The 283,908-nt window shown below is 43.7% G+C and overlaps 10 protein-coding genes and 1 non-coding gene across 31 annotated transcripts; 6 read left to right on the top strand and 5 right to left on the bottom strand.

The window, feature by feature from the left end:
- Positions 1 to 7,159: 7,159 nt before the first annotated feature.
- Positions 7,160 to 13,220, top strand: CD8A (CD8a molecule). Its single transcript, XM_041402852.1, has 6 exons — positions 7,160 to 7,253; positions 7,818 to 8,180; positions 8,748 to 8,834; positions 9,210 to 9,326; positions 10,267 to 10,297; positions 12,591 to 13,220. The coding sequence occupies exons 1-6, from the start codon at positions 7,208 to 7,210 to the stop codon at positions 12,634 to 12,636; spliced, it is 690 nt and encodes a 229-aa protein (XP_041258786.1). The 5' UTR covers positions 7,160 to 7,207; the 3' UTR covers positions 12,637 to 13,220.
- A 9,163-nt stretch (positions 13,221 to 22,383) lies between these two features.
- On the bottom strand, positions 22,384 to 47,677 carry RMND5A (required for meiotic nuclear division 5 homolog A). Its single transcript, XM_041402703.1, has 9 exons — positions 47,342 to 47,677; positions 42,759 to 42,901; positions 36,403 to 36,537; positions 36,145 to 36,245; positions 31,313 to 31,479; positions 30,466 to 30,631; positions 27,798 to 27,900; positions 25,618 to 25,772; positions 22,384 to 24,111 (listed from the first exon to the last, which is right to left on the bottom strand). Exons 1-9 carry the CDS (start codon positions 47,481 to 47,483, stop codon positions 24,048 to 24,050), a joined length of 1,176 nt encoding a protein of 391 aa, XP_041258637.1. The 5' UTR covers positions 47,484 to 47,677; the 3' UTR covers positions 22,384 to 24,047.
- Positions 47,678 to 53,252: 5,575 nt separating this feature from the next.
- Positions 53,253 to 71,460, top strand: RNF103 (ring finger protein 103). 5 transcript variants are annotated; one of them, XR_005952531.1, is made up of 6 exons: positions 53,254 to 53,593; positions 55,683 to 55,822; positions 65,170 to 65,285; positions 67,300 to 67,710; positions 70,440 to 70,610; positions 71,213 to 71,460. XR_005952531.1 is itself a non-coding variant. In XM_041403117.1 (5 exons), exons 1-5 carry the CDS (start codon positions 53,368 to 53,370, stop codon positions 70,531 to 70,533), a joined length of 987 nt encoding a protein of 328 aa, XP_041259051.1. In that variant the 5' UTR covers positions 53,253 to 53,367; the 3' UTR covers positions 70,534 to 70,571. The 5 variants fall into 5 exon arrangements, 4 of the variants coding, with proteins under 4 accessions (XP_041259051.1, XP_041259052.1, XP_041259053.1 ...); XM_041403117.1 differs by lacking the exon at positions 71,213 to 71,460 and having other exon boundaries at positions 53,253 to 53,593; positions 70,440 to 70,571; XM_041403118.1 differs by lacking the exons at positions 70,440 to 70,610; positions 71,213 to 71,460 and adding an exon at positions 70,322 to 70,435.
- A 1,313-nt stretch (positions 71,461 to 72,773) lies between these two features.
- On the top strand, positions 72,774 to 87,015 carry LOC121335231 (charged multivesicular body protein 3). Its single transcript, XM_041403120.1, has 6 exons — positions 72,774 to 72,907; positions 77,514 to 77,574; positions 80,955 to 81,134; positions 83,601 to 83,722; positions 85,420 to 85,534; positions 86,492 to 87,015. Exons 1-6 carry the CDS (start codon positions 72,863 to 72,865, stop codon positions 86,626 to 86,628), a joined length of 660 nt encoding a protein of 219 aa, XP_041259054.1. The 5' UTR covers positions 72,774 to 72,862; the 3' UTR covers positions 86,629 to 87,015.
- Positions 87,016 to 88,820: 1,805 nt separating this feature from the next.
- Positions 88,821 to 118,600, bottom strand: KDM3A (lysine demethylase 3A). Of its 4 annotated transcripts, none has more exons than XM_041403114.1 (26): positions 118,114 to 118,600; positions 117,400 to 117,588; positions 114,815 to 114,964; positions 112,553 to 112,663; positions 110,937 to 111,039; positions 110,165 to 110,289; positions 109,608 to 109,680; positions 109,439 to 109,527; positions 107,136 to 107,287; positions 105,583 to 106,154; positions 104,112 to 104,313; positions 102,482 to 102,696; positions 99,671 to 99,823; positions 99,343 to 99,438; positions 98,900 to 99,027; positions 96,969 to 97,155; positions 96,356 to 96,525; positions 95,376 to 95,612; positions 94,811 to 94,982; positions 93,781 to 93,871; positions 93,096 to 93,226; positions 92,181 to 92,300; positions 91,956 to 92,095; positions 89,991 to 90,167; positions 89,775 to 89,909; positions 88,821 to 89,560 (listed from the first exon to the last, which is right to left on the bottom strand). In XM_041403114.1, exons 2-26 carry the CDS (start codon positions 117,568 to 117,570, stop codon positions 89,480 to 89,482), a joined length of 3,981 nt encoding a protein of 1,326 aa, XP_041259048.1. In that variant the 5' UTR covers positions 117,571 to 117,588; positions 118,114 to 118,600; the 3' UTR covers positions 88,821 to 89,479. The 4 variants fall into 4 exon arrangements, with proteins under 4 accessions (XP_041259048.1, XP_041259047.1, XP_041259049.1 ...); XM_041403113.1 differs by lacking the exon at positions 118,114 to 118,600 and adding an exon at positions 117,974 to 118,096; XM_041403115.1 differs by lacking the exon at positions 118,114 to 118,600 and adding an exon at positions 116,889 to 117,089 and having other exon boundaries at positions 117,400 to 117,541.
- Positions 118,601 to 135,339: 16,739 nt separating this feature from the next.
- REEP1 (receptor accessory protein 1) lies at positions 135,340 to 201,780 on the top strand. Of its 10 annotated transcripts, none has more exons than XM_041402521.1 (11): positions 135,342 to 135,521; positions 162,005 to 162,077; positions 164,906 to 164,982; positions 166,785 to 166,905; positions 168,460 to 168,573; positions 175,392 to 175,442; positions 181,190 to 181,358; positions 187,061 to 187,096; positions 195,315 to 195,454; positions 197,502 to 197,569; positions 199,858 to 201,780. In XM_041402521.1, the coding sequence occupies exons 1-11, from the start codon at positions 135,490 to 135,492 to the stop codon at positions 199,922 to 199,924; spliced, it is 948 nt and encodes a 315-aa protein (XP_041258455.1). In that variant the 5' UTR covers positions 135,342 to 135,489; the 3' UTR covers positions 199,925 to 201,780. The 10 variants fall into 10 exon arrangements, 8 of the variants coding, with proteins under 8 accessions (XP_041258456.1, XP_041258455.1, XP_041258460.1 ...); XM_041402525.1 differs by lacking the exon at positions 135,342 to 135,521 and adding an exon at positions 135,528 to 135,690; XM_041402522.1 differs by lacking the exon at positions 187,061 to 187,096 and having other exon boundaries at positions 135,340 to 135,521.
- Positions 201,781 to 202,277: 497 nt separating this feature from the next.
- Positions 202,278 to 204,927, bottom strand: MRPL35 (mitochondrial ribosomal protein L35). Its single transcript, XM_041402792.1, has 4 exons — positions 204,678 to 204,927; positions 204,444 to 204,594; positions 202,872 to 203,016; positions 202,278 to 202,633 (listed from the first exon to the last, which is right to left on the bottom strand). Exons 1-4 carry the CDS (start codon positions 204,910 to 204,912, stop codon positions 202,445 to 202,447), a joined length of 720 nt encoding a protein of 239 aa, XP_041258726.1. The 5' UTR covers positions 204,913 to 204,927; the 3' UTR covers positions 202,278 to 202,444.
- A 1,016-nt stretch (positions 204,928 to 205,943) lies between these two features.
- Positions 205,944 to 227,280, top strand: IMMT (inner membrane mitochondrial protein). 4 transcript variants are annotated; one of them, XM_041403000.1, is made up of 15 exons: positions 205,944 to 206,100; positions 211,313 to 211,389; positions 211,783 to 211,972; positions 213,306 to 213,426; positions 215,584 to 215,664; positions 216,546 to 216,647; positions 217,172 to 217,308; positions 218,300 to 218,403; positions 220,296 to 220,431; positions 221,434 to 221,563; positions 223,281 to 223,295; positions 224,302 to 224,525; positions 225,369 to 225,500; positions 225,876 to 226,005; positions 226,328 to 227,280. In XM_041403000.1, exons 1-15 carry the CDS (start codon positions 206,056 to 206,058, stop codon positions 226,933 to 226,935), a joined length of 2,232 nt encoding a protein of 743 aa, XP_041258934.1. In that variant the 5' UTR covers positions 205,944 to 206,055; the 3' UTR covers positions 226,936 to 227,280. The 4 variants fall into 4 exon arrangements, with proteins under 4 accessions (XP_041258934.1, XP_041258935.1, XP_041258932.1 ...); XM_041402998.1 differs by lacking the exon at positions 205,944 to 206,100 and adding an exon at positions 206,526 to 206,770; XM_041403001.1 differs by lacking the exon at positions 215,584 to 215,664.
- A 368-nt stretch (positions 227,281 to 227,648) lies between these two features.
- PTCD3 (pentatricopeptide repeat domain 3) lies at positions 227,649 to 245,201 on the bottom strand. 2 transcript variants are annotated; one of them, XM_041403002.1, is made up of 24 exons: positions 245,077 to 245,200; positions 243,389 to 243,438; positions 242,686 to 242,725; positions 241,628 to 241,673; positions 240,845 to 240,913; positions 240,299 to 240,403; positions 239,795 to 239,918; positions 239,062 to 239,180; positions 238,594 to 238,667; positions 238,192 to 238,279; positions 238,047 to 238,107; positions 237,683 to 237,765; positions 236,886 to 237,030; positions 236,216 to 236,266; positions 235,269 to 235,352; positions 234,247 to 234,275; positions 233,868 to 233,971; positions 233,093 to 233,171; positions 232,911 to 233,001; positions 232,154 to 232,239; positions 230,942 to 231,090; positions 230,062 to 230,103; positions 229,019 to 229,177; positions 227,649 to 228,324 (listed from the first exon to the last, which is right to left on the bottom strand). In XM_041403002.1, exons 1-24 carry the CDS (start codon positions 245,166 to 245,168, stop codon positions 228,252 to 228,254), a joined length of 2,043 nt encoding a protein of 680 aa, XP_041258936.1. In that variant the 5' UTR covers positions 245,169 to 245,200; the 3' UTR covers positions 227,649 to 228,251. The 2 variants fall into 2 exon arrangements, with proteins under 2 accessions (XP_041258936.1, XP_041258937.1); XM_041403003.1 differs by lacking the exon at positions 236,216 to 236,266 and having other exon boundaries at positions 245,077 to 245,201.
- On the bottom strand, positions 237,833 to 237,974 carry LOC121335265. Its single transcript, XR_005952537.1, has one exon. It is a non-coding gene; the product is annotated as a small nucleolar RNA SNORD94 (small nucleolar RNA).
- A 34-nt stretch (positions 245,202 to 245,235) lies between the features above and the next one.
- POLR1A (RNA polymerase I subunit A) lies at positions 245,236 to 275,710 on the top strand. Its single transcript, XM_041402997.1, has 34 exons — positions 245,236 to 245,448; positions 245,918 to 246,122; positions 247,603 to 247,752; positions 247,845 to 247,952; positions 248,855 to 248,940; positions 249,040 to 249,149; positions 250,692 to 250,778; positions 251,444 to 251,546; positions 252,003 to 252,162; positions 253,096 to 253,269; positions 253,733 to 253,855; positions 254,636 to 254,863; positions 255,814 to 256,068; positions 256,700 to 256,891; positions 257,333 to 257,476; positions 257,899 to 258,082; positions 259,378 to 259,460; positions 259,573 to 259,731; positions 260,062 to 260,160; positions 261,056 to 261,208; positions 261,401 to 261,483; positions 262,232 to 262,397; positions 262,877 to 263,098; positions 264,119 to 264,333; positions 264,966 to 265,133; positions 265,774 to 265,909; positions 266,655 to 266,812; positions 267,311 to 267,425; positions 268,041 to 268,157; positions 268,886 to 269,167; positions 269,775 to 269,975; positions 270,712 to 270,829; positions 272,009 to 272,173; positions 274,728 to 275,710. Exons 1-34 carry the CDS (start codon positions 245,372 to 245,374, stop codon positions 274,826 to 274,828), a joined length of 5,127 nt encoding a protein of 1,708 aa, XP_041258931.1. The 5' UTR covers positions 245,236 to 245,371; the 3' UTR covers positions 274,829 to 275,710.
- The last annotated feature ends 8,198 nt before the right edge of the window (positions 275,711 to 283,908 follow it).

The raw sequence follows: 283,908 nt of genomic DNA, 5'->3' as shown, positions 1-283,908 counted from the left end.
GTGGTGGCCTTGGCAGTGCTGGGTCAAGGCTTGGACTCAATGACTTTAAAGTTCTTCTCCAACCTAAACAATTCTGAGATTCTGTGCTGAGCCCACAAGCTGGTTCCAACCACCCAGGGCACCCTGCTAGGCCAGTCCTGGTCCCATCCCAGCCTTACCCTGCCCCAGCTGCAGCCACGCTGGGTTTGCTGCTCCTCTTCTCTGCTGCTGCTTAAAGCATCCAGCCAGGAGGTCAGGCATCAAAATGGGTGTGCAACCACCCTCCCTGCCCGCAGGGCTCAGCAGGAGGAGGGCTGTGGCTTAGGAGACATCTCTGTGCCCAGAGCTGCGTCTGTGATCTCACCCACCACACATCCTGCCGGGGCTGTGGGCTGTGCAGGCAGCATGAAATGCAGCACAAAACCTTCCTGCTGGGCAGCTGCCTCTGGGGACAGGCACAGCATTCTCAGAGGAGCTGTGTGCATGCTGCTCTTGCACATGGCAGCACCACAGCTGAGCACCACCACAGCACAGAGCCAAAGAATCATTTCAGTTGGAAATGACCTCCAAGATCACCTAGTCCAACCTTTGACCCAATACCTCAATGCCAAAGTGCAATGTCTGCTTGTTTTTTGAGCACTACCACTGACGGTGACTCCACCACTGCCCTGAGCAGCCTGTTCCAATTCTTAGCTACTCGGTCAGTGAGGAAAGTTTTCCTAATATCCAACTGAACCTCCCTCGGCTCAACCTGAGGCCAGGTTGTCCTATCAATATCTGACCCCTCTTCAGGCACACCAGGGATGAGATGCTGAGGTCTGGGGGCTCTTACAGGCAGGGTCACAGGAGAACTGCTGCCATTCTTCAACAAAGACCAAGCACAATCACCCAGCACAAGCACGAGGTAAACTCACTGACTGATGTCTTAGGGAAAGGTCCTGGGCTGCACTGATGCCCAGCTATGGGGCTTCTAAACATTATGCCTTAACATCAACACTGAATGCAAAATTTAAGGTAGGGTGTTTCATAACAGTCATTAAAAAAAAATATATACATTGACACAAAATATTCCTGGGGGCTGGGGTTGTATATTCCTGCCCTGAGAAATGAGCTGCAAATGGCATTCCTGTTATTAAAATACATGTCTCAAATCACCTGGATGCAGGAGGGAATGAGTCAGAGCAGTGTTGGAACAGCCATTGCTATAATTGATGTCTTTCCTCAGTCCTTTCATTTTAATCTGATGCCCACCACTGCCATAGCCATGATAATTTTGATACAATTAAAAACATGGGTCACATCCCACTGTGTAGAGCCCAAGGTGACATCCCCAAGGAAATGCCAGGGGAAGAAAGTTGCCTCTGTGCAAATTCTCCTAATTCCCAAACCTGGATCACTTCTTGCTTTCCTAAAGCTGGAACACAAACTGAGGTAGTTGCCCAGGGTCAAACACCTTTCCTGGCCATTATCCCTTTTCCAAGAGGGATAAATGTTCTGTTGTGAAAAACCACAGGATCTGTTGTTGGGATAAATGTCCTTGTGCAGGGTGAACAGCTAAGGAAGATTAAAGTGTCCAGCATTAAAGAATGAGATAATTGGAAAATTAATAGCTTTTCAGAGGAAATGGATGTGGAGTTTTTTAACAAATGGCTTCCTTAAAATGATACATTGTAATGAGACCTCACATTTAAGAATATAAAAATGACTGGTTTGGTTCAAAGCAAAGGTTCATGCAGACAACCATCCTGTCTCCAACCCTGGCTGTGAGCACATGGCTAAGTAATAATGACAAGAAAATCATATATGACACTCTCCCTTAATGTTCAGTCTATTTTTAACTAAATAGATTTCCTGAGCCTGTTGCTGTCTATTGAGTAACCCACAATGAGCCTCTCTCCCAAGCATTTGTCCAGGCTCTGCTCCCACAGTGTCCTTTGTCAGGGACATCCTAGGGTGGAGGATTTCTTTTGCTCAGCCTCATCCAACATCAGCTTCACCTGCTGCCTCTTACTTTCTCTATTGGAAAAGGCAGGGAATAATCAACCGCTCTCCACTCCCTTCCAGCCACTCCTTACCCTGCAGACCTTCAGTGTCAATCCTTTAAAATCAGGTTTTCAGGGTAGCCTGACACACAAAATCCATCCCAGACCTCTGATCCTACATTTTGTCCTGCTCTGAACCTTTTCTTACTCTACTACTTCTTATTTGAGTCCCCTCTGTGAGATGAGGGGTGAGGAGAACACAGCATTCAGGATTTATGCAGTGCATTGGACCATGCCTTGGCTGTGGACTGGACCATTGGACCACACAATGGCAAAGCTGTGTTCTCTGGTTTATGTCTAATTTCCTTCCTGCCTGCTGACATCCAATTTGCTTTTCCTGCTGGGAAAAGAGTTGATATTCCCATGGTAGTACCTGTCTTAACCCAAATTTTATAGGCAAGTCAGGACTGGTTTTCCTTGATGCAACACTTCACAATCACCTACCCCAAATTTCACCTTCCCCTGTATTGCCCACTCTCTATAAAATCCTTCTGCAGTTCTGTATTTACAACACATAAATGCAAAGAAATTAATGTGCATAAAAATGAAGCTTGCAGGATTTGTTTTAGACATGATTTGACAGGAAGTGCAGTGGTGCCTGCAGGAGAGCAGGCATGGGAAGAATAATCACACACTTCTCTTGCAGTGCTGGTGGGGATCAGGCTGTTAAAAGTGAAACAACACCAAATCTGGTTAGTTTTGTTGATGGCAGGACAGCATTAAACCAGCTGCTGCTTTTTGATGCCACCATCCCTCCCACCCTGCCCCTTTTGAACAGGGTGTTGTGGCTTAGTGTTGTATCTTACAGGTCTAAATCAACAGAGGGGGTTAGGTTTTTTTTCAAATAAATGCAAAATTGAGAAGAAATAAGCTGTATAAGCCAGCAAGCACTATTAATAGGACCACAAAATGGATGAAGCAAGTTATCTCCAGCAAGCCATGGGTTTCCTTCCTGCCAGCTCTGCCAGCAGGAGAGGTGGAGAACAGTAATGGGAACCCTTCCTCCATTCCATTGGCTGTGGCCTGCTGTGGACATTAATTCCCTCTCAAAGATTTTAATAGTAAAGATGCACAGCAATACCCTGCTGTGGGGAAATCCTCCTGCACCACACAGATGGATCCAGAAAATCCCTGAGGGGTCTCACCAGGATTTCCTACCCAGGGTCTTTGGGGAAGGAGGTCATTGTGCAGCAAAGGAGACAGACATGGCAGGACTCTGGATTGGTGGCAACAGGAGACATCAGCTGTGGGAATTGCACCAAGGCTATGAGACCCTGGAAGGGAGCTGAACTCAGAGGACAACAATCAAACAGTGCCTTCAACCCAACAGAAATCTGATTGTGAGAATTGGAAATGAGATAATGAGACCAGATCACCTACTTGAACAGCTCAGACAAAAAAAAAATATGTTGGAGCCAAGCAGAAAATTTACCTTTTCTTAAGTCTACATAGAGTTAGAAAAACATAAGGTTCTTTTTTAATTCTAGTTTGAATTTGTGATATTTAGATTAAAGAGGCAGAAAACCAGCCTGTCCACTGCTAACTGCAGCTGGGGCACTGGCAGAGTACACTGTCACCAGTCCCCAAAAGATACCACCACAAATTGCTGATTACTGAATGCCAGAACAAACGAGCTCTGCAGCATCAAGAGAGGAAGTTTCCCACAAGGAAAACTGACAACACATCCAGGTCTCCTATCAAACTTTCATCTGAGGTACCAACAAGCCTGGAGATTATGGAGATTTTCCACCTTATGGTCAGTTAAAGAGCTACACCAAGGAGAGGTGAGAGCACAGGAGGGTTTGTGGTTTGCATTCTGGATTTTAAGGTAAGTGACGTGCACACAGAGTACCCAGAGGAGTGGGCAGTATTGGCCACCAAATTGGAAACACGTGGCTACAGTGGAAAAATAGTGTGAGTTCCTGGTTGCTGGCTGTTGCCCTTGACATTCTGCAAACCCCTTTGAGTGCTGCAGCTTTGCAAAGAAAAGGGGGGCAGCAAGGGGCTCACAAACCACAGCTTCACACCGGAAAAGCTGCATGCTACAGCCTCAACATGGTATTTTTTCCCTCTGTTCGAAAAACAATGCTTGCAATTTGCAACTAAATTTTGAGATCTTAATTTAAACTTTCCATTCTCGGTTATGAAAATGGAATGGAAAATTTTAATGCAGTCCTTCAAGGGTTAGGAACAGGAAGAGTCAGCGGTGCTGGGGCAAAGACAGTCTAGTGTCACCCCTCAGCTGGCATCACTGACCTCTCACAGGGATCCAACAGCACCTGCTCATCCTCGGGAATGTGGCATCACTGCCTGGCAATGGAATGTCCTTCTGGAGCACTAGGAGACACCATGGGCAGCAGAACAATGGACCTGTCAGGGCAGTCATTTTGGTGCTCCTTTAGTGTTCCCCGACCACAGCAGCACAACTCCCATGTCCCCAGAGGAACTTCAGTACTGTGACACATCCAGGCAATGTCTGCTGTGGCTGACACTGAGAAACTGAAGAGCTTCTTTCTCCATGAAAAAGCCCCTGAGAGCTTTCCACAAAATGACTGAGAAATCAAACACACCCAAGACTCACCATGTTCTGGTGCCTCAGCTCCCTTTCGTTTCCCATACCTTCTCTGTCAAACAGATGTAAGAAAGCAGAGAAAATGAATCCTAAATTCACCTCCTGCTAAGCCCTGATCAAAAACAAGTGAATCCTTGTTACTCTTCTCATCCCTGCGTGATTTTGTCTCTTGTCTCCTTGCTCCTGTCTTCTACTAATTATTTGACATTAATTAAATAGAGATCTAGGCTGGCCCTAGTATATAAATCTAAATTTCTGTCATAAGCAACTTAGGTTGGAGTTCAACAGCAATCAGAGTCCTGTAACCTTAGCTGTGAGTAAAATAAAACTTATATGTAGGCTTGGGAGAAAAAAGAAATTACTTCTACTTTCTAATCAACCTCTCTGGTCTCCTGACTTCTCTTACATGATGCCCTGCAGAAGTAACTGGTTGTCTGAGCATTTTTTCTTCTTCCTTCGTCATATCATACCAGTGACACTACAATAGAAATTACTAACTAAATTACTAATAAAACATGTTATTACTGCTAGTGTTCATTGATTTGGCTTAGGTTCTCAGTCAAACAGTTACAGCCTATTCTAAAATCCTCTATGGAGGACAAACAGGCAAACCAGAACTTATGAAAATCAAAGAGATTCCTTAATTAATCTGATATCCCATCTTCTTCCCCCAGTTTTAGAGTTGGTCATCACTATTAAACTTACATTAACCAATCTAAATTATTTATACAAGTGTCTATTTTAAATCAGAGCTTTTTCCTAGAGGTCCTGCTTGTGTTCTGGAGCTTTTCCTAATCAAATGATTGTCACTGCAACTTTATTTTTTCTTATTTGTCACCATGCAAAATAGAAATAGTTTTTTACTACACGACACCTTATCACAGAAGTCAGTATAAAAGCAATGTGTGCCAGCCCTCCTGCAGCCATATCTCCCAATGACAATAAGCTTTTGCCTTGCTTTTATAGGATATATTCATTAGCAGGGGAAAAGGTGGACTTGCCTGGAAATCAGCTCAGTCTGTGAGCAAAGAGGACCGAGATCGAAGGCACCTCTACACAGAGGAGAGGAATATTTGGGCACCAGTTTGGTACCCTGGGCTGATTCATATAAAATTTACTATTTGTCAGAGACAAGAAAGAAATTAGATATCCCTGTTAAGAAAGGCAGAAGCCCTTCCTGGATGATCCTTGACTTGTACAGGTTCTCCCAGCACATCCACCACCACATCTCTGAGGACATGCACTGCGTGCTCACTTTACAGCAGAATGAGAACCTAGAATTGATGAATTTTTTCTCCCATCCTCATTGGCCAGCACATTCATTTTCATTTTATTTTTATTTGCTTTATTTAAGGTAGACATCACAAGCCTCCCAGCCTAACAAAAGCATCAATTTCACATATTTCAGCAGGCCTAACATGAGCTTTCTTCACTTACCAACATGCATTGAAGCCCAGAGAAATAAACCCAGTTCCTAAACTGTTTTCAGTAATTCAGCTCTGAGCCCCAACAGAAATGGCATCAAACCCAGCAGCACCTACTTTCTGACAGATCCAGGGAAAAGGGGTTTCTTAGCAGAGGGGTAATGGAAAAGAAAAAAAAAAAAACAAAAAAAACCAACATATAGAAAAAAAAAATCAACAGGAAAGCCAGGAAGAAAAAAGGAAATCAGACACCAACCCAGCCCCTTGCAGGCTGGTGAAATTGTTGTTACTGTGTGTTTTTAAAGCTCAAGGAAGCATCACCCATTCCATCCTGCCAGTGGTCACCTGGAGACAGCAGCAAGGACCATTGAGGTACACAAGGGGTTTTTTTTTTTTGCAGAGAGGAAACATTTGTGGTGAGAGAAGAGAGCCAGGAGTTGGTAAAACAAACAAAAAGCAAAGCACATGCTGGACATTGGGCACTCACATGAAGTTTCTGCTCACAGACCACCTGCCCTGTACGAAGAGATTTGCAATTGCAAAGAAGAATTAAACAAAGAAGAATTAAACAAAGAAGAATTGCAAAGAGAACAATCAAGCACCTGAAGAACCCAGCTGGGTGCCAGCAGCACGTGTGCTTGGAGATAAATGATCTGTAAGCTGTGCCATGAAACACCTGTGTCTCACTTGCTGGGGAACAAAACAGTGTGGGCTCTGCCATCCACGTGAGACCCCTCGAGTGTGCTAGGGAGAGGGAGGCAGAATCCCTGCCAAGAAAAGCAAAGTACAGCCAGCATGAAAAGCATGGGACTCATCCATAACTTCTGCAGAGCTGGAGCTGCTGTGGGTCCCCAGAGGGCAGGGGACAGCAGGCTGTGGTGGCTGATCCTACCTCAGCCATGAGCAGCACCACTGGATCTCCAGGGAAGTCATCCAGGAAAAAGCCTTGAGGCACCGTTAAGAACTGGTAAGGATATATAAACTCTGGAACTCTGGACAAGAGACTCATTTCTTCAGGAATCTTTTTTTCCTCCTTACACCTCGGATGCCAAGCATCACCTCCTTACCCAAGAGGGTCCTGATGACATCACATCCTCCCCAAAGAGTGACACAGCCTCCCAAGCCAAGTGACAACCATCTTCTCAGCTGTGCTGCACCAGCCCCAAGCACAGACACCAAGCCAGGCGAAGATGGACACGTCTCCTGCCCTGCTCCTGCTGCTCACTCTGGGATTCTGTGAGTACGGACACGGGGTTGTGCAGCCCCTTCACTGGGAGGGACAAGGAAAACCCTTCCACTGCATCCAAGACATTGTGTTAAATAACTAAGGGGGTAAAAAGTGAACCAAAAAGGCTGAATTTGAGGTGTGCTCAGTAAATTTGGAAGGATAGGTGGTATCACCTCAGCCAGCAAAGGGCAACAGGAGGAGTGGCTGCAGCACCACCTGCACTGGGAAGGGAGATTGATCCAATGAGTGGTTCCAGAGGGGAGGGAGAAGAGTAGAAAAAAAGAGGCTTTGCAAAAAGTGCAAATGTAGTCACTTCAGAGAAGCTGGGAAGGTATAATGTCCTTGAGAAGGTGCTGGAAGGGCAGCACCCATCATTCAAGCATAGCTGGCTGATTGCTGAGCACCGTCCATGCACCATCCCAGCAAGGACTCCAAGAAAACCTTCACAGCATCCAGACAGTGAGGTCTTCCCTTTCCATTTCTACTTCCAGCCCAGTGATAGAGAGGGAGGTTTCCTCAGGGAAGCCTTTGACTCTACCCAAGTGGTTCCAGCAAGGATTTCTCTCCTGCAGGCTGCCCTGGGATTTATGGCCAGTCACTTCAGATAAAGGTCAGGTCTCCCAAGGACATCACCCAGCTCTGGGTGGGACAGAAGCTGGAACTGGAGTGTCACACTGACAAGAACCATGGGGCATCCTGGATCCGCCAGGACAGGAGTGGGACCCTTCACTTCATTGTCTTCATCAACCCCATGGCTCGGGCCACATTTGAGGGGAGTCAGAGGACATCACATCGCTTTGAGGCGAGCAAAGACAACACAATCTATCGGTTGGCAGTGAAATCTTTCACACCACAGGACGAGGGGAGCTATTTCTGTGTGATGAATTTTAACCAAATGCTGCACTTCAGCCCTGGCCTGCATGCCTTCCTTCCAGGTCAGCAACACCTTCACCCAGCCCCACTCAGCCCTTCCAAAATGCCCAGCACCTCCTGCCCTTGTGCCCTTTTTAACCAGCCATCCCTCCCACAAACCCCATTTCCCTGCTTGCTTGCCCAAGGCATCCTGGGGCCAACCCACTGCTCCTCCCTGCTTCCCACCTCTCCTCCTGGCACTGCTCCTGCCCAAAGGCAAACATGGTTAGGCATCATCTCCCCATCCCCACTTCCCCACCCATGGCTCTGAAGGGAGAGGATTAAAGCAAAGTCCACCACCACCCCCTCCTTCCGCAGCACACACAGCTCCCAAAAGTACCACCAAGATCAGGGGGCTCAGGCTTTGTGAGGATGGTGTCAGAAAGTGAGAAACAAGCAGGCTGCAGCTCCCTCTTGGCTGTTAGGAGACCCTCTTTAGGGAGTCCCCCTCCAAAACTGGCTCCTGGAAATTCTCCTGGAGCTGAACTCAGGAGCACCTGTGCCCTGGCAGGGGTAAGAGAGCAGAAAGGCAGGAGAGATCTGTTTTATTGTATTTCCCTACATGCTCAATTCATCCATTTCACCTGTAGTCATCACCACAGTGGCACCCAGCACAACAGGACCCACCACCCAGCATGGCATCACTAAGTACCCCGACCTCACGACTCCAGATCCAGGTAACCTGAATGGAGGGAGGGAGAGGGGAAGGGCTGGACCCTGGTCGACTGATACCGAGGGGGATCCTGCAGATATTTTGGGATTGGGAGGGAGAGAGAAGATCCACAGATCTTCTTTAACTTTAAGGATTAAATTCCAATATTTCATTCAACCCAAGAAAGGTTAAATATGACATAAAAAGCACGAGCATGCCTGGGCACACCAGCAATATAGGGAGGGAGGGGAGAGACTTTGGGGCTGGAGCTGCTTTTAGCCTCAGCAGAAAACATGAGAAAACTTTTGCCCACCTATCCTCCCTCGAGTCCCCAGGAAAATGCTGACACCAGAACTGTCTTGAGCACTTGGTGGACATTCCATCTTCTCTCTTCCTGCAGAGGGAAGAATGCAGGAAAATCTGAATTTCTTCTGCCACATCTTCATCTGGGTGCCCTTGGCAGGTGCCCTCCTCCTGCTCCTCATCGCCCTGGTGATCACCATCGTGCTGTGTCAACGTAAGGCTCCCCACAACCCTCTCTAGACCCATCTCTGGCCTGAGCCCACAGCCCTGCCCTCAGGGAGATGGATCTTCTGGCAGTTTTGGGAGGCAGATGATAATCAGAATACAGCCAATGCAAGACAAGGAGCACTGTTAAAACCAGTGTCTGTATTTTAATCCTCATCAGCAGGATTAGGGTGATAAAGAATTATCAACTTAGAGCCACAGAGCAAAATTATTTATGTTGGAAAAAAATTTCAAGGAAGAAAAATAGGTTAGAAAGAGACAGTACTTACTCTACTGTCTTGGCTCATAAATGGGTGTGTCAGAGGTTAAAATGCCAGGGCCTGAAACATTCTGACCTAACAGAGCAAATATGCTCCAGCAAATGCTGGGAGTAGCATCTCAAGCTCAAACCAGATGAGAAACTTCATTACATTATGATCAGTGAAAAGCTCTCAGCTGCAGTTAATTTATGCAGCAATTTCGAAGTCCTTCAGGATAGATTTTTACCTTAGTCTAAAATTAATGGATCGGCATTTTATTTGGCTGAATCTACCCCAAAGTAACAACACAGAGGCTAAAATGGGTGCATGTGACGTGGCATCACTGCCACTCACCTGCTGCAGAAATTATTGCTGCTGAGGGATTTTCAGCAATGTGCCAAAGTCACTGGAGACAGCAAACAGAAATAATTTACACTCAGTATTCCCAGGCTCTCCCTGCTGCTGCTACACACCTCAAAGATTAATTAATTAAAATATTTAAGTGGATTATTGGGGTAACATGAGCTGCAGCACCACTCCCTGGCATGGATTTCGTCAAAAATAGGTTTGGTTTATCTGTTATTAAAGATATCAGCTGCAGGGGAGCACCAGCCCTACCTCACTGGAGTGTTTATTGCCTGAGCTGTCACTTGGCACCTTTGAACTAAAACATTTTCTCTCTTGTCTTAGAAACCAGAAGACGAAGATGCAGGTGTAAGAGGTGAGTGACAGGCATTGGCACTTTCCTCTTCAACTTGGCAATATCTCACCCTCAAGAGATAAAGGAGGCAGGTGCCAAAAAGCAACCTAAAAATTCTTCATCTGATAGAAGATAGTTGGGAAGAGCCTGAACAATGACTTAAGGGCAAAAACAGAACAGAAGGTTCTCCTGTTCTCTATTTTTGGTTTTGTTTGGGGTTTTTTTTTTCTGTTTGGGCTTTTTGTTTGGTTTTACAACTATTAAGCCGTTCAAATCATTGAGCTCTGACCCAGCAGCTGATACAAAACAGAAGGACAGGAGGTGTTTGTGGCAGCCCAAAAACTTTGTGCATCACCCAGTGCTCATAACCAACCACATTTCTGTGCTTCCAATGCCCATTCCCTACTTGAGCTTGGGGGTGACCATACTTCATCCCTTCCCCTCCCCAAACCATTAATTTGATTTCGTTACTGCCTGTTTAGATGTCCCATGGTTTACATGTAAGTTCCTGCACCCCAAATCTCCCTCTGCACCATGTTTGACAGCAGCACCAGGATTCCTGCCTCTGTTTCCCCACCAGGCACTGAGGAACAGCAGCAGAGAGGCTGCTGCAGCCTCACAGGGCTCTCCTGAGAAACACCAGTGCAGATAGGAGTAGACTGAGGGCTAACCCAGTTTCTAGGGCATACAGGAACCTTTTCCTTATGCTTTCCCTCCTACCTCCCCAGCTCACCCTGGGTGACCAGGAAAACACAATCAGAATGAGAATTGCAATTTCCTGGTTTGGGAGAGGAAATACTTTTTGCCCACACACATTTTGCTTCTGCAAATGGACCTCCCTGCAGCTGGTTTGCTCACTCCTCCTGCTCTGAAGGAAACCACTTCTGCAAGCCTTGTGCACCCTGGGGCTTGTGGCAAGAAAAACACCAAGAAATCCCCAGTACTGCTCAAGGGCAGCCAGGGCTGGGCTAGTGCTTGGAACAGCTGGGTTGCCAAGAAACTTTGGAACAGCATGTTCACACCTCTGGAGCCTCATTCTTTGCCAATCAAAGCATATTTTAAATCAGATAAATTCCTGTTCCTTGTTATACATTAATGGGGTTTTTTTGGTACAAGGGGTAATTACCATTTTGTTCTCCAAATTAATACAGTCCCTCCCCAACATTAGTAGGAAATGGATCCCTACAATTTTATTTTTCTTTTGAAGGCAGGTTGCATTTTTTTAAAACTGTCTATAAAATGGAACAGACTGTCATTTTCACAGGGGATATTTAGGGGATATTCACAGGAAAGCACACCCAGTGCTTTCCTGATCCTCGTCTGCCTTTCCAGGGGAGAAATGATAAGGAAAAGCTCTTCAAGCAGCCTTGTTTAGCAGAATGTTTGCATTTTTCCCTTATCCCTGTTGCCAGCTCTGTGCAAGGATGTTCTGTCTCTGTGGGAAGAAAAACACCCTGCAGAGCTCTCCCACTTTGCCCTGATGCAGTGGGACCTCAGGAAATCATCTCCCCCAGGATGGCTCTCATTCAGCAGCCCAAAACTTGACAGAGCTCTGGTTTTAGCTATTGTACCATATCTCAGTTTTGATTTAGAGAGGAAATTCCTGCTGCTCTGAGCAGCTCCTGCTCAGTGAAAGGAAGCTCTGTGGAAGTTAACAGTGCAATTCACTCCCTTACAAAGCACCCCAGGATCTGGCCTGCCATCCTTGCTGGCAGCAGAAGGATTCATTTTCCACCACCAATTAATCTTCCCTGAAAAAGGGTGCCAAATCCCCAACTCATTAGATCAGCATAAAACTCTCAGTTGATGGAGAGCAGTCATTTTTCTCATTTTGGGTGCACGTTGGCTATCTGGAAAGTCTCCTTTCAAACGTCTCTGCAGGCAACATGTTCCAACAAGAAAAAATCTCTCTGAAATTATAACACCCTGTCTAACTCAAAAAAAAAACCCCACAAATCCTTAGCTCTTCCTTCTTCATTCTTTTGTGAATGTAGAGAAAGGCATAATGAGAGGATGGGAGTGTGCAGAAGTAAAAAAAAAAAACAAAAAAAAAAAAAAAAAAAACCCAAACAAAAAAACCCAATTTATTTTTTAATTAATATAATAATTGACCATCAATGTATCTTGAGAATATCCTTCTGTTACCTGTCACTGCTTGAAATGGAGGCAGACCTTTCACTTGCACAAAGAGCATTTAGAAACACTTTGCAGCCTCCTCTTGGAGGTCCCTGGCTGCAGCCCAAGGCTAAAGGAGCCTTAATTGCCTTCTTGCTCCTCTCCCATCTGAGTAAACCAAACCCTCTTCTCTCTCCAGACCTGCAAATGGGAAGCCCCCCAAGAAACCCAGGACTCCAAACTAACAAAGATCAGCATCTGCTCCTCGTGGCTTCTGGATCTTCTCCTGGGAGCTGTCAGCACAGAAATCCATCATCTCCTGCATTATCCACAAGGCCACTGCACCTCAGCCACTCTGCCCTGACAGGTTTGAGGAGAGGAGAGGGAGCACAGACACACGGACAGGGAGCAGAAGCTCCCTGCGAGCTGCAGGGTAAAGCACAGCTCCTTCCAAACCCTGAGCTCCTCTCAAAGGTCACCTCTGCTCCAGGACAGGGCTCAGGCACTAGAGCCAGGCCAATTCTCATGCTGACACACCTCAGTGAGAAGCTGGTGAGAAAAGAGGGCATGAGCTGGACCTTTGCTCAAGGTCTGAGATTTCCTCCCAAAATGCAGCCAGAGGTGGAATTTGCTACACAAAACCTTAAAAATAATTATCCTCACTCAACACGTCTTCTTGCTGTGGTGCCTCTCTCCTAGGGTTTTTATTGTTTCATGTAATGGAATACAAGATTGCATTGAGAAGCTAAATATGGATTAATTGCCTTACTTTTGAGGTTTTTACAGTCCTGGGGGCTAAGGTTCACCACTCCCCTCACACTATCCTTATTCTGCTGCTACCCCTGATCCACCTATTTCTGCAGGAGTTTGGCCTAAGTAAGGAAAGTGGGATTTGCTTTTTTTCTGAGGGAAATGCCTGAGTTATTAAAAAAAATTGGTTTTGTTAAGCAGGATGTTTAACATGTTGATATTTTGGGGACATGTTATGGACTACTGTAAGTTCTGTTTTTTCAGATCTGTATTTCATGTAAATATTTCCTTAGTATAATTGCAATTTAAGAACTGAGATATAAAATAAAATTATTCTAGTCAGATTCATGACCATTATTTCTTTCTTTCTTCAGTTCCTAGTCTCAGAAAAGCTAAAATCCTTCAGGAAGATAATAAACAAGGCATTGAAAAAGTCTTGGCTAAAGGAAAAGCCAGTGATTAATACATAATCCTGAGCATTAGGGTGCAGACTTCAGCTTCCAGCTTACCACAGCCTAAAATCACCTAAAGGTATCTTCCCAGGGATTTGCTGATGGGCCCAGTAACACTCCCACATCCCAGGAAACTGCCAAGAAGGTGCCTGAGATAAAGAGTCTGCGGGTACTCTGGAATCTTGTCACAGGGCTGATAAAAACCTGGCAAAAAAGAGTGGAAGAAACCCTTTGATAGTCTCCTGCTCTGTAAACAAGATAGGAAGGAGAGAAAAGAAAAGAAAAATAAAGGTCTTCCAAACTTACATGTTTGTAAGAATTAATAAAAAAAAAAAATTCAGGACTAGATAATCGTATCTAAACAATAGCGAGCAAATACTGAATGGCAACTCCACAGAACTACACACACTATGAAGATAAAAATAACAGAAAAGCCCCAACATTGAGGCTGTGAGATCAATTTAATTACTGGCTGCTTTCTTATCGAATTAGTGTGAGCTAAAAAATTTCACTTAAAAAGCTATAACCCAAAGTGTTTCTGCCAAAAAGCTCTAGGTCTTTCCTCATTTTCTCATACCCACTTTTTCACATTACACATCACACCACGTTCCTGCAGCCCAGGCAGAAGGGCAGTGAGCTCCTGCTCTGGTACTGACCCCCACCACCCACATCCTCTTCCAACAGATGAAGAAACAGAAGCAGGATCTGTTTGCTCTGGGAATTGTTATTTGTTTCAGAGGGGTTGTTTGTAATTTCAGAACACACCTGATCACTTCTAAGCCCAGTGCCAAACTCGGGAGGCTCTGGGATGGCTCCTGCCTCCCTCAGCACATCTGCACACTGATCCTCCAACCCACACTGCAGGGCACAGCTCACACAGCACCAGTGACCCTCACACATGCCAGCAGCAGCCTTCCCCACTCACCAACACACTCTGATGCCCAATGATATATAAACACAATTTATATCTGTGTTATAAACCACTCTCCATAACTCAGCTGTCAGTAGCAGCACCTGTGTTCTGACAGAGCCAGGAATCAAGAGGCTTCTTGGCAAAGGGTTAGTAAAAAAAAAAAAGAACTTAAACAAAAAACCTTGCAGAGAAAGATAATCAACAGGAAAGCCTGTGTGTGCAAAGCTCCAGGAAATATCAGCCATTGCCCTGTGCCAGTGGTGGCCCAGAGGCAGCAGCAAGAGCCACTTGAGCACACAGTGGGCTTGGGGCAGAATGGAAGGAACCCGTGGTGAGACAAAAGAACAACAAGCAGATAAAACAAAGAAGAAGCAAATCACAAATTGAGGACTATAAACTAATTTCTTCAGAAATTCTTTTTTTCCTCAATGTTTTGTCACACAGGCCAAGCATTGTCGCTTTACCCAAGAGGGTCCTAATGACATCAAATCCCCCCAAAGAGCAGCACAGCTTCCCAAGCCAAATGACAAAGATCATCTCAGCTGTGCTGCACTGTCCCCAAGGACAGACACTCCAGGAGAAGATGGCTGGGTCATCTCATGCTCTGAGTAGCAGCCCCAACAGCAACTGCACCAAAGTCAGCAGCACCTGGCTTCTGACAGACAAGGAAAAACAGAGCTTCTTTGCAATGGTGTAATTAAAAAAAAAAAAAAAAAAAAAAAAAAAAAAAAACTCACACAGAAAAGCAATTAACAGGAAAGTCCAGAAAAAATAAATCAATCAAACACCAGCCCAGCCCCTTGCACTCTGGTGAAATGATTCTTTCTATGCATGCAAAGGGCCAGGAACCATCACCTATCCCCATGTGCAAGTGGTCAGCTGGAGGCAGCAGCAAGAGCCCTCCCTGATGAACCCTAAAAGGGTTTTTTTGAAGAGCATAAGACCCTGTGGTTAAAGAAGAGAACCACGAGTTTTAAAAACAAAGAAAAACAAAGGGCAACACTCCCTTGTGCCCCTTGCACAAGGGAGTGTTGCAAAACACTCCCTTGTGCAAGGGGCAGTCCCAACAGGTTCCAGTTCCTAAACCAACTACATTTCATGAAAACTACCTTTCACTTCCCCACCCCACCCATGGCTCTGAAGGGAGAGGACTAAAACACAGTCCACCACCACCCCCTCCTTCCTCAGCGCATGCTGCTCCCAAAAGTACTACCAAGCTCAGGGGGCTCAGGCTTTGTGAGGATGGTGTCAGAAAGTGAGAAACAAGCAGGCTGCAGCTCCCTCTTGGCTGTTAGGAGACCCTCCTTGGGGAGACCCCATCCACGCTTGGCTCCATTAAGCTGCCCCAGAGCTGAGGACTTCACTGTGCACAGGAACAGCCGTGCCCAGGCAGGAGAGCAGAAAGGCAGGAGAGATCTGTTTTATTGTATTTCCCTACATGCTCAATTCATCCATTTCACTTATAGCCACCACCATAGTGGCATCCAGCACACCAGGACCCACCACCCAGCATGGCATCACTGAAAAGGACTCCTGCTTGAAGACACCAGATCCAGGTAGCCTGGATGCAGGGAGGGAGAGGGGAGGAGCTGGACCCTTGTCCACTGACACCAAGACAGATCCTACAGATATTTTGGGATGGGGAGAGAGTGAAAATCCATTCAGCTTTAGCAGAGTTGGAAGGATTAAATTCCATCATTTCATCCCCCATAGGAAAGGCTAAGGATGTAAAAAGCACAAGCATATCCCGTGCCTAAGGACACCAGGAACAGGCGAGGGAGGGTAGAGCCTCAGGGCCCAGGTCTGCTTTTAGTGTCAGCAAAGGACACAGGAAAACTTTTGGCCACGTATCCCCCTCCAGTTCCCAGGAAAATGCTGACAGCAGCAGACCATCACTGCAGGCCCAGGGGAAGCTCTGTGCCTTGGGCACACCGGGCAGGGCCCAGGGGAAGCTCTGTGAAAAGGGCACACCGGGCAGGGCCCAGGGGAAGCTCTGTGCATGGGGCACACCGGGCAGGGCTCAGGGGAAGCTCTGTGCATGGGGCACACCGGGCAGGGCCCAGGAGAAGCTCTGTGCATGGGGCACACTGGGCAGGGCCCAGGGGAAGGAAGCTCTGTGCATGGGCACACCGGGCAGGGCTCTGGACAGCTCGCTTGGCTCCTCCAGAGCTGGCTGTGACACCAGCAGTGAGCGCCTGTGGACCTTCCCTCTTCTCTATTCCTGCAGACAGCAGAATGCAGAAAGACCTGGATTCCTTCTGTCCTGTCTTCCTCGGGCTCCCCTTGGCAGGCCTCTGTCTCCTGCTCCTCCAGCTCCTGGCCACCACCATCGTGGTGCATCAACTTAAGGTTGCATCTACCCCCTCTGGGTGCACCTCAGGCCTGAAACCACAGCCCTGTCCCTGAGAATGTGCTGGCTGCTTTAGGAGGCATGGGACAACCAGGATACAGTGCAGGAGAAGGATCTCTGTTATAGTCACTACCTGGATATCTTCCAGTAAATCACTGACACTTCCTGAGTGCCCTTCCCCTCCCACTCCAGCTCTTTCCAATGATTTTGTATGAAGGAGGTGCAGTGATCTGACTGCAGCATCAGGGGTTCTTTCCCAACAAAAGGCCATGTGTTTTACATGGCAAGCATTGCCTTGAAAATATTTTCTCTATTCAGTGTCATTGAATGTGACATGTGACACACACCAAAATGAAATGTATGAACATTGAACAGAAAGCTGTTCAGAAAATTGAACAAAAGCATTCTTCTGTATTGCAATCCCTGTAAACTTTGTTAGTCTTCCAAATTAAATTGCTATGTCCTGACCCAGAGACTAATTATTTATTGCCTGTTTTACTGCTTGGGAGCCTACAGAGGCCAGTCCTGTGGGGAGAAACAGGACATGGGTATTAAAATTCAAAAAAGCATCTCAATAAAATAAACACATGTACAACAAAGTCCTTGCTACTGCATGGAATGCTAACACAGGATAAACAGAAAAATAAATCCCCAAGCAATAAAGGATATATTTGAGCATTAATATCTGACATTACTAATAATGATGGTCCACTGTGCAGTGCTGCACTAAGACCCCAGTCCTAAGCAATATTGATCCAGGCAAGCTTGATGCAGTGAAGAACTGGAGTAGGAAATCTTTGGGTGTGGGTATTTTTAGTCATTTTGTCAGGTTTGCTTGTTGGTGCTTTTTCTGCAGTCTTTCATTTGCACAGGAAATCAATCTCTAAAAAACAATTACAATGCTGACAGTGGTAATTAACCCCCTGAACACAGCTCCAAATCCACTGCACAGTGAAATCTTCCCATTTTTGATCTCCAGTAGCGCTGTAACAGATATCATGAGTTAGTATAAGCCTGTAAGCGAGGGGAGTTGAAAAGCAAATCCAGCTCTTCACACGTGGATTTTCAGTGAGGTCCTACATGTTTGTGGACTGCTGTCCATCCCAAGATACCTAGGGGGTAAAACGTGTCCTTCTGTCTCTTCTTACACAAGGTTTTCTATCACTGAGCTCCTTAAATTTTAGTGTTTTACAAATACACCCAATACACTGCACTGATCTTCTCTGATTCCACCTTGGCTGCAAAAGCAGCACAATCCTCTCTGCAGCAGTTAAGAAGGCTGAGAGGAGCAGAATGGCTTGGGGTGAGCACCAAAACAAACCCTTTTGTAGTCACTGTCCCAAAATTCTCAATGAATATCCCAAAAATTACTGACTTCACCACAGAAGCCTCCAGCAGAGGCAGTGACTGAGCACAGCTCTTCAAAGCAGCACTGACTTTCCTTTGGCAGCTCTTCCTTCCACACAGTCCCTTGATCAGCTAGTGTTCCAGCTCAGCTGCACCCAGCACTGCACCTTGCATTTAAAAAGGTAGAGCTGAGAAACAATATTCACTATAATCCACTTACAATCTGGATTTTCTTTAGAAGACTTTGCACCCCTACTAAAAACATACCAGTAGAAGGCAAAACCAAAACATCTTTTGCACTAAAATGTTAAGAAGCAATTGGAAATATCAGTGCAGCAGTGAGAAGGGAAAGTGCCAAGAGCAATTCCAGCCCTGCATGCACACACCTCTAGCAAATCATGCAAGTTCAGGGCAAACTGGCTGGTTTGTGGTTGAGTGGCAATGTCTGGGCAAGGAGCCTGGAGTGCAGAGGAGCAGCTCAAGGGTGCTTGTTTGTGCATGCAGGAAGCTGTTGTTGGACAGGCCCTACAGATCTGACAGCTTTTGGTCACAGCACATGGAAGAGGCTCCAATTCCAGTGAGCTGGCTGAGCAGGGTGCAGGCTGGAAGCTGTCACAAGGAAAAACTGGAGTCTGGCAGGGAGAATGACATTCAAAGAGGAGCAGAAGGAATGCATTTGTTCAGAGCTCAAGGTTACCTAATTGCACACTTGCTCCAAAGTAATAATGAGTAGCTCATAACTCAGAATCTGATGGGCGAAAGACAAGCCAGGAGTTAACACTTAATGGTAGGGAGAGCAAGAGCTGTTATAGAATTTAAGCATAACCTCAACTAATAAAGAAAAAAAAAAAGAGTACAAAATGGTTGCTGAAAAAACCTGTGAAGATGAGGAAGGCATCAGATGCCCCCAAAACACAGAGCATGCAGAATTTGTTGACAGATCCCTGCTTTTACACAATACAGAGCTTTACTTATTCAGTGAACTTTTCTGAATGAGAAAGGATTTAGATAAATGAACTTCAGATATATAATACAGCCAAGATTACCCCACCAGAGCCAGTAACTGGACTGGTCAGTTAAAGTCAAAAAGCTTTGTCTGTCCAAGTATTTACAGATGGGCTGTCACAGGGAAATAACCTAAGCTCCTCCCAGACTCCTCAGACTAATTCTGTGGTGCATTTTGTGCAAGTGCTTGGAAGCCACCCCCAAAACCATGCCCTTGCTGCTGCTTCTGCAGCATTCAACACAGAAAAACAAATTAAGGCAGGGAAAAAAGTACAGAAATCTCTGGAAGAACAGTAAATAGGCAGTGAAACACAACCTTCCTATAAGTCGGTTTCTTCCTTCTGATTCATCTGACATCAAAACATGCAGGGTCAGCACAATCTATCCATCACCAGATTCCCATCCTGAGCTGTGCTGAATAAATTGAATACGTGTAGATTTTTGTCATGGGAGATCAACCACATCTGTTTGTGTTCCACATTCCTGGAAACCTCCCACATAACTTAGAAACCTTGGAAAATAGTGGTTTTGCTCTCAGTTCTGAAGGGAAAGAATTGTCAGTCAAAATAGCTAATTCATATATTTATTTCTTCTCCCCACAGGCAAATGTGTCATGGATGATGATCAAGGCTTGAGCTGAAACGTTATTTTGCACCTTCCTCATCCCCTTTTTATCCAGCCAAAGGAAAAGTCTTAGCCATAACCTGACACTTAGTAAGAAGAAAGAAACCAACGCAGTGTGACCAGGTCAGAAAATAAACACCAGGCAGAGGAAATGCAGGAGAAAAGAGGATCTCCTTTCAAAGGTCAAACTCAGGGAAGGTTTGCTCCCTGCAGCCCAGGTCACAGCACCCACCAGTCTTTGTTCCAGTCTGCACTGCTGTTTTAAAACACCCTCTAGAAAGTGAAAAGTTCTGAGATGGAACAGGAACTGGACAACACTTTAGGGCTTTTGCATTTGAATACACAGATACAGCTGTCCTATAAAAATTAATACAGGTTAGTATGACCTGAAACCCCAGTTCCTACAAACAGACCCAGCAGGACTCAGTAAGAGCTTACAGGAGGCTGTGAACAGCTCCAGTTCCTTTATTTCCCTACAGGACTGCTAACTTAATGCAAACTTGAAGTCATAAAGAAAGATTATGTCACTCTCATCTCACATATGTACATTTTTGTAAACCACTCACCCTTTTTACATATTAAGGCTTGAATTAAATTCAGAGTAGTGATGTAACACCACATTACAGCTTTACTCACTACAAATCATTGCTGCCAGACTCTTTTTTTAAAATTTCATTTCAAAAGCTTTTTTCCCTACATTTCAGTCTCCTACTCACAAAAGGAAAGGAGCAAGGGTTGGGATAGATTAAGACCACGTTATCCCTCCCTGCCCAAGAGACACATCAACCTCTGAAGTGATAAGCACAGAAAGAAAAACTGTACCTTGCAGTGGGCAAACAAACCTTGCAAGGAAAAGGTTTGTTTGCCCACTGTAACCCAAACTTACTGCCTTTACCTTGGCAAGCTGGCTCTGAGTGATAGGTAACTTCAACCTTGAATTTTAGCAGCAGTCATCCTGTAAATGTCAAGAAGAAAGATTCAAAGCAACAGGATGGAGACAGGTCTAAGCTAACAGAGATCAGAAGCTCTGACTCATTACTGGGAACACACAGCATCCACTTCAGCTTCCCCACAGGAGGAGACTGAAATCAGTGTTTCCACAGAGGAACACTGCTTTTAGGAGGGAAGATTGTTAGTTCATCCATGCCTATTTGCAATGTGCAGTGCTGAGGTCACAGCAGGAAAAGACTTAATTAAAAAATACTTCAGAGAGCAGACTAACATCCAGAGTATTAACAGGAGGTGAGGACATGAACTTTGTGTAAATGACAACCAAAAATGCACAATACCTGTGAAATTTAAAAAAGCTATGTGCCACTTTCCTTTCCTACTCTTTTGAAGTATTGATAATGCTTTATAACACAAGTCAGACCTGAAACACCACAAAAACACATTGCAATACATTTCCTATTTAAGGCATTCGCAAAAATTAAAATCCAAGTCTATTAATAGACACTGAACTGACACTACAAACAAGCTGCTGCTATGAAAATCAAGTTTATAAACATCCATTACTTTCAAAGCACCCATAAGTTAAACTTTATATAAGCATGGTCAAAAAATTCTTGACTTGATGCCCATCCACACACTAACGGGTGCACTTGCTCAGGGCTGCTGCTCTGACAGCTTGCAAAGGGGAGGAGCACCAGCTGCCAGCCCAGCACAGCCCAAAGGGTGCCAGGCTGATCTGGATACAGATACAAACACACTGAGTGTCTTTACCCCCATCCTGCAGCACTAAAAGACACCTGGGACACACAGGGCTACTTCAGGGACTAGTCCAAGGCTTCACAATCTGGTCCAAAAGTGAAATAGAGACACATCACAGGTACCACCATAGCTTTAAAATCAAATACTTTTTTTTACTGTGGATATTCCCACCCCACTAGGGACAACGCACAACTACCAGATGCCAGCTTTAAGTATGGAAACCACAGAGTTTTATTCACTTTTCCCCTGCAAGCCTGCTCTCCAGTTACCAGAAGCATAGCAGGAGAGAACTCACATGACTTCACAGGGCAAAGTGGATTATTTGTACCAACCAAACCGCAGAACTGCTTCCCAAATGCCCAGCACAGCCTCCTGTTAGGGTGAGCACGCACACCCTCAGTACTGAACCGTGAGCATCATCTGTTGGTGGAGCAGCACAACTGCAGGCAAGGATTTTTAAGTCAGACAGGGAAAGAATGGCAGTGATCTGGTGAAAACAGTTTTTGAATTAGCTATGGATCCATAACATGCACTAGTTAAGGTGATATTTAATAACCAAGGTGAATCTGTACCCTATTTCCATTTAATAACTGTTCCATCCTTGGCTCTAAGCTGTCAACATTTACTGGTGTTCACACCAGTGCTAAAATACCATCAGTGTAACAGAAAGATTCAGCACTCATACCTCACGCTGGTTGTCTGGAGGTTTGTTATTGTTGGGTTTGTTGAGTTTTTAATTACTTCATATGCCATTTCATGTGGATCCAAAGCATTAAGCAATTCCAGTCAAAAGAAAATATTAAAAGCAATTTCAGCAAGACTAGGAAACCTACATGGAAAATAATATCCTCACCCGTTTATTGTTGATTTTACCACTTGGTAACGCGGCTGTTTGGAACTCAGTGTGAATACAATGTAAGTTTTGCAGAAAATCACACACCTGTATTTTTTCACATGTATCAAACACATCTGAAGTTTAAAATTTGTGTGCCTTGACTCGCTCCTCACTTTATAATGTCTCTGTAGGTTTGTCCATTGTCACTGATCCCACAAGAGTCCGACTCAGTCTCTCCAGTCAGGTGACAGACAAATTCAAAAGGTGTAGATTTCCCAAAGACGGTCTTCTCTGTAGTGCATTGTGCTAGTGCATTCAACCAGTGTGTCAGTGTTCAACCAGACAAGCTTGGGGTTGGTTGGTTGCTGTTTTTTAACTACACAATACAGAAATATAATTTTACATGTAGCTTTGCATGCCTTATGGCTGCTTGCCCTACTATAGGACAGTGCAATAAATACAAATATATGCACACTAAAAAAGATTTAACTGCCGTGATCTACGTCTCCTTTATGAGTACAAATTTACCTAGTCAACAATATGACAAATTTAGCAGAGAAAGTGGCAATGGCAGTAATATTCTATACTACAAAAACAAGGCTAGAAGCAAAGTGTTCTCAAGCTACAGAAAACTTGCTACCTCCTAATATATGATGTAGGGCCCAGTTCTGCCAGGTGCAGAGTCGTGATCAGTAGATTGCATCAGAACATGCTTTTCCCCCATTTAACAATGAATACTTCTACAATTTATTTGGTTTTGATAACTGTTTATAAATAGCACACTATAATGACTATTAAACTATACAGCAACATGACATTTATAGCCTAATCCTGAATACAAAGTTCAAAGAACATGACTACAAAGGCCAGAGAGCAAATGTCATCAACTAAAAGCATTTCCACTTCAGAATTTATTGAATGTTCTCTTACACAAACGCTTCTCCATTGTGAAACCAGAGGAACAGGATTTCCTATTCCCTCTCTGCCCCAGTAGTAGTTTAGCCACACATCACCCTTATAAATTAGTGATGGATTTCAACAGGTAGCCCCTTGGGGCTATATATTTTATATACTTTATATATATGCACATTTACTTTGTATTCTATGTAAAAGTTGAAAAAATGTTTGAAAGAAAAACTCAGAATATATCACAGCATTTTCAGCGAAAAAAATACAAATTAGTTTTATAACGACTATTCAATTTATCAAACTTTTTTTTTTCTGAAGTATTTACCTTTAATTATGTACACATTACAGGAAATAAAACTTTGTCCACAAACATTCTCTAAGATGACAGTTATCAATAAAATGATAGAATAATAGCAGGAAGAATATTAAACAAATGGGGGTGATCAATTTCTGCTTTTAAAAAGTAAAAAGTCACCATATAATTAAGTACAAAAACCTGCATTGAATGACAACTGCTGGTGTAGTAACTTGATCAGGTATGGAGACCAAGAGTCTAGTAGAGCCCTATGGTAATAATATTTCTGTAGCATTTCCACTTGGTATGTATATACTAAATGTTGGCAAAGTTTCTGTAGCATTAGCTTATACAAACATAGGAGTCCTCAGTCTGCTGCATAAAAGGGAACAAGAGCGTTTTACTTCTCCTGAAATGCACCTGAAATCCAGAGTGTCACTTACAAACTGCATAATGTAACTTTTCTTCAGAAAAATATCTGTTTGGCATCTCCAGGGCTCTGTTCCATTGGACAATAGGGGCATTTTAATCTGGGGACAAAGACAATGTGTTAGAATTGGGGCAATGTGTGACAACAGAACATTAAAGGTACTGAGCTCTCCCCCTGTAGCAGAAACAAATGCACTCTTAGCCACAACACTTTACTTGGCTCCATGAATAATCACCTTTAGCTGAGAGAGAACTTACCATGCTTTTCCTTCTAGTTACAGTCTCTCACCTTTCACCCACAAGCCCCTGAATTATTAGATTATCATAAAGAGCAATTTCTCTGCAGTTGTTATTTCTACTTGTGGATTTGCTTGTTGCATTTTAGAATCACAGAATGGTTTGGGTTGGAAGGAACCTTAAGGACCATCCCATTCCAACCCTGATGCCATGGGCAGGGACACGTTCCACTAGACCAGGCTGCCAGAGCCCCATCCAGCCTGGCCTTGCAGTAATTTTAAATCAGCTGGCAGCTTTCACTGTGGCTTCCTCAATATCCAGTTCATTTTAGTGTCTGGTTCCCAAAATTCTGTGATTTTCCAACCCACTTAGATCAGCTCCTGCTGGCTCTGAATGAAGGGTCACCCTGGTCCCCCTGTTGAGGTCTCTCATACAATCCCACCTACTCACAGTATTTCTTCTTTTTGAAAAAATTGATTCTATTTTGAAGCATTGATCCATTTTGCCCCCCATCTCCTACGTTTGGGCATTTTACCTTCTTCCCCCACCCACACCTCCAGAGTTAATATTGTCAGAGCTGTGCTGTCAGTAAAACTGATCAATGAGAGCACCAGGAATGAGTGATCAGGGACAGGAATGATGTAGCAGCAAGTTTACAGCTTAAAATGGCTAAAGTCACCCAAAGTCACCCACAAAGGCATCCCTCAAGGCTTTTCTAATAGGGCACAGAATGCAAACATCACTTGACATTTTCATTCATAGCCTCACTTATTTTCACACTGGATTTCCCAGAATGACTTACAGCTCTAAATTAAGCTGACAGCCTCCACAGAAGCTGTATATATTCAATCCAAATAACCACTGTTCTTCCTCAAGAAAATCTGTAGATATTTCTCTCTCCCACTTCCTGCTCCTCAAAAGCCTGAAGCACCCCACGGATATCTAAGGAGGAGTATTTCCACAGTTATCATTCCCCTCTTTGCTCAATTACTAAGCCATATTTCCCCCAGAGGTTTCATTTTATTTTTCAAGAGATTTTTCATGCATTACTAACCTTGTTCCCAAGGAAAAATCGTGTGTGTAAAGCCTTCCAGTTTGAATTTAAGACAACACAATGGTGGCAACAATGTGAAAAATTACTCTGCTCCCTGCATTCCTTCATGCAAGCTCACTTTCAACAACATCAGAGGGTTTATTATGCTTTTCTCCAGTGCATCAACCCAGTTTATGAAGCTTTCAAACCATTCTCCAAGATTAACAAGCTTCCACCAATCACATAATCATGGACTCAGTTTTCCCAAAACACAGTATTCTAATCTTAAGATTTGTCCTTGTCTGTGTGTTGTTTGAAATAAAAGAATGGTACTTACTTGCTGCCATTAAACATTTTATTCAAAGCATCTCTGGATATAATATGACCACAGACTAATTTCATAGGTGGATTATTATCTGTTGTTTGCTGACGAAGAATGGGACAGGCAAATATTGAATGATACCAGCACTTTTTACCGAGGTCCACTTCAATCTGTGAAAGAAATTAACATAAAAATTTATCTTGGGAAATTACATTTCCAGATAAAATCCTTTTAGGTCATGGCAGTTACTTAACAGATTTCACAATTCAGCTGTGAAAGCAACAAAATCCATTGTGTGGATGCCTGACAATTTCCCAGCCAAAAACACTTAATTGTGATCTTAAAATGGTGATTTATGTTGGGGATGCAGAGTAATAACAAAACAGCATATTCTGCCAAGGGACAAGTGCAAATTCTGTTGCAGATCTATCCTCTGGCAGGAAAACTGAGCTGGTGACCCATCAAGACTGGAAATCACTGGCTAGGAAATAAAAAGCACTTTATAGATCTAAATTTAGGGAGAAATTAAAAAAGAGAAAAACCCCTGGATTGACTACATTCTTGTTCTACAGCTTCTTGAAAGGCTCAGCCAACACGTTCCTCTCATGTGAATAATGAAGTATATACCACAATCACTAATTTTCAGTACCAACACAGAAGACACTCGTGCAGCACAACTCTTGCCATGAGCACAAAAGTATTTAAAAAAGGGACATGTAACAGAGAAGAACAGGTCTGTGACTTCAGTAATTAACTGAGAACTGCAAAAAACACACCAGAGCTCACCTGGCTCTGAGCAGTCCTTTGTTCAAAGGTTTAACCTTCAACAAAACCTGAAAATGTGACCTTTTCATGCTACTTAATCTGCTTTGCACAAGGAAAATAAGGTTTCCCACCCCCAAACTGCCTTAGCAGAAGACACTACAGACCCTTCAGTTTAGAAAATGCAAGGAGACACACGTGTATTGTTAACTGATTTGCATCAGACAGGAATCTTTTTCCAAATTAATTAATTAGCTATTCATTCCTGGCTGGACAGCAAGGCAGGAATCTGTCACACTCAGAGGTTACACTCTCAGCATTACAGAACACAGCTGGGAGAAAACTCAGCACTCCTTCTTACTCTATAAATGATTCTCTTCCAGCTGCAGTCAAAGAGGCTAACTCAGTTCATGCCCAGTTTGCACTAAATAAGTTTCCTTTCCAAATCAGGAGCAGGTCACTGGAGAGCTGCACACGCTCGACAAGAGCTATAAAGGGAAACTGGGGTTTCATAACAACTGAACTTCATTTCAACTGATCTAAATGAGATGTACTGAAAGCATAATGCACTGGATCCCAGCTCCTGTGTCCCCAGATGCAGCACTAATTCTTTCAGCTCCTGTCTGCCTGATAAAGAGCCAGTGCAAAGCAAGCCCTTGCAAAATGGACTGAGCTCAAGCCTAGCTAGGGGAAGTGAATGTGTCTCTGTGGGATCCATTTTCTTTCCAGTTATACAGAAACATCTCTGGGTAAGTGGAAGGGGAGAGCACCAGTTTCTTTAAGGTCATTTATCAAAGACCTTTCCAATGTGAAAGGGGATAACAAGTGAAAGGAGGGGCAACAAACAAAACCGAGAGGTACAAACCTGATGGACAAAAATAACGGAGATAATAACATTAAACAACCTTGACAGATCATCAAAAAAATGCAACCAAATCTGGACTTTGCAACAGGCACAAATCTAAACCTGAGGGTCTCTGAGGAGAGGGGGTCAGCAGAACTATAAACTGTAGGAGGAAAGTGCAGGGGAAGAAGACTGAGGAGAACAGCTGGAAAAGGGGCTAGAAGGGCCATGCTGTAACTGAGGATCCATGAGCACGTGTTTGCCTGTGAATCTGGAGTTTGTGCTTTCACTGGTGAATGGCAATCATTTCCACCCAAGGAACAGGAAGGGATCTTGGCTGTCTGTACTTTTGTTTCAGGTGAGTCCTGTGTGGGAGCTGCTGAGGGCAGTGCTGTGCCTGGGGCAGCCTGTGTGGCTGGCTGGGCCAGTGTCTGGGGCTGTCTGTGAGCCCCCAGCAGAGAGCCCCAAGCCCAGAGCTGCTGGAGGTGGTGGCCATGTAAAACATCCTGTAACATGCAGCACAAAAGAAACCTGAAAACAGCATTTGCCATTAGAAATCTGCCCCAGGGGTAGCTCAGCCCCCACTCACCGGGAGTTCATCCTTCTGGTTCCAAACCCCTGTGCACTGCCTTTGCTCAATTACTGCCTTGATGTTGATTAGAGCTGGTAATGCTACACAACCTGCTGAAAAACTGCAGAAAAAGGACATGTTAATATGAGGTGCATGTTAGGAAAGCAACACTTTTCACATTTCTATTTTAAAGGTTAACTGGGAGACAAGGTTTTTGTATTTTTTCATTTACATCTTGTTATATCTGGAGGGAGCTTATAAGTACAGACAAGCAAGAGTTTTGGGGCAGGTTATCAGTTATCCATGTATTTTAGACTGGGGCCCTCAGGTTCTATATTCTGGACAGAAAACAACAGTTAACCCCTCCTCTGAGATTCATAATGAATTGATTTCTTCTACCACCCACTTGGATTTTGAGCTGTACAGGAGGAAGACATCATAATAGTTTATACAGGAGATTGCTCTCAGCTATGGTGGAGTATGTGCAGCCTAAGAGTTTCCATGTAACCCCCACACACACACAACCCATAATCCTTTAATTATATATAATTATCATGTCAAGAAACGTGTCTTTCCATCTTCACCTTAAACCAAGAAAATAAATGTAGGAAAAGCAGGTAGGTAAGGAAAGGGAGGAAACCAGGGCTTGTGACAAGAACAGCAGTACAAAACTGCCCAAAGTCTGTGTCCCAACAAACAGTTCAGCCTCCTCTGGGATTTACCCACTACCAGAACTTAGCACATTATTTGGAAATATTTCAGTATTTTACAAAAGAAAATATGACAGAGTTTTACACGAATTAACAGATGAGTTGATGGATTTAAGTCTAATGGCAGTACTGGAAATCACCAGCAACAGAAACAGGATTTGACCTTGCTATCAGCCTGCTGTTTGTTTGGCAGATTATTTAACTATTTGTGCAAGTTTTATGGTCTACAGAAGTCATGCCTTTCCTCTACGTGAAACCTGTGGATATCTTGCCTAAACTAAAAAATATATATATACATATAAATATAAAATATATATAAATAAATTTTATCTCTCACCTCCAACTGGCCATTTTAACCCTTACACTTTGCTTTTTTGTTAATTCAGCCCCAAGTGTAACTTGTGTTAACCCTCTGAGAAGTCTAACAAATCGTATTTGTGTGAAAACATCTCTGAAGAGCCCTTTCAGAATATAAAAACTGAGGTCAATAGTAAATTCTAATTCCTGTAGTCCTTCAAGACCCCCAACTACAACCTCCATAACACAGGAGTTTTTCTGCTGTCTCCACATAGTAACTCAGACCATGAGATCTGTACAGGATTAGACAAATATTGGAGAAGCCAATCAGCATTAAGAAAGTGCCCACTACTCGTATTCAATGAAGCAAAATATTTTACAGCAGGGATTTCACTTCAAGCTTAATTCCTAAAGGATCTGCAGCACTCCAAGGTCACACCAGTTGAGAACAGTCTTGTTTATGACAAGAGCATCAATAGGACCTATACAGTAAATACATTTCAGCATAATCAATTCCACACCAGGAGCAGAGCAAATGTCCCACCACTCCAAACATCAGGAACAAGGATTTTCCACATCACTGAAAATCTCTTGGCCGTTTGCTCTGAAAACTGCATTGCAGCATCAGTGCATGAGCAATGAAAATCTAAAGGACTGCTGGTTATTTGCATGAAACAAGAGGAAGATGAAAAAAAAATCAGCTCTAAATGCCTATAAAACACTCAAACTAGATTTTGAAAGTTTATTGTAGAAAACCAATTAGTCTGAAGTGCTCCCTTTGTTGTTTCTGTTGTATTTTGTGACTGAGATACAAACAGGAAAAGCAAGAGGCTTAACAATGTGAGAGCTCTGAACCAAGCACAGAAGTCTAACAATAGTGAATGGAAACAGTAAAACGAAAAAATAAAGCCAAAACAAACAAAAAAAGACAAGCAGTGAAGCTTCTGCAAAGTACCAAATCCAGCCTAGAAGGATACATATTATTTATTTTCTGTTTAGCATTTTAAATGGAAATGAGACCATCAGGGGAGTGTACTGGGGTAACTGACATGCAAAGGCTAAATAGCAGCTCATCTGTTTTATCTTCAAAGAAGTTAGAAGGAGATTAGGTTGGGTTTTCTTCATATTTCCAACAGCCTCCTACAGATTTGCCTTTTGTCAGATTAGCTACTGAGCTTAAAAGTGCCTCTTTCTTCTTTGCAAGAAGGCCCAGCAGACAATTTGGAAATTTTAGCAGCTGAAACCACAACATAACTGTTAACCATTCTTCTAAGAAGATGACTAGTAATGTGTGGGGAAAAAAAAAACCAAACAAAATTATCAAATGCTGGTGGAATCACGGCTACATTTTCAGGGTTATTTTTCAGCTGAACAGCAGGGACAGCTGTCACACATTTGTTGTGGGAATAAGTGGCTGATTGCCATCCTCATTTCAGCAGTTATGTCTAAACTATGGAAGATAAATTCCATCCAGGAATGCTTCCTCTTGAGCTGCAGTGGTGCAGGGTAAAGTCCAGCACACAGGAACCTCTGGTTTTTAGTCTTTGCACACTTGTTAATTGTAACTATACCCTGCATTTAAGGCAGTCTAGTCAAAACTCTTTTTTTTTGTCCTCAACAAGAAACAGAAACCAAACCACAAAGTACCTGATGTCAAAAGCAAGAGAAAAGCAGCATACCTAACACTGAGAGGAGATTCAACTGAGAGGCCCAGGAGAGCACAGGCATCCCTTGTGAAGATGTCACAGATGTCAGCCCACTGGTTGGCATCCAGGAGGTGAACGTACGGGGAGTTCTCGATGCCTTGCCGCAGGTACACCAGGCTGCCCATCAGAACCTGGATATCTGGGAGGGACCAGGAACAGCAGAGTTTGTACAACAGACAAGAGATTGTGTCTCCACATGGAGCTTTCACGTGGAAAACAGGCAGATAGACACACACAATTACAGCCATGACAGCCAGGAGAGCTCCACTCCTGCTACTTTTTTGGCTGGGGAGTTGCCAGGGTGTGCTGCCTGGGAATTTGCTTCTAGCAGGTTTACTTTTTTTGTAAGCTTTCAGACACATGCAGTACCCTAAAAAAATAGGCTTTGTTGGATTCAGCTTGAGATGTCTCATTTAACTCACATGCTCTCCATTTTTCAAGTTTAATTTCTCTTTGTATTACCCCACGCAGCAGAAAATAGCAGATGACTATTCCAAGAACATTCCTCTGCATTTTTAGCGCTTTACTCTGGCAGCAGGCCTATTCTAGATGCAATCTACATTTTATTGAAAGAGTCAAAAACCTTACATTTAAGCAAATGTGCAATCATTCAGGTATTATTTTTGAGCCCTCTTAAAAAAGAAGAAAGAAGATAATTCTAATTGTAAGGATTTGGGTTATACATGATAAATCCAAAAAGAAGCAGCCTTTAACAAACTGAAAATAATTGAGTAACACATATTTGGAACATGATACATGTTTTACCCCAAGGTGCCATACCCCAGTGCTTTAAATCCCCTTAATGTGACTAAAAATGTACCTTTCTGATGATTTAGGGCGAAGGGCTGGAAGTTTTTCGCATACTGAAGTGCTTCTCTTTGATTTGCTGTTCCACCCATCAATAAACTAATGAAATATAATCTGTGCAGTTTAAATTCCAACGAGCTGTTCTGTGCCATGAGCATCTCTCTGTTGGATACCGCCCACCTGGAAGAAGCGAGGAGGTACAATGGGACGTGACACGAGAGTAATGAAGTGTCAGCCCACACCACATGAAATCATGGCAATTATCTATTATGTCTATTATCTACCATCTATTTCAAGGAAAGTGTGACTGTTCCCTGAACTTCTGAGAGCCTCTACAGAGCACAGAAAATGGCAAGGCCCTTTACAAGTAATGGAGCTACACAGGGTGCACAAAATGTGGACGATGTTAATTCTGGTGCTGCTGTAGAGGTTAAGCACTGCAAAATTCAACATTCACTGGCTGAAAGAAAGGACTAAATTAGGCACAATGTAAGGCAGAAATAGCTCAAGTCTATTGTATTTCAATTAATAGCACTCTGAATCTTAACAATTACTGACAGTTCTTCAGCTACATTCAAGAAGTTTGACCAAGAACATTTTCCAACATCCTCATACACCAAACATGTTGTCCAAGCCACTGTGTTGGTGTGTGTGCATCTGTTGCCCTGGGGAGGAGAACTGCATCTACAGGACCTCAAAGACAGACATCATCAAGATCTCACAGTGGGGGAAGGGAAATCAGTTTAAACATCATACTTTACCCAGCTTAAACTTTGCTTTCTCTGTTATTTTCAACTTGGATAATAAAAATATTTCTCATTTTCTGTGTCTCTTTCACCATGACAACACTAATGTTTGGCTCCTAAATAGCATGAAAGAATTCTTACACATACAGAGAGTAAAATGTGCTGAAACTTTCAAAGCATTTTATACAAGTTTTTCTTTATTATTTAGAATTTATCCCTCCTTTTCTTGGTTTTTTTTTTTTTTTTTGGAAGGTTTTTTTTTTTTGGTACTGGTTTTTTTTTTCCCTTGATTCCATTTAGTCAGGCCTAAATCAATCCAATCTTTCTCTTAAGAACCTCAAGTTTCAATGTTCTCCAGTACATCTGTTTCTCATTAGTGCTAATTAGTTCTACTATTTTCACTGTGGGGGCCCTATTAAGCAAAAAGCTTTTCACTTTTTAGCAAGGAAGTGAGGAAGTCTGTGTTCCTTAAAAAAAACCAGGGTATGTGAGGCTTCTTTTCAATCAATACTAAAATGAGAAAATTAAGCATTCTTACTGTATTGGGAAGGCTTTCAAAGCAAGTCAGCCTTCTGCATTAGGATGTAGCGTTAATGAGCAAATATCCACTTTCAATTTGTTGTGGTGGAAGTATCAGGAGTCTGACTTCACTGGCAAGGCTTTGTAAAGACACAGTAACCTTTCAGTAGGAAACAGTGAAAAATGGAGCCTTTGAACTAAAAACAAGCCCTACTGTCCCAAATTTCAGGCAGTTCCAGATTTTCCTGAATCTCCACTAGGAAGGAGTGAAGAGAACACTCACTAACTATGGGTGGTGGGTGGGTTTTGGGTGGTTTCATAAGTTGAGGGGGGTATAATTGTATTTTTATCATCAGTGTGCACAGTTTAAACAGGATATTATGGCAATAAAGTACAATCCCAGCTACACAAACAAGAGCCTGAGGTTAACAACCATAGACTAATAAGCAGATGAAGGACAAAAAACTATTATAAATAAACACTAAGACTAGTCCACAGTGCTATCAATGAGCTATTAATCTCTATTGCATCAAGAGCCTCCATCCTCTCCCTGCCAATATTTGCACCCACATGACAGAGAACTTCATCTTGCTGAGGTCGAGTCTATTTTTCCAAATTAGCTTTTAGGCAGGCTTTCCATTTTTAGGTCTTTGAGTGGCAGCACAAATTTGTATCAGAAGAAAGCAACCACAGAGGCAAGGCCTCAGGTGCTCAGTCTGGGACATGCTGTTCCTATTTCCAACAGAAAAACAAAAAACCAGCAAGGGAGGTTTAAGACACTCAATCCACATATTCTCTACAACTGCCCAAAATTATTAGTAATCTCATCACCTGTCTTCCTACCTCTTCTCAAAATGACACTCAGTGTTTTCACCTCTAAGACTCAAATCCACCTGAATTTTTTTAAGTTTATACTGTACTTTGCAAACCACAGGTACACAGGACTCCCTTCAGCTCCCACATGGGATTTAGATGTTAAAAGGAATTTAACAAAGCCTGCTAAGGATTAAATTAAGTTTAAATCATACCCCAAGGACCCAGGACCTGTGCAACTTGCTGTTTACAGGCAGAAGAGAAGAGAGCATCTCTTTTCCAAATTACAGCCAAATCTTTGAATCTCCAAGTCATTTCCACCAGGACCTCACACAGAGGTCCAACCTGGGCTCTGAAGGGCCAGAATACACCCTGAAAAATGACTGGATTTCTTTTCCCATCACCAAACTACTGTGAGAAAAGTCACTGGAAGTTAATGGAATCTTGAAGGCATACAGAGATTACACAGCTCAGAGTGCAAGGCCAGACTAGGCCTCTACAAAAGTCAACTTCCACACCCCACAAGGGAAAACAAAAAAGTTATGGCCAGTCACATTCTATTTGAATCTGAAAGGTCATATTTTTAAGTGTTGAAATTTGTATTGAAAATAAAACCTGGATAACAAATACAGCTGGGGTCTTTTTTTTTTTTGAGACACAAATACTAATTTCCATCACCTCAGCAGGGCTTTGCAAGTCTTTTTAAAAAGTCATTAATCTGACAACTCCCTTCCCATGGCAGTGACCAGGAGCCACCTGTGTTTGTTTTGTTTCCAGCACTGAGTGAAGTTGAGCACAAGCAGAGAGTGCTGGCAGAGCCAGAGAAACTGGTTGCCTTTTAATCCCAGCTTTTCACAATTTTGCATGGATAAAACCTGCTATACTCCACTTCCTGGTTTAGGAGACTGTACTTAATCATCCTTGTGTGACACTTTGCTTCAACACCACTGTCAGCAGCCTGACCCTGCAATGGGCCAGTCTGGGGCTGTTTCATGCTGAAGCTTTATTCACTGGTGCCAATTTTAGCCCAAGGAGCACAGTGCCACCTTCTCTCTCATATGGAGGCCATTCACACAGCAGAAGTTTATATCCTTCCTCCTGAACACTTGTGTCTGCCAGGAAATAAAAGGGAAATACCTTCACAAGCATCAGCAGTTCTGAGGGCTGTTAATGCATTGGTTACCTCCTCAGCCAGAGAGCTCAAACCCCAACATTTTGTCACATGTTGATCATCCTCCCCAAGAGCCATGGCTTTACATCAGCAGCACCACTACAAGTAAGGCCCCTCTGTGCCCAGCAGCCAAGAGAGGCAGACAGCTTTTGCACTGTCCAGTTTAAACAGAATAAACATTATACACAGAAATAAGATGGGGAGGGGTAGACCAACACACAAACTGTGCTGACAATACACCCCATTGTCTGCCCATTCAGCTGGAAAATAAAAATTCCTCTGAGGGACAACCATGCCTTCTCCTTTGTTTGAAAAATATTTAACACATTGCAGAAACTACATGATACAACTCAGCAGCAATGAGTAAGGCCTAAAGCACTGCAAAATGGAGCTGAAATGAATTTAGAGATTTCAAGGGAACAGTCATAACAGCAAGTTACTGTTCCTCAGGGATTATCCTTCACAACTCTGCTATTATTTGAACTACAAGATGTATGTGGTGTAGCTGACAGTAAATCTTGTTTCAGTTGTAATATCAGCATTGCTTCCCTTCAATTAGCCAATTCAACAGCAATAAACCACCCCAGCTTTCCATCTGTGTAACCAGAGTCAAAGACCAACTATTTAGGCCAAACTTTGCATGACCCAGAGGCATTACCCAGGATTTAGTAAACGAACACCAGGGTTTGAATATCAGAGTGTCCCTGCACTTAATTTAGATGCCAGTAAATGCTCAATTGACACACCTGTGTTGGCTCACATAAAAGGGAAAAGAAAATGTTGTTGAAAATGTACTTAACTGAATAATGCAAAAAATTCTACCTCAAGTATATGATCTAAGCTCTGGAATGAAAGACAAATTTTGAATTTGTTTTGGTTTCACCGTTTTTATTTTTAAAAGGACACTTTAAAGACAGTCAGGTTGTTTTGTTTGGTTGGGTGTTTTTTTGTGTTTTGATTTTTTTTCCTTACTTTTGAGACCAACCTAAGCTTCGAAAAGTTAAAAAAAAACCACAAAAAACAGGATGAGGGGATTTCAGGGGGTTTCTTACTGCTTTTTTCAGGAGGAATCTCATTAACAAGTGCCACTGTCAGCCCCAGGCTCTTCCCACCCCTCTGGTCCCTTGTCTGGAAAAGGAGGATGACTGAAGGACAAGTGAGAATTTTGATCCCAAGTCAAGTTCTGCTCACCCCAAAGGCTTCATGGTACCAACACCTTTAATAAGTCCTGGTATCTTTCACAAAGGGACCTCTTAAAATAAGGCTCAGTAATGATCCAACAGAAGGTCAAGCACCATCACTGGCCAACAACTTTTCCTCCAAGTGATGTTTCTTCCTTAAAGCAGTACCACAAGTGATTAAAGTCTTAATCTAAGTCTAAAGTTCTTAATCTAAGAAAGAGACCCTTAGTTCATCACTTCCCATGAGGAGTGCAGAGAGGGGATGGAAAAGGAAAGATCCACTTAGTAACTACACCTCTCAAAGGACAAGCAGGGACATATCAGAATATACTAAAGAGAGTATTGAAAGTGAAAAACTAAAGAATTGTTAAAAGCATTTTTTTAAAAAGCGAGGAAAACAAATGAGTACACTCACTCTAGTGCAGGTCTCAAAACTCTGACTTTTAATGCTTCCAATATTCGATTTAACTCCACAAACGGTTCTTTTTGACTTTGATCTATTGACAGACCAGATTCCTGAAAAGAAAAATAAAAAAGGGCACTTTTTAGTTAAAGCAGGAAAAACAATGGGTTATCTGACAGTTTAAATATTCATCTGAAGCATTCAAATGAGGAAGCTAAGACAAAGCTTCATTTTCCTCAGTGGATAACCTTCAGCATCCACACTTGTTACCTGACAAAGCTCCTCAGCTACATCCAGCATTCCCTGCCTGAAGAAGTGCTCCACCATCACCTCATTGAGGATCCTCTGGCTGTCAGCCTGCCAGCAGCCATCTATCCCCACGCTGCTGATGTCCGAGTCAAAATTCTGAAATACACAAATTAACAGTTAATAGGCTGGAACAAACCACCCCACATCATTTCTCTTTAATCATGCAGGACACCTGTGTCTCCACCCTGATGCCTTCTGCCTATTACTCAGTTGGCCCTCAATTATCTCCAAAGTGAAATAAATACATGTCAGCTTCCTTCATTACCTCCTGTGTAGGAAGAAGAAGAAGAAGAAGAAATCTTTTACCTTGCTCCTTTCAAGTCTGAGTATTATTCACTACAAGGAATTACACTGACAAATTACAAGTTTAACTAGAAAGTTAGAAATCTAGTTAGCTAATAAAGGGGTTTCAAGTCCATGATGGATTTCTGAAGGAAGTATCTGCAGAAATGGCTCTTTCCACATGTGAAAACTGAAAACATTTAGAGAACAGAACACAAAATCACCTACATTAGAATCAAGACAGAGTCATCAAGCATCTCTGTCCGTACAGCACACCAAATAGCAAGTAATGCTTTAACTTAAGGATTTTTTACCTATCTGGGACTAAGCAATGCTGAAAAAGCAAAAAAGTCACTTCTCCCCACACCCAAACAACAAAATTCAAATCTCTGATGACCCCAACAACCCAACAACAGGATGAGCTTTGAAGATCCAAGAGATATTCTTTAGAACTAACCAGATGATCCCAGTGCCACGTATTTTTAGGCCAGTGGCCTACGGACATATTCCAGGAATAACTAAAGAGATTGTCACGCTGACTCCTCGGTAACACTTGGCACTGCTTGGCACTTTGCCTCTTGGCAGCAGGAGAGCAACATTTATTCTAATCCAAGATATAAACCAGGATTTTTAACTGCTAACATGTTTTATGATCAGGACAAGCAAGTTAATTTTAATAAAAATCCTCAGACAGTGCTTAAAACAAGCCTTTTGCAAAATAAAGAGTCTGGAAGCCAGTGCATTGCTTGCTGCCTGATCTGATGACTACGGCTCTTTCCAAAGAAGGAACTTCAGAGGAGCTGTAGCTCTGTGAGGATCCACAGCCCTGCACAACATGGGAACACGAGCCTCACACAAACACAGGCTTCTGTCACAGCAGGCAGGGCAGATAACACCCAGCTGGTACCAGCTATCTGCCCATGCACAGCTCAACTTCACACTGCACCTTCCTGTTACTCACCACTTACTAATTTCCTTCATCAGCGCCTCTACGTCCCCTCGGATGCTGCTCTGTGTCATCATGAAAAAGGGACAGCCTTTTCATCCCTGCCCACACAGCTCCAAAGCCACTGCTTCCTTCAGGGCTCTCAGCAAACTTTCAGTAAAACATTAACCTTAGTCTGGCAAACTGACTTTTCCACCTTTCTGAGATGGTGGAGCGAGGTGAGCATTTAAATTATTGCTATTGATTCATGTCAGACATTTAATAACATTTTCACTTGGGTGTCTTAACCTGTAAGCTCCTTGTCATGTTGTTCACCTCTAAGCAGTATCTTGAAAAACTTAAGCATCTTGAAGACTGAGTAATACTGTTTTTATTTGTGTCAACCATTTGAATCCTTAAAGGTTCACCAGCATTGCTGACTCTGCTCTCAGTGTCCAACCACCACCAGTAGGTAACACAAATACATTAAAAAATCCATTAACAAAGCACTAAAGGATGTAAGACAGGATTCAGAATGCACAAGCTTGCATTTGTTACCTAGCTTCCAGGGTGGATATCATCATCAATCTAAAAATAATTGACTGTAAGTTATTCTTCATGCAATTCCAAGTCCTAGCAATGATACAACCCCCTAAGCAGAAACTGTACAGTTCTGGACAGTTACCAACCAGTGAAGCTGCACCTATGCCTCAAACATTATCACATCATTCTCACTGCTCGGGGCAGAGACGGTGAAACTACCTACCTCAGTGCTCTCACAAAATGCTCATTTTCTTTAGAAACAGCAAACCTACCAGCCCTTACAAAACCCCACCATTAGATCTTTCCAAGTCACATAAAAGAAGTTATCAAGTCCCATCATTCAACCTGAGGACCTCAGTCACTCTGACTAACCCAGTCTTGATCAGGTTCTCATTCCAATCATCTTTTTTTAGTTTGTTTTAAACGATTCCGAGGTCTGTATTAAACGTGGGATTCTACAGCTCTGCCTCCTCTGGGTCCCGAGGAGCTCCAGGAACTGACTGCACAGATTACAGTGAGTGACTGCCACATGTCAGAAAAAATTATCACTTGCCTTTGCCTTATATATTTCACAACTGTCAGGCATGAAGGATTTGCTGGTGACTACAACCCTCAGTTTTGTTTTGTAAATGCTAACAGTATGTTAACTGACAGCACGTGGGGTTTAATAAGACTTCAACAGTTAAAAGCATTTCTGCAAGTTAAAAGCTCCAGAAAGCTTAAAACCCAAAAAACACAAAATAACCTATGTGTCAGTTAGTATTCCTGAGGAACACATCTTTTATAAAAGCTTAATCTGCAAGCCTGGAGCCAAAATGTACAGTTTTTTTGTGCTAAATACAACAATGATACAATGTACAGCACATTACCAGTAACTGCTAGAACGTGATGACTTCAAGATGCTCACAAACACAAAATGGACCTTTTCAACCAAACATCAACCCTGCACGTTACTCATGACAGGATATGAAGAAGGAAGATGATTAAGGACAGTTTTATTCCTCAGTTACTCAGGTGAGATTACTTTGTGTGTTCCTCCCTTCTGAATTGTTACCCAAAATACAAATAAAACATTTGTTTATCTTCTCTTTTCAATCTGTTTATACATAATAGAAAGTTCAACTCTGTATTTATGTAGCCCTATTCTTCACTGCAACACAATTAAATGATGTTCAGTAAAGGTTTTTAGTGTGTTCATATACTCATTTTTACATGAAATGAACACTACCTTAGGCCAAAGGCTGCTGTCCCAAAACAAAGACTGGCTTAAAATGTTTGCCTTACAAGAGATATAAAATTCAGGGGCAAAATGGAAGGAACTACACTTTACTCCACTTACTTTTCTAAATGAAAGCATTTAACCACTACTCAGCTTGCTCCTAGAAAGAAAACGTTTACCAGCCTATCAAACATGTTTTGAAATGAATTCAAATCATTCCAAAGAGTGACTGATTTACAAGGACACTGATGAATGAGCTACCTGATAACAACTTGCTGAACAACCGTGGCATGATGAGTTCTGGAAACAGAGCAATTGCCAGTACAATACAGAAAGAACTGATGCAAACATTTCCTTTCAAAGGAAAAAGTGTTCTGTGGAAGACAGGGTAGCCTTTCGTGGAGCAGAAGCATGCAATCCACACAGGACTGCCATGAAGAGAGGTTCAGCTTATTAGATAAACTTTCCAAACAACCCACAAAGCCCTGGCATTTCAGATTTTAATGTATTTGATGCCAAATTTGAACTTCATCTTGCTCTAAGGGCTTCTGTTCTCAGAGTGAGCTCTGCAGGCAGACAAGTCTAGGGCCCCTCCAAGTTCACAAGCAACGACTACAGTAACTTAAAAACTGACCAGACAAAACTTTTTAGGTAGGTATAACCCTGCCCCAATACAGGGAAAAAAGAAATTTAACCTAAAATTGCCATTGACAGATAATAGTGCCAACGACAGCAAGTTCTTTCACAATCCAGGCTTGCCAAATAGGAAGTCTATTGATTGTACATGCAACAGCAGCTACCATTTGGCTGTGTCACATGAAATGGGTACCAGTATTAGCACATTTCCCAATCTCAAACCAGGCCATTTATCTGTGCCTGAGCATGCACGGTTAGTAAGACCATAAGCAGTGTTTTGGAGATGTTAATCTGTCTGTAAAATAAGTGAGGACTCACATGTGACAGAAACAAAACTCCAGTCTCATGAATCAAGGCAAGGGCCTTCCTTGAATTCTAATGACTGTTCTAGTTTGAAAGCAGCAGGATTTTGACCAGAATGTGTTGACAATCAATTCACTACATCAATTACACTTAATTACTTGTACTGGTTTATGCTTAAATATATTATGGTGAAGGGGTGGGGGAAGGCAATTCCAGCTTGGGACTCTGGTGCCAACAAAGACTTTGCTGGCAGGTTCCAAGTGTATTTTCCAGCAGCACAGAGAAATTGCATCAGGTATATATGGAAGATTTGCTTCAAATGTTACAGTTCAGGGAAATGCTGGATTTCAGCTGGATTTAAACATTACACATATTCACCTGACAAAAAGAACCTAGACTATAGAGTATATTTTAAAGTAAGCTCTTTAAGATACTACAGTTGGGGAAAACTAATAAAAAAAATTCCACCAAGGACATATTAAAGGAGACAATCCTAAGTTGTGCTCTGAACTTCACAGAATGACATCCTTTGTTACAAGCAAAACTGGGGACTTGTGCAGCTCCCACTGCTTTTAATTTTTTAATGCAAACACCACAGACAATAAGTGAGATTGAAAATCCAGAGGAACAAGCACACTGCCCACAGCCAGCTGAGCTCATTTTTGAAGACCTCACTGAAAAAGCCTTTCTGACACTCAACAGGAACAGAGCAGATTAATGGGATCCTTTCTGCTATATTACCAAGCAACATATTTGAAATTTTTAAAAAATGCTTTTATTTACATCTATTATTTTTTAAATAAAAACACTACATAAACTTAAATCAGCAAGAGAACACTGGAAAAACTATTCCCATGACAACTGAAACAGCAATTTGGAGATTAGACTCCAGCCTAAGCTTCACTATGGTTGTAAGCATCTTCTCTGGCCTGTAAGAAATATCATCACCAATTTCTACTGAAGACTTACACCCTCTCCATACAGCCTGGGGCTGTTCTACCTCAGAGGATCCAAATGAAGAAAGCATGGCTAAACCTGGAAGTGTATTTGTACACAGATCACTTGCTAAAGCAGAATGGGAAAGTTCAAAAACTTAGGACAAGATTACATAGATTTATTTCAGGCTTCAAGCTGGTAATAAGGATGGAATTTTACTCTAGTTAATTGGTTTAGATACAGCAGAAAGGATTTGAGACAGATGCATCCTTAAGCTTTGGATAACAGTGACGTATGGATTAAAGCTTTTAGTACAAAGTTTGAACCCTCCACGATGGTCAGTCAGATACAAACAAAAACCACAAGTTTCATGGACATTCTGCCTAATAATGCAGCATTATATACTTTGTTTCTTCATCTCATTATTGTTACATTATGCTTTAGCAGATTGTCATTGCTACCGAAGTTTAAATGAGATTCCCAAAGGATAAATCAGTGCTGTGTACTGAACAAATGTTTAGACCCTGTCAGAGCCATGTCCTGATGTGAAGCTATCACAAAATGTCCATAACACCAAGCACCAGACTCCCTGCACACAGAACTACTTTTATATATTTATATATTACTTTTATATAAGAAAACAGAGGGGAAAAAAGCATGGCCTGAAAGTATACCTGTAGCACCATTTCAGTAGAATTTCAAAGAATTGTTAATATTTGCCTACAAAAACAGGTATAGTAATATTCACATCCCAGTTATTGTTGAACCTGGAATTCAGATGTCTCACATGTAAAGCATCAAAGATAAGCTGCCCTATCTTATTATTTAGACACAGAGACTGTGAGATGCTGAATCTCTTCTACTGCTCATTAAGAGCACTGCCAGAAAAATTAAGCTCCCAAAACCAGTAACATCCCTGAAAGAGATACAAAATGCCTTTCTTAAAAAATTCTCTGGTCTTACAGGATCACAGAATTTGATATAAATAAGGTTTTAGGTTGGACCTTAAAAATATCTTGTTCAACCTCCTGCCATGGGCAGGGTTTTCCCATTAGACCAGATTGCTCAAGTTGCTTTGAACACTTCCAGGGATGGGGCAGTCACTTACAAGCAAAATGGCACTTTAGAGTTACCTGCTGATGACAATTTGCTAGAAATATATATATATACACACACATATATAAAATCTAACAGTATTTCTTACTGACACAGACATTGAGCTAAACTGATAAAACATGATACATTTCTACATCCTGTAGTATCTATAGGGTACATTCTGTAAGAACTCAGGAGATGTGAGCTGTCCCAGAAGGAACAAGCTGTCTGCAGTGAGTTCTGAAAGCAAGCACTGTGCAGCCCACTGGTTTGCCTTTGCTTCTGCAGCTGACAGAATATTTAGCCCAGATTAATTGTAGCAAAAATCTAAATTTTGTGCTATAATGTGATAATGCAGTCAAAGCACAAAACAAATACCTTATCAATGGCTTTTCCAACTCGGGATACACTGCTGTGAATGTCTTTGTGATCCGAGGCCAGTTTTTGGACTGTGTCTTTTATTCTCTTACAACACTGTGTCATAACAAGAGAAATCGTCCCAGACAAGTCCCCATCTTGATCTAGGCAAAAGAGAGGAAAATTACCAACTTAGTTACAGACAAATGATAATATTAAATCTCTTAATATGCAACAACATCAACAGACAAAAAGTGGTATTAAAGAAATGCCACCCAGAGAGTATTTGCAAAGCAAGATCAGCTTAACTGAAGGCAGATGTACAGGAATTCACCTGGATGAAAAGTCTCCTGTGGAATTAGGAATCCAGTTGGGTGCTCAATAACACCAAACAAGTGCAACAGTTTAAAAATTTAATGTAAAGGTCTCATGTGTCTCAGTCACAGCAGATGAATAAACATCTCAAAGTAACACTCAGTTCACAAATCTCTAAGGACACAACAGAAGGACACTGAAGCTACTGCAGGATCAGTTTTCTTTTAGACAGCCCCTAAAGGTACACGAGAACATCGTGTTTAACTTCAAGAGGGTGCAAGCAAAATCAGGGTGCAAGCAAATGTGCCTAATGATGGCCCAATCAATTCTTGCCCCACAAGCCACCCACTGCTCTTGGACTCTTGTGCTTGAGCTGTATGAAACTTCTGCTCCCTGACTCGTGGCAGCAGCTCTGAACAATGGATGAGGAGCAGGCCACAGAGGACCTTGTTAGGAGATTTATTCTCTAGAAACTGTGACATTTCTTAGCTGATGTCCAACAAGTTCACTGCTGTGTGACCTACTCTGTGAAGAAAATAATAAACAGGACAGGCTCACAGGCCCCTGAGCACATCACAGCTTACACTCTTTGTGCCTTGATTCAAACATCACTCAGAAGCTTGAGTCAGAAAAAAAAATTACTTTTTTTTTTGGTGCTTTACTTCAGTTATTTCTTCCTGCTTTTGATTTAAAAATACAAGAAAAATCTCCCTTCCAGTCTTACCTCTGAAGGCCTCTCCTTTCTCAAAGTTCCTTCTAACTTGAAGAATTTTTTCTTTAGGGACACAGACTTATCAGCCTTCCACTGCATGGGAAGGCTAATTTAAGTGGCAGAGGAGCTCAGAAATGTCTCCCTAATATTCCAGACCCAAAGCCTTCATGTGAAAAAACAAAATCACCCAAATATCTCTTTAGAAGAAGGATTTTATGGAAAACGTGTTCACTTTTTCAGTTTGCTCCTTTTTGATTTCATATTTTAACACACCTTTGCTTTCAGCAGCGTGTTAAGAGCCCTGTTTCTGGAGAGAGCAAAGAGATTCCAGAAAAAACTGCAATCATAGGGAGTAGATAATAATTTCACAGCCATTTTTCTAGGCACTTCCTTCTTGCACCCCCTGAAAGCTGCTGTCACACTGAGCCACCCCACTCTGACCAGCAACAGCTCCTGCCCAGCCCAAGCCCCAGCTGGGCAAGTTTCCACAGCATTTTTCCAACAGCCATGGCTTCTAAGAACAAAAATAACCTTTACCATGCCTTTTTCTCCCTCCACTCCCATGAAGCCAAAGATTATCTCCTGGGCAAAAGGCTGATGGGGCTCTTTTTTTAGTGTTTTTTTTCCTAGCAGATGAGTGAGGAGTAATAGAACTGAAACAGTCATTTCAGTGATTCCATGCATCCCAAATTAAAACTGAAAATTCCACTCAACTATTCCAAAAAGTTCATCTCCCAAAATTATTTCAAGAACAATAATTATTTCTTAGTTGCTATTTAATTTTTATGACAAACACTCAAAATAACATGAAGGATCTTTAACTGTCTCATGAATTTTGCCATGGCAAAACGACCAGCCAGAGATTATGCAACAAGCAAAATGGAAATACTCATTCCCCAACAAACAGAAAGGCTCAAATGCACTTTCTGAAAGCCATTAAGCTAAAACCCAAACAACCCACATGGGTGCCTGCTTTTACCCCAAGCAAAGAAGTGAATTATTGGCCCCTGACACTGTAGCAGAAATCCAACTCTAGCAAAGCAATGAAAATGTCTAGAGAGGAAAAGCCACCAGGGCTGTAGAAGGTTCCCCTGTGCACCCCTCTCCGTCAGCTCCAATCCAAGTATGAGCTACTTGCACTAAAGCAGCAGGAGAATCTGCAGCCACCCCTCCTGGTAATTCAGGGTTCACAGGACAGAGAGACAGCTTCTGTCTGTGATGTGTGTGCACAGTCACAATTTAAAAAAAAATTTAAATATATTGGCCCACAAGCACCGAGCACAGAGCAGAGTGCAATGCCAAGTTTACCCAGCCAGACACACTTATACCATCCAAGAATATGTAATCCTTGGCTACTCCTGGAAGACAGATTTATTAAGAGAACAGAGAAGAAAAACAAATTTGTCTTCCCATTCACAAGCCTGAGCATAGGGCTGGTCTGCCCTTAGGCTTTAACATGAAATCAGCTCAAGACATTTTAATGGACTGTGTGAGAGGGGGAGAAGGAAACCAGTTTAGAGGTTAAGGCAATTCTAAGAGTTTCTTTTTCTCCACCCACTTCCTTTTCTATCCAGTGCCTATTTAAAGTCTTTTCATACATCTTTGCTCTCAGATCTTCTTCAGCAGTGAGGGCTTTCATTTCTCTTTCTTTTTTCCTTTGAAATTACATCCAGGAGCCTATTTCTGCAGTTCATAGCCCTGAATTAGACATTAAGATGTCTGGCTGCTTTCAATTCCATCCATTTTCAAAAATCCTCAAGACAGTGTGTAAAAGCTGAAAATACCTGTTCTTTTCAGAAAGTTACAAATAACATGTTAAAGAAAAAAAAAAAAAGAAAATAGCAAGAATTTTGGCCCCTATGAATCCAGCTCACCTTCAGATGCCAAAATTGTAGTCCCTAGATGTCTGAGGGTGCACTACTAACATACTGGCTTTATTTTAAAGCACTTAATAAAAGAAAGCTCAGTTTGGGATGTGGTTTCTGGGACAGCATCACTTGGTAAATGCTGAAATTATGTCCAAGGCCTTCACTGGACAGTGCCAAAAACTGCTAATCCAAGCTTGGATGGAAAACTCAGTAAGGACCCTCAAGGAATCACACACTGGAACCTTCTAAATTCATTACAAAGAGTGCAAAAGCTCTGGAGCTGCAACAGCAATGTCACAGCCAAACCTTTATAATAAAGACCAACACAAGAGTGAGGGTCACACGCAGCTCTCCAGCAGTGTCAGCATCTCATTTTGTGAAGACACATATTTTAGTGACTGTCCTCAATGCCCAAGCCCAGACTGTTCCAAACAGCACAAATAACAGTTACTGAAACACAGTTCAAAACAATGCCAAAAAGGCCAAGCCTTATTTCATCCCAAAGAAACACCTCACAATCAGAATTCCGCATTTTCTCTCTACAGAAACTTCTGGGTACACACAAAGCAGCTCCAGCACACTCATGGAATTATCCACACTCCTGAGTGAGCTTTGCACCTGCATTCACACAGGACCACGGCAAACACGTTCTCCCCCAACCAAACAAAAAACAAAAGCAGAACAGCAGCACAGCTGGTCTCAAATTTGGTCTCAGGAGCCTGCAAGTTCCTATTTTTAATCCCTGAGCCATCACTCGCTTCCTGCACGGCCTTGGGTAAATCACTTCAGCTGCTTCTCCATTCCCTCCCACTCCAACAAACAGGGCACTACCTCCATCTCCGGGATTTCGCAAGCTGTGAACGCCCCGTGTTTACAGCTCTCGCAAGTGCCCAGCATCGGCTGTGACACAGACACGAGGCTTGTTTACCTCCTGCCAGCGCGGCCACACCGCCAAAGCCGGCCGCAGCAGAGCAGCACAGCTCAGGGACACAGGAAAAGAGAGACAAAAAAAGAAAAGAAACGCGGGCGGGGAGTGGAGGGGGGAAAGCAAACAGGTCAGCTCTGCCGTATTTCCTCTATACTTCCCCCGGGATGACCAAGTCGTTTGTAACCCAACATAAAGGGCCGCGAAGGCGCTGACCAGGAACAAACAAACCAACAAACCTCCCCAGCAGCACACACGGGCCGGGGGAGGCCGGGAGGGCCGAGATTGATCCCAGAATCACGGAATACGCTGAGCTGGGAGGGAGCCAGCAGAACCGCCGAGTCCGGCTCCTGGCCCTGCGCAGGACAGCCCCAAGAATCCCACCCTGTGCCCCAGAGCATTGTCCAACACTGCCGGAGCTCTGCCAGGCTGCTGCTGTGAGCACTGCCCTGGGGAGCCTGCTCAGTGCCAGCCACCCTCGGGGGGAAGAACCTTTTTGTGATATCCAACCTGAACCTCCCCTGCTCCCACCTTTTAAATATTCCCTGTCAACAACGCCCCAAAGCTCCGGGGGCCGCGGGGGAAGCCCCCCGGCACAGAACCCTCGGGATGGGGGAGTCCCTGGAGCACGGGCTCTCCTCAGGGGGGTTCCCAGCCCACAAAGCCCCAAGTTTTCAGGGGTGTCCAGCCCACAGCGCCCCAAATTTCGGGTTTCGCCTCCCCGGAGGGAGGAGCGGGGCCGCGTCCCCTCAGCAGAGGGGGGCACGGGGGGGTCTCCACGTACTCTCGGTCTGCAGGATCTCCCTGCGCAGCCCTCCCGCGTACTGGATCAGCTCCTCCAGGCTGCGCTCGCAGAGCTGCCCGTATCCCGAGAACTTCTGCAGCACCTTCTCCAGCTCCCGCTCCACCGTCACGCACTGGTCCATCGCGCCCGGGACGCGCTGCTGCTGTTCCTGCTGCTCCTCCTCCTCCTCGTCCTGCTCGTCCTGCTGCCCCGCGGCCGGGCCCCCCGCGCCGCCCGGGCCCGCCGCCAGCCCCGGCCCTCGGGCGGCCCCGGCCCCGCTCCCGCGCGGCACCGTCGCCTCGGGCCGCCGCACTTCCGCGCAGGCAGCGCCGCGGACACGCGGGGACCTCAAGGCTCTCCGCGCAGGCAGCGCCGCGGACGCCTCACCGAGGGGCCTTGGCGCAATGCAGGGCGGAGCGTTGATTTTCGGTCAGGCGGCGCGGCGGGCAGCTCTGGCGCGCCGCCGGCGGGCGTGGGCGGGTCGTTTATTCCGGTGTCCCGGTGGGATCAGGAAGCGATTCCCGGTCAGGTGGCGCGTAGGAGTCGACCTGGGGAACGGTTATCCCGGGGGTGTTGCGGGTCAGGCAGGGAGATGGGCAGCTCAGCGCGGGGGCCTGAGGAGCGCTGTTGCCATGGCGACGCCGAGGCCTGAGGGGCGCCGGGCCCGGGAGGTCTCGGGGGTCGGGACGGCCCCTCGGGATCCAGGATCTTGGTCCCTCGGGAGCGGTTTAGGGCGGTGGGGTGGGTGTGCTGTCGCCGCTGGGTGACCCCCGATGGTACCCGCGGCACAAGGGGTTCTCTCCCAGGCGGCCTGCGGGGAGCGCGTCTCGCAGCTGCCACAAACATCGCACAAATAACGCTGAGCAGCGCCAGGGCTGAGTTAAGGAACCTGACGAGCACTGAAGCTGTCGTTGGGTTGTTAATTGGTCGGTAAACTTTCTGCTGGGTGTTGTGGTGGCCAACAGGCTGAAGTGCATTTTAAAAATGTGCTCAAAGAGATACCTCAGATCAAATTGCACTCGGTTAACACCAGCTCCTGGCTAATTCAGAGGAGACCACCAAACTGGTGAGAGGGATGAAGCACTTCTGTGGGGAAAGGCCGAGAAAATTGGGATTGTTCAGCCTGGAAGTGAGAAAGCTTTGAGTGACCCAACTTTGAGTGGCCTTCCAGTACCTGAAGGGAACCCACAGAAAAGATGGGGCAAGACTTGACAAGGCCACTTAGTGACAAGGACAAGGGGGAATGGCTACAAAGTGAAAGAGAGAAGGCTTAGATTGAATATTAGGAAAAAGACTGTGGGGGTGGGGAGGCCCTGGCACGGGGTGCCCAGGGAAGCTGGGGATGCCCCATCCCTGGAAGTGTTCCAGGCCAGGCTGGATGGGGCTCTGAGTGACCTGGACTAGTGGAAGGTGTCCCTGCACACGGCAGGGACTGGGAACTGAATGGTCTTCAAGGTCTCTTCCAACCCAAACCATTCTGAGATTTTGTGATGATGGCTCTGTGAGCTTTGGTGTTTGGAGGCCGTAGCCCAGGACACACAGGACTCTGTGTTTTGTGTAGCACAGTACAAACAAAGCTCCTGATAAATTTGGACAAAGCTAACTGGAAGAGCAGCATTTGGTCTGAGTCTGGGGTAGTGTTGCTTCATCTGTGTCCACAGTGCTGGGCAGGACAGGAAAATCAAGAGTTCGGTGTTGTCACAAGAGCAGAGGACTTGTGTGATGTGCAGTGTCAGTAACTGGTCACATTTTGGCCCAAACTCCTGCTTTTCTATGTTTTTGCTCTTCATTTAATCACAAATTATGCTTAAACACAAGCACTATCTTCTGGTTTCTTAGGTCATCAGCACAGGGGTTTAATTTGTGAAGTTCTCCCCTGCTGTGGGCTCCTTGACCATCTCAGCACACTCAAGCAAGGATTCCTTATTTATTTTGGAAATTAAACAGAGCTGGTCTTCTCCAAGGGGGCAACAAATACTTTTTCACTGGTACAAAAAGAGAAAATGCAAACTGCCTAGGAAAAAAGTGTCTTTATTTGAAGCTTTAATGATTCTGCTCCCGTAAGTGGTTTGCCCTGGCTGATGTCCGGTTTTGTGCCGTTCATCGCGGTTTGTTTCCATCAGCTCCAGCTGTGGCTGCAGAAAGCCCTGGTCACCTGCCCGGCTGTCACAGCTGCCCCTGAGCAGGGGCTGGGCTTCAGAGCCTCCGGTCCGAGCCCAATTCCTGTGTGAGCCGCGCCCAGCTCGCCGGGACTGCCTCACCCGAATGGCAGCGGTGCAGCTGGGTGCTCTTTAGGTCCCTCCCAAGCCGAGGTTCCACGTTCAGCAGCCTGGGCTTTAGGCGAGCTGGCGGGAGCGGTCGCTGTGTTGCAGTCACGCCTCTGCTAAATCTGCTTCCCGCTGGCCACTCCTACAAAGCAGGAAACATCTGATTTAAAATTCCTCTGCCCACAGCGCAGTAATGTCTGGGCTGCTGCAGTCTTGCTTTGAGACTCTCATGGAAGCTTCTGTTATTTATTCAATATCAGTTGCAAGGAGGCACAGTTTCCTATCACACCTGAAACACGTCGAGATGCACCCGTGTTGATAAAGAAGCACATCAAGAATTTCTGTGTTAGTGAATCCCCAGAAATTCACAGAGTTGTAGAATATCCTGAGTTGCTAGAGACCCACAAGATCATCAAGGTCTAGTTCCTGTCGTCAAAGTAAATTGTATTTGCAGAGTTGGCTCTTGGGAAAACTGCCTTTCAGGTTGTTTGACTGTTAGTTGGCTGAACTGTTATCTTGATAAACTCATTAAAAAATGGTGTGATGTTAACATGGTACAGAATTTAATTAAGACTTATAATCCCCTGGTTTATGGTTAATCCTTGGTTTTACTGATTTCAAAATGACAATACTTTTCTTATGTTCCCCCCAGAAGTCTGGAAAGTGGATTATTGTCTGTATTCCCAGGCTGCACAGTCAGCAACAGCCCGTAGGAGAGGATGGGGGAGGAGAGGGAATCCTTGCAATTTACCAAGGGGCAGCAGATAAAAAGACTGCAGGTTTGGATGTCTGACAAGGAAAGTTGGCTGTCCCATCTCTCAGGATTTCAGCTCATTAGCTCCTAAATTATAGTAAAATTTTTTTGCTGCCAAAATTATTTAAAAGCAGATCCTTGCTTTGAGCTTTTGTTTAAAGGTGGAATTTATATTCTCCATTCTCTTCACATTTGTAATATTTGCTCTGTGAGCACAGGACTGACTGATGACTGTTTAATGATGTTAATTAAGTAGTGTTAACCCTGGGGTCTTTAAAAATGCCAGTGTGTGTCATCTTTGTGTTCAGCCCCAATGAATTTCAATTCACTCTTAAGATATTTAGATTTTCCAGATAATTAAAACTCCCTGAAAGATTGTTTGCAGGTGACATGTCAAAGACATTCTGAGCTGCAACTGGAAACCAAATGACAGCTGCATCTAGAAAATGGAACATTTTCTGCTGGGGTCAGCTTAGTGCATCAGGGATGCAGAAGTGGGGAGGGAAGAGAGGCCCAGAGAGCCTGGGGAGGCACTGGATCCATTTAGGTTTGCTGTGCCAGACCTTTGGTTAACTCCTCACCTGCACTTCTTGGTTGTACCTGCTTCAGTGTCGGCAGCTGCTTTGTTTTGGGTTGTTTTAGGGGGTTTTGAGTATTGGCTTGAAATAGCATTTGTACTTTCCTGAAACGACTCCAGGGCTTGTTCTGGCAGATGATTGGCTTTGTCTCTGCAGGGGCCTCATTTAGCTCAGCCCATGAGCACTCGGAAATGACACGCTGGTGACAGCCTCCCCAGCAGTTGGTGTTGCAAATAGTTCAGCTGTGAGCGTAGACAGTAATTGTTGTGAGGTGCCTTCCTGCCGGGGCAAGCCAGGGCACCCCGAAGAAATTACAGGGGAGAATCAAAGGAAACTACTGGAGTAGGGTCTGAGGTGCTCATGGGAAACAAAGAAACCAAATCAAACAAAACCCACAACAAACCAAACAAAAAACCCCAGCACAACCCAACAGTGTTTTCTGTCTAAAGTTAAATATACAAAGTCCTTCTTCAAACTCCCACCCATCACTTCACAAGGGTGGGAATTACTTCACACTCACTTGAAACAAAATGTAGAGAAATCGGGCAACTTCTTGTATGTGTGACAAAAGCAAAGGGGTCTTCCCAAAGTTTCTGGAAAAGAACCCTGTTCCTGGGCACTCCAGGGCGCAGAACCCGCCTGAGGCCCTCTGACAGGTGATGGCAAATGTGCGTTTTATTGACGGTCCCCTGGCTCAACCACCTGCAGGGACAAAGCCACTCCCTTGGCTTTTGCCAAGGGCAAAGGATTCATCTTCCTGATGCTTTGCCACCTGCTCATTAGGGAGATGGGCCCTGGCCTAGGCAGGGCAAGTTTCCCAGGCTGCGGTGGCTGTGAAGGACAGAGCAGCGCTTGGCTCTGAGCCCCTCCACCGGGCTGTGCCTCCGGGACCTGCTGTCCCACCTGGACCTGCCACCCGAGACTTGCTGCAAACCCGGCGGAGCTGCTGAAATCCCTTTGTATTTAACAGAGTAGCACCAGCAGATACAAGGTTTGCAGTCCATTTTTATCTTTTCCAGATAAAAATTCTGAAGAATAAAGTTATATATGACTGCCAGTGGAAGGGCACAACATTTACCCCTAAGAGCTTTGTGAGTGGCTACACCTGCAATCCCTTCACTCTTCCACTTTGAAGAACCAAAAGGAGCCCATTCCTGAAGAACACAGTGTCATGAATTTTCTTCTGGAAGAGGCTGTGTTGGCCATGTCACAGAATGAGCTGAACTTGGATTGTTTAATTTTTTCCTTTTAAAATCATATCAAAACACTGAGAAACCTTTAAATGTGTTCTAAAGGCTCCGAGGAGTACAGTGATTTAAATGCTTTTTTCCAGATCAATATTAGTGTGCCTTTTTGAAAATGGATAGTATAGAATTACAGCATGTACGCTCTGGGGGGTTCTCAGTGTTTTTAAATTTAAGCTGTGCTATTTTTGTGCTCATCTGTACGAGCTGCCAATTTTCATGCAAATTATGGATTCTTAAAATAACTGAATATACAGAAGCACTGTTGAGTTTCTTTCAGAGTAGAGCCTTCATCTCAACGCAGTAGCTTGATTTTAGTACGTTTTTTGTAGCAGGCTAAATTGTATCTTTGCAGGCCAACACTTGTACAGCCTGGTGTGGTTCTTCCAAGATCCACTTCAGCGGGGATCCACGCTGCGCTCCAAAATGCTTCCAACGTGAGCACAGATCCACCTTAAAGCCTTGTCCGAAGTCGGGGTGCAGCCCACGCTTGCCTTTGGCTGTCGCTTTGGCACAAGCTCCCAGCGCTCGAGTGCCGAGGCAAAGCCGCAGAGCCCCGAGCTCCGACCCGCGCAGATGAACCTCGCTGTGGAATTTGCTTTCGCGCCAGCCAAGGGCTGGGAGCGGGGCTGGCGTGCGGGAATGAGGAGCGGAGGGATCATCCCCACACCCAGCAGCCCGAATCCAAATAAACTCTGTCCACTCAGCTACCCTAAAAGTACCCGAGCAGATCGGCCCTGCAAATATCGGCCCCCACTTCTAGCTCTGTAAATATTTTTCTTTTAATGAAAATCCGACCCGAGTCGGATCCTGCCCTCTCCCTCCCCGATAGCCGAGGTATTTATATAGTATTTTTCTCGCAGCAAGCACAGCCGCAAGGTCCAAAGTTGCAGCTGGGGACAAGGACGCGACGGTCCCCGAGCCCGGTGATGCGGGGTCGGGCCACAGTGCTGAATCACGGCGGGGGGGAAGGGGAAAAGATGAAGGGGGAAAAGGGGAGAAAGGGGCAGGGGGCGGTGCCGGCTGCTCACGTCACTGTTATGTCTCCGCGGCTCCGCCGGGGCGGGGACAGCGGCAGCGGCGGGCGGGAGGCGGGGGGCCGCGGCCCCGCTCCCCTGACAGCCCCCGCTCCCCTCCCTCCCTCCCTCCCCAGGCCGGCCTCCGGCTCGGCGCTCCCGGGAAGATGTGGGTGAAGCTGTGCTGTTTGCTGCTCTACTTCCTGGCGCTCTTCGTGCTGGCCCGGGTGTTCGAGGCCGTGGCGTGGTACGAGAGCGGCTTCCTCGCCACGCAGCTGGTGGACCCGGTGGCGCTGAGCTTCAGGAAGCTGCGGACTATCCTGGAGTGCCGCGGGCTGGGGCACTCGGGGCTGCCCGAGAAGAAGGATGTGCGGGAGCTGGTGGAGAAGTCAGGTACGCGGAGCTCCCCCGTGACCCGGGGGGTCGGACGGAGGTCGGTGCCCCGCCACCCCCGCGTGGGCTCCGGCCGCCCTTGGATGGAGACGCGGGCGCTGCTTCCATTGGCAGGGCGGGTTTGGGGAGCAAGCTGGCTCCCCCCAGCAAGGGGGTCATGGAGGGAGCCCGGGGACCTCGGGGGGTGACGGTCAAAGCCCGGCGGTGTTATGAACCCGAGCGGGCTGCGCCGAGTGAAAGGCCTGCGCTGGACGGGGCACCAGCAGCGGCCCTTCCCGGCCCGGCCCTTCCCTCCCCTTCCCCGGGAGTTCCGCTGCGGGCGGTCGGGTCAGTGCGGGTGGCACAGATGCGACCCAATGTCGTCTGCCGTGAAAAACGAGGAGGAGAGACTCCAAATAGCTGCAGTCGGCTACTGTTTACAGCTGGGGCCAGCTCGTTCCCGTGTATTCCCAGCCCTTTGCTGGTACGGTTATCAAGATGGGCCCCAAGGAAAGCGATGATTTCATAGCCGAGGAGCACAAGGGATGGGTACTCAGGGTTGAGATGGTTTTATACAACGGGAGCAGAACTAGTTCCTGCATACAAAAAATCAGCTCGGAAAAAGGCAGGGAGGCATTTCAGAAGTAAGGAGAACCAGGTGAAGGAGATGGACTTCTCGGGAGTGATGAAGAGCGGTGGAGATGTAAGAATGGCAGAAGTGTCCTGACAGTAAGGATGCTCCCTGGAGCAGTCGGAGGGAGCTGGCCCCAAGGACTGGGAGATGGGGCTGATGTAATAGCTGTAGTGCCAGCCAAGCAGGAAAATGTGAGTAGTTGCTTTTAATTCAAGGATGGAATGGCTGGTGATCCAGGAGAGAGAGAAATCCCAGCAGTCAGGATAGGCAGTGAGGGTCTCTAATGTCTGGACAGAGAGGGAGAAGGATTTGTATGGGTGTAGTGCCTGCCATATAACCTTAAAAATGCTGGTTTAAATAATTGATATTACTCCTGAGCATTTAAATCTAATTTGCTGTTACTGTTCATTGTTTATTTATGTTTTTATGTGGTTTATTGGCTTTGTTGCTCCAACGGCAAAAAGCATTAGGCACTTTCACTTTTGTTTCCAATCACTTTCACTCCTTGGCTGTCAGGTACTTTCATGATGTCATGATGTTTGGGTTGCATATGCTGCAGGGAAGTGTTTAACTCCAAACAAACTGTATTAACCAACTTCTTCAAATGTCATGGAAACACTTCTCATACCAACAGGCTTTGCAGCATTTTTCTGTGGTTACGTTTTGTTTTTTTTTTTTTCCCTCTAAGTTTTATGAATATTTTTACAAGCCCCTAAAGGGTTTCAGCTGTTGCACTTATTTTTATATTTTTAAGGAAACTGGTTTTGAAAAAGACTTCATTTCTTAAAGCTTAGTAGATTAGTTACTAGAATGCAGGTTGTCATTAACAGTGTTTGTAATGATTGTGAAACAAAACACGAGAAGGAAATGAGATTACGAAGGAACATAATCAGATGATTTTACCGTGAGCTCTTTATGTTGCTGCATTTGGAGTTCATGGGAACTTTTCCCAACTGTGCAAACAAAAGCCAGCAGCTAAATTAGTCTGTCCGAGATTTTTACTAGCAGCAGGACCACAAACACTGCATTTTGGTCCAGAATTAATGATTGAAATTCTGGAAGTCTGTTTGAATGATCAGTGTCAAGAAATTGCTTACTGCAAAATCGCAATCCTGTGAAAAGAAAGCAAAGATGTATTGACTGAAACTGCTCTCAGCCATTGAATGTTGTTATTTGCAGAGAATGAGCCTTAGAAGATGTTCTTTTATTCTTTTGTGTGCTCGTGCATGTGTGGTGCATCTGTGTAATCAGAAACAGAGCATTCGTGTCTTCTGTGGCCTGACTGAAGTCAGATTGTTCACAGTCACGTCACCAGAAATAAAATTCTAGTAACAGCTTGAGGTTTAGCTACCTTTGTACTGAAAAGGTTCTCTGAACAAGCATGCAAATATAGTTAGTTAAACTGTTACTAGAATTCATGAAGTAATCTTTCCCAGTGCCATTTTAATTGAATTTCTCCAATTATCTCTTTTTCAGGAGACCTCATGGAAGGAGAGCTTTATTCAGCTCTCAAGGAGGAAGAGGCCTCTGAATCGGTTTCCAGTACAAACTTCAGTGGTGAAATGCACTTCTATGAGCTTGTAGAAGACACAAAAGATGGGATCTGGCTGGTACAGGTATATAAATTTGACCTTTTGTTCTAATATATATTGATCACACCCGAAATATGTTTCAAAGGAGGAGTTTATGAGGGTAGTTAACTAGTAGTAAAAATGTGTAACAGGGAGATGGTGACAAAGATAAACTTCATCGAGGACATGAAGAATAGAGAAATAAAGCAAGAAAGGCTGGAAGTGCCAGGGTTCCTATACAGACAGGAAGGAAAAAAAAAAAAAAAAGCTTGTTATTCTTTGGATTGCATTTCGAAAAGCAGGCATTTTAGAACCAGAAAACAAGCAGAGCAGCGTACCCTGAAGTACACAGAGTATGCAAGTCCTTGGCCCTGGGTTTGTGAGAGCCTTGTAATGTGTGAAGTAGGTGCATTAGAACAGATCCTCCCAGCTGGCACAGGCTCCTGGTGCTGCTCTTCCTTTTGGTTGCATTACATGCTCAGACCCAACCAGTTTGAGTTTCTGCTTGTCTAAGGGGCTTAGAGCACTTGTAAAATCTCTGTTGTCTCTCCACAAAGGCAGGAAGGATCTCAGTCTGCCAGCTTCCCAGGCTAGCAAGCTGCTTCTGCGACGTATTCCAGTGGCTTGAAGTTAACTTTCTCCCAAGCCTTTTGTGCCCAGCAGTTTTACAGTCTGTTTTCCAAGGGCTGCATGACAACAAGAGATCATTTAGGAAAATAAAGACAGACTTTTTCCAGTAGGATTCTGAAACAATTAATCATCATTCCTGAGAACATAAGTAACCTAGACCAAAATGTAGATTTTTTTTTTCTGTATCAGCTTTTCTGTTGATAAGAGGGTGTTTAAGGCATAAGTTTCCTCCTAACAGCCACATCAGGTGAATTCTCCACCAGACAATTAATGGTTCTTTTGACAGCTCCTACTTGGTTTGTCTGGTCTTGCTTCATGTTTTCTATTTAATAGGAAGTAATTAAATCTTCATAATCTATTTATTAGACCTGCACTGTCATCACTTCAGATCTCATCCCAAAACAGACAAGAGGACAGATTACCTTCAGACTCAGAATGGCATTTGTGTAGAAAGATATATTTGGAGTTCATTGAATCCAAGCTGGAGGTTTAAATCATACAGGAGGGTGTTCTTCAAGCAGAGAGAGAGTGTTGAAAAGCAGTTTACATGTCCCCAAGCTAGCTGACAAATACAGTCATGGATATGCTGTGAAAAACCTTCCCTCCTTCCTGTGCAGCTCAGAAGGGTGAAATATGATAGTTCTCTGTTGTCTCTCGCTTGCAGAATTTTACTTGTAATGTATTTTCCACTAGCATCCTAATGGCAGGTCAGATAGGCTGTGTTTTGATATCTGCAGTGTGATGAATGTTGTCATCATTCTGGGAATACTTGCACAGCTATTCAGTTGGTCACAATAGCTGTGGAAAAAGAAAATTAGTGGAATTTACAGAATAATTTACTTGCTGAGCAGTATTTGTCTGTTTCTCTACAATAAAAATCACAAGAGTTGTTGAATTTCTATTTTTCATTCTTGCTTTTTGAGTTTTCATCACTTTGAGTTTTCATTTGCTCCATTCTCCACCACAGCTCCTGTCTGGATAACTCCTGTGCTGGATTTTTCATGTCCTTTCACACGTTTTCCCACACTCTTTCCTTAGACCTCATCCCTCAGAGATGATATTTACCATCATTTCCTAGTTCTAACTCTTGATTCCCTCCCTTGCCCATCCTCCTTTGCTGTTAGGAATCCTGTGGAAACTTTCCAGCTAATTAACCAGCTCGATGCTCATGCAGGGGAGCGAGGATCCCTCGTGGGTGGGTTTGGTGACCATGGGCAAGGTCAGAGATTCCCCTGCTCTGTTGCTGCTGGCTGGGAAGCAGAAAGGATCTCCAGATCCTTTTTAGTATCCTGAGCCCTGAATCCCTGTTCTCTGGGGGCTGCTGGAAAGGAGCAGAGGGAGAGGAGCAGTTCTGCCTCAGCTGGCACAGTGGCTGTTGCTTCAGTTGGTTTGAACACTTCGTGATGGTGTGAGGACTGAGACTTTAAAGATGATTTTTATTTTCCAGTGCATATAGATGAAAGTTCTGGTGTGGCACAGGGTGGGAGTGTGATAGCCATCACTGTCTGCAGAGAATCAAAGGAAAAAAGAGGAAACAATTACTATTTCTTTATACTTTTGACAAAAATTGAGGTGCGAGTCTATAATTTAGAGTCAACAAGATGAGTTCCTTCAAGAAAGCCAAAGTCAGTACACAGGGAATCAGTGTTTTGTGGCTTTGTTTCTTTATTTTCTGGAAATCCACATGCAAAGCATCCTGGTCCAGTGGTAATTTGTTTACCAGTGTAGCTGTTCACAGCCCCTGTGTGGCACTTCCACAGAGCCACAGACAGCAGCATGTTCTTTCTCCTATTAGCTCATGATCTCATCACCTTTCCTTTTATGCTGTTCTTCTTGCTTGCCAGCTGCTGTTGTGCACTTCTTTGGCTGGCAAGGAGGGTGGCTTTTAGTTTCTGGAGCTGCTTCTCTTGTTGGTTGGGGAATTATATGTAATGTTCTTACTTTTCCAGGCTCTGGTTAGTCTCTAGAAGCCTGTCACATCCAACAGTATTGTAGTCATTATGGCTTTTGAAAATTACCTACAGAAAAAATCCTCTCTGAATGAAGTTAAAATCTAAATGAATGTATATTTTTTTTTAAAGTCTCTACTATAACATAGTGGCAGAGAGAAATAAAGGAAATTTTCTTCTTGGCATTGAAGTACAAGGACAGACATTTTGATTGTGTCTGGTAGAGCTGCAAAGGCCATTATTACGGATATAAAATTCTGCAGTCTGTTCTGCATCTCAGTTTCTAGTTCAAGTGGTGTAGTCACAGGGCAAGGGGATTTGCCTATAGCATTTTGGTGGTGATGGTTTGTTTGTTCTTCTTTTTGCTTGCATGTAAGATGAGTGATTTTCATATTTATTTGCATTCTGAATTTTGCCAGGTGATCAGCTCTTCTTGCTAAAAAGAAACAAGGCAGAAACACTAAATTCTTTCAAAATACATCATTCAGTATTTGTGTCTTTTCCAATAGCACTTCAGGATCATTTACCACAAGATACCTGATTTTAAGTTTCAGTTTTCTTCTTGAGAGGCTTCATATCCAGTCAAGGGTGCAGAATACCATCAGCTGGAATGTAATAGTCCTTGTAGTGCCTGTGTTAACTCATTGCAGAAGCTCATTTATTCTCAATCTCTGACTTAACTGACAGCATAACTGGCTGTCCAGATCAGTGCATAGGTCACCTCACCTCCCTGGAGAAACTGCATGTAATTTTGAGGTGGTTAATTTTTGCCTGGCGTGATGGATATAGTCCTTGCCTATTTGGATGTGATTTCTCACAATCTCTTTCTCAGAAAAGAAAGGCAAAAAGTCTCCAGATATCTGCAGTCCGTATGGGCGGATTCTGAATGAGTTGTGAATTCTTAGGAAAGAGTCTAAGTGGAGATTCAGTTCCATTAACACGTTGTCAAATAATAAACAGAAAGTGAGATGTCTCAGAATTAACAGAAGTGCAGACATTCATGTAGAGACTTACTGACATTATCTGGAGTAAGTGAGATTTTTTTCCAAGCTTCTAATAAGTAAATTACCAGTCCATTTATAATTAATTGTATTTTTACTCCTGTTTTAAATATAGAAGAAGAGTTTGCAGCATAGCTGTTGATGAAAAAGGCTTCTGTGGCTAGAGTTTTTCAACCTTTTTGTCTTTGTGGACCCCTAAAAATCTTCCAGGTCGTGCATGCAATCTTTACAGTAATATTGAGTTTCCTCTGTTCATTTACTCTCTGCAGGCACTGTGCAAGAGTTCATGGGTGTCTCAGACTGGATACCACTGAACCAGACAGACATTTCTCATGTTCATGCAACCTTACCAGTTCATTAAATGAGTTAGAATTCAGTTTTGTCTTTGGCAAAACTACACAGGTTTTTTTTCCAATTCAAATGCCTGTATTCCTTATGTGGAGAGTGACTTTCTGAGGCTGGGTGAGGACTGACTGCTGCTGAGAGAACCACCTGGATATGTGTGTGTAGCAGGAAATGGTGTCTCTTACTTAATGGGTTTTGTTCTTCCTGATGATGCAAAGTCTGTCACAGTGCCCTAGTGCCCAGAGCTGAGGAGCACTTGGAGTTGTTGTCTTTGTGGCTAAGCTGTAAAACCAAGTCGTGACTATTACTGTGTATTTGAAATTATGTGCTGTTGGTGTGAGCAGGTGCCTGACACTTGCTGTCCCAGCTAGAATTGGTTCAAATAATGAGAGCTGGAGTACATGAGGTGTTTGTTCTGCTTTTGCCCCTCTCTGACTCATTGTCATGCCTTGTGATATTTGAACAATTTTAGTTGTGAGCAAGCTTCAAAACTTCCTGAGAACAAATCTTGTTCCTGTGACCTGCTTTGAGATCTCTGTGTACCTGTCTGGTAGAAATTGAACAAAATCTGATTTAAATGCACGGAAAACAGGATAATGCTCAAGTGAGGTCGTTATCATGTCATGCTCAAGTACTTCAGGGGTAGCAGAAAAGGAGTCTGTCTTTGCATATTGTGTTGCTACAGCAAACTATAACATCAGCTGTGCTTCCTCAAGCCTCTTTAATGTCAGTCGTATTTTTACTTGTATTTTAAGAATCTATGTTTCATAAAATAATCTTTAAAAATGCTTAATGGTACTTGGAAATTAAGGAGCAACTGGATCCGTGATGGTTATAAAGTATTGCAATATTGATGCACCTGCCCAACACACTTTGGGTTTGGTTTAGGCAAGAGAGGCAAAGTGCCTTGCTGACTTAGTCCTCTTTTCCCAAGTGTTTGTATCTTTCTGACTCTGGGATATTTGCTCTTAAAGTCTGTTCTTTAATGTCATAACTATGACTACTTTAATATATAGATCAAAACAACTCTGTTTTTCTAATTACTTTCTTGATTGAACTCTCTGAGGGTAATTCAGTGTCATGAGAACTCTTACAATGCAAAAGCTCCCTATTCAATTGCCTTTTGAAATCATCAGATTCTCAGCATTTACAGAGATGGTAATTCAGATCCTGCAGGCAGCCTGGGTTAGGTGTGGGTTAGGGAACAGATCCGTTCTGTGGTGTGAACTTGTTAAATAGCAGGGTTACTGTGATCCTATAGGATTCCCTTAGCCCATTAAGATGATTAATGGATTAATTGAGTTACCCTCATTGTCTTACTTGTCACTCTGACATGTGATATGTCACAGATTGTGAACATAGCTAATAATAAGCAAAGCTGAGAGGGTTTGTGCTTCTCCAGACATGGTGTTTGTTTCCCATCTGTGTCAGCTGATCTCCTAAAAGGTACCTTCTCCCATGAGCTTGGGCTTTATTTCTGTAACATTAAATAGAGTGTATGATTGAAAGGGACCTTTCTGATAAGCTAGTTCAGCTTTCTACTAGACTGTAGAATATGTGTTTAGAAAATATTTTGCTGTCTCTCTTACACTGTAAGTTGTTCAAATACTCCCGTTGACTGTTTTCTTCTTGGAAATGTGTGTCTGACTTCTGGCTTGGGTGTACTCAGGGCTAATTTGTTCCTATTGGGCATAAATTGGCATTGCCCTTTAGTTTCACAGAGTCCTGATGTCAACCACACTTCTCCCAGGAAGTGAGGTCAATCAACCAGTTTGTTTTGTCAGGTTTGATATACCCTGGGCTTTGCTTGTTTTGCAGCCAGTTCGTATTGATGGCTGGCGTTTTCTTGTGGAGCAGCTGATAGCCCCAAGCCTTTCCTCCATCGCTGTTTCGAACTGATGAACTCCCCAAGTGTCCTGTTCATTACTGAATTCAATTTCATGTGTGACACTCTGCATTACAAGATTTGTGCAGCTCTTCCTGCATGGCGTTGTAATCCTCTTTCCCACATAGATGTGCTTCCCAGTTTTATGTCTTCTACAAATGGCTTTGGGAGACTTTAAGTTCCCATAGGAAGGGCATTAATGGGAATATATGCTGAACTGAGCTCTAAGGTAAATCTATTAAGAAGTCTGTTAGCACCTTTCTGGCATTTTGATGTCTTTTTGCTGTAGCCAATTTTGTGCTCATTTTAAAACTAACTTTCTTTTTCACTCACTATAAAAGCCTATCTGTAGCTCTCATGTAATTTTTCCATGTGGCATAATACATGATACACTACCAAACTACAAACAGGGTACTACACTCTCTTCTTCTCTTGAAACTCCGTTCTTTTCCTTCAGGGAAAGTTTCTCTCAGTCAGGAATGATACATCTTTAGTAGGTGCATTATGGAAAGAGGTGGAAAATGCAACTGTCTCTGCACGTCTAAAACTCCTTGTACAGTTTTGCATCCTATCAAAATCAAACTGGTGGGATTTTTTTTTTTCATTTGCTCTTAAATATAGCTACAAACGTGTTTCTGTCCTGTCAAAATGTGAATTGGTCTGACAGGGGTTTGCAAGAAATGTTCACATGTTCACCTGTGATCCTGTGTGCTTGTGCCACAGTCCTGGGATGGAGATATCCTGCTGACTCTGATTTAAGTGCATTAAGTTATTTGAGTTCTGCTTTCACCTTCAGGTGATGTAGTTTCTTCCCATAAATTTGCTAACTGGTCCATGGCCAGCCACCTCTCCCCTTCACTGAAAACTGAGTCATGGTATTAATTTAACTATAAAAAGAAAATTATTTTACATTTCTCTCCTATCTTCATTGTTTGGTGATCCTGCTTCTTCTCCCCCTCTTCTATTCTTATTCATATGACTGAAAAACCTTTTGGTACAACTTGTAATAGTCTTTGTATGGCCTAACTTGAATAGCTCATTTTTCCTTACTTTTTTTTTCCTTGCATATCTTTCTTTGATAGCTCTTCCTTTTGACCTTTATTTGAATCCTTGTAGATTGTCAAACTATTTCTAACCTCTCTTTGGAAGTGATTGCTAGGAAGAAGTGCAGGACTTGGCAACCTTTTTTTTCGTACTTGAAATACAAAATCCTGATAGCTTTAACACCACGGGTTTGAAGAACTTCCAGGCCTCTTCCACATTCAAATTCCCAGTCTCCTCAGTCACAGGTTTTTAAGCTAAATTTCTTAACTTATCAAAATTCACAGTTTTAAAATAAAATCTGTTACAAGTGTTTGCAGGTTATTTTTAATTTAAACTGAAGTACATTTTGATTGCTTAACCTGCAGTATTTTCTTGGACTCCCTCTTGCACAGAGGTGGTGACTGCTTTCCAAAATACAAAGCCTTGCCTTGGCATGGTGAACTCCCAGTGCTGTAAGTGGGTGTTGTCTGCAAGGAGCAGCTGCAATGGACTTGTTTATTTGGACTTTTTTTTTTCCATAATGACATAAAAAAGCACAAGCCCAAAATATTTTACGAAGCTTCAGCGTGCAAAACCATAGCAAGGTTCCTCTATGTAGTTACAAAATACAGACTGCAAGTTAGGTAATTGTTCTTCAGTATAAATAACTTTCTCCAGGAGGAAATACTTTTTCATAGGAAATTAATTAAGCTGGTGTTAAAAATTCCACCAGTATAGGCAGGTGACAGTAAAATAAAATGGTGACTGTATTTGCAACAAATTTTTGTCTTGACACTTAGTGAATGTTGTGGTGCCAGGCAGAAGAAACAGTGAGCAGGATCTGTCCTCCTGCACACATTAACATTCTCTCATCACTGTTTCACAACATGCACACAGAGTTTTAGAAGAAGCCAGTCTCTGAGTAGTTGTGCCAAAGAGTAATCCAGTCACCAAAGTTTTACTTCTGTGCTTACTAATAAAACATAGTGGTTCCTTGCCACGTTGGATGCACTTATCAGGCCATAGTAGCTCTTAGGATATTTTAAGGATATTTTATGGCTTTAGGGTGTCTTTAGGAATTTGGTCTCCTTTGATTGCAGTGTATGAAAGGAAGAAGTTTAAGACACCCAAAGCTTCAGTCACATTGGGTGATGTACTACAGTAGATTTCCCAGCTGGTTGTCTCAGTGCATGATGGTTACATTTATCTAATCAAAAAGGCTTTTCTATATGATGTGTGTGTTTTAAGAATAACTTGAAGGTTTCTTACCTAGATTTTCACCTCCAGTGTTATTTAAACATTTTGGGCTTAGTGGAATAGGAATGTAACTGTGACTTCAGTTTGTTTCCCTATGTAGAGCATTCTGCTTGGTGAATTCTTCTATTTTAAGATTCTGAGAAGCTGCTACTTACCACAAAGCAGATAATATTTATGAGTCTCAGAGGCTGGACACGCTTTCTAGGTTGAATCTCAGCATGTCCTCAGAGAACTGTTAATCATGGTGACAGCCCAACTTCCAGGGGCAAGCTGACATTTCAGGTTATTAAGTCAGAAAACGATTGGGATAAGTTTAATGGCGGGTAAACAAATATCTAACAAATGGAAGTTTCAACATTTAATTTAAAAATATATTTTAAGTGGCTGCCAGTAAGCCTGCAGCAGCATGTGAGTTGTTTCTAAAATAGAAAATGCGATGGCTCGTGGAATAGTGCATGATCAGTCATGTCATTCAAAATTACCTGTCAGCTGGCAGAGTTTTCTTCTCCTTGTGGGTTTTTTTACCCCTCCCTGTACAGTTATAAGTCAGAGGATGAATGCTGCTTCTTCATAATCTGTGTCAGTAGAAGCTTACAGTGAGGTAACCTGAAGTACAGCTTTAATATACTGGGTTAGAACAAATTAAACCTTGGGATATATCACAGCAAGTGATGGTGCTGAAATGGCAGATGGGACACTGGAGTTGGTGGAACAGTCACATCAAGTTGCAGAATGAGTCACAGGCAAAGCTGGATGGAGTCAAGATCCTTAGGCATTATCTGGGAGTTTAATCAGTAGTTTCCACTGCTCAGGAATGGCTGTTGGCAGTTTAATCTGGTACCAGGTACATGCAATCCCACTCATTCTGCTTGCTCTGAGACAAGGTGTCTTTGGTATGTTGTAAGTTCTGAGGGCAAATTGTAATAAAACTATGGTGTTTTTTTTAATTGCAAAGAAGAGGAACCTGCTGCACCCCTCTCCTTTCTCCCCACTATGAACTGGTTAATGTTAGTTTCATTATTTTATCAACATTTTTGTTAACTACCACTGATTTTAGTATCTTAACATGTACTTAACATGATGATGCGCTTCTTTCTCTCTGCAGAACCACATTTCTGTCCTAGTGCTTCACTCTCCAAAGACATTTACCATGACTCCCAGTTGTACATTCATACATTTGTGTCCTAAAAGAAGGGGAAGGACTGTCAAGCGTGACTGGCACTCTGTTTTCTTGAAACTTGCTGTTTATTTCAGGCACCAAACTGACTGTGACACTAAACTAGTATTTCCTTTTGGCAATAGGTCATAGCAAACGACAGAAGCCCACTGGTGGGTAAAGTCCACTGGGAGAAAATGGTGAAGAAAGTCTCAAGATTTGGCATACGTGCTGGCACTTTCAACTGTTCCAGTGACCCCAGGTATATCCTTAAAGGATTATCTAAATCCCAAGAGTATCTTAAGGCTCAGCTGTGTTCTAGCAGCAGGGCTTGCTGTGTTGTAAAAGTAACTGTGACAGAAGGTGGCTTTATTCATGTTTTTATCTCTCCTAAAGTCTGCTCAGAATGCTCCATTACATTATTTATCAGCTCTGCAGCTTCCTAAAGCGTTGTGTGGGAAATGCATGATTAGACTGTGGAGAGCATAATACAGCAGTGGAGAGGAATGAACAGAAGAGTTTGGCCTTCCAGTTTAGGCATTCAGGGAGAGGAACTGTGCTTGCTTAGGACAAAGCTGAATAGATCAGTTTTAGAGTCGTTATATCACCATCTGGAAGGGGAAAGCACAGGTTAGCGTGAACCTTGCATACAGAGCCTGCCTCCCAGAATTACTGACAAATCCTGTTCCCTGACAAATGTATGTTTATATATAAACTGGCACACACCCTTGGACAACACACAGTGTGCTGTGCTAGAGTCACTGTGTTTGCATATGATTTCTAACCAGGAAGAAGAGCAGAGCCAAAGAAGCTATTAATAATTCTCTGCTGCTGTAAAAAGAGGGTTTTTTTAAGCATTTTGTTGGAGGCGTTTGCTTTACATGACAGGAGACTTTGTCTAGAATTCCAGTGGCACGTATGGGTACGCACATCTTATGCAGCTTAAGTCCTAAATGTTTACAGAAATCTCAGTGTTAATCATAAGAGGAAATACTTAGGCTTTGTAGTGCTTGTGCAAAATAATCTTGTATTTGAACATCTTAAAAATTTGGCAGTGTTTCTCTTTGCATATCTCCTAAGCAGCCTTAATGCTTTGATCAAATGCCATGTTTTAAATTAATTCATTTTTTTAATACAAGAAATGTTTTATCAAGTAAACCCTTGTGAGTAGTTTTCATCAAGTTGCAGCTGAAATTCAGAAGAATACTACATGCTGCAGTAATCAGGATACCTTTATTAGCAGGGTAATATCTTATGGCTCTTTCTAAAAATGCTGCATTCATTTTCCTGGGGAGTTGTAATTGTCTAAATACATGTTGACAGAACAAAACCCCAGGGGAGCTAGGTAAGATGGCTGGGGAATGAGGCTGGTGGTCCCAGTGTGCAGGGTTCTCAGACATTGCATGCCTGTTGGCTCTGTCCTGGTTTGATTGTTGAAGCTTGCCAGATATTTCCTTAAAGGAGGACTAGATAATTGGGTATAGTGATATGGGTAGGAAAGATGCATGAGAGAAGGGATCTTGTGAGAGTTACTGTGCTCTGGACCATGACTCAGGGTTCAGCCATGAAGAGCCTCTTCTTTTAGTTAGGGATTTGGGGTTCATCCTATCTGCCTGCCAGACAGCGTGGGTATTTTTTTAGCCCAAATCATCCAGCACCATGTGTGTGCTTCCTGCTCCACTGGTTTTGTGGCCAGCTTTCTCACCTCACCCCTTAGCCTGTCTGCATCTTGACAAAATGGTCCCAGTAGGAAGTGGATACTTGTCAGCTTCATCAAAGCAACTGCAAACAGACCAGTGTCTGCTCAACTTCACCCCACAGCTGTTTGGCAAAACCAGGGTGGAAGGAAGCCCTGGGAAAGCTGTGGGATATTGAGTTACACTGGAGTGGTTTTCTTCTTGCCTGGAAGGCCAAGGAAAAGTAGCTTTTAATACTAAAGCTTTAAAGCAAAGAGTCAGCTTGTGTATTATTCAAATCCAATTACAAAGCATCAATGGCTGCTTGGCCTTGTTTACTTTAATGACCTGTGAAAATTAACACTATTTCTCTTCCTGTTTTATGAATGCATATCTCTTCACAATATTCCTGTAAGATATAAAGATATTGTAAGAATAAATATGCTTTGGCAGAGAATATTGGGTGCTCTTATTTCCTGCTATTATATTATAAGGGTTCCAAGGTGCTCAGCATGTCTCATTTTTGGGCTTAGAATAGAAATGTAAGGACTCAGTCCTGGGGTTATGAAACTGGAATCTAACCTACTGTTTTCTTTGTAGATACTGCAAGAGGAGGGGTTGGCTGAAATCCACCCTCATTATGTCGGTTCCACAAACCAGCACCTCCAAGGGAAAAGTCATGCTTAAGGAATACAGCGGGCGCAGGATTGAAGTGGAGCACATCTTCAAATGGATCACAGCCCACGCTGCCTCTCGGATCAAAACCATCTACAACTCTGAGCATTTGAAAGAAGAATGGAACAAAAGTGACCAGTACCGGGTGAAAATCTACCTGTTTGCCAACCTCGACCAGCCTCCAGCGTTCTTCTCTGCACTAAGTGTAAAGTTTACTGGAAGAGTAGAGTTTATTTTTGTCAACGTGGAAAACTGGGACAATAAAAGTTACATGGCAGAAATTGGTATCTACAAGACACCATCGTACATACTGAGGACTCCTGAGGGGATTTACAGGTATGGAAATAACACTGGTGAATTTATATCACTACGTGCCATGGATTCCTTTTTGCGCTCGTTGCAACCAGAAGTTAACGATTTATTTGTCTTAAGTTTAGTTTTGGTTAATCTGATGGCTTGGATGGACCTGTTTATTACACAAGGCGCCACTATAAAGCGTTTTGTGGTTCTTATAAGCACTTTAGGGACGTATAATTCACTATTAATTATTTCCTGGCTACCAGTGTTAGGTTTTTTGCAACTACCCTACTTAGACAGCTTTTATGAGTACAGTTTAAAACTCTTCAGGTACTCAAACACAACTACTTTGGCTTCTTGGGTGAGGGCAGACTGGATGTTCTACTCTTCTCATCCAGCCCTCTTCCTCAGCACGTACCTTGGCCATGGTTTACTAATTGATTACTTTGAGAAGAAGCGACGGCGCAATAACAACACGGATGAAGTAAATGCCAATAATCTGGAGTGGCTGTCGAGCCTGTGGGACTGGTACACCAGCTACCTGTTTCATCCCATTGCTTCTTTTCAACACTTCCCTTTTGACTCAGATTGGGATGAAGACCCAGATTTGTTCTTGGAGAGGTTGGCCTTCCCTGATCTCTGGCTTCACCCTCTGATACCAACCGATTATATAAAAAACTTACCCATGTGGAGGTTTCAATGCCTCAGCGCCCTTTCTGACGAGGAAATGCTGGAAACCTTTCCAGACAGCGAAAGTGACTCTGACAGTGAGAACAAAGAGGTCTTCAGTAGCGACAGAGACGTCTCTGAGGACGATGAGCTGAGCACGTGTCACAGGTGCAGTGAAGGAGGCGTTGATGCCTGTCCGTGCGCCAGTCGCTATTGTCACCACGAGCCGTGCGAACGCAAAGCCAGGTCCTGCAGCTCGTACAGCTCCGCGGGTGACCTGGAGCCAGACTGGTCAGCCTGGCCCTCCGACATGTTGCACTGTACGGAATGTGTGGTGTGTCTAGAAAATTTTGCAAAGGGCTGCCTGCTGATGGGCTTGCCCTGCGGCCACGTGTTCCACCAGAATTGCATCATGAAGTGGCTGGCGGGCGGGCGGCACTGCTGTCCCGTCTGCAGGTGGGCGTCCTACAAAAAAAAGCAGCCATACACACACCCGCAGCCTTTGTCGAGTGAGCCCCCGTCTTAGCTGTGTGCCCCTGTCTTTTGTAAGCTTTCAGGATATTACTGCTTGCCTTTTAAATGTTAGTCACTTAAAAGATTACGTGGTTTGAAGTTTTAGTTTAAATGTTAGTGCGGTGAACTAAAATATACATGATGCTAACGTTAATGACAGAATCATTTGGTTGCCTTGTATGTTGAACTGAATGCAAACTTACCTTACAAATAATTTGTTCTCTTCAACATCTGGAAACTTGATGCTGTTTTTGTAAGCACAAAAATCAAGCCTACGAGAGAAGCGTATTCCAGCAAACATTTACAAGTTGGGATGTGGGTGAAATTGAAATTCTAATCGGAGACAATTGCTTAATTTAAGTGTTTCTTATTTTAGAGTCTGTTCTGCACATCTTTGTTGAATAATGTATGTTGTAAGACAGTACCATTTAAAAAGAAATCGGTGAAATAAATTATTTTAAAAGGAGATTTGTAATGTTAATTGTTTTGATAAATATTTTGTGTGTATGGCTACGGATGTCTTGCTGGCCTGATTTATCTGTGAAGACAATAAAAATATAACACAACTCTTGTGACTAATAAATCATCTCCTAGGGATGCAGGAATCCAGTGCTCTGAGCCACTGGCCAAGGAGAAGGCAGTGGTGTTTCACTGAGAACTGTTTCCTTCATAAGTCTGCTGTGTTGAGGAGCTTCTCTGCTGGATGTGGTTTTCCAGTTGATTACAAGCTGCTTTTCCAGATGGAGACCCTCTTCTAGCAGCTGTCTCTCCAGTACCCTCATCTGCAGACATCTAGGAAGACTTTAGGGTAGCTCCCTCTACAGCCTCAAAGTAAACTGTTGAGAAGGAGCAGAATATTGTCATGCAGTGACAAAAGTGGCTTGTGAAGGTTCAAATTGCCAGCTTCCAACTGTGCTGGTATTCTGAAGTGATTTCTGGTTTCTTTGATAATTCTTTGGAGCCATTAAAATGAGTCTGTTGTTTTCTTTATATTTCCATATGAAACTCTGATTTTGGTTGTACCTTTCAGAAATAATTTGGCTGAAAATACGGAGGAATTGTTGGTTGGAAAGAAAAAAGAGGGGGGGAAGAGCAGGAGATTATATGAGCAGAGGAAAAAGCTAAACTAGAAAGATATTTTCAGTTGTCTTATTTCTTTCCTAAATCTTGCCTATGTGATATGAAAGGATGATAATGACATAAAGATGATGATAATAGGAAATTCAAACACAGCTCCCCATTGCAGTTACAATCCATCTCCCAGTTTTATAGAGTTGGGAGGCTGGTGCTCACAGAGCTGCTGGCATTGTTTCATCTGTCCAGAGTACCTGGGCATGCTCTTTTTTATTAACAAATGTTTCAGGGCTCTGTCACCAGGTGTGTTCCCAAGAGGACATTCATGTAATTAGCAGAAGAGCTGTTTTTAATTTACTGAGTCCTTTTTTCTCTCTCATTTCCTTTTTCCCAGGGCAGTACTGAAGCAGAGAGGTACAAGGGGCACAATATCAGCAACTCTCCCGTGTCCAGAAAGTAATTTTTATTCCAGTTGAGACCTGCCAGTACATGTCCTGTCTCTGTCATTACAGCCTCAGCAGAGCAGCAGAGAGGCATAATGAGGGCAAAGATCACTTCTGCTTCCAATTTGTGCAGCAGCACGGCGTATATGCTTGTCATGAGTAGCTGAAATCCGCATTGTTTCAGGACTGTTTTGAAACCTGCGCTGAACTGAGGCCTTGCCAAGGGAAAGGAGAAGTTTTGTGAGTATAAATAAGGCTGTAGCTGAGGTGCTGACACACACAAGTGAGGTGCTGTATCACAGCCTGCTGCAGCCTTTCGCTGGTACCCCAGCAATTTGCCAAATGCTGTGAGTGCTAAGCTGGAGCAATGCTGTGTCCTTGGAGCACTGAGTGCTCGTGGAATGAAGGCTGACCTCCTCACCCTCACACACAGCTCTGCTCCTGTGCACTGGCTCAGCCTTGTTTGCAAACCTTTGTGCACACCTGTTTCAGCTGAAGACTTGTTTTAATGGCCTCGGTTGCTCTACTCATCCTGTTCCTTTGATGGATGACCCAAACTGCTGTTTAATTAGCAGGAGAGCCACTGAGGGCACATCCACAGGAGCAGGTAATTATGACCAGTAGGTAGCTGTGGAGGGAGGTTTAGTCCCCTCGTGTCTGGGTTATATAAATTGTTGTGATCAGTTCCGGCAACACATCTGTTACAGAATCTTGAGCAGCTGGCGTAGGGTATTGAGAGTCCCAGCAGGACAGAAAAAGCAGTGGGATGTGTTTATTTTATGAAATGCTGGTGTCAGTAGCAGCAGAAGCATCCAAATAACATTGTTTTCTACCCCGTGCAGGATCTCAGACAGCCCTTCCCTGACGCGCTGACAGTTGAACATCCGGAGAAGGGAGCAAAGGAGCAAAGACTGTGCCTGTAACAAGGTCAGCAGTTTTCTCTGCTCACGTGTTTTGCCTCGCAGGGCTGGGTTGTGCTGGTGCTTGTAAAGTGTCTTAACTGAGATGCTAAACATTCCTAAAGCGTTGTTTCATTCTCTGATGTCTCGTGCCTGGAAGCTGGAGACCAATTGTAAACATAAAATGTCAAACCACTGAGGTGAGGGTATTCACTTGTTTGTTAGGTTTAATAAAGGCAATGGATGTTTGGTGCTGCTATTACAAGGGATGGATTTAAATAATCTCTAAAGCTCCTTGTCACTCTCAATTTCCTCAATTATTGTTTTATTGGCATTGGCTTTCCCACTGCTGGTGCTCAGTCCAAAATGAGAGCTCTCTTTTCCAAAGCTCGTTTAGTCTTTTTTTTTTTTTTTGCATTAGATTCTGGAGGGAAAGATGGCCAAGGTGAAACTACATTTTTGTAACTCATTAAAAAGTCTGTCTCCACTAATTAAATAATGAGGATAAGTATAATCTAAGGTGTTAAACAGTTAGATTAAGTTAATAGCACATTTTTCTTCCTAAGCTTTTGCACTCTGTGCTTCACTGATTTATTTCTAATGCTCTCAGTCTCAGATTGTGCACCGAGGCGTGAAGAGATGGACTGACTCGCTGGAGCTCCAGCAGAGCAGCTCCAAGCTGTCCCTTCATTTCAGCCAGGTGACCCTGCGGAGAGGAGGGTGAGGATGAGCCAGGCCTGGCTAGCAGGAGTGGAAATCTTTTTCGGATTTCTCCGAAAGAGCCCCGACAGCTGAGGGCGAGGTGGCCATCCGCTCGTATGAGCTCTGCCCTGCCGTGTGCTGCGGGGCCAGGGGAAAGGCCGGAGTGGGAGTCAGCCCTTGCACCAAGAAGTTACTGAGATGCCGGAGTTGCAGAGAAGGGAGCGGGGCTGGGGAAGGCTCTGCAGCACAGGCGGTGGGCAGCTGAGGGGGCTCAGCCTGGCCGAGGCTCAGGGGCACCTCATTGCTCTGTACAGCTCCCTGACAGGAGGGGCAGCCGGGGGGAATCAGGCTCTGATCCCAGGAAACCAGCGACAGGATGAGGGGGCGCAGTCTGAAGCTGAACCAGTGGAGTTTATGTTGCGCATTAGGAGGAATTTCTTCACAGGGTGCTTGGACATTGGAATGGGCTGCCCAAGGCGGTGGTGGAGTCACTGTCTCTGGAGGTGTTTCAGGAAAGACTGGACGTGGCACCCAGTGCCATAGCGCTGTTCGGTCATGGTTGCACTCGATAATCTCAGAAGTCTTTCCCAACCTGACTGACCCTTGAATGGGTTACAAACACGCTCAGTGTGAGGGGGCCGAGCGCTCCCGCCTCCATCAGTGCCCGCCCCTCGCCGCTCCCCTCAGCGCCTTCCCGCCCCCCGCGCGGGGCGGGGCCGTGCGCAGCGCCGTGCGCAGCGCCACGTGACTGGCGGGAAGCAGCGAGGGGCGGGTCGAGCTCGCCCTCGCCCCGCCCCTACGCGGAGAGGGCGTGGTGTGCGGTGGCGCAGGCGCAGTGCGCTGTGCGGCCGGCCCGGCTGCGGGAACCCGGAAGTGCCGGGCGGTGCCGCCATGGGGCTGTTCGGGAAGACCCCCGAGAAGCCGCCCAAGGAGCTGGTGAGGGGCCGGAGCCGCCGAGCGGGCCCGGGGGGCGGCGGCGGGACCGGCAGTCGGCGGGGGGAGTGGCGGCAGGGCCGTGTGGCGTTGCTGTGGCGTCGGGCGGGGATTGCCGAGGGGCCGGGCTCGGGCCGGCCCTGGCGCAGGATGCACCGAGACCGGGCCGGTGAGACCCCACAGAACCTTCCGGTGTCCGGAGGGGCCTACAGGGAGCCGGAGAGGGGCTCTTTGTGAGGAAATGGAGTGGCGGGACAAGGGGGAATGGGTACAAGTTGATGGAGGGGAAATTTAGGTTAGATACTAAGAAGAAATGCCTCCCTGTGAGCGTGGTGAGACACTGGAACAGGCTGCCCATGGAAGCTGTGGGTGCCCCATCCCTGGAAATGTTCAAAGCCAAGCTGGATACGGCCTTGAGCAACCTGGTTTAGTGGAAGGTGTCCCTGCCCATGGCAGGGGAGGTTGGGACTATTATGGTCTGTAAGGCTCCTTCCAACCCCCTAACTTTCTATGATTCTAGCTCCTCTTGCAGACACAGCCTTGAAATTAGGAAACAGTAGCTGATATGTTGGGACTTGTAGGGGGAAGATGAGTCTGTAGACAAGCTGTGTTTCTGCAAACAGCTCTCTGCTGTCACAGTGCAATGAAATCATCAAGACACTGGTGGATTTCACTGTTGCCTTTCATAAGTAGCTACGAATGTGTTAAAAAATCTGCTGTTTGCTGAGAGGGAGATCAAAAGCATTAGAGGTACTGGAAAAGCAGCAGGGAGAAGAATGACAGGCACACAAGCTGGAGGTTTAGACAAGCTGCAGTGTCACAGATGTTCCCTGGTGCTTTGTAGCAGCTCAGTCCCAGGAGAGCAGGTTGTGGTTGTTGCTTGGGGGGTGAGAGAATCAGATGAGGAATGTACCTTTGGCAGTGTCCTCCCCTTCCTCCTCTGCCTCTGTGGGCTGGGTCAGTCTGCTGAGTTCCAGGAGAGCACAGGGAGGGCTGGGGGCTGCTGCTCCCAGGGGTGGGTGACACATCAGGCAGCTGTGGAACCCACACGTGTGGTCATGCTGCACTCAGCAGTTCATACCTGAAGGCCTGAGGGCCACTCCTGCTCTTTTGCCTTCCCTAGCTGGTGAACTTGCCATGTTTTCCAGTAGCACAGAGCCTGTGGGGCATCTTGGAGCCCTTGGAGGATGGTGCCAGCCACCTTGAGCCTTCTCTTTGGTGCACAGCAACAGGACAAGGAGCAGTGACCACAAAATAAACCACAACAACTTCCACTTTTACATGAGGAAAAGCTTCTGTATGCTGAGGGTGGCAGAGCCCTGGAACAGCTGCCCAGGGAGGTTGTGGAATCTCCCTCTCTGGAGCCATTCCAAACACACCTGGACACGTTCCTGTGTCACCTGCTCTGGGTGACCCTGCTTTGGCAGTGGTTTGGACTGGGTGATCTTCAGAGATCCCTTCCTAAGCCAGTGGTTCTGTGGTTCTTTGCAGAAAACCCTGCAGAGGCAGAAGGGACAGGTGACAAGAGTCCTCTTGCTGTCATGAGCCCTCCCTTGGGTGCAGGATGGCGTGGTGACCTCACAGGCCTAACACTGATATTGAGACACCCATTATTAGTGAAAAATTCCTTTTCTCCTGTACCTAACTGGACTTTTAGAAGGAAAAAGCAGTAGCTGTTTCTGCATCCTAGCTGAGGGGGAAACAGCACAGCTTAGCTGGTGTCTGCCAGCAGCTGTGCTCGAGATGCAGTCCCTGAGCAGGGCCAGAGGGAGCCCCCAAGCACTGCAGGAGGTGGATGGTGATGGGGAGGGGTTGAGATTTTTGTGATGGCAGTGATTTGCCCTCAGTTCTTTTGTCTGCCCACTCTGTTGATGTGAGGTAATTTATTTATGATCAATACAAGGCAAATATCTTCAGCCTTTGTGAAGATCTGGTGATACATTTCAGCCTGTCTAAATCTGGGGATTTATTATACTTTTAATGCCATGTCTAGATCATTTGAACTTAAAAAGTGGCTTTTCCTCCAGTGTAGTCTCAGTTGGCTCTTTTCAGCTTGAGTGCTTTGCTGGCTGACTCTGGCATGATGCAGTGCTGTGAGAGTGATGTTTTTGTTTAGATCAGGAGTGGAGCAGAATTGCTTCATCAGCCTGGAGTTGTTCTCAGGGTAATTATCTCTGCTCAGCTGGACCACAGACTCCTGTTCCCAGCACTGCTGCCTTGTGCCATGGTCTGTATCAGTGTCCCTGTGTGAGGTGGGCAGTGTGGCTTCTTTACAGCTCAACAAACTGCTGTCTCACAAAGCTGAGAGCATGGACTAGCCTGGATAAGAGTCTGGGATTTCCTCCTCCTCTTACACAAATCAGGAGATGCACCAGGGAAGGCATAAGCACCCAGCTGTGCCTTTAGGACAGTCATGTTAACCCCCTGTTAAACCCCTGGCATGGGATCCCAGTGCTAGGGATGAGCTGTGAAAGAGTTTTCTGCTGTCAGAGTAAGCAGGGATTGGTGACAACACACAACCAGTCTTGATTTAATGGTGTCTTTGTGCTGGGCTGTGCACCCCAGAGACAGAAGCTGCAAATCCTGCTGTGGTTCATTTGACAGTTGCTGATTGTGCTTGTACATGAAGACTTGTTGTGTGTTGGTTTGTTCTGGAATACAAGTTGTAGAGCAAATCCCTGGCAGGTGTTACATTTGAGACAGGACACTTGGCCAGCCAGAGCTCTGACATGTTTCTCTCAGTCTCTTCCCCCTGCTTTTTTTCTCTCATGTAGTCCCTACTTTAAGAGGGACCTTTCCTTTCTGTTAGGGTGAGGAGTGGCTCTCCAGGACATTATCTCTGCTCTGAGGAACAAGAGGGGAGGTTGCAGTCAGTTCTGGGTTTGGGGGTTTTTTGCCTGTAAACCCAGGGTTTAAATAAAGATACAGGAGCTTTCTGAAACCTGTTAGAAACTTCTGCACCTATGCAGGGCTTTGGGTTGTATGTGGGGGTTTTTAAGCTGATTTTGTGCTTGGGCACCCCACATGGTGGCTTTTGTGTGCAGTCAAAGCATAGTCCTCTTCACTGTGACCAAGAGAAAGTCTCAAAAGACTGGTGAAAGTCTAAATCTGTTGCTCTGCTGGGCTTGTGCACCAAAGAGAACTTGCTTTACAAGTTTTCATTGCACAAGTTCTCTTCACTCTGCTTCCCTGGAAGGATGGTCAGGGCAAGTGGAGCTCCCCACCTCCTGGGTGAGCCAGAGGATCTGGAACAGAGAGATCTTGGCAAGTGCCAGGAGCTGTTGGAGGAGTGGCTGTGTTTGAACACCACCAGAGGCAGGGGAAGGGAAGCTGGAGGGCAGAGAGACCTGAGCAAGTGGGAGGAACCCAGCAGGAACCTCACTGACTGGGCCAACCATCCCTGCACACAGGGATGTGCAGCCTGGGGCTGCCTGGGCACCAGCTCTGCAGGAAAGGATCTGGTTTCCCATGGATAATAAAGGAGTTCCCAGCACACCTTTGCAGCAATGAAGGCAGACAGGGCTGTGTTGGGAAGCTGTAGTCACAGTGCTGAGTGTTCAGTCACTGTGCTACTCAGCAGTAAAGAGGCCACACCTGCAGAAGTGTGCCAGTGTGGGTACAGAGCTCAGGAAGGATCTCAGCAAGCTGGGGAAGTGTGGCAGAGGGCCATCAGGATGGAGGAGGGATGGAGCTTCTGAGGCAGGAGGAGTGGCTGTGGGAACTGGGCTCATTTTGGCTTGGGGAAGAGAAGGTGAAGGGGTCTAAAGCCTCTCACTGCCTCTGGTGGGGTTGTAGTCAAGAAACAGAGAGGTACTTCTGAGGTGTGCCCGGTGACAGGAGGGGGGCTACAGCCACAGTTGGCCAGAGGAGGGTTTTGGATTGAACATGAAAGGCCAGACTGGATGGAGCTCTAGTGAGAGGTGGTCCTGCCAACAGCAGGGCACTGGAAATAGATGGTCTTTGAGGTCCCTTCCAACCCAAACCATTCCAGGATTCTATGAGGAAAAGTCTTCACCACCCAGGAGTAATTTAAGTGCATTTGCTCAGAGTGGCTGTGAAGTCTCTGCCCTCAAACAGTATCAAAACTCAATGGATGAGACCCTGAACAACCTGTCTGAATTCTGAACTCGATCCTCTTTGAGTAGGGGTTGGCTTGGAGACCTCCTGGAGATCCTCCTGACTGAAATGGGCAGTAGCACTCTTGGGGCTGTCATCCTGTGCCAAAGTCTGTCTCTTCTGCTGAAACCCCCTGTGACAAGTTCCCTCTGTACAGTGACAGGGCTGTGATGTGGGAAGTTAGCCAGGCAGTGAGCATCTGACTCACAAATCACATCATGGAATCATTGAAGAGTTTTGGTTGGAAGGGGTGTATAAAGGTCCTCCTTAACTTCTTGTCTGAACATTAAGAGCAGTGCAGTAATTGATGGTATCTCTGCAACGTTTGGAGGTTTTATTATTTGAATAATGAAATATTTTAACATCACTCATAACTTGCAGCTCATGCAGTTTGAAGTGCTGCTTTTGATACTGAATGTTTAAGTTACATGAAAGTATGAAAGCATAGTTTTGAAGTTGGAATTTCAAGTAACTCTCACTTTCTCTTTTTAAGGTCAATGAATGGTCCTTGAAGATAAGGAAAGAAATGAGAGTGATTGATAGACAGATCAGAGGTTTGTACTTGTGTCTCATTTTTTGTTTTTACTCTCCTTGTGTGTCTTCAAGGTTTTTTTTAACTTTAATTGAGGCAGGCTGTGAAATTTAATAACTGGGGGTAGTCTATCACATCTGGAGTAAAGGAAGATAAATGTGATCCTGGGGCCAGACTTAGTCTGTGTTACAAAATGATGTCGCTGTGAAGTTATCCTAGTAAAATTTTCAAAAGAACATGAATATTTCATGCTCCCAGTAACCATAATGCTCTTAAATCCATTTGGATAACATGTATTAGACTTATTATCCAGAATTTCTCCCACACTGATTTAATGAGTAGTATCAGTGTGGTATATAATTCCACATATAGGCAGTTCCACTGGCATGTACCAGTGTGAAAGTGCATATGCCAAGCAAAAGTTGCTTTCTGTCAGCTTGGAAAAATTACAAACAGAAGAGAGGAAAGAAAACAAAAGTATTTTCTCAGTGGGTGGGTGTTTTGCTATTAAATCATGAGCATTACACTGCTGAATGTGTCTTGAAAAGCAGAGGAGTTGTTTAATACTGCACTGCTGTTAGTTCAGAATTTGTTCTGCCTGCCTTCCCTGAGCCTGAAAATCAGTTTGGGCCTAGGTTTTGTTTTCTCCTTCTTTGTCTTCTGCCCAGACCCTGGGATTTGTCCATGGGAGGTGCAGGTGAAGGATATTTTGTGTCAGCATCTGGTTGCCTGTTTGGAGTGACCGCTTGAGGAGTACATCCTGCATTCCCCATCCTTCCCCAGCCCTGTGCCTGTGGAGTGACCTGGCAGGGTTTGTGTCTTGTAGACTTGTAGGGGTTGGTGGGAGAAGGCTGCTTGCACAATACAAAGTCTGTCTTTGTCCTTGTCTCCAGTATGAGGAACAGAGTTTGTGTCTTTACCAGGAAAACTGACGTACAGGGTTGTGAATTCCTTTACTTTCTCCAGGGCCCTTTGTGTGGCTGCATCAGGCACAGAGGAACTGCAGCTCTGATCTTACTAGCAAAATATGTTTTAGAGACTGCATCTTCCACAGAAGCAAAGTACCCATGTGTTCACTACTGATAGATCTTGAAATTTTGGGGTTTTTTTAACTTTTTACATGCCATAATGCTTTTAATGGCCTGCACAGATACTAGGTTACATGGTAGTGTGATATTTTGATGTAGATGCAAATTAATTATTGTAGCAGCTCTAAACCTGTCTGTGTTTCAGAGTCCTGCATTCAAGAAATACAGTTCAGCACTAACCACCAACCATCTGCTACAGTGATAATTGCCCTTTAAATAAAGTACATAATATCTTTGTGCCAGGGTTTCACATTTTACCAGGGGTTACCTATGGAAGTACATGGTTCTGCTGGACACTTCCCAGGCTAGCAGGCTGCTCCTGAAGGATGGCAGCCAAGTGCCACTGAAGGCTTCCTCAGAAGTTACCCACTCTAGTTGGATTCTGCCATGCTCTCTTGTTCCACCTGAAATCTTTAAGGAAGGATGCTAAGCTGGAATCTCTCTTAGTTTCCTTGGGGCAGGCTGTGCTGGATGTGTTTGAACAAGGCAACACTAGATCCACCTGGGATGAACTGAGTGGGCTTGGATCACTTGAGCACTTGGCTCTCCCAGTCAGCAGAGTTACTAAAATAGCAACACACTCTTTGAAACCATCTGTTGTTGGACTCTTGCTGTTGTAGTGATTTCTCTTTGGGGTAGGTTGTTTTTCAGGGCTTGGAAGGTTTGGAGAAATGAAAGGTATCCTTGTTACTTCCGAATTGAATTTTTTGAGTTGATAGAGTAGGAGTAATACAGTAACTTTGTATTTTGCTGAGCTTGTGAGTCCCTCTCACAGGTGCTTTGAGCCTCTTGTGCTTGATAGTGCTGCAGAGGCACTGGGGAAGTGACTTTGGCTCCCTTCAGGAGTGTAGCTGGCACTGACCTTCAAAGATGGATTTGACTGTTCCTGCATACTTGTGCCACTGATCTCATACTCAGCAGTTCATGCCAGTGAGAGCATTCACTGGGGTGCAGGCTGCCCTACACTAGCCTGGGTGTAGTAACACAATACTTGTTTTCAGCCTGACAAAGTGATTGTTGTAATTCCTCAGTGCTGATGGGGCTCTTCTGGTGCTGGAGCACTTCAGCTCTTTCTTACCTGCTCTGATATGCTGGGACTTGGCTCAGTCCCCTGTTTGACATACAAATGTCTTCAAGTTTGTGGTATTTCTGAAAATAATAGTGGGAAAGCAACAAAGGTATGTTTTTCTGATTATAGTCCTACAGCTTTCTGCCAGTCCTTTAAGGTAAACACCTCAGTGAATGATACTGAGAGAATTGCTGGTCTTGAGTACAGGGTTCATTAACTCCCACCTGAGAAGTTGTGTTGAGGTCTCCAAGTTAGCCTGTGCCAAAAAGTGTGTGTTGATACCTTTGTTTTTAGAAAAGGGCAGCTTCTGATTCTTCCAATGTATAACATGAATCAAGAAGACTCAAAACTAAATCTGAACAGAGGCTTTCTTTGAAAAAGTTGTTCTTGTGGTCATTTCAATGAACTCTTTGCAGGAAGGTGAGGAACCTTTACTGTCTGAATTCTTTCTTCACTTTAGGATAATTTTTCTTATGGACCCTGAAATTCACATTTGATCTGTGGCTAGTTTATTGCTGAGTCTGGAAAAGAAAGGAGGTTGATATTGTCCCTGCTTACTCTTGCATTTTTTACTCTGGGTTTTTGGAGTACCTGGCTCCTGCCATTCACAGCCAGTGTTACCTGGCAGGGCAGAACTGTCAACAATCACATCAGATTTGCTGGAGAAACCAATGATATTTAAGAAGGCCTTTTTAGTGTTTAATAGTCCAACCAACTCTTTGCTCATGCTTAGTTCAGTATTCCCACTTAAGCACACTCTTTAAAAAAGCTGTTGAACAAAGCTGGATGCCAGGAGAGTTTGAACAGGATGTTTCAAGTTAGATGTATATTTTGTGTATATATATTTGTATAGTTTAATAGTCAGGAAGTTATTTTGGAGTTGTGAGTCAAGTGAGTCAAGTCATCCTCTCAGAGTGCTGCGTTCTTACAGGACCTTTTTTTTTTTTTTGCTTTGTAAGCTCTTAGTCAGCTCAGCATCATGGACTAATATTCTCAGACAGTCCTTGACTGCAAAGGAAATTACAGAGCTGGATGTTCAGTAATGAGAATTTTCCTATTAAGATTTAGCTGAATTAATCAGCTGACATGTAAATCAGCCTAGAACAAGGTCTTTGAGTAACAGAGGGAATCTGAAATCAAGCAGAAACAATTCTTTGCATTGGAAACGCGCCTCAACAAATTACTGATTTCTCTTCTATATCCTTAGGAGTTGGTCACTGTTTGCTGTGTTTTTCTGTACTCCAGATATCCAGAGGGAAGAGGAGAAGGTGAAGAGGTCAATAAAGGATGCTGCCAAAAAGAATCAGAGGGATGTGTGTGTGATCTTGGCCAAGGAGCTGATCCGCTCTCGGAGGGCCGTGAGCAAACTCTACGCGTCCAAAGCTCACATGAACTCAGTTCTCATGGGCATGAAGAACCAGCTTGGTAAGAGCAAATTCTGGGCCCGAGCACAATGACTGCTCTGACAGTAGAAGTGAGGTCTGAGGTTTCCTTGTCCAGAACCAAAATCAAATGCAGGCAGAGCTTAAATGTGGGAGCAGCGGTGCTCCTGTGAAAAGCAGCTGATTCCAGTGGGCTTCAGGGGCCTAGGAAGATCCTTCCATAGCAGGCCCAGAGCTGTGAGGTTGCTAAAGTTCTGCCTCCTAATCCCAGCAGGAACATGCACCCACACTGTCAGAACAGAGCCTTTGCCACCACCCCATAAACACACACAGTTTTCACACACTGTGGACAGCTCCACCCTGCTCTTCCTCTTCAGCTCATGAGGACTCAGGTCCACCAGTAGAACACACACACAACACACACAATAGATCAGTTCCAGGAGCTGCTTCAGATGCTCCAAGCTGGCCAGATATCTGGTACCTGCCCCAGATCTCCTTCTCTGCCTGAACTGCTGGTGCCTGGTCCTGCAGGCCCCTGAGGGTTTTGTGTTCCCTGATCCACTTCAATTCTTCTCCAAACTACCTTTGGTCATTCCCCTAAGATTCAGTTATGTTCCTGTAATCTGTAATCCCCTTAAAAGATCTATTGTACGTTTTCCCTGTGTCCAAACATGTTCTTTTCCCCTACATCCCTGGAAGGAGTCCTGCATCCCTGTAGGCAATAACTCCCCTCAGTCTGCAGGATGTTCTGAGGCTGTTTCTCCAGTGCCCTGCCTGGATGGGTGTCCCACCCTGGGCTCTGAAGTAGTCAGGGAGCTCCCAGTTTTGGTTTCTTGGGGTTCCTGCCCCTCATTGTTCCTCACATCCTTGCTCATTCCCTGTTTCCTGTGCGGAGCTGCTCAGCAGATGATGTAACACCTCTCCTCAGAGCCTGAGGGTTCCAGTGGTGTGAGAATCGCATGCTTTGAAACTGAACTCACAGCAATTTGGAGCACATTCTTAGTGTGCATTTCTAAACAGTTTGAATGCAGTCCTAATAGCCCTGTGTCCTGGTGGAGCCCGTGTCACTGATTTTGACAGGACCTGTCACAGGAGTAGAATTCCCTTCATCTTGTAGATGGTTGCTTCCCTAGCAAGATTCTGGGGGCATTTACCAATGCCTACATGGGGATGGAGGAGTGCTTGATTTCTTAGTGTGGGTAAATCCTTTTGCCCCTTGTCTTAAAACCCATGTTCTGTAAACCCTCCTTGGACCTTTGTGTTCCTCCAGAACCAGCATATTTCCCTCGTTCCTTATCCACATCAGAAATCTGTTGTAATACACTTCCTGCAGAGTTTTCCATAGCTGGAAACAGTCCAGCCTGTAAGAAGCAGAGCAGAAAGCTGTAAAGACAGGAGAAGACTTGGTGGAGGTCAGCATGCTGCTGAAATGTCAAAGCATTTCCCCCACCCCAGCATCATCCCAGTCGATTTTAACGTTGGATGAGTGATAAAACAGGAAGTCACACTGTGAACCTTAAGTGTAATTTTATGATGGTTCAAATGTGGCTCCCCATGCATCTCACTCAGGAAAGGAAACTAGGACCATCCTTTCACCTTAAGGTGCCCATTAAAAGGAAAAACTCAAAACAGCCTCCTGCTTATTACCACTGCCAGCATCTTCATCTTCCTGGGAATGTTCTGATACACTTAGGAAATATGGAGGAATCTAGAATTCACTCTGGGGTTTGTAGTAACTTGAGAAATAACCACTCAAGGCAAGGTTACTGTTAGTTTGTTACAAGTGTAGGGCTCTTAAATTATTAAAATGAAAAATAATATATGCTGTACCTTCATTTTGCTTCCTTAAGGAGTGACCTTTTTATATCCAAACAGGTAAGTTCTCCATGTCCAGAAAGCTGCAAAGCTAGATGGCAGAATTCAAACATATTCAAAGTACCCTTAATTGCTGCTTTTTTATCTTTGTATAGACATATGAGGAGAGGTTATAAGTTAGAATAAGACATATGAGGAGAGGTTATAAGTTAGAATAGCCTCTTAGTATTGTTAAAGTTTAAACAAGCTTATTTTTGGCTTGTCTGCTTCAGTATTAATATTGTAGCTTACTCTTTGCTGTGGAACTATTGCAGCAGAATTTCTGCCAGGGTTATTTTCCAGTACCTGGTGTCAGGCAGGAGATCCCTGGTTCAGCAGTCACTGCACCTCTGGCTGCTGAGGGGCTGGGCAGGAGCAACTCTGTCCCTGTCTTTGGTGAACTGGGTGCAGGTGGGTTGAAATCTCTGCAGACCACCTGGGCTCCTCATTGTACAGGACCAGTAGCTTTGCTGTAAATGTCACTTTTCCAGTGTGGGTATAAGTTGGGCTTTCAGGAATTTAGTCAGGAGTGAAGAAGTGCATTTATTTTTTAAATTGATTTACCTAAATGTAAACAAATTTCCATGTAGGGAGGATATTATTTCTCTGCTTTCAGCAGCGCATGTTCAAACTGTTCTGTGCCTCTCCTTCACAGCTGTCCTCAGAGTAGCAGGTTCGTTGCAGAAGAGCACAGAAGTCATGAAAGCTATGCAAAATCTAGTAAAAATCCCAGAAATCCAAGCAACAATGAGGGACTTGTCCAAAGAGATGATGAAGGTAAGGTCTGGCACATAAATCAGACTTGGGTGAACACGATGTGGTTGTTGCTGAGCTGTGCAGTCACTTGGTTGCCCCTTTGTCACAGGGCTGGTGTGAGCTCAGGACACTCTGACTCCATGGTCTGATACTGGTGACACAAGGAGTTTTAAATCTAGCAGCAAAAAGCTGTTAGACCAACATTCCTAATAACAATTTTGAGTCAAAATTGAGAACATATGGGGAATTTATTCACCAAAGACATGTTCAAAGAAACAATTTTCAGGCATTTATATACACTATAACAGCCAAGATTTTTTTAATAGACACTCCTAAAAATCTGCCCAATTTATTGCATCATGGTAGAGGTGTTTTGTTTCTTTTAATTACTAGCAGAGCATCTCATCTGTCTTTGTTTAATGGATAACCTGAGTTTTATCCAGCTAACAGTGCTTTATTAAATTTGCTGTCCTGCTTAGACAATTACTATTGATTAAGTTTTCTGGGGAGTACAAGCCTATGAAGTGGCTCCCTTACTACACCTGCAATGCATTAATCAAGTTTTCTGGGATGTATAGTAGGCCTTTCACTCCTTAACTCTCTCAAGATACCATTCTTGTTCTATGACATCTAATTAATCTCTAGTTATATATATAACCATTAAACAATTATTTATTGAATTTTGTTCTTCAGCTATAGATTCTCTAAGGGGTATGGGTCCATAGAGTTCCTTTCTGCAGGTGCAGTGAGGTAATTTCTCAGGGTTTTCTACTGACACTTAGCCAATACAGATCTAAACCAATACCAAAATAACACAAACAGTCCTTAACTAATTAAGTTTATTACAAAATTTTTAAAGAATCACAAAACTCCTGGCTAATTCAGATATAACTCACTGTCACTGATTTAAAGCATCTGGCTCAATGTCTCCATGTGATGGGAGTGCTCTGATTTGAGGGCATACTAAGCCTCTTTTATAACTTACATTTTCAATGACCAAAGTTGTTTTGCTTTTTCCCTTCTTACCACTCTAGGCTGTTTAGTTCAAACAAGTTTATTTCTAAATAATTTTAACATTGTGCACCAGCATGGTTTGACCATATCTAGGTTGCAGGGCCTGCAAAGGAATGTTTCCAAATGCAGATAAAAAAAATAAAGCTGTGTCCAAGAGCAGTTTTATAGTGTGCTACACACTTCATGCTGCATGACTGAAACTTACACTTGTATTTCACATGCTTGGAACAGGCTGGGTTCTTGGTTTAGATGTGCAACAGCAATAAATAACCATGGGATCATAGAATGGTTTGGGTTGGAAAGGATCTTAAAAGATCATGTAACTCCAGCCTCCCTGCCGTGGACAGGGACATCTGCCATTGGACCAGGTTGCTCAGAGCCCCATCTAACCTGGCTGGGGACACTTCCAGGGATTGGGCATCCACAGCTTCTCTGGGGAACCTGTTCCAGCTCACAGGGAAGAATTTCTTCCTAATATCTAATTTAAATCTCTCTTCTTCTAGTTTAAGTAACTTGAGGTTTTCAAAGTGAGAACAGGTGCCTTTAATCCTCAGTTTTCTTCCTGCTTTTCCTCTGCAGTTGTAGAGATGTGTGCTCGTGTTACATGCCTGGATAGGCATAACCTCATCTCCTGAGTAGAAATGAGTTTTCTTACTCTGCTGTTTCCAAGGGCATCACACTCTGCTTTGTTTTTTTTCTGCTAGGCTGGAATTATAGAGGAAATGCTGGAGGACACCTTTGAAGGCCTGGAGGATCAGGAGGAGATGGAGGAGGAAGCTGAGGCAGAAATTGACAAAATCCTTTTTGAAATTACAGCCGGTGAGTTTGTGGGTGCTGCTGAGAGCCAGGTCCCTGCTCTGTTCAGTAAGATGCAGCAACTGAAATCTTCATTTATTCTGTGCTCTCCCAGTGGCATCTCTTCCTTTGGTGATGGGCAGAGAGCTCTGACAAGCTGGTTTCTCAGGGCTGAGAAGGCCAGGGGAGCTCAGCAGGGCAGAACTAATACCCATCAGCTGCTGTCTGTGCAGTTATGTAATTGAGGCTCTAACAGATCGGTGTTTGGCTGTGCAGTGAATCCTCTTAACAAGGTGAAACTTACATGATTGACTGCGTATTGTTGTTAATTAAACCAAGAAATAAACTCTGCTGCACTGCCTGGAGTCATAGGCTGTGTTGTGAGTCCTGGCAGTAACATGCTGTGTCTTGTTTGGGGGAAAAAAACCCAAAACAAACACAAAAACCCACTTAAAGCCAAAACCACAACTTCTGCCTTCCAGCTCATGAAGTAATGATTTACTGGTTCAGTTATTTGACTTGGAGAATGCTTAGAATGCTCCTTTCACCTTGATTGCTTGTGATGTGGTGTGACAAAAACAAGCACCGGGGCTGCATTCAGCTGTACCACGCTGCAAGTGCAGGGCCCACCCTGCTGGCACCTTGTGCTCAGTGCCTGCCACATTGCCCTGTTCTTTCTCACACCCTAATTTGCTTTTTCTGTCCTGTTTTCCCGGCTGGAGCAGCTCCCCTCCTCCCGAGCAGGCAGGGGGAGCTCGCAGGCAAGCAGCAGGGCTTGTGGGGAGCTGGGAGCCTCCTCCCAGAAGGGAAGGAGCACAGAGCTGGCAGGTCAGCACTGTCACCCCCGGGCTGGCCCTGTCCCAGCTCAGGGGTGTGACCTCCACGGGAAATGACTGGTCGGGTAATTTTAGATGTCCCCAAAAGCCACTAATTATTAACTGAAGACTTGACACTCACTAATGAGCCTGTTTGTTGTTGCAGGGGCCTTGGGTAAAGCACCCAGTAAAGTCACAGATGCTCTGCCAGAGCCTGAGCCCATGGGAGCAGCTGCTGCTGCCGTGGACGAGGAGGAGGACATCGAGGCCATGCAGTCACGGTTGGCCACCCTGAGGAGCTAGGGCCAGGATGGATGTGTACAGTTGGCTTCATTTTATCCTGTCCTACCTTCAAAATGCAAAACTTAATGTATTCTCACTTATGTAATATATATATATTTTTTTTTTCTTCCTGAGGATTTTTTCCTCCAAGACACTACTGTAATATACTTCTTGGGGAGTGCAGTCTCTTCCAGTTTTCTGTTCAGCCCATGTTTCCTGTGGTGACATGGCAAGGGTGGTGTAATGTTATGTATTTTTAGAGATAAAGTCCAGAAATATATTCTCATCTTCAAGCAGCATTTCTCTCTAACAGGCACTTTGGTTTAATCTGCTACCAAAAACCTCCAGCACTGTCAGCTCTGTGTTTTCCTGAATCAATACAAAATTTATTAAAGCTGCTTCTAACAGTCACTGCCATGGCAGCAGTTTAGTTTGCATCACTTTGGCCTCTTTCACAAACAATACCCCCCTCTTAACTCCTCCCTTTTAGTTTTGTAGCACCTTTCTTTAGCACCTTTATGGCCTTCACTGCATAGTTAAAGAGAAGTTTTCAGTCTGTTCCAGCTCCGTATGGTCACAGGAGAGCCTGGCTTAGCCAAGGCCTTGGCACAGTGAGGGCAGATCAGGTGGCAGCAGAGGGAGGGGGACCCTGAGTAACCAGGTTGTTGGCAAAGCTACTCATGGCCATGGCAAAGCCCCTCTGCTGCTCCAATAGCACATTCCAGGGTCAGAGGAGAGCTGTGTCTCCGCCCAGGGAAAAGCTTCAGGCAAAACAGATGTCATGGCTCACAAAAGGCTGTTTGGAAACAAAAAAACTCTGACCCAAACCTGTCACTGCCACAGCAAAGGCCAGAGCTCTTCATTTTAATGAAGGCAAGTCTCTAAATCATTGTACCCTAACAGCAAGGGTAGAAAAACACACAAGGCACACAGAGAGCTGGATGGAGTCCAACACCTCCCATTTTCAGCCATAAAAGCATGGGGAGGGCCAAGCACTGTTCACCTTTGTGCTGGGGGAGGCAAAGTATCCCCAGTGCTTCAGGGCTCTGCAATTCAAGTGTTCATCTCCACCCCAAATGCAACAAAAACAGGCAAGAGGGACAGCTTGTTTCTTGTGGTCTTAAAAATGAAGAAAGGACACATCAGAAACAAAGCAGGAGAGAGCTGCAATAAAACAAGATTGAACAATAGCACAGTGGTAAGAGCTCAAAATCCAGTTTCAACAATGAGTCTTTTCAGATTTATGTGCACAGACACAGGGTGTGTAAGATCAGTGTGACTCAGCTCCCTGGGAGGGACCTGTACTCCAGCTGCCCACAAATACTCCAGCTGGTTCCAAGGAAAGCACTTAACCTGCTTCATTGTCATCTCCTTCAACTTGAGTCCAAGGGAGAATGTTCAGGTAAGTGTTGTTTTTAAGCATACTTGACAATTTCAAGCACTAAATGCCAAATCACGGCAGCTAAAGTGACCAAAACAAGTTATTTAGTGTCAAGAGGTGTCAGCAAGTGAAGGTGGAGGAAAGCTCTCACTGAATGCAGTGAAGGGCTGGTTTGTAGGCAAACCTTCTGTAAATCAACTTCACTTCACTCTTACAAGAGGCTCCTGCTCCCTGCACACCACTGGAGCCTGTCCCCGCTCCTGAGGGAGCAATCAGGAAATTTCTCTGAAGAAGAACCCTGCTAGCCAAGACAGACTCAACAGTTGCTGCTGATCACAAGCAGGTCAGGTACTACAGGGAGCATTTGCAGAGTTCAATTTGTTGCACAGGCTCAGAGAAGTGGACTTGGGAGGCCATCCTGCAACTTTCAGTGCTAGGAAGGAACTGAAAGGTTAATTTTGTCACAGGGTATCAAATGAGAGATTCACTTTTCCATTCAAAACCTCTCTTCCTGTTTCAAGTTTTACAATGTTTTCAGTGTTTCTCAAAATAACCCCGAGTTCTGTGTGTACCATTTCAGACTGAAGCTGCAAAGCTCATGTGGCACAGACCACAGCACTGGAGCAGTAGTGTCAGCTAAGTCATGCTTGGGTTAACAAAAAATACCTATAAACAGGTCTGCTGCTAAATTCCATATCCTAAGACTTCAAATACTTCAATAAACAGTATAAACCATTTATGATACACAGTTTTCTTTTGCATTTCTAAGTACTGCATCGAATTAATTACATTTTAAACAGTCAACTGAAGAAGACAGGCAAGGAACAGTATCTGAAATAGAAGAATTTTTATGTAACCATTCAGTGTTAAAAACAAGAGAATCAAACATCAAATTAAAGAGCAGTTTCGAACAGAAGACATTTGATTAAAAGTTTTTTTTTAACATTTAGAAATTTAAATACATTTACCTAAAGATGGTTAACTCCCATCTCTATGTTACTATACAATAGCTTAAAGCTAATTTAAATGCTAGTTCTATGTTAATGTGAAATTCCAGAACTGCATTCTTAACTTTTTATGTAAATTGGTTATTAAACTGAGTGATTCCATACTTCGTCCCACCCCAAAATAAATTTTAAAAATTGAAGCTTTACAATGCCTTGAATAATATTTTTCAAACGAGTAATGTGGAATAGTTCCCAACAGTTCTATAGGAGGTATTTTGTACAGTTTGGAGAGCAACTCCGTATAAAGTTCTATTGCAACTGAGCATTCACAGTATGCCACAGTCCATACATATTACTACATATACATATCAGGTTTGTAAACATTGGAAGAATACACAGAACATAGTACCACGATCCTCTGGTACTGCTGAAAGGAAGATGAGGTAACATTCATATAATCTCAAAGTCCACAGAGGTCCTGACTGAGTAGGTAAAACAGCTGCCAACGCTTCTGTTTCATAGTGTGTGGTTAAGGCGCTCTTCGTCACGGTCTGCTAAGGCTGGATTCGTTAGCTCTCAGTATCCCAACTGCATCTTTAACAGCGTGGTATATGACATTCTTCACCTGCAGGAGCAAAGGAAAAGGTGCTTGGTTTTACAAGCAAACAGCACAGATGGTTTTCCAGCTTTCCCACTTATTTCCCCTCACCCTGTTGCAGGTCAGTTCAGACATGTTCATCTGACCAACCTTCATGCAAATCACAAACTTGGGAAAATATTTGTTGTGTTTTAGTGGGTTTTTTACACAGGATCAAAAGCACTGAGCACTGGGAAGTTACCTGCAATTTATCTTCATGGTTCGTATGCGTATGTGACAGATATCTAAATTCCTGAGTGAGCCAGAAGCAGTGTTTGACATGCTCTGGGGATACAAAGTCTTCTGCAACTTTAATACAACTGTACAAATTATGAACCTAGAGAGAACAGACAAGCATTAGCCACATGCTCAAAGAGCTGCCCAAGCAGTCAGGCCATTCCATGTCCCTGGTGCTTGCCTGGTGTGGAGCTCCAGCTGGGATGAAAACTACATCTCCTAGAAACTGTACAATAGCCCAGCCTTGAACTCCGTACTCCTGATGGAGGCGCTTCCTCAGCGATCGGTCCAGGTACCAACTCTGATCGTGAATGGGATCGTGATCTACAGGGTTTTCTTGGCCTTGTTCTTCTGCAACCTGGGAAAGTCACAGGACAACAGGCATTTTAACACACCAGTCTGACTGGACAGTCAAGTTGTGTCTGTGGTATTCCACACAAATGTGTGCCAGAGGGACTTGCACCATGTGTTCAGGTAGGGGAGTTACACAACTGAAGTTTGGATCTTTACTCACATCTTTGTCAAGGTTTCAGCATTGCTCACATCCCACTGGCTTGCAAGACACATTGCAAATGTGAAAAATGCAAGTAATCCCAAGTGACAGTGGCAAGTGAAACAGCTTGTGCTCACATTGGGAACCACTGTCACACACGGAACCAGTGTTCTGGCACTACAAACGCTGGAGAGGGTCTGTGGAGAAGGGTGCTAAGTGACAGGACAAGGGCCAATGGCTTTAAACTGCAGGACAGTAGGTTTAGATTAAAAGAACCAATTAGGAAGAAATTCCTTCCTGTGAGGGAATTGTGGCACTGGCACACGTTATCCAGAGAAGCTGTGGCTGCCCCATCCTTGGAAGTGTTCCAGGCCAGGCTGGACAGGGGTCTCAGTAACCTGGTCCAGGGGAAGGTGTCCCTGCCCATTGCAGGGGGTTGGAATGAGACAGCTTTGAAGCTCCCTTCCAACCTCAACCATTCTGAGACTCTGTAACTCTATAGCCTGTGACTGGGAGACTCTACCAAGCGTGGAATTCAGCAGGTGTCTGCCTTGAGGCCACAATCAGTCAGTGTGTGCTCACTGACCCAGAGGATGCAAACCAGATTTTCAGGAGAAACAAGACTGGCAGGCACAACAAGCACTTCAGGACAGAAATTTGAGGGTTGTGGAGAGAGAATTTCTGCAAGAAGTTGCTGTATAAATCCAACTTGCTGCAGCAGCCATTTACACCCAGGACTGTAGCCCAAAAACTCATTTGGGAGGAGATAAACAGCTTGATTCTACTGCACTAAAAACTGCTGAAAGCCCCACACCTGCCAGCAAGGGTGATACAAGGGACTGAGGTGTGAGACACAGATGTGAAGACTCCAACTGCTAATGCTTATCAAACCCTAATGCTAATGCTTATCAAGTATCATGTTTGACCAACCATAAGATTTGTTCTTTGTTAATATTAAATAAGTCTGTTGCAGCCTCTTCCAGCTTCCACCAAGAAAGCCATAAGCCTGACCAGGCCAACAGTTGTTCAGGTTATCCAATTTATCCTTTTAAATACCAGAACACTGGCTCTTTCCACTTGTATAGCACCAAAGAAGTGTTACCATTAGACCACAAAAAACTCTGGACCATCTGAGGTATATTTGAACACTAAATCAAGCCCTTTTGGATGTGGATATCCACTAAACTCTTAACTCCCATGAAAACGTGACACAAAATACCACCCTTAATTCAGACCTCATCAAGGTATGGGGAAAACAAGAAAAGGTAGTAAGAGAGAGAACAAGGAAGAGTGTTATGTACCAGGTACTGCTCTGACATTTCTCAAAAACATCTCACATTCTTCAAAAAAGGATCAAATTAAATTGCTTTTACTTAAATCTAAACCAGCTATTTTCTTGTTCACTATATAACATTACTCATCTAAGAGAAGAGTGGGCAGAAGGAATATCTACATACAAGGTAACTTCAGGCTTCAACTCTGCACCCTTTTCAGGTCCTACACGACTCATGGCACAGCAGAAGTTTTGTTTTGGGTACAACTCCAGTTATTTGTTTCCGCAGTAACTGGGATATGAAGGAGCAGAAAAGCCCAAAGATAGAGACTTGCAAGCCTACAGAGCCAGAAGATCAGTTTTTAAGATGAACAGCTCACCTTCTTCAGGAACTCCCGGATTTTCTCTGTGTCTTTGGCAGCATAAATGTGCCACAGAGCTCCGGGCTTCTCTCGGCTTTCAGTGAAACGCTTAATTGTCAGTTCATCGGAGTCACCATCCTGGATGGTCTTCAGCACTTCTGTGGAAAGCAACACAAGCAGTTACACTAAAGGATCTTCCCTCTGGCCACAGAAATATCCCCCCAGACACCACTGAGACTCTACCTTCCTCTTGATCAGCCTGGCCTTTGGGGATCCCCACGTAAACCATGACGTTGGCTGCGTCAGACACATCCAAGTGGAGGTTTGTCGTGCCGTATTTTCTGTCCTCTGGTGTTATCAAGCCTGGGGAAGGAATCAGAGGGGGGAAAAAGGAGTAGCACATCCATTAGTAAGACAAAAAAATGTTGCACCACTGTCAGAAGCACTTTCTGAAAAGATTAGAGTGCTTTTACTTCTACCAACAATGTGCTTTCTATCCAGGACCTTGCTCCATCTTGTGGCTTCCCAAGAGATCTGCTGACAGGCTGATACAGATCAGTGTATCTCTGTCTAGCCCATATGATATATAAAAATCATGTTTAAATCCTACTAGAAAAGGGTTTATACAGCAGTTTAGGATAAAGCATTTTGAGAAAGTCTCTTTTTCACTCTAACCAGCTGTTGATACAGGTTTAATGTCTTTACTATCCACCATCTCTCTACTGGACACGATGTTGCTCCATTTTAAATGTCTTTTGGGTGACAGCAGATGAACCAGACATGGAAAAAAACTGCTCAAGGAAAGATTAAAAGCTAAATGATGCAGTTCAAAAAGGAGAACAACAAAAGCAATACAGCCAGAAGCAGCACAACAACAAATACACATTGCCAGCTACAGGAAAGAGGCTGTGGAGCAAGTTGATTGGAAGACTGGGAATAACTACTATTGGCTTGAAACCACCTGGAAAAAAGATTTTTCAATAAAATAAATCATATCATGCTCTGGACATCATTGATACCTATAGATGAGCTAAACTCAGGTTCTCTGATCCATGGGATTAATCAAATTGTCTACAACAGCAAGGATTCAGATAATCTACAATAAATTTCAACAGGAACATGTGGTCAGTGTGACCTTTGGAGTGAAAAATTCCTTACCATAGGCATTGTACATCTTGGGGCCCAAATCTGGTCGCACAAAATAGTTGGGAAGTCGAGAGGCAAGGTTGAGTTTGCCACCTCTCCTGGTATATTCTGGCAATGGGATATTTTTCATCAAATCATCAAACCTAAGGTAATGCAGCAAAATTTAACATTAGGTAGCGATAAAACCAAAACCAGACTGAAACAGGCTGCAAGAAAAGCTCTCTCCAGTTTAGGAAGTGTACTCTTTCCCTTAGGGGGTTTGCTGGACACCATGAAAAGGAACCAGACAAGCAAGGCACAGAAATACAGCAAATAAACTTAATGCTCTGGAGTAATGCTATTTCATGGTGTAATCATCTCAAGAAATATCAAATAGCTTAAGTCCAAATATTTAAAAATGTTTGGTCAAAAAGTAAGTTTCAACTGAACTTCAGATTTCAAAGTGATCCAGGCTTTTAGGAGCAGTTTTAGGTGCTCACTTTACTTAGCAAACACAAATGAACCACATAAAAATGTATCATGAAACTTGTGCAGGATTTCCATTTATGTCAGGCATCTCTGAGAAACAGAACTGTTCACATGTCACCAGCTGCTGCTCCAAGCTGAGGCAGGTATCAAAACACAAGAATATTCCTACAGTCCATTATTTTGGGGGTGTGCCACAGAAACAATGAACATTTTCTCTGGAAATTCATACCGAGAGGGCATCATGTCTCTGAAGTCTTCTCCTGGAGGCCAGTCCTTCAGCTTCAGTACCATTGGCTCTCCCTCTTCTGTTCTCAGGCGACCTAATTTGAAATATTAACAAGTCTTAGCTTTTAATAGTTGTACAACTCAGAGTACAAAGAACTAAGATGAAGAAATCCTTATCCCAGTCTAAAATCATGTTCACTCCACAAGTTTTCATGTAGTATTAAAGACATACAAGTTTCCTCTGACACCAGAGCAGGGTATCACTCTTATGACAAACGTGTTACAACAGGAGATGTCAGACAGACAAGCAGCCCTTACTGCTTCCCTGCCCAAGCACTTCCTACAAGTTAGCTCAGAAACTGGTTTGAGGCCAAAAGTAGCTGATGAAGCCAAACCTCTTCAAAGATAAGTAACAGAAAAGAAAGGTGTGAGTCTTCCACCTCCCACTCTTCTTGCTCTAAGTACGAAACTCCCTGAGCTTACAACTGATTTAAACAGTAAAGCAGATCCTCAGATAAGGACGTGTAGCAGACACAAAGTATAACTCCAGATGCAATGGCAACTGTTAATTCCCCTGGAAAACCTCAAACTCACCTCCCCTAAATCTATTTTTATACAAAGTAACTTCAGTTCCTCAGAACAAAGTAGTTACCTTCAAGTTAAAACAGCAGAACCCGTTTAACCCATGAGCACCACCCCTACATGTGCTCTTCTGTTTCTCAACAGAAGAAAAAAAAAGCTGGCAGATGAACCCACTTGCTATGAAAGATCATGAATTTCCTCAGAATGTTTCCCCACAAGACTAAAGGCAGCCAAACACACTCCTGAAGAAAAGCACTTCATGGGAATGAGTTTTTAGCCAGTCCACAATCCTTTGAGCATAAATGTCTGCAATACATCCTCACCAAACTGCCCAAGCTGAGGAGAAATCCTTGAACATCTTGTACACTGCTTATGGATTACAAATCTGTGCCAGGGCAGAATTATTGTTGCTGAGTGTTTTACCTACTGGAACAAAGAGTCACAGTGCTTACTTGAAATATCTTCAAAACCATCCCAGAAATCCCCTACAGTAGCTCCAGTGATGATTTCATTGGTCCTGCAGTTAACCAGATCTACTTCCTGTTGGCCAAATTCCTTCCTAAAGGACTCTGGTCTCCAGAGGTCTGCATTTAACTTGTGATGCACTCCTGACACCATTACAGGCTAAAAAGAAAAAGAACATATTCTGAAGAATAATTAAACATCAAAAATTCTATCTACAAGAGGGTAATACATAAAATACATTGAGCATTTGAATGCAGACATTTTGCAAACTAAATGCTCAGTACGCCCTACCAGAATTTTGCCTTACCAGGCATCTGAGCATTCTCTGTTTCAAACTGAGGCAGCTTTTTATACAGAGCCATAATTCCAGCTCTGTGCTTAGAAACTGATTTAAACAGTAAAAGAGATCCTTAGATAAAGTGTAACAGTGCTCATGTCACGCATTTGATTAAGGTTTAATGCTGCTTATCACTACAGTAGTTGTAGCTGTGCTTCAACTAAAGGACAAAACACATGAATTGCAAATGGAAAAAAGCAGGAAAATGAGCATACCTGTCCCTGCTTCCAGCACTCCCTGAAGACATTCCAATTGCTCTCGTTGTTGGGATCCTGCAGACACAGCAGGCGGTTGTCACACAACCAGTAGTGGGGAGTGTCAAAGCCCATGATTGTGGGCTTTATGGTCAGCCCTTGAGGCTTCTTAGGCAGGTCTGTAATGGCTCTGTTTTGCACCAGGGAAGCAAAAATGTCATCAAGGATTTTGGGTGTACTCTTCAGTCCATTGTCTGTCTGATAAAACACATGGAGGAACAACAACAAAAAATTAGTGCTCTTTTCTGCTGCTTTATCTTGCAAGCTTTAAAGAAAGTATCTGCCACTCCTAAAATTTTTTACTTGAGATCCAATCATGCAGAGAAACCAACAACTGCAGAATTCTGCTGTCTAGAAATGCACCATCATTAAATGCCAGTGCCATTTCTTACACTTTGTCTACAGAATCCTGGCACAACAACTGCTGCTGATCTGCATCTCAGCAACACTACAGAAATCCAGAAAAGGACTTGCTTTATATCAAGGACCAGAAACTCAGTTTTAGCAAAGAACTCTCGAAGCCAGTATTTTCCCCCATCACTTAGAAATAACTTCTGTAAGATCAGACAAAGCCCAGAAACATCTGAAGTGAAACAGTCTGCAAATGAGGTAAGGGGAAGACACCACAGAAGGTTCTTCCCTCCATCTGCAAGTTCACTGGTGCTTCTTTTTTGAGTCTAAAAGACATCCCAATCAATGCAGCTTCCAGACTCTGCCCTGAGGAAGTTAATCTGCTTTATCCCTTAGTTCCCAGTTCCTCACCAAGACCTAGTACCACTTAGCTTCTCCCAACTGAGCACTGAAAATGAATTAATCCTTCTTCCCAAATGAAGACAATTTTACTGTGACAAGAAAATAAACTGTGGCAGTTGTTCACAGGTTTAAAACAGAATCTAAGCCTGGGATGAACTCAAACTTGTAGGACAGAATTTTTCCTGTACCTTTCCTGCAGAAGAGTTCAACAGGTTCCGCAAGAAGCCCGTGTTGTTGTTGCTCACAGGGGTTAATATTGCACTGTTGAATGTCTGCAGGGCTGCAGCTGGCTTGGCTAAGCTAGGGAGTGTCTGAAGAGGTTTATTTTCATTCTTTGAAATTGGTATGAGAAGTTTCTCTGAAATGAAGAAAGGAAAAACTGTGAGAATACTTTGAGACTGTGAAAATACTTGGAATTTTTTTTTCAAGACAATATCCTCCTACATACATATATATATCTTCTCCCAATACATGCAGATAAAGTATTTCTTTCACTTAACTTTCTTCATTAAACCAACGTTTTTAAAATCCCACATTCTAAAAACAACCCAAAAAACCAAAAAACAGTAAGAACAACAAGTATTCTCAAACTGAATTTTCAAGAATACTTACATCAATGGGATTTTAATTCAGTTTTTGAAACAGAATATGCTAACTCTGCCAGGCTTTACTCCAAGCCACTGAACACTTATCCCAGCAGGCCAATGACATCACTCTCAGCACAAGATACTGCTGGGTCTGACCTATATTCTTCTGACAAACAGCCACAAAGGGGTTACTCTTCACTGGTTCTGCACATACCTTTGTTTTCCTTATTCACGTTTCCACTGGTTAGGTTTGAAAACCAATTTAATGAAGGAGAAGTATTTACAGAAGCAGTTTGTTTGCTTCCAAGTGCTGACTTTAGAGGAGGGTCGTGTGTAGTGACTTGTGGGCTCAGGACAAAACTGTTGTGTTGAAGGCCAGGCCTGTCCCCGGATGCCAAGTGCTGAAAAAGCAAAGCAACAACTTGTTTAGACATAAACACACCCTACACAAAGGGAATACAAGCAATAGCATGTCCAAACTCATCCTTTAAACAGTAAAAAGGTTTGGCCCTTCAAAACATGTGATCTCCACCAGAGGTCAGCATTGCAGCTCAGGATCAGGAGAGGGCAGCTCAGCAGGATTTGGGATCTCCCGAATTTAGGAGCAGCCAGAATCCATCGTCCCTCAAGACAAGCACAGAGAACCAAGTTTCCCAGGTGCATTTTCTGGGATTGCTTTGGGAACCAAGTGCAGTTTTAACAGCAGTTCTCACATTTCTAGCCACAGCTGATGCTCAGGCACAGCTGCAGCTCTGGTTCAGAGGACTAAAATAGATATGGAGCATTCCTGAACTTTTCTCTTAAGGTGGCAGCAAACATGCACTCACTGGCCAGGCCTGAGCTGCCCCTGCCTGAGTGCAGCACCAGCCTGGCCAGCACAACACAAGCACAGGATTGTCCATCTCCTGTGCAGCTCATTTATCATTATCTGGTCATTTGGAGGAAGAGTAACCAGAACCACAGCTTTGCCCTGGGATTCCTGCATGACTGGTGACATTTCCTCTCTCTGCTCAAACAATTTTCAGCTGAGAAATGATTCTGCTCTTTTGTCTGCCTATCATTACATTCTCTATTTCATCTCTCACTGACTGCTGATGCTTGGCAAGGATTCTAAACATGACATAATACAAAATGTTTCAACCTTTAATGAGCTTATCCTCACACAACCAGTGCAGTAACATCTATAAAGATGTGTAGATAAATTTAATGCAGCTCTTTGTCCAGAATCACAGGAAATCTTGATTCAGAAGACTTAAGCCAAGTCAGTTGAATGCTACCTTTTGAATCACATATCTATCTTCCACACTTGTAACAACTTAAATATTTTTTGTCTCTTCTGTTCATTGCTTAGATTGAATTCAAGTCCAGCCTGCTTCTTACACTTAAGGTAATATTTATTTTCAAAATAAGGCTATGAATAAGCATCTAACAAAATTAAAATCACTTCATTCACCCCATTTCTTGTGAGATACTTCCAAACAATGCTATTAATTTGTGCTCTGTTTTCAAAAGCAAAATATACTACACCCATAAATATGTGTATGTTGCAGGGTTTCCTTTTGGTTTTTTTATAATACAGAGAAGCAAACCTACCAGATTGCCAGAGAAATCAGTGAATCTCCACACTCCTCTAAATCTCAATATTTTTCATGTTTAGCTCTTTTACAAATCCCAGTGCTCTTCCACCTTACTCACTCTTTTATATGCTGCAAGTATTATATCTTTAGGACCCAAGGAATAGCCTTCCCTACCATTCCCACGCATCTGTTCTTCACATTCTCCACTACCACTCCCATTTATTCAACACTTCACTACCATTCCCACTCATCTGTTCCTTATTTTCTTCTCTTAAGGGATCTCTCAATCTAATCCCGTTTTTGCTCTAAAAATCCTCACTGAGCCTTTTTAAGGACAGGTCAACTAGTGAGGGCTCAGTGTCAAAGGAACACAAATGAGATTTCCCCAAAAACTTAAAAGAAGAGCTGAAGCAGAAAGATGAACAGTGAACACCAGTTGTCCCTGTGTGGTGGGGTTATCACAGAGGTCAGGGCTGGCAACCTACAGAGACAAATTAGCAGTGGCTTCAGGAACATGCAATAGACTGACACAAACTTAACTGCACAGACATAGAGGCAGTAACAATACCTGTTTTGAATCCTCCTTCAGAGCTGGCTTTGATAGTGCTTTGAACTGCTTATTTGCACAAGGACAATTTGCCTTTATGCCCCATTTTGTTCTTACAGAGTGAACGATGTCACCAACATCATAGAGAGCTGAAGGAGAGAACCACAAATGAGCTCACATGTAACCACAACATCCAGCAGTCACCAAGACTTTTTAAGAAACTGTGTGTGTTGTGCAGCTAAACACTTAGTATTTGAATACTGATCACCATTAAACAAGAAGTTCTGCTACTTCTTTGTAAAGGTCAAAGAAAATAAAATAGTATTAAACACACATGCTATTCCTGTCTTTGGATAATAAATGTTAAGCTTTTACTAACTTTACTATTAAAATCAAACCTCACTCAGTACAAAAGACAGCAAAATCCTACAGCACATTTTATGTCAATCAAATATTTCCAATACCTTTTCCAGGAATTATTTGTGTAGGCATTAGATTCTCTGGTTCATGTGCCTGCCCCTTCACACATTTAAACCAGGAGAAAGTATCTGACTCATCATCTGTAAAACAAAACCATTACAGATTTTTGTTACTGCTCTGGAAAACCACATATTTGACTATTGATACATCCAACCACAAGCCTACAACACATAAGTTGTAGTTTTAAGTCCTTTTGGCTGGGAAAGCTTTTTTTGGGCTCATTTAAAGCTGTCATTGACTTCCAAGTCCACCACAGATGATTTTTTTTCCCCCTCCTCCCCCTTTGTTTCAGGTAGTAATAAGCACTCCCACCTTCATGTGAGCTTTTTTTCCTCATCCTGTAGCAATCCACACACACCCCAAAGCCACACTTGGAGCAGACCCAGTGCAGGTTGAAGATGGTGGTGTCACACACGTCGCACATCTCGCGAACGCCGCGAACCGCGCGCTTCCAGGCCACCTGTCCTGCAGGCAAGGACGGGACAGTCAAAGGGTTAGTGCCAACAAACTCAGGATTTGCATGTTAACTACAGTCACTTAAACTGCAGTGATATGACTCAGACTTGGTCTTGCATTGGAGCTCCAAAAAACGCTTTTGCTGTTACACAACAGTCCAAGCAACGAGACCAGTTTGCTTCCTCCTGTGCAGCACCAACCGCAGCTTTTATTCCTGTCCAAGTTAACAAGCACACTCCTGACAGTCTCCTAGTGGAAATCCCACAGCTACTCCAGGGAATAAATTCAGGTACTGCTGGCAAGCTAAGCTTAATGTGTAGCTTGACACAACTAGCTTATCCTGGTTTTCTATTCAGAAGCGTGGTGGGCAAGTAGCTGCCTTCCTTTTGGGAGGTTTTATGTGTTTGTGTTTGTCTGACCCTCTCAGAATGGTGAATTTTCTTCTTTGTTGCTGTTCAGGTTTCTTATGTACCCACTATACTCCCCTTTCCTCATCCCAAGCCACTTCTTCAGTTCACTCAAAACATCCCAAACATTGACAGTATCTTGCAAAAAACTACAAGCCCTTCCAGGGCTGTATTATTTTTCTGTGAATCTGTGATTATGCAAGAATTATTTTAGCCTGATCTTCACTTCCCTATGTTGCCAGCTAGAAAACCAGACAAGACAAAAAGCACACACCTGCCTCCTCCTACCACCTTCCACACTTGTAACTTCTCTGAAACTTTCCTGCCCACAAGGTTTCTTAATTTTAAAAGCAAGTTATAAGAGACCATGTCCTAATGCATGCTAAGAAAACCATACCAGCATCCAAGACATCTGCTGCTCTTGTTCTGAATAATGCCCATTGACTATGTATGGAACAACACTGGAATAGCTTAGCACAATTTGTTCTTAAGTAGGAGGTAAAAATTGTTTGACTACTTGCTTCAGAATTCTTCCAAGAGACACAGGTCTAAATATCACCAGCTCCATTCTTCTCTGCCTTTTAAAAACATGCACTATATTTATCATTTTCTAGGTCAACTCTCCAATTTCCCCCAAACAGGATGAAAGTTTTTTCTTATCTTTTGAATGCCATTTCCTATCTTTTCTGAATCTTCTCTCTTTGTACTCTTTGTACTCCTCCTATTTTTTTGGTTTCTCCTTGTAGTTTAATCCCGCTTCCTTCTGGCATTTGGTAGCCAAGGAACAATGTGACCTAACAAGCTGTTCTTTCTACACTAGTCAATCTTTTACTTCACAGGGATAATACACTTAAACTGACCATAACTTCAAGCTGTGGTGGCAGAAGAATCTCCTTTTTTCCTGTGCTGACTGAGCACTCTCCCACTGCACTGTTCAAAGAACACCAATATTCAGACTGTAAATTACTTCTTTCCTGCCCAGGGCATTAAAAATAACCTTCATATTAATGAAAGTGAGTTCCCTTACTCTCACCAGTCAGGGCAATAAAATCAAAGATGAATTAATGAGATTTTGCTCCTTTCAAGCCAATTCCAGAACTCATACATGTCTTGTGTTTTTTAAGCAGAGGATGTTTCTGGTAGCTATGCCAACAGATGTATCCTCTGCTATTAAGAAACACCACACCTTCCCTTTGTTTCATGAATTCACCCAAAGCTTCACTCTCCCAAAAGTGTTTCTGCATTTCAGTCTACACATCTCACTCTGGCTACAGATAACTTGGTTCCATAGCCCTGAACATCCTGCAGGTCAAGAGAAGAGCAAAGCCTGCTGATTCCAAGCAGCCCAAGGTAAGACCCCACACTGAGTATTTCTGGAATATCTCAAGTCTTCCCCCTGCTTTGGAAGGGCATTCAAGCTTGTTCAGCTTTTTTTCTTATTTCAGAACAGTGGAGTGACTGCCAAACCGAGAGGATTTTTATCTAATGTCAACACTCCACAAACACAGCAGCAATCCCCTAAACTGTGCTGTACCCCAGCCATGCACTTAAAATCCAGAAAACAAACACAGTTTTAGGAGTCATTCTGCTCTGAGAAGTGATTATGCAAGGCTGCAGACTTCCCCATTTGTCTGCTCACATTTGCTACAGAAATATTTTGACGTGGCCAAACCCCTGTGTTTGGGGGTGCTAAGTTAGCTCTGTCTACCCTAATTAACCTCCCCAATCAGTTATCCCATCACCAGCACTCCTCTGGTCCACGCCCAGTAGGGTGCCACAATCACTTCTAAAAGTGCCACTGGAAACTTGCAGGGGGAGGAAAAAATAACTCTTACTGACAGACAGCAGTAGGTCCATGATGCAGTTATAATAAAACAGGTCCAAAGCAATCTAACAAAACCCTGTGCAAAGTAAAATCTTTATTTCATTTTCGTGCCAAGAATAGATTTTTGTTGTCAGCTACCTGGCAGTTTACTTAATCTCTTTTTTCACTTTGTAACAGGAAAAGTAATTTGATAAATTGAGAAACAACCTCTGACAAAGAAGGGTGGAATCACCCTTCCCTTTCCCCCTCCCTGTGAGGAGCAAAGAGTTGTTGACAACAGCTCACAGTGGCTCTTAACCATTCCCTCTCTGAGAAGGGACACACTCAAGTCTTATATGATATTTCCAAATATATGCAATTCATTTTCACACAGAATCTTAAAGCTTCACATAAAGCTGTGAAAACACAAGTTATTTCAACACAAGCTGATCTTACTGTGTGGTTCAATCGTTGACATGACTTCCTTTTCAGATATCACCAGCTGGCAGAAGTGGTCTCCAATGTTGGCAAGGATGTACTTTGCTGTGTCCAGATCTAGACCCACAACATTTTTGGATAAAGGTAGCCACAGGCTAATAGCCTCAGGGTCGTACTTATTTGGAGTTAAGAAACCTTCCTCACGCAGTATCCCATGCTTGTTAAACTGCAGCCTGATGAAAAAGGGGGAAAAGGAGAAAAAGCCCTCATCACCTCAAATGCTGTACAGGTTTAAATTCATGCCAATCAGTCAGTGTTTCAGTTGCAAGTGTGTGTACTGTATGCCAATGAATTTACTCAAAGGTTACAACAGACATGGGTAAACATACTGGTCACTAGCATTAGGCTCGTTCAATGCACTGCTGGTTTTAAACAAAAAAAGACTGAACACATTCAGGTTTTCAGTTAGGAAATCTACCTTACAAGTGGTTCTTTATTCACACAAAACCAAATCAGATTTACAATTTTTAAAATGCACTGGCATTAAGGCCACATCTAGAGATGGCAATAGCAATAATTTTATCTAGGACTACACACAACTCTCAAGAGAAGTTAGAATGCCTTAAATATAGATTATATTTCAGTAACAATTCATTTGGGAGCAGCTGTCAAAAAGCGTCAAGCAAAATTTCAGTAAGATATATTCTTGAGTGATTCTGAGTAGGTGGAATGAATGAGATCTACATTGTTAGTAGTGTCTTAAATGGAAAACATGAAGAGCTCTGCTCAGGAACCTTTTTACTAAATGCTGAAGAAGCAAGGTGCCTTCTGATGACAATGTGTGCTCACTGTATTGTTAGGTGTGCCATGAGAACACGTGCTGGCAGGTGCTGTCATCAGACAAATGCCATCTCCAGGACTGGCAGATTGCACATTCAATGAACAGGGATAATTCCATCAGTTTCAACTTCTAAACCAAAGGATTCATATGATTTGAACTGCACTGCAAGTCTGGATTGCTACCCTGAGAGGATGAATTAGCATACTCTGTTTGTCACTTTGGTCTCACACATCAGATTATACAAAGACTTACCATAGTAAAATCTCTAATCTGAGGATAAATAACAGATTAGTAGCACATCTGTATTTTTTTAAAATGTTTGCCAACAGAACTGAATTCCAGTGTGTGCACAGATTAAACACTTCCATGAGAAACTTGGAAAGCCCCAGTTGAAAGCCCATAGCCACTTAGTGCAACTCTTCCATGACTGTGGGTTCATGGCTAACATTTCAGGTGTCCTTCCACTAAACTTTGGGAAACCTGCATGGAATCTACCCTCTCATTAGTATCTCAAATTCCACTGAGCTGCAGCACTCAAACTAAACTCATGTTATCTTACTGGCCTCAGCCCAGAACAGGGAAATAAAGAGCTCTAAGTCCTGCCAAAATATTTTCTGCTCAAATGAAGCACTTGCATCATTTCTAAGGGCTAAAAAACCATTGGCAGCCACTCACTAGTTGGGTATATTGCTCTTATAGCTACACACCAGCATTAAATAGCTTTGAAACAGACCTCCATGAGACTATTCTGGCCACATAACCGTGTTTTTTTCACCTTTCCCAAGTGTTGATATGAACTGTTCTCACCTCCTGAAGTGGAAGAAGCGGCAGAAGACGGTGGAGTCTCTCTGCTCCTTGTTCTTGCGGTAGCTGTCCAGGCGGCACTCCCGGCACTTGTGCAGGTGAGGGGCGATGTTGTTGCAGGAGCCGTCCTGCACAAAGGCCTCCCCACTCTGCTGCAGCTTCTTCACTTTAGCAGCGTCAGATAAAATGGACTTGCGAACGATTACTGCAGGGGAGAGCAGCCAGCGTTACAAAAGCCTCTGTTTTTCTCACAGAAGCACCAGCAAATGTATTTTAGTGAAAGATCCACATCAACTTTTCCTCTAAGTTTCACATTACACTGAAACTAAGTTATGCTAAAAATATTTGCAGTTGGCAGAAACCTCTTCTCCAGTCAGCAGGAACTGTCTCAAGCTGCAGTTCCAGTGAAGCCACACAGACTCTGTGGAACCAAGAGCTCCTTTCACTTTTTCATATTTTGAAAGAACATCTGCTTTTAAAGGAAGTTCTTCAGCCAGACTTGGAGCCCTGAGCAGATTAGGGCATGCTGCAACCACATTTCACAAGAAATGGGGACAGAGTACAACCTGGTCATTTCTCAGTCCTGTTTTCTCCCTTCATGATGCAACAGCTTTCAGCATCTTACTGTAACAGATGCCAAACATTTCCCTTCCTCCCACACTGCCAGTGAGGCCTTGCAGGGGACACAACAGTGACTGCCTGGCTGGCTGTGTATCCATGCTAATTATGGAACAGCACATGGTAATCCAAGACCAAGCAACAAGAGATAAAAAAAAAAAGAGGTGGGTATGTAGGGGGATTCCCAGAATCCTGAACAATCAGCAATATCACCTGATGCACAGCAGGACACCAGGAGTCCAGCTCCTTAAACAACCACAGCCTTTCCCCTCCTGTCCCATGCAAAAACCTGAAGAGCTCACCAAATGGAAAAGAGGAACAAGGTGGGTGGTTTTGGGGCTGAGCGGGTTTTAATTTTTGGTGGTGGTGGGTTTCTGTTTGTTTTGCTCTCATGACAGTTTTTAAATCAAAGCCCCTCTTGAACAGAGGGACTCTTGTTGAGGACCACATCCACTCTTGTTGAGGGACCACTTGTCCCTCTTGTTGAGGACAACATCCACCCCTAACCATGTCTGTAAAATTTAGGACCATTGCTAAAAGGTAGTCTCATTATGCCATCATCATCTGTATTCCAAAAGAACCTTGATTTTGTAACCTCTTTTGTCATTCTGCTCTTGCATATATTTTGTAACAACTTATTTCTAAAAATTAATGATTACTCCTCTTCCTTTATCAGGAAAAGGTCTTTCACCAGCTTGTTGCATTCCTATCTTAAAAGAACATACAAATGAATCAAATTCCTGATTTACTCACACAATTTAAATTACTAATTTTGCAAATGTAACAAATTACCTACTTCTAAGTTGTCAGAAATTACAAGGACTTTCAAATGACAAGAAATTTTAGAAACACTTACTATTATCCTGGACCTTGGCACTTCCAGTCCAAAAGCTTTCACTTTCACTTTTGTCACAAAGAATCTCATTTGAATTTCTTCTAATAAAAAACTCCACGTCTGCAAGTTCATCAATCTTGTTTCCTTTGTGGCTGCTGTGGCTGATGCAGCTGCTTTGTGATTTAACCCCACACTCACTGAAGGGCAGCAGATGAGCATCTGAGGTTGAGGGTCTGCAATCTAAAGTTCGCTGCAGTTCAACAGTGCCACTGCCTCTGGGTATTGCTACGGAAGGGTTGGGATGCTGCAACTGTTTTATGGAAATGCATTCCTTGGGAAAGTTTGTTGTGGCCTTCATAAAAGGTTCACTAGTATTCTTCAGGTTGGTTCCCTTTTCATTAGCTGAATCAGTCAAAGATGAAGATCTTGAGGTTTTCAAAGAGGTATATTTACCATTTTGCTCACTGGGATTTTGCGTTTGTTCTTTAGACACGAAGCCCACTTTAGGAAAGGCTGTCAGCTCTTCTGTCAGTGGTTTAACTCCAGTACTGAGACAGGAAGGATGAGTTTCCGGTAAGCTTCGTCTGCATGTGCTGAAACACAACAGGCAACAATTAGGAAAGAAACCACAAACATGTGAAACAAATCAGAGCATTAGCTGCTCAATCTAGCCACACAGTTTGAAAGAAGAAATTTAGTTATTTATGTGCTTTGAGTTCTGATGTGTGTTTTAAGTTTTGTGTGAGGCTAAATGAGCTTGTTTTTCAGGTGTTTTAGCTGGGTTTCACTTTTTGTAAGAGTTAGAACAATAAAACTCTACACCCATGTAGGCACACAGTATTTGGGTATTGCTGCTACTCCACTTCCTTCTCTCACAAATAAATAGTTGCTTTCTCATTTCCTCCAGGCAACTGCTGAATAACCAAATGCATTTAATTTGCACATCTCTGGCAAGATTCTCAAGGAACTCCTGACTGGCATCACAAGTCAGTACGCTGGAGAGTAAAACCTCTCCCACAAAAAAAAACCCTTTTAAAAACCCTATTTTCCACATTCAGCATGTGAGAGAGAGAAAACTAGCAGAAAAACCCCTATTAGCACTTCAAATTCGGGTTTTCCGGTGACACTATTTCTATCATTACATCCATTTTGTGACAACTGAGGGTAACAAAAGTCCAAAGGCACTGGTGTTCAACAGAAGTATAACTGGGGGCCTGTAGTTGATTTGCAAAAAAGCAAACACCTGCCTGAGCATGTTCTGGTTTTCCTGGGGGCAGGGAAGAAATGCCTTTGACAAAGCAGGCACCACACCCGTGTATCCTTTTACAGATGGGGACAATGCAACAGTGACACTAACCTGGGCCACTGAAGGGCCACTTCCTTAAAGTTAAGTAAGAACATGGCATTAGGAAGCAAATTACATATCCAGGGCAAACAAATCAACACTTTCCTGTGCTGGTATTGCAGAAGAGTAGTTACTACAGCTCTTTAAAATAACCTCAGAGTTCATTGTGCTAAGAATGAATTATTTTTGGAGGTAAAATGTCTGTATAAGCATAAAACTGCTTCCTTACCCCTGAGGAGTTTCTGCACCAAGGTTGGGTGGTGAGTTGGCTGGCAGGGGCAGGCCTGGGTGCCTTTGGTCTTTATTTGCAGGAGTACATCCCAGCAGTGCTTCACCCAGCACAGTTGGTACTGACTGCACATGTCCCTGACTGGGAGAAACCTGCAAGGGAGATTTTAACAGTTAGGAAAATTCAGGATAACAAATGATGGCTTTGTAGGGTTCAGCCTGAAAGGAAAAATATATAAATACTCTTCCTACCATGTTTAATAAAGTCAATTAAAGTGTCACTCAGTCCATGAGGTGGAAAGACTTTAAAATGTCCTTTTAAACCTTATAGGTTCCATGAAAGACTGTTCATGTTAATTAATTTCCCGCAATAAACTAAATTTTTGAGGGACATGTATTAAGAAAGTGGAAAAAAAGACAGAAAGCTCTGCTCTTTGCAACTGCCAGTGCAACAGTGCTTCTACAGTAATTGCAGTAATTGGCAGTCAGAAATAGATTCCTAAGCTCAGCTGAAAATCCCAGAGAAAATCAAAACTGTGAAGACTGACAGCATTACCAAAGATCTAGATGTGAACTTCCTTGTAGCAAGAAAATCTTTGCACCAGAGTTCTAGGAAGTGCTAAGTACAGAAATTCTACATCAATTAAATCACCATCCTAAGAAATCTGTAATTCATTTAGGAATACAACAGGCCTACCAAATCAGCAAGTGTCTTTAGAACAGTAGCTTTTCTGTGGGGGTCCTTCCCCAGCTCCAACATCCATATTTTACTCCCACATGCTCCACTTACTGCTGGGAAGTTACACCACAGGTTCATTAGCATCAGCTCCAAAATATTTCCTTTTTGCTTTGGTATTACACAGTTGTCAGGTATCAAAGTCAAGCTCTCAGAAAAATGCTGCAGATAATTAACTCCACACAAGAAATCAGTACTATCACATATTTGTTATCAAAAAATATGGCTTCAGCTAATCACTCCCACATACTCACATCCACCAAAATCAGAGTAACAAATAGCTCCTGGTTTCCTTACTAGAAAGCACACTCACTGTAACCACTTTGAAAACATAGTTGCAAGGCAGCATTTCCCAGAGAGTGAAGAAGTGAAAAATGATCCAGTCCTTTGAAGGAAGGTAGACTGGAAAATGGGAAGTGAATAACTTCACTACTTTAAGGAAAAAAATATGGTAAAACAAGTTATGAATTCAGATCGTGGTAATTCTTCAGCAGGGCATTTGGAATGTGAAATACAGCCCAGCTCTGTGTGTGTCAAGCAGGCTGTTCAATGGCTGAATTATGCAGAAAACTGAAGAAAGGCAAACTGAGCACCAAAAGCTGCTAAAGGTACCCAAGCACAAGCTGTGGAAACACAAGACTGCAATCCTTTGCTCCTCCACGCTGCCCTGCTGCACACTCTTCCTCAGCAGTAAATACAGGACAGGACACTCTTCTTTGAGGCATCTTACCCTGTGCTTGGTACCTCAGGCTGGTTCTTTGTGAGGTTGTTAAAGATTGCTAATGACTGTATCCAGCCATTAGCCAGATCTGCACAGGCCTGACTGCACAGAAGCAACACAACCCTTTCCCTCACGTTCCAAATCTTCCTGAAGACTGGCTACTCCTGCCTAAAATGCAGGTTTTGGTCTGAAACACTAGGGCAAAATTACAGGGCAGGTTTTCTTCAGCCAAGCCATGATTTTTCATTTGCATTTCTACACTGAAGTTACCAGATTGTCTTTTGACCTTTGAGAGTTTATTTATCTCTCAGTGATACCTGGCAGGTCACTCACAAAAGAAATAAAAGTAGACATGAGAGTACCAGAAAAGTCACACCTCCTTTCTGTACTGGAACAACCTCCAACTGCTGCTTGTGCAGCTTGAATCCTCAAAGCACCCACATGCAGCTGAAGGTTTTGGGTTCAAGTACAGAACAGTTAAAGAAAGAACATGAAAAGAAAAAGTTATAAACCTCAGAACTCCTTTGTGTTTTCTCCCACTGCAAGAATACATGACCAGGCAGACCAACTCTTAAGCAGAAAGAGGGGGCAAAAAGCATAGTAAAAAAACCCCAAACAAAAAAATTGAACAAACAAAAACCCCAACATTCAAGGCTTAGTAGCTTTTGCTCCAATTACCACAAGGCAAGATGTTCAATTCATGCCCAGACAAGTTTGAAAGGGCTCAACACACCCTCCAAGGGATTATATTTATCATTCTACTTTCCAATCTAATCCTTATTTAAGATGTTTTGAGAAGTGACATAATCATTATGTAACAGCCATATATAACAGAGCAAGACATTACCTCAGGAGAAGATTTTGTGTGTTTAGCATCAACACTTCCACTGCTGTCAGATGACTTCCTTTTCACACCCCCAATTCTTTTTGATTTATCTGGAAGAGAAGGTGAGCAAGATTAGTCTATCACAAATAACCTACTTAGTGTTTGAAGGACAAAAAGTAATAGGTCTTACCACATTTGCCATTGTTGTCATATATGATTTCAACATGAATTAATTCTGGATCAAGAGTTTTTAAAGCTGGAATCTTGAAAAGGACAGGAAACACAGAAGCAGCCATTTAGAAAGGTGAAACTCTATTTGAATATAAATTTATCTTAGATGTGGTGGTATGGACTAAGCTTAGACATTTAACTTCTAGGTTCTTTGAATACCAAGCTGAATTTAACAACACACCATGTGACAGTGTCTCTGCACAAAAACACAAACTGGTGCTTGAGAATTTGTGCTGTCTGCACAGCACAGAGAGCAAAGAAACAAGATCATGTTTGCTTCACTCTTAAAATAAAAATTGCAGATCTCCCTCATTTTTCATAGAAGGACATTTGTTATTTAATAATCTACCAGCAGCATAAAGAAACACTTTGGGTTATACTGTTCTGCACTACATTGACACCCATGTTTAAAGATTACAGTAAAGACAAAAATAAAAATGGTGTTGCTGGAGATATAAATAAAAGTTTGCACTTATTCCCCATATCCATCTGTAAACCACTGCAGCTGGTTCCTACCTCCTGACAGTTGACTTCTAGAGTTCTTGTAGCTGGATTACCATTGACAACAACTGCTGTGAACCACTGAGTAGAAGGGTCCAGGCTATAAATCCTAATTTTTGAACCAATGATATTTTTTCCACCTACAAAATTGGGGGGAAAAAAACAGAGCTTAAGACAAACGAGGAATCAAGACTACCACAGTTATCAAAACGAATTCTTCCTGTCCTTACAGTATGGGAAATGAAAACTGTAAGATGCAATATTTACCTTTTCAAAAAGGTCACTCCCTGAATGTGCAAGCATATAAGTACAAATATGCTGGTATGAACCCAGTAATTAAGAATTTAAAGCTGGCAAGCAAAAGAAACAGTTTGAACTCGAGTTTAAATTGACTAAATTTGAGTTTAAATTTGACTAAAAAAGGAAGCCTCTATACAACACCCTGGAAGTTTTCATAAACAAGCAACAAACTGGAAAAAAAAAGTTACTTGAAACAATAAACAACTCAAAATTTTTGAGAATTGCTACAAGTTTGATCTATATCACAAGTACCAGGCCATCTATATGTGCCTAAATTACATATTCACTCTTTCAAAAGAAATACTTGAAACTAAAACATCTACAATCCTTGACATTCCACATTCACTGCTGTGAGAGTAAAATCTGCATTTTTAAAAAGCTTTTATCCCCTATAACAGATTACCAATTAATTAAACCAACACTGCAAGGATTTCCCTTTGGACTTGGGCATTTATTGCCAGTTTTCTGCTCCACAGTATGCTTGTACCTTGGACCAAGCGTGTCTCATCGAGGTGTTTCTTAACCAGAGCCTGAATTTCTTCATTTACATTTTGATCATCTTTAAGAGAAAGCCTGGAACCATCCACATCCTATTTCAGGAAAAAAAGAACAAGTTTGCACTCAGGATAACTTTTAACAAAATCCCACAATATTTAAAAACAAGATGGCAGCAATTCCCACAAATCCAGTTCTCATTAATCTGTTCCCCATCAGTTCTAGGATGCTGGACTGGAGGCAGGTAATTTTTACCACTAATTCACAACAAGCATCTGCAAGAGACTGAAGAGAGCTCTCCAGGTCTGCTTTAATACTGCTCTGAAAATAACCCAGCCTTGTAGTACAACATTGCTAATGAGCAGTAAGTTGAATTGAACTGCCCAGCCTTAACTCAGGATCTTAAGTCCTCAGAAGCAGCAGCATATTTGTCCTGAGCAGATGCAAATGAAAATATTTTATGTTTCTATTTATGATAATGCCAGGATCCAGTCAGTGTCAAGACACCATTATAAAATGTTTATATGAATGAAAACAGAGTCAGCTACACCTAAATTATTCATCATTCTTCAGTATAATGTATGTGTATTATTTTTTCCTCTTGAAGTCTTGAATGAGAATTGATTCTGAAATGGAAAGGTCACAGCAAGCTTCCACCCAAGGCTCAAAGAGTGCAAATAAGAAAGGAGTTTGGGGTTGGGTTTTATCTTTTTATCCCAGGCACTGCTCTGATATTTGTAAGAGGCAGAAGACTGAAGAACTAGAAGTCAATAAACGGTTATTCAAGATGCCAGTAAAGCAATCTTTTCCACTGTGGCACTGAGATAAGCCTTCTGCATAAAGAGATCTTGACCCTGCTGTTGAGCCAACATAAGCAACACAACTATTTGAAACCCAAATTTGGCTTTTAGTGACTCTCTTGTCAGTTTTTCTAAAGGACTTGCACATTTGCTAACAAGTCTAAGTAGAACATTAATGATGGCACTACTTGCAGTCTCAACACAGGACAACCATTACTACTTTTATTTCAGATTATTTACAGGTCTTGAGAATAATTTCCTAAAAAGGCTAAATCCTTTATCTTTAGCAGATGCTATTCTTCCAAACACGTCCCAGGGACAATAGTTTCAACCCACCTGTACCTAATTTTCACTAAAAACCTTTCCTCTGATGCTCAATAATTCAAGCATCTCACTTATATTCTGCCCAATTCCTCATTTGTTTAAGATTAGCAGAGATGTGCTTCTGTTAAATAGCAAGATTTATGCCAGACATTCCTGCAACTCCTTGCACAAAGTTCATGTTCAGAAGAAGAAAGGGAAACTATTCCAGCTTATCCTCAAAATCAACACGAAACTGCTGTCACCTGAGGTGAATGACTGTCCTAGCACACTCCCTCATCCAGCTCCCCTAAGTGACCCTGTCCTGAACCAGCTCCAGAGGGTTTTTCATCAGACATGTTACACTCAGAACTGATACTTATGAGTTACAGAAACAAACACCTACTACAAGTTTTTACCCATCTGAAGTTTGCATTGATTACATTACCCTGATGCATCCTAAATACCAAGATAAGAGATTCATCTTTACAAAGCCAGTCAAGGTTACCTGGATGGGTGTCAAGAGGTCTTTAGAAAGGAAAACACATTTCTCTTCACCCAGGTAGCGCACTGACACCAGTGATCCCATTCCAGCTTTGTCCACTAAGGACTTGTAGGTCTAAAAAAAGTGATAAACATGTTCTCAGAAACAGAGCAAGAAGATCTCATCATTCATCATTTGCATTTAAAAAATTACTTTAATGTTGCTTCTATTTCTCTGTTAAGTTACCACATCTACATGCAACTCTTGAAAACAAAGCTGGTTTCCAATAAAACTTCCAAGACACACCTAATGAAAGTTACTGGACTCCACTTGAAATTAACTTTATATCAGTATGAATTAGGAATTCAGTGCAGGTGGCTATCATTAGCAATTAATCATGTCCACATGAAAAATTTATTAATGTAATAATTGTAATTGCAGATCTACTACTAATAAACCTCTTTATGGCAGACTGAGGAAATAGCTAGCAAATCAATGAATGCCTGCAGCACAGTTTACATTAAAGTTCTCAAAACTTGTGCAATCCTGATAACACACTGAAACCTTTATTTAGGCACACGTGATGATTTGGACAGCCTCATAGTTGTTGTAACACTGCAGTGCAACAATGAAGTTGTGTTCAGATGTACCAAAAGCTTGAAGAACAGACATGAAACAAAAATTTCCTTCTAAACACTTGCTAAGGTGTTCAAACCTCTGTCTAGTGAGAGTACCAGATCTGAGAGGACAAGCACCAGGAGCCTGGAACAACAGAAGTGGCAAGAGTAACTCCTCCCTGCCTGAAAGGTGTAACTGTACCCCATTTAAAAAAAGGAAATAATTCTGATGGGAGAAGGCCTTTTTTTTTGATCCATCCTCCAACAACCCAACCAGATACTCCTTGTCTTCATCCCTGTTAGGACAGCACTGGCAGTGGGACAAGATCCCCACATGAGGGACAAGAGACTCTGCAGGAGTAAAGGGGGCATTACAACAGTTCTACAGAGCTACTCCATTTGTCAAAAACACACTCCCATATACTTGAACCAGTAAGGTGTGATCAAGTTTCAAATAAATGAATCCACAAAGTTCTTCTGTGACCTCTGCTTTCCTGCCCTGTGTGGTGATAAAGGGAGAAAAAGTCTTTTTTGCCAAGGCAAGATCCAGGACTGGCCTACATTTGATCCTACATGTTCCTTTGCTAAACGAGCTTTGGAACACGTATCCTGCATGAACTGACATGTCAAACACTTCAGGAGAAAGCCTTATGCCAAAACTGAAAACAAGTATCCAGTAAGAACTATTCAGATACTTGGAAATGGACAACAGCTTAGTTTAAATACTAAGGTTTTCAAAACAAGCTGCCAGCAAAATCTACCAGAGGAACTGCTGATATTAATGCACAGCCCAGGAAATAAAATTAAGGATTTATATTTCTATTTCCTCCCCCATTCTATTAGGTCCTACTTCCAATAAGTATCTGCTTAGATTGGCTTTGCTTAAGAAAGACCAGCTAAAATGCAGCAATATGAATTACAATGCACACTTTATAGCTAGCAAAGTTAATAGTATTAAAACACAGACTACACCTTCAGCATAATTCATGTTCAGCAAGTTTACATGTTTGCATTTTCACTTATCTCACTACTTTCTTGAGTAGCAATATCCAAAGTAGTCAAGCACAACTACACTGGCTGAATACATTAAGAAATGTCCCCTGTTCACCTCCCCTGGCTAATTTGCCTATTCAGCCATGCATGGCAGGTACAGAAAGCTTAGTTCTCTCCTTGTACAGTATAGCTCAGCTTTTTGTATGCAGAAAATATAAATCTAACAAATCACTCGTATCAGGCAGGCATCACATAAAAGTAATCTGAATTATTTTTGTCTCAGGATCAAGAATCACCATAACATTAACTTGAGGCAGAGTCAAAAACTTAAAATAAAAACACAGGCTATCCTTAGAAACCTATCATATACACTTTTTCTCTCTATTTTTAAGAGGAATTTAATGGAAGAAGAAACAAAACACACGACTAGAGGGAGAATGAATTAACAATGTACAGAACAGTGGTTTGAGAGAGAAGCAAAGCCATAAAAACACATCCTTGTGTCCACCAACTCCAAATGCTGCTGAGCTCTATCAGCTCAAGGTACACGAAGATTTTCTCCCTTCCCAAGACACCCAGGAGTGAGGCTGCACTGGAGGAATTCACACTGGTGACAACGCTGTCCCAGAAGGTGGAACTGCAGAACCCAAGTGACTCAAGCCAAGAGTGTACTTGCCATTGCAGGCCACTGGACAGGAGGCATGGACTGGGTTTTCCTTTCAGCCAGCACCAGCTTTTGCTCCACCAGGAATGCTATCATCATCCGGCTGTAGACTTCTATCCACCTTCGCTTCTCCCATGATTCGTCATCAAATTCTACACAAATCTGCAGGAAGGAACCAAAGTGAGAGAGTGACTACCTATAAAATTCAGACAATTTAATAAAAAACCCCAAAACATTAAATGTACTTATAATTCCAGCATGATTACTGCCTGTCACATAACCAAGCAATCACTAAAGCATCCAAGGTTGACCCAGTATTTTATAAGTGACAGTCAATGTTAATTTGTTTATCATTATTACTGTCACATAAAATAATAGTACTGACATTTAACTTTACAACTTCCCATCTCAGAAAATTTTATGCTGCTTAAAGATAGTTAAATAGGTTAACAGTGTCACTGGTGTTTACAAGCAGGGAAAAATATACACACCCCTCCCTAAAAAAGTCCACTAAAGCTAAAGGACTGCCACAGTAGTGGCACATGGATTTTCCACAAACTCTAGAGCACTAGAATAAACAAGCTGGTTTTTTCCAGAATTACTTTAAAAATACCAATCCCATAGAATAATTTCAGCCAACTTATTGAAAGCATAAATGACAGTAGGACAGCAAAGATGATCAAATTATGTAATGTGAAGGTCACTTCTTGACTGCTTTTAACTACTATTTATCCTTGTGGATTTCAGAAACAACTACGCAGATTTTTCAAGAGGAAAGCAATTTCATGATAAAAATATGATGGCTTGACCAATGTCTTTGGGATAGTATTACCCTAATTTCAAAGGCAACATGGGAGATCAGCAAGTTGTTGAGAAAGACCACAAATACAACTTGGCCTGAATACAGGAATTGGAACATCTTGGTAGAGGACTCTGCTCTTAGAAAAAACATTTCTTTTTCCCAAAGAATACGGCAATCCAGCCTAACTGCATTTAACAAGCAACACAGAAATCTCAATTGAGTCAATCTCAGAAACATTTCCTGGAGTTTTATCATCCCTCTCAGGGGAAAGGCAAGTGAAAACATGCACACAAACAGCATTACCACAGCCAGGAGTCATCGAACTAATGGGTGCAGAAATGAACTTGGTAATTTTGAGGTGCAGAGAAACAATGAAAGAGATAAGCAAATAACAACCAGAACCAGAATGGCTTGTTTTGTCTACTGCACACACACGAAAACACAGTTGAGAAACTAATTTCAACAGCAGTTGACAGGCCTTCTATATAAAATAAAAATTGAAATGAATACTTCTACTCTTTTACAGGATTAATACTTAAATCCCCATCTCAGGCCTTTATTTTTTCGGGTCTATGATGCTTGTACAGAACTCGGAGAGGAAAGGAGATGGGATGTGTTTTGGTACAAAGCTCTCCACACCTCCATTGCCCATTCTGCAACTTCTTTACACTTCAGCTGGAGAACACATCAAGTCAATCGCTTCTGGCAGAACCGTAACCAGCTACAAAGCTCACAATAGAGACCCCATCAGCACCTGCTGCTTCTCCTTTGAGGACAAAGTCCCTAAGAGTTTTCCGCAGCAAGAACCTCCTCCTCACTACCAGCACGGCACAGGGCACAGCCCCGCGCCCGAAAAGGGACAAAGCTCCACCCCCGCCGCAGATCCACAACAACAAGCTGATAACAAAGTTTACGCTCTCAAGAAAGAGTTAGAAACATCCAAAGTTACATTTTGTTTGACAAGTCAGTTAATGAGACGTCACTAAAGTCTCATCAAAAAAGGAGACAGTTAAAAGGGGAAGATGGTGCTGTTCTTGCTGTCACAGGACAGCCATCGAAGTCTTCTGTGGAAACAAGCACAAGATGCCGCTGCTACAATGGAGTTTTGTCCTTGGGAAGCAAGCACTCAGTTCATACCCTAGCAAGTGTCCAGACATGGCTGAGTACTTCTAATGTCTACAGATGCCAAATAAAGTCCCTTAATAACTTCACAGCCGAACCGTAAACTTCGCTTGACTCCCACACAAAATACACAGCAAAGCAATTACACCACACTCGCAGTACCTATGTGTCCAAAAACCCACTCGGTAATCATTAATAAGAAGAGGCCACCATGCAAGAAGAGTCCGAGGACCTCCAGCACCAGGCATGAATTTGGTATGACTTTAAAACCCAAGTAGTTGTTCGTGACTTCAAGAGCAGGAAAGGAAAGTCACCAATCCCAAAGCACTGGAGGGTTTCGGTTTCAACTCCGGGGGCAAAAACCTGTTCACAGGTGGCAAGACCTTAAATTACCTTTAGGAAATAAACCATAGGCACAGTGGGTGCGGTAAAAACCTGCTTTTCAAAATGCCAGTGGAAGAAAGCACATTTATAATTAGTTAGAGATAATTTGCGGCATCAGTACAAGCCCATCGGGGACCTGGGCAGGGGTGCACGCTTCCAAAAGTGTGGGCCAAGACGGAGTCTGCTCAGCCCCCGGGAGCAGCATGTGCACACACGTGTACACACAGCCACACCAACTTCCCCCGTCACACTCTCGGTTTAGCAGGACTCTCGGAAAGTTCCCGGTTACCTTCAGATCTTGTTTGGATATGTCCGTGTGTGACACTGCCCGGATCCTGCCCGACTTCCAGGGCCATTCCGAGATGAGGCTGGCGTCCCACGTCCTGTCCTCCTCTTCCGACAGGCAGAGGAACCTCTTCCCTACGAGCAGCGACCAGCTCCCCTCGAGCCTCAGCACCATTTTAACTCATCGGGAGGCCTTCAGCGAGGAAAGCGACGGAAGGAGGAGAGAAACACACAGGGCAGGGCGGGGAGCGCTTCCTCCTTCCTCTCCCGGCCGCCCGCCCCGCTTCTCCAAGCGGCTCCAGCCGGACCCCCACAGGTCGCCCCCCGCCCACGGTCCTGTTAATCACTACTCAGCGAGGGTGGGTGGAAGGAAACACCAGAAGGTATTTCCAGAAAGGCTGCAGCGCAGCTCCCGGCTATTCCCACCCCCGCCGCCTCTTTGTTTCCTCCTCCGAGGAGTCAGAGCGCCGGGCGGCAGCCGAAGGGAGGGAGCAGGCGACCAGGCCAAGCTCCTTCCGCCTCACCAACACCCCGGCCTGCCCACCCGGGCAGACCTCCAGCCCTGCCCTTGCCCTCACCTGCTTCCCCCCCGGCCCCGCTGCCGGCGCACCCCGCAGTCACACCGGGCACGGGTCCCGCTCCCCTCCACCCCCCCGCACCGACCGCCGCCGCGGCCAAGCGACACTGTCGGAGCCGCGCCGCGCACACGCCCCCTCACCCGTGCGCGCGCCCCCGTCCCGCGCCTCTATTGGCTGCGCCGCGCCAGCGGGGCGGGGCCGGCAGCGAGTCTCCCGCCGCGATTGGCCCGGAGGGGCGGGGCCCGCGCGCCTGGCCACACCCCCGAAACCGTTGCTCAGCAGATGGCGGATAAAAAAATAAAAACGATATATCCTTCCGCTTGAGCTTCGAGGGAAGGAGTCCCTCGGGGCCAGCCCGCGGAGCGCCCGCAGCCGAGCCCCAAGGGAGGCACGAACGCGCTCGGAAAGGGCCGGGGCGTCTCTCTAGGTCCGTGTTCCTGCCTCGGGAGCGCCGAGCCTCCAGCTACTGGAACTGCCTTTAGAGACGGCGGAGGGATCGAAGCGAGGCCAGAGGGCGTGATACGGTCCCTTATACGTGCGGCTCGCGGCGTACTCAGATATAGCACAGGGGGCGGTGGCACCTGTGGGGAGTCTTTGCGCATGCGCACGGGGCGGGGCCAGCACCTGCGGGTGGCCCACAGGCCGCCATCTTGTCATGCTGAGGGAAATGGGGGCAGGAGGGTCCTGCGGGGCGCGGGACAGGGAACAGGGTGAAATATCACAAAATAACAATGTGCCCGAGGTTCCTGGGGAGGACAGCAGGTTGTGGAGGTGCTCCAGTTGCGGTTGATGGAGGTTGTGTAGTGGCATCTAAAAGCAAATGGCTTCCACCAGCTCGTGCCTTTAACATGAGACCTGTGTGTTGTTACAAGTAACAAGGCAAGATTACAGAATCATAACTGGTTTGGGTTGGAAGGGTTGTAGTGTGTTGCTGCCCTCATAGGGAAGAATTTCTTCCTTATATCTCATCTAAACCTATTGCGTTTCAGTTTAAAGCAATTCCCAATGAGAACCAAGGAGTTAAACAGAGAATATGACATGAATCTGGGTGGTGCTGTTCAGCAGTGACCCAAAAAGACACACGCTGCTTTAAGACTTTCCCACCAGAGCACATGGGAGAAAAAAAACAAAAGTGCAGAAAGTAGCCAAGGCAAAGAAGCTGTTGACTCATCCAGTTTACTGAAGTCTCACGCTGCTCAGTTTTTGCTTTCTCCAGGTTCCTTCCATCACCAGAGACGTCTGTGCTTCTAAAACCCCCGTAGAGAACGCTGCGATATTCCTGCCATGTTGTGGTCTCATCCTTCGTTTTCTCCAAGAATCCATTTCCACAATTAGGTTAAATGTGTTTTTAAAGCCTTTCCCACCAATTTGCTTTCACCAATCATTTGCTTACTACATTTAAACAAAGACATTCATGTATGAAATCAAAAGGCTCAAAAAATTCCTTGTGTGCCATGATGAGGAGATTGCTGTCTACTCCATAGAAATCAGACAGTCCAATTTCTTTTACAACTGTAGGGAATCTCCAATGATTTCTATCAATGAGATGAATTTAGTAATTGCTACAATTTTCAGCAGGGAGAAACAAAATAAATAGAAGTGAATAATAAAAAAATGATAGATCAGCAACTGTGTGCAGTCTGAAGAGCCACTCATTAGCTGGCACTGAAAGAAAAAACAGGTATGTTTGCTTCTCAGATTTAAATGTTTACTATATAAACCAGACCTGCAAGATGGAATTTATGATATCATATAAAGCAAGCTAGATGTGAAACTACCAAATTATTTATTTCATTGTAGACTTCAGGCTCGTGTAGCAGTAGCTGTTCAATTGACACATCACACCATGAAGGTGTTGCATAACCTCATTATTTAAAGCCCTTAGATTTTCTGCAGAGAGAACGCTTTGCCTCAAAGAGTAGATGATTAATACATGCAGGAAGAGGAATGTCAGGCTATAATGAAGCAATATTAGTCAATGTAATAGATCAAGCTGTTGGTAGCACTCCAGTTGCCTAACAGTATTTTTTTTCCCATTAACATCAGAATAAAGGAAGGCTTTAAGGAGAGATTTGAACGACAACAACGTGAGTTTAGTGAATGGGCAGCTCCCATGTGCAAAGAATGGCATGGAGGTTGGTCAAAGGTGTTTTAAATTTAATGTTTTGGGTAGGTCCTGGGCTGGAAGGCTGAGAGTACAGGGTGGCATAGTCCATTAATGCCCTTGAAAATGAACTTATATAGGAAAGGATGCTAAAAGATGATGTGATCAAAAAGCAGCATTCTGAATGTATAAAATAAAATAAAATAAAATGAATTGGCAGAGACCAGAAGAGAAGCAGACAGAGCACAAGTTGACAGAAGCCTGGAAAAACTCAATCATCCATGGTACAAACAAGCATCCAAAGTCCTGAAAAAATAGAGGTATTCAAACCCTAGGGGCTAAGAAGAAGCCACACAACTGAAGAAGTTTTGCTTTTGAAACAGAGAAAGTAATTAGCTACTTGCTTCCATTCCCTGGCATTCTTAATTTCTTGAAATTAAATAAGGACGAAATATCTTTCTTAAATTATCTTGGCTCTTTAAAAGTTATAAGTTAAAGGTAACCACTGAAGTCTTGGGTTGAAAAGTGAAACACATAAAATTTAAAATTATGACTCTAAACATCTCTGAATTTGCTGCATCATTTAAGAACTTGTTTCTCCGTATGACAACCATACAATACAGGAAAAAAGCACTGTAATTGTAATGTTTGTAATTGTTTTTCTGAACTGGTTATTTTATCACCACTCACAATAATCTCCACAAAAACTAATGTCTGTTAGAAATATTTTGTGTGTATTTGCCCACCTTCAGTGTGTCAAGAGAAACATCAAAATGTTCATTAATAAGTTTCAGGCTAACCCTATGATAATGGCACAGGTGCAATTGCCTCACTCTGCATTATTTACCTCTGGAAAACTCAATGTCTGTTGAGGTACCTGCAAAACAAAGCAGTGTAGTAAATAAGCAGAACTGACTGAACCTCAAAACAGCAGGTTTCAGCCTGTTCTTCTGTCTGCATGAAGTCTTGAGCATAATTTTTTCCAGCTGGCCCTACGTACTGGGTTGAACTGGTAATAGGTAAGCCTTTAGCTCCTATGTGAGAAAGAAGTAATCTCTGCAAACAGGAGCTCTTTAAACAGTAACTTCAGAACACACTTCAATAAATTCTTCCTTTCAGCCCCCATTGAGTAGCAGAAAATTTCTCTTGTGTGGGGTATCACTAGGAAAAAAAGCAGAAGAGGCTTTGAGGTTTGAATTTAATTATTTGAATTTAACAGTTCAGTTTCAATTGGAATTTAGCAATAAAACTCAATAGCCAATTTTATGCCTAAACAATTGCACATTCAGGCATTACGCCTACCTCTCTGCATATAAAATCTGGATGTGCTATTCAAATATTTGTGCTTGAAAATTGGCCTCCCACTACCTAGAAGTATTTGATGTCACAGATACTTTACAAGAAAGGGACGTTTCAGTCAGAGAAGGGGCTCTAGATAACATTAACTGTCCTGGCACTGTGTTCTCCAAAGATGTTTTCCATATGAGGGAGCAGATTGTTTTTCAGGGCTCTCCTGCGTTTCCAGGTTAAACCTACAAGTGTGTGTGCAGCTACAACAAGCAATGATCAGTGCAGGGCATTGTGAACCTGGTTTTTAAAATCTTTACTGTGGTGACATTTAGGGGTCTCCATTCTCAGTCAAAGGCCCTCTGAATAGAGGGCTGTACAAGCACAGAAGAGGAACATGGAGTCCTTTATATTCTAGTGATTAATGATGGAGGTGTAAGGGTGTGTAATCAAAGTTGGAAGTGCTTGTGGTCAGGCTATGAAACCACCAGCTGTGCTGACAGCATGGTGCCAATAGCATGCTGGGGTTGATCCCTGCATGGGACATTCACTTAAGAGCTGCACTTGGTGATCCTTATGGGTCCTTTCCAACCCAGAATATTCTGTGAACTGGAATAGAGCTTTGGGAGATAACCCATTTACTCTTTTCTCCAGTATGACTTGAGATGTGGTGCTAAAGAATGAGGAAAAACGACCAGAAACCTTCTTATTCAGTAGCACCAAACTGATGTAGTTAAATGACTCCTGAAGTAGCTAATGTAGATCAGTCTCTGCTCGTATCCAACCTGGCTCTAGTTATAGCAGGAAAAGGTAAAAGCTCCTTACTCAGGTACAGACTCATTACCTCAGCACGCCTCACCTGCATCAGCTTTGCAAGAGTGGCAGGACTGGTTCCAAATAATTCTTTCACTCATTATCTCTTTACCATAAATTAAAATAAAATAATTCATGTCATACATTAGTTAATATTTTCTCACTGTCTGCAGCTGAAGGAAGCACGTATTTTGATACAAAGTACATTTTAATTTTATGCAATTAAGTTGACTTGCTGGAGGGAAATGCTGACCTACTCTTTTCCATTCTTATACCCTTTCTGCAGTGGGGACTGTCTTTTGCTAGTGATGAGTTAGTAGGACTTCAATTTTTTGTCCCAACTGTAGAAACAGGAAATCATGAGAGGACTCTTAGGATGATAAATCAGGATCAATTATTAAATTTTAATTGACTATTAATTTAACATTTAATTATTTAATTGTCTGTTAAGTATTACCTGGGGATTGGAATTAGATATTAAATTTTGCAGATTAATTCTAAAGTTTAATTAGTATTTATAGATAGAGTGATGCAATAACCTTTACAAAGTAACCATGAACAAACATTATAGTGTATACATATATAAGTGTGGTGAGTAATTCTGTGCTGGTTTTGTTTTTCCTTGACTGCTTCAGAGGAAGAAGGCCTATTGTGGAAGAAAAAAGCTCTTTCCCCTCAGGTAGTAATACATTATCAGTTAATAATTCAAAGGGTTTGGGGTATCATTCTTAAATAAAAGAATGCAATTCAATATTATCTTGATGGATATATTTGAACCACGTTGTAGAAACCACCACCACAGCAGGATGTCTGGTGATGTACAAAAGGAGACATTGAAAGGTGGATAAAGAGATACAGTGAACTTTAAGCAACATTGTTTAATGATCTGAGGAGTGTTGTTCTTTGTTAATTAGCCTAACCTCCAGAAGCCTCACACCAAAACTGCAAACAGAACCTGTTACTCGTATTTTGCTACTTAATAATGCCCAGGTTCTTCCATCATTGAAACAACATAACCTGGCTTTGGCAAAGTTAGACTTCACACCGTTTCCTGCCAGAGAGATTCTTTTGGCTTATTTCAAGTCCATCCTGCTCTTTATTTTAAACAGATGTGTTTTGTGATGGAGTGTCTTCCCTTGGGAGAAAATTTACACCTTTCTCTCATGGATCTGACAGATTTCAGCACTTGGGCTGTTGGGCATGTGCAGATGTGTCAGGTCAGTGAGTCCTAGACTGGGGGTAGAAATTGTTCTTGTTTTAAACTAAAACTAAACTACCCTCCTACATACTTTTCTAAGAACATTTGGACTAAATCACACTGCTGCTTTTGATTATTCAAATCCACATCTTGGAAGGTCTCTTTCAGCCTTTGTAATTTAATGCAGTTTTTGACAAAATAGTGAACATTTGAGAAGTGGTGATCCTCAAATTATGTGCAATTTGGACAAGAACTTTGACTGTTCTTGAATGTGTATTCACTTAAAAAAAGGCTCAGCCTTTGGACTGGAGGGAGGACACACTGGAGAGTGATCTCAGTGGGTGGTTGTAAGTGCATGAATCTTATTGATGGACTGCAAATCCTTCCACCCCCTGCAGAGAACTCCAGCTCTCTTGGCTCTAGTTCTTATGTCCTGTCACTTACCAACTCGCCCTTGAGCTGGAGCAATAAATGTATTGTGTGGTTTACCTGCTACTGCAGTAACTGATTCCAGTGGAAAAATGCAGTAACTTTTCACATCAAGGGTCAACAGAGAAATAATTCCCTATTTTTTAAAAATTCTGTATGCTGTGCTGATATAATGTTAACAAAGCTAAAGTAATGTATCACTAAAGTAATGTGTCACTAAAGTAATGTATCACTAAAAAGCTAAAAAAAAAAAAAAGATACCAGATATTGGTGTATATACAACTGGAATATTTAGAAGTTGTATATTGCTAAATGTGACCTAGTTGGTACAGCACAGAACTTGGAGCCAGATCTGGAATCTAGCACTATGTGTGTCATAAGGCAGATCATTTAATTCACCTCATTTCTCTGTAAATGGGGCTAACAATAATCATTCTTATGAATTGCTTTTTGTTGTGCACCTGAAAAATGATGAATTCTATAGCTACTAATTAGACATTATTTTAATCTTCAAATTTACTTTCCCTGTTAAACTTTAATAAGTGATTATGCTCCCTTAATGCCAGAGAGGAAAAAAAGCATGTGAAGCAGCTGCTAAGAGTTTCTCCCAGAAGATACTTAATATTAAATTGGGATTGAGTCATCTGTTTTAGATAAAGGGGCAATGCAAGAAATAATATGTGAGAGTTGAAATTTTGAGTAAAATATATTCAAAGCAGAATCAGAAGAGCTGACACCCCAAACTGGCTCCCACCCCCCAGTACCCTCTGTCCAGAAATTGGGAATAGGCATTGTAATTGCTCTTTAGCTTAGAGCAAATGTAACAGTATTGCTTATAAACAGTTACAGCTGTAGGTTACAGATTGTTCCTGTTCTCTCAGTGTCAGCTCTCCTGCCTTGTGCAGAGGGCTTTACATCTCCACCCAGCCCAGGAGAAGGGAGCACTGGGCAGTTCTGGGGCCACTGGGATTGCAGTGGAGTGCCTGCAGTGCAGCTGGGCATTGGCACTGGTCATTATTTCACTCGCTGTATTTGTCATTGTGAACCACTTAGTGATTTTCTACTCCTCTCTGTAAAGTTCTCTAAGACAACTACATGTCAGTGAAACTTCAGAGTGTCTTTTCCCTGGTCTCTCTTCACAGCTGTCAGAGACTAATGGCTGCCCTCCAAACCCTGGGCTTTGATGGTAGAGGTTTGTGTCTAAAATTAAAACAGTGGCTCTAAAGCAGCTTCCTAACTCCAGTGAAACTAGGAATTTCATCCACTGATTTAAGAGATCATATGTCAGCCCTGTCTTCTTGTAAGAGGAAGATTGCAATCTGCCCTGTCTCTTTCTTGTCTCTTCTGAAAAGCATAAGAAGGTACATTTGAACTTTTCCTGCTTCCCAATATCTACTGCCCTAAACAGCATAATTGCAGGTTTTTTTTTCAAAAATGAAAATTACATTTTCCAGTTTCCTGTGCAGGGAAACTTCTGCTGTGGCATAGATTTCTATTGCTGCTTTTTACTCTTGTTTCCTATACACAGTTTATCACATAATAAAATTTACAGCTGCAATTTTCTAATGAGAATATAAGAAACACAGCCAAGTTACTCCAGGCTGTCTCTGTTGTTTGACAAACTTGGACACATAAACAGTGAGGAATAGCTTAAAAGCTGTATGTTTACACGTTGGGGTAACTGGAGACAGATTTGTTTCAAAAGCAAGTAGGGAAATATTTGAGGTGATTGAAATAATTAGCAAGACTGAAAATTATTTTATAAATTCTGTATTGGAAAAAAAAATTAGGAGATCATTGGAGGACTGAGTTTTAGCAGACATGGTTGTATGTCAGGTGCTGGGTTGCCTGACTCACTCCATGAGATGATTAGCATTGTGCCTCTGGTTGCAGCAGAGGTTGAATGTATCTCACTTTGTATAGCATGTAGGTCACAGTCTGCAGCACAGAAAATATGCATTTAATGAACTTCATCCTCCAGCAGGCATCTCATTGTCTAAGCCTACTCTGCAGAGAGTGAAAAGAAGCATCTCCAGTAGGAGATTAATACTAAAATAGATGTCTAGAATAAGTGGGACAAATTATCCCTCAGAGATGTCTGATCTTCCTCATTTGCTGTAGAGGTCTCTAATTATTGATTTATGTTCTACCCTTTCTGCTGGAGTAAATGCTGAACTAGACACAAACATGGAGTGGGGTGGTGTCTGTGCTACTCTGGTTTACACATTGTTGCCCAAATTATGCAGGCATTGAAGTTCTGGGGTTTTTTCCTTTGTCAGAAGCTACTGCAATGGATGCTGGTATGGGGCACTAAGGAGCTAATGAGGAGTACAGTGTGTGCTCAGCTCTCAATGGTTTCCTGTGGTACAGGTGACCTTATGATCATTAGAAGAATAATGTCTATAGACAGGAGTCACAGGAATTGGTTGTGGGTTTAAAGGATCTTTTAAAGAGAGAGAGAAATGAAAGTTATATTCTTCAAGTTCATTATTTTATCAGACTCTTTTAAACATATATATTGTTTTTACACAAAGAATGCAAAATCACCACCCCAAGCTATAAAAGATACATATAAAAGTTTACAGATGGTTCAGAATATTTATATTTGACTATTCCATAGAAGTGTGTTAGACATGCTACAGTGCAAAGGAAAGTACTGTAGGCTTTTTGGCTCCCCACATGTATTTATGTAAAGTCTTTCAAAGTCAGCAAAACATAAGTAGTGAAAATGAAACCTTAACTGGCCATAGAAATATTGCTTTATGGGCAGCCTGTTGGCATGGGAGAACAGGATGTACTGTGATTGTTAGGACTTTATGGGCAGGTTTACCAACCTATGGCTCAAGGAATGCTGTGTTAAAGCATGTCTGGGAATAGTGCTGCTGGTTCACTGTGTGGAACCAGTGTTATTACTTAACCTCTCTGCGCTTACATGCTCATCTCTGGGATTAACAAATATTTACCCACCTTTGAAAGGTACCTTCTGTTCTTCAGAGAAGTGCTGAATAAATACAGGCTAGTATTACCCTCACCAGCAGGTAATCCTGTTAATCTAACATACACTCTCTGTCCATGTTGAATATGTTCCATGCCACTTGATCATTGTAGTTAGATTAACAAAGGATATTACAGGGATTAACTCTTAAGTAGTGGCTGCAGCCGCCCCCCATGTGTGTTTACTATAACCCAAAGCCAAGGTTTGAAATTCTCTTGCCTACAGCAAGTAGAAGGAATGCACTTGACTTTTGCAGAACCAGTTTTCCACCCAAAAGAGCAACATCTTGACCTAAGAGGTTGTAACACAACCTGTTGCACAGTGCTCTGATAGCTGCTGTGCTGCTGGCACCAGGGGAGGAGCTTCAGTGCTAAAACTGCTTCAGATCTCTGCCCATCACGCCAGTTTTACAAATTTGTTGTAAGGGTAAAACTATCTTACTTTTCACTGCACTGTAACTGCTGCAGGTCACAAATTCATGTCTAGACTACTTTATAAAATATTGGAGATGAGGTCCTCCCCAGTGTCATGCAGGCTCAAAGCTGGCCCTGCTTTGAGCTGAAAGTTGGGCACAATGACCTCCATAGGCTACTTGTGACTCAGTTGTTGTACAAAGTCAGGTGTAGCTCAGCAGCATGGAGCTTGGCATGAGTTGAAAATCATCCCCAGGGCTCCTGAGGACATTCCTGTGTGGCTGCCTCAGAGTATGCTCCGTGTTGGTGCAGCAACACCTTCAGCAGCAGCTCCCTGACTGGTGTCAGGGCAGTTCTGGGAGGACTGTATGATGTGCTGGCACACTTCCCTTGGGATAGAGATACACCTTCACTGCTGCTGGCAGTGCTGGTCACTGCCTCTATTTTGTCCTTTTCATTTCAGTGGCACTTGGAGAACCTTTGGGCTCTTAGAGATCTGGAAAGTGTTTTCAACAGAGGATGGCTGGGCTAGTGTCTGAGGGAGAAGAGAGCACAGAAAACACTGCATCACCTGCATGCATTGCAGTTATGAGTCTCTTACTGGAGTGTGGAGGGAGAACATATATTTGCAAATGCTTCATTTAGCAGCTTGAGAGGTTGGAACTTGCAGTTTTCTGGCTGGAGACTGATATGGAAAATGGGAGTTGAGGACAAATGCTATTTTAAAATTATTATGAAGACGCTGATTTTTTAAAGCAGTTTTCTGTTATCTTTTTTTCTCTTCGTTAGAGTACATTGTGATATTGAAGTCTAGACTGCTAGGAGTCTAAATTTCCATTTTCAGGTGTAGCCTTTTCAAATTTTGTGCTAAGCAGATGTACTGGATCACTGTTTGTGGGGAAAAACTACTATTGCTTTCCTCAGTCAGGCATGCATGGTTCAGAAATAGGTTAGAATACTTTCAGTAGCCATGAAGTGAGAGCTCTCTAAATGCAATGCCCACAGCACTCACTTTGACCTCTGTGATCTGTAAGCAGGTAGCAAGCCAAGGAACCATTATCTGGTCTCATTAATAGTGGCATTAAAGTGAGATATTGTAAGGCTTTAGAAGGGAGTAAAGTTTATAGGGGGGGCCTCTATAAATAGCCTGTAGAAGGTAACTTGAAAACTCTTATCACAATGGATGAGGTTTTCCTTTATCTTTTTTTTTTTAAGCCTCTAATTGTTCAGTTTGGATCATGGTGGGGTTTTTTTCTGTTTCCGTTTTGGAACGTAGCCTTTTTTGTCCTTGGGAAGACAATTAATTCTTCTTTCTACTGCCACATATTGAGAGAGAGAAGCAGGATGATGCTGCAAGTTTTTCATGTATCCTGACTGCAGAGAAAAAAATTTAGTTACATAACTTGTCCATAAAAAGAGGCCTCTTTTCCCTATCATCCTTTTTACTTTTTCCAAAATGGAATAAAACTGAAAGTAGCTTAGTGTGGTGGAATTTTATGTTCATGAATATACAGTGTATGAGAGTTGATGTCTTTAATATGCTCTGTGTTTTGACACACAGCATTTCTCTTTACATTTGCAACTGAGGACAAAACAGTTAGAAGGCAGTGAGTGGTTTCCACACCTTGAGAGGAACAGAACAGGGCACACATGGGGAATGCAGGTGTATTCTGGTGTACAGGAGGAAGAGAAAAATCCTGGCAGAAGTCTGAGAAAACCCCTGGAGAAATGAGTGCACTCACAGCGAGGTTGCTGCTCACCTGCAAGTACCTTGAGCAGCTCCTATGGGAAGGTATCTTTGCCAGCTGTGCCAGGGCAGCTCATTTCCATCTGCCTCCCTCGGGGCTCTAGACAGAATTGAAAGCATATCCTGCTTTGTGCTGGGATTTAAACTGATCCAGAAGGTCAACAGCAGCCTTTTAGTAAAACTTACCATTAAGTAGTATTTATACAGTTATTGAAACATGTTTTAATGCTGCCATATTAGCCTAGTAATTGCTTGGGGGATTTCATCTGTGTGCAGGATACTGCTAAACAGAGCAGTGCTTGTGATACCAAAGTAGTTGGTTAAAGGTAGTTCAGCAAGGGATGGTGAAGAAGCCCACTTTGCTTTCCTCTCTTATTGCCTTCAGTTCTTTTATTATATCAGTCTGTGAAGACAGTCTCTAGAAACTGCTAAGACCAGTCTGCAGCAATCTGCTGACATAATTAGGACTATGGATAGCCTCCTGCACATTCCTTCTCTCTTTCCTTGAAGGAAACTTCTCTTCTGCTCATCAGAGAGGCCCCTTTTGTTATTTACAGCCTCTTGTTATCGTTTGCATTCCTGTTTGCACGGCGTGGCGCCTCCGTGAAACCTCAAGGCCGTGCACTGACCGTATTTCTCTCAATATCTCTCTTGAGCAACATCATGTTCACACTGGCACTTGACTGCCTGCCTCCTTTCTCTCTGTGTCTCCTTTAAGGTCAAGAATATGGTCAAGTCATCCTTCAGCACATTGGCTGTTGTTACCATCGTTAAACACTGCACAGTAATAAAATTCAGAATAATCCATCCTTCCAGAGCAAGGATGAAAGGACTGACCCACTGGATCAAACCAAAGCTCTGTACATCTCAGTATCTCCTTCCTGGAGGTAGCTGATAACAAGGGCCCAGAGGGACACATCAGCAAATTTGAAGAAAAACCTTCCCTAGTTTTGACTCAGTATGCATCATCAACACAAGCTTGCCATGGCCATTAAATATCCTGTTTTAAAGCTAAGATAGGCTTGGTCTTCACACTGGTTTCAAGTTTTGACAGTATGCCTTATTATTCAAAGTCACTATTGAAGGATTTTTGGGTTGGTTTGTGGTGTTGTTGTTTGGGGTGGTTTTTTTGCTTATATGTAGTGTGTGTGGGGGGGGGAATTTTATTGAACTGTTTCCATTCTTTTTACATTTCAGTTGTACACTGTCCATAGCAGGGTGTTTAGGAAGTAAACGGTAACAAATAGCAGCTAACAAGGAGCAAGGAATCTAACCTGAGTGTCAGAAGTACTGTAATAACAATGGTAATTTTTTAATGTCTTTATTGACTTTTAAGATTGAAAAAGTAATTCCCAGTCTAAAATACGCTTTAATCAAATTATAAAATGCTGTAAATCAAGCATTTTCTTTGTTCCTTATATGTCCCTTTTATCTCAGGATATTCTATTATTCTAGGATTCTGATCAGTATAATGGAAAACATGCTGAACTAGGATAATTTCTCATGGAGCTGGAGGGTCTGCAGATACCTCAGAGCCACTAATGAGTTAATATAAAGCACATGGATTTATTCCAAGGCAGAGGAAGCATCTTGTAGCATGTAAATTACATGTAGCAGGACAAAGTTACAGAAGAGGATATGGAAGGCAAAGAGCAGACTTCTCAAAATATACTTTTGATGCACAACCTGAGGTATTCAGAGCTTAATATCTGAGATACTGAGTATCAGTGGCTGAGATCTGTGCTGCAGAGTTTTGTGTTTAGATAATTGGGGCTAAGTCCTCCCATTTTGTTTACCTAAAGCCAAATGATACAGTCAGACATGGTGGTCTCCAAGTTTTCCCCAAGCTCTGGTAGTGAGTCACTGAAATCAAGAGTGTTTCTCAGAAATTGCAATTCCCAGTGCAAATGCCAGACCACATCACTTTTGAGACAAAATAGGCATTTCTTAATCTCTCCTTGCTAATGACCATAACTCTGAAGCAGTTAATTCAATAATAAAGATGGAAATAGCAGCCAGGAAATGCTGAATGTCTCCCCATGCTGTAACAATTCTCCCCCATGGGTAGGATTAACCTTTTCCTGCCTACTCCATATTTGTTAGTAAAGCTGTCATTTCAGAAATGGGCATTTTTCATCACTGTGTTCAGGAGCTGCATTCTTCTTGGATTTTTGCTCTAATAGTCCATGTTACCCCATGAGGTTTTCATTAATTTGTTTCTTTTGTTTTGCTTCCCAAGTAGAAGTCAGGAGATAAATGCGAGGAATCACCCATTCTATTCCAGTGGGTGGAACACCAAACATTTATCTTTCAAGAGGCTGAATATATTTATCTATATGTGTGTTTGTGTGTGTGTGCATTCCTTAATGGGACTATTTATTCCTGATCAAACTATCTTTCTTCTCCTGAGACTTTTTAGGTGCTGTAATAACACTGCATGATTAATGTGTGCACTATGGTTATGTGTAGTTTATTTCTTTTTATATTCATTTTTTGGTTTTGCCACATGAACTTCAGCACCCAACTATCAGAGGTTTTCTCTGATATTTTTCTCTATTCCTGGGTACATTTCTTGGCTGGGTTGTCTTCAGCTGTTCTTAAATGCCTCTGGTGTAGGTTTGATTCATTGGAGGACATAAGAGTTGTCTGCACTTGCTGCTTCCTGACCTTTTCTGGATTTGGTAACAGAGTGCCCTGTGCATGTGTGTCAGTGACGCTTTTGTTCTAAGAAGCCCTGGCTTGGCAGTTGCTGTTCAGCTGTGAGGCAGAGATCCCCTTTCCCTGGCGCAGAGAGGAATGAGTCTGATTATAGTAGAGCTGTTGGGGGGGTCTGACTTTTCCATGGCTGTGAACTTCTCGGAAAAAGCAGTTGCTAGGAGAAGACTGCATAGTATTTACAGCAAGGGTGGTGGCTCTGCCTTCAGTAACAAAGCTGATTTGTTTTATAATTTGGGAAACAGAAATCAGACCATCTAATGGTGCAATCTGTGTAGGATTTTTCACTGCCAAACCTTCTACTGCTAAAGCAGTTCCAAAATGTTCCATGAGCATTGGATGGCATTTCTGCTGAGCTGGCTGTATAAATTAATTAATATCTGTTCCTATGCTTTAACTCTTCTGTTTTTTGGGAGACTTTTTATTTGTTCAGTTTGGTTTGGTTTTTTATAGACTGGATGAGGTGGTTTAACAGCAAAGGGAAGACTTTCTTCAAGCAAAGCCTCTTTCCAGGATGCTTGGGATGTCACATGCAGAGCTCATAGGCACAGAGCTGTGTGACTTGTCCTAAGACACAGCCCATGAGGAGTAGGTAGGGGGCATTGTCACCCTTCCACTCAGTGGAGCTGAGTGTCTTTCCTTCACCCTCTGTTTACCAAACAGCTCTTTCAGTAAAGCTCCCTGCACTTACAGTCAGGCTCCTAAGGTTTGCCATCACCAGATTGCCTTGTTAACTATCTGTGTACATTTGAGGCTGAAGATCAGTCATCAGGTAGTGATTGTGCCAGTTGTGTTCAAAGCAGCAGCACAAGAAGAGTCCATGACCTGCTTACCCCTGTCAGAGATGCTGCCAGCCACAAAAAAAAAATCCTCTAACGTTTTTGAGGTTTGCTGCTCAGAAAAGAACAGTGGGGTCAGCAGCAATGGCAACTGGCAGGAGTTACAGTGAACATGTTGAGCTGGAAGAGGCTGGAAGGAGGCAAGAGTGAAAGAAGTTGATTACTCATGCTTACAAGAGTTAACTATTAAGAGTCAACAAATACCAATCACAAGCCTAAGAAGCAAGGATGCACCTTAGCCTTGTCAAGATAAGAAAAGCAGAACGCTCCTTGCCAAGATAAGAGAAACAAAACCTATTGTCAGCAGAAAACGCTGAGCCAGACATCGAAGACTGTGCATGCTTCAGAAAGAAAGGTGAAAAGGGCAGAATGAGGACGACTGCTGGCCTTCATCGGAACGAGCCCTGAGGAAGACTTGGAGCCTTCCTCAGTGCAACCACCAGAGTACACTGCACTTGTGTGTTACGTATGCTAATGCTATTAATGATTTCTGGGAAGTAATTTGTATAAGCACTCCTATCCAAAGGAGTGATATAATGAATATACATGAAATTTAACTATAAATTGTGCTGTGTAAAAGTGCTGGATGTACATGTTGGGAGGAGTGATCCCCAGATAACCACCACACCGAGTCGGTCTCTGAGATTATGCTTAGCTCAGCTTTGGAGGGACTCAAGAGGACATGAGGCTGAGTTATGACCTGAGCACTGAAATGTTTTGCTGCAGCTTTGGGTGTTGTCCTCTGTATTATCTGTCTTTATGATCCAATATCTTCTCTTGTTGGTCCAGGAAATATGCAGCAAGTACTATGCTTGAAATATGCAGCAAGTAGTAAGTGGCAAGTTTTGTGTACTTTGGTGATAACACAAATATTCTTGCAGAGAGATCTGTGCCTTGTACTTGATAATATCCCATCATTAATTGTAACAATATTGTGGATTTTCTGCCAACGTGCAGTCTAAAAGCTCACACTAAATAATCCTGACACAGAAAAAATCTCGGATAACAGACTTCCAAGTACTTATTTGGCTGCGACATACAATCAAGACAGCCACAGGATGATTCACTGCTTTAAGAATTTGGGCTGGATGACCTAATGGCTTCTTTTGGAGAGAAGGCAGTTCTCACTTAGAGCCAGCATGCCTGGAGAGGACGGCTAATTTACACTTGCAGCGCTTACACCCAGCCCTGCCTTTGTGGTGCCTGTACAGCAGTCAGTGCTGGCTGGAGCGATGCTGCTACTCTCGACTCTTAGAGTCCCTGAGGAAAGAGCGTGTGGCGGCCCCATACCTGCAGCTGCGGCTCGCAGCCCGTGTGGAACCCAGAATCCCGGCGCTGGGAGCAGAAGCGCTGCGGTGGCGGTGCGGAGGCGCCGGTTCCCGGTCACAGCGCGGGGTGGAAGTTCCCCCTGCTGGAGGAACAGACCCACTGCGGCCAGCGGAGCGGGCAGTCGCGCGCATCTTCCCCCAAATTTAATTTCTAGAGGTGCTCAGCTTTAATAACTTTAATTGCGTGTCTCTCTGTGCCTGCAGCTTTACCTGAAGGCAGTGGGTTTTTGGTCTGTCCGTCCCTCGACGTATTGGTTTTCCGGGGACCAGATCCAGAGAGCCAGCATGAGAAAAGGTGATCCTGTTATGGAGGACTTTTGATCTAAGCAGAAGAAAAGTGAGGTGTAAGGTCAAGCTGGGTGGGTACCTGGTCTAGTGGGAGGTGTTCTTGCCCACGGCAGGGAGTTGGAACGAGATGACATTTAAGTTCTCTTTCAACCCAATCATTCTATGCTAAAGGCTGGATACTGTGGATGGGGCTGTGAGGTGTCTGTGATCGGCTCCTAGAACTGCTGTCTCTGGTTTGAAACATTCAGTCTCTCCTTGCAGGAGTTCTTGCCAGGTTACTCACAACACGTGAGAGATTTTCAGCATCTTTCAGCTGTGCTGTCTCAGAATGACGGGAACACTTTGCTGCAGATGCCCAGTCTTCAGAAAGAGTAATTTGGCATGGAGGTGAGGATCCTGCAGTGCACCCAGGGACAGGGTGGCCAGAGCCCTGGACCTAATGCCAGAAACAGGCCAGCTGCTCCACAGACCAACCTCCAAGTAAAGTTTGGGGCTGCTCTGGTGGCAAGCTTGAGATCTCAGTATTACTGCAAGACAAAACCTCATAATGAATTGCCATGGGCATGTGTGCTTCCAGTAGAAGGGAAAAACCAAATTAGGGGAGATGATTTCAGGCAATCTAACCACATTTGGCACGTGTCAGTGAAAGAAAGGAAAAGAATCCAAAGGAAACTTAAAGAGAACAACCTGCAGGTCAAGCCAACATATGTTGTTTTGTGTGTGGGCAGCTGTTCCTCATGGAAATTGGACTTGACAGCCATGAGACCCGCTAACGAAAAATGATGTCGAGGAGAGATTCCTGCTTGTCATCACTGACGATGATGGGAATTTACCTGGATCGTGTGGCCAATACCTTTGTCCGTTGTGCCTGGACACTTCGGGGGGTGGGGGAAAACGGGGAAATCCTTATTTTTCTATGGATCGAAGACACCCCTCGACCCCGAGCCTTTCCTTTCATGTGAACAATCCCTTGGGTTTCCTCCGTGTCCTGCTCGGCTGCGGTGCTCCAGAAGCGCCCGCGTACCTGCCGGGTGCCGCGGCAGGCGCAGGGACCCCTTCTGCACGCCGAAGCTCCGCGCACACTCCGGGGTCTCCCTCTGGGGAGTCCGGCGGGAGCGGGGAGCGTGGGGGGCTCCTCCTCCTCCCGCGGGGGGCGGCTGCGGGCCCTGCCCAGTGTGGGCGGCTGGGCCCGGCTGCGCGTTGGCTGCGGGCGGTGCCGCCAGTGAGGCTGCGCTGAGGCTGCGGGGCCGGATGGCCGAGCCGCCCGCCCCGCGCACTCGGGCGGCGGCCGGCAGCGGGCGAGGACACCGGGCGAGCCCTCCCTGCCGGGAGAGCCAGCCCTGCGGCACACGGCAGCGCCATGGTCTCATGGATCATCTCCAGGCTAGTGGTGTGAGTAGCTGCCGCTCGGCACCTGCGGCGTGTGCCCGCATGTCCGCGCGTGTTTGTGCGCGGTGTCCGCGCCGCCCGTCCCGCTCGCCCCTGCTCTGGATACTGGGCTAAATTTAGCAGGTTGTTGCCGGGGCCGGGGCGCCCGGCTGCCCGGCGGGTGAGGCAGGAGGTAGGTGGGTCAGATGGGATTTTCCAGCATGAGAAAATCACCGGGGTGGGTGGAGGGTAAAGCGCTGCCGCGCTGCACGGCGCAAGGTGACGGGGGAGAAGGAGAGCGAGTGACATCGCCCGGCGCTCGGCGATGGACGGGCTTGGGGTCCGGAGGGGGAACGGAGCATCCACGGGTGGGAAAATGGACACGGATTTGGGCTCGGCGCTTTGTTACCGGGCTCGGCGCGGCTGGGGGCTCGCGAGGGGGCGTGGGAGAGGCGGCCGCGGGGTCTCCCGGCCGCCGCCACCGCTTTCTTCTGTCTGTTTTGCTAAAGAAATACCAAATATTCCTTTCCTCTTTGCAACTTGCCGGCCATCCTCTCAAAAGATGGTCTCTCTCTCCCTTTAACCTGTCAGCCTGGGAGAAGAAGCGTGCGGCTCTTTGAGCTTGTCCTACAGCTTTTCCATGGCTGAAACTGCTCTAGGTGGGAATACATGTAAAAATTCCCTGGAAATTCTTCCCAGGCAACAGGGGAAAACGGAGCAAGCTCGAGGTATATATTTATCTGCCCCATCTGAGAAGAGGTTTAGGGAGAAAAAGGCATTTTTGATGTAATTTGGAAAATTCCTGGAGGAGGAAGATTACAGTTTTAAGGTGGGGCAGCAGGATGGCTGATCACCCTTCTGGAAATGTGACTGGGGAGAGCTAATAGATGGCATCAGATCAATAATTTGCCAGTTTTCTCCATCATATGCATACAGATGCCTCTCCTGCAGATTCAGGAGGACATCTGTTGTGCTCTTAAGTTATTTTAGAGTGTCTGTGAGGGCCTGTCACTTTCTTTGTCTGAAAGAAACGTGCCATGATGTTGCACCATCAGCATGTTTCCAGAAAAGCATTTTCAAGGTCTCTTTTGCCATATAAGATGAAATATCAAAAGGAAAACTCACCTTCATCTTAGTTATGTCTCTGTATCAGTAAGACATTAAGTGTCAGATGTGAAGATTTTAGGGGGCTCTAGAGTTGAATTTATCCCCTGGAGGTCTGTCATCTGGATTTAACTGCAGCTAGCCATTATTTGGCGTGCACTTCATTCTGGGAAAGAGTGTTAAATATTTAAAAGATTTAATTTGAACAGTGTAACTGTGCAGATATCTCTGCCAGCAATGTGAGATGTAGCATGTATTGTCTAAGGCAGCTTTTATTTCTTCTCTACTAGACTAATTTCCACTTTGAAAAAACCCACATTGTGTAACCCAGCTAATCCTCAAGAACAAAGAATGTCTACACAGAGATGGTAGTTTAACTTACTTGTCTCAGCACATGCACATCTGCACAGATGATTTCATCTAAGACACATGGACTGGGTAAAAATCTGATAGGGCAGGACCTGGAGCAGTTGACCAGTCAGGTAATTAGCTGAGCACACAGACCTTCCTGTTCTCTTCAGTGTTATCTGAATAACATGTCACAGCATGGAGTCAGCTGTGCAGAGGGCAGGACCAGTTATTTGTTGTGCTGCATTTTCAGTAGCAAATAATGAATATGCAGTGTAAATATTAATTATTTAGTAAGAATAAGTAAGGAAAGTAAGTAAGAATAAGTAAGAATTTTTCAAGGAAACCAAGGGCAAACCAAGCTTGGTCACCACTTTCTTTCCACTGCTGAGTGTACATCCATCCTTTTAAGAATATTTTGCCCCAGGAAATGCTGTTTTGTTATCCCAGTGAGAAACTTAGACTATTTAGATTATTGCTTAAAACACCATTTGCTAGAGGTAGCATTGCATTAAAAAAAAAAAAAGAGGAGAGTATAAATTATCTTACATTCCATCAGATCCCAGAAACCCCAAGGTGTCTGACATGGAGGAGCCCTCCAGTCTGACACAGCACACCATGCAGATCTGTCTGTGGAAAGGTTCCCTTACACTTCGATCTTTTCAACTCTCAGAGCATTTTCTTTTTGTTTCTAAAGACATTTCCATTCATCACTCCTACTGCCAGATGAAAAGGATGTTCACAAGAGAGCTTGTTGCTACACTTAGGTGAAGACAAAGATGGACAGGTGGTTTAATGTCAGGTGATGGGCAAGTTGCTTCTGCATCCTAGAGGTATGTACATCCCACCACAGGCCAGACAGCCAGGATCCACCTGCAGCACAGCACAGACCATTCAGAGTATCTGGGAGCTGGATCCCCGACTCCTTGGTGTACAGTGGTCTTCAGATTAGGATCATGGCAAAGATTTAATCTGTTTAATCCAGTTTCCCCATATCATTATCAATCACTAGTTGATCCATCAGTACAGATAGCTGTGCTTAAGTAGAATGGCCACCTGGTTGGGCTTTGTTTCCCTCTGCTTATACCTATGTAGTTGTTTTTTCATTAAATCTTATTAAATGATAAGGATGATGAAGAAAGTGGTGTGGTGTGGTTTAGTCACACTGTGAATGTTGATTTGTGCTCTTATGACTTCTGCTGATCTCCACAGGGGCTGTGTCTGATATGACTCAGCTAACAGAAAGGGCTTTAAACAAAAGCAAGCCTTTGCTTTGGCTCTTTGGTGCTTCACTGCTTCCACTGTCTCTGATTTGGTTGTTACTGGTTCTGTCCTGGCAGTTTCTATTTCTAAAACATTGCTGAAGGAGAAGAACCTGTGAGCACTTCTCACCTTTTTCAGCAGGAAGCAGGCAGCTCGCTGCAAACCTTCTCTTACCTCATTTCACCTTTAGTGCTTGGGCTTTGTGTCCAGAATGCTGGCTGGTTCTGTTCTGCCTGCAGAGCTGTGTGCTGGGAACCCTCAGAAGAGAAATTATATCTTCAGAGCAGCATCTCTGCCATGGCTGTGTGTTAAAGTCAAGGATATTATGCTCAGGATCTGCCCTAGCTACTGTACAAATGTGAAACTAAAAGATAATCGTGTCCCTGGATGTCTTTTTCCTCTAGGAGCTCAATTCTCATTCTCCTGTGACTCTGTTCCCAGGCAGTTTTTTCACTCATCTCAGTGAGAACAAAATTGGGATATTTCTTTTCTCATGGCAGTGGATTACAGATGACTTTTCCACCAAGGGATGCCTGTGGTCACTGGAATTGGAATTGTTGCATTTTGGAGTGACTTGTTCCTATGTCTCTCACAGTAACTAGAATGGGTTAACATCATTATTTGTGGGTTAATTACAGCCTTTTTTTATTCTTCCCCTCTGAGTACATCTCAAAGGACATTCTGGAGCACCTGTATCTCAGTTTCCTCATCTGTGAAGTGTAATGAACTGTTGTGAATTTATCTTCCCTGAGGCAGATCAGAAGGGACCATCGGTCTGTCTTAGCAACTACAACTTATTGCTATTCATTTCAGAAGAGATTCAATTTCCCTCAAAATGTAGAGGCCTCTCTAGGAGAAGGACTTGGGATCTGTCTTTGTTACTGCAGACCAGTTTAGCTACAGTGCACAGCACTGGCAATCCTGGATAGCTACTTTTGGCTGTTGTCTACAGGCCCTTTGAAGTTAAAAGGGGTGTGTATAAATGCAGTCTATTGGCATGGGAATCCTGTCCTTTCTCAGAAACACGAGACTTGGTTTATGTGCTTGGGGATCACACAGAGCAGAAATAAAGGTTTTTTGACTCCCATTCTGAAAGTTAGACACATCACACTGTCTGTTGAAAGACTTTCAATGTGGAACACGTGGCGTAGGAAGGAAGTGTCAGTAGAAACAAAGCTGGGTTAGACAGGTTATCAGTAGATGATATGATGCTATGTGATGACTTAAGCATTTGAATTCCTCGTGTGAGAAGCTTAGAAGTGCATTGCAAATTAATATAAAATGGTTAAATATGTTATTCGTGGTGAAAGTCCACAGCCTTAATTATGCTTTTTGCCTGCATTTATTTTCTTTTAAATCAAAATATCATCAATGGCCTCTCTGATCTGTTATGTTTTGATATGAAAGAGAATGGCAGCCTTAGATCACATTGGTAATTCCCATCCCTGTGTGCCTGCTGTCCCTGGAAGTAGTTGGATTCTGAACAAAATCAAAGGGGAACCAAAGAATTCTTTAACCTGATGCATGAAATTTCCTTCCGTATCACCATTTGTTAGCTTTCTCTTTCTTGATTCCTGTGATGTTGCTTTAGCAAGGCTGTGAGATAGGCCACCCCATCCTCATCTGGTGTCAATTCATAGTGCTACTGAGTCAGACATTGATTTCATCTTTGTATCTGTAAAGAATTTCCATTTTAGAGAAACTGAGCAGATCCTTCCTCCTCCCACTTTTCATATGTATGGGAAGCCTGAAGAAATTTATGAATGAAACAAAACCTGAAAAGTCATATCATGGTTATTATCTGAAGGTAGAAAATGGTAACTTGTGTCTTCTTCGTGAGAGGCAGAGACAGGATCCACTCAAACAGGCAGGGACTGCTCTCATAAAAGCAGAGCACAGCTTCAAGCTGTTGCTAATTGATACAGCTGATGCTAACACTTGATATGTATAATGTATTGGTTATTGATACATCTGCCTTTGCATTTTAATTGACATACATCATGTATGTGAAGGGCTGTAGTATACACATATTCTCTGAACAGACAGAGACTTAATTCTCTCCCAGGATTTTCCTGAGAAGCTGTGAGAAAGCTCAGAGAAAACAATTCTTATCTCCACTAAGGTCCTTCACAGCCTGCTTTATTTACTTGGTGCTGGCAGGTGACATGAGGAATTCAGGTTGCTCTCTATAGGCCTCACACCAGCAGTGTAAAGTTATCTGAAAATACAGCAAAGGATTCAAAGTGCAGCTTGAGCTCCCAGCCAAGGCTGTGGGATGAGTTTGCAGTAGAGTATTCTGTGCTCTGGAGCTGGGAAATAGGAAGGGCAGACCCCTGCCATACTTGCAGTTTACTGGTAAACTTTACCTATATACAAAGTGGTGTAATGCCTCCAAAACAGAGGCTGCAGGCTTGCACTGCAGTGTGAAGAGCACATGGACTCTGTGGCTGCCAGCTCACTTCACGTGCATCCCTGCTGCAGCCTTTGGCTCTGCTGAGGGGGCAGAACCTGTTGGTGACAGTAAGTGACAGAGGAGCACCCGGCGCAGGTGCGACATTTGCCGTGCCCTTGGTAGGAAATGTGACCGTGTGATCATGCTGCAGGGGACAGCACTGCCTGCTGCTGCTCTGGCAGCCCTGACCCAGATTTGCCTGCTCAACACAGATGTGCTGGAAATGCTCCTGGCCCCAGTGGGGAAAGTTTTCTGGTGTGCACATCACAGATCTTACTGGTTCTGGGAAGATATTTTACCAACCTGGCAGCTATGGGATATAGCCAAGGGGCTTGGCCTTTGCAGCTGCCTTTGTACAGTATTTGCCCTTGTGGGACCCTTTCTGTTCAGTGTATTAAAGCACTTTGAAGCATTAATTTATTGTTGTATCATTAGAAGGATTTTTACTGCCATTGTACAAGTAAGGGCACCAAGACACACAGAGATCAAGTGATGTGTGTAGTATTCCACAGAGTAACAGGTAACATTTCCTCCAGACTCCTTGCTCAATAAATTAATAAAATGGAACCTGATAAAGGGAATTGGGAAATATGTGTGTGGCTTTTGTATGGATTTTTGATGGTGTGAGAGGGATAGAGCAAAACTACAGACTTAAATAGATGCTGCTAAGGTAGTCAAACAACCAAAGGCCAAAGTATTTTGAATCATGACCTGTTCCCTTTCAGATCCTCACTGCTGTCCTTAGGGTAACAGTCAGCAGAAAGCAAGAGCCAGACTGCTTAATACAGGCTACTAAGTCAGGCATTAGATTGCCTAAAATTGGTTTCCTAATGACAGGAGGGAGATTTAGATCTGAGGTACTTGAGCTCTGGTCCACAGATGGCTGGCAGTCCACAAAACATCAGTCAGTGTTTCAGCTCTGAACCAGAAACCCTCATACAGGCAGTTTTGTACTAACTGATTTAGATAGAAGATACCACTTTTTAGTCTTTTTTAGTTACAAGTTTTGTAATTTTATTTATTGAATTACAGTTTTGTAAAATATTAACATTTCAACATTTTGCCAATTCTATGTGACTTACTGTTTATAATCTATCCTTAAGGAACAGTGGGATATAAAGTAAGCTGTTGTTTCTTTCAAAGGTTTGGATGGTCCAGTGATTAGGAGAGGCTGAGAAACAATTTCATGTGCTCTTACTGCAGTTAACAGAGTGAGGCTGGACCTTCCATCAGGGGTTGTATGTTGCATGGAGAGCTGTTGGGTCAAGGGGAAATGCTTGGTACAAATTGGATGAAGCAAAGCAAGACACAATCACACCTCCTACTTCCTGAGCAGTTGCTTCTGCATGCTGAGCACTGCATTTGTCTTTCTGCTTCCATGTCTCAGCAGGCAGAGCTGATACCTTGGGAACTTTCAAGCTAATCAGGCTAAAGATGGATGAAGACTTGAGAGCTGCAGAATTATTAGCCAGTTTGGATTGCTGTAAATCTTTGTATGACAATATTTCTTCTATGTCTTCATTAGGTAGCAAGAATCTTAGTCTAGATTCCTTTTTGTTGGCTTGTCCACTTGGGGCCACTCAGATTTCAGGTGGGTCTTGTGAGGTGAAATGGCCCAATGAAGGGATGCATCCGTGTAATCAGGCTCATTTGGCAAAATCTCCCTTAGATCACCTCTATGGTTGAAGTTAATCACATGCTGCTTTTTGTAGGGAAAGTCTCACATACTTTTGTTATCATTGGTATGCTACTTAGATTGCAAACTCTTTTGGGCAGCAAGTTCATTTAGTATTTTTTATCTTACAACACCAGACAGTGGGGGTTAGTCTCTAGCTGGTTCTTCTAAGTTCTGTAGTAATAGAAAAATAAATAAAGTATGAATACATGCAATTCTGCATTCTAGGTGAATCATTCTTGAGACTGGTCCTGTGTTCCTCAGTAATTTCTCTCTGACACTCTTGCTGGTAAGGTGTTCATGGTCTGATTTGGCATTTCACATGTGTGTAGTAAGACAGAATTTAAACTGATAAAATACAGGCAAAACAGATGGTGAGCAGAGTTCTGAGAAGGAGCTAGAAGAAGTGACAAAATGAAGACTGTGTTTTATCTTTCCATGACTTGTGTGCTTTTGAAGAGAATGGCTGAGGTGACAGGACACACCTGCTCATTCCACAGGTGGGACTTGGGAAGGCACTCCAGACCTGGAGCACCATGCCAGAGCTGGAAACATGGTGGTACTTTCCCAAGATTTGTACACAGAACCACTCCATCTTTTGCTGTGAGCCTCAGAACAGGCTTAACTCCTTAGCAGAGTACCCTGCTGTTTGTTTCTTGAAGACAAGAAAGAAGACAAGGGGAGGGCAAGAGATTTTAACTTGCTCTGGGTGGTAAAGCAGTGATCTGAAGGCTGCTAAAAGTGGTCACAGAGCCAGAAGCAGGGCAGAGATGGCATCAAAGGAGAGAAGCTGGTTGTACAGTAAGTAGAAATGAAGAGCAAGGATTATGTTTCAGAAAGGACACACATTTCTATGGAGGCAGAGGATTGGATGTCAGGTTGGAGATTTACTCTTGGCAGTGACGGGGACAGCTGGTGTCATGCTTAGGAAAGACTTGTTTCTTCAGATGCTGCTTGCTGCATCCCTTCCTGCTCATGCACTAATTGCTAACAAATAAACATCCAGTTTCAAAGAAGGAATCCATCAATTGGTCAGCAAAGCTGCAGTCTCTCTTTCCCCTTTCTCTCTCATGGAGCAAATAGTAATATTTTTCTTTCCAGAAATGGCAAATTTTACAGGAGAACCAAACCAATATTGAAGAACCAATTTGTGAGGAGCTACAAAGAATGCCCCTCATGTCTGAAATGTTGTGCCTTTTTGGACAGATCCCAGGGATGCCAGGGCCATGTGTGTACCTGCCTGTGAATTTACCAGGCAGTCCATTGCTATCAGCATTAATGAACAGTGGCAGTTCCTGCAGAAGAAACACTTCTGTTCTGTTGAGTTCATGCTGCTGCTTCCTTTCATTCAGCTCATTTATTCTATTTCTTATTTCCAGCCTATAAATAAATGTTTACACCGGAAAGCCAAAAACTGACAGCCATTTCTTGCCTCGTGTTTTGAGGGAGGCTTATAACCAATAACCAAGGAAAGGGCTTGTGCTGCAGATTTTGTATGAGAATATGAAGAACCTGGATTCAGTGCAGTGCTGTAAATTCCATGTGGGAGGAGGGAAAATTATTTATTCTTTCCTGATTTGGCAACTGTAAAATAGCCTCTTCTGTGGCAGAGCTGTCCTGGCTGTCAGTCCCTGAGGAGCACTCATGGAGAAGTTAAACCAGGACTCTTGTATGGCATTTTGGGATGAACACCCTTGCAGGGAGGACAGATGGGAAACACCTGGTGATGGTAAAGAGCAGAGCAATCACAGGAAGATGACCTTCTCCATTCACCACAATATTTCATGGTCACCTTTGTCTTGATGTCTTCAGCACAAATGCTCTGACACTTGCTGTGAGCATGTGAGGAGAGCTGCTCTCTCCAGCTATAGGTCCCATCAAACATCCCTCGTGATGAGGTGGTTGTTCTAGCTTGGGCAGTTCCCACAGGACTGCTCTGGGTACTGCTCTGCCTTAGGCCCTTCTGTGGATGAGCAGTTTGAAGCTCTTGAGCCTCATTCTGCTCATGGAAGGGTTCTGCTTGTCCTGTAGGCCTCTTCTGCTGTGCACTTGGGAGGACGTGGTCTGTGCATGTCTAAACTTAGACCTACGAGCCACTCAGATTATGTGACCCACAAGAAACTATCCCTGGTGTTAGGTCAGGTTCAACAACACCATCTGGCTCCTAAATCTACCTGCAGAATTCATGGTGACATGTGAAAGAGAGAGGTGGGTGCTGGAGCTGCCCTGAGGCTAAAAGGCTTTGAGCTCAGTCACATATTTCATGGAAAATGATTGAGTGGTTTGACTTGAGAATGACTGCAAGACAAGTTGTTACATGAAAATGAATTGATGGTCAGTGTTTAAATTCCACTGAGGATGTCCCTCTGCAAAAAAAGCCCACTATCCTAGCTGGTATTTTTTACTGGAAACCACAGCAGAGAGGCCAGAGGCATGATGGACACAAGCACAGAATGAGACTTTCCCCCTTCCAAACAATTAATCTAGGTCTGAGTTAAAGCACATTGTCAGGGCAGCCTGGAGGCTGTTTGCATTTTCCCTGGCTTAATTGTACCTGTTTTGTAGCTGAACAAAGGACTCTGCTTTCCAGGTTTATTGTTTTCATTCTGCTTATAAGGATTTTGGTCAAAACAGAAAGATGTTGCTGTTTAGAAAGAACATTAATAATTGAATTGAGATACTCAGGGGAATATACCCCATAAGGCTGGATTTGTTGAATTTAAGTAGATCATAATAGTTTCCATGGCAACACACTCTGCTGTCCTATATACAGAAAGGGTCTTTCTCATAGGATCAAATGCAGAGAGGAAGCTGCTATTTTAAAATGTACCTTAAAACCACAAACACTGAACTAAGAGGAAATTGTTTCCTCCATAAATGTTGTAGGAATTTCCTCACGCTTGTTATACTGTGCTTACCTCTTTTCAGAACTGTCAGAGTGCAATCAGTCAAACCAATCCCCTGCTGACTCTAATGATTTATGGAGAACCTGAGGTCTAATGATGCTTTCTCAGGATATAATCTACCTCAGAGATACATCCATATCTGGATATTTATAAAGCTGTAACTGTCATGAGCCTGCAGTGGAGACTTCTGTGGTCCTTTTAAACTGGTGTGCAAAAATGCTTGTGTTCTACTGCTTATCCTGGTGTCTGCTTGTGATCTCCAATCTCACTCAGTGAAGCTGGTTTCATCAGTGTTTGGACAGCATTGTGAGATCCTTGTGTGTGGTGTGTTCTGCTACAGCTGGCTCGAAGATGGGAATTCATGGTGATGGCTTAGCACCTGAACACTTAGAGATAATTGAGGAGCCACACATTCACTTAGAAGATTTGAAGATTCTTCAATCCATCAGGAATTGCACAAACTCTTTTCCTCTAATCTGGCAATCAAATAAGTCTATAATTTTATGTGCTCAGAAAAGCCTTACGGCCATGTGATCAGTTACAAAATCTGTGTGAAATGAAGTGTGATCATCCCAACAAAAAAGACGAAATTCAATAGAAATTCTGAATGTAACTAAGAAATAAGTCACAGTACATGATGGGAGGAAAAGAAGTTTGTATCTGGAATAATTACAGCTTCTCTATCTTGCCCTTATAAGTAGGCTAAGGGGTGCATTGCCAAATTTTAGCAAGAACTGTCACCAAAAAATCCCAGTCCTGACTTGTGGTAAACAAGGAGAAGAATCAAGGCTGGATTTTCTACAGACAAACTAAATAAATAGCTGAAAAATGCTGTTTCAATGCAAACCCCAATAATTTTCTCATCTCTAGGGCAATACCAGAGCTTTGAGTTATGTCAACTGATGCTACTTTGCTGAGGTCAGTGAGTGATGTAAATCTCCCAGGTGGGAGACCTAAGGTTGTGTTTGTAGTTCAGAATGGTGAGGGCCTTGTAGAGGGTGCCAGCTGCATCCTAGAAAATTGAATATTATGGGACAGAAGTTGGCCAGTTCAATGGAGGACTTGTGTTCTTTGTGAGTTTTGAGTTAAACTGCCTTTTGAGTGGTGACAGATGAAGGATAGAGGGCTCCTAAAGGCATGATTCTGTCATGATCCTTTCATTTTAGTATTGGGCATTTCATCACTAAATAGGAATATGGCTTTACTTGCACTTCAGCTACCCAAGCCAATCTAATGTTCCATCCCCAAGCCTGTAATCAAGACACCTCTGACCTGACCTCTGGAGCTCTGATGAGCTTCACTATCCAGCTTTTCTCTAAGTGTTAATACCCACTGAAAGCTGAGGATGGAGAGCATGACCACCTTCCCTTTGGATTCAATCTAAAGAATCCAAATGCCTTATTGCACCCTAGCATACGTATTTTTAAAGGTACTTTAATCACATCAGACAGGCTGAAACTCTGTGATCTCTCATGCTTCATGCCTGTACCTTGTGTGAAGCTCTGTTACATGGCTAACCATGGCTGCTGCCATTGCTCTGAGCTCATCCCTGATCCTGCCTACCTTAAACCACTGCTGCTTTGCAGACTTTTCAGAGCTGGGCGTGCCAGCAGCTCACTGACAGCCATTTCCAGGGCCTGAGGGGATGTGACATATGTGATTGATGACACACACCCTCTGCCTGTTTCTACATATTGTTCCTAGATCACTGCAAAATCAGCAGAGCTGCTTGAGAGACTGCAGACAGCCACTGAAAGATTCTTGCCTGCAGTCCATGAAGGAGGACATGCATTTTAAATTTATAAATACTATGCCTGATTTTGCATGGTACTTTAAAATTAACCAGTCTGCTTTCCATGTAGTTTGTGGTAATTTGTATTTAATATTGTGTAAACCCATTCTGTAAAATCAAACAGGATTTACTTATAGATGAGATATTTTTCATCTCTTTGATATAGTGTGTCCTGAGATTTTTGCTCTCAGATGTGCTATACAGCTATACTGGAATAGCTCAGCATTCTTTTTCAGTTGTTATTCTGCTGAGGTTTGCAGATACTTGGCTGTAACAAATCAAGTCCCTATTCAAACACTATTATAATTTATGTATATGCTTGAAACTGAGAAACCTCACTCTGAGCAGCCAGGCCATAAATGGCTGAAGCCCGTGTAAATCCAGTTCTCCAGACACATTTTATACAGCTACGTGTGTTTGAAACAGTTTAACTATTTCATTTCAAAACAGCAATGCTGTATTTAGAGTGGCACTTGCAACATTGTCATCCTCCTGTGTGACAGGATTGCCCGAGAGAGAGGACCAACGCTGGGCTGTGGCATTTAACCCAGCAGTATTAATGAATTAGAAATAATGGAAGAGCATACATAAGGTAGCGTGCAGTGTGGATGTTCCCACAAAAAGGACAAACTGCTTTCTCAAGCAGCTGCTTATTTAGAAATCTCTGAAATGGTCCTTGAAGAATTGGCTGTCTTCCCCTTTGCTTTCCTCTCAACTTATTTCTGTGAATCTCCATCTGGCTCCTAAATCTCAGTTTATATTTTATTTTATATTTTGAATAGCTGCCAGCTGAAAGGTATATGTGTGAGAGGGAAGGTGAGGATGGAAAAGAGGTGAAGTCTCTAAGCCAAAAGAAAGAAGAGAGGCAAAGCCCCTTCTGTTCAGAATTGTGCAGTGCACGGGCTCTTTACCAAGCCTGAGACAAAGTGGTATTCCTCGTGGTGTAGGGATGGAGCTGTGCCTGTGTCACAGGCTTTGATCTGAACACATTTGTGTTTGGGGAAATGCAGAATAGAAGAGAGCAGCATGACTTATCCCTTTTACTCTCTAAGGCTCTCAGCTAAAGCCTGAAATTCAGAGACATATGAAAAGTCTGGGAGAGATCAAAATTGAATGCAAATGGGAACATGACATCTTCTGTCAGAAGGAGGATTGAGTATCTGGATAGCAATACTGCTGTATTGAGGCATTAAAAACCTGATGTCTTCATCAAATTGTGAAACTGGATTTTAAATCCCAACTTCTAGAATATGTGCATATATTACATATATCTTTGGGCTTCAGATATTTTGATTTGTACTCTGAACCTGCAAGGCTGTGTGCCTGCTCTTTTCTGAGAAGCTATTGCTTGATACTTTATTTTGAATGGAAATGCTCCTGTAATTGCTTCCAAGAAATCACCTGACGAGAATAAATGAGCAAATGTGGGAATTGCTAGGATGTGCTCACAGTGAGATTGAGATTGCCTCACTGTGTAATGATGGGGGTGGCACAGAAGAAGTGCCTGGAAACTGCAATTTCTCTTTCTAGATCTCACACTGCCTGGGCTGTGACCAAGCTGCTGATTTCCAGTGGTGAAAGCCATTTATTTTCCAGCATGGTCAATGCAACCTGTCATCTCAGCCTCCTCTGAAAGCTTTTACCCTAGGTAAATTTGTCCAAAATCTCAAATTGTCAGATGTTATTGTAAGGCTCTCAATATGAGCTGCTGTGCCATGAAATGCTTCAGTAGATATCTGTCCTTGCTGTTGAGTCTTGCCTGCACTTTAGGTAATAGGTGGTTGTTAAGAAAATGTAATGTAGGTGAATAGTAGCTGTGCTGTAAAAAGAAACCCCTTTCTCACTCTTATCTTTAGTTAAAGACCCAAACTTCACTTACTAGAATATTAGAGGGATTGAAATCTTGTCTTTGGTGTAACAGGAAAATGTTTAACCTGTTAAGCTTCAGGGAGAAGACATGGTAAGATTGGAAAATATCAGAAATTTAAAAATAAAACTAATATTGGTCAAGGAATACAAAATCTGGAGGTACTTAAAAAGATACAATTATTTGGGAGGAATAGGGAAGGAATTGTCTTTTTGTAGCAGAAATATATTCACCTCTGCTATACTTTTTGTAGCAGAAATATATTCATGAGGTGACTCATGATGTAGGAAAGTTAAATAGATGTAGAGAGATTTCAAAGTTCAGAAGAGAAGCCTTGCATTTTAAGAAACATCCCAGAGTGGCTGAGGAAATGTGTCTGAGTTGCAGTATTACACTTGTACATATATACTGTGTTGAGCAAAACCAAAGATACTTTAGAATGCTCTGTACAGAGTGCATGAGTTGTATCTGTCCCATGCACCTTCCAAGTGAATTGCAAGTCAGAAGTATTTAACTTCAGCTGCACTTCTGGGCAATATGCAAGTGTTACTGAGAGGATGGGCATGAATTTTGGAGGCTGGGCAACTGAATCTCCACCTGGGCTATCTTAGCCCACCCACACTGTGTGCTGGTAAGCCCTGAGCCAGAAACAGTGACAATATCCTGCCCAACCCAAGCAAGTTAAAGGACAACAGATGCAGCTTTTGTGTGTCAGCACTGCATGGTGAATGTCCAACCAGGGGAATGCTCAGCTGGGCTGATGTACAAAGTACAAAATGTACAAAGGGGATCTGAGAACTCAGCTATTTCCCAAAGACCTGGAGAGAACTGATTGAAGATGATGAAGGCTTACAGAGGTGCTGGTATTTCTGTGCCTAGGGTACTGTTGTGTCCTCAAATACAGCCCTGAAAAGCCTTTTAGAATTATTAGATCAGAAAAATTAAAGATTCCTGGACCCTGGAATGTGTATTTGTCCTGTTACTAACATATGTCAACCCCTCAACAGTGCTGAATATAAGTTTTCTTTGGAGCATCATTAATCTTTGTTCATTTAACATGAAAATAGAGTTCTTCAACTTCTAAAGTTGAATTTAGGGGCTTGGGAGGAGATTGTCATTTAAGAAAGCACTTTAAATCAATTTTAGTTTGATCAAGGCTTTGCAGCCCTTGATCTTTTTAAAAATTATCATAGCATGAGTATTAGCCATGTATGGGTAATTCACTTTCCCTGTGAGGTTCCCAGCTCCAGCAGAAGAAAGGTTGTGTCATTTTATCTCCAGATATGTACTGTGGGCCACAGTGTTTGGCATAGGGGTAAATAAGCTGATAATGACCTCTCTACTCGTGGCTTTGTGTAAGAATAGATCATGCAACAACATTACCATAAAACCATTATAGTAAACTGCACAGTTAATGACACAAAGCCTTGTATGTGAGTATGTGGCTGTAGAGATAAGGAAATCTAGCTGTTCCTCTAGCTCACCAGAAATGGCTAAGCAAGAGAATTAGAGCACTGTTTGTAAATATTCATTTAATCTCCCTACCCCTCTTTTTGAAGCTCTGCTAACAGCACCTGTTCTGTGTGAAGTCCCAGAGTTGACAGTGTGGTGCTATTCTTCACATGCTTCCCTTGGCAATCCTGTAGGTATTCCCCAGCTTAGCTCCTTGGGGACAGCACTAATTGCAAAGGAGAGGGAGTGCTGGGGCTGAGGAAGAAGGTTCTCCAAGCAGCAGGGAAGAATCTCCTCATCATTCAGAGAGTGGATCCCTGGTCCTGCTGTGCCTCTGATCATAGGAATGATGTAGTGCTGTTCTCTTCCAGATCTCAACACAGGGCTGGGTTAGTAAAAGGATTATCCAGCAGGTTGAAGAAAGTGATTGTTCCCCTCTATTTCACAACTGTGGGGGGATGTCAGCATTGCTGGCTGGAGTAGAATATCCCATTTGAGTTTCCCTGGTAGAACTGCCCTGGCAGCAATGAGTCCAGTGGAATAGGGTTGGAGTGCATGGTGCACCAGGACAGATGAGTGGGATGTTTGTTCAGCCTTAATAAGAAATGGTGAAGGGGAGATGTCATTGCTGTCTTCAAAAATGAGGAGGATTGTTGTAGAGAAGGCTTTTTGTGGAGGCACAGCAAAAGGGGGACAGGCAATGGAAACAAGTTACAGCAAAGGAAATTCTGATTATATATATAAAAAAGAATTTTTCAAAGCAAGTGTAAGCAAGCAGGAACAGGAGTCCAGAGATGAAGATACTGAACATTTGAGTGGACAGGGCCTGAGGTTCATGATTTATCTCTGTCAGGGGATTGGTTCTGCTCCTTTGTTCCTGGGTGAGTCTGGTTCCTCCAGATTCAGCCCTGGAGGAAGTGCCTCTGCTCTGCAGTGAGCATTATTGATGGAAGCTCAGAAACTAAAGTGCTGGGTGCTGGCTGTCCCATATGTTCTCCAGGAGAGCTCCAAAGGTTCAGTAGGTACATCGTGACCATTGTGGGTGAGTATGTGAAGGAGGAGATGTGAAACAAGAGGTGCCACTGGGCTGTCATTTTGGTGTGCTTTTCGTTCCATGTGTGAGCCCAGGTCCACTGTCTGCCCATGCATCCCATAATGAGTCTCATGCCCCTGTACTAACCACCCCCAGTCTGTGAAGTGCTCTGGGGAGCCTCTCCCATTAAAGTGTCATGATGGGTGTCACCCCCGTGGGGCTGATGCTGCCCTGGGACAGCCCTGAGAGGTGCTGGGTCAGGGTGTTATTTAGGCTGCCCCAGCTGCTGTTTTGTACCACTTATCCTAACACCATAATTTAGGATTAGCCACTAAATGGTCATTTTTCTTCTAATTTCTTTTAATTAGAGGCAAAGAGTTGTCCTGGTAGTTGAAGCTGAACTCAGAGGTGTAGCCAGCAGATCTGATTGATTATTCATTAGTGGTCCATGGCTTCAGAACAGAGGCGTGTTTCCTTCTGCTTTCCCCTCCCTCATGTCTGGGTTAGACTGGAGGCTGCTCTGTATCAGTTCAGCTCCAGCTGGAGAGCTCTGCCTTCATGTTTATCTCAGTTGCACCATGCATTTCATTACAATGCTGTTATTAGCTGTAGAAAAAGGAGGGATTAAAAAGGATGAATGAAATTACAAAAGACCCTGGAGGAAAGAACTCTATTAAATTCACACCATCAACCCTAGTTAAATAGCTGTGAGAAAAGACTAGAAGTCTTTCTTTTTCAAGCTGTATCACAGTTTCTTGTTTTCCTGTGTTTTAAAATAAAAAATTATGCAGGTCCTAGTAAGAAAGCAGGTGCCCAGCCACTCCGTAAAATGTTTATAGCACCCAGAAGAAATACCAATCTGTGTATGTGGGCCAGAAAGAGAAACTTGGTCTGCATGGCTTGTGAACTCACAGCAATTTTGCAGCTGTTATATTTAGCATGTGGCATTCTGATACCCATGCTAACCTAAGCATGAAGCTGGGCTGAATATTCTGAAATTACCTGTAGAATCATCTTGCCTTAGCTTTCCTACACTCTTGCTTTAAAACTGGAGTTGAAAACTGGGCACTGATGTATCATGTCCTAATATGGTTCTTCCTGTATGATTTTATTGTCTCACTTTCTTACAATTTAAAATAGACATAAACCACTAATTAAATAGAAATAATCAGAAATCAGTAGTAATGCCACCAGTTTTGATATTCACATCAATAATATTTATACTGCACTTTGAAATCCTCCTTTGAGATGCATTATCAAAATGAGAAGAAATGTTTAAAGATGTGTGTGGGTTATTTGTTTGTTTACTTAACTAAGAGGCAGGTATTGCCTCTGGAACCTGGAGGTTACGACTGAGTTGGGTCCCACTTGTTTTCAGTGAGTCTGGTCCCTCACTGGGTTTTCTGGTTAATGTTCTGGAGTCCTTGGAGATGTAAGAAAGTCAGTTCCTGATGGAAGGAGTTATGCTGCTTACTGTTAATTTACCAGCATCCACCATACTAGTGGAAGGTGGCCCTGCCCATGGCAGGTAAGATTTCACCTCAGGCTGTTTGGCACCAAGCTGCCATGACTATGCCTGACACCTGTTTCTGCACCAAACTGCTCTCCTTGGCTGATGGAGAGATCTACCCTGGGTTTCTGTCCTCCTTCAAGAGCTTCTGGAGAGCTCCAAGGCCCAGAGGTACTCACAGCAACCTTGGGACTGCTTGATCTGCAGATTGAGTCATTGGTAATCCATGGAAAGTCAGTATTTTTCATTGCTTTAGCTGAGTATTTGGGCCAAAGAGATTTTCTGGAATAATTTTGAAATTACATTGAGCTGAAATATTCCTTGCATTTAGTTAAGCACTTCTAGTAATGTTCTGTCCCTGGGAAGCCGAAGTAACAATACTCTAAGGAGGTTATTTGCAATTGATTTGGATGTGTTATGGTTTAATTTCATTTTTTATTCCTGTTCAAAGAGTACACCACAAGAAGTCTAAAGCTGTCTTTCAGTGAGGGGTAGGAGAACAGGAGCTTTTGTGTTTCTCACCACTTCCTCAGACAGTGGTAGCACTTTTGGTTTGATGGTGGAAGTCTTCCATAACCTGAACTGAGTTTTCAGATACAGAGAATGTAGTAGGATTATGCTCTCAATTAGGATTTCTGCATGTGGTTACACTTCCTAAAAGGTGATTCACATAGTATCAGTCAAAATAGTTCCAAAATAATACTTTCAACATGATGTGGTTTTCTATGAAAATAATGTGGATCTTCTCTGTTGATAAGCAATCCACAGTTTGTACCTTTTTTTAGCCTAGAAATTAGTTTGGTTAGGTTATAAGTTTTTCTGTTCCTTTTCATATCATGAGCCTACCGTAAATCTGTAGGCTAACCCACAATGCAGATTTTGGACCATCTGTCATCTCTGGAATATAATATCAGTGCTTCTAAAAAAGCTTTTTCCCACATAAACATCCCCCTCTCCAGAGTCAGGAAAAGCAGCCCTTCCCATCTAAACATACCATTTAGTTTTCAAATTGCCAAATTTATTTGGCTTGGAAAAAAACAAAGCTCTCAAAGCCGGAACCATACGGTCAGTAACAGATAGGGAAAACATCGGGGCACACAGACCATGAGCCCTGCCTTTTTGGAACAGTGGAGCTGGGTGAAGATCTGACCCGGTCACACAACAGGAATGTTTTCTTTTCTGAAAGGATTTTATTGCCCTTGGTATCACCCTTTGATTGATTGCTTCTTCTTCCCCCAAAGAGTGATGAAGCCGTGGGCTGTGCCAGCGCTGGCAGTGAGCTGGGGCCGGGGGCTGTTTTCTCCTGCGGAGAGGGGAGGAGCAGCGGCAAATAAAACCCCAAAACCCTATCTCTGCCAGGCAGAGCCTCTTGGGCTGTGCCAGCCACAGTGTTCTTGTTTACTGCAGCTTCCCACAGGTCCCACACCAGCCCCACACTCTCTCCACACAGACCCCTTTTCAAGCATTGTCTGGGTGACAACAAATTCCTCTCTCTCATCAGCGCTCTGGGCCTGGCAGCTCCTCTGATGGCAGAGTGAAGTAGAACAGACCAGCTTAGTAAACCTCCACCTGCAAGGAATTTGCTTTCTAAAATAGCTGCAGAGCTGTGGGGTATTTTTATAGCAGCCACACAGGCATTCTCTGTTCTGAAGGACTGGAAAGAGAATTTTCAAGTGTTGGCTTGAGTGTAAATTGATAAAATTCTGCCTGAGTTTGAAGAGAGTCTGGAACAGTAACCCTGGGTAGGGTTAAGTACTTGTCTAATCTTGAATGGACTTTAAATATGATACTCAAGGGTACCCATGTAAATATAACCCTGTGAAGACCCTTCACTTCTGGTAGTTTTTCTAGGAACGTCAGGCTTTAGTAGGCATCACGTGCACTATCATAACAATCCCAATATTTAACAAGGTCTCTCCATCAGTAAGAGAGTTATTTTAGCATTTCTATCTTCTTCTTGTTACAGGAAGTGTGGAAAGGGGAACAGTGGGGACTGGTCTTGTTTAGACCATCTGAATGTAGGATTTCAATGTGAATAAATGTGATAGTTCACAGAATTGAGGTTGAAAGAGACCTTCAAGATCATCCAGTCCAACTGCCAACCCCAGACAACCACAGTCACCCTTAAATCATCTCTCCAAGTGCCACATTCAGACACCTCTTGAATACTTCCAGAGATGGTGACTCACCACCTTCTTTGGCAACTTATTCCAATGCCTAACCACTCTTCAAATGAATTTTCTTTTTCTAATATCTAATCTGAACCTCCATTGGTGCCACTTAAGGCCGTTTTCTCTCAGCCTTTCGCTATAGACACAGCAGAGGAGACCAACCCCACCTCGCTACAGCTTCCTGCCAGTTCTAAAGAGCAGCAAAGTCTCTTTGAGCCTCCTCTTTCTCCAGACTAAACATCCCGATTTCCCTGAACTGCTCCTCATAGGACATGTCTTCTAAGCCCTTCACCAGCTTTGTTGCACTTCTCTGGACATGCTCCAGCATCTCAATGTCCTTTTAGGGCTCAAAACTGAACACAGCACTTGAGATGTGTCCTCACCAATGTCCAGCACAGGGGGACAATCAGTTCCCTGGAATTGCTGGCCACACTGTTGCTGATACAGGCCAGAATTTCATTTGCCTTCTTGGCCACCTGGGCACACTGCAGGGTCATTTCCAGCTGGTGGTCAACCAGCACCCCCAGGTCTCCTTCTGCTGAGCAGCCTCTCAAACCACCCAAGTGTAGTTTTGTGACAGCTCCAGGCTGGCTGGGGCCAGTTTCTCCACCCATCCCCACTGCTATGTTTCTTCACCTGTTTGTGCCTGGCCATCTGCCAGCTCCTGTGTGAGGAGTGCCCTGGCTGAGGAAAGCAAAAACAGGTCATGACAACTGGAGAGGAATATGTGCTGCTTTGGGAAGATGAAGGCTGCTTAAATTAGAAGCATCAAGGGCAGTCCTTGACTTGCTGTTTCTGCTGGAAGGCCAGGTGGGCATCCCTGTGCTCTGCAGTTACGCCAGGAGGAGCAACTGGGTTTCACCAGCCATTAGGTTACATTAACCATTATGAAGTTTCACTTTGCTTCTGTAGTAACCTGGCTGAGAAATCAGAGGTGGATCTAGATGGAAAGCAGAGCATCTTTGTGTTAGAGCTCTCCTGGGTGTGCCTTCTGCTCCCTTGGTGTGGGTGTGAGGACATGGTCTTAGCAGGTCACAAGAGCTAAGCAGGTCACCAAGGAGGTGCAGAGGAATGTTTCCCAAAGCAGAGGGATGTGCTGGGTGGCTGTGCAAGTGGAGCTTTACCTGCAAAGGCAGTGCATGACTGGCTGAGTGACATGGGCACAGCTGCACGTTTGTCCTTGGGCACTGAAGCAGCCCGATAAGGATGTTTGATTCAAGTTGCAAGTGGAGTTTGAAGTGGGCCTCATCTGTCTCAGGGGTATTAGGACTCAGCGCTTCCCTTGAGAGATATTTTTGTCATGAGTGTTCTCAGAGTGTATCAGGATGTCAGTCTGGCATGGTCAGGTATCCACATCTCTTGGGGCCCAAGGTGGGGACGGTGTCAGCTGTCACCCTGAGGGTGAGCAGGCAAGTTCCTGACTTCCCTGGTGCCACCATTCTGCTGCGCAGTGACTGCAAAGAATTTGCAGGAGCCACCTCCTAGGGAATATAGCCCAGAACCTCCTCTGCAGCTTGTGCTTCCTCCCCCCAGCCCCTTCTTGAATATCAGGCATTTGGCCTGTCACAGACTCAAATTAACCCTTTCTTTGCCTTGTGCACTGCTTATTTTCACATCCCTGACTACTGGATTTCAACCAGGAACCTTCAGTGTGAAGACAGTGCTGTTTATTTTTAATCTGGCACTGTGTGAACATTAATTAGGACTGATAATAAAGAACACAAACCTATTGGCACCCTTCTTGGTGGTATCATTGAAGAATGCTGGCATGGTGACAGCTCAGCTTCTGCTCTCTGTGTAAGAAGCATGCACTAGCCAGTGAACATGTTGAGAAAATAAGAAATATCTCAATGATTCCTAAATGTGTGTCCATCCCTGTGCACAGAAGTTGCTGTCTTGGCTGCTGTGTACCCATGAAATGGGAACATTTGTTATTTATGAGTAAAATAAGGGCTGTTCTATTTGTGTTGTGATGGTACAATGTTCTAAGTGTTTGGGCAGCCCAAACACTGCTGGTGGCATGGTAACTAGAGGAGCAAAACTTGGATGGCTTGGGATGTAGATAGCCCGTGCTGGTATATTTGTAACAGCAGGTTACTACCCAGAAAATACCCCTGTGGTTAAAAGTGCTCAAGGGAGTGGATGTGCAGGCATTTCTGGAGGTAACCTGAGTCCTGGCAAGAACTCCTGAGAATCACTAAGAGCCTTTCCATTTATTTCAGTGGCTACTTTATGGAGCGTGAGAGTTAATTTTGTGGGTAAATGACTTTTTCATGAGGAAAGCAGCATCACCAAATCAGAACCCAAGATGTCCCGTGGGATCCTCCCAGGTCATGGTGGCAGCTCTGGGGCTGTTCCCCAGACTGTAGTCTAGATTCTGTTCAGGAATACTGTCACATCTGGGATAGCCTGTGCTCTGTGATGGTCAGACCACTGCTCCAGCAGATCCAGAGAAGGAACAGAAGGATATAACAGCCAGGTCTGACTGTGGCTGTCCTGGCAAGTGGAGACAAAAGAGCTTTGCTGGTGGTGCATCTTCTCCCCTGAAATACGACAGGGTTTGTTAAAGAGGAGCCAACAGTTCAATTGCTTTACTATTCCCCTGAAAGTCAGGAAACCCCACAATATGGGAAGCTTCATCCTTTCCTGTGTCATTTAATGGTAAAATTCAATAATGAAACCCAAATCCTACATAATATAATTATATTAATAAATGCAGTCCATCCATTCCACATAATATCTCCTGGTGGTACCGGGGGTTTCTCCCCTCCTTTTGCCTTTGTTCTCTTTATTGAGTTGAGCATCCTCTTACACTGCATCAGGAGGAGTAAGTAACCTCAGTTATTTGTCTTTGTTACAAAAGAAACAATTACAGCCTTTACAGTCCCTGTATGGATCCTCCCCAGTGCACTTCCACTTTCCCTGTCTTTCCCTGTCTTTCCTGCCTTTGTGTCTCTCTTTTGACAAAGAATGACCGGAAGCACATGTAATGATCCAGGCTGGGGATTGCTGCTGCTGAGGTGCCTAATAGGATTATCAGATTTTCAGCATTAATCCTTATCCTATTCTTTAGGCAGACTAACCTTTTACTTAGATTTTTGCCTCCTGTTGCACAATTATTTGACTCTTCAGTGATTTATTTACAGCTGCTGTTTTGTCCTTTTTCAAGGTGATTGTAATTGGTGTAGACCTCCAGCACAGAGCAGTGTAAGAACTGTCAGGCTGTTGTGGTTATTTGTTTAGTGCTGCAAGTGAGCTTTTCCTAACTCACTGATGGATGTCACCACTTCCTTGCCTCTCTCTATACCCTGAGGGTGTGTGCTTGCTTTAGCCCAGACTGCAGAACATTTCTGTAGCTTTAAATGTAGCAGCTATTCTGCTCAAGCTCTGGGAGTTTGATGATCAGGATATCTGCTTCTGCACAGAAGGTAAAAGGGCCAAGGCTTTCTTGGGTACACAGCTCATTCAAAGAAGATTTGAAAGATGGAAATGGGTGGGGAGTGGGTTGATGATGGTTTCCAAAGGAAATGAGACTTAAGTTGTCTGTTTTTCCACTGCTGCAAAACTTTTAGATCTGCAAAGTGGTTGTGGCCAAAATAGATGGATCAGAGATTTCTCAAATATAAATTTCCTACATTATTCCTAAGAATTAGCTGCTGGATAGGAGACTGTTTTATAGCAGTGTCTGCCAGGAGGTAAAAGCTGCAGTGCTGACTCCATAGTAGGTCATTAATTTGGCTGGCCAGCATCAGGCAGACAGACAGTGCCTGTAACACAGAAGGACTCACAGAACATCTGAGTCCCAGCTCAGCTGGCAGCTGTGGGAGGGAATTGAGGGGCAGTCCTGTGATTTTGGGGATGTGGGAAGAAAGCTGAAGGTCCTGTGATCTGCTTCAGAGAACACCAGAAGCGTGGCAGAAGAAGAATGTAGAGATGAGGAGGACTGGGGAATGATATGGTTGGAATTGGTGTGGCTGCTGTCTCAGACTGGGGGCTGTCAGGATGACTGCCAGGGAACAGCTTGTTTTGGAGGCAGTGAAATGATGTGCTATGGGGGAGCAAGGAGCACAGGAGCTCCAGTGTGTGGGAGAATACAAGCAGGGAACAGCAGAGGGAGAGGGTGGTGGCACTGCAGTCATTAAAGGAGAGAAGGATCCGAGGTAGGATGTGATAAAAGAGCAAACCAACAGGGGTTAGGAACAACGTTTTTCAGGCATGGAAAGCAAAGATAAGTTACTTCAGCTTGTTAGGCTGGGAGTGGGGGTGACTGTTACAGAAGAGAGAGGTTTAAACACAGGTGCATCCAGGTGGGGTAGAGACCACACAAAGGAGGTGGAAAGGAGACTTGGACAAGGAAAGAATTTATGGCTTTCAAAGGACAAAGGAGGGACAAAGGGTCAGCATCAGGTTTGTAGCGTGCAGAAGGAGTGATTTGGCAACATTCTGAGCATGGAGATGAAGGAAGGCAGGAATCAACAATAACTTTAATTACACAGGAAGCTTGGATGAGGGGGAAGTGAGAATTATTGTCTTCAGCAGGGTAGAGGAACTGAGGGAAGAGATGCAGGATTGATGTGTGTGTTTGAATTAAATCAATTGCACTCAGCCCTGATCCAAAGCCAATTGAAGACAGTAACTTCAAGACACTTTTTGGAATATCCCTATATGCAAATATTTGTCTTAAAGGCCCTGAATATATTTTACAGAAATGCCCAAACATCTTTTGTCTTCCATTTGTAGCATGTACCCAGAGACTGTGACCCCAAGCCATTTAGTAAGCCAAGCAGTGGCAAGACTGACTTCCAACATTCCTTAAAACAATTTTCAGTCTGGTAAACCACAGCAGTAATAAATGTCCATATATGCACACAACACACTGCAAGGCAAATCAGTGAAACTCTGAATCTCCAGTTTAGGGAGATCATGTCACCTTATTAACCATCCCTTGCCCTGCACATGCAAAATTATTGCAATTTCCTTTCTTCATAGGATTTTTTCCCCAAGTATTTTTTGTCTGAAACTCATTATTTTCTGGTATTCCTATAAACCATTTGCTTCTTCAGGATCCAGTGACTTTCTGTTACTAGCACAAACTGAGGAAATGAATATCAATCATTCAGTGATTATTTGCAGGAAATAAAAGTGTGAGATAGCAGCCAGCCTAGGCCAAGAAGGAAGAACAGCATTGCACTGCATTTTGTAAGGAGAGCCAAAAATATTTTTCATGTGCTCAGCTGTTATTTTCTGAGTATTGTAGCTTTCTTCCTTTTGTGAACTCTTCCTTCTTTGGATTAGGTCCTGCTACCACTGAACTTGGAATATTTGGTATTATATCTCAGTGAGAACAGGATCAAGCCACTGTGTGTGTGTTCATCCTTGCCTTAACCCATGTTGCTGTTTGGTGGGATACTGCAAGACACAAAAACGCTTTTGGTTTCCCAGGATCTTTCTGAGTGTTTGTATCTGATCCTTGCAGGTAGCACAAGCCCCTCTGACTGAAACAGGTTTGGATCTGACTACTTCCAGCAAAGCTTTTTGAAACCAGTGTGAAGCCCCTGTAAAATGTTGAATCTCCTCACTCAGTAGCTGCTTCTCTGAAGTCTGCATTGTGCTTCACGTTCTGCTAAGCCATGCTACAGTGAGCATGATGAATAGCAGGCAAATTGCCTTTGGTCATTGCTTTGGAAATCAAGATGTGTGCTGGCTCACCCCATTCTTTCATAAATACCTTCCTGAGCTCCGGGAAGTACGATGGTGCACCATATCCCAGAGTGTTAATTTTTAATGTCTTATACACGTAATGGACTTGACTGTAATTACGAGTCCCTCGGCACACACTCACTGCTGGCAGGGTGGAAAAAGATGACTGTGGGTCCATGTGGCTCCACAATTAGGGATTGAAACATTGATCATTTTCATTCCCAGGAGCAGAGGAAACAGTTGTGTGAATGTAAAGCAAAAGCTTCAACGGAAAGATGGGTAGTTGCAAGCCAATAAACATTACCCTGCAATCTATTAAATTTAGACTTTGCAGCATCATCCTCCTGCTTTGAATAAAACTGACTAAAACCTGGGCAGGGCAAAGTGGTTTTGACAAGCCTATGCTTACGTCCAGAATAATCCAAGTGAATAAGCATGTAGGCAGTGATGCAGAGAGAACCTAGTATAAAAAATTCTCCATGTGTTTTTCTCAGTAGTGCTATTTTTAACTTACAGATCCTTGTTTCTTTCTTACATGAGATCTTGAAGCTGACAGCATCCCTTTCAGACTTGAAAATGAAAGAAAGCTGTCTGAAAGAACAGCAGAGCTGGGATTTTTAGGCTTGATCATGTTGGCATGTCTTGGTGGGCAGATTCCTCCTCCTTTCATGAGCCTAAATTGACTTTACTGAACAGTGCAAGGTTCTTCTCTGTACCAAGTTTAATGTAGGATAAGGCACCCAAACCCTTGCACCAGTAGAACCTGGATCCTGCTTTATCATCTGCCAGCTTTTCAGAGTACTGAATAGAGGTGGAAGAGATTTTAGACAAATAATTCTCTCTCTGAAAGCAATACTCCCATATTCCTGGTGTTGCAGTAGATTGTTGCAAGATCAGACTTCTAATTTCCTTTTGAATGTGTGGTGGTGGCCTTTTTTGTTTGGTTTGATTACTTTGTTTTGTGTGTAACTCATAAAGTACAGCTTTGGAAACCATTGCAAAAGGAAAAACTGCCTGAATCTCTGCTCTTCATTCAAGTCACTGGCAATAGCTGCTCTGAATTCAGTGATGCAAAATCACTCCTGTGCTGTACTTAGTGCACTCAAGCTTAAATCAAATCCTAACACTTTTTACCAGTGCAAAACCCACATTTAAAACACAGACGGGGAAAAAAAATCTTTCCCTGTGACAGGAAATCAATTTAATCCATTTATTGTTTGTTTGTTTTTTCCAGGCTTATATTTGGCACACTTTATCCTGCATATTATTCTTACAAAGCCGTGAAATCAAAGGACATCAAAGAATATGTGAGTAATGAGGTTTGTGGCTGTGCTGGGGGGGTGTTTGCTAAGATTGCTCCTCACCACATTGGAAAAGTGTTGTCTGTATTCTGGGAAAGCTCATAAAGCAGTGCAAGGGGCAGACTGGCCTGAAGGTGGAATGGTTGATTTCTGGGCACAAATGAGACTTGGGTTTGTGCTCCTGGCTCCAGTGCAGAGCTGATGTGCTCCTTGACAAATGCGTGCTGCTCCTCTGGTGGTGAGATATACAGCCGACTTAAAAGGCATTTGGCATCCAGAGCTTTGTGTGCTCTTCTTTGTTTCTGAAGAGCAGCATAAATCAAAGCCTTTTCAAAAAGCCTTGAAGCTTTAACTGCTTATTCAAAACAAGGATAAGAGGAGGCAACTAGAAGTACATATGACTGAATCCTCAGACAGAAACATCCTTCCTTGCAGAGTGACCTATTTACAGGCAGGTCTGGCAGCTGGGTGTGCTCTCTTTTTTCTTTTTGCTGAAAAATCTTCCCTGGGCTCTGGTTTCTAAAGGTATGTGGGGCCATCAGGGAAAGTGAAATGAGGGAGAATCAAGAGCTCTTGGATGCTATTGGGGTCCTGTAGGATTTGTAGTGCCCTTCACAACCTCAGCTCTTTTAATTTCATTGAACCCAACTCAGCCTCCAGATCTTGACTCTTCAATCCTCTCAAGACCCCAGGGATAATAAGCCCATTTTCTCATCTGGATAGCAGCATACATGTCTATCCCATTAAATCTTTAGTGCAAACTCAGTCTGGGACTCACTGTGGCTGCTAAGAGTTTTGTTTGTAATTTTCCTCCTTCAGAAAATGGTTTTGGGTGTTTTGAGAATCATAAGTGTTACAGAACACAGCAGATACTTAAGGTAAGATGCCTCTGCAGCCCTTGCACATCAGTGTTTCTCAGGGCCTCTTTGCCTGAAAATGCTGAAAATGTGCACAAGCATCTCCAAGCAGTGTCTGCCACTGATACTTAATGTTTCCATGGTCTCTTACTGGAAGGTATTTTGTTGAAGAGTCCAATTCCTGTTGGAAATTTAATTGTAAAAGAGGAACTCACATCAGACACTTGTGGTTGTGACGCAAATGTGAGAACAGCTGATCTAAGACCTGGTGTGCCCTTACAATTTATTTCAGTTTAATATAGCAGTTGTGACAATGTATTCATTGAGGCCTGATTTAAAAAAAATTATAAATGAAGTAATAATTTACACTGACACAGGACAAACCTTTACTTATTAATGAAAACTTACATCAGTCTAAAGTAATTTTGTTCTGCTTGGTAATAGTAATTTTGATGAATGTTTTAAGTAAAAGTAATTTTGATGAATGTTTTAGGCTGATCCAAGCCCATCCACACCAGGTCTTGGTTTGTATTTAAGAGTTTTGCTGGCAGTAATGTCTAGCTGAGAGAGCCATGTTGGCACTGAGGCTCTGAGGAGTCACAGTTACATAAGAAGTCTGGCAGAAGCTGCACTAGGAAGATGATGCTCTCAGGCATTTGGCAGTGCCATTATTGTTGTAACACTACATATAGATATAAATATGCACATAAATATAAATCCCAGGAGAGCAGTGATGTAGTGCACAGTGACAGGTGCTCAGGGAATAATTCCAGTACCTACAGGGAGATGGAGATTATCAGTACTGTCCCCACTGTATAGGGGAGAAGATGGAGATATAATTTCCAAGCTGGTGAGATCCAGATTTATTGACACCTCTATCTTCCATTCCCCACAGCAGCACCTGGTGTAGGTATCCCTCCTGTACTGTCTTCCCTCCAGCCTTTCCTTAGCCTATTGCAATTGTACCAGCCTTAGCTAACATGGTTCAATTCTCTAATTCGTGGATTTTCATGGATTTTCATGGGTTTTACTTACTTAAGCTTTTTAATATTCCAGCAAAGCTGCTTAGGGATCTCCATTTTCAAATACACCTAATTAAACTACAATTGTCAGTTAAATTAACAGCCTTTGTCTCACCATCTTTTTCCATCCTAAGAAGAACCAATACTACATACTTCAGAATAGTTGAACTGTGCTTTTAGACACCATTTAGTGCTCAGTGACAAAAATTTCCAAATTCCTGAATTACTTGAGTTGCTACAGTTTATCTGACCGAGTCGCTATCTTCAAAGACTCTCTTGCTGTCACCCCCAAGGAAACCATCATCCCTGACAGTGGAGTTTCTCCAGTTGAACAGAGACAGCACAGCACATGCTCTCACTCCCAGAGTGAAGTAAAACATTCCTCCCTAAGCCTAAGGCAAGGGATTTAAACTATTGCCCTTGCCCTTGTCACTGCACTGGGTATGGGTGGGAGCAGGCACAGCGACTCCAGGGCTGCCCACTGAGTCAGTAAGTTGTAGTGGGTTGATTGTGCTCCTGAGCCCTGAATTATGGGATGGGCAGTTACCTCTTTGCCTTTTGCTGTCTGTAGGTATTATGTAAGTAATTACATTTTGTCTTAACTGGAGTTTAGCCAACAACCTTATATTTACATTTGCTATTAGCATGAGCTAAGAGAGATTTTTAATGCCCTGTGATAGGGCTGTCATGCTCTACTGGCCAGTGGAGTTTCTGTAAGGACAGAGTCTCTTCTTTTCCTGAGACCAGTCCTAAAGGCTACGGTCACCTTCCCAAGGGCTGTGTAAATCTGAAACATGCTACGTGCTGAAGTGGGGCAAACTGGCACCTTCAAGTCCACAGTAATTGCTAAATACACAGTGGGGAGGGTGAGGGGGTACGGATTTCTTTTTCTGTGAGAGTTATTCTGTGTACTTGTGCCTGTAAGAGATAGTTTGAGACTGTTTTTGTTTACCAGGTCAAATGGATGATGTACTGGATCATATTCGCGCTCTTCACGACAGCAGAGACATTCACGGATATCTTTCTTTGCTGGTAAGCACCAGAGGGGAGAGGCTCTTTGGCATGAGATGAAAAGAAAATGGAAATGTTTACAAGGGGAAAAATGGCACACAAAGGTGCCACTGACTCCTGTACAGGGGTTCAGCAGTTTCAAGTGCATAGAGCGTTTTTGTCTGCAGGAGACATGCTTCCTTTCTCAGTGCTGTCACAGAAAAAAAGAAAGAAGTGGAAAGGCTCAGTGGTGTCTCATTAGTGGGAAATCATTACTGGAGTCTCAGGCCCTGCCTGTCAGAGAGGCACAGCTGACTGCCCAGTTGGATGCTGCAGAGGTCATCACATAAATAACAGTTGATTTAGCTACAGGCTGAGTTTTAGACTTGCCTGGCTGTATCCTACAGTAAATACACAGACTGTGGATCAGGTACAAACAGCCCTGCAAGACTTTGTAGGTTGCTGTGTGGGTGGTTGTTCCTGGGGTGTTTTGCCTGGCACATTCCTGGTTAGGCTGTGTTTCTGGTTTGATGGAGGACAGTGACATTCAACACTGATGTGGCCAGTGGAAGGGCTCCTGGTGACCTCTGTCAGGATGAGAGTACATAAATGCCCATTTATTAGTTTCAGTGTATTTTGGATGCTCAGGTTGGAAAGTGTTTGTTGCTTTATAGTAAGGCCTTTCTACCAATGAGATCAGTAGATTTTAGGATGAAAATGCAACTGTAGTGCATGGCCCTTACAGCCTGTTCCTGCACAGCACTGCATGCCTTGAGTGAGCGCCCCAGATGAAGGAAATCTGGACAACTTGGCAACATGTCAGATCTATTGAAAAGGAGATAAAAGCATCAATGCCCACCTAATTTGCATGCAGATCTACCTCTTCTGTCTTCATCTGGAGCTTTGTGGGTTTTTTTGGAGGATGAATTATGTGGGTCTGCCAAGAGGAATGGCAGAGGGCTCATCCAGCCTGTGAAATCAAGTGTGCTGTAGAGATGCTCAGTGAGGTGGGAGATCAACCTGGCACATCCATGCTCAGAGGAGCATTGTAGCATTGCCCATGGTGTCAGACCTGGGTGCTGGCTGGCCCAGCTGGCTCAGTGACACAGTGGCACAGCAGGAGCCTGTCTGGGTCCAGCTGGGCTGGTCCACAGCCATCACAGGTCTCTGCACTGCTCTTGCTTGCAAAGAGTAACAATTGTTCATCACACTGCTGGCAGCAATATGCCTGCCCAAATGAAGATGCTACTGGGTGGCCAGTCTTGAGCTCTGGGCTCTGCCCTCCAGAAAAAGGTCTGGAAAATTTAATCTCAGGATGTCCCTGGCTGCTTGTTACAGCTAAAGGATGTCCTGTTGTTAATGCCCTCCATGTTTTGCAGCCCTACCTGAAAGTCAGCATGGATCTGCACCTTTATGTTTCTTGGACAGCAAAGGTTCTTGTATTTCAGTTTCAGCTGTGCAAGTGTTAGCTTAAAAGCTGAGAGGCAGGGAGATGGAAAGTGCATAAATACATACCAATGAAATATTGGTTTGCTGGTTTGGTCTTTGCTTACAATGACTGGGGATACTGTGAAGGCAGCACCTGTGGTTTTTGCATTTAGAAAGCTCCTCTTAGCACGTGTCAGAGTCTCTTGCAGACCATTTAATAAAGGTCCTGATAACCAAATAAAGATTCACCCACATGATTGAGATGTGCTCAAAACTGAATCAATACACTTTAATCCTTAGATTTTTTTGGTAAGCAAAAGCTTCCTTGAGCTAGGCTGGCAAATCTCTACCTGTGCTGAACACCTCTAATTAAGTGGTTAAATTGGGAGCAGACACTAACCCTCTTTTTCTTCTAGGTTTCCATTCTACTATGAACTCAAAATCGCTTTTGTAGCTTGGCTGCTGTCTCCATACACAAAAGGCTCCAGCCTCCTGTACAGGAAATTTGTTCACCCAACCCTGTCTTCAAAAGAAAAGGTAATCACAGGTGCCTGGATCCTCTCTGAGTGGAACAGAAGTATGGTGTGTTTATTCCAGTCCCTGTATCATTCATTTTTGTGGAAGGATCGGGAGTTATGCATTCTCTTCCTCTATCATTTGATCCCCTCTTTTTGGTTGGTGTTTTTGTTCTTTGTGGTTGTTGTGTTTTTAAATACTGGCATCTGTTCAGTGCGCTCACACTTATTAACTCATTTTGGTGCAGTTGAGAAGGTGGGAGGGAGTAGGATAAAAATACCTCCTGAGCTGCTTTGCGTGTACTGGCTGATTATAGCTGCAGTGCTCTGTTGTGGCTGGATATAACAAACAGAGAAACTTGGTCTGGCAGCCAGGACTCCTCAACTTTGTTCTGTCTAAAACATTGTACAGCAATGAGACAAACAGCCCAGGGAGTCTAAAATGGGCTTAGCAAGCACATGCATGTCTGTGTAGTGTGGTGAAAAAAGGCACGTAGCCGGTGGAGGTCCTAGATTAAAAAATGTCTTGCTCAAATTAAAGATGCTAATTTTGGGAGGGGGACATTACAACTTGGATTATTTGCCTGCCTGGGAGATTCCTGTGGTTGTGAATGGGACATGTCAGGCAGATCCATTTGGTTCATGAGAATAAATGGACCAAGAACAGCTATTGCCACAAACCAACATGAAAACTGCTGAGCGAGTAACTGTTTCCTGCACTGGCAACTTGGAAATGAAAGCTCTCCCTTTAGCCACAGGCAGTGAAGAAACAGTTGGATCTCAGTCCTGTCCAAGAGGGACAGTGGGAATCAGTCCCTTGTCTCTGCTTCCCTTTGCTTGTGCTTCTCCCAAGAAGGGCTCATGCATTTTGAGTTGCCACCTCTTACCTATGGGGAATAGGGAGAGCAGCCAGCAGCTCGTCACAGCCTCCAGGCCCTACTAACCCAGCACATGCACCAGCTGAGAACTAGGTCTTTGCTATCATTATCATCCAGACCCCAGTGTCCTGAGGGAGACAATGAGGGCAGGAACCTCCCTAACTCTTTCACTGTACGTTGAGCAGCATCAAAGTCCAGAAGCTCTGGGAAACCAATTCCATGGGCATCTGAAGCTGGGCACTGCTGTGATGTGCAGAAATATGCCAGATATTTCTGAGACCACCTGTCCTGGACACAGGGCAGTGCAGCTTCAGCTGCCCAGTGTCATCATATGAGTATTTTTAACTATGAGGCAATCCTATTTGTCTTTGGAGTGCATGGTTTGCAAATGCCTATCAGTCCATGTTGCTCAGGCAGATTTCTCTTGCTTCCAGGACCCCAACTTTGGGTCCCAATCATCCATTTGTAGAATAAAGAGTTCCCCAATCCTGCAATGGGAATTACTGCCCCCCAGCAAACTTTTCCTCTTTGCAAATGTTGGCTGTGAACTTCTTTCCAGCCACAGCAGAGGACATGGAGGACATCTACCTCCATAAAGTATGACCTGACTCTGCCAAGAGTTTGGGGCTGGGAGAACAAGCCTGAACTTGTCCTTCTTGTGCTTTTTTAATTGTTTGTTTTGTGTTCTGCTCTGACAGGAGATTGATGACTGCCTCATCCAGGCGAAAGACCGGAGCTACGATGCCCTTGTGCACTTTGGGAAGCGGGGGCTGAACGTTGCAGCCACAGCAGCTGTCATGGCAGCTTCAAAGGTAAAGGGGACTCATTGACATCTTCTCTGCATCCACTGCCAGCAGCAGCCACAGTGTGAAGGGGGAGAGATGGTGGGGGTAAAGGTTCTCTTGTTATTTTGTATCGTGACCTATAATTTTGTGTAGTAACAAGAAAGAAGATGAAGTTCATGAAGGCTAAAAGTTCTTCTGTAAGGCATACACATAACAACATATCATAACTGTTGCATAAGTCTCTGCTGGGATGTTATATAAGAGTGAATGGGAAGTGCTATTAGTTGCTTCTGCAGGATGAGTAGATATTGGATGAGGGGTCTCCTCTGAAGGGATGTCTCCTATATTCTCTTCCTGGCTTAGAGCCAAACCCAGAAAATAGCTGTTATCTGTTGTTCCTTTTCTTGCATAAAAGCTGCAAGGACTTGATAACTGCATTTCGAGGTCCTGCCCTCTGGCCATGGGCTTAGAGTTGATGTGCACAATGTGTTTTGGGGCTGAGACTTGGCTACCATGCCTGTTGCAAAAGGATAGTTAGAAACATATGGACAAGGAGGGTACTGGTAGTAGGAACAACATGAGAATGGGAGTTGAAGGAAGTTATTTTCATCTGCCAAATGCTTTTCCTATTACTTAAGGCACATCACTTTAGTATGTCTTGGCCTTACTTCCTGCAAAAATGCATAATGTATCCTTGGGAGTCCAAATACCACAAAGCTTATAAAGCCTGTTGAAAGCAAGGTATTACAGAAGGGGAGAGCCCAAAGGGTGTGCCATGCTCATGGGATCACAAGGATATGCTAAACCCAAAAATTGTCTCCTTTTTCCCTGCCTAGCATTGTGCAGACTATATTGTCCAGCCTGTCTTCTCCTGAGCTGTTGTTCTTCAGTAGGGAAACTCTTCTAACCCAGGGACTGGAAGATAAACCAAATTTGGCCTGAAACCTGGGATAAACATGAAGCTAGGGCAGTGCTGTGTATCATATGCCCGATGAAATAACATTTTTGTGATGCCTCCAGGACACTTAACACTTTTGCTGCTGCCATGTAAGCCTGAAGAAGTCACACTGGGGACATAAATAGGCTCTAGGAATGCCAGTTTTGCAGCACTGCCTTTGCTCTGAGCCCCTTCCTACAAGGTGCTGCAGACTGTCTGTGCTAGAGCTGTTTTTAGGACACAGTGAGAAACTATGTGTGAATCCCAAAGGAATTCTGGCTCCTGTCTAGGTAGCTCCTGAATATGAGAAGCCCAACAGTAACCCAAACCCACAGTGCCAACCTGTTCCTCCATCAGGACTGCAACAGTGTCTGCATCAGCTGTTCAACTGGAATGAACAGCCAGCACCACAGTTTTCCTTCCCACTATTCCACTTTTCTGCTGTTTTTCTTAAGACTCTCTCTGCCTTAAAATGTGGCTCCAGTGGCAATGGGAAAGAGAGGGAAGAGTCTCCATGGTACAAGGATGGTGTTGTTTTTCATAGTTGATGAAGCTCCCCATTCAGTGGTGGAAGAAAACAACTCTGTGACTCGTGTGGTATTATTGTATTGCACATCTGCCAACACAACTTGAGAGAAAACTGTTAAGACATTGTAACCTGTAAATGGGCCAGAAGAGTCTTTCTTGCACACTACTTTGGGGAGGGGAAAAGGACTTGTTAATAAGATTAAGAGGTTATAGAATAGATTAATTGATTTTTGCAAGAAAGCGAGGACTATTCAAGTATTTCCTTCAGCCTTAACATTTAAATTACTCTGAATGTATGAGGAAAAAATAGGATCCCTGGCTTCCTTCACTACTTTGGCTTGTGGCCTTCAGCAAGTTGCTTGTTTCTGTGTGCCTAAGGGTGCACATCCAACAGAGAGTGAGCCAATCTGACAGCTCTCCTCCTCCAAAATGGGGTAGTGCTCCAGCTCCCAGGGTGCACCAGCATTTTGGACCTCCTCAGGTTATCTCTAATCTATCAGAAAGTTAATCCTGAAAGAAAAAGAAAGGGGTATGTTCTTTTGAACCCATAAACTTATCCTGAGTGGCTGAGCCAGCATAAGGAAAGGGATTGAACTGCACTGTGAGGAGCATGGTCAGAGAAAAGCAAAGCAAGATCATCCCTTCCTGGTCTTGGGAAGCAGACAGATTAGCTGTGCTGTCCATGGAAGTACACCCCAATCTGTTCCCAGTGTAATATCCAGGGATGATTAAAGCAGCTTCTGTCCCTTGCCCTTCTGAGATGGAATGTGCTGCTGTTCTGGCAGGAAGAGCAGCCTGGTGTGAATTACAGCCTGGTGAGCTGCAGGGCAGGGCTGCTGAGCTGGGGTTCCTCAGGTACCCGGGATGTGACTGGGTGGTGTGGATGTGTCTCCATGTAGCTGTCCCTGCTGCTGAGGAGGGAGCTGTTTCCCAGAGAGGAGTGGTACAACAGGCAGGGGTGGGAGCTGTTTCTGGTTTTCAGCTGCTGTCAACTGCATGTCAACGCCCTTCCTTGCTCACTTGAGGAGGTATAACTGAGCCAGATCATCCTGCGTGAGAGAAGTTTAAATTGCTAATTATCTGGAAAACACTTTGAGCAGACAGATGCCAGACCAGACTGCAGTGTTGTCCTTAGGGGGAAGTTTCCAGGGAAGGAGGAAAGAGAATACTATTTCTAAGGCTTCTCATGGCTCTTCCAATGCCAAGATTTAAGGGTATCCAGCTAGTCTGTGATAAGTGTTGAGTGTAGCAGGAAAGTGAGTTCATTTGGTTTCAGCCTTTAAAGGATTGTGTTGCAACTGGAACCTACAGAGGTGATGATTTATTCAGTAGCACTGAGCTCCTGCAGCTTCCATGGAAAACATGGCTTTTACCAGCAAGTGAATGTGAGGATTATTTACTGCTTCACTTGGATTACTGGGGGAGGAAAAGATGCTTTTCTATGCAGAAATGGACCTTCAGGCTTTGCAAATCATCTTCACGTAGTGGCAATGCACAGTGAGCTGCTGGGCTGGAAAGGGACTCTGTACAGATCTGTTTTCAGTAAATTAGCTGAAATCTAAAGGCTCCTATACCTGGAGAACCTGTCTCATGCTGTGCCTAGCCCTGTCCTCTCCTTTCTGTCTGAGCTGTGATCCATCATGGTCTTTTGTCTTTCATGATAAGATCTTTGGGTGAGGTCCATCTTTTAATTCTTTTCATCCATCATTTTTTTTTATCCATTATTTTTGTCCATTGTATTTTTTAATCCATCCTGTTTACCCATCATCTTTTTATTTGTGCAGCACAATGCATCTGCCTCTCTGATTACCACTGGTGTGTGACAGGCTGCTGCTTATATATTTACTGCAGGCTAAGCTGCTGCAAGCTGTGCATAGCCACACCTTCCTTACCTCTGATCCCCTGTCCCTTTCCTTTTTTTTTTTTTATCTTAAATACCCTGTGGTTTCAGTTAGCCAACTGCAGGCTTGTCCTTCCCCCTCCTCCTGCTCCTGCCCCTGTTCTGTTTTGTTTTGAAGCCACAGTTGTGCTAATGCTGGCACAAACCTGTGCCAGTTCATTTTACAGGCTGAGGAGCTGTCAGTGTCCCAAGCACCCTGGGTCTGCCCAGCTGGCTCACTTGGGTGTTTTCTCTCTCTCTGGAGAGTCTATTTTTGATGCTCCCTAGGCAAACAGAATGTTGGATATTTGGTTTATTACCCCGGGTAGGTGCTCAACACAGATCTTTTCCCTGCCCCTAGCAGCTCACATCCCCCACCAAGGAGCATAATCTCATTTGGGGCTCTAATCCTGTCCTCACCACTTGGTGATTCTGTCACATGTGGTGACTTCAAGTGGGTCAGTCCTAAGTGGTAGGATTAAATGACCAGGCAGTAAATCCTGCTGCTCTTTGTGTGTTTTCAGTTAGTTCCAGCTAATTCAGCCATTTCCATTCCTGAAGAGCCCTGACCACCACCATCTTTCCAGCTCACTTTGGTGGAGGGAAAACAAGCTTGCATTTGAGTCACAGCAGAAGGGAGCAGCAGCAGCAGGGCTGCTTCAAGGCCTTGGCCAGGCAGTGCAACATCAGATGGATCCTGGGCAGAAGTGGGCTTTTCACTGCCACCAGTCAGGTTTCAGTGTAAGCAGCTGGGACACAAATGGCTGCAGCAAGGAGAAGCTCCAGTGGCTTGGAAGCATCACCACCCTTCTCCAGCACAGTCGTATGTACTCCCTTGCTGTCACCACACTCCCAGCACTTATCCTCCACCTGTCACCCTGAGCCTGCTACCACCTGCTGCTTTGCCATGTCCCCAGTCCCCAGCTCCTCTATCCATGCTTGCTTTCCCAGAAGCCTGCCCAGCCCTGCCATTGCCTCCTGTCTTTCTACAACCCACACATCACCAGTTTTATACTCTCCCCCAGCTCTCTCACTCTCTCTTTCAAGCTCCTGAGTTTCCCAGATCCTGTTTGGATGTATCCTTATTCCCCACCTTGAACAAACCAATTCTGCCAAACAGACCCACATCTTTCCCCACCTGAAGACAAATCCTGCTCCCAACCACTTAACCATCCTCAAGTTTCAGCCTCAACACTGCTTTTCAAAGGAGATTTGGAGAAAACACCCCATGCCAACAGATCAGTGTACTCCAGAGGTTTCTGACAATGCACCTTCCCCTGCCTTCCTCCTGCCCTTCTGTAGGTAAGGTGACAGCAGCTGGTGCCGTGCCCGCTTTTACACAGGGGAGTGGGGCACAGCGTGGTGCTGGCAGTGGATGCAGAGCCTCGGCAGGAGAAGATAAAAGAGGTGGAGGGAGCAGGCACACATGACTGGTGTCAGTGAAAAGCCCATTTGTGCCTAATAAGTCTGAGAAACAGCCCAGGAGCCTGTCATGCGTGGGGAATGCGGCTCGCGGGGAGGCAGCAGTCGCTGCACGTATCGCTCAGAGGAGCAGGCACGCAGACAGGCAGGAGGGTCAGGGTGTGCATCCACCTGCTTCACTAATGCCCAGCAGTGCAGCCTCAGCCGTTCCCAAACCACCTGTCTGGGCTGGCATTTCTATTCTATTCATTTCTATTTCCACCCTTGGGCTCACCTTCCCCTGGAGGGTTATAGCTTCATTACCTTAAGGCCCTTTAGCCCAAGAAATTTGTCAGGAAGTTTTTCAGTGCATTTGCTGGATTTTAAACCAGGACGCTAGGAGGGGAATGCTGGTGATGATTTAGGCTTTATCCTCTTTACACAAAGAGCATCTTTTAAGTAATTTCTAGTATCCAGCTGGTGTAGTCAGTGCAATTGCCTGAAAATCAATATTTAGATCCATAATTTACCATGCAATTTTAGACCTATTTACTGTGAAAACTGGGAGAAAAATACTTGTGTGGGAGAGACAGGCTGCCTTTTATGACATAACAGTGGAGAACTGCACTTGAACTGGGAGAGGGAGGCAGGGGTGGGGAGCATCCTTTCCCTTAAGATGCTTGATAAAGCCTCTTTGTAATGATTAGATCCCAATGCTCAGAGGGAGAGTGCTCCTTTGCTGAGCAAACATATGGGAGCACAGTTCTGACCAATCTGCTTAGCACCACATCTGTGCTGGCCACATCATGTGCCCTCATCAGTAACATGGCCTAGAGCTGCAGAGGTCAGGAGTGATTTAGAGTTCACAGTCTGAGAAGCCTTTGGGGACACTTTGCCTTTATCTCAGAGGGGCTGAGCTTGTTGCTTTTGAAAGTAGCTTCTTTTAAAGGATCTGCATTTGGGATCCAAATTCAAAGCTCTTGGAGCTATTTTACACCAATAAAGAGGAATAACAAATGGCTTTCTTAAAATACATGGTAGCATACCACTGATTACAGTACTTTGTGAAGTATTCTTGTCATGTGTGATGCATCTTTTATTCAGAAGTCTTTAAGAATCTGTTTTTCACAAATCTATAGAATCCTAGTGCTGTTTGAGTTACAATCCAGGTAACTCTTTCCAGTTTCTCTTTCATGGCTGTTTGGTTGGTGTCTCCAACAAGCAAAGAACACTCACTGAATGCACAGGACAGCAGAACCAAAAAATAAATTTATACAGAGAGACTAGTCTGGGAAAAACAATAACAAAGAGTTCCCTGGAGAGGAAATTAACTGCACGAACAAAAAGGGTGGATGAAATTATGTTTCCACCATCAACATTAACGTCAGCTGGCTTCCCTTTGAGTCTTTGTTGCTGTCTGACATTTCCAAACAGGTAGCTCTTCCAGACTAGGCATGGCACGCAGACCCTGGCCATAAATAAGGATATTGCTTGTAGGATGTTTGTGTTCATATGGTGGCAGAAGCAATTTACTCCTTCACTCCTGCCTGTGCTCAGACCATAAAGCTGATGGTTTTGCACAGGGCCTGCCTGCAGCCAGATATGAGGAAGCTTCTCTGTGCAAACTCCTGCTCACTGCCGTGAGCAATTCCCTACTGTCACCCTACTGCTCAGGAGAACTGTCAGTCACCAGGACTAAAATGACTGCCACGTGTCCCTCACATAATCCTGTGCCTAAATTAGTCATTAGGCCTGGCACTGGGGATTTCTCCAGTGGGAAGCATCAATCAAGTGCAAGGAGTGGAGTAGCAGCCCATTGTGTTTATAATTTGCTTTACTCTTTAAAAACACATGTTAGGTGACACCTTGTCAGCTGGGGTTATGGAGTGCTTTCACCTTCTCTCTGGGGAAGCTGAGGAATGGAGGACCTAGGTGTAGTCCACAGGTGGGTGTCCTGCTTTTTATGTGTATGTGAGTCCCTGCACATGGTGCCCAGTGTCATGCCCATGTCTCACCTCAATTACTTATGCTTCAAATAGATCTTATTCTCAAAGCTTTTATATGTGTTGCCACAATGGCTCTCTTTTTTCCCTTTGCTAGGTCTCTCAGCTAGTCCATTTACACTTTTATTGGGACCAGAAAAAAGGGCAGGTAATCTGCTGAGTGCTTTTACTAACCCCTAACTAATGTCTGCTCCCTGTTAGACTAGTTGTTAGACTAGATATTAGACTAGTTTGGACTGTTTTCAGCTGAGATTGGTCTGAGGCCAAATGCTGTCTGCTCTGCTTCCAGTGGGTAGATCCTGCGTGCTGAGCTTTAAAAGCCTGTCCTTGATCTCATCAGCAAATTGCCTTCCAAGTCCTCTGCTGGCGGTGGAAGAGACTCCAGCTCCAGGCAGGGAGCTTTTACATGGAACACTCATTTAACTGGGCTGATTGCTGCTTCATTGGCCAAGCTGCTGTGTGTGCTGTTGTGTTCTCACTAATGGATGAAGGGAGCCTCTCTCCCTGTGCTGTGATCCCTGTGAGGATGGCTGGGGCTGCAGTGGAGCTTTGGAAGGATCTCTGACAGGTGTGGTTGGGGCAGTCCTGCTGACACCGCAGCCCCAGCTGGCATCCTGGGAATGTGCTGTACACTTTGTAGTACTGGCAGGATGGAGGCTGCAATGTGCATGCAGGCATCTGTGGGGGAGAACTGCTAACCACAGTCACAGCAAAAGGAGAGGAGAACATTAACAGATTGAGGATTGTGCTGGAAGTGTGACTTAGTGTTCCCTTGCTTGTCCATTAACTGCTGATCCTAAGAGACAAAAGGCCAGGAGCGCCATCCTGCATTAACACTGATTGTATTAAAAGCTTCTCTTTAGTGACTTGGCAGTTTTGGGTTCCTGATTTGTCATGCTGTGTCATAGTTTCCACAGCTGCAAAATGGAATTTGTAGGTATTAGAGATGTTTTGAAGCCTAAATAATGTTTACAGAATTCTTTAATATTTTCAGACTAAAGCAATGATAAGATCTAGACACTGTTATTTGTTTATATTTAGATCATATTCAATGGGACTGTTATATAAATTGCAGATTTTTAAATTATGTGCTTATTTTTATGTACTGTAGCTTTAGCCACCTACGTACATTAGTGAAGTATTTATAGTGAATAATTCCATTGAATTTAAACCCAGTTTTTCCCAGACTCCTAAATGCGTCTTCCTCTAAAAAGTTTTAGTTCAAATGGGAATGCAAATATTGATTATAAAGTGGTGAAAGAAATTAAGACAGTTCCAGCTCTTTCTGATGGAGTGTCTTTTGCAGTACTTGTCACAATGCAGATGTCAGTTTTTTGAAAATATTTCTGATCCCTCCAGGCAAATACTGGTTGCATCAGTGTTTGTGCTCTGGACCCAGAGAGGCTGATGTTTGTTTTTGGAGATTGATGATGGTGATGTCTGCAACACGAAGAGGAAGGCAGTGTGCAGGTTGCTGGCTCTGGAAGCTCAGTGTTTTAATATTGTTTTGTCATAGTCTTTAAAGCAAAAATGAGAGAGTGTACTAGATGTGGGTGAGGAAGGAATTTTATACTACTGTCATTTTGACCAAATGAGGCAGATATACTTAAATTAGTTTGAGATTAATTACTATACCATGTGGATAGGAACTTTAATTTCACTTAAAATCACAAATGAACTTCTGCAGGGTGTCTTGGTGGCCAATGTCCTCAAACTGTTGGTGCAGTCATGAATCTAAATAAGGTTGATACCAAGTGATAGCAGTGACTGGGCAGTGATATTACCATGTCCTTTTTAGTGTTTGTCTTTTATCCTATTCAGTAGCCCTGAGCCCTGGCTCTTCTCTGTAAAAAGAGAACTTGTGAGGTTGGTAGATCCTGGGGAAAGGAAGCCTGAAGAGCTCCGCTATCAGTTTGTGCTGTACCTTCACCTATGGGCACAATCAGATGAATTTGGGGACAGATGCACTGCAGTGGTCAGGGAACAGAGAGACACCTGTTCCCCCCTGTGTTCCCCAGAACCTCACTGTCTCTCCAACTCACTGTCTGTAAAACCAGAATTGCCATTCCACAGGAGTGGTCCATGTCTGAAGAGAAGCTGGATGAGAAGTTGAGTCCAGGCAGGGAGTCTTGTGCCCAGGGAAGTTAAGGCTTGGTTTTCCAGCACCATTTCATGCTTGTGTCCTCTAAAGTCCTGAACACACAGGTCCCACATTGCCAGCACAATCATCCTGGCAATTGTTGGTGTTCAGTGAGGAGGAGAGAGAGGTGGTGCCATCCTTAGTCCCACAGCCCTCCCAGTCACAGTTTTCAGGAGACTTTGGAATAACATTGAGCGGTTTCCCTGCTGACATGGTGAAATGGTGTTACTACAGCTACTGTCATGATGTTACTGCTGTCACACTCTCTAGGATAAAACCAGCCCAGATCTGTGGGGATGTGCTGCAAACATGCCTCTGGCCTGCAGCACAGGCATAGCTTCAGGAGCTGGATCCTCTCTCTGTGCTGAAATTCCTGGGATATCTCTCATGTCCATAGCAGTTGGAAGAGCATCTGCATGATCATGATCACAACAGTAAACAAAAATTCCCCCAAACAGCTGCTCTTCATCTTCCACGTGATTGTTTTGAAAAAACACAGCCCAAAACATGTGCTATGCTAAATTTATTCTGTTGAGAAATAAAGCTATTAACTTGTTATTTTCTTTTGCTAATAAAAGATAAGTCTTTTTGTGGAATAATAAACATTTCATCTGGATAAAGTCTTTATTTCTGAAACACAGCTCTGCAAACCCTCATCATGCTGGTTTTTCAAATGTTTGTGATTTCATATACACCAGCTGCTTATATGGCAGGGAAATAAAGGTTGGTAAACAATATTTTCCATTTAACTCTGAAACCATCCTCATTCTGTTGTAATTTCTGTCATATTTCTATTTGGGGTCAAGTAAAAATATGGTAACTGGGCAAGAACTGTGAGTGTTACACTGTATTCTAGGAGCAAGTAAATCAAGTTTATCCCTACAAAGGCCAAAGAAAGGAAATGGAACTCTGCAGGTTTTCACAGGTGTTCAGTCCCTTCACTCAGCCCAGGCCTTTGCTGTTCTTGCCATTTCTGATACTTGGAAAAATTATTTCATAGAATGTTAGGAACAGTAACAGTAGTATTTTGCTACTACCTATATTATAAACCATCTTTATTTTTGCTGTTAGAAACTCAGGTTAAATAAAGCAAAAATTAAGAAAAAGCAATTTCAGTTCTTTTTTTCCTGGAGAAAGTCAAAGTTGTTTAGTTCAGCTGCTTCAGTCTGTGCTCAAGGGTCTGTATTACATGCTGATGTACCCATAGATGACAGGCACACATCAGATCCCTGGTTCAAAGCTCTCCTGGGGCCTTTGATCATTCTGTGCTGCTATATCACAAGGTGCAGTGCAAAAATATTAACACATCTTCTTCATTTTCTATGTGTTGGTGTCATCTTCCCTGCCAGGTTGGTCTGACACACGAAATCTCATCTCTAACCTGACTCATGTCCACACACATAAATTGCTGGCTGGACTGAAATGGAATTTGGGTTAGCTGGCTGAGCAGAGCAGCTGGGGGGAGGTGAAAAGCCTGAGCCCTGCTGACACTTGAGCTGGCTGTGAGGGAGGAATACAGCACTCAAGTTACAGTTCATCAGTTGCTAACCCTCTGGCTCTGCTGGCCCAGTCATTCTGCAATAGCAAAATATTATTTAATGGTCAGATGGCTCTCACTGGAGATCTGCCTCTTGTAATCAGGCTGCAGGCTAGGATATCTTGTGTTGGCTTTGAATCAGTCACTGAGAATAGGGTGTTTGTGCAGGAATTCAGTGCAGGTTCCAAAACCCATCCAGAGCTGCACTGAGCTCTGGGCAGCTGAGATCTCACCCAGCTCACCAGCCATGCAAGGCAACTGCAGTTACCAGCCCAGGAACATTTGCAGAGTAAATGTAGCTTACACTGGCCCAGGAGGATTAACTGGAGATGCCTCTTGGAGTGAGAACATACCCCAAGAGTGGCTCAGCCACTGGCAGGAGTAGCCAAAATTCAGGCATCAACACTTGTGCCAGTCTGGAGAACGCGAGGGCAGAGGTGAGAGTTTAGCACAATATAAGTTCTAAGGACTCCACTGCCATGCATATAAAATCAGCAACATAATATGTCTTGGTATTTGAGCAAAGAAGCCCCATCAATTTCAAATGCTTTCAAAAGTAGAGTAGGCTAGTGGGAAAGAGCAAAGTAAGTCTGCTGCTTCTCTGTTACAGTCTGCAGGAAAACAAAATGTGGAGTTGAGAAGGAAGTTTGAACTCATTTTTTCTTGTACAAAAACCTTCAGGCTGAAAAGTTGGAGATTACTGGTCTGTCACTTTTCTTGAATGTAAAAAGTGCAGACTGTCACAGTGACTGTAGGTATCAGCACCTGATGCCCTCTCTACTTACACACCCTAAAAGTAAAGTGCTGAGGAATTTGTATCAGGTGGAGACACTGATTTTCCTTTACTGTGCATGCAGAATTTCTGAAGTGGTGTTGATAAAACAGTAGGTAAATTATTGCTTTGCCTTCCCAATGGATCAATGCCAGTGCATAGATGACAGGCAGTGTTGCCCAACAGCTTTAGGTTGAATGTGTCCAGGTTTGCCTTTGATTGTAGATGTTCAGGATGAGTCCTTTCTCTCTGCCAGACCAGCACCAGAGTGAGCTCTCCACTGGCCTTGCCCTGCACCCTGGGCCAGGATACTCAAAGCTGCAGCCCAGAAGGGAGCACTGATGTATTCTGCTCCAGCCCAGCCTAAGTCCTGTGGCAGTGGTCAGCCTGTGCTGCTTGGACAAATACAAGTCCAGATGAAAGTGGTGGGTGTAATTGCTACAGGTTGCCTTATCTTTTTGTTAAACAGGACAGTATTTACTTCTGTTATTTGCCTTCTTTCTCATTTCATCTCAGTCAAACAATCCATTGATTTTTTCCTAATTTACAGTTGCAGAAAGAATGTTAGAATCAGGCTCTATGTGTTTACTTCAGTATTTTTTTTCAAGACTATGTGCTATGAAGTCTCTTTCAGACCCCCCCCCCCAATAAAAAGTTAAAACATAAATGTAATTTATGTAATCAGTTATGCAATTTATATTCTGAATGTCATTTAATGTAGCTCAAAAGTTCTGATTCTGTATGTATTGATTTTTCTGGTGTTCCTACTTTATGGCTGTAGTGTAGTATGAGGGTTACAGAATACTTACAGTCAACCTTTTGATGGGGTGGAGTTTTGATAGAAAGTGTCACTTAACCATCCTTTACAGTTACATTCCTTTCACCAAGGAATATCTCTGTTGTCAGATTGAGAATTAGCGTAAAAAGAAAGAAAAATATCGCATTAGTTGATTTCTTCATTAAGCTGCATGAAAAAAGCATTGTTATAGTTCTTGCAATTTAACAATATCTTTTTATTAGCTTAAAATTTCAAATTTTCTGTGCTCTGGAAATGTTATGTATTGCTGAGAATGGCTGGGTGAATATCTTCATAGATGGTTAAATTTAAAAGGAAGTTATTTTGACACAGGCCATTTAATTGTGATTCTGAAGCCAAGCATCTGTTTGACTCATTCCTAGTGAAGGAAAGTACCTACTAGAAAGATAAAGCAACATCCTTCTCCTTTACACATGGCCAAGGCTGCTCTGTGCTCACAATGAAGAATCAGAGATGTTTGCCATAGAACCACTCCAAAAGGAAGAGCCAAGAGAGGGAACGATGCTTTTAGCAACATATTTTTCTCATCTCTAGGTCACTGGGCCACACAATTTTTTCTCTTCCAAGAGAGCAAAAAGTCTCAAAATGTTGGATCTAACTTTGTGTTATTGACTTGCTTGTTCACCTAGGGACAGGGAGCCCTGTCTGAGAGACTACGGAGCTTCAGCATGCAGGATCTCTCGAGCATTCGTGGAGACAGCAGCAGCACCGTTCCTCCTTCGGTCACTGTACGAACAAGTAGCAAACAGAGCCACCCAAAACCATCCAGAAGTGCATCAGAAGGCACTGGCAGCTCAGGTAAGTGCCAGTGTTATTTTCAGCGTTGTGCTGTCTGGAATATGACACTGTTCAATGAAGTCATGCCCTTGGCAGGAGCAGAGAGAAACGGACACTGCAGGCAGCACATACCAGAATTCCCAGGACACAGACATGCCGTTGAGTCTCTTGGCACTTAGGAGAAAAAAACAGTATCATCATTTGATGGTTACTATTCCTGGCTGGTACCAGGGATGAGACTTGAGTGTGCAGAGAAGCTAGACTCAGTCTTTGCAACCTGAGCTGGAAAGTTGGGCTGGGGGCTGCAAGCCATGCTGAAAAAATGGTGTCTCCTAAGGACAACAGTTCATTTTTTAATTCTGAAAGAACAAAGGGAAGAAGTATCATGTTGTAAATAAGATCCATTCCTGAGGATTCCGTTAAAAAAATTATTTTAAGCTTGGTTAAAGAAACCTTTTTGAGTCCAAATCCAAAACATTTAATTGGAGATAGCTTTGCAGATTAGATCTCAAAAGCTGAGACATGGAGGGTTATCCCAAGGAGGTAGCTCCAGATGGCTTCTGGGATTCCCACACACCACCAAAGATCACTCAACTCCAGTGCTGTGATGAGAAGCCATGGAAAGTTGCAGGCGTGTTGCACTTGGTAGCTTGTGAAACATATGCTGGCAAGTCAGAAATTCTGCAGTTTCAACTTGTGTGTGTTGAGGTCTGTGCAAACACTTGCACTGTTTCAAGCCTGGGTAGTTGCTACCCCTTCTAATTTGCTTTAGTTTTGGAATGGTATTAGAAATGTCCTGTCTCATGCTTCCTAAAGAGTATCCTTCAAGCCTTTTACAAATTCTGTGAATCATACTTCTCCTTGTTTTTTAAAATATTATCTGTTGAATACATTTTCTTTATGGGTAAACTGTTGGTGCACAGTGGTTTTATTCTCATCTTTATATAAGGCCTTGTGTACACTTCTCTTGACGTAATCAGTCTGAAAATACAGTGTTCACACACAGAATATAAAAGTCTTTAAAAAGTCACATATTTAGACAAAAATAAATAATGACACAAATAAACCATAATTTACTTATCTTAGCTCCACATTGAGTAGCCTTTGTAGTTTTGCTCTTGAGACAGTGAAGTCAGCTCACCTGGCCCCAAACCCCTGTCTCAAGACACAAGAGTTTTTAATTTTGGTCTAGTTTTGTGTCCATAGTGCACAAGGATCTCTCAGAAAGAATCTCTGAAAAATTGTTCATAAATGTTTTGAACTCAGACTAAGTTTTTATCACAAATTTTGGATTCAAGTAATTTGAGATTTTGAGTTTTTTTTAAATGGAAACTGCACAAATTTGGAAAATCTTCCAAGACCTCTATCTGTCTCATCTCACTTGATGAGGGGCTTAATTCTCCACCTGCAGAGAATACAAACAGACTCCTCTTGCAGGTGGTGGGAGACTCCAGCCACGAGCTTTGCTCCCACTTTTGATCTCAGGAAGTGAAAGATACAGTTCTGTTCTCTCCAGTCCTTGTGCTGTTTCATGTGGGCACCATTTTGTGTGTAGTCAGAATGTCAGGAGGGGAGAATTGATCAGAGTCAGCTGTCCTGTGTGTGTGTAAGCTGTGATGTGTCATCCAAACTGTGCCACGTCCTGGGGGCCATATTCTGCTGCTCTGGTCACACTAATCCCAGACATAGTTCCATCATTCCACCTTTCATATTTGTTTAATTAGAGAGCTGGACATAGTTAAGGGATAGATAGAATTTGCCTCTGCCCATTAGTGTGTTATGTATACATGTGATGTATGCATTTGTGAGAAGGTGCATGAGCAGTCACTACAGAACAGCACACAGCCCTTTCTCCTGTCTCAAAGCCCTAAGATGGCATAAATGTCCCTGTCAGATGTCCCCACTGCCTCACAGAAACATTGAACTCCTCTGGTTTTTTACCTGCTTTAGAAATAGTGGGACATAGTCAATGTGACATCAGATGGAGTCAGCAAAAATGACCTAGACTGTGTGTTTGGCATGAGGGTATTGACATTTTAAACAGAGAATTTTTCTTGTGAATTACAGAACCTGCATTCTGTACTTCTATTTTCCTGATGCTCTGTCACCTCTTACATCAGCAGCTTATCCCCCAAAGAAGACTTAAAATAGATTTTTTTTGTGCCTTTTTTTTGCTGCTTTTTAGAGGTATTTCCCTCTCTTTTTTCCTTCCATCCTCATCCCACTGCAAATCCACAAATTATATTAGCAACATTAATAAAAGAACCAACAAAAAAGGAAACATCTTACCCTTTCCTTCTGTAAATGCTCCATTCCTGGTGTTCTAAGAGTAACCTTTAAATAGGAGGATAATGATTCCCCAAAACAAACCCCAAAGTTTTATAGAATTCAAAGGAGGCTTATGTTGATTGTCCTTGACTGCTGCCAGCTAGAATTGTGCCTGCTCCTTGATCTCTTTGTGACCACACTAATTCAGGGGATTAGCTGAGGGCTGGACTTAAAGGTTATGCTCACAGTGAAAAACACAGAGCCATGTTCTCACCTGGTGTGTTTTCTTTGACTGACAACACAGCAGAGCTCAGTTTCTGAGAGCTAATAGCCTTGCTATTATAGAATTTTAGATTAAGCACTCAGGAAAGAAAAACACACCAAAACCACCATCCCTTTTTGAGGAGAGCTCTGAAACTCATATGGTTAGAATTAAGGTATAGCTGGAACAATGATGTCTGAACATAAAAATGCATGTTAACTAAATTAGCCAATGAAAGCTAAACCCCTGTCATCACACAGGACCTGGCATGGAGGATGCTGAGAGCTGACCCCACTTGGGAGAAGAGGGGCTCTTTAGGTTGAGCTCAGAGTTGTGTTTGTGGGTCCCATGCCCTGAGCAGGGGACACGCAGCCAGACCTGGTGTGCAGCTTGGTGTAGCTGGTTCCAATCCTGTTGTGTAACTGCTGTGTTTAAGAGCAGATGTGATATCTGAAATAAAGTGTTTTGGAAAGACAGGGGGATGGGGAGAGGTCTGTTGTCTTTCCTGCACAGAAGGGAGTGCCAAAATTCAGTTTTGTCGGTGTTAAACCCCCCAGCCCCCTGTGAGCACCAGCAAGTGGTTCAGGTTCTGTTTCACAACTCTTGGGCATGTTTCCAAGCCCACTGAAGCATGAGAAAAGGCTCTCCTGACACCAGTGGGCTGTGGCTGAGGACAAAAGCTGGCTGTAGGACCAGGCAAAACGACACTCAGCTTCTTTTGTTTCCATTGCTGTTATTTTTGTAATGGGAATAGTGCTGCTTAGATGGGTTTGTGATTCTTTGAATCCCCTCTTGACACAAAGTACTGTGTGAAGAGTTTGCCATTTTGTAACAGCCTCAAGCAGATACAGCAAAGAGGTTTTTTTCGTTTGTTTGGTTGGTTTTTTTTTTTTTTTAATTTTTTTGCTTGCTGAAGAGTGTCTTATGAGACCAAGAAATACAATAAGCAAGAGCTGCCTTTGAGACAGCTTTACCTTTTGCTGTCTTTGCTGCCTTTCAGTGGTGCCTGTCCATTGTGCAGTTGTGCTGTGAGGATGTTCCTTCTGCAGGAGCGGGACTGCTCAGCACACAGTGGGCTCCAGGTGTCTTCACACACAGAAAGAGCCTTCTCCTCCTCCTCACACCCAGTCAAAAGCCACACCCAGATGACATAAAGAGGCAGAAGCTGCTTTTGCCATGATTTGTGGGTGGCTGCTGACCCCACAAACAGCACACCCCATGAGGCACCAGCTCCAGGGAGATGTGCACACCTTCCTTTGATGGACACCAAGGACACACAAGCCCCTTCTTCCATGTAGCAGGCCCACCACCTCTTCATCTGATTTTTCACTTCACTCTTGGTTCAGCATTTCTCACTTTATTGTCCTGGCACCCAGATGATGGACTGTGACATTTTACTTCAATGCCTGTTCCAACCTGTGCCCTTTCCACAGGCAGAACTGCCTCTTTCCTTTGGGAACTGTAAATGTCATGTGGCTGTGCATTGTTATGGAAAAGTGTAAATTCCAGAACAATATTTCCAAATATTTTTCAAGGGAATCCTGTTGTTCTGGCAAATGTCCAGTAATAATCCACATACAGACTTGTCTTTACTAACAGGAGCTTTTGCACTTCTTCACCTTACAGCATTACCTTAATTTGTGTTGCATCACAGGACAGTCAGTGTCCAGAGCTGATGCTGCCTGGGGCAGAGGATCACAAACAATGCAGACACCCTCTGTATTGCCCAAACCCAGTGTTCCTTCTGCTTAAGCTTGTCCCAGGGTAAGATCATTCTTATCTGGAATGATTTCAAAGCAGAAATGGACAGTGTGCTTTCTGATACTCTCCATTCCTCTGAGCAGGAGAGAATCAAAGCTGGTTTTTTGGTCTTGTGCTGAAGGACCGAAGGCTTTGCAGTACAGAACAAAAGTGGGGGAACATCAGCAGTCAGGTTGTGTTTGGGTATTCAGTCCCCATCAACCAGAAAGATGTGTGAGAACAACCCAGATATATGTTGCATGAACTCCCAGAGAACAAACTCTCATAAAACTGTGATCTGTGTAAGATCAGAGGCTGAACCCACAGCAGATCTCTTGATGAAGCCCATAGTTTCACAGCAGCATCCAGCCAATGTGAGGCAGCACTCCCACTCAGTCCACCCAGCTGCTTGCCTCTGGCCCATCTGTCTTTTCCTTTGGATGAATTTAAATCTTATTTTTACATGCTGACCCCGGTCAAGGAATTGTTCAATTGAAATGCTATCCCTTGCTTCCAAGTTACTCTTGACCTGGATCAGATCCTCAAGCCAGTGGAGGGCAGCAGCACAAACATCAGCAATGGGACAAGGAGGTGGAGGCCAGAGTGCAAGGGACAGTGAGACATCTGCTTTCAATGGTGCTGCTTTAAAATGACTGTGAAACTATAGAAGAACTTCCAGTGTCCCCAGTGCATGATAATCATAACTAAAAAAAAATCGTACAGAGGTCAAACCCTTTTCTTCTTCAAAACCTTTCTTTAATGTGGAATCATTGATGCCACTGTGAGCACTAAAATGAAAGGCTCAAACTGGAAATTTAGGCTGTTTCCTGGAACACAAACTGTGCTCAAGATGAAGCTGTAAACTTCACACATGTTCATGAACAGTTATGAATCACCTGCTTTCGCTGAAGGGTGCAATGCAGTACCCCTGGATGCTTTCATTCTTATGGCAATTCCATCAGGATATTAATTCCTGTAGGACCCTCCTGGTTTAGGAAGATCAGGGGTGTGTGGATAGATTTCTTTAGAAGCTGTGTGAGTGGCTGCAGCAGCCAGACTTCTACCAGAATTCTAAATCTACTGAAATAATCCAGACACACAGCCTTACAAATCCCAGTATTGCACCCTGTGTTTGTTATCACACAGCCTTTTGCACTGGGTTGTGCATGCATGCTCCAAGATTACTTATCCCAGGTCCCTCCAGTCAGGAGTTACTTCTGTTCAGTGGTCTGAGAACAGCACCAGGGAGTTGTATCTAATCCCATCCTTAACACCCATATGGACACAGCCTGACATGAGGCACATTCCTGAGTCTGTGCTCCATGCTGGTCCGTGGAGACACTCATCTCCCTGTGCACACCAGGCCTTGAAGTGCATTTCAAGAAGGTGCCAAGTGTTTTCTAAGAGTGAGTGGCTTCACCGACGAGTTCCTAACGCTCAGCTCCTCTTTCAGTGTGCACGTGTTGCTCGGTATGCCGACTCCTCAGAGGTGAGTGCTGGATTTCTGTGTCCTGCTGTCCATGCATCCCTTTTGGGCATGGCTGCATTCCCCAGCCTGGCTTGCTCCTGATGCTCTTGCTCACTGGGTTTCCTAACACCAGGGGGGCAAAGCAGGGGAAGGCCAGGCTGTGAGCAGGTTTGGGAGCTGTGTGTGTGCTCATGGCAAGAATCTCAGTGCTTCTCACCATACTGACCTGTGTTACCCAAGGATGGGGATTGTTCCTCTGGAGAAGAACTTCATTTCTCTTCTAGAGGCTGTGCCATATCCTTGCTGTGCAGTGTAACTCCTCTGCCCCATGTCCCCCCGTGCTGGTGTAAATCCACTGGGAATGCAGCAAGAGCAGAACCTCATCAGCCCAGCCCTGTTTTCTGTGTTCCCTAAGGATTGGCACATGTTTCTCCATTGGTGGAGAGGATGTTTGTGTTTGGGGTGAACAGGGTATGTAGTAAATTCCAGCAGCAGACCATGGTAAGACAAAATAGGCTTGAACTGACTCTCCCTGATACAGTCTCTGGCAGAAGCATTTTTGAAAAGTGTCCCCACTGTCCCCAGCATTTATTGTGTTTACAAATGTCGGAGTGCAGTGAATGGTTTAGCTGCCAGTGGTCTTTTCAGTGCTGTGCCAGTTAGCTCGGTTGCTAAGAGCCCAGACATGTCACTTCTGCATTTTTTTCCCAGTGACAGATGAAAGGAGTGGGAGAACTCCAATTCGGGCATGCCAGAGGATGGGACTGCCAAGCAGCTTGTCTGGGGAGAAAAAAGAAATACAGACTGGCAGTGTCTCATGTTGGTAGAAGCAAAAAAACCTTTGTAACTCCTTTTCTTCTCATCTCATGTGCTTTTTGTGTATTTTGCACACTAATCAACCTGGAGACAGCAGCAGAAAGACTAAAGGATCAGAGTGCTGCCACCATGCTGCAGCTACCTGTGCCTTCCCACAGCCCTGCACCTGGTGCCAGAGCCCTGTGCAGTGGTGGTGCTTGGAGCCTGATGCTTCCAGCCTGGCACAGCCTCCCTGCACTCTGCGTGCGAGGCAAACCCACCCTCATATTTGTTTTGTTACCCTTCCTTTTCTGGGTGGGTGTGCCATTGTGCAGGACAACGAAGCATGTCTAAGGTGGTATCTGTTGAAACACTTGTATTCACAGGGCATTTTATTAGAACTCTTCTAATTTTAGCCTAAACCTATTTTATGGATTTGACTCCAAAGTGTTATTTATAAAAAGAATCACTGAATCCTTATGGGCTTAACAGTCATGAGGTATTCTTAGAACAGTCTTTTAATGATGCTAAAGCAGCAATCTGTCCAATATGTTTATGAATTAAACCCGAAGTAATTTAGATCTTGTTGAAATTGCATCCCCTTTCACATTGGCTTGTTTTACTATTCCTGTTCCCTTCTAGCATAATCCAGTCCCTTAGACCATGTCAATAGGGATGTGCCAAGGCTCTGTGTCATAGAGGGTTCATTCTGTCTCCACAGGCTGCCCTTTCTCTGTCTCCAAGGCAATAGATGCATTAATGCACTCTCAGACAGTGGCTTGCCATTAAAATGCTCCTTTGTAAGAGCATCTTTGGTAGCTTGGAGGGCTGACTACGTCATGTGAAGATTTTTCAAGGCCACAAAAAGCTGGGGGAAGAAAGAATCTAATTTTGTTTAGCTAGGACTAAGTTGCCTTGAGCTATTGGCACTCATCTTCTCTTAGTGCAGACTTTAGTGTAGCCAGTTTCAGAGTCACATCATTAACAGTTCTCATTTCCAAAGAGTTTATAATCTAAATGGGCAGATAGTCAAGTCTTTCCTCAAGCAGGGATATTAAAAGCTGCTTTAGAGCCTTGGTGCAATCTTTTTGGCAGGAGCAGTTGCATTAATGCTCTTGCAGGTAAAACTCAATTATTTCACTCTCTGACTCACAGAAACCTCCTCAGCTCTTAGGAGAGCACAGGCTGGTGGTGCAAAAGTCCAAGTATTCTGCTCCCTAGATGACACCCTGAGAGAAGGTGTAAGGAGAATGGGGCCTGCAGGTGCCATGGAGTGAGCATTTCTGCATTTCTGCAGGGCCTGAAGGCCAGGCTGAGCCCTCTGAGCTGGAGCTGTCCCTGTCAGCACTGGGGATGGGCTGGGGGCTGATGGGCTGCTCTGGAGCAGGACTGTCCCTGTCAGCAGTTATGGGCTGGGTGCTGATAGGCTGCTCTGGACCAGGACTGTTCCTGTCAGCAGTGATGGGCTGGGGGCTGATGGGCTGCTCTGCTCTGGAGCAGGACTGTCCCTGTCAGCACTGGTGGGATTCTCTGTGCTGAAGCTCCACAGCAGAGCCCTTTCCTGCCCAGCTGGATCACTCCCACTGGCCTCACAGTCTGCACATGACAGAGCATTGATGCAATTCAGGACATTCATCCTCCTCTGCTCTGGGCAGCTTCACTAAAACACAAGCCTGTTTGACAGATGTACTCCAGCACATCTTTTTGACAGCTCCTATGCCAGCTCCTCTTGCTTTTGTTCCTGGCCAGGCCTTTGCTGGTGGAACTCCTTCCAGGTTTTAACCCGAGTTTCTGATTTATCTCCTTTGTGTTGTGTGGAAAGTCAGGCTACAGCATTAAGGAGCAATGGTACAATTATGTAAGAGCTCTTTTTCCCTTTCAGAGAGAACAGAGTGAAAATCTCCAGGGATATGTTTGTCTTTTGGCAGTGCCTGGCAAATGCTTAAACGCTGCTCAGTGTTAAACAGTCTTGCTTGGGACCGGCATTTAAGAAGTAACAAAATATGTTTGGTGGTGTTCTCTCAACTAATGTCTCTTAGGTGCTGTTGCAAAGACCTGGGGCATGGTTGAGAGGGAGAAACCATTTTAATTCTTGCAGAGAATAAATCTATCTCTCATGAATTGGAGAATCAGCTGTATATCAGGAGAATTGTTGAGACTGCAAGTATTTGAGGGGGAATTTAATATTAAAATGCTGATCAGAAGCCTTAGGCAGTGTGAGAAATGTGCAGGGACATTTGTGATGAAGGGTCTGGTCTGGGTGTGCACTGCAGGGCTGTGCTCCACAAGGTGACAGATCACACCCACCAGCAGTGCAGCTCACCAAGGACCTCGATGGGACATCCACTTAATTGTGCTTTAAATAAATCACCTCATTGGTCTATTAGCTGCATCCAACACTTTCTTTGTGGTATGCTCAGAAGTGCACATGAGTTATTACAGTGGAAAGTGCTTTAAAAACACTAATTGACTTTATGTCAACGGGGCTGATTGTACATCTCTGAACTAATTCAATTAAATGGTGTAGGTGGTTTTATTTTGGTTCTTAGTCAGTTTTGCTTCCAGCTCTTATTCAGAGGATTTCTTTTAACCTTATTGAACTTAAAGAACAAACAGCAATTTTCTGTTGCTCTAGGCATTTTGTTCCTTAAAATTTCCCTTTACTAAATACTGAAGCAAATTTTTACAGGGCTGGTTTGCATCACTTTGCGCTGGTATTTCTGAATAGCAATTTGTGATTTTCTTTTTGTGATTTAAAAATAGTTTCAGATGTATTTTGGTTACTTCAGGGAAGAAAAAAAATCACAGAAAATCAGTAGTTTTTAAGTACATTTGCATCGTACCAGCAGAAAGTGAAAACATTGATTATTGTTTAATAAACTTCAGCTGATTGACAGATATGATAAAAGTGAAGATGAATATTTCTGTATTCTGAAACAATGCTCGTTCCCCCTCTGCACCCAAATGTTTTCTCCTAACAGTTTATTCTTTCTTTTTCTCTATGTAAATATTATGGGACTCTGATGTAAGTGTTACAGATTGCATGAATTTTCCTCTGAGGTGTTTGGAATAGACTAGCATTTAACAACTCACTCATTTGTGGGATGTGTTTTCATTAACGGATGACTTTGTTGATGTAATTAGGCTTGTTTGCTTTGGTTGCATTTGACTCCAGCTTTGGAAAGGATGTCTGCCTCTGTTTGGTGGCTCCTGGGCAGTGTGTGCTGGTGTAGTTGGCTGCTCCTAACTCTTGGTTTGGCAATGAAAACTGCTGGGGAAGTACAGGACTTGGGTCAATGTCTTTTGGAAATGATGGTGAATTTATCTTTGTTGCAGGGGAAAGAAGCTGATGGCCATCGTATAATAAATATCTCTTCTCCTGTGCTTATTAAGTGGTGTGCAAACCTCTTTACATGAATGATGCCCTGGAAAGGCTTAACTTTGGAGTGACTTTGCCTTCCATTACAATAATACAATACCTCCCTCTTGGTTTGTGTAGTCTGTGACTGTGGTTTTCCCCATTGTTGCAAGGAATTCAAGTGATGGAAATACTGTGCCTAGCAAAATAAGGGGAGGTCCAATGTCAAAGTTGCCTGATTCCCACTGTAACTGTACTTAAGTGTCCAGATTTTTCAGAGGATCTAGATCAAAGTCATTTGTTCACTTGCACTTAAAGTGGGCCAGGTCCTGATTTCTGTTGTACTCATGAAGATCCACAGAAATTTGCTGCAGATTTACATGGCAGCATGGACCAGAGTCTGAACCAAAGTGATTACTGAACCAGCACACTACTTAATCCCAGATACTGCTGTAGAAAGAGTTTTGCAAGTGAAATTTCTTAGCCTTGTTGAATCATAGATTGCAATGATCTGGCCCTACATTTCCTGGTCTGTGCTGGGTTGTTCCTTGAGGTGCATTAACAGCTCAGGTCCCACCTCTGCAGAGCACTCAAATGTCTGCTTTAACTTGAAATGTGCCCATTTTCAGGGCTTCCCACACAAAGTGTTGGTTGTATCAGTTCCTTTGGGAGGAATTATGATGGAATGATAGGAACTGGAATTAAGGGAATTGACTGGAATAATCCATTTCCTTAGACTGTTTACAGTCAGATTCTGTCTTGCTTTCGTGGAGGGAGGAGTGTAATTTGGTCTGTGCACTGAAAAGCTGCTGCAAGAGGCAGCAGCACCTTTAGTCCTGGAACACCAGCCCATCTCCCACTTCTGCCCCTTCACACAAAGCTGTGGAGCCTTAAATGTAACACCTAAAACACAGCCCACCCTGGGATGGGGAGTGAGAGGCTCCCAAACAGAGCCAGGGCAAAGGTCTGTGTATGATCCATGTTTTTATGCAGCCACCTCCTGGCTGTGACAGTCCCTGGGTTGTTGGCTGTTCCCTGGAGCAGCACACACTGCTGACTCTGCTCCTTTGGGGACATCTGATAGTGACCTGAGGCCCTGCAGCCTCAGATCATAAAAATGGCTCTTAGAAACACACAGGAGGTCACCCAAGGCCAAGTGCTGTCCTCAAAATGCATGTTCCAGCCCTGGCAATGTTGTGCTCCTCAGTCTTTACCTTCTCTGGTAACAAATCCAGAACCCTTTCATTCACTTTAAACCTCCATCTCCCTTCTCAGCAGTTCCTCACATGTGTGTTTGTTCTTCTGATTAACCCCTACTTTACACTTTTACTCACTCTCTTGGTGTCAGAAAATCAGTTTTTTATCATATCATCACCGTATTCACAAAAAAACAACAGTTTCAGAGCTGGGGCTCACACAGCAGCTGCTCTTCAGAGATGAGTTCTCTGCTATCCCAGAACAGCAGAATGCTTCCACAAATGTGGGACAAAGGCTGGCACTCCAAAGGCTGGCAGATCAACATGAGCTTGGGCTGCTCAAAATACAGATGTCCTTCCCAAGGCAGGATGGGCAGGGAGTCCTCCCTTCTTGTTCCAGGTCTGAAGGAAAGTGCCGTGTGTATTAAAGATCTTTTCTCATCCATGGCCAGAAAAGTAATGGAAAAGCCGAGGAGAGCCCATCTTGCTTTTTCCAGTTCAGTGAGGCTGAAGCTAAACTGCTTCCCATGTGGCTGGTTTTCAGTGTCCCACTCAAAATGACGTGGAGCAGGGAAGAAAAGGGCATCAGCCCAACTTCCAGTGAACTTTACAGACCACTCAGCTGCAGGGATCAAAGCAGTATGGACCAGCTTAGAGGCTGAGCTCTCCTCTTGATCTTCATGGAAGCAGCTTCAGGACATGGATGTGATGCTTGGACTGATGGGAGAATGGAAAAGCCTGCAGGAGACTGTGCCTGCTGTGGAGGTGACCTGGGTGGCAGAGCTCACTGGGTATCTTTTTTGCCCACCATCTAATTTAAGAGAGAGAACAGTAATGAAGGAAGCAGCGTATGCTGCAAAGCCATGGGATTCACAGGAGCATTATCAGGCTGACAGTTCCTTCTGTCTCCTTTTCCAGTGGAGTGGCTGGTCGTGGAATGGCAGCATGGCACATTGTTGTGATTCTGTTCACTCAGCCTCAGCAGCCAGTGTCTCCTCACTCTGGTCACCCCGACTCTGGGTCTCCAGCACCCCTCCATCCTGTCCCATTCAAAGCCCTTTTTCCTGGTGAAAGCCCGTGTCTGTTCTCACTGGCACATGGCTGGAGGTGTGCTGTTGGGCCACTGTGCAAACCTCAGTGAGGCCATTAAAAGAAGTTCTGACCCACTTCTACTAAACTTGACTGAATTTTGATTTGGCTTAGGCAGGCAGCAAAGAACAGCTTCCACATCAAAGAGTGTCTAAGCTAGGCTGCTCCTGGGTAGATCACTTCCCAAGTGGAGGGATAAAATAGTAAACTAAAACATTCCTCTACTGTTTTGCCATGTGGTCTAGAGAACATTTAATTCTCCCCACAGCGCAGTATTCACACTACAGTCCTACACAGAACAAAAACATTTCAGCATTATCCCTGGCCCCTCTGCAATGTGACTATCAACATCTTCAGTACAGCTGGGGAAAAGGTCAACTTCCAGCTCTTCCTGAAAACCTGCAGTGGTATCTTCCAGCCTGCCCATGTGAATGGTGATAAAGGGGTAGAAGCACAGGGTCAGTGGGCAGAGGATGATGGTGTGCACAGGCTGCTGTCTCGAGAAGCAGCTGCATCCTGTGGCTGAGACTGATTAGCTGCTGACTTTAATCTGCACTGGGGAGAGCCCCAGTGACTGCTCGTGACTCCTGGTGTTGCTGTAGCCAAATCATTTCCCCTCTGTCTGTTGCCCTACTGGAAGAGCTGTCGAAGAACTCATTTATTTTGGGCTTTAAGAATCAAAAGGGATTAGTAAGTATTAGATGTTTAAGAACCTCTTTGGTTTCAGTCTTTGGGGTTCAGTCTTTGGTCCAGCAGACTCTTACAGTCAGGCTGAGACAAGAAGCACAGGGCATTATTTCTATGTATGTTCATGCAACAAAGTATAGACCCAGTAATTCTGACTAGTGCCACTTAAACAGCAAATAGTTCCCCTCCTACCATGTTTTGGAATCAAAAAAGCCTTCTCAATTAAACAGAGAAACCTCCAGCCCTGCTGGTAAGAGCAGGAAACTTGGTCATGTTGAATTTCCTCTTCTGTACCTCTTGCTTTGGGCTGGTCATTAAAAATACTGTCTCATTTACTGTGTGTATTTAGGCAGCAAATGGATTGTGTTGTGTAACAAAACCAGTCCCACAAAGATTGTGCCATAAGTTCCAAGGGTAAGAACCACCAAGTGTTTGTGGTTTGAAGTTATGAGGCCATAAACTGCCTTCAGGAACATCAGCAGAGATAATGCTCCACCACATTTACTCCAGAGTGACAGAAGAGAGACTTTGCCCTGCACTGGTTTTCCAGCAACACTCCCACTTGATGAGGGTCCATTCAATGCCTGGTGAAGCTTTTTGAAAACTTCAGTGGATCTCAGACTGAGTGCTTGCCTTGACCACTCAGTTTCAAGTCTGTAAGTGCTGCTGTGTTTCCTATTTCTGCATCCCAGGCAGGTCTCAGTGCTCACCAGAGGACTTCAACACCCATTTGGAGTCTTCTAGAGGAAGCAGTAGATGCAGGAGCTATGGATGGAACCAGCAATTCAAGAAATCAGTTATTTTATTTATCCCTGAGCAAACAAACAAAAAATCTCTTTATAGTGTCAACCTCCCGAACATCAAAAGCTGTGAATTTAGTCTCAATTCTGTGTAAAATAATCAAAATAGACTTTATAATGGCTTTGTAAACAAGAGCCTACTGATTTCTAACCCCACAGCTGCTATTATTAGAGTGTGATGTGTGGCCCTTCTGTCTATTAATCCCTGGAAGATGCATGGCTTTGCAGTGAGTGACGTTTGTGTGAATCAAACCATCATTGATTTCCTCATGCCGTGTCTTCACATTTAGGCTGCAAATGGCTGTGTTAAATAGGTGAAATAAGTGTGGACATTAGATATGAGAAGCCACCTGAGACAAACTGTGAAACAAAAGGCTCAGTGTTCTCAGATGATGAAGAGAACGATTGTGCATCCCTGAACAAAAGGCCCAGAAAGAAGGATCAACCCCTTGAGGTACTTCCATATTGTCAAGAGTCCTCCTTCTGACATTCCTTGATTCTTCAGCTGGAATCTTCAACTGAACAAACACCTGTCTTTGGTCTAAACTCACTTAATACCCTTTAAGTTGCTTCCTGGAAACAAAAGAACTAAAGGAAATGCAGATCTCACCCTGATTTGTCAAAATTTTAGCAACATTTCATTATGGAGGAAGTAAAAACCTCTGTGGGATATGCTGTAGGCAAAGACTCCTTGAAGATCTGGGCAGGGTGGATGGAGCCACAGCCAGCAGCTGAGATCTCCACCCATGGGAAGCTGAGCTGGTTCCCTCCTTCCCTTGGCTCAGTGTGAGGGAGCAGAGCAGTGTGGTTTGGTCAGCTGCTGCAATCCCTTCTGCCGGGCTCTCCTACCTGGGGGGGCTTTCACCAAAGCCTGGGCTGCTCTGTTCTAGCCATGGAAAGGTGCAGCCCCTCCAGCTACTCCCAGAGCTGTCCAGTGACCTCCCAAAGGAGGCAGAGCTGTTCATGCCCCGTTTAAGAGCCTTGGCTGTGCAGTTAATGACAGCTTTGCTTTAAGAGCCACATGGTTTTCCCCAAGAGCAGCCTCGTCCCAAGCTGCAGGAGGTGCTGCTCAAGTTGTCTGGCTGTGTCCCTGGGCTCCTGGTTTACAGAGAGCTCCTCTGAGCCAGCAGCTGTGGAGCCAGCTCTGGTGTGGGATCCATTGCTGCTGTGCATAGCAGCTTTGCTCCTCACCTCTGCTCCAGCTGTGCTTTCTGGGCACAGCCATCCCATCCAGATCTGTTGTGCTGTTGGGGATTCACTGCACGGACCTGGGGTAAGATTTCAGGCTTGGAAGACGGGGTGAAGTGTTGGATTAATCCCATCTCTGTGAAAAAGTACTTTGGTTTATGGTCAAGCTAGAAAAAATGGAGATTTAGGTGGAGTCTAAACAAAACCTCACCGTGCTGCAGTCCCTTGTCGATATGAATAGTTATACTTTGCTGCATCATGGGAGTGCAGAAACATGGCATGGTCTTGGTTTGAAAGTCCTGTAAAACAGAAAAGTCTTTGCTTTGGTCCTGTCAGGCCCTTACAGGTAAATATGGGTAAATGCTATTAACAAAACAAGGCTTTGGATGTTTGTGCAAATGGAGTAGAAGAGCCTACCACACCTTGCAGTGTTACTTGATGCAGTGACAGGCATCAAGTAACACTGCAAGGTGTGGTAGACACTGAGAATCCATGCCCTGTTACAACATCTGATAACCATTTCTTGTTGTGAAGCCCATGAGACACAATGCCACACCAGAACTCTTCTGAGACAAGTAGGCTCTGCAGATTAGGGCTTTTTCTTTCATTTGTTTGCTGGCCTAACTAATGTCTGAGTCTGGAGAACAGAGTTAACCACAGGAAACCAAATTCATGGAGTTGGTCTGCCTCCTCCTGGGCAGTCAGGGCTCCTTGTGAAAGCTCTGCACCAGCTGACTACAAGGCAGAATTCCAATAGCTGGTTTCTAAAATAATTTCAACAGATTTTGTCTGGCCTCTTGGCCTCTTTCCCAAGCAAGAGGGCGATTTTAAGGAGTTCTACCTCATGAGAATTACAGGCCTGGTGTGTTCCATCTTGGGAAACCCTTCAGCTTTGTAATGCCATGAGCTGTACCCTCCGAGGAGCTGTGGATGGGTTGGGCAGGGCAGGATGGGCTGGGAGACACCAGAACTGGCTCCTGCCACCAGTTTGATCTCTAGATCCATGAGCTGCTGTAAATGGCACCAGTTTGACCTGGCTCTTTCAGCTGTTGAGTTTTTAGCAATCTTTAGCCACACTTGTAACCAAGCACCAGAGGGGAATGTGTTGATGTAACCTGGGTGTACAACAGGTTTCTTAAAGAGATTAGTCCACAGCTGGCCATTCACAACTGATCTTCAGGGCCAAAACTTCTGCATTACTTCACGCATGGAATAGGATCCTTGCCACAGAGGTCTCACAAAGATGGGTGAGTTGTAAGGAAAAAAAAATATTTCCTACTATGCCTCTGAAGTTTTGTCTTGTTTCTCTGCAGGCACCGCCTAGGACTCTTAGACCTCGCTTCAGGAAGAAAAGTACCTCGTCCTCTGCCACTGAAACAATGTGAGTGCAATGAGCCAATAGCACCAAGATCCACAGAATGTCTCTCTTCTGCCTTAAAGAGCTACTCGTTCATAACGTAGGAAGCAGCAGTGGGATGGATGTGCTTTGATCACAGCACTGTAGACATGGCCTTTCTCCTCCTCTCTCCGCTTCCTTCTGTGGCACGCTGCTGTTTGTCCCTGACGTGGGTAGGACAGTCTGGCAGGCACCTGCAGGTGAGGGGTCCTGGTTTGGTTTGCAGAGTGTGCACCCACCCACAGTGTACATTTACAGTTTCATTTGTGTCTGCATAGCTCTTGCTCTGTGAATGCCCAGAGGAAACAACAATAAGCAGTTACTCATGATGCTACATTGACAGTGTATTTATTTATGGCTTTATCATGGATGAAGTGGATTTGCAGAACCCATGGATTTCTCTTTCCTCCCTTCCTCCTCAAGACTGTGAATGATGTAACAAATGTCAAAGTACTCTGACTGTACAAAATGTCCAAGATTTGTTAGCAAAAGCTGAGCTGCAACTGCGTTTTTCTGCAAGTAAATCACATGTTCTGAGAAAACCATTGTGCTAAACCCACAGAGACAGAACCACTTACTGAGGATGAGGAAGAGATGTGCAAGAGAAAAAAAAATTGTTTCAATGATGTAACGAAGGGAGAGTCCTAATTTCGATCAGCCTGAGCCAGGAGAGTATTTTATGGAAAATGATGCATAGAAGAACTAAATCCCACCATTTGTGGCCAATGTTCTACTGTGAGTTTTAAAGTGTGAGCAAGCCAGGCTTGAGCAAGCTGCAGCAACAGAAATTAGAATTGCTTTAGTGATGCATTTCCAGGGGAAAACACACCTTTCTCCCCTGCTGCAACAGTGCCAGTCCCAGCACTCTGCTCTGCTGCTGAGGGGCTGCTGTTCTGCTTGCATGAGCAGAGGAGGGTGCTGGGTCTGAGCTGCTTCTTGAAGCCTGGAGTTTCTCCTGTAGCATGGAGTTTGGTTAGAACCACAAGAACCAGATGGAGTGGTTTATTTGTATCCATATATAAATGGGAAATATAAAAGAAGAGGAAGACATGGTAGGGTTTGTGTATTTGTGCTTCAAGTTGGTGTCTCTTGTAAGTGTTGAGCATGTGAGATTCACACATAAGTTAATTACGTGACCCTTTGTGTTTGCTCTCAGACCTGTCACATAGACTAGAAGAGGATTTAGCATTATGTAGGATGTGCCATCACCAATGGATCAGCACAGGGGCTCGATGGTGTCACTGTTCATCTGGCTCAGGTGTAGCAGCCCAGGGTGCCAAAAGCCAGCTGGAGTGTGCCAGGCTCAGAGATAACTCTGAAGTGGGCTTTGAAACCATTTCTCTGCCAGGTGTGCATCCATATCCCAGCTGCCCATCTGGTGGGTCCCTGAGGTCACTCCCACAGCTTCCTACATGTGCGGGGAAGAAAGAAATAAATTACGTGCGCACAGAAATGTTTATGTGACCTGGCTGGGAAATGGAAAAAGCAAGCAGGTGTTTCCTGTGTCTGCCACAGTATTTGGCCTCATTACCTGAGAATTTTATTTTCATGTGCTGATTCAGTCGTATTTTGCAAATTTTGAAAAATTCTTCAGAAAGTAAATTTAAAAAAAAACCCAAACAAATCTGTCTAAAGAGCAGTTACAGAAGAGTTGGTCCCTGGAAGATACTCAGCAAAAGCTTTGAGAAGCTAAGCTTATGTATTTTACTTCTAAGCAGCTTTAGAGTTTATTTGATTTCTTTTGGCTAACATTAAAAAGAAATAGAAAAACTGCCTGCACTGTTAGCAGAAAATAAAATCCTGTTGCAAGCAAGCCATGTTTCCCTGCTATGCAATGGGCTGCTGTAAGATAAAAAAGAAGCTGACAAGTTTGCACTCAATTATGCCAAATAACCCCAACAACATAGAGTTGCATAACATCTGACAAGTTCTAATCTCAGACATGCTGTATTAACATTGATTCTCACTAAAACTATTTAATGTGCGTCTAATCTGCTGTTTTACTGTAAACTTGACTGTTTAGCATTTCTTAAGTGCTGAGGTGAAATGTTGACAAGGGAGTTGCCTTATATCTCTCAAAACATTCACTGTATAAATGAGAAAAATAAACCTTTTCATATCTCTGGAAAAGAAAAAAATGTATGATCAACGGAGCTGTATATTTGCATATAGATAGACAGACATGTGAATGCCTGACCTCGTGCTCCTTGTGCTCAGTGCTCTGTACAGACGAGAGCAGCCACTCTCTTTGATTCCTCACCTTCCTCGCACAGGTTGTTAGCAGGGGCTGCCCCCAGCCTGTCAGTTCGATGTCGCAGCTGCTGTGTTCATTCCGGATAAACACCACCCGTGAAGCCTTTTGTTCCAGCTTTTCTCTGGAGCCTCTGCCAAGGAGCGAGCCCGGTTCGGTGATTCGCCTTCCTGTGCTGCTGCTGACCCCTCCTGGCAAACCGGAGTGTGCAGGACCCGCAGAGGAGAGAGGATGGATGGATGGATGGATGGATGGATGGATGGATGGATGGATGGATGGATGGATGGATGATGGATGGATGGATGGATGGATGGTGGATGGATGGATGGATGGAGGATGGATGGATGATGGATGATGGATGGATGGATGCTTTCTAGACATGTGTTGAAAAGGAGCAGTTCTCAGCTCCCTTCCCGTTCCAGCTCTGAGTGTGCAGGTTGGCTGAGCACTTCCAGATCTCCACTCCTAAAATCAAGCAATCTTCCAGCTGATGGTTTAAAATAGATCTGGCTCAGTTTAAAAAGCCCAGTTTTGGGGCCTTTGAGGCAGCTGGCCCCTACCATCAGTCCTGTAGGGCAGGCCTCCTGATGTCTCAGAGAGGGCTGAGAGAGTGGAACTCTGAAGAGAACAGGCCAGCCCTAGGAAACAGCTTTTACCCAGCTCAAGGCTCCAGTGAAATATGCATTATTTTAAGCACACAAAATTGAGGCTGAGGGGAGGGAAACTGCGGCTGGAGGTGGTCTGTGATAGACAGGCCTGTGAATGACCTCCCCAGTTTACCATAAAGTCATGCAGTTATGAAGAGATAAGCCTGAAGCAGCCCAGTGCTCCCCTCTGTGCCTCCTCTCCTGCCGTAGGGGTCAGCATCAGCGCAGCTCCAGCATCACCAACTGCTGAATCGGGATCCCATCAAAAAAAGACTTCACATGTGTCCCTGTCACCCTGGAATGAATCAACCTAAAAACCTTGTGGAAGTGCAAACCCAGCACAGAAGGAAAGAGAACCAGGCAATTTATTCCTGCTAGGAGGGAGAAAGCTGCTTGGAGACAATGCTCCTCCTGTAAACAACCTGCTGCCTCTGGCTGCTGGCGAGTCCTCGTGTCGTGGTGAACCCTTGTGCTCCTCACCCACAGTCTCCCTTTTGCTGTTAGTTTCAGGTACCTGTTTTGCATCCAGCACATTTGAACTAGCAGAGAACACGTCGGGATTTGCGTTTAGACAAACTATTTAAGGCTCATAATTGTGCACTTGGTGTGATTTCTTTCCTGTGATGGGTAGAAAAGGTCTGTGATACAATGGTACACTTGATGCCTCACAAGGACGGCCATTACAACAGTATTCCAAAGGTTGATGTTTTGCTGGTTTTGTTATACTGCTTGATATACATCTTGAATAAAGTCTTAATCTTTTCTTTATTAAAAAAAAAAAAGAACAAAAAACAAAACCAAACATCTTTAGTCTGTTCAATGTATCTGGCAGGCCAGAATAATCACTTTGATCGCTGTATTATTTTTATCTGAATTCTGGCTGACTGTATATAGATGTATTCACTAAGTGCTGCATGTCCTTCAGAACTTTCTGTATCATGAACTGGAAAAAGAACAAAATACAGCTACTGAACACTCTGAGTAACTAGTGAATTCATTGCAATGCTACAGCCTTGTACAGCAAACCACCTCTGCTGTACAGGCAGCTCTGGGGCTGATAACCAGGGACTGTCTGCTCAAAAATGGGTGATCAGGGAATGCTTTAAAGTACTGCTTTCACTGCTTTTCTGGAGTATCAGCTTTGTAGAGAAAACATCTGATCCAACCCTTAGCAAAAACAGGGTGTAGATGGTCTGGTCACTCCAAACAGACCCCATGATAAACCCTTGGGTTTGTTCCATTTATGTGTGACCAGGAATGTGCAGTATGAAGTGTGAATAAACAAGAAATTACTCTGACTTGTCTGCTTGAGGATGTTGTGCAGGACACAAAGAATAGATTCTACTATTAAAAAACCAACAGAGGACACAAAATGTGAGTATTGTAATGAAAGCTGGTGGCCAAAACATTTCAAAATCAGTCATAAAATCAGCATATAGCTATGAAACTCTGGTTTGGGGTTTTTTTCCCCCTACACTTTCCAGCATGGACACAAGGCAATAATGTGTTATTGTGACAGGCAACAATGCTAAGATGGACCCTGCTCTCCTTTTTCCTCTTCCCCAGAAGACTCCATTCAGTGAGCCACCACTTAGTATGGATACAGAAAAATAGATTTTGGGCTTATTTAAACATATTTATTTTTGAAAAATAAGATTAAGTATGTTGAATTATTCACTTTTAGTACTGTTTAGTGTATTCCTCCGTGACAGACAATCACAGGAAACCACCAGACATCAGAATGTGTAGGTGACCAGCCTGACCTCTGCTAAGTAAAACAAACAGCAGACGAAGATAAATTCGAGTATTCCTTTATTGTGGGCACTGATTCCCATAATTCTGCTCAGGTGATATGCACATGTTTATTTGAAAAAGCACAGGCATTCCAGATGTATGTTCCAAAAGCCAGACCGTGGCACACGACCACTGCCCCTTTCCCAGAGCTGTGCAAACCCAAGATTTCTACACTCGGAGGTTCGTGCGGTCGTGGTACTTCTGGAAGGGGTCATCAACGTACCAGTTCCTTCTTTTCCAGAAGGAAGTGGTCATTTTATCCAGGAGCTTACACTGTGTCCTCGTGCACAACACCAACTCCCTCAAACGCTTCTTCTGGGCAGCTGACTTCTTCCACAGCTTCTTCTTGTAACCAGACTGTCAGGAGAAAACACACACCAAAAAACCCCACTTCTTAGCAGCTCACTGCAAATGCACAAACACAGCCACACTGCTCAGCAACCCTGGATAAATCCTCCCCTTTCAGGAAAATGGGAGTCTCTCCACAGAGCTTTTTTTAACTTCCCCATCAGCCACTGCCCTCCAAGTGAAGGAAAACAATAACACTTTAGCCTGACTGTAAAGAACAGGCTCTCATTATCCAAAAAAACCTCACCTTTCTCCTGACCCAGAGGCCGTTGTGCAGCCGGAGGAACCTTTTGACCACAGCTTTCACACTTTTCCTCTTTCCTTTCCGTAGGCTGCAGTAGGTGAGGCTCCTCGCTGGCTGCTGGAGTAAACTTGGAAGCAGAGGTGTGACACTAAAAAAAAAACCAAACCAACCCCAGGGTGAAGAGGGAAATAGAACAGGAATGAAGCACCTTTTTCTAAAAGAAATCACTGCCTTTATCTCACACAGGGAGATCAGAAGAGCTGGGGCTTGTTTGAAGGGTAACAAGGACTCATCTAATATTATAGCACAGCACCTAATGGGTGTAGAATAACAATGGCAGGGCTGGACTCTTGTCAAAATTCAGCTCAAACTTATTATTCCACACAGAGCACCTTTTCTTAATCTACTAAAAGCAGTCAAACACTCAGAAGCCAATATTCAGCTGTTACTTGGATTCAGAAATTACTTTTAGAATATTAGTCACAAAATAGTGTGAGTTGGAAGGGACCTCATGAATCATCTACTCCAACACCCATGAGCAGCAAGAGAAACTGTACTGATTACAAGACTAATTGTAAAATATGGCTACAAAGAGTACACTAATTCACCTTCTGCTTCAAGCATTAATGGTGACTGAAGTGGGAAGCTTTGGGGCTAACACAGACCCACTGCAGAGTGAAAAGGTGCCCAAGAGTGTCAGACTGAAATCTAAATATTATACATATGTCTGTCTATCTATCTCTGTATGTACTTTATATTTATATGGGGAATGGGGTCAGTCTCTTCTCCCAAGCAGCAACAGGAAAAGAGAAAGTTTTGCCAGGGGAGGTTTAGATCGACTTCAGGGAAAACTTTCTTCACAGAAGGGGTTGTCAAGCACCGGCAGAGATTGCCCAGGGCAATGGACAGGTCTCCATCCCTGGAGGGATGTAAAATCTGCGCCGATGTGGCACTTGAGGACACGATTTAGTGCTGGCCTTGGCAGTGCTGGAGTAAGGGTTGGACTTGATGATCTTAGAGGTCTTTTCCAACCTATGATTCTACAATATTCATATATATATATATATATATATATATGGAGGAATTTCAACATATATACTACCCATATTGCATATGTAATATAATACTACATATTATATTATGAAATATAACATAGACTATATTAACAATATAATATTAATACACACGATGATAAATTGTACATGTTATAGGATACATCATAAATTCACAGTATATTGCATATTATGTAATGCATATGTAGTGGAATAAAATATATATTCCTAAATGTATTTACGTATAAACATACTTTAACATATCGTTATATACATATATATACACACATATTTGAAATATATCGTATTTCAAATTATTTATATTGATATGAAACAATATAATACATCTAAAATATATAAGGTATGCAAATAGAAATATATGTTAAGTACATATATATAACATATATAGAGAGAAACACATCCGTGTATATGTGTATATATACATATACATATATATATATATACACACGTGTATATCCCTTTTAAGGGTTTTTCGCACGAGGGAGAAGCCGCGTAGCCGCACCTGCTGAGCACCGAGGGGGTCCCTGCCCGGGGCCGGTTCTCGCTCAGCAGCCGCGGGGCCCAGAGCGGGGCCGGGGCCGGTCCGTGCCCCACGCACCGGGCGGAGGGGCCGCCGAGCGGCAGCGCGCGGGGGGCCCAGCGCCGCAGGATCCCTGCGGGGACACGGGAGAGCCTCAGCACAAACACCCCAGCCAGACACCCCCAGCCCCGACACCGAAACCGCCCCGGTACCGACCCGCCAGGGCCCCGCGGGCCGCCGCCATAGCCATGGCCACGCTGCGCCGGGCGGGGCCGCGCCGCGTCCCGCCCACGGGGGCGGCGGCCGCAGCGGAGCCGGGATCCCGCACCGGACTGGGGATCCCACAGGGGACTCGGGATCTCGCACTGGAGCTGGTGCTCCCCACGGGACTCGGGATCCCGCAGTGGAGCCAGGACCCCCCACCGGACTCGGGATCCCGCAGCGGAGCCATGGTTCCGCACCGGACTCGGGATCCCACAGGGGACTCGGGATCTCGCACTGGAGCTGGTGCTCCCCACGGGACTCGGGATCCCGCAGCGGAGCCATGGTTCCGCACCGGACTCGGGATCCCTCACAGCCCCAGGGTCCTCCTCGTCCGCCCCGCTCCCGCTCCTTCCCCCCGCGCAGCCGTCACCTTTAGGGACCGGCACACACCGAGCCTCCGCCCCCGGGGATCTGTTAGTAAAGTCTCCTATAAAACGCACCAGGTGGATTTAACTCATTGTTTGTGCGCATTACTGGTGTATTCTGATTTTTTTCTCTTCAGAAGCCTGGCCGGACTGGTTGAAGGATGAGATAAAAATGGCTCCTGAGTGCTCTGAGCGAGAGAAGGTTTATGAGCGAGCTGTGAAAGGTTACAGCTGTAAATTGTTGATAAACGCTATAAAACGTGCTGTGTTATACTCAGACTGGGGGACAGGCTGAGAGAGCTGGGGCTGCTCAGCCTCGGGAAGAGACCTGAGAGGAGATCTCATCATGCCCGTCAATGTACGAATTTATTTGTGCTCCGTCAGCGCTCGGAGCAGGGACCGGGCTCTGCTCTGCTCGGTGGTGCCGGGCAATGGGATAAGCGGGAATGGGCAGCAGCTGATGCCCAGGAGCGTCACCGGAACGTGCGGAAGAGCTCCCTCACAGGGCAGTGACCGGGCACGGGGCCGCGGTGCCCAGAGCGGGTGCGGAGTGTCCCTCACCGGAGACATTCCAGAGCTCTCTGGTTGCACTCCTGTGCCGCGTGCTCTGCGATGACTCTGCTTAAGCAGGGAGGTTGGACCAGACGACCAACTGTGGTCCCATCCGACCTGAGCCATTCTGTGATTTTTATTTTTATTTTATTTTATTCTGGCCCGCCCGCGCCCCGAAGGTCCCGGGTGAGCACGCGCCCCCGAGCTCGGGCCCCACCCCGCCCCGCCGGCGTCGCGCGGCCCGTGCCCGCCCTCCCATTGGCCACGCGAGACCCGTCACGCGCGGCCGCCCCCTGGCGGGGCGGGAGCGCCCGCGCAGGCGCAGTGCCCACTGAAGGTGGGGACGGAGGCGGCGCCGGCAGGACCCGCGCAAGGCGCCTTCCCGCGGGCCGCGCCGGCCGCCGCTCCGAGCCATGCTGCGGGCGTGCCGCCGAGCGGGGCTCGCCGCGGCCAAGCAGGTGAGCTTTCCCCGGGGGAACCCCGCGACCCACCCCCGCTGTGACCAGCCCTGCGAGCGGTGCGGCCGGGCCGGGCCTGCTGGGATGGAGGAGTCCCTGTGACCGCGACTCGGCGCGCGCTGAATGACTCCGCACGCGCGGGCCGTGATTGGCTGAGCAGCCTTAGACGGGCGGCCGCGTCCGCCAACGGAGGCGGGGGGCGGGCGCTGGTGGGTGGGGTGCACTACCAGTCCCAGCGTGCACCGCGGCAGGACAGCCCGGGACGGAATGTGGCACTGCCGCAAGGGACGCCGGGACTCTTAGTCCTTAATGGGGTGGCGGGGTGCCGTGTTGCTTGCTGGGGGCTGTAGTCTCGGCCTCCATGGCCGCGCTGGGCCCGCAGCTCCTCTCCGCTTCTCCCGGCCCCCCACACCCCGGGACAGCGCCGGGAGCCGCGGGCGTGGCCCGGGGGCCGGCGGGGCCTCGGTGGGGACGCGCACGGCCCGGCGGCCCCGCACGGATGGCGCGTGGGTGGGAGGCAGGCGCGCTCCTGGGCGGGAAGGACGTGACCTTGCCTTCCCCGGCGCGGCCTCCGCGCAGCCCCTCCGGAGCCCGCCGGCTCCGGCCCCACGAAGGGTCGGGACCGGCGCGGCGTGTGGCGTGGGGACACGGGTGGAGTCAGCGCTCATGTGTAAGTGGGCCCTTCTCTCCCCGCAGTGGGACACAACACGCGATGCCCAGGGCAGAAGTGCCCGTGGGATTCGTGCTTTGTGTCCTGGACCTTCGCCTCTCCTTATCAGCGGAGATAAGGGTGGTGATGTGCTCTGGAGCCTTTTTAAAGCAGTAGGCCAACTTTAGGAAGCCACAGGGGTTTATAGGTGAGGGTGACTCGTTTACCAAGGCCCCAAATTGTGTTTTAGCTGCCTGATAAAAAATAACCTGATTCGATCACTTTTATATCCTGTTTTCCATCCCGGTGTTCATTACCCTCTGTTCACACGATTTAGCAAAGGAGAAGCTGTAGGTTCTTCTCTCTAAAGCCTTTCCCACTGCAGCAGCTGCATTTCCTCTGCTGCTCTCCGGGGCTGGAGAGTCCTTTGGTCACCTGATGCCCACTGAAAAAAGGCTCCGGGTTTGCCTGGCTGTGGAAAGTTTCATCTGGACGTTGAGAAGACAGAAACCAGGCTTTGGCAGATACTTATCACTCGAGGCTATTTGCATGTGCTTGGCTTTAACAGAGTGTGTCTGGAATGACTGTACAGCTCCAGAACAGCCAGGGTGGTGCTTTGCAGCTGGAAGTTGGTCATCGGGCTATAAATATTTGGTGAAAGAGTCACAGAGTGGTTTGGATTGGAAGAGAGCTTAAGACTTTCTCATTCCAAACCCCTTGCCCTGGGCAGGGACACCTTCCACAATCCCAGGTTGCTCCAAGCCCTGTCCAGCCTGGATGTGGACACGTCCAGGGATAGAGGACATCCACATTTTCTCTGGGGAACCACCACACCACCCTCACAGGGCAGGATTTATCCCTAAGAACTGTGCAAACACAGAGATGCCACAGCACCCTCTGAAGTTTGATATCTGTACCAGAGAGTTTGTGGTGGAGACTGGGAAAACTTCATTCATTCTTTCCTGCCCTCTTTCCTGTTATTCATTTTTTCCTACTTTCATTTTTTTCTGTGAGCTCTTTATTCATTCTTTCCTACTGTGAGCTCTGTGTGTAGAGCATCACTAAACTTGTAACAAGTAAACTGAAGTGGCTTTGAGAGAAGGGGATCTTCATCACTTTCAGAAGTGTTTTCTGCTACACATGCAGTGCTGCAGAGAGACTTTTCTCTTGAAGTATTTTTGAAGTTTTCTGTGAAATGAACAGGGCTTTTAGTAAAAGTATGTGATATTTGGCAGAAGTCTTGAATGATGGGAAATCAGAGTTCTGTGGTGAGATGTCCTTGTTGTACCTGATCTGTGTCTTAATGAAGAAAAACTTCTCTGAAGTTTCTGGTTTGCTCTTTCTAAGTGCACAAATCCCGTGTTACAGAAATTCTGGATCAGGATACTCGAGCCTGGTGCCTAAGAGAGGTTGAGCTGGAGCTGAATGAGCAGAGGATGGTGTGTCCTGGCCATGGTTATTTGAAGTTACACATAAAGTATAAACCTGCAAGGCAAATTTAATTTGTTTAATGATGTTCTGCCGTGCCAGAGTGAGCTCACTTGGATATCCTTAAATGTCCCTAATCCCTGGGCTCATAATATTAACCAGAGTGAAGGTGTGATGTGCCCTGCTAAGTGATTATTGTGGTGATTAAATAGTAGGTAATGAATGCAAAAGAATAAGTATTAAAAAAGTTGAGTGAAACAAATATTATGTAGAGCTGCTGGAGGAGGAGGAAGAAATAGAAACAGCTGCCCTGCAGTGCCCTTGCTGTGGGCATCCTTGCTGTGTCCTTGCTGCCTCATCCAAAGAATTTTCTGTCTTCTGCAGGACAAAAATTGGTTTATTTCTGCCTTTTGAAGGGCACTGCAAAGCACATGTGATGAATTTCTCCAAAATTCTTTGAGGCATTATTACAAATAAATTACAAGGGTCTGAAAATTTACAAAGTCCTGGAAATTTTGCAAAGGGGAGATTGGAAATTACTTCCTAATTTCCATATTATGGTGGTACAGCAAATACAAGCAATACTATTATGGTGACTAAAAGAGCAGTACTTACTTAAAAAATGATTAAAAAAAATCAGTGATTTTTGGAGGTATTAGTGTATCTGGATGTGAGGGAGGAAGAATTTGGCTTCTGTTCATAAAACATGGGTACCTACAGATTTCCATTTGCTGTTCCACTGGCCAGCTGTGGAAATTTGTTGCAGTGACTTGAAAGATGGAGTTGGTGAGGGCTTGTTTGGGGTTTGATTACTGCTCCCATTGCTGCATGTGTGAGAGTTCCAGTGCCAGAGATGGAGGGCTTGTGTTTTGGTTCCTCTCATCCTGATGAAAAACAGAAATGAGGATTTGGCTAATTCTAGAACAGTCCAGCTTGGAAGAGATCTCAGAAGATCATCTGCTCCAAAGGGCATCTGGACTAAAATCAAGCATTCCTCCAAAAAAACCCTCCTGGTGTATAAAACATAACTGCTGAGCTAAGAGAAGCAGGTGTTCTCCTCTGCCTTGGTGGCTCCCTGGGCACAGCCTGATCCCAAGGGATGGAGCTGATGTTTGCTGAAGGTGTGGAGCCAGATGTTTGCCATCACCAGGAGTGAGTAAGGGTTTTAGCCAGCAGGATGGAGCAGAGGGCAGGTCCAGCCCCAGCAAGGATGTGGGAGTGACAGTGCTGCAGGGTGGGATCACCTCCAGGAAGCCTGGCCAGGAGCTCAGAAGTGATGGATTATTTCCAGGGGAGCATCAGGCAAAATAGCACAGTCCCAAAGTGTTGGAAGGGACTGGAAATTCAGTCTGAATTGATGAATAGAAAATCAGGGACTTTTTCCCTTCTCATTTTGTTGGATTGAGCTGTATGCATAATACTGGATTATTTGCTCCTCCTGTGCTTCGTGGTGTAATAGGGACATAGAGAGAGTCAGGAGCACATTCAGAAGTTAGTAACAAAATAATTTGTGAGGCTTTTATTAGTGAAATTCCCCTTGCAAGGAGCAGTGAAGCCTCAGGAAGTGCTCCTGGAGCACTCGAGTCAGAAAATCAAAAATGTTACAGAAGATATTTATTATTTTGTTGCCCTTTCTGTCCATCATAATCCAGAAAACCTCCCACATTGAGGGCTCCTGGAGGTCTCAGGGGCAAGAGGAGCACTCTTCCTCTTGCTGTACATGTCCTCCTGCTGCTAATTAAAAATGTTTTGGCTGCCTTTGTGGAAAGAATAAGAAAGCAGTGTTCCTGCCTTTTCCTGTCTGTGCTGTTGGACAGGGATAGGACCTAAACCACAAGAGTTGTGCATGTTATTGCCACGTGCAAAAGGAAATACAGAAACTTGTCTTCTGGGATTGTGTTGTAGTGAAGCATCTCCCAGTTTTTTCTTTTTTAAAATAAAAATTCCCTGTTGGGCAAAATACCTCAACTGTGGGAAAAGTTCTTTTTGTGCCTTGCACTTTGATTTCTCATGAGTCCTGTATTTCCCTGTTAGTAATTCCCATGTGGGGAAAAAACCTCTGAGGCCAAGAGTGTTTTCTTCTGTAGGCTTAGACTAGCTTAACCAGTCCTTCAGAGAAGATAAAAGTCTTGGTAATGTGGATCTTGTTAAGTAGAATATAATAAAATATCACTCTTCATATACTAATTTAATTTATATTATAATCTGATGTCTGTCTGGAAAGTGTGCATGTTATTAATTCTTTTAAAGTAGTGGTCTTGGTTTGGAAGCTAAAGGAGAATTGCTTGTATATCTTAAGAATTAAAAGTAGTTTGAAGCATTTAAACAGCTGTTGTGTTCTGCCCTGCTCACACTGAGTTGTTCTAGTATGTGAGATTGAAATGCATCTGAAACTAACCCAGTTGTACTGCCCAGCACATAAATCAGCAAAATAAATGCAGAAAGCAGCTGGGGTAGGGGTTTATTCCTTCTCATTTTTCAAATTTCCAATTCATTTTTCAAAGAATTGAATGACTTCTTAAAAAGCTCTGAACCTGGAAGCTGCACATTGTGGCATTCACATTCTGTGAAAAGTCCCTTTGTCCAGGATTTTTCCCCTGGAAAGCTGAGAAGCCTCAGAGAAAAAGGAAAACAATTCTTATCTCATTTGCTTCTCCTGTGTTTTGCTCATGTGGAATGTGTTTGGAGATTGTTTACCCACAGGTGATTGTTTCATTGGATTCTGCTGTGAGTTGTTTTCACTCTTTGGCCAATCTGTGCCAAGCTGTGTGGGGAGTCTGGAGAGAGTCATGAGTTTTCATTATTATCTTTTTAACATTCAGTAAGTGTCCTTTCCGTATTCTTTAGTGTAGTATAGTATTCTTTAATATAACATAGTATTATAAAGTAGTAAATTAGCCTTCTGAGAACATGGAGTCAGGTTCATCATTCCTCCCTGCCACGAGGGTCCCTACAAATACAGTATCACATGGGAAAGCTCTCCATGTTTCACAGAAAAGAGTTCAACGTTGTAGTGCTGCTCTCAGCTTTCCTACAGCCACACTGAGGTTGTGGCAATGGAGTCAGTCAGCCCAGTGCTGCTGTTGGGAGGGAGATGTTTCCCTGTCTCACTGTGGCCCTGCCTCCTCCCCACAGAACAGTCGGTGTGTGAGAGCCTCGCTCCGTCCATCGCGGCTGTACCGCGGATATGCCACCCACTCCGGGGAGTCCGGGTACGTAGCGGGGTCTGGGGGGTGGGACTGGTTCTGTCTGACCAACAGGGGCTCTGCTCCTTGGTTTCACATGACAGCAGACTCCTGGCAGTGGGATTTCTCTGTGGAGTAAATCCTGTTGTCATGGGGCGTGTTCCTTGTTTGGTTCAGTCAGATTTAGATGAAGAAAATGAAGATGATCAATATTTATCATGGAAGTTGTGGGCTGGCATCTTACCTTTGGGTTAGTCACTAACCAGTGTTGTACCAGGCTGAAGGTGATTTAAAGCAGGTTCTGGAACAGAGTGGTGGTCCCCAGCTGTAAGCTGAAGACTCACAAACTCTTTGATGTTCACAATATTATTTATTTATTTATGTAATTTACATCCCTTTCACTCTTTCTTTCCTTCTCAGCGTTTCCGTGGGCAAAATCATTGGTGCAGGTCTGCTGTTTGTGGGAGGAGGGATAGGTGGGACCGTCCTGTATGCCAGCTATGACAGACAGTTCAGGGAGAGCGTGGAGAAGGCCATTCCCTACTCTGACAAACTCTTTGAGATGGCACTTGGCCCTGCACCTTCCGGCACACCAGTGTCAAAGAAACCAGTAAGTGTTTCCCATCCACCCCCACACGTCCACTTAACCTGTTTTTTAAAGAGTGTCTGCACTTAGGTTTCAAATTCTGATTAATAGTGCTTTGTGCTAAGAATTTAAAAAGCTGAAGAATTAAGATTCCTTAAATTAAGCTTTGAGAGTTAGGAACTCAGTTCCTACTTGGTGCTGCAAAAGTGATGCTTGTACATTTCCCATTACCATCTCATGATTGTGGTGTGTGGGTTGTAAAACTTGTTTGTATTTACAGTAAAACAATCTAATAGAATCCCAACTGAATAGCTGCTCTGCTTATACTCAGAAATTAAATGGGGACAGAGAGAGGTGGGTGACAGGCTGGAATTTAACTGCTGTTCAATTAGTTAGTGGTGTAGCAGAATTACAAAACTTACTCTAAATGAACTTATTTTAAAGAGGACTGAGAACATTCTTGAATAAGTAAAGATTTGAATGGTACAGAGCCAGGTATAAGCATCATGCTTTGAAATCTTAGTGGCACTACCCTGGAGAAAGAAAAATCTGATACTGCCTTTGGCACAACTCTGGAAATTGAAACCTGGAAGTTTCTCTGCTCCTCCATGTGAAAGGAAATACTCCCAGTAATCAAGAATACTGAAAATCTGCTCTGGCCATGGTTTTGAGCTTTCAGAAGCCATTTGCAAACTGAAAATATTTTAAATTGAATTTTAAGAAAGCTGTTCTTAATGAGTGGGCAAATATCAGTCAATAAAATTTTCTCTCTTCTCATTTTAGCTACAGTTTGTGTGACCATCCAAGCTCTTGGTGCCTCCCAGGCACTAGGGAATTTTGCAAACCAGATTGATCAGCAGAGTTATCAACTCCCCAGTCATGGCTCTAACTCAGATGGTTTTATATTTACCTTGTGGCTTTCCACAATGGATGTTAAGGGATTAATATCATAAAATGTCACAATACTCTGTTTCAGTGTTTATGTGCCCCAACCACCAGTATCTGAAGCCTTTCAACAGGAAATCAGTGAAGCCAAACTTAATGGTTTCTACATTCAACACACTCAGAAGTGCTTGGAATATTTGGAGCATGAAACTATTTGTTTTTATGCATAATTTAATAAATATTTGTTTATAGTGAAAACTACCACAGTTATAACTGCATTTTTGGAGAGGAGAAAATTGTAAAAATTCCTTCTGAATTAAAAATCAAGTCAAGGCATTATATGGCTGTTTTAAATTGCACTTTGAAGCTCAGATTTATGGTACAGACACCTGGATATGGAAAATTATACTGGAATTGGTGAAATCCAAGCTGTTTGAAAAACTGATGATATTTCTTATTTCTGTGTTTCAAGATACATCAAGGTCCACTGAAGATCTCATCTGTAGCAGAAGTAATGAAAGAGTCTAAACAGCCTGCTCCCAAATCCCAGATAGGCAAACCAGAAGGTGCTGCTCCTACAGAGGAAAAAGGAGGTAAATGTACAGAGTGTCATGTACAAAGAAGCAAATGACCTAATGATCTCCTGTATCATGTATGGTAGAGTAGATTAAAATTGTCCTTTGAATGGTTTAAGGTAAATATTGTAATTTCTTACAATTAATGTTTTTTTTTCTTTCCAAGTCATAACATTTGCATAAAGTGGGTTTAGCTTTTTTTTCCCCCTTTAAGAATTGTATTTAATTTAGAGGATATTTGGAATATGAGATAAATAATTACTAACCTGCTTAGTTTAGATGTGAGACTCAGCAGGAAGAGAACTTCAGATGCTGGACTCAGAGGGTCTTGCAAGCACAAGATACTTAACTTTGGATAATTACTGGGCTACTGTAAAGCCAGATCAAATGGAGCTCATTTAGAGAGGAGCACTTGTGATGTCTTTTTACGTTTATCTCTAATGGCTCTGTGTATGTGTAACTAATATCTTGTTGCTGTTTATCCAGGAAATCATCTTCTTCTGGAAATAATAACATCCATATCCAATTAATATTTTTCTACAGAGGAAAAAATTAAGACTTATAGCCCTGTTATTATATTACAGCACTTAGCATGGAGTGGTTTGGAAGAGAGCTTAAAAATCATCTAATTTCAACCCCCTGCCAAGGGCCAGGACACCTTCCATTAGACCCAAAAGGGACATCCAACCTGGCCATGAGCACTTCCAGGGATGGGGCAGCCACAGCTTCTCTGGGCAACCTGGTGCAGTGCCTCACCACCCTCACAATAAAGAATTTCTTCTAGAATATCTGATCTAACCCTGTCCTCTGTCAGTGTGAAACCCTTCCCCCTGTCCTGTCACTCCATGCCCTTGTAGAAGACCATCTCCAGCTCTCATGTAGAAACTGGAAGGTAATTGAAGGTGTCCCTGGAGCCTTCTCCATGCTGAACACAACCAGCTCTCCCAACCTGTCTCCACAGCAGAGGGGCTCCAGCCCTCTGAGCATCTTTGTGGCTCTCTCTGGACTTGCTCCAATAGATCCATTTCCTCCTTGTGTGGGGGGCCCAGAGGTGGATGCAGCCCTGCAGGTGGGGCCTCACCAGAGCAGAGTAGAGGGGCAGAATCCTCCCTTGACCTGCTGCCCACACTGATGGGGGTCCAGCCAGGACACAGGTGGTTTCTGGACTGCCTGCGCACATGGCAAGGTCATGTTGAGCCTCTCATCCACCAGCACCCCAAAGTCCTTCTCCTGGGGGCTGTTCTTGATGCATTCTCCCCCCAGCCTGTGTTTGTGCTTGGACTTGCCCCAGTCCAAGTGCAGGATGTTGCATTTGGTCTTGTTGAGCTTCATGAGGCTCACACAGTCCCACCTCTTGAGCCTCTCCAAGTCCCTGTGGATGAACATCCCTTCCCTTCACTGTGTGACTGCACAGCTCAGCTGGATGTCATCAGCAAACCTGTTGAGGGTGCATCAGTCCCACTGCCCAGGTCACTATCAAAGATGTTTAACAGTCCTGGTCCCAACAGTGACCTCGAGGAACACACTTATCACTGGTATCCATTGGACATGAGCCATTGACCACAACTCCTTGAGTACAACCATCCAGCCAGTGCCTTATCTACAGAGTGGTTCATCCATCAGATCCGTGTCTCTGCAGTTTAGAGATAAGGATGTCATGTAAGACAGTGGCAAATGCCACTTCAAATTTCTGAAATCCAGAGAGGTGATGTCACTTGCTCTTCTCTTATTCAGCAATGCTGCTCCCTTACTGGAGGGCGTCATCTCCTCTGTCATCCTGCAGCAGACCCCCAATGTAATGTCAACTATCCCTGCCCTCCCTTTAATCCTGACCCATAAACTCTTGGTTGGCTCCTCTTCCATCCCAGGCAGAGCTCCATTTGCTCCAGTTGGTCATTGACAAAGGGGATAATTGCTCTCCTTGTCTCCTCTGCCAGGCCTTCCTGAAGAGCCTTCATCCATTCCAACCCTCCAGTCACAGTTGCCATCCCACCATGTCTCCATGACATGAGCTTCCCTTTTCCTGGGCCCCCTCTCCCAGCAGCTTTGGTTTAAGCCCCTCCTCACCAGCTCAGCAGGCCCCTGACCAAAGATGCTCTGGCCATCCTGCTCTGGCAGATGGAGGCCATCTCCCCAGCTGTACTAACTGGTGTGTTCTGCAACTGTGTTTAACAGCAGGCAAGGCTGCAGCACAGATCATCTCTGCAACAGGGGTAGCCGTGTCAGTGCCAGCTCCGGAGATACAGACTGAAGAAGGTGAAAAAAAACATGTGAATACAATGAAGAAAACCCAAATCCTCTAGCTTCATGTGCATGCATTCTTGCTTCTGTGTTGGTATTTGTCATTGTTGAAAGGTGTGAGTTTCTGTGCCTTGTGGTGAGGAAACTGTGTTTATTGTTAAACTCAACAAGAGACACCAGCCTTGAGATGATGGTCTCTTCCAGATGAGATTAGGTTATATTAATTTTTCTGGTTATGAACATTTCATAGAAAGCATACCAGGGTTAAATACATGCTGCAGAGTAACATCAGCATTATTCAGAGGTGACCTGATGGGTTTTGTTGCAGCTTGAGGTTGAGAGCTCTGGGCTGTCTCCTCAGTTCAGGTACAACTTGCTGTTGATCTTGAAAGCATTACTTAGGTCAATTCTCACTCTTAAAGGCATTTTAAGTGGTTGTAGGCAAGGGAATGGAGTATAATTGTGATCCACCATAGCATTCTCACTCATCCTTCGTTGTTTTGGTTGGGCTCTGTAAGCATGCTAGAGGAGAGCTAAGAAAAAGCAAGAATGGAGATTCACTTGAAATTTAACCTTGGCTCTCTAAGTGTTTCTCACTTCTTGCTTTGCCTTTGGCTTCTGAGTCTTGTATAATTTTGTAACTAGACAGTGGAGAATCTCCAAATGCACGTGAGGTGTCCATGCTCTTGTCTTTAAGTTGTGAGATTGGGTTTGCAGTTACGGGTATAAAGATTCTTCAGGTAGTTCCAGCATGGCTTTGAGCAGAAATCAGATCTACAAAGTGATACCAACTACAAAAATCAGTTTTGATAAAGTTACATCCCTACAAGTAACCTCTGTACACTAATTGGGACTCTCCACTTAAGCAGTTTGACTCTTTTTTTACTTCTGAATAGGTAAACAACACGAAGGTTCCCATGCTATCAAAGAACGGCCACCAGAAGAAGTTGCAGCCCGGCTTGCCCAGCAAGACAAAGAGGAGCAAGAGAAGGTATCAGGTAAGTCCACACTGTCACTGTTCCTGTGTGTTGCATGGGACAGAACTGTGAAATTGGACTGACTCTATAGTCCTAAGCTCCTTACACACCTCTTGGCTGTTGTCCCTGTGTTGAGTTGGCACAGGCAGTGGTGATGAAGCTTCTTCCCCCCACTCATAAATAACTGAGAATAAAAGAATTATGGAAAAATTGAGGTTGGAATAGACTTCAGGGTTCAAGGAAGAGATGAAAATGTGTTTCCAGAACCATTAGAACAAGTGAACATGGGATATACCTGCACCCCCCTGCAGTCCCATGGGAGAGGTCTTCCACTGGGTGATGTTTTGCTCTCATCAATACCTCTGCTCTAAATGAGGAGAGCATTTTGGTGATCTTCTTCTCTAAGCTGCTGTTTAATTCCCAAACTGACCAGCCCTTTTAGATCATAGAAAATAATTCAAGAGATGTAGAGGCTGTAACATATTATTTTACTAGTTATAAAATTCTTTTCTTTGTTGTTTAACTGACTTAACTTTTTTTTCCAGCCCTTGCAGCAACTCTAGAAGGAGCCCTAAACACAACTGCTCGTGTAACCCTTCAGGCCATCACTGCTCAGGAGTCAGCTGTGCAAGCAGTGAATGCCCATTCCCAAATACTGAAGGATGCCATGGATGATTCTGAGGTAAATTGGACAAGTGGGGACAAATTTTTCTTTTTCATTGGGTTCAGCAAAACTTAAATCTGAATTAAAAATAAATTTGGAATAATTTCTTGCAATGCCTTTATCGCAGTTTTAACTCACCTTTCCACTTGTGAAATGTGGTACAGTCAAATAATACAGTGGTTTTGATTTTGAATTTTGTTGTTTGGGTTTTTTTTTTCCCAACTCCTCTATTTTCTTTTTGCAAGAAGAAAATTCAAGTTAAGACATTTGATAGTTTTCACACTGTATTTTAATTAATTTTATTTTAATTCACAAGACTCTTTACCTAGTTAAGACCATGCTGTCCACCCCAATAATTCCATTGAACTTTTTCCCTTTGCCAACATCCTCTTTCTGGATTGTTTGTTTCTTGTCAGGAAATAGGAAGGGGATGTACAAGTGGTAACACTGGTGGTGTGCTCATGCCAGGGTTTGTGTGGGTCTGCCACTGCCCATTCAGTTCTGCAGCAGAGATAAAATTCAGTTGTTAATCAGTTAGCAGGGACATGGGCAACCAACCAAGCACTCAAGACTTAATCTAGTAGTTAGTAAAATAACTGCCTTAAAAGATTGCTTTTAAGCTTATTAGGATTACTAAGCTTAATTTTAAATCAACCAACTTTAAAGTATTATTGTACTTTAAGTATTAAGCTTAAAAGCAATTTTAAAGTATTTTAATACATGAGGAGATTTTCCCACAATACATTGTGCAGCTTACAGTGATTCTCATGTAAACTCTTCTGGGTCAATAAAGGTCTGTGGCTCAGGAAAAAAAACCCATTAAGAATCAAACAAAACCAAACCAAAACGTTGGAAGAGAACCATCACTTGTAAAGCTTCCAGCTGTGCTGTTGAAAAACACAAGAATGGTGCTCAGTTTGAGGGCAATGTTCAGTGACCAGGCTTCCACTGTGTGGCAGCTGTTGTTCAGTGGTGGTGGTGACCCTAATGAGGAGTCTGTGCTTCCCAGGACGCCGGGGGGAAGAAATCCTCGCAGTGGCGCACGCTGGAGGAGGCGCTGAAGGACCGCAGGAGAGCCGTGGATGAAGCTGCTGATGCCCTTCTGAAAGCCAAGTGAGTTGCTGGATTGAAGTCTTGGAGTAAAAAGTGACATTGCTCATGTGAGGGCTGGCAAACACCAGATGAGTTTCTAGAAAGTATGGAGTTGTCTGTGTTCATATGGAATGGTCTGTTTGTGCCACATCAAAAAATGGTTTAATACTCATTAGCCAGGAGCATTTTAATTTGACATGTGCAAACCTTGGGTGCCTGTGCACAAAGTCCTCCCTGTAGCAGAGAGTCTGAAACAGTCCTGTTCTTTTTAAGAACTTACCTCCTTATTACTAAATTAGAGTGCTGGTAAGTTCAAGGAAGATGAAAAAAAATCCACAGTCCGTTTAGTATTATTCTTGAATAATTTTGTTAATAATAAAAATAAGGATTTCAGCCTGGAGAAGAGAAGGCTCTGGGGAGACCTTCAAGCACCCTAGCACCTAAAGGAGATACAAGAGAACTGGGGAGGGACTTTTTACAAAGGCAGAACAAGGGGGAATGGCTTCAACTGACAGAGGGCAGATTTAGATTTGATATTAGGAAGAAATTTTTCCCTGTGAAGGTGGTGAGGCCCTGGCACAGTTTGCACAGAAAAGCTGTGGCTGCCCCATCTCTGGAGGTGTTCCAGGCCAGGTTGGATGGGGCTCTGAGTGACCTGTTCCAGTGGAAGGTGTCCCTGTCCATGGCAGGGGGTGGAATGAGATGATCTCTGAAGTCCCCTCCATCCCAAACAGTTTGAGGATGACTCCATGGCTGCGCTCTTGTACGGAGTCAATAACATCACCAGCTTCTTTTAGTTGTAATGAAAAAATTAAACCTTGCAGCATCCTTTGGCAGTTCCCTGTGTCCACAGAATTGCTTTTAAGCAATTTGATTTTTACTGAGCACATGCCTAAGAAAAACTTGAATTCTGAATGGCAGCACTGCTCATACCCTGGGGTCTGTTTGACCTGTGTTGATGTGTCCTGAGTCTGGTCTGTGGGCACTGAAGGAGCAGAAATAAAATGACAAACAGTATCTCCAAAATGCCCTTGTAGTGAGGTTAGAAATAAATTTGGAAACCCTTTGATGCTTCTAAGGCTGAGAGGCAACATCATTCTTGAAGCTGCATGGTTGCTATCACATTATAAACTTCCCTTATCTCTGATGTTGCTGGGCTGACTGAAATTAGTGGGAGGTGTAATTGAGGTTTCATTGTTAAAACAAAGCTAATGGAAACCCCACATGCAGCAGCTTTCATTCTCTATTGCTCTACTGGATATCTTTGCTTTTATTTATTTTCTTAATTTACTTATTTTAAAGCTTGTTCCTTATTCTAATGAAGTCATTGGAAACCTCCGTTGGTTTGAATGGATTTAGAAAAGGAACATTTTTCACTTTTTCCTTGATTTCCAATTATGCTAGAGGAAAGCATTTCTTTCCTAATTACAAAAAAACATAATTATCTTTACAGAGCCCTATAAATTCTCTCCCATCCTCATTAATCTCCACCAGTCACCATGTCCAAAACACTTCTGCAAGCGTAAGCCATCTATATTAAAAATGTTTCCTTGCTGCTATTACGTTCTGGAAATGTCTGCTGTATAATTCTAACCTAATTTTAATCTCTAATTCTAGTTTTACTAATATTAACTCCTTTCAGTGAACTTCCATCTTCCCTCTAGCTAAATCCTGATTACTAATTGCAGTATAAATAATTCTCATTTTACATGGAATAGCCACACTGACATTTTTAGGTTTCAGGCTATGGGAAAAAAGTAATCCTTAGTCAAAGTATCGTAGAGTTGGTAGATAGGAAGCACCAGTAGAGTTACCCAGTAGTTGTTCCTGTGAATACCAACAGCATAAAGTAAATTGTCTTTGGGTTGATAAGCCCTGTGTGTGTTACACTTAGCAGCTGCTTCTCTTTTCAGAGAGGAGTTAGAGAAGACAAAGGGTGTCATCGAGAGGGCCAAGAAGTCTCAGCTGGCAGGAGCCAAACCTCACATTGTTGCTGCAGAAGAAAATCTCCATCACATGATTGTGGACTTGGACAATGTGGTGAAAAAGGTAAGGCTTCCTCAGACTGTTTAAAATTGCTTCTAGAGCAGGGTCTCCTTGGCAATTTGTACAGACCACCCATTCCCAAATCCTCTGCAGGGAGGGAGATATTTCATAGAATCACAGAATATGCTGAGTTGGAAGGGACACATCAGGATCATTGAGTCCAACTCCTGGTTCTGCACAGGACACCCCAAGAATCCCACCCTGTGCCTTCTTGGGCTCAGACAGGCTCAGTGCTGTGACCCCTTCCAGTGCACTGTGAATTGTAAATCCATCCTCTTGTAGCTGTGCTCGGGCTTTGAGCTGCCAGTTGTACTGCCAGTAATCAGACATGGCAAGATCTTCATGAGAACTTGATCTCTGTCTTGAAAGAGCCTCCAGGTGGCTTGATGGTCCCAGTCCTTTCTGTTGGCAACTTGTAATTCTTCCCACTTGATTCCAAGGTAATTTACCACAAGGTTAGGGAGGAGTTCAATGTGTGCTAATTAATGACTTGATGGTAAATCACTTTGAAGTTCAGAAGACTGGGAAAGAAATGCAAAGGTGAAGTTTATCTCCTTTTGCAGGACAGCTGGTAATTCATCAGGTGTGTTTGGGGTGAATATAGCCTGATAGTGGGAACATCAGAACTCACTGAGGATGGCAGCAATCACAGGCATTGCTTACTAGGCCTGTATGATGGCTGTGAGCAGAGAGAAGGAGCTGGGGATGTTTAAGATATAAACTGAATTCAAGGTACTCTTGGTCCTGTCCAGGCTACAGACTGGCTGTGTAGCTACAGTGGGCATGTGAGGCAAAATGGATTAGTTAAAGTTCCAGCAAATAATTATTGTGTAAGAGAGGTTTAATATGACAGGGTGGGTTTCTGTGCTCTCCCAAGTGAGTTTGCCTTGCTTGGGCTGGGGTTGATATGTGCCATTATGCCAGGGCTTGGCTTTAAATGATACATGCCTTCAATTTCAACCTTTGCCTTGATAAACAAATTAATCTCACCCTTGTTTGTTTCAGGTTCAGGCAGCACAGTCTGAGGCCAAGATCGTGGCTCAGTACCACGAGCTGGTGGCCAAAGCCAGAGAGGAGTTCCAGAAGGAGCTGGACAGCATCACCCCTGACGTGAAGCCTGGCTGGAAGGGGATGAGTAAGTCTCCCATTGGAGAGGGGTTGCCTTGTGCTTGTTGCACTGTGGTTTGTAGAGCGTGACCACTCAATGTCCACCATCCCAGTTTTCAAATTTTCACAGTATTTGGTTGGTCTGAAGTGAAAATGATTTCACAACTAAATTAAATAATCTAAAGCAGGTGTTATGAAGAGAATCAGTTCTCTCTGTGCTGTATGGGAAGTATCACAAAACATGGCTCTTGTGTGATAAATCTCATATTAGTTGTATGAATATCTCTCCCCTCCCTGGTATTTTCAGGAAGGGAGCCAGGTCATTCCAGATTTCAATCAGATCTGATGTTAAGCAGTAATCAAATACTTGGTTGACTGTGATTAGAGGTATTATAAAACACCATTGTTACAGGGTGATAAAGAACTTCCTGAATTTTTCTACATCATCACTGAAAGGGAGAGGTTTCATTGTTTATACCCTGCCTGCCCCAGTACATTTTATTTCTGAACCAAACTGACACAGTAACACACCTGTAGCAACACCAGTGCTGCACAAAAGCAGTGAACAGTCAGCTCACCCCCAGTAGTGCTCCCTGCACACTCCTTGCCACAGGTGCCTTTGCTCACCTTAGCTGCTTTCATTTTAAAGACAAGCACAGTTGCAGGAGGTGGATTGTGTGTGTTCACATTACTGTGGATGAGCTCCTGCAAGAACCCACGTGTGGTATGTCCATGGAACAATTACTGTCTGTGGTAGTTCAAAAAAATGAATTCCCTAAAAACCCCAGATTTCCAGATATTTCCAGTCATGTTTCAACATAAATGTACTAAGTGATCTCAGACTTTTCTAGCTGATGTGTTCAGAGGCAGATGTTAAGGCTTTATTTCCAAGTTACAGATTTTTTTATAGAAGTAGTAATTGTCATTTGAAAAAAGTGTCAGTATTGCCTTAATATTTTCTTGCAGTATACAATGCAGAATTACAACAGATTTTATTAGTTCTACTTTATGCTTTAGGAATGTGGACCATAGTCCACAAAATAATTTTTCCTGGCTAAATCAATACACCAGACCTTTGGAATGGTCAGTTTTCATTTAAAAGAACAGCCAACCTCACACCCAGTATATGTGGGGAAAATATTTGAAATTAACAAATTGTTTGTGGAGTTTGCTTTTGGGGTGTTACTAGTTCTGAAGAGAACAAACTTATTTAGGCTCCCTGGGGATGGAGCTGCCTTTCCTTGCACAGGACAGATCTTGGGTTTTGTGATCACTGCCCTTCTGTGGGAGGAAAGGGAAGCTCCTGGTGGCTTCCATGTGCCCCATTTCTTACTGGTGTGGCTTGCTGAATGGGACAGACTTGTTGGGGTCCCTGACTCTCACTGTCACTGGGGAGTTTGTTTCTTGACCAGCTGCTTCTGTTTGTAAGACCCTAAAAATGGCAGACTAAAATTTCTGGTGTCCTGCTGCACTTACCCACTTCAAACTTCTGTTCCTTGCTCTGGCTGAATTCGAGTGTCCATCTGTGGGTTTCCAAGGTGGTTTTAGTGGTTGGGGTGTCTTGGGCTACATCTTGCCTGTAATACAGAGGCTTTTATACTCCACATACTGTTCTTCCTGAATTCCTAAGGACTTGGTCTCATGTTTAAGTCACTGTAGATAAGCTTAGTTTCCTATTTTACTTCTGCATGACTGCCTTGCTGTAGTGAATGTGCACTAACTTTTCCAACTTCTTTCTGTTACAGAGATAACTGACTTAGGTGAGTTACTGTCACTTGTTCCTGTCCCTTGAAAGTTATCTCTTCTCTTTGTCCTTTTTATGTTTGTGTGGGGCATGGCTGTAAGTTACAGGCAGTTATCAACAAAGAGTGAAATGTGGCATTCCTCCAACATTCCAGGCTGAGATACGCCTTGGGACCCTTTCCAGTCATGTTGCACACTTGGCTTAAACCACAAACGAGTCTTTTTGTAACACTGTTACATCCAACAGCTGAGCTTGGCCACCTTTCCCACTGGACAATGAGCACCACTGCTCCCAGTCCTCCTGTGCCAGTCCTTTCTCCAGCACTCAGCAGCAAGGTATCTGAAGGACTGTGCAATCTTGCTTGCTTTAGACCCTTCAGGAATACTTCCCCAAGTAGTCCCAGCTTTCCACACAGATGATTTAACTTGCAGCCAGTGCAAAATGAGCTGCAGCATTTTATAAAGCCCTTCTCAGGTCACCAAATGCTGCAGGGTTAGCTTGGGTCCTCCTGTCCCAGGTACAATGTGGTTGTGAATTGTGCTGCCCTCTGAGTAGCCAAACATGAAAGGTACAATCTGGGGTAAAAAATCTGATTAGGGGCAGTTCATCTGGAGGACTGTTGAAGAGAAAATGTAATTCTGTCTGTCCCTCACAGTGACAGTCCCTGCTGCTCTGTGTGCTGGCAGAGGGGAAAATATGTGGTTGTGTAAAAACCAAGAAATGACAGAGCTGTTGACAGTCTCTTGAGTGTGACATGGATATGGAAGTGTAAATTACAGCTGGGAATAATTTGGAGAAACTATGATAATTTCTCTCCTGGAATGAAAATAGAGTTCAGAAAGTGGTCTCAGGTGGGCATTAGCACAGGTCAAGGGCTTGAAGTGCTCAGAGACCTTCCCTAGAACAAGCTCACTGGCCAATAACCCCTTAGAGCCCCAGAGCACCTGAGTGGGAGGCGGGGGGGCACTGCAGCAGTTTCCCTGCGGTTCCCATCCCCCCCTCATGCCCTGTGTTCCCTTCAGCTGGGCAGCTGTCCACAGACGACCTGAACTCCCTGATCGCGCACGCCCACCGGCGCATCGACCAGCTGAACCGGGAGCTGGCGGAGCAGCGCGTGCGCGAGCAGCAGCACATCGAAACCGCCCTGGAGAAGCAGAAACTCGAAGATAAAAGAGCATTTGAGGCAGCTGTGGCCAAAGCGCTGGAACGTCACAAAAATGAGATTGAATTAGAACAGGAGAGGAAGGTAAAGTGGATAAAGCACCTGGTTAAATCTTTGGGTCAAAAAGAAGGTGGAGGAGTTAATGGAAAAGGCCAGAGGGACAGCTGGGATATTCTGGGTAGTGGGAGACTTCACATGGGTGACCCCCCAGGCTAAACATGAAAAGGAAATGTTGAGCAAGGAAACTGCTGCAACGTTAGAAGGGTGAAATCATACAGGGGATGACTTTGTGAAGTTACTTGGCTCCTGTTGGAGATGGAATTACTGGATCAAAATAAATCCTAGAATGATTTGGGTTAGAACAGACCTTCAAGATCGCCTTGTTCCACCCTCCTGCCATGGGCAGGGACAGCTTCCACTAGACCAGGTTGCTCCAAGCCCCATTGAATATGATCTTGGGAAGGAGTTTGGGCAGCCTCAGCTTCTCTGGGCACTCTGTGCCAGTGCCTCACCACTGTCACTGACAGTTTCAGTGTTTGATCTGACCTTGTGTGGCCATTATAGGGCTACGCTGGGAAAAGGTAAAGTCTCTTTGGCTCAGAAGCTCGTTTATAAACCAGCCTCCAAAAGTGTTTGAGTGTTTGATTTGACATACTGTGTATTTTTTATATACTGTTTTGGTAGCTGCACTAAGTGCCTACTGAGTAACCAGCAGTTACTCACATGGTGAGCCAGGAATCTATTCCTTAACATCCCTAGGAAAAGGGTCAGCTGTAAAACTGGACCTCAGCAGGTCTTCAGGCTGAAGGAGAGGCTCTGTCAGTGCTACTGCTCTGACATGTATCCCCAGCCATCACTGGTGTGATCCTGTGAGTGTGTGACAAGCAGCTGAGCAGTGCTGGTGCATTACACCCCTCGTGTGCGCAGGTGGAAGAGGTGCGGGAGGTGATGGAGACCGAAATGCGGACCCAGCTCCGGCGCCAGGCTGCTGCCCACACCGACCACCTCAGAGACGTCCTGAAGATCCAGGAGCAGGATCTAAAGGTGGAATTTGAGCAGGTAAGGGAGAGGAGTCCCCAGGGGAATGAAAGGGATATTCGAACCCTTGCAAAGCACAGGTTTCATATGACAAGAGTCCTGAAACATGTTCCAAGGGATTGAAATGGGGGCTGGGGAGGGAAGCAAGCTTACCTTGAGGTGATACTGAGTGACCCAATGTGTAGGTTTTATTCAGACTTGTCTGAAAAGCTTTTGCTATAGGTGATAAATTTTTGGAATAAGTGCAGTGTTAAATTCACCCCAATAAAGTTTCTTACTGGTATATTTACTGTATGCATTGGCCCTAACAAGGACAACAGATTTATAGAAATGTTTTAAAAATAAGGTAAATATTACTAACCAGCTGTTTCTGTTACTTCTATTGCACTGTTTCAGAACCTATCAGAGAAGCTCAGTGAACAGGAGATGCAGTTCAGACGCCTTACTCAGGAACAGCTTGACAACTTCACCTTGGATATAAACACCGCCTATGCCAGGCTGAAGGGAATTGAGCAAGCAGTCGAGAGTGAGCACTGAATTCCTCTTTCTTTAAGGACTAAAACTGTGTTCCCCAAAGGCCCCTTGCCCAAACTTGGGCATCTAAACCCAGGCTTAGGCACGTAGTTCACACTGCTGAGCACCCAGCAAATCCCAGATGAGTGAAGTCCGAGGTGGTTCTTTCAAAAGTTGTCTTGTTCTGGCTCTAAGCTGTGGGACAGACTTGCTTTAGAGCACACGCTGATGGGTTGGCTGCTTTGGAAAGCAGAGGGTGGAGAGGGATGGCTCTTGCTGCTTGTTCTCAAAGCCACACGTGCCCAACTAGAGCCCCTTCTTGGCTTCCCTTGCAGGTCACGCAGTAGCAGAAGAGGAGGCCAGGAAGGCCCATCAGCTGTGGCTCTCTGTGGAAGCGCTCAAATTCTGCATGAGGTCAGGCACGGGGGACAGTCCCACGGAGCCCCTGGGCAGCGCGGTGAAGGCCATCAAAGCCAGCTGCGCCGACAACGCCTTCACGGAAGCCTTAACAGCAGCTCTGCCGGAGGAGTCCCTGACGCGGGGCGTGTACAGCGAGGAGGCCCTCAGAGCACGCTTCTACACAGTCCAAAAACTGGCAAAACGAGTGGCCATGATCGACGAGACGAGGAACAGCCTGTACCAATACTTCCTGTCCTACCTGCAGTCGCTGCTGGTGTTCCACCCTCAGCAGCTGAAGCCACCGGCCGAGCTCAGCCCCGACGACCTCGACACGTTTAAGTTACTGTCTTACGCTTCCTACTGCATCGAGCACGGAGACCTGGAGCTGGCGGCCAAATTTGTCAACCAGTTACGAGGGGAGTCGAGGAGGGTGGCACACGACTGGCTCACGGAAGCGCGGATGACCCTAGAAACCAAACAGATTGTGGATATCTTGACAGCGTACGCCAGTGCTGTGGGGTTGGGAACAACTCAAGTGCAGTGAGCTAGGATTGGAGCTTGGAGGCAGTTCAGCTGTTCTGGGCCAGAGAGAAATCCCATGATCTCCTGAGGGTTCAAACAGAGCTGTTGGCAGGGGCTGGAAGCAGTAAATCAAAGCACGGGTACCATCTTGTTTCCTTGCACTGTATTTAATTTCACCATCTGTTGTATTTTTGTTGGTTTTGAGTTGTCATGACAACCAACTTCAGGAAGCTTCCCTACAATTTGTGTAAGAATTAATGTTTCCCCATCTTTACCAAGTGGGCCTGTGATCGAACCAAAATAATGTTTGTAACCTGCCATTAATCATTTGCCACTTTGTCAGCTGAATAAAACAAGACTTCAACCACTTGCTCCTGCTGTTTCAGTCTCCTGTTTAAATATCAACTGCAGCTGGGCAGTACAAAGCTCAGTCTTTCCCATGACCTCAAGAGTTAAAACTCTAATTTACTTCTTTCAAGGAGCAAGAAAGCAAGACCTCACTGATGTGATTTATTAATTTGTACAGCATTAAAAAAAAAAAAAAAATCTATCTTTGAGTATAGGATATGTACAAAACTGGTGTAAGAGCACATCCTGTCCTGGATCTCTGCCCTGGTAGGTTTCTTGTCAGAGCTGCTCTGCCGTAGTTCTAGAACATCAGGTATTTCTGCCAGAAAGGTAAACTTTGGTTCAACTTTTGAGTTTTTGCTCAAGCATTATCAGAATACAGCCAGCTTTAATATCAGTCATTTATTAGAGACAGTTTCCAGCTGTACAAAGTGTAATTTAACATCCAGACTCCCAACACCTGTCCCAAAACACCAAAAGGATGAGGAATAACACCACAGGTGCCGAGTATTGCATTACTTCAGTGTTTATATACAGAATAAACTCAGTATTTAAGTAGTTCAGCAAAGTTAGATGGAAAGGAGTGACAGCTGGTGCAGGGTCAAGTGACAGGAGGCCCACAAGAAGTCTTGCTGAAGCTGTGGAAGTCTTGTGCCTGCCTGAGCAACCCCCAGGGTGCACAGCACCCCTCCCTGCAGCCCTCCACCCTCAGTGATGCTGTTTATCAGGAGCCAGCTCTTGCAGGGGTGCTGGGGAGGAGACCTGGGGTAGCCCACGCTGTGTCCCACCTCACCAAGAGGATTTAACAGCTGCCAGCTGGCACCTGGGGACGGCGTCTTGCCACGCAGGTCCCGTATCAGAACACTCCGAGCATTCATCAGTGCTGCAGCACCTCCCAGAAGCCATTCCTTCAGTAATTCCACTCCTTCCAAAGCCTCCCGGTATCATGGCAACAGTTGCTCCCAGTTTTCCCAAGAGGAAGAGGGACAGCTACTCTCGGTCACTGTCACTACTGTCACTGTCGCTGCTGTCACCATCCCACTTGATACTCTCCAGTGCCTTCCTGTGATATCAAACAGATCAGTCATCAGTCACCTGTTGGGACTTGTGCTTGAAAAGAGATCCCAAAACACAAGGCAAACAGAGAATATTACGGGCTGTCTAATGCCTACTGTCCCCAAAGGACAAGTGCACCCTTGGTGGTGGAAGCACATGCTCTTGGAAAAGCCAACTCCTTCAGCTGCCCTCCAGGTGGTGAGCCAGCTGTCAGGGGTGCTGGTGTTTATTCCCTTGGAGCACATCTGGCTCCAAACTGGTCCCTCAAGCCCTGATCACCATCTGAGGATCACCTGGGCTTGCTAAAGCAGTGCAATGAGAGGTGACCACAAGCCTCAGAACCTGGCAGCCACATTCAGGGCCATCCTGCACCACCCTCCTGCTTCTACTGGGCTGCAGCAGTGTCTTCAGGCAGCCAGACCCAGCTAGGAAAAGATTCCAGGAAAGGAAGGCAATAGCAGGACTGAGCAGTGGATAAGGCTAACCCCACCATGGAAAACTCCCTTTCCTCCTAGGTGGGATGGATACAGCATGGAATCAAAAACTGAGGGGCCATTTCAGTCCTGGAGTCAACACACCAGCACATCATTCTGAAGCCAGCTGTCTGCTCCCTTGTCAGAGAAGCCTTTCCAAAGATGTTGCCCCACCAAGACCCTGTCTAATGTACCCCTTCAGCAGTAACATGAAACATTCCAACTTACTTCTGTGTTTCAGAGAGTTGAAATTCCTCCTCTGTTCTGCTTTTCAGCCTTTGAGATAAAGGAAGTCCAAGGGATGCTGCCAGCTTTACCATCTTAATTGCCTCATCTGGGCAATTGTTTTGCTTAGCACAGTTCAAGAACTCGTCCATCACCTTTTCACTGCAAAGGGAAATGGTGACTGTTCTCAGAGTCACAGGAGAGGTGCCCATTAATTTATAGCCCATGCTTTAGAGAGGGAGAGAAGGTGACATTTTCAGGTCAACCAGTTCATCTCTGCTCCTGCCAGGAACTTCACCTCTGGTACAGAGGGAAGACTATGTGGTAAGTTTGGGAACTTCTGTCCCAGCAGAAGAGAGCAGGCACAGAGTGCCACTAGGCGTGCAGCCTTTGGTACCACACACCCTCATGGTGCTCACGGGGGCAAGCTCCAACTTTATTTAAAAAAAACCCACACCCAAACAAAACCCATTACTATTCCTTACAAGTTGTGTTCTACTTCAAACAATTCCCTCCTCCAGAATCCCAAGACAAGCAAGCTGGTGTAGCCCAACAGGGAACCACCTAAGATTTAGCATTTGACTCAACAGACTTGTGTTCAGAAATCCAGGCACCTCTGAAACACCCGTGCTTGGTTAAGAGTGTACTGGGATATTTCTGAGCACATGAAACCAGATATCTGTGAGTCCTGCTCAGTCTGATTTGCACAGCTGAGTTCATCAGTGGCACTGCTCTCCATGGCCCAGAGCTTCAGACACCAACCACTTCAGTCCCTCCCACTTTGCACTTTCAACGTGCTTGAAACAGGTATTCCAAGACAGAAAGCTCTTGGAATATTTCCACTGGATAAACAAACAGCCATGCTCACAGGGACAGACACACATTCATGTTCTGGAAATAAATGGACCACTACTATCAGTTACAACTGGAGGTTGGACTACCTGACCTTTAAAAGTCCCTTTCATCCCAAACTATTCCTTCATCCCTTAATTCAGGATCTCAGCCAAAGGGGAGACTCAGTAAGTGAAGAACCTAAAAATACTTACGTGGGAATCCTATTGATTTTCTGGAAATGCTCCATCATGTTCCTGTTCAAAAGAAAACAAAATCATTAAGTTTAAAACTGCACATAACAGGAACAGACAGATATTCACCCTGATGGATGAGCCTCCACTGAAACACAGCTAAGCTCAAATCCATAAATCTTCCCCGTGGATCTCATGCTGTATCCTTGCAAATGCCATCTGTATGAGCTAACCTCACTGATTAGTTTAACACAAAGTATCTTACACTCTGCAGAAAATGGTAAGTGTAGCTGGTGGCAATTTTCCTTTAAAATACGACACATTTTTAGTATTTTAACAGACTCCTTTGTTGCTACTTCTGTGTTTCAAATTAATCACTGTACATCTGCATTTAACAGAAAATAGCTTAAAACCTTTAATCAGAAGCTAGATATTTTAACCTGTATTTCAAGTTTAGAGCATATGGGACAGTAAATTCTACCTATTAGAGTACTAAAAATAGCCTATTTAGAGTTTTGATTAGGACTGCTGCTAATTAAAAATTTAATTAAACTAATTAATCTCTATCAGTTTGAATTCCAATGAGTTCTAAAAATCAAAACTGGTGAGTTGTAGGCACTCAGCAGTGGTCAGGATCAGACCACACCTTGCCATAAGCAGCTGTACAAAGCTCTACACCAGATACTACATTGGATTCTAAACCATTTTTAAGACAGACAACTGTCACCTGGTGTCATGAAGGAACAATAAGGAAAAACCCCCATGACATTCCCTGCAGGCTTTATCCCCTCTCTTTGTCTGCACTGGCATTCCAAGGCATAGGTCATTAGCCTTTGCTTTTTGTGATTAAGCCTTGAGTTGCAGCGTCAGCAAGCCCAGAGCTCAGAGAGCCCACACGTACCAGGCATCCTGGGTTCTCCCAACCCTGGCAAACAGCACCACGACATGGCCCAGAGCACTCCCTGTCCACTCCAGCGGGACCTGCCCCGGCCCAGCAGCCTCATGGACAGCTTTGATTTCTTCAGCACAATTGGCAAATGCCAGCTGAATCTGTGAAAACATTGTGCTGTGAAGAACAAAACCTCTGAAATGAACAGAAGCTTTTCAGGGCAATTTCTCCTGCTGCTCCCACAGGCTTGCTCTGTATATGATTTAAATTTGTGAATTAAGAATCATTACACCGGGAGACAAATCTGTCACTTCTGTCAGGAGGCTGTCCCCACTAGGCAAGCTCCAAGGTGGCTTTGCAGGCACAGCTGTATTCTCCTTCAACACCCTTCAGCTTGAGAAAGCAATTACTGCAATGAAATCCTTAGCAAAAATCCTCAATTCTGCCTTGTGCTTCCCCAGAGATATGGCTGGTTGGGCTGCATCACTTCTCCAAACCCTGGTAAGAAGGGATCCTGCTCTGTTAATGTGAGGTTTCTTTATAGGCTGAAGACAATCCAAGTGGTTCAGCAGGCCTGGATAAGCTCACATGGATCTGAAAATTTGCAGTGGCAAATGCACTGGAACTGGATCTCTAGGACTGACCAGGGATACAGCATTTACCCAGTCTAGGGAAACACCACTACTCTCTACTGAGCTTCTGTGCTGATTTTGGCTGGGAGAGAGTGAAATTTCTTCAGTTTCTTCTTTCTTACTCTGGGGCTGTGTTTTGTATTTAAGATGGGAAGTATGTTGATAACACAGGGATATTTTTGTTATTGCTGGGCAGTGCTTAGAGCATCAGGGTTCCACCACCAGGGAGTGGGCTGGGGGTGCATAGGGTGTGTGGCACAACAAGGACTGGGAGGGGACACCTCTGAGACAGCTGACCCTAAATGCCCATGGGATATTTCAGACCACAGGATGTCATGCTCAGCAGATAAAGCTGGGGAAAGGAGGAATGGGGGATTCATTTGGAGTGATGGTGTTTGACATCCCAAGTAACTGTTATACATGAGCTTTCCAGGAGCCTGGCCTTCCTAGGGATGGCTGAACACCTGCCTTTGATGGGAAATGGTAACTGAGCTTGAGCTCTGCCCTTTTACTGCCCCAGCTCCCTCCACCATCTCACAGCAAGTGGCTGTGTGGGGGCTCAGCTCTTCATGGGTGTTATCAGCTTCCTTACCTCACTGGGGTGCTGGTCCCTGCTCATCAAAGACAAGAACTCCTCCAACAGGTCTTGTCTCCTGCTAAACCCCAGCTGTTTCACATCTGTTTAGAGAGAGGCAGTAGTTGGTAGGTGTGACCAGTACCCCTGTTCCCAAATCCTGGCAATATGGTCAGCACACTTTAACAAGGCAGAACCATGCTCTGCAACTGAGCTGGTCACATTTAGTTCCCTTTCTTTCCCCTCATTATCAGATCCTGTGCACCAAATACATGAACTAATCTGATTTCTTCTTGCTTTCCCTGCTGGTCTCAAGATTTCTGGGTGACAGCCCAACTACTCCCCGTGATAAAGGTCCTCAAGGTCCCCTGCACTGACCAGCCTGGTGGTGGTGATGATGACCCTGCCACAGACCAGGGCAGGAACAACACACAGAGCACTGTCTGTAACATCAATTACCAGTCCTCAGGGGGAACATGGACCTGCACTCCTGCAGGACACTCCCACAACCCCCCCCCAGCCAGAACCCTCCACCACCATCTGCTGAGGATTAAGGAGTGACTCGTATTCTTTTTTATTTTTTTGGGGCTAGATTAAATCTTAACCAAGGATCTGCAGAGGGTCCAGGTGATTCAGTACCACAGGCAAGCACTGCACCTTACCATGGCTACTCCAAGCAATGGGAAGTTTCCAAACTTTGCACTAGCTCCAGCTTTGCACCGCTCCTGGCATTTGTCAGACAAAGTGCCTATGAAGCCATGTAGCCATCACTGACCTTCCCAGACTGAAGGGATCACTTCCAACTGGTTGGCAGCATCCAGTGCTTGAAGGAGGTCCAGTATATTTTTAGGACTTGGATAGAAGAGCTGATGAAGGAAGAGAATCATTTCAGTCACCTGTCACTGCTCCATTTCTCCATGGCAAAGCTCTGCAGCTCTTACCCTGGTACACGCTTACCGAAGATGACGTTTCTTTGTACCACTTTAACACCACCTCAATTTGTTCCATCATGCACAACAATGAAAAGAATTTCGACCTAGAGAGAAAAAAACATCCTAATTCAGTGATGATTAGATCAAGCAAATTATGAAAGTACCAGCAGATGATGGTGTGCTGCTCAGATTTGTATTGCAGATCAAGGACATTTCACTGATTGCCACAATCCATGCAATCAGAAGAGCAGCAGTGTTTCTTACAATAATTTAATGCTGACACTAGATTATTGGCAGAACTAATTAGACCACTCTGTTTTAAAATATATTAAAAAAGCAATCTTCCTGCCTGATGCCAGTTTTAAGGTACCTGAATCTGTCTCAAATGCAACTTTTGGATATAAGAACTGAACTAAATTAACCTTGTTACCTATGCAAGTTCACAAGACAAGTGTGAGTCCTTGATTCAGTGCACTGACTAGGAAAACATCCCTACACAAGGAAATGATGCTGTTTTGCTGTTACCTCCAAAGCTGCCATGCAGGGTACACAACAGATTGGCAGAACCCACAACTGGTTGTTCTAGCTGTTGGATGGGTGTTGAGATAAACTGATGCTCCAAGACACTGGATTTCAGTTCACAGGCCACAAACTGAAAATAAATCCTAAGCAATCCCTGCTCTTATGAAGGATCTAATTCCCAAACTGGACATAAAATAACCAGTTGGTGCTCAATGTCTGAATCCCAGTTTGTATGGAAGCTGACAACAGCACAAAAATACCACCTCCACTTCACTCACCAGTAGCCATTTGACCGATCCACATCCAAGAATTTCCAATTGTCTCCCTTCTCCAGGGCCTTATTTAACTGATAGGCAAGCTTGATATCCTTAAGATCACAGCACTGCAATAGACCAGTCAGATTTGAAAGCTGTTACCCAATGTAACTCACAAGAGTCACAGAGGTACGTGCACAGATCACAGGCATGCAAATTACCAGTTAGGGAGGAGTCAAGCAAAGAACTGCAGAATTATGGCAGAAAGGAGGAGGTGATGAGCACAGATGAAAATGGGAGATACTGAAAGCTAAACCTTTATGACAGGATGTAAACTCACAGGCAATTCTCCAACAGCTGGAGGGGCTCAAAGGAATTCTGATGGCAAGGAAGAGGCACTTACCACTTGCATGGCGGTGTTAAAAAAGTTGGCTGAAAGGGAGCAAACAAAAATCTGTTAACTTCAAGCTTCCAAGGAGACATAAACCAGCTCGTTAACCCACCCTCCCAGAGGATGGATGAGGTATGTTCAATTGGAAACTCAATCTGTAGCTCAGTTTGACAATAGAGCTGAACTCTTCCCTTTCTTGGTAGTCTTTGGTGTGGCATGAGTTGGGTGGGGATTTTTATACACTTCTAGCAACAACTCAGAGCACAGAAAGAAACAGTTTAACACATCTAGCAGGACAGAAGCAAAGGAAGGAGGGGTACAACATTCTGACTATTTCCAGGAATCCTTCCAAAGACAAAATAGAAAGCTGATGAAGAGTGCCTTTCAACACTCCATTAACACCACGTTGTCTAGAGACCTTTCTCTGCCAAACCCATCTCCAGATGGAAGCTGCATCTCCTTCCAAAGCTACAGAAAGGCTTTTGAACTTCCCAGGGCAAAGCTGTGTACCTTCAAATGGCAGAACAAGCCAGTAACACCATGGGATATTCAGGATGTTCCCCTCCTACAGACCCACACTCCAGTTCCCCATGAAGTTTTATTTATTTGTATAAATTTATTTACATTTATAAATATTATATTTACATTTATTTATTTTTATAAATTATGAAATCTTCTGAACAGGATTAGGAAGAACTAAAATAGGAAAACTCACACCACACCTACAACAAAAACCTGCCATTCACCTGATGTGCATAATTTCATGAAACTGCTCTTCCTTAAACTGCTCTGGTAAATAACCCTAGGATTTTTTATCACATGGACTTAAAATGCTCATTCACACATGCTACACACCTACTTTTACACAGAAGCCAGTGCAGGAATGCACAGCACAATTCCCAACACTGGAATTTCCTCTTTGTCTCCAGAAATATCAGCGGGACTGAAAGAAGCAAGCTGCATGCATTTATCCTAGCCTAGTAAAACTACCTGACATTCACAGGTACCTTTTCACATAAGCTTGAAATCCTTACCATCATCAGGGTCCTGAGCAGTGAAACTTCGCTTTTCAACCTCATCTAGCACCTCAGAGATGATGTCTGATGACTGAGCATCAACTATGGGACAAAGAGACAAACATATCTCAGTTGTGCCAAGAACTTCCTTGTGAAGAGCATCAGTCTGCAAATACAATATGAAACTGGGAGCAAGCAACATAATTTTAAACAAATGTAATTTCTGTGGTGCTCCACACCAGCTGCCATATAATTTGCTCTAAAATTTGTCCTGCTATTGCCAAGATTTCCACATCAGGAGGGCAGATTCAGAAAGACAGAAGTGCTTTCTAGCAAGGAATCAAACAGTCCTGGAAGTTTGTCTGTTAGAAGGTTGCACTAGAAAAAGTATTTATACTTTATGTAATATGGTTTTAAAGTATATTATATAAATATACTTCATATTTATATATAAACAAACAAAAATTTAAAAGGGGGAAAACCAAAACCAAACTAACCCCCAAACTCCAGAACCAAACCTAGAGAAACTCCAGAGCAATTCCTTTACATTTCTTAAAACACAAGGACTGCAGTTATGGCTACTTTGCCTATTCTGTTCCTATAGCCAAAAGTCTGTGGGCATGGGATCTTAAATAGCTGGGTTCCTGCCTTCTAACACAGTTGTTTTCCATGACAACTCTAATGCACAGAAGAACTGTTGCAGGAAAACAAACTCGCTGTGAGTAGCACAATATGAAATCACACACACTGGTGAGATCCAGCCTACAGTGACTGAGTAGCATTTGCTCCCTGTATGAAGTTATCCTTTTTTTTTTTCACCCAAGCAGAATCAGGCAGCACAGGGAACAGAAGATGACACCCAATAAAGGCTGTCTTTCAATCCATAAGTGAAGTGCCTTCACCCATCACACATGAAAAGCATCAAAGCAGCTGCTACACAAGGCACAAGCCGAGAGCGCACGTACCGCCTCTGTAATACATGCAGAGGAGATGATCATAGGATGCAAGGCTGGGCTCTGGAAAGCAAAAACACTGCAGTTACTGCAACACTCCTGGCTGAGCTCTGTGCCACTGCTCTAGTTCACAGTCTGCTCCTCCAGTCAGGCAGCATGCATAAATGTACTCCAATATCTCTCCCTGCCCATGCCAACGCTGGACCAGACCTCACGTACACCCGCCTGGGAGAGGTGATATCCAACACTGGACCACCAGTTGGAGCATCCTATTTCTATGGGGGAGCAGCCAAGCTTCCCTGCTCTAAATTAAAATCAGAAATACTTCACAGCTAGTTTTCCTTTTCCTCATGAATGTAATCTTTAGCCTATCAACAAACATGTTACTGGGACAAAGCACAGCGCACAGGATACCAAGTTAATTCTGCAGATATTCTCAGTTTCTGCAATATTTATTTGGAAGAAAAAAAAAATCATCATCTAGCTCAAAAGCTTTTTTCTGTAGAGATGTAGATCTAGAGACCTGAACTGGCTTAGGTGGCTTGTGAAGTACATCTCTCCCGGAGTCAGGGAATCCCCACCATTCTGTGTGGTGCTGAACTCCTATGTTAACTGTTCTGTTCTGGAGGGGGCACTGGAATATCACAATCACTGCACATAATAAATACTCTGGTTCTCTTACCTATATCAAGTGCTTCCATTTCCTTTAATACAAATAAGGACATAGTTCTGCCCACACCACCACATCTTCTCAGGCTCTTCAGTACAGAATTAAAAGTTAGCAGAGTTGGTTGCACTTTCTGTTGAGCCATGTGAGTCAGGAAGTCCTTAAAACAAAATTCCATAATGTGAGGCTTCTTAGAGCCTCACATTATGGATCACAGTTCAGCTTTCATTTCCTCAACCTAAGCCTTCTCCCCACCTTAAAGTGAACACCTCTGCTCTAACTGATTGTTTAATCAGTACTATGTAATTTTGAATGAACAAAACCCAAGGCTACGTTACATCAGAATAAATACTGGAGAACTGTCTCTAGAACACAATGGAAAACTTTTATAGTTACATAATATTTTTCCTTACTGACGTATCATTAAAACTCAAAATTACATTTCTGTCACAAAACCATGAATTAAAATTCAAAGAGTGGTTATCTAAAACTTTACATTTACTTTATCTCCCAGCAGTAATTTCCCCAATTACATTCTGTCTAGGCAGTTCCTGGATCAGGTATGTTCTCACAAGGCAAATCACTCTGCAAAAGCCAGGTTGGATTTTTTTTTTCACATTTGCTACTCCTCCATAGTTACCTTTTCTGTTTAAACTACTGTACTTCCTTTACAGCAGAGATTAGTATCTGGGGACAAAGTTCTTGCTTTTGGTCTTCCAACAACTACAAAATTTTACTAATAAGGCAGATCCTTATTAGGAAAAGAGCCCACTCTTACCACTTCCCCACCTCTTTTGCTCTACCCTCCTTACCTTGGCTAATTCCCACCTTTCTATGAACCTCTCCTTTAGATATGGGACTGCTCTGATCAGTGCATTGAAGGTGTGCACATCAGCTGGAAAATGTAAGATAATCCATTTTAAATGACAATTTACAGCCTACAGGAAACAGTTTGTTCTAGCATGGCTCAGTTTCTGGCAAAGTCTCATGCAAACCTGTTTCCAGTGAGCCAGCCACACGCCAGCTGCACTGGAATTGCCAGTTTGCATTCAGCTCCCATGATCCAGCTGAGGTCCGTACCCCTGCGCCAATCATCACTGCCATGAACAAACACTCTGTGCCCAACAGGGGCTTTCTCTACTCAGGAGAGCACAAAAAAAACCAGGGGACACTCACCCTTGTGCCTTTCATTCAGCAAGTCTATGTACATGTCATAAGCTTTAGAATAAGCCCCGTGCTGCAAAAACAAAAATAAACCATCTCTGAGTATGTGAGATCTCAAAAGCTGAAAAAATCCCTCAGCACTGAAGAATAACTTTACCTTCACCATCCCACGGATCATTGTGCAATAGGAGTGTGCATTCCTCTCTGGCATTATCTTAAATATCCTTTCAGCATGGTTGTTCTCCCTAGAACCAATAAACAAGACACATGTTAAAGAACAAAATAAAATATACTCTTAGGAGAAGGATTTAATATGCAGAACAAAATAAGGGCTGCAACCCCAAAGACTGACACTCACATATCACACTTGTGATACTTGAAACTATTCTACAGTCACCTACCAGATTTCCTTGAACACTTTAAAATATCAGCAAACACAGGTATATTTAACAAGTAACACCTGTGAGTATGGGCTGCTAAAAGACTTAGGTCTGTTCTACAGCAACAACACAAGTGCACAACCCATGGAATATGGGAATATAGGCAACATTTTCTATACCTCCACCTGGGGCCAGATGACTGTGAACCTCTTTGAAATTGTCTCTTTGGAGTTTTCTGTTCTGAAGCATCCACCTGGAGAGTGTTTTGCAAAAAGAAGTTTCTCAGAGGTAAATTATGATTTAACATCAAATGACATAACTTGCTAACAAAACTGAAGTTCAGCAGCGTGGGCCAAAGGTGTTTTTTAATGGGTTATATAAGAATAATTTCTATCATAACATTCAGGAACCAATAACTAGATTGAGAATAATGTTTATGTTATCAAACATATTAACAGTTTTACACAAACTACTGTGGCTACTAGGTCAGTCATGGATTTTTGTAATAGAAGTATCTTCTGGGAATGTTGACTGCATCTGATCCACCTCATGGCATCTCCCACACACACAGTACAAAAATCTTGATGTCACCTTGATACACTCCCACTATGTAAACGAATAAATAGAGATCAACAAGTTTTCCATACCCCTGGTTCTTCCAAGCTCTCTTTTTCTTCCTGCTCTTTTTCAGGAGTAGGCTCACCATCTCCACAGAAGCATAACAAATCTAAAAGGCTGTTTGTGGTCTCCAGAGACACAGGGGTACCTTTAAGAAATGAGAATTTAAGACAGTCAGAGAAAGTGAAGAGCTCACCACTCTACAGCCATATAGAAAACCTGTGAACACTTTGCTCTCTTCCAACACATTCTCTAGCAAGTCCCTAACCCTTCTGTGACACCAGGACAGAATTTTAACACTGAATTAGAGTATGTTTTTCTACTGAAGACACTGAAAGGGTAGAGTTTTCCTGATCAAGTAGGAGAAGGAAGTGGCAGCTGTCAGTCAGAGCTGTGAAGCAGCACAAGCCCAACACACATCTGAAATTTCTAGTGCTTTTCATAACTCTTCCTAGGATACACCCTGCTATGAAGAACACTTTGCATGTTTCACTTTCTATGAAACATTCAAAATCAACAAAAGTATTTAATCTGCTTCCTCTTCAAGAAGCCAATTGTTCTCCTTTTCACCAAAGCAACATGTCAGACAAGCAGTGGCTAAGATTCTCCAGGAATTCCAGAGAACCACTTCACCAGACCACAGGCAGTTGTGAAAGAAGCAACAGAGTCACAAAATTGTCTCCACAGCCTGTGGCAGCTACTGAAGTATTTTTGGCACAATTTAAGCGGGGCTCCACCACAGAACCTGGCAGGCAGACATACCTGCCTGCAGAAGCTGATCAAACATGTCCACAGACTCTTTCACCATTCTGAGATGGATGCGTTCCCTCAGAGCTTCCTCGCTCACTCCTTCAGTCTGAGGTGTGAGAGCCTCGGGCATCAGGCACTAAAAGCAAACAGAGGAATCTAGTCACGAGTTCAAACCTTCTCTAGATTTCCTTACTCCTCACCCAATACACTGCTTGCAGCCTAACAACAGCAGTCCTTTGGGTGATGGACTACACACATCCTCATCCCTCACTTTGTGCCAGGAAGCAGCATCTGAAAACCACTGCTTTTCTTACTTTCATCTCAAGAACCTGATATGACACTGAACTCTCAAGGAAAAATGTCCACTACAAAAAACATAATGGAAATACAGTACTGTATTAATACTGTCTGTAAAACAGTTTAAAAGTTACCCTTTAATCTTAGTTTTGGACCAGTCCAACAGTTGATTTCAGTGACAAAGCACAAATACAATGAAAATAAAGAACAAAAGCTTACTGCTATGTTGGGCTCTGCAAAAGTCTTGTCAAAATACTGAGGAAAGTTCTTTATGATGTATTTTGCAGCATTTCTCCCAGACTCCTTTGACAATGAATACAGACGCTACACAGAAATGAGACAGAACAAGATACAGAAATACACAAATTACAAGGCTGAGAATTAGAAGAAACATTTTCTTTAACAATGAACATTCTGATGGGATCAAATTAAACTCATATAATTTTCAACTTACTAGAATCACAGGGACAACATTCCAGGTAAACATTCTGGTATTCATGCCAGTATAAGAATCTCTATTCTTTAAATGCCATTGTATTCTACTTCCTTGTTTCTCAGTCAAGAGTCATAGTTCAGACATCTGAAATGCTGCACTACTACCTCAAGCTCAAAATCATCTCATTTTAGAGAGAATATAAATTCTGAAAGCAATCTGATACCTCATTTTCTTTTGTAATCAAAACCAGGCTTCAATTAGGTAGGAGCATTCACAGCCTAGACAAAGGCAGGAGGGAAGCTATCAAGGATGTGAAAGGAAATACCTACAGAATTAGCTGCATTTCTTGGCATCAGGAAAGGGTCATCCTGGAACATGTAATGAGCAGCAGTAGGATCCTGTAGGAAGAAGAGCCCAGCAATGAGAAGTTTATAGTTACGTGCACAGCCACAACACACCTCCTCATGGAATTTAGGGCACAAAGAATTCTTCCATCATAACCATCACCAATGCACATTCTACAAAAGTTCCTCTTGTTCAAAAAGGCTTAGCCTGTTTGGAAATGGTTTAAAAAATATTTCCATTTTAAACACACACACTTGCAGGCTAATATGATGGCAAAAAGGGTCCTTTCTATAACATAACAAGCAGTAAGTGCCCTGCAAAACAAGTAGGACTCCAAGTGTAACAGTCCTGGGAAGCTGACGGGACTTGGCAACTTTTGATTCAATTCCCAGAATTCAAGATAGATGGGATTTAAGAACAGCATCACAGCATTTCCAGGTTTTGCCCAGCAAGAGCAGACACTCATTGCACTTTTTAAAGCTTTTCTGGACTGAGATTGGGAAGGACATTCTGGACTGGGAAGCTGAAGTGGTGAAGGAACTTGCTCCCCCATGTTAGTGAAAGCCTTACCAAAGCACTGCAGCTTTCTCTGGTAACTGCAGCTCTCTCTTAGCACATGAATGAGGCTTTAAGGACACAGCAGAACACCCTGGTGTGAGTCCCATCTCTCATTTATGGCCAAAGCAGAAATGAAAGGGCTCCTGAGCACAAGGGTACTGCACAGAATGGACACCCTGACCCATCTCCAGGCCCACAGAACCACTCACCCTGTTCACAGTAGAAGCCAAGGTCTGGAGCACAGCGAGCTTATCCCTAGGCACAAAGGAATTGGGTTAATTCTCAGCTGCAGACTTTGAATGCTGTGCATTACTTTGTTTGGAGAACAAGCACAGGATTATCCTAGCCCACAAGGATTTGAAATTCTAGGAAATAATATTTTTGCTGCACAAAGAAAACATCACTTCCCACAAAGAAAGAGAAAATGCAAAAATGGCCTCAGTTCTTAAACAGCTCCAGGAAAAAAAAAGATTCTGAGGAAAACCAGAAGAGCATCTGTGTTTATACAGCTATTACTCCTGCCCTTATCATACACTATCAAAGACAGATCATAGGGAAGAGACACAAAAATAATTGCTTGGAATGCTGCTCCTAGAGCATCTCCAAGGGATAAATACATTAAGTCATTCTACAGGACATGTCTTTGCAAGAAAAAAATAAACCAAAGCAAAACCAGGTATCTCAGGACTCCTGTGCCTGTGGAACCTTAAGACTTTGGTTGTTTCAGCAAACAAGGAAAGGCCAGTGGAAGTGTTTGGTGAAGGTGGCCTTACTTTAGGTTTACATGCTGACACCATTTGACCATAAACTTAATTTTTGCTGTACATCATGCAGTTCCACTTTAAGTGCTCCCAACAAAACAGGTTTTGTTCAGTTGTGTGATTCCTAAGGAGGATTTATTCAGTCAGTTATGAACAATCAAGTTTTATTTTGCTGGAAGAAACACTTTCACATGCAAACAGCCAAATGAACTTGGTTCTACAGATCTTTAGCAAATGTGATCTTCTACAAAGCAATAGAACCATGCTTAAAATGCAGTCGTTGTAAGTGCTTTTAAAAGAAATGTCAGGAATGTCATGTACATAATGTGCAGTAAGAATCAAGAATATTCAGAGCTCCAAACCAGCAGGAAAACCCCTAGTGGGACACTGCATCAAGGAATGCAGGAACCTCAACTTTCTTTTTCAGTTTTGGTGGACAGACTACATTTAGCTGCCTAACACAGATTTTTTTTTTCCAAGTGAAGATTCCAAAAGAAAACACTCACCATGTTTTCCTTCGGGGGAGCACAATTTCTTCTTGAGTTACTGCAGGTTAGAATTAACAATATTAAAATGGTCATTAGAAACAAATAGATGCCCTAAGAAAATTCTGACCCCATAAGTTGTAGCAAGGGGGGGGTCAATCCTTCTCCCAAGTGATAGGACAAGTGCAAATGGCCTCAAGTTGCAGCAGGTGAAGTTTGGATTGGATATTAGGAAAAAATGTCTTCACTGAAAAGCTTGTGAAGCACTGGAGGAGGGGAGTGGGGAGTCACAATGCCTGGAGGGAGTTAAGACATGTTGATGTGGCACTCAGGGACGTGGTTTGGAGGTGCCTTGGCAGTACTGGGTTAAGAGCTGCACTCCACTAACTCAGAGGGCTTCTCCTACCCCAGAAATTCTATATTCTACAAGAATTGATGAGTTAAGCTGATCCAGCTGAAAGTACTAAAACAAGGATTTTAAAACTACAGTCTAACACAGGCTCCTGGAGCTGCACAACTCAGTTCATGCTCTTGGAGCATGGAGCTGGTTGGTGATGAGGTAAGGAATCAAGATAATCCAGGAAACTTCTGCAAAATGAAGAAAGGGAGAGAGAAAATCCAAGGAGGGGAAGAAGGGTGTTTACATCATCTTTATCTCCTGACACACTGAGTTGTTTGGAGATCAAAGAACACACGCAAGGAACCAGTAATGAAGACATCTTACCTTGTGAATTGTCCAGAGTCTTCCCAAGAGCAGGACTACTCGAGGAGCTCCTATGAACAACCAGGGGTTTGGATTTATGGCAGTAATACAGCAAAAGCAGAATAGTGAAATTCTATACTGCAGGTTAGAATTAACTAAAACATTAGAGAGAACTGGAGTGCATTGGAGTAACTGGCAATGTTGCAGTGTTATTAACTCCAAATTATTACCACAAAACTTATATCTGATGCTTCTCTTAAGGCCCTCATTTCAAGAGGCAACTGGTTGTACGTGAAAAATTTTACTACCAAAAAAATCTGATTACTTCATATTGGGGTATAACATTTTAAAAGTAGTCTTCATGAACTAGTGCATCTTAGAAAGAAAATCACAGACATAAATCAGAAAAGATTCTTTATGCTTTGGAGACAGGATCACACTGAAAAGAGCACTTAAAAAAAAAAAAAAAACCAAACAAAAACAACTTTAGACACGAGTAGTGTTCACAGAAGGAGAAAGCCCAGAGCAAGGATGCAGAGTTGCAGATGCCCAGATGTCTCTACAGAGGTGCAGAATCTCCTCACAAAGCCAGAGCTGCAGCACACTCAGACACACGGACTCACTTTGCTGAGCATCACAAAACAGCTGCTTTGTGCTCACTGCTTCAAGTCCTGCTCACCACTGTTCACATTTTACTGCTTTCAACACAAACTAGGCTTATGTTAAAATGCTTGTACTCGTTTTGCTCATGAAGCAACCCAAGAGTAAAGCTTTACTGCAGCCCTGGCCTTCGGTGCCTCCACACTGACCTTGAGCCTGAGGAGAGGCTGTTCAGGTGCAGCCACAGCTCTGTGCTTTACTCTGGCACTGCACAATTCCAGCTGCTCCTGGGAAGCCTCATAAACCGATTAAGTATGATTTTGCCATCCCAAAAATGAGTAACGATTATGAGTCAAGTGGGACCTTTTCATTTGAGACAGCCCCTAAAGGAAACCATTGCATAGAATCACGGAATGTTAAAGTGTTGGAAGGGACCTTTACGACCTTGTTCCACCCCTGCTGGGCAGGGACACCTTCCACTAGCCCAGGTTGCTCCAAGCCCCATCCAATCTGCCCTCGAACACTGACAGGGCTGGGGCATCCACAACTTCGCTGAGCAACCTGTGAGCTCACCACTCCTACAATAAAACAATTCTTCCCAATAACTAATCTAAACTTCTCCTTTTTCGATCTGTACTCATTATTCCTTGTTACTCTTATCACTACAATTCCTGGCGGAAAGTCCCACTCTGGCTTCTCGGCAGGCCCCTTCAGACACTGGCACACAGTTCTGGGGTTTGTATGCGAAATCCCCTTCCCCAGGACGAACAGCTCAGCTTCCTGAGCCTCCGTAGCCAAGTGCTCATCCCTTTTTCGTGAGACTCAGCTCTAGGAATCGCTTAAACCCTCGAACTCTCTCCCGGGGAGACTCCGAGCCGCCCCAAATGAGGGAAGATCCCCGGGAAAGGCGTTCAAAAGCAGACAAAAACCCCAGAAGAGGCGCTCCCGCCTGCCACGCCGCCCGAGCACGCCGAGCCACCGCGCACTGCGCCTGCGCAGCCCTTCCCGCCTCACTCCCCACACCGCAGCACTGCCCGTCCGTCGATTCCTCCCCGGTGCCGCCTCCACCACCACCACCACCCGACCCTTCCCTCCCGGCAGCCCCTCACCGGCAGCTCTCCGGCCCGCCCGGGAGGCGGCACGGCCGGCCCAGCCACAGCGCCCGCTGCCAGCAGCCAGCCCCGACCCGCCGCGCCGCCATGCCGCCCCGGCGCGCTGGCCTCTGGGAAGGCGGACGGCACCACTCCTCCAGCGGGGGAGACGCCGGTACCACCTCTCAGCGGCGGTGGTACCGCCCGGCCCCGCCCCCCCCGCTGCCCGGACCGCGTGGTGCTGCCCGTGGCGCGGCGCTTCCGAAGGGAGAGCGGGAGCTGCTGTCGGCCGGGAAAGAATTGCTCGTTCGCCATGAGGCCGCCCAAAGTGGTGCCGTGGCGGCGGCTGGTTGGGGTGTCCTTCGGGATGTACACGGCCGAGGAGATCCGGTGAGCCTCCATGTGTGTGCGTTCCGAGCGGTGCGGGTGCTGCTGGGCACTACGAGTCCCAGCGTGCCCCGCGGCATGGTGCTGGGGAGCAGCGGTGGGCTGTGGCGCGCGGCATGCTGGGACACGTAGTCCGGTTGGGCCGTGGCCCAGCCGCCGGGATGGCGGCAGCTGAGTTTTATAGAAAATCTCGCACCGCTCGAGGGGACACACTGACAAAGTGATGTGATTTCTTAGTAGAGTGGCTAGTCACGTAAAAGAAATATTTGCTGCGATATGAATGATTTTGCTCGTTGTATCATGAAATCAGTAATGCACAAATTCCTATCGCGTTCGCAAAATACCCTCAGAAAGATGTTTTCATCGATTGAGAAGATCACACAGATCCTAAATGCCCATGGTAGTTATGCCATTCAAGTGCGTATTACCCTCCTGTTGACTGCGGTTGATTTTGCTCTCCTCTCCCCTTCAGGAAGCTGAGCGTGAAGCCCATCACGAACCCGCAGTACCTGGACAATGTGGGCAATCCTGCTGTCAATGGGCTCTACGACCTGGCCTTGGGGCCCCCCGACTCCAGGGAAGTGTGTGCCACTTGCATGCAGAACTTCAGCAACTGCCCCGGACACTTTGGCCACATAGAGCTGCCTCTGCCTGTGTACAACCCCCTGTTCTTCGATGTATGTACACTCAGTTATTGCTGGGGAAAGGGCTGGTGGTGCCCGAGCTCTCATGTAGCCCTTGAAAACAGTAAAGGTGCCAAGATCTGTTTTCTCTTTTAAGTGTAATAGCAGCAGGTGTAGTAGAAAAGCTTTGTTGTGTCGTGGTAGTTCAATACAAAGAGACCTTTTGAAAGGTATGCATTTTGTTGTAGCTGTTGTTTTACTCAATATTGACAGGCAGGTGAGGGGGGATGTTCATCCTGAAGTATGTGACTGACTGCAGGATGTCATGCTTTAATTAAATGAATGGCACAGTAAAAATTACCCTTTCCTTTAAACAACTACTGCACGTGAACAGCTGTCTGCTCTTCCAGTTTTTAACAAACCTGAGCTGGGATGAATTTTCCTCTTGAGGTGCTCATCTCACCATTTACAATAGCTGCCTTTTGCACAAGCTACTAATTGAGAGTCAAAACTTCACTTTAAAGTGGCCAAAGTTAGATGAGGCACCCACTTCTAGCCTTGTTCCAGCTTTGAGTAAAATAACTGTATTGACCAAGGATTAAAATCCTGCAGCAGTAATTCCCAGCCTTCAGGCCACGGGAGGAGTGAGAGAACTGTGTTAAATAATAACACAGAGCTGTGCTAAATAATAAAACCCACTGATAATTTCCCAGACCTTGAGGAAAACATGATTGTGTGAAGGATCTGGTAGGATTGAGACCAGGATGTTTCATTTTACTAGTGTGAGGGTTTGGGTTCCACATTGTCCTCTGTGGGGTGACTATCAGGAGCTGTAGTCACAGTGTGAGAGCAGCCTGGGTCCCAGAGCTGCTGTAGATACCACAAGTGTTTAATGTGTCTGTGGCCACAGCCCTCTTCACAGAGAGCAGCAGGCACAACTCTCCCAGGATTTTTCATGGGGAAAGCAGTGAGAAGCTCAGAGAAGAAGAGAAAACAATTCTTATCTCTATTCATTGCTCTTGTTTTGCACATGTGGACTGTGTTATAGAGATTGTTTACCCAAAGTGATTTGTTACTGAGCACTGGTGAAGGTTCTTTTGATTTCTTGGCCAATTGGGTCAAAGTTGTGTCCTGCCTGTCTCAGACAGTCACGGGTTTTTCTTTAGTATTCTTTAGTATAGCATCTCTTTAGTCTGTAATTTAGTGTAGTATTAGTGTAATATAGTATAGTTTAATAAAGCAATTGTTCAGCCTTCTGAATCATGGAGTCAATGCACATTATTCCCTACACTGGGATTGCTCTGCATTGATAGTAGACAGCCTGCAGAGAGTTTATCTACAGATCATGCTTTGCATATGAGTTTGGTTGAAATCAATTTTTTTCAAGCAAATTCTTTATGATTAAAATGAACCATTAATCTAATTTCCCAATTATAATAGCACTCTCTTTAAGTCCAAACAGTTGCATTTACTTCCTTACTGTGCAAGCCACTACATCTGCCAGGATAACCTTTCCTTCCCCTTTCCTTTCCAGAAATTGTACCTTCTGATCCGAGGGTCCTGTTTGAACTGCCACATGCTGACCTGCCCTCGAGCTGTGGTTCACCTGCTGCTGAGCCAGCTGAAGGTGCTGCAGAAAGGGCTGCTCCACGCCGTGCACGACCTCGAAATCGTTCTCAACAGGGCAAGTACTGTGTGGTGCTCCAGCCCTTTTGCAGTTCGTGGTCTCACAGCTGTAAAGCTCTCTGCCAACTCCTCTTCTTCTGTTCCTTGTAGTTTGTAGAGCAGTGTGCAGATGCAACAGGCTCAGAAATTGAGGAAGAGTTGAATCGCCACGTGCAGGAAATGTTACAGAGCTCTCAAATAAGGGATCGGTGCTCAAATGTAAGTACAGGCAGGGCTTCTCCTGACATCCTGGGCTTTATCCTCTTAAAAAAGTGATGTGCAGAGCAAAGCCTGTCTTTGTAGGTGCTGGATTTTGTCCAGTTATGAACTGTGTTATGTTTAAGGGCTTTTTGAGGGAAATATCTGAAATTAAACTTTAAAAGGATTTTATTTCCCATTAGTGTAACTGTTGAATTTCTGAAAAATAGGGAAATGTCTGTGTAAGGAAATGTTTTGATGGTGTAAATACCATATTAGAATCTGATACTGCTGTCAATACACCACCCACAGATGCTGATACTGCTGTGATGCTGCAGAACACATTTTGAGAACTCATGTATCCAGCAAACTTGCAGAATTAATTACAGTGACATTTTTAGGAAGACTTGTGTAATTGAATTCTAATTTCCATTTAAACGTAGTTTAATATACTTGGTTAGTAAAGGTGGGTGAAGGAGATACTTACTAAGGTCATTCAGCAGATTTGTTTATAAGCCAGTTTTAATTCCTTGATCACTTGTTTAAAAACTAAGCTTAAGCACTCTGTAAATCATAAATTCATCAGCTGTCAAAAGAAGTGGTTTTTGTCATTTTTATACTTACCTAAATCATCGTTAGAGAAAAGCTTTAAATTCCAGTACTGACTTGAAAATTAAAGACTTCATGGAATAAACTGAAAAAGGAGCTTGGAGAGCACTGAGGGGTGTATTCCTCCAGCAAAGATGATGAAAGAACACTACAGATCAAGGCATGAATTAATCAGTTCATGGATGTGTGTGCATTGATACTAATAATGTTCGTGTTGTAATGTTAATTGTGTAATGGTTAGTGAATTCTTCATATACCATATGAAGAATTTTAAATTATAATTGTTATTTTTAATTTTTTTTCTTTTCTTTCAGGTCAAAAATGTGTGTGAGTGTAGAAATAAACTGATATCACAGTTCTGGAAAGCACATATGGCTTCAAAGAAATGCCCAAACTGCAAGTAAGTTTAACTACATGAGGAAGCTGGTTTCTAGTTAAATGCTGTATTTATATTAACCTTTATCTGCCTGTCCTGTTTGGGTTTTTTTTTCTCTTTAAGATCCAGGAGATCACTGGTGCGAAAGGAGCACAACAGCAAGCTGACAGTAACCTATCCTTCTACAGTGTACCATAAGTCAGGAGAGGAAGGCATTCTGGATGAAACAGCAGGTGAAATATTTGTCTTCTACTCAGATATGTTTGCACTTTTTCCCTGCATGTAAGGGGCACAGATTCTTAGCAGTGACTGTGCACTTGGAACTCATTTATAAAAAATACTGATTATAACTAAACCAGTAAGCTCAGAGTCAGAGAGAACCCAATTCCATTAAATTTCTGTTTGAGAGCCTCTTGTGCTTTTGCAGCTTCAAGTGTCTCTGTGTCAGGAAAGGAAGTACAACAGCATAATCTTTGTCAGCTTTAGGGTGGTTTTGGGGCACTTCATTTTTGGCAGGTAGCTGATTTTCTGCTGGATTTTTTAAATAGAATAACTACGGGTAAAATTAATTAGGAGGAAGATGACCAACTTTAGAAAGAAAATCACATAATCCTAACTCTTGTGAATGAATTTCCTCTTGAAGAGTAAAAGACAAAAAAGAAAGTAGGTGGCACTTTCCAGGATTAATTAACCTATTGTTTGAATAAATTTGAACCTCCTTTTCCTTCTCATATCCTTGATCCTTTACACAATGAGACAGAATTGAAGCAGACATCTATGCGTGTTATTTAGCCCTTAGGAAAGGTTTCTGTAGACTTTATTTTTTTTGCTACTCTCTGATTTAAATACTAGATTAAATCTCTGGAGCTGTGGCTGAAGAGGCCAAATGGGAAGTATTCTGTATTCTGAACTGGGGTGGGTCACCTACAGTTAGGTAGATAACCATGCACAAGCTATGCACAAAATCCCAAAAGGAGTATCTTCAGCCTTGGCATTGATGCATTTCTGTTTGAGGGATGGAAAGGTTTTCTAGGTGAATGGAGAATTGAACTTTCAGTGTGCAATAATTGCATTTCTGGATCTAAGCCAGAAGAAGAATAGGAAATTGTCTGAGGTCGTGGCAGAACTGCTTTTCATCGAGTTGTGGAAATTGAGAGCTAAAATCTCTGGCTTTGTTTTGAAAAGAATTGATCTTTTTGCTTTTTAGTAACAAAGCCATGTGTTTTCCTTCCTCTCCAAAGCAGAGGTAGGCCAGACACTCATCTGTAATGTGGATGGTGCTGTTGTCTCCTTCAGTTGAGTATTTAATGGGAACCTTGATACCTCCCTGGTAGTGCCTGAACCCCACTGAAAGCTTCCCCAGCTGCAGGCTGAGACTTGATTTGGCTGAGACTTGATTTGGCCGAGACTTTTTTGGTCAGGGGATGAGATCATTTGAAGAAAGGTTCGAGCTCACTATAAGTCAAAAAAAGCATAAACTTTAGATGTTACAGTGGAGTTTTATTTCTGTTATTTATATTCATATTCACTAGGCACAGAGATGGTTTCTTTTTTACTTAATTTCATATTCCCAAAGCAAACATTTAAATTATAATTTTGATGTAGGTGTCAGCCAGTATATTTTGTATGTATATTTTGTATTTCCATTCCTTCTCTGAGCTGGAAGCACCATTGTAAGCAGAAAAAAAAAAAACCCAAAACCTTTCAGAGTAATGTCTTGAGATATTTTTTTTTTCCATAAATATTTTAATTTTATTTTATTTTTTACTTTTCAGGTATTGATGAAAGCCAGTTAGGGAAGAGAGGATACCTGACACCAATGACTGCCAAGGAGTACATCCTGGCTCTGTGGAAGAATGAAGGTAATGGTTGTGAAGAGCAACATTACTTTACTTTTTGTACTATTTAGTGGACAAATCTGCAAATGTTCCAGTATGAACTCCTTGTCAAATCTTTGCCTTTTGCCTTAAGGGCTTCTGGCTGCAAAATAAGTTTTGTGACAGGAGGACTGGCAGCCAGTGAACGCAGAGACCTGGATTCAGTTAATACTTTGATAATTTATTCTCAAATTGTGAGTCCCCACAAATCACAACACTTGTTTGCAGAGACTGATTTCCTATGGTGCTGCACCCCACAGTTACACTGGTTAAAGACTGAAAATGTGTTTATCAGCCTCTCTTTTGGGTTGCCTGTACTCTGAATCTGTCTGCAGTTGCCAGGAGAAACCAAAGCAGTTTTGTGAATCAGTCACAGTCTGTTACTGGAACCTTTCTTCCTCTAGTTTTGCTTTCTCCATTTGCTATAATCTATATTTCTGTCCAGAGTTGTTTCTAAAGTACTTCATATGTGTCAAAAAAAAAGAGCGGCAATTCTTTCTAAACCGTGTCTGAATGTTTTTATTTTAAACAAGCTCAGTAGTGTTAACTTAGCAGATTCTTTTAACTTGGTTGACCAAGTGCATCTGGGGGTTTGGATAGCCAAACAACAGCAATGAGAATGAGTTTATATTTCTTTTGTCTCTTTTTAGGTTTCTTTCTTCGTTATCTCTTCCCTGGGATGGATCCCCATGATAGTTCAGGATTCAGTCCAGACATGTTTTTTTTAGATCTGCTTGTGGTTCCACCTTCAAGGTAAAATTTATCCCACCAAAATCTTGTAGAAATCACAGGATTTAGTGCACCCTTTGCAGGAGTTGGAGATCCAAACTCCTGTAGTACAGACACTGCTCTGCTTAAGTGTCAGTAGAGTATTTAAATAATAAAAATCACACTAGTAGTTGATAAGTTCTAGTGTAACTTCAAGTGAGTTAGTTAGAAGACTGAAATACTAGTTATGGAAAACATATATTTTAGTATTAGTATTTTAAATGATTACAGAATATTGTAACTGCATAGTACTGATAGAATTTCTTGTTAAGGATCATTTAATCTTTTATGACTGTCCCAGTAGAATATATGAATTTATAAATGCCCACTGGTAGTTTGGATTATTTTCCATGCACTGAAGATTTAGCTTAGACTATTTGGGGTTTATCATGCTGCTTTTGAGTGGGTTTAATCCTCTGAAGTGATTTTAATTTGCTGTAGGTATCGTCCTGTAAATCGCCTTGGAGATCGCCTGTTCACAAACGGGCAGACTGTGAACTTGCAGGCTGTGATGAAAGATGCCCAATTGATAAGGAAGCTCTTGGTTTTCATGGCCAAAGAACAGTGTCAGCCAATAAAATTTACAGAAGAAATTCAAACAGTAAGAGTTACTGGTTGTCTTATTGTTTATTTCTTTGGATGGGTGGGTCGAATTCAGGAAGGCTCCTGTTTAAGCTGTTCCTGTAACAGTTTTTGCCTGAGGTTGGAATATCTGCTGGTGGAGATGTTCCATACCATGTTTGGTTTTTTCCCTCTGCTGTTTTCTACCTGGGGTAAAAGGAAAAAACATTTTGCTCAGATTCTCTTAGCCATGGATTTTTGTATGTGAGACATAACAGGCTCCTGTTTCTAGAGAATTAAATATGTACAGCACAAACAGTTCACAGTTAAACTTTGCCAGCATCTCAACACATGAAAAGAGGGGGGGAAAGGCCACTTCAGCTTCTAAGCCTTGTGGAGTCAGTGTTTATTTTTTGGCAGTTGATGTCTAAGTAGGGTGCAAAACTTCACAAATAATATAGTTAGTAACAATATTTGTCTGCTTCTGACAGTTCACATAGTTGTATTGTGTAAATAATAATGCATTCAGCTTGCCTCATTCCATATTTGTTCATCAGTTGTATCATTGAGGGGTCTTTGACACTGGGCTCAGTTTCAGGGGAACTTGATTTACATCTGCAGTGTAAAACATTTTGGAAACACTGTTAGTTACTCAGAATGTAGCCACTAGATGGAGATCTGTTCTTAAAACATTTGACAGGATGTCAGTGAATTTTGGATGTGACTGATTTAGTGGCTTTTAGACTGAAAACAAAGTGATGTAAGTGATAAAAATAATGTAAATCCAAGAGATTTTATGTGAGAATAGGGTTTTCTAGTTACAGTGATTCCTAACATGGACTGACAACCAGTACAAAATAATGGTGAATGTTTCTTTTGCTATATTTAATACTGTAATTAATACCATAACTTCAGCCTAGTAAGTAGAAGATTTTTTTTGTTCTGTCCAAATTTCTAATTTCTGTTTCTGCAGGAGACAGGAGAGGATAGTGAACCTCTGGACCGTTCTGTGCTTACCACAATTCCAGGACAGAGCATTGCAGATAAGCTGTACAACGCCTGGATACGTCTCCAGAGCCATGTCAACATTGTGTTTGACAGTGACATGGACAAGCTGATAACAGAAAAATACCCTGGTATTCGTCAGGTGGGTAGCAAGTGGAGTCTTAATTAAAAAAGAGAAGCTGATGGAGTAAGAAAAAAGTGAACTATTTGTGGTTAGTACATGGGCATTTTCATGCCACTCATCATGGCAAGAATCCATCTGGTTTTCCATATTTGTTGCAATAGGACACAAAATGAGCGATGCACACAAGCTGAGATGTCCAAGGTAAAAAGAGGGCAGTTTATTTCTTAACTCCAATATTTATAGACTTTCAAAAGTGGCCATGGATTGGAGGAAGAAATTGCCACCTCTCCAACCACACTGGTCAAACCAGCAGTCCATCAATTCTCTTCTCGAGAAAGGAATGCAAAACAATCATTATTTACATGAAAAGTATGTGAGAAACTCCATTACAAAAATGTAGACATCAGAAGGCTTAGAAGAACTTACAAGAACAGGATGACACGTACTTGCAGGTTTTAATTGTCACCTTCTGTTTTCCAAGCTGTTGGAGAAGAAGGAAGGGCTGTTCCGCAAGCACATGATGGGGAAGCGCGTGGATTTCGCTGCTCGATCCGTCATTTGCCCCGACATGTACATTGGGACCAACGAGATTGGCATCCCCATGGTGAGCATGAATAGAGGACTGTATCCTCCTGGTGCAGCTCAGGACTGAACTGCACTGCTGGCAGTTTGGGAGCAGATTAAAATCTAGAGGGTTTCTGACTCATCTGAACTCTTTCGTGCCCGGTGTTAATAAGGAAGGGAGCACTGAAGAGCAGGAGATTTTTACTGTTACAAAACAAGAATACCACATCTCAGAAAGAGGATTTTTTTTTTTTTTTTTTAAAGGAAAAAGCTCCACTTGCTTTGTGGGAGTAGGAATTAGTGGAAACTTCAAAAGTAGATCCTGTTCCTCCTATGGTCTTTGTACAAGGTGTTTTTGAGGTATTGTAGTCTTAAGAGAAGGCTGTGATAATGTCACCAACTTAATCCATCCTGAAGGATTTTTGGCTACATGGAGGTGACAACAAGCCTGAAACTGTTTTTCATTATCTTGTCTTTGCAGAAAATAGTGAACCTGATGATAATGTGCTTTTTCTCTGTATTTGTTGGCTTATTTACAGAATCTAAATCCATGATTGCTTTCTTTAATTGCTAATTGAGTTTTATACCACAGTAGAAAATGGTAAAAGGAATATTGTTTCTATTCTTATGGTAGAGGATTTTAAAGCAGAAATGTATTTATTTGGTACTAGAATAGACTGAGGAGGAGGTGCATTCAAGAGCTTCAAGTAATCTATAATTGCATTTACTACTTAATTTTTGATGCTGTTTTATCAGTTGCTTTTAGATCTTTAAGCCAAAATTGAACAACATGTTATTTCTCTCCTCCCTTCCTGTCTAGGTATTTGCCACCAAACTGACTTATCCTCAGCCAGTCACTCCCTGGAATGTCAAAGAGCTGAGGCAGGCTGTCATCAATGGCCCCAAGGTGCACCCTGGGGCCTCCATGGTCATTAACGAGGACGGGTCTCGCACGGTGCTGAGCGCCACCAGCCTGACCCAGCGCGAGGCCATCGCCAAGCAGCTCCTCACCCCCTCCTCAGGGGCACCCCAGACAGGCCTGAAGATTGTGAGTATGGGCTGAGCCCTCCTCCATCTCTGGTTCAGGGGGCAGGAGCAAAAACATGGTGCTTTTTCAAATTCTGAACCCCGTTTTTCCTTCCTTTACATTCTACTAATACACAGTGTGTGGCATTCGTCATGGCAAGATGCAGAGCAGTCTCGGTGGGCTTGGCAGTGCTGGCTTAGTTGGGCTCCATGATCTTAGAGGTCTTTTCCAACCTAATTCTATGTCAGTTGTTTCTCCTCTGTGCTACAGTTTGATCAACCTTTGCACTTCTTAACTGTATCACTGTCCCTTGCAAGAATTGAAAAAAACATTATTTAGCTACTAGGGCAAAAGTTTTGGTATTTAATAGTGTTTTTACGTTGTTGTATTACCTTGTCTCTCATAAAGGCTTAGCAGAGATTTGAAATTTAATTCTGAGTATTTCTGTGATGTCAGTTCTTTCAGAACCTGTCACAGAGATAAACATAACAGTATTTAGATTGTACAAACAACTTACCATACTCTCGTTGATAGTTACTTAAGTGGATATTTGGATGTTACTAACAGAAAAATTAAAATGAGACTGTTCTGAGAAACTCTGTTTTAGATAAGGATGTATTGTGTTGTTCTCAGAGCTGAAATTAAGAGACTCCTGGTCTCTGCTTCAGCTACTGGGTCATATTACTGCCTTAGTCTAGGGTGTCCAGGGCTGGGTATATTATGGGAGGTATCAGTTCAGCCCAGTGGGTTTGGATGAAGAGCTGATTGATTTGATCACTGTGGTTTGGGGGGTTAATGGGGAATGGTTGTTTGGTGGCGAGCAGAGGGCGTTCAGGATCAAACCGTCTTGATTCTCTCTGAGTTTTACACAGAGCATAAATACCAGAAAGAAGATAGATTGAATCTATGTGCGTTTAAAGATCACTTAGTCCTTTCTGAGGCACTCGTGGCAGCACCCAAATCTCTGGCAGGTGTGTCGGCACATCAGGAACGGGGACGTGCTGCTGCTGAACCGCCAGCCCACGCTGCACAGACCCTCCATCCAAGCGCACCGCGCCCGCATCCTGCCCGGGGAGAAGGTGCTGAGGCTGCACTACGCCAACTGCAAGGCTTACAACGCCGACTTCGATGGGGATGAAATGAATGCCCATTTCCCACAGAGCGAGCTGGGCAGGGCAGAGGCCTACACCTTAGCCATCACTGATAAACAGTACCTGGTGCCAAAGGCAAGTAGAGCTGCCAGAGAAATTTATTTCTAGATGCATCTAGAAATTACTTTTGTTTATTTTGTCTCATGATAAATGGGATAATTTTTTTTACTTACTTCTGAGGTTTATTTCTGTGTTCTTTCTACACTTGTGGTTCTGTTCATCTAAAGAAGGCCCAGCACATCCAAACAATCTTTTTCCTTTGATTGTCAGAAGAGACTCAGTAGAGAGCTGTGCTGTAATGAGTTCTTTGCAAATTACTTAAGTGCTTTTATCCAGGGGGAATAATTTTGGGAGCTGGAGGCACACGACTTACTGTCACTCTAGGACACAAAATAAAACCACGCACGCTGGAACCTCCAAAGTAAAAGAAGGGGAGTTTAATTTCTGACTCCAACATTTATAGATTTTCAAAAGTGACAGTGGATTGGAGGATGACAGTGCCACCTCTCCAATGACACTGGACAAACCAACAGTCCATCAAATTTCTCCTTCTACAGAAAAGAATGTAGAACAATAATTATTTACAGAAACATGTGTGAGAAAGTTCGTTACAAGAATGTAAACATCAGAAGGCTTAGAAGAACTTAGAAGAACAGGGCAACATCTTATTAACCCCACCACCACCTTTTTCTTGTTTCCTCTTTAGGATGGGAAACCACTCCCTGGCTTGATCCAGGACCACATGATTTCTGGAGTCAGCATGACAATCCGGGGCTGCTTTTTCACCAGAGAGCAGTACATGGAGCTTGTGTACCGAGGGCTGACAGACAAAAAAGGAAGAATTAAAACCTTTCCTCCAGCCATTATGAAGCCACAGCGATTATGGACAGGAAAGCAGGTAGTTTATCATTTACTGGGTTAAAGAATGCTGGTGGTTTTAAAGTAAGCAGAATGCTGGTAGTAAATCAGTGTTGCTAAGGGTGTTTGAAAGGCCAGATCCCATTAACACCATATAGGTTTTGGTGTGTGTTTCTGAGCTGTAAAACCCAACAGACAGCTCTTTTTTTTTTTTTAATTTTAATATATCTTAAGTATTGTAAAAATCTTTGCTGCTTTATATTTCTGAATAATTATGTGTCTCAGCTCTCTGATCCTTCAGAGAGTGGAGTAGCAGGAGGATATTTCTGCCTTGTGAGACTTCCAAGCTTTCAAAACTTTGCTGTCAGTGGAAAGAATACATGCAGGACATTGCTTTTCTCATTCATGCTAGATTTTTTTATGTTGAGAAGCAATTATACAAAAAAAAATAATTCCTGCCCCTCATCCTGTTTCTTTATAGGTTGTTTCCACATTGTTAATAAACATCATTCCAGACAACCATGCTCCACTGAATTTGACTGGGAAAGCAAAAATTGGTGGCAGAGCCTGGGTGAAGGGACCTGCAAAAGGATGTCTGAATCTTGATTCAATGTGTGAATCTCAGGTATGCAACAACTCTGGGGGTTGGGCTGGGCTGTGTTGTATTAAAATTGTGTGTACAGGAAAGGAATAGGAAGGGAACAAGGCAGATGACAAAGTCAGAAGCAGATATTTGGCAACAGTTACTGCCAGAAGTGGGTGGTAGAATCAGAAAAAAATTCTTTGTGGTCCTGACTGAGGTAGATTCCATCTGGTTTTATTAGACCATGTGTCTTCATTGTCAGACTTTATAGGTGGAAAAATGCAGGTGCTGTTAGAAGTTTCATTTCTTCTACAGATAATCTGACCACATTTAACCATTCACCAAAATGCAAGCTTTTTAAACCTATACCAATTTTCACATAGATTACATGGAAAAACCTGTAGAGGTCGTAGTACGATTAAAATTTCTGTTTTCCTGATTCAGAGCCGTGTTTTATTTTTTAGGTTATTATCAAAGATGGGGAATTACTGTGTGGAGTGCTGGACAAAGCTCACTTTGGCAGCTCTGCCTATGGGCTGGTCCACTGCTGCTATGAGATCTATGGGGGTGAAACCAGTGGGAAGGTGCTGACGTGTCTGGGGCGCCTCTTCACTGCTTACCTGCAGCTGTACAGGGGCTTCACCATGGGTGAGTACCTGCAGCACCTCCTGAGGTCTAAACCAGACATGGTTGGGCATAATACATGCTAATTCTGTGAATTAAATTCTGCTAAACTGCCCTTGAGTGGGATAGCTGCCTGCCAGGCTTTTATTTGATCTTGTTTCTTTTTTTTTTATTGGTGTATATCTGGCCTTCGAAGCATAAAAGGAGCATAAAGAGTCTTGAGTATGTCCAACAATTTCTCTTTTCTGTCCTGCCTAGCCAAAGTGTACACAGTTAATATGTCCTGTGTTGAAATTTTGTTTTGATCAAAACCTCATGTTTTGCTTCTCTGAAAAGTAATTATTGCATAGAAAGCAGAACAGCTGACTAAACAAGATGAAAGAACTTCAAGGCCTTGGTGATCAAGCCTTGCGTATCACATTTTACTGTAAAACTTTTGGTAAATGAGTTTGAAAAGCTTTCATTACAGGTTTTCAAACTTATATAAGAGTTATGGAGACACAGTCAACAGTCAGCAGTAGTGAGAGACCAACAGACTGCTGTGAGCCAGGGAAAAGGGAGGGCATCTTTTGGAGTGAGGAAGGTGACTCACAGGATTAACTCACAGGGCTCCTGAGAGCCAGGGTGCAAAAAGCTAGATAGGAAAAGATAACAAGCCTGGGACCACTGGGCAGTTAAAATATCAGAAGAAAAGTGAGACTGGAGCAGGAGTTTGGGATTTGGTGTTTTGACACAGCCATTTTTTTGACTATTTTAGTGTCTGTGACAGTACTCTTCACAAACAGTTCACAGGAGTTTAGGTTCCAGTGTTTAATCTGTTCCCTGGTCCTGTCATCTCAAGGATCTGTGTTTTTAATTTATCTTTTTTAAAAAAGCTAAGAAAAGCTTTCACAATGCTAAGATTGTGAAAAGTTCAACTAAAAGTTCAACTAATAGTTCAACAATAAGTTTGATGTGGATGGAAGGAAAAAAGCAGTTTGATGTGGCTGGTCCATAAACATTAGTTTTATATTTTTTAGAGACTGTTGAAGTTAAGACTCCTTAAATTAGGGAGTTGATTTTGCACTCTTACTGCTTAGTTGATGTTGCTTTTTTTTTTTTTTTTATGACTTACAACTTCTCTGGCTCTCTAAAGAGCCAGGAGCTACTCAGATTTTTTTCTTCTTGTCAAACTGCAGGCGCCGAGTCTAACCATCATTATAACTTTAGTTGTGACTTTCTTTCCCAGCTCTTCACTCAAAATCCCTGACACCAAATGTTTTTCCTTCCTTGATTTTTTTCAGTTTAGACCATTGTGTTCTGTCTCTCCTCTTTAACAGGGATTGAAGATATTTTGGTTAAACGTGAAGCAGACCACAAAAGAAAAAAAATCATTGAAAGGTCAAGGCAGAGTGGTATTGAAGTAAGTCTGTTTTGCAGATTTATTTTTTCTTCCATAATGCAAAATGTTTGAAATACTGCCTTATTCAATCATGCCTGCTTAGCACCTAAAAATTCCTATATTTTACTTTCAGGCTGTTAGAGCTGCTCTTAATTTGCCAGAAACAGCATCATGTGAGGAGGTCCAAGGGAAGTGGCAGGATGCTCATCTCTGCAAAGACCAGAGGGATTTTAACATGGTTGATATGAAATTCAAGGAGGAAGTAAACAATTACAACAATGAAGTCAACAAGGTTGGCATTGAGGCACCTATGCATGCTAATCTTGTTTAACTTTCTTATTAAGTTAATTAATGTGGATGAGCAGTGCCTGACTCTTCTGGAGGATGAAGCTTTCCATCTGTCCCCAGCTTGGGGCTCCACATGCTGCCTGTCCTCCTCAGCCTTGTCCTCCCTGAGTGAGAAGATGGTTTAATATTCAAGATGCTTTTGAAATTATAAATAGGAATGTTTGTGATTCCTCATTGTTTCACTGTGGTAAAGCCTTCCACAGGAATTTCTTGGGTTTATTATTTTAGGAATAATGTTTGGTTTTGTTGCCTTCACTCCCCCACAACTCTGTAGGTTTGCATGCCCCTTGGTCTCCACAGGAGCTTTCCAGAGAACAATTTGCAGTTGATGGTGCAGTCAGGAGCCAAAGGATCCACTGTAAACACAATGCAGGTAATGACACCAGAAAATGCTTAGCAGCTATGTGTGCTGATGTGGTGTGTCCTAGAATATAAGCTCTTGTTGGGAAGCTCTTGTGGGGATATCTGATACCAGAGCAACGTTTTCAGTCTGGACTTTGGCATGGAAAAATGCAAGAAGAATGTAATAAAGACCTCAGTGGGTGATGGAAGAGAGTCAGTGTTTATTATAACCTATTTTTGAATCACTCCTCAGAACATGAGGGTTTATTGAAATAGCAGACCTGCTTTTGAGAAGGAATGCTACAGTTTATACAAACAAACCTATTGTAGGAGAAATAACTTCTCCTGGTCTCCTGGTCTCCTGGCCTCTGTTGGAGACTGACCCTCTCCTTCTTCAACTTCTGAATAGGAACAACATAATCTTTGGTTTTGGTAGAAGTGGAAGGATACATTTTCATTTTACCATTTGCAACACAGACACCAAGCAAGAGACACTCTATAAAAATGCCATCTAAAATGGAGAGAATGACCACAGCTCAAAAGGGAGAGCATTTTAGGTTGAGGTTTTTGATCTGTTTTTAGTACAGTGCTGAGAGGTGGTGAGGGTAATGTAGGGACCTAAAAAATATCTACAGTACTTTTAGTTTCACATTTCTGTGTTAAAATAAGTATACAGAATGTGGTATTGAGGTAATGTTGAGGATGAGCCAGGGTACTGGAATGACTTTAAAAAGCCAGGTGAGATCTCCATGCCTTTTCTGCCCCTCAGTAGCTGGAACATTTCTTGAACAAGTCCACATGGAGCTACAGAGCATTTATTGAACATTTGACTTTTTTACTGTATTTTTCAAGAAAAATCACTAAGTTTATGTGAACAAAAAGTTGAATGGAAAAATGATGTTCCCTTTTTTCCTGCCCACATTTAGATTTCTTGTTTGCTGGGCCAGATTGAGCTGGAAGGCCGAAGACCCCCGCTGATGGCATCTGGCAAATCACTGCCATGTTTCCAACCTTATGACTTTTCCCCTAGCTCAGGAGGATTTGTGACTGGCAGATTTCTCACTGGAATCAGACCTTCTGTAAGTTTAAGACTGCTTGTGTTGATATTGAAGTTTATTTAAGTCTTGGTATTTTAATAAAGAGTATCTGCAATTATAGATAAATGGACTTTGTTCACCCTGGTTTCATATGAAGCTTTTGAGGAAGAACATAAACTGCCAGTGTCAATGCACTTATTAGCAGGATGCTGATGGTATTGTGCTTGTGTTTAGGAATTCTTCTTTCACTGCATGGCTGGCAGGGAAGGTCTTGTGGATACAGCTGTCAAAACCAGCCGTTCTGGGTACCTGCAAAGGTAAGAGGCCTGCTTTAGAATTGGAGTCTTTGAAAGGTCCTTTTATTGGTTGACTGATTTTCTCTTTTTTCCTGCGAGTTTTGTAGACTCTAAATGCCTGTATTGCTTAGATTAACTTCACTGTATTTGATTTTTACACAATACTCTGAATGCTGTTTGTTGTAAGTAAAATTTTCTAGAGAACTACATCAACTGGAACATTATAATTTCAAAGTTACCTCTGGCACGTAACAGCAGCAGCTTCTCCTTTTACAGAAATCTTTTTTTCTGGTACTACAGATAGGTGTACAAGTTCAGGCAGCTCTAGTTTTTCTTGGCCACATTTAGTGGCTCTTGTCTTTAGTCAAGCAACACCTCCAGCATATATAGAAGAAAATGGAACTTTTGAATTGTGTTAGAGGGTAGTGACAAGTTCTAAAGGAGGGATGCCACTTTCTTTCAGAAAACTGCTATAGCAGGACACCAGAAATGGAGAGTAATTTACTGTTTCATTTTAAGTCAGATAGTCCAAGGAAGCTGGAGGGAGCAGCATGCTGAAAGCTTTACAGATTAAGCATTTCACATGAGTGTTGTGTCTATGGGATTTTTGCTTCCAGAATTCCTGATCAGCCCTTAAGTACACTTAAGATGTTGATGAAAATAGTGTTTTTTGTGTTAGAGTTGTATCATTCTCATTACTTTGTAGCCTCTTAACAGCATTTTTCTTCTTTTTTGTTTTTTTTTCCCATTTTTTTTCCCTCTGGAATAGGTGTATCATAAAACATTTGGAAGGACTGGTAGTTCAGTATGACCTGACTGTACGAGACAGCGATGGCAGCGTGGTGCAGTTTCTGTATGGAGAAGATGGGCTGGATATCCCTAAAACTCAGTTCTTGCAACCTGAGCAGTTTCCTTTCATTGCAGAAAACTATGAGGTAGAACACCTAAATCTTAAGTATTTATGAGGGGTAAAGGGGAGACTGAAACACACGGTTAACATCTGGCATATCTGTCAGGGAGCCAGTGGCAACACTTGTTTGTCTCAGTTACTTTTAGACTAATGTACAATTTTATTTGCCATTGTATTCAAAATATGGAAGCAGTCTGAAGTCTGCAGCATGATTGAAGCAGTCTCAATTTCAGCAGAGCACCAAGCACTGTCTGTTGTAACTCTGCACTTGAATACAACAAAGATGATTTCACTTTTCAGTCTGTAAGTTTGATTAACTTTTACCAGTGTCGCCACTGCTGATTACAGAGTGGTGATAATAACATAAAGTTGTAAGGGTTTTGTCTCAGTTGGGTTGAAAACTAAATTTGAAAATTGCTTTACAGCAATGACAGTAGATGACCTTCTCAGTTTGCTACAGTGAGGCTAGAGAGAAGAATAATCATACAAATTACTTTCTTACAGGTAATCCAGAAGACAAACCATCTGGATGAAGCTTTAGCAAGGATGGAGTCTCACCAAGCTAACCAGCAGTTCAAAGCCATCAAGAAGTGGCGAGCCAGACACCAAAACTCTGTGCAGAGAGAAGGAGGCTTTCTGTTGTTTTCCCAAAAGAAATTGGCAAGTTTGAAAGCACAGCTTCCAGGAGGTGAAATAAAGAATGGAAGAGATCCTGCTACTTTACAGGTAACACAGAGGCAATTGAACTGATTAAGCCCTTCAAAAGAAGTTACAGAATTCAGTATCTTTTGTTTAATTCCTCTGTGAATCCCACAGTGTTTCACAGTAACTAAATAAGTTGCCTTTTAAAGGAATCATGTCAACTATGTGAGTGATAAGCTGGGATGTATTAAAGTCTGGGGGCCCTAATGCTAGGGAAGGGGTTAAAAACAGAGATCAGTGTGTTGTTAGAAATGTGTTTTTAAGTCATGTTTGTGAATAGTTTGAGGGATTTTTTTCTCTCTATTGGTGAGTTACTTGGTTTTTTCATGTACACAAAGCAAATCTCTCTTGCTCTGTCTGCTAGCTGGATGAGAGCCTGTTTGAATACCAAAGATCAGAGAGCTGAGCCAGCTGTGCATATTTTTTCCAAAAAATACTCTTGCTTAAGCCTCATGAAGATGGTGTGTATGGACACAAAATGCAGACAGGTCCTGCTTCACAGCCTTGCTGTCACAAGGAATTTATCCTGGTGGAACTTGGGCAGTGAGCATGAAACTCTAGGTTGAAGGTGTTGAGAGATGACTCTGTGAGTTTGACTGCAAAGGCTGTTTTTACTAATCAGGGGTTCATTTATTGAACTGTGCTGAATTTGTGTTGCTCTTGACACTTTTTGATAATAAGCTCCTTTTTCATACCAGCTTTGGACAGGTGAGGTGAGAGTCAGCTACGAGCAAAGGTTTAAGTGTATTGAGGGTGTTCACTCCCAGTTAAAATCATTCTTTGAGGCCTTATTTCACTGCTTTCTGGAGTAGTTGCTGTGGATACATAAGTTGGGAAATTTTTAGGCACGGAAAGAATCTTGAAATAATTTGACTTCAAAAGTGTTAAATATCAGAAAAAGGAGAACACCATATTTGTAGCTGAGCTGTTTGCTGGGGGTGTACACCCTTACTTTCTGCACAGGTTATCCTTTCCTCCTTCACTGCTGCTTGTGGTCTTACTGTGGGTAAACCAGCCAGCCTAAAAACCTCCTCTTATTTTCAGTTGTTGAAGATGTGGTATGAGCTTGATGAGAAGAAACAAAGGAAGTATCTGAAGAAGACAAATAAGTGTCCTGACCCAAGCCTTGGGGTTTGGCGTCCAGATACTTATTTTGCATCAGTTTCAGAAACATTTGAAAAGGGAGTTGAAGGCTATATCAATAAATGGGAATCTGAGAACAGCCGGAGCTACATGCACCCAGCACTTTCTTCTGATAGGTAAAAACCTCTGAGTGTCTTCTTTGCACTGTGCAAAAAACCCAAAATACCTTTTGGAGCAAGTTTGCTAAAACTGAAGTCTTTACCAAGCCATGTTTCTGTTGTGGCCATTGTGAAGCTAAGTAGTGGGTTTCAAAATGGTTCTTGAAAACCAAACATGTTTAGTGTGCAATGGAGAGGCTCTGGTTATCTGTTCCTTCCAAACCTGAATTTTCCATGCTGCTCTGAATTTTCCAAGCCTCTCTGGAACAGCAGCAATGTATTGCTGTCCCCATACATATAAAATAATAATTTTCTACTGATCTTGGAAAACAAAGAATGCTCTTGATGCACCTTGGAGTTAGCAAGGCTGTTGGATGTGCAAGTGGGAGTAAATGGACTCTCTTTTGACATTCTGGGAATTGGCAGCAGAACTAAAATACAGTTTGGCCAAGGCCCAAGTTCTGTGTTAATGGGCTGTGTTTGTCAGATCAGATGGGGATAGACAATTCTACAGTTTCTGGAGCATATTTATCTGTGAGCTACCAGGAGAAATTGTCTCAAAGATGTAAGTTCATTGAACTGAGCAATGATTCATTCTCTTCTGAGTTTATTTTGTATGTTGAGCTAAACCTCTCATTTCCTGTCTCCAGATTAAAGGATCTATTGTATTTAAAGTGGCAGCGTTCTCTCTGTGACCCTGGAGAAGCTGTGGGGCTTCTTGCTGCTCAGAGCATTGGGGAACCTTCAACACAGATGACTCTAAACACCTTTCACTTTGCTGGCAGAGGTGAAATGAATGTCACATTGGGTATTCCAAGGTGAGAAAGCCATGTCCTCAGTGGGCCCTTTATTTTAGGCACTAAGGTATAGAATTGTGCTAGGTTCACTAGAAGGTATATGTGTGAAGATTGAGGGTGAACAGTCCCTCAGTGTACTTGTAAATTTTCCCTGTTCAGAATATTTTAACGTTTTACAAATTTCCAGTTGTTTTGGTTTGTTTTCCAGATATTAAATATCTGTGAAGACCCCTTACTCTAATCTGATTTACACCAAATCATCAATTTGTTTGGAATAACGTGGGTCCTGACCTGGCCTCATGTGGGAGCGTAGGATGCCTTAGGTGGGAGGGGATTGTGTTGCTTCAGAGAAGCACAGGAGGGGAAAAACATACAAGGAAGCATGACCTCATTAATCCTTCTGTTCTTGGGCAATTTATTATCATCTCTCCTCATAACTGGGGAATAATCCAGTTGAGGCAGTGGGGCTGCTGCTGTGCTGTGCCTGGTGGGGAGTCAGAACAGAGAAAAGGAGCAGCGCTGTGTAACCACAGCTCTGGGTGCACATGGCTTTGGTGGAGCTGCCAGTTACTGCATTCTGCCTAATGAAATAACCCAGATAATTATTTTATTTCCATAATGCTTTTATGGCTTAATTGGAATGATTTTTCTTTGTGTAAAGGTTGAGGGAAATACTGATGGTGGCCAGCTCAAACATTAAAACACCGATGATGAGTGTTCCTGTGCTCAATACCAAGAAAGCTCTCAAAAAGGTGAAACAGCTTAAGAAACTGCTCACAAGAGTGTGCTTGGCTGAGGTGAGCCTCCTTTACAGTGCATCTTTTGAGAGTCAGCAAAACAAATTCTCCTCTTTGAGCTCATCAGTAGTTTGCTATGCCATAGTCTTTGGCTTTTTCTCAAGCACCTTTTCCTCTGTCTGTAGAATTGGAGGGATTCTGTTTTGTCTTGGAGACAAGCTAATCTGGCTGTGATTGACATACAGCTCAGATGGATACCTTTCTATCTGTCCCCCACCCCTTCCTATCTCACACAAATAGCTGTGGTCAATAGAAGCAGAACACCTGTCTCTGTGGAGATTCACCACACCAGGATGTGTTCTGTGTTCCCTCTCTTCCTGGCTGTGCACCCTTGTGCTCTCCTACATGCCCTCCCCATTCTATTTTTTCATCTCTTGCGAGCTGAAAGCAGCAAAAATCAGAGACTTTTGTTAAGTTAAAACTTAGCTGTATGCTGGAATACTGTCCTGCTCTGTGAGCATGGTCAGTAAAATGAACCTGTAGGCCCCCTGAGAAGGGTAATCTCTTGTGAAGGAGTTGGGTGGGAAGTGAGGCTTTTCCAGTATTGTCTGAGTTAATTGTTGGGAAGACTAAGTCAAAAAGTGCAGTAGGGTACAGTCCTTTTGCCCAGGAGCAAAGCCTCCAGAAAAGTTTGCCAGCTAGCCTTGTGTAATTCTGATTGCCTGTGGAAAGCACTGGAACTGCAGGAAACAAATGAAATGTCTTCATCAAAGGAGTAACAGTCCTACTTGGGAATGTTTTGTAGGTTTTGGAGAAAGTGGACATCGAGGAATCCCTGCATGTGAAGCACAAGCTGAACAAGCATCGCCTCTACAAAATCAAATTCCATTTCTTGCCCCACGAATGTTACCGAGAGGAGAAGTGTGTGAAGCCCAGGCAGATCTTGCACTTCATGGAAACAAGGTGAGTTTGTTTTCAGATACATTAATATTTGCTCTTCTTTTGCCTTTTTATGGGCTTTGCATGTGGTTAATTACAGCTGGTGTGGCTTTTAGAGCAACAGTTCCAGTAGATGTGCAGAAAAAATTTACACAGTTGCTTTTATATCTTGAATAAAATTGGCAAATTTATTATTCAAGTCCAGTAGTGAACCATCTCTTCTGAATGTCAATTTGATGTGCAGATTTTATATCCAGGTGAGTGTATAACTTTATGCTTTGGATGCACAGCTACATCTGTGACAGTAACAGAGATCACACCAACCTCTTGATTCTGAAATGAATGAGAAAGAGCTGAGAAGAATTATTTGCATTATCCTAGAAGTACTTTTGCATCCAGCAGGGAATAATGTCCTGTTCTGAATTGACTGGCTTGTTAACCGAAATAGATAAATTTTTTGACAACTTCACATATTCTGTGGCACTGATGAGCTTTGACATTCTGAGTTGCTTCTTCTGTCAGGTTCTTTAAAGTTCTTCTGGAAGCAATTAAAAGGAAGACTACAAAGATGGCATCTTTTAATGAAGTCAGCGCTCGGAAGACAACTCGGAAGGATTTAGATGATGACCAAGACAAGGTACAAAGAAACATCACCTGAAAAACACCTCACTTCCTTTCACTGTTGTTGAGAACCAGAATTGGAAAAGTGTAGCATGTTTCAGTGCACACAAAATGTGTGAATACAAAATTACTACTTAAATACTTTGTACATAAACTGTCATTGCATTCTCATAAAATTAACAAGGAAATTAAAGTTTTTGTGTATTAAATCCTGATTTGCTTAAGACTGTACTCTGAAAATGCCTGTTCATTTTAGTTTCTTTGGGACAAAAGCATATCACTCTGCTTGCTCCCAGATCAGTCCTGTTGGAGCAGTGGTTGTCAAAACTTTGGGGAAGGTCCTTTGTTCATTGAAATGCTTTTGCACGTTCCTTCACTCCTCTTCCATCAGGACTGTCAAAGCAGAGTGACAGCTTATCCATCTTGTAGACATTCATCTTGTTCAATGTTGAAGTTATCAGGAGTATGAGTTCATTTCTTTATAGTAGTGGACATGCAGAAATTATTTTTTCTGTAAAGGTAGAACACTGAACAAGAGATTGTTAAATTCCAGATGTTTGGCTGAAGCCTTTTGATGCTATTGGTACTGACTAGCAGTCAGCCTGATGGTCTGTCTGTCCTGGAATTTTAGACAGTGAATAGTTTGGAAGCTGTAGCAGAGGATGAAGAGAACATTGTTGATGCAGAAGCTGATGAAGGGGATGGTGATGCTACAGAAACAAAACGGAGGAAGAACCAGGAAGAAGAGGTAATGACTTTATTGGTGCTCAGCTCTGCTCGGTAATTCCCTGTTTCTTCTATTGTTTGACTTGGGAAGGAAAATTTTCACTGAAACAAAATGCTGAAAAAAACAAAACCCTGCTTGAGAGGAGATAGTAAAGTGTCAGCTTTGGGCTGAAGAGATTTCATTTGGCTCTTTTCTGAAGCTTTGTTCTTCAGGCATTTGGGTGGATGTGTCTGGCAGTCAGGCTGTGCTGAAGTTCACCTTAACTTTACCTTTTGCTAATTTCATGCCATTAATTGTTTTTAAAACTTTACTGTGATTCTTAAAAAATAGTCTCCCTGCATGTTTCTCTGTGTTCAGTACTTCATAAATAGCTCTTAAAAGATGGAGTGCTGTAATTTCAGCAAGAGGGTGGGGTAACTGAAAATCCTGAGGGAATCCCATCATCAGAGTTGGATTATGGGGAGAAATTGGACTGTCCCAGGGAGAGCAAACTAAATTCTGCTACAGTATCAACATCCTGTAGCATCCTGGACTGTGCTGAGAAATAATGGTAAGACTGTAAAGAAATAAAGACTGAACTGAATCTGTTGTATTATTTTCTTTACGATAAAATTGCATTTTCTTTGTGCCGTAGGGGCAAGATCCTTGCAACTCAGCAGTGAAGAACATTCAAGAATTGAACTGTTCCTGGTGTGCTGTGTCTCTGTACAGGTTCTGGCTCAGATAAACACAGTGTTGTTTCTTTGCAGGTTGATTATGAGAGCGAAGAAGAGAATGGGGAAGAAAACGTTAATGAGAATCCAGAAGACGAAGAGGCTGAATCTGAAAAAGAAGAAGGCACTCCTGGTGCTGAAGAGGATCAGAACAGAGCAGAGGGTGAAGATTCTCAGCATCTTTCCATTGTGTCTCAGACTAAAAAAGGGAAAGATAGATTGCTTCAGTCAGCAGAGGTGCGAGTGAGCGCTGTTGTGGAGAGCCACCCATCCATACAGGATTACACCTTTGACACCGAGAATGAGCTTTGGTGTGAGGTAAGGTGGAACATCTCTGGGTGGTTGCATGTAGCTCCCATAATTAACTAATGGTTCTTTTCAGTGCAGTGCTGCTGTTCTGTCTCAGGAATCCCATATGAATACAGAAAGTGGCACAACAAATGTATTTTTTGATGGCATTTTTAGTAATTTCTCATTTTCAGAACACCTTGTGTAACTTTTTCTAAAAACAATTTTTTGACAGGTTTACTGTGTTTTAATCTTTTAGTATATGGTGGTCTGCTGTGTAGCCCTTGATGAATAAAAGCGATGGCTGAACTGTTGAAAAAAATGTAAACATCTTATAAAAAAAATAAAAACCTCAACAAGCATATATCTGTCCTACCCAAAAAAAAAAAAAACAAAAAAAAAAAACAAAAGTTGTCCTTGTAAGTTCAGAGACCTCAAAAGCAATGTGGATGAACAATCCTGGGATGGGGAGTTCACATTACCATCATTCACCTCTAATTCCAGTCAGACATTTATGTTCCTTAACACACAACGAGGGTAATTCCACTTGTCAGCTTTTTGCCTGAAGAGAAGTGTGCTGGTCATTGAGCCTGGTGTCCAAGCCTCCTTACCCTGTGTTGGTTTTTTTCCCCATCAGGTTTCCTTGGCACTGCCACTGACCAAGGTGTACTTTGACCTCTCCTCCCTGCTGGCATCCCTGGCGCGCAGCACGGTGATCCACGAGGTGAAGGGCATCACACGCTGCCTGCTGAACGAGAGTACCAGCAAGGAGGGAGAGAAGGAATCTGTTCTCCAGACAGAAGGGATAAACCTGGCAGAGCTCTTCAAATACTCTGATGTGTGTAATCCATTTCTAATCCCAGACTTCAATGCTGTTTTGTGTTCTGGGGGAGATGGTGGATGATGGATGTCATTTCAGTTTCTCAGGGTGATTCGTAGCCTTTTCAGCTCTTGAACTGTCCTCCTCCTTTTTATCCCCAGATGTATTCAGTGGAGCCTTTTCTCAAGGGCAGCTTGCAAATCAGTGTTTGTGCAGCAGCCAGGGCCTAATGACAGATGATTTCACACCATTCTTCTCTCTCATGTCTCTCTAAATGTTACTTGAGGGAGTTCTTCCATCTCAATGAATTGCAGTGCTTGGAGATGAATAGTTCTGTTATCCCATCTAGCCCATAGCTCTCCAAATACAGGATTGTTTTAATCTGCATCTTCTGTTCTGCTAAAAGTTCTGGCTGTCTGAGACACACTGAGCATTGCATTGTGTTGTTTGGAAGACTTTAATTTGTTTTCTGGTGTGTTTTGTTAGCTTGCTTTTTGTGATTTCAGTTAATTTTCTCCTGTGGTGAATTTTGACTCCAGTGCTCCTATTAATCTATTTAATGCTGCTTAACACAAATTCTCAGAATCATTTTTCTCTGTGTTTGACAACTAAGCTGCTGCTAGTTGTTCTGTAACTGTTGGTGCTGCTTAAGCTCATGAAAAAAATGGAGGAAAAAGTCTGTCTTAGCTTAAGTTATTTAGAAATACAGAGCAACTGTTGTCCTACCTTGTATCTCTGTTTTTTCTGCTTTCAGATTTTGGACCTGAACAGACTTTATTGCAATGATATCCATGCCATGGCTAAGAATTATGGAATTGAATCAGCCCTGAGGGTGATTATAAAGGAAATAAAAGATGTATTTGCTGTATATGGTAGGATTTCTTTGTATTTTTATAGTCTTTAATACTATTAACATAGGAAAATGCAGCTACATCCTTTCAGTTTGGTCTTGCATGATCTTTTCATTTATGTGCCTATTTTTAGGTTGCAGGTTTTCATTCTTTTAATTATTTTAGAGTCTTCTGTGAAGACCTTGCTAGTTAATTATTAGTTTTCTTTTAATCAGTAGGAAATAGGTGAGGTTGAATTTATTCTCCATTCTGGTATATCTTTTGCAAGCTGCAAGTTTCAGGCCAATTAATTATTAATGTCTGAGGAAGCCAACTGTTAGACTTGTGCAGTGGCCCTGAGAGGAGGATCAACCTTGCCTCACTTTGCCTTTTTAATGATGGGAACCTAGGCTCCTGAGTTTTTATATCTTTCCTAAAACAGCTGCACTGCATTGTCTGAATGTTCTTCTCTCATTTAGATGATTCAGAGAGCCCAGCCTGGAGGGCTGCATGACTTCATAGGCACTCACTGGAGTGGAGTCTTGCTATGGAATAAACTATTGGAAATAGGGAAGATTAATACAGTGGGAATTTTAGCAAGCATTTATAGCAAACAGATTTGCCAGCTGGCAGCCCAGAATGGTCTGACCTTCAAGTTGTTCAAGAGCTGCTCAGTAAATGTTGACAGAGCTGTTAATGACCCCCATTACACTGAGTCCACAAGTGTTATTTAGGAATAAGTGCACTTTTTTTTAGCCTAAACAGGGTTTTTTCTGTGAATGCCTGATGTCATGCACAGAGGACATCAGAGCCTTTCTGACCCTGGGGCCTGGCTAATCCAGGCCACCAGGTGAGAGGCAGGAGCTCTGTCCCTCCCAGATGGATGGATGTCATCCCCTCCTGTGCAAACAAGGATGGTGCAGACGTTTGCTGATTTTATGCAGAGAAACTTTGCTGCCTCACAGCGTTCTTGACATTGCACTTTCCCATTCTTGTCATTTCAGTTTGGAGAGATACTGTTTTGTATTAGAGTGAGATCTGCCTCTCTTGGATATTTGAGGGGAGCAGTTAAACCAGAGACACACACTGCCAGAAGAATGTTAAGAGATGTTCTCCAAGCTGCTTGGATTCAAAGGGTTTATTTTAGACCTGATTTGTTAAAAAAGCCCCACAGACTTAGCCCTTGAATGCTCTGATGATTGGTCTTGCTTGTGTTTTCAGGAATTGTGGTAGACCCTCGACACCTTTCACTTGTGGCAGATTACATGTGTTTTGAAGGAATTTATAAACCACTGAATCGCATTGGAATTCAGTCCAACTCCTCCCCTCTGCAACAGATGACGTTTGAAACCAGCTACAAATTCTTGAAGGATGCAACAATAATGGGTAAATGGTTTAGTTTGAGATCTCTTGCTGCAGCATTTCACATATGCTTGCTTTCTGTCATAACTTCCCAGTATTTTGAGTAATGCATAATTGCATTAGAAAAAAGTGCCAGAGGCAGAAATTTTAAATAAGCCCTCACCTAGGAAAATGTTCCAGATGTTTTTAGTAAAATTCTGTCAGCTTAAATAAAGCCAGCTCCCACATGTAATCAGTGGGGTCTGTGACTCCTTTCTTTAAGAAGTAGATGGGCATTTTTAGAACAAACCTTAAGGTTGTTAAGATATGTTATAGCTAAGCTTTATAACAGACTACTAAATCTGCCTTTTTCTGTCTCTACTCTTAAAATTGTCTTCTCTGCTTTGTTTTTGTGCCCATGTTATAACTTCCATATCTTTTCCAGCCTTACTATTCAGCATTTTATTTTGAGAACAGACCTGGCTGTTACTCTGATTTAGCACTTCATCTTTGCTTTTTTCCCTCAAACAAGACAAAGAGTCAGACTCATTTGTCTAGTGGTAGATTTTTGGTGCCATTTGGGATTCCCAAGAGTATCCTCCTTCCCTCAGTTGTCTCAGTTGTCTTGAAGGTGTAGAGTCACAGGGCTGTGTGGATCATTTAGGACATTTGGAGCAGCACTAGCCATCTGCATTTAAGGCCTTCTATCAAAAAACCTTATGCTTTATGTCTGTCATTTGAAAGCTTCTATGATCTCAGCCTTTGGATAATAATTACATCTCGTTTTTGCAAACAGACTTGGTTTCTGTCACTTGCCAGTCAGATGCTTGCTTTGCAGATGCTGCTGTGCTGTGTCCTTCCAGTTACAAATGGGGAGAGCTCTTCAGCTCCTGTCTTAAACTGCCTTGCACTGACGTCAGAAATACTTCTATCACTGAATTCCTTTTTGCTAATGCTGTTTTATACTTTTTCTGGGAAGAAAAATTGGGTTTTAATTAATAGCATTGGTTACAATTGACTTAATTAATCTGAAAATTGTAAAGGAAAAGTGTAAATCCAGGATGAAATTAAAGAGAAGAGGATGTTTCTCACTCAGTTTCACCCTCTGGATTTTTGTTGTATCACATAGTGACTTAGAAATTAAATCAGAGGAGGTTTTTGCCAAATGAAATGTAATGTATGGATAATATTATGAATGAAGACATTCAGTGCACGCTGACAGAAGGGCAGGGTGGCTTGGCAGCAACTGCACTGATTGCAAGCAGAGGGAGTTAATGATTTCACCACGCTGGAAATCAGTCATAATGGGGATTGCAGCAGCCTGGATCTAATTTGTTTTAATGTAACTGATAACTTGACTGTACAGTTCAAGAGACACTTGTGAGGGTGCCTGGGGCTGATGCCCTGAGCAGTAGGAAGCAGTGGAAGGAAAGGAGCCCTGGAGCCCTGAGCAGAGGGAAGCAGTGGAAGGAAAGGAGCCCTGAGCAGTAGGAAGGAGAGGAGGAGGAGGCTTGTGAGGATGTGCACAGCTGAGGTGAGCAGGGCTGTTGGAGCACAGGCTGCTCAGCAGAGCTTCTTGTGCAGGGAGCAAACTGCATCAGCAGAGAGATCCCCTGGGCTGTTTGCTCAGAGAATGACTCTTTGTTCACATCACATGAGCAAACAGGGCAGCAGGACTGTCCTGTTTAACCATCTAACAAAGGGGCTTTTTTTTTCTTCAGCTGACACACATTTAGGAGCAGCTATTTATTATCCAGCTGTGGCTGAGATCAGAGCAGTGAGCACATGGCATACACAGTGCTGTGTATGCTCCTGCCCCCACCCTCTGCATGATGCAAAGTTGAGTACATTTTGCTCAGTGGAAGAAAGATAACCAGACTTAGCAGAAGTTTAACAGTTTTATTTCCGATTTCCTACTGCTCTAATGATAAACTTTCAGCTTGCTGTAGTTAGGATGAATGAAAACCAGCCTGAATGCTTATAAAAACAGTGGAAGTAAAAGAATCCCAGCCAGACATGTCATCTGGAGTGCTTCCAAATTTCTGTGACACTATTTCGCTACAGTGAGTAACCACAAAATCAGAGGAATTCAGGGAATGTCTCTCCAGTGAAAAGTTCTCTTCATATCTAGCCAGAGGGATTTAAAATACACATCAAAGGGATTCATGCTAACAAAGGAAAAAGGCAGCAATGACAAGGGAATCTTTCTGGTTTTGCCTCACATGTATTTTTTAGTGACCTATTTAGTCACCAGGATGTGTCCACTGGAAGGTCAAATCTGTGTTCTCTTAGAATTCAGACTGTTTTGTCTTTCCATGTGGAATTGGGAGATTTTAGTAATGTGTGGCCTAATTATTTGCTTGGACCAAAGATGGGAATGAGATAATAGTTGCTGTAGGAGCATTAGAAAGAATTCTGGCCTCTAAACTCCCAGAAATCCCAATTCACTGTGAACAGCAGGTGGCAGAACCTTTCTGAACCTGGGGGTGCTGAACCAGATGGCTTCTTGCACATGAACCAAAATAGTTTCTTTCCAGCACTGACCTTGGGGAAACATTTGGGAACCTCCTGATAGGATTTTGTGTGAATTCTGTTGCAGGTGCCCACGATGAGCTGCGATCCCCTTCGGCCTGCCTGGTGGTTGGAAAGGTTGTCAAAGGAGGAACTGGCTTGTTTGACCTCAAGCAGCCCCTGGCATAGAGTTCTGGTGGGAACTCGAGGATCTGGTTGAAATGTTCATCACGAGAGCTGCACGTGCTCCACACTAACGCAGTGAGGGCACGAGCTGTGTCTCCAGATGCCTTTCCTGTGCCAACAGGTTTCCTTGTCTGGATACCCAATGAGCCTTATCTATTTGATGAGTATAGGAGCTATCTTTTGATCCAAAGATACACTTATTTACAGTTCATCAGTGTAAAAAATGAGGTTGTTTATATAGAAAAGAATAAAATGCAGGAGTTAGTCTGGGGCTGTGCAGCTGTTCTGGCAGGCAGAAGTGAAAGCAGAATCTGTTTATGCTGTCTGACTTCTGTGGGGCTGTCTGACATCAGGGTGGGTAATGCCAGTTGCCACGTGGTCATTAACATGACAGATTTCCAGTACTGGAAACAGCATTCCAGACTGTCAGGTGGAGCTGGGCACTGCTGTGCTGAACCTCAACACTGCATTGGAGCATTGTGCTCAAGGTATTTCCTCTCCTTTTGCTGCCCTGGGATGCACTGACATGAACTTGTATAAACTTCAGAGAATGCATTTTCCTATTCTGCTGCCTCATTTATTAAGAAGAATGTGTCTATGACACAGTTCTTAAATTTCTTTTAGCTGAAGAGTGGAATTCAGAGTTTTCACCATTTCTATAGGCATTTTCCAATGCTCTTTTAACTTCTTTGGGTAGAATAGATCTCACACAGTGAGAGATTTGATTTTTGCTTAAGTTTTATTCCTTAAATGCCAACATGAGCTGCTGTAGGAGTGACTATGCAAAAGACTCCTGTAAGAATTACCAAAACAGAAATTTTAAACTATTTTTGCTTAAATATTCTGCATCAAAGAGGTTATTTAATAAAAGAAATTGTGAAGAAATATTCTGAATGCTGTATTATGTGGTTGTGTTACCAAGGGGCGTTCACTTTTGACTCTGCTGGCTGTTAAAATCATGTGACCCAGGGCTGTTTGCCACTCCTCAGAAACCAGACTCATTTATATATTCTATTTTAATCAGGATGCACTGCACACAAGTAGCTAAAAGCTCTTTGGAGTTTACTCACTGCAATCTAGACAAGTTTTCCAACAGATCTCAGTGCCTGATTATTCTCACCGGTACCTCTGCACCAGTGGGAGTGCCAGAGCAGAGGAAGGCCACTTCCATGGGGTGCACTGAAGGGGATCAGATCAGATAGTGGGACATGTTGATTTAGGATTGTGAAAGAGCCTCTGTGGAGTCTCTTGACTAACTCTGTTCTGCCTCAGCCTCTCAGAGCTGTGTCACATGTCCTGCCAATTGCACTGGAGCTTAACAAATGCCTTAACTCAGCAGGTGTCCAGTTTCACTTCGGAAATCCCTGTGAAAGATTTCCTTGTGTCTTTCTCCAGTCTTAGCACCTGCTTTGTACTTGTCAAAAACTTCATTCAGCAGAGAATCATGAGAGACTGAGTTGGGTACAGTTCAGCAAACAGATGGGAAAGAACAAATATTGTACAAAAAGGCTTTTACTTCCAGGTTACATCTGTACTGCTACAGACTGTTTGTTGAGGGATCCACAAAAAATGTTCACAGTCCTGCAGTGAAGAGCATCCATGCCACATTTCCTATCTGGAGATGTGGCAGCCCTTGGTGCTCTGAACAGTTTGATCTAAATAACTCATTCATTCAAGTGAAGTGGTTACTCAGTGCTGCTCCCAGTAACTGATGGTTCTTTAGCTAGATCCATTTGGAAAATGGACTCAGGCTATGGCAGGATGATCCAACTTTCCCTTTCAGTGTTGAGTTGCCTTTAAAATATTGGCATAGACCAGGATCCAAAACCTGATTTTGATTGTACTGAAAGAATTGGCACTGTGGAAAGTCTCAAACACAACATCTTAGATAGAAAAAGGAAGTGGGTGGCTGTCCCTGTTCATGGACAAAAGTGATAGAGGAGAAACAATCTCAGATAAGAGACCATATCTCCAAGGCTGGAGAAAGGTACATATTTTGGCATATAAATGGGCTTATTTTATACTATGAAGGAGAAGCAGCTGAGGTAGCAATTGCTCTTAGCCCCTGGTGTGAGCAGATTGGCTTGGGGATCATCTCAACTGCCCTTTCTGAGAAAGGAGTTTGGATTTGTTTAGAATTCATCTATGTGCAGAAAACAGCTATAAAAAAGTCCTGCTTCATGTGGTTAGGAAACTTTCTTTTCACTTCCCATGAACCTCTGATGCATCTAGATCTTTTATTTTAAAGTGTCTGTTTTCCTCCTGGCACTCATTGCTCTCACTGTACAGTGCTTTTTGAGGAAGTGTGAACTACCTACCCCCAAACACAGTGTGGAAAAAGGCTGCAGTAATGGCTGGGGCTCTTGCTGCTTTGTGATTATTTGCAACAGACAAATGAGAGTCACCTTTGGCATAAAGGACCCCAAAGAGTGAGCAGTAGATGTGATTTTTGTAGAGAGGAGGAGGTCATAATTGAAAGGCTGGAAGAAGGGAACCATCCCTTCTCTTGGCTGTCTGCTGCACTTCAGGGTGCCAGGATATCCCAATGTTGTGAAAACACGGGAGGAATGAGGGAAGAAAAAGCAACTTCCAAATTTTCTCCCTTTCTTTTTGTCCATTAATAACAGTGGTCAGTCTGTCTGAAAGCTAAAGGGTATAAGCTTGACTGAATGTGCACTCCAGGGATGGGCTTATGAGTGTACGAAGATATGAAAGCTGGGGAAGAAAATTTTTGAAAGCTGTAATTAGGAGAACTCGGAGTTACTCAGCCAGAAAGAGGAAGCAGTGATCCTCATCTGGTCCCATGTGCTTTGGCAAGCAGGGCATAAGCTGTGGGTTCTATCCTGCTTGTCCAGATGTGCCTGTGTGTCCTATGAAGACAGGCTGAGAGAGCTGGGACTGTTAGTCTGTAGAGGAGGTAGCTTTGGGGAGACCTTATAGCAGCTTTCCAGTACTTAACAGGGAGTATAAATAAGGGAGAGGGATGTTTGAGCAAATAGAGATGGGATAAGAGGGCACAGTTTTAAACTAAAAGAGATTTTCATTAAATGTAAGGGAGAAATTCCCCATGAAGGTGGTGAGGCACTGGACCAGGCTGTCCAGAGAAGCTGTGGCTGCCCCATCCCTGGAAATGCTCAAGGCCAGGCTGGATGGGGCTCTGAGCAACCTGGTCTAGGGGAAGGTGTCCCTGCCCATGGCAAAGGGCTGGAGTGACATGAGCTTTAAGGTTCCTCCCAACCCAAACGATTCTGTGGTTCACACCCACTTGCTGATGCAGATTTGTTACCTTCCAGACAGAGATAACAAATGTTTTCAGTGTCCTGGTAACAGTGAATCAGCTTCTATTTGCTCAAGAGTTGGAATGCAAGCTGTGTTCAAGTCCCAATTAATCATAATAGAAGGCTTGTTTTTCTCAGTAAATGATTAAAAACTCCTAAATTGGGCAATAAGAATGGATACAAATAGGAATTAGTTCTTCTTTCATCTCAAAAAGCAAAGCTAAATATTAGAAGCCAGGGAGCAGAAAAGTTTGTTTTCCCAGGTCACTGGTTCCCATGTTGCTGTGCTTGTGTAGGTCAGTAACCAGGCAGTGGCCACAACACAGCTCCCAGAGATCTTTAATCACTCGGAGCCTTTCTGGACAAACCACTCGATGCTTGCCAGTTAAGTGCTGAAATCTGGAAGCAACCTCATCTGCTGAGGAATTTGGCAAGTGGGAGAGCATGTGGCAGCTCAGGGACGCTTCCCACAAGGTCAGATTGTGGTGACCAGGCCGTGCTCCAGGACGTGGCTGGCAGCAGGCGGATGAAGCCGGAACAAAAATCTTTCTCTGGGATTAGGTCAGATGGGAGAACTTGTGAGGACTGCCTTTAAGGGCTGAGATCCAAAAAGTGTTTTGAAGGTTTTGGAGCTGAAAGTGGCAGTCTTGATCTTTGGGATGGATGTGAAGGGGTGGGGGAGAATGATCTCTGCTTCCCGCAGCTTCCTGCAGGGCAGCCCTCAGCTGGAGGGGAACAGCAGGAACTTTGTGCCTCATCAGTCCCTGCTTTGCTTTGCTGTTTTATATAGCATGGATGATGCTTCAACATAAAGACCCCTGAGTTTTGCTTTGTTTTGTGGATAATACAATTAAGAGAGAGCAAAGGTGAGTTCTTTGACAGTGCACCCAGGGAAGAGACAGTGACCTGTGTCTGGTCATGCCTGTGAGCCCACAGGAGCCCTGCTCTGGGCTCTCTGCAGTGCCCTGGGGGCTTCAAACCCCCCTCCAGCGTGCACTAACCACCATTACAGTAAAATTTCTATTTTCTTGCTCCAAAACTCCTTGCTGCTGCTGGAAAGAACACGCTGTTCACAGGGACAAGGGCAGAAGGAGGTCAGCTCCATTCCCAGAGGAAGAGAGGGGAAGCTAGGGCTTTCTTGGAAGACCAGAGAAACCTTTCTCCTTGTGTTTGTGCAGCCTCATGCAGAAGAGCAGAGAGAAATCCTGCCTCAAAACAGTATTTTAATTAGGTCTTTTCCAGGATTTAAGGCATTTTCCTGTGATAAGAAAGACAGAGGTGATAAGTCCTCAGGGATAAGAGAGTTATGAAGCCCTGTGAGCACTGTAACTCCCTGTGAGGCAACCCTCCAGCTCCTTCAGCATTGCCTTTCTATATTAATTCTGATTTACAGAGCAATACAGGTTTGAGGAGGCCTGAAGATGCTCCCAGTGGGAATTGAACACCGGTACTGTGATACCCAATCCTGGATGCTGAGCTCCACGGGGGTGAAATGGGGTGCTCAGAGGGCTGTAGGGTGGGAAATGAAGGTACCCACAGAGCCCTGCTGGCTGCAAGGTCAAAGGGCAGCTGAGCAGCATTTTTCAGAATGCAAAATTGATCAGGGAGGCATCATTAGAGCATCCTCCACAGAGGCCTGCACTGCTGAGCTCAGCTGTCAGCCAGAGCCATCCCCAGTCTGCTCCTGTTCCTGCTCCTGTTACACTGGATGCCACACAGCCAGGATTAAGCAAGCTGCTCATTAATGATGTTTTACAGTTTCCTGGCTTAGATCCCTCGACAGAGCTGACTGTCCAAACTGCCCTGGAAAAGTTCTAGGTCTGATCACAGAGATGGAGAGGATGTAGAGCTGTTCCTGTTTTCCTAGGTGCAGTGTGCCCTGCCAGCTTTGGGAAGATAAATGATCCCCCTCAGTGGAGCTGCTCTGGGTCTGGTGGGGCTCATGGCTTGGTCTGTAGTAACACTGCTGCTGTTGTTTGGGTTTTGGAGCCCTGCCTGGCACTACAGACAGAATAATGAGTGATCAAGAAGTAACAGTGGAACAGTAATGCAAACTGCAATAAATACAGAGATGCATTATTAATGGGACATTAAAACCAAAAGGGCAAGTAGAGCAAATTGTATGCTGGCAGCACAACAGCTCTGCAGAAAAATCCCAGGGCTGTCCCTTGGAAAAAAAAAATAAAAAAAATCAATGCTCTGTGCAACATTTTGATACAAGGTTCTTCTGCTTTCTGTTATACTGTATTTGTTCTGCCTGGGAGCCAGGGTTGTTTCTGGAAGATGCAGAATTTGAGATGCATTTTAGCTTCTGAGTGTAAATAAGGCTACAAACCAGAGCAGTGCCCTCAGCCTGCCACTGAAATCAACTGTGACTTAATAGATCTTTAATTTTGGGTTAAGCTACAGAACTGGATTTTACAGGAGTGGAAAGACAGCAGAGTCTGAATTACTGCTTTTTAAAAGCTCAGGCAGGAGTTTGAGGCTGGACCCGACTGGTACCAAGAGATGCAGGAGCAGTTTCATCCCCTCTTTGCATAAACACCAGCACTGGGGACAAATTTGTGTAATTTTATAGTAACTGAAGTATCAGTTTCTCTGGGTCTGGATTGAAGGCATTTGAGATGATAGTTCATGTTCAGACTCAGTATTTATTATCAGTAAAACAGTCTCACAGCCATGAGTTCTGCAGCCTTTCATTAGAAGGCACAGAATGGCCAACAATCTCTTGTTACAGGGTCTTTTAAGGCTAAACTATCCCATTAAGAACTGACACCTAGATTATTTTCCCTTTTAACCCAATAACTGATCCCACAGAGCCCACAATGCAGACTTTTCTGCCCAATTACAAAATGCTACCCAAACCCATGAAGAAGAAGGAAGAAGAAGCATGAAGAAGAAACCCAGGATGACACCCTGTGCCCTCCATCTTGCTTCCATCCACAACATAGCAAAAATCTCAAAAGCTAAATTTGTCACCAAGTCATACAGCTACACTACTGTCTATAATCCATTTCACACTTTTGTGGATTCTAGTCTATCTTGAAGTCTAGGAAATTTCTCCATGAATGAGGGGCAAAGTCAGTGCTCCCCGGGGGTCAGGGCACCCCAGAGCAGACAGAGAAATATTCCCAGTGCTCTGCGTTTCCACACCAAAGCTCAGGCAGAAGCTTTTGGCTTTGCCTCATGTTTTGGGGCTGGTCCAGAGCTCTGGGGAGGAAAGAGCTGCTGAAACAGCTCTTTTAAGGTGCTGATGCTTCCACACCTTCACCTACCATGATGCAGGTCTGCTCAGTTATCTCTGGTACACCCAAATCACAACAAACTCATCTTCCTCCATCAGAGACAGATCATGCCCATGGATGTGCTCCAGCTGAACAGGCCAGCAGCAACTGGGTGAAACAAAGCATGTGGTGGGAGCACAGAGAGGATCTACCCCTTTACCCTCACCACAGGGCTCTCATTGATCCAACTCTGTCACCAAGTGGCTTCAGGTCTCTCTATTGGCCCCTGGAAGCCAAGTCCTCCCCAGGCAGTGCTTTTAGACTCTCTCTCTCAGCATTCCCTTCCACTTGCAGAGGCTTTATAGGTGTGGCTTTGGCTTGGACAAACAGCTCTTGCATCTCCAGCCAGGTCAAACTTAACCATGTCCAGCTTAACTGCATTTCCCTGCTGTATTCCTGGCACCCCAGTTTCCCAAAAGCCTCGCCCTTGCTTGGTGGTGATAATCCTTTCCAGAAGGCCATGACAGGGTTACCACTCCTGTGATTCATGCTGGCCTGTGCAAGCTGCTGCTGGGGCTGGTGCTCTGGGCAGGGGGAGCGTGGTGCCCTGTGCTGCTGCCAGGGAGGGCACAGGTCACTGCTGCCTTCCCCTTGTGCTGACCAAAAGCTTCTCCCTCTCCTATCAACACTGAAACCTGTCCCTCCCTTCCTTTGTGTCAAATTCAAGGAACTGAAATTAGTTTGGTTTTTCTTTTTTCTGTTTCCTGCCAACATCTGTCATACCAAACTGTTTCCACACTAAGCTCTTTATGAGAATGAGTCCTCTCATTCATTTTGGGGATGAAATGGGAGACCTGCATGGAGAGTGAATGACTGATGGCACACGCACCTGGTCAGGCCATGGAGTGTAAAGCCAGGCTGGGATTCATCCATTGCAGCTAATCCCAACATTACAGCCCCGGGGTCTGTGTTTCCCAGGACCCCTCTGACTGGGACTCTAAGTTGGCAGCTGGGTTTAATTCCACACAGCCCTACAAAGCCATGTCAGGCAAGTATTTTATACTCCTGGGATTCATGGGTATTCTTTTAAAGGAAATGTTCAAAATGATTCATAGAATCATTTAGGTTGGACAAGACCTCCAAGATCATTGAGTGCAACCCTTGACCTTTTCTATTTTTTCTCAGCTTAGATGACTCCTGTGGTGGTAACAGTCTTTTATGTCATGGGGTGTTGGGGGAATTCTCTCCGAGTTTTAATTCCTTGAAAACATTTCAGATTTTTTTTTTAAAGACGTTTTGTACTGTGATGGTTACCATTAAGGACTTCACCATAATAATTCTGATCATTAAAGGCAGAAAACAAAGTAAAACCAAATATGTTACCTTTAATAAATATTATGGTATCAGGTAGCCTCAGAATATGAATATCTGGCATCATTAATAATAAAAAGAAGCAAATACCACATTTAATTAGTAGTAAAGACCTTGGAAGATTGAAAAGGACAGGTGAATGAACAGAACAACTCATGATCTGAGTTTCTGATGGGCAAATCAGAAAACCTCTTTTCAATGGAAAGATGGAAATCCAGATACCATAGGCTTTCAAAACACAAAAGCTCAAACCACCAAGTGGGTTTGTAGCCATGGGTGTATGAGGTAGACCATGTCCTGAGGCACTTTTGTGGCCAACAACCTCCTGCTGACAGTTTTGACAAAGAGGTTTTGTCACCCATTGCCTTCCTAAGCCACCCCACCCTGTCACCACTCTTCTGGCTTGGTGGGAGCTGCCAGGCAGTGCCTTTCCCAGGTAAGGATTACTTTTTTTCCTGCTTGGAAAATCTTTTGCTAAAGATGTGAATAGCAAATGCTGTCTCATTGTGGTGAAGAAGGTCAGTGTCCACCCTGTCCAATCTCCCCTGCACTGCTGGGTGAGCCTGGCTCCCCCAGTCCTCAAAAAGTGGCCAGGCCTTTGTACCCAGTGTGAGATGAGCGAGTTAATTATTACTTTCTAGAACAAAATGTGAGACCCAGAGGTCAGGTTTTACTGTCTGGGATAAATCAATACATGAAATTTACCTTGGTAACATCAGAGAGGGCTGATAGCCAACACAGCTCTCCACAGCATCAGAGTGGGGTCAGCAAAGGCTGAGATGTCCTGAATTCCCAATGATCTTCAGTCCTGCTGCCTCTGCACCTTCTTTAGTGTCCCCCTTGAAACATTTCTGGCTGCATCCCCATCCTTCCCACCACCTCTCAGCAGGTTAGCCATGACTCAAGCATCGCCTCCAATGGCGCCTGTATCCCATTTCTGGGCTGTGAGTCAACACATGCTGAGGATATCACAGATGTCACAGTTGACTGTCCTGCTGTTGATTTGGCCCTCACTGCTTTTCATTAATTAAACCCCCAAACCTCCACTCCTTTGTCAGAGCTGTCTGAAATCACCTCCTAGGCCTAAAACATGCCAGGACAGGGGACAGGACAGGGCTTGCAGAGGCTGTTTTTGAAGACAAATCAAACTTTAAAAAAAAAAAAGGGAAGATGGGATGAGGATTTGATACCGACTTAATCCAGAGCTTAA

Source organism: Onychostruthus taczanowskii, unplaced genomic scaffold (genome assembly GCF_017590055.1).
Source record: "Onychostruthus taczanowskii isolate IOZ18803 unplaced genomic scaffold, ASM1759005v1 scaffold2, whole genome shotgun sequence".
NCBI classification, from domain to species: Eukaryota; Metazoa; Chordata; class Aves; order Passeriformes; family Passeridae; genus Onychostruthus; species Onychostruthus taczanowskii.
This window is presented reverse-complemented; position numbering and strand designations above follow the sequence as displayed.

Coding starts and splice junctions, on each gene's coding strand:
- LOC121335231 (XM_041403120.1), top strand. CDS start 72,863: ATGGGGCTGTTCGGGAAGACCCCCGAGAAGCCGCCCAAGGAGCTG. Junction 72,908..77,513: donor AGAAGCCGCCCAAGGAGCTG/GTGAGGGGCCGG, acceptor TCTCTTTTTAAG/GTCAATGAATGGTCCTTGAA. Junction 83,723..85,419: donor TGTCCAAAGAGATGATGAAG/GTAAGGTCTGGC, acceptor TTTTTCTGCTAG/GCTGGAATTATAGAGGAAAT.
- MRPL35 (XM_041402792.1), bottom strand. CDS start 204,912: ATGGCTCCGCTGCGGGATCCCGAGTCCGGTGGGGGGTCCTGGCTCCAC. Junction 204,595..204,677: donor GGCCCGCGGGGCCCTGGCGG/GTCGGTACCGGG, acceptor GTGTCCCCGCAG/GGATCCTGCGGCGCTGGGCC. Junction 202,634..202,871: donor GCCTCTGGGTCAGGAGAAAG/GTGAGGTTTTTT, acceptor TTCTCCTGACAG/TCTGGTTACAAGAAGAAGCT.
- RNF103 (XM_041403116.1), top strand. CDS start 53,368: ATGTGGGTGAAGCTGTGCTGTTTGCTGCTCTACTTCCTGGCGCTCTTC. Junction 55,823..65,169: donor ATGGGATCTGGCTGGTACAG/GTATATAAATTT, acceptor TTTTGGCAATAG/GTCATAGCAAACGACAGAAG. Junction 65,286..67,299: donor AACTGTTCCAGTGACCCCAG/GTATATCCTTAA, acceptor TTTTCTTTGTAG/ATACTGCAAGAGGAGGGGTT.
- POLR1A (XM_041402997.1), top strand. CDS start 245,372: ATGAGGCCGCCCAAAGTGGTGCCGTGGCGGCGGCTGGTTGGGGTGTCC. Junction 256,069..256,699: donor AACAGTACCTGGTGCCAAAG/GCAAGTAGAGCT, acceptor TTTCCTCTTTAG/GATGGGAAACCACTCCCTGG. Junction 268,158..268,885: donor GGAAGAACCAGGAAGAAGAG/GTAATGACTTTA, acceptor GTTTCTTTGCAG/GTTGATTATGAGAGCGAAGA.
- REEP1 (XM_041402521.1), top strand. CDS start 135,490: ATGGTCTCATGGATCATCTCCAGGCTAGTGGT. Junction 162,078..164,905: donor CAAAGGACATCAAAGAATAT/GTGAGTAATGAG, acceptor TTTGTTTACCAG/GTCAAATGGATGATGTACTG. Junction 168,574..175,391: donor CTGTCATGGCAGCTTCAAAG/GTAAAGGGGACT, acceptor TCCCTTTGCTAG/GTCTCTCAGCTAGTCCATTT.
- CD8A (XM_041402852.1), top strand. CDS start 7,208: ATGGACACGTCTCCTGCCCTGCTCCTGCTGCTCACTCTGGGATTCT. Junction 7,254..7,817: donor GCTGCTCACTCTGGGATTCT/GTGAGTACGGAC, acceptor TCTCTCCTGCAG/GCTGCCCTGGGATTTATGGC. Junction 8,835..9,209: donor CCTCACGACTCCAGATCCAG/GTAACCTGAATG, acceptor CTCTTCCTGCAG/AGGGAAGAATGCAGGAAAAT.
- RMND5A (XM_041402703.1), bottom strand. CDS start 47,483: ATGGACCAGTGCGTGACGGTGGAGCGGGAGCTGGAGAAGGTGCTGCAG. Junction 27,901..30,465: donor GAATCTCCTCTCAGTGTTAG/GTATGCTGCTTT, acceptor CTTTTTCTGCAG/TTTTTCAGCAGGTTGTGTAG. Junction 25,773..27,797: donor ACCAGAAGGATGAACTCCCG/GTGAGTGGGGGC, acceptor TTTCTTTCACAG/ATTGAAGTGGACCTCGGTAA.
- IMMT (XM_041402998.1), top strand. CDS start 206,600: ATGGCGCGTGGGTGGGAGGCAGGCGCGCTCCTGGGCGGGAAGGACGTG. Junction 213,427..215,583: donor TCCTACAGAGGAAAAAGGAG/GTAAATGTACAG, acceptor TGTGTTTAACAG/CAGGCAAGGCTGCAGCACAG. Junction 225,501..225,875: donor TAAAGGTGGAATTTGAGCAG/GTAAGGGAGAGG, acceptor GCACTGTTTCAG/AACCTATCAGAGAAGCTCAG.
- PTCD3 (XM_041403002.1), bottom strand. CDS start 245,168: ATGGCGGCGCGGCGGGTCGGGGCTGGCTGCTGGCAGCGGGCGCTGTGG. Junction 233,002..233,092: donor ACAAAGAAACGTCATCTTCG/GTAAGCGTGTAC, acceptor TTCCTTCATCAG/CTCTTCTATCCAAGTCCTAA. Junction 229,178..230,061: donor AAAATCAATAGGATTCCCAC/GTAAGTATTTTT, acceptor TTCCCTTTGCAG/TGAAAAGGTGATGGACGAGT.
- KDM3A (XM_041403114.1), bottom strand. CDS start 117,570: ATGGTGCTGAGGCTCGAGGGGAGCTGGTCGCTGCTCGTAGGGAAGAGG. Junction 102,697..104,111: donor CGCTTCTTCCACTTCAGGAG/GTGAGAACAGTT, acceptor CTTTTTCATCAG/GCTGCAGTTTAACAAGCATG. Junction 94,983..95,375: donor AGTGCTGGAAGCAGGGACAG/GTATGCTCATTT, acceptor TTTTCTTTTTAG/CCTGTAATGGTGTCAGGAGT.